The following is a 288,358-nucleotide window of genomic DNA, read 5'->3' on the forward strand; positions in this document are numbered from 1 at the left end:
TTTCTGGTGGGCAGCAGGGGTTAGCTGGACTTAGCATCGGAGGCCAGCTGCAGAAGCTGGTTCTCTGTTTTCCTACTGTGTGCCACTGGCAGGCCATTCAACATCCCGATCCTAAGGAGGGTCGTGTCCATCAGTGGCTCCTAAAGAGTGCGCTGGTTCTGGAAGCCCAATAGTGATTCTGGTGACTCAGGGACCGTCGCTTTAAATAACATGGGACCACACCAGGATGTAATTGTTCCCTTTTGAGTTTGCTTCCAAACCTCTGGTTGAGTCGAGGAGAAAGTCTCCTGTTGGTGCTGCTCTGTCCTGAACGCTCCTTTGACCTTCACTCATTTCCCTCTGGGTTCAAACCTGGAGTGGGGAGGCCCAAGCTCAGAGCCATGGGCAGGCGGTGGCTCATCCGGCTGGAATTTATTAACCTGGACTTCCTGTCATCCTGAGACAGGCTGGGACCTGGGACCCTTTGCTACAGTGCTTGCACCTGGACAAACTGCTCCTGGATCGCAGCAACAAAGAAACTACCAGGAACCACTGTATGCATGTGAGGTTGGGGCAAATTCTGGACAAAAGACTCAAAAAGACCAACTGCCACTTCTGAAGAGCTGGAGCACAATCAGTGGGTCGGGAACAAAAGCAGAGTCTAGCACATGCCCCCTGCACACAAGACCACCTAAGCCAGCCCTCCGACCTGACCCCTACACACACCCCTACCCTCACCCCGTGTAAGGAACTAGCTCACCCCCCATGGGGAGCAAGCAAGGGAACCCTTTACCTGCTTTCTCTTTCTCCTGCAGCTACAGGAGCCCCAGCAAAGCCCTACCTGAATCTCTCGTCTGGCTTCTCATCAATTCCTATTGATTGGGGAAGGCCGAGAACCCTGGTTGGTATCAACCCAAGGCTTTGTTGGGGCTACAGTCTACTTACAGCGATACAAGTTCTTCTGAACGAGAGTTTCAGTAAAGACACCAAGTAGACTTGAAGGAAAGTATTTAGTAAATAGCAGCCTGGGTGGTACACAGAAGGGGCGAGTTTGTGCCAAGTGTCCAGGAAGGCCTGGGGTTTGGAGCTGTCAGAGGAGGAGGTGCTGTGCTCAGGCCCTCAGTGGCAGCTCAGCTTCCTCCTGAGAAGGGAGGAAGAGCAATCTCTTCCCTCCTGTCGATGAAGATGGCCAATCATCCAGCAGCGCGGGGCAGGTGCTTGCCTGGTCCCTTGTCACTGCACGCCTGTGACCACCTCTGTGCAGTCAGTCCCCTGTCTCAGGGAGGAGGGCTGCAGTTGTGTGCTTACCTGCTCCTCAGGGCTGGGGCGTGGAAAGGAACTAGCATTTCATCTCACAGTGTTAGCTCCCGGGGAGGTCTTACTGACCCACACTTTATAATGAGGATTCTGTGGTTTAGGGAGAGGTCACTTTCACTTTTCACTTTCACACAATGGAGAAGGCACTGGCGACCCACTCCAGTGTTCTTGCCTGGAGAATCCCAGGGACGGCAGAGCCTGGTGGGCTGCCGTCTATGGGGTCGCACAGAGTCGGACACGACTGAAGCGACTTAGCAGCAGCAGCAGCAGTCCCAGCTTGAAGGCTACACAACCGGTGAATAGTAAAGTCAGGCTTCAGAGGGAGCTCTGTTTGCCTTCAAAGCCTGTGCTTTTCTCATCAGAGCCCCCTGAGGGGCAGGCTGCCTGCCCCCAACCCTGACCACTGTGATCACAATGAGCAGACAGTAGCCAAGGGTCAGGGTCAGAGTCACCAGCCAGACCACAGGTCAGGACTTAACATGTCACCGGGTCTCCCTCTGTGCCTGGACTTGCCCTTGACCTCTATCCACACATGTGGGGCAGAGTGGACAGTGAAGACTGACTCCTACACTCCCCTTTAACATTTACTGCTAAGTTCAGCACATGTACTGCTGCTCTGGGCACTTGTGTTCTGGAAGAAACCCTGGTTTTGCAATGCTGGGCTCAAATCCCAACTTTCTGGTTTCTGGCTGAAGGATGTCTTTGACTCCAGTCTCCTCATCTGTAAAATGGGCATAATGACAGTAACTATCTCATACAGGTGATGTGAGATTTACCAAAGACTATACAGAGCTGGTATATAATAGGTGATCCTCAGTAAATAATAACATTTTATTAATAACAAAATAAAATGCAAGTGTGATTGTGTACATTAGTCATGTGTGTGCTCAGTCGTGTCTGACTCTTTGCAACTCTTTGCAACCGTCTGAACTACCAGGGAAGCTCTGATTAAGTGTAATTAAAAATAAAATGCAAATGACTGTAGCTAGGGCTTCCCTGGTGGCTAAGTGGTGAAGAATTTGCCTGCCAATGCAGGAGACATGGGTTGGATCCCTAGGTTGGGAAGATCCTCTGGAGAAGGGAATGGCAACCCACTCCAATCTGAGAAATTTCTATGGACAGAGGAGCTTAGTAGGCTATGGTCCATGGGGTTGCAGAAGAGTCTGACATGACTTAGCGACTAAACAATTATAGCTAACACAATTCACATTGAAACTGGAGCCATGTCAGCTTAATCAACAGCGTGGGAAGTTATCGCCCAGAATTATTCATCAGGATAATTAAAAACTAAAATAACAGATGTGATTTGGATTAGCATCTGTTTTATCAATACCATCACCTAAGAAAGTAAATGTGTGTGTCTTTGGTTATTTTGTTTGTTTGACCCTATTAATTTCTAGAATTCTATTCCAAGTGATGTATTTGAATTTCCAACAGCTACAAATCAGCAGTCCGCTTTATTTCCTGTTTCAGCCAGCGTGGAAGGAATTTGCTGGTTTCTTCTACAAGATAATCCTATTCACTGTTTCCCCTCTTCTTTTCTGCTGACAAGATCACCGAAGAATGAGGCTGTCTGTGTTTGCTCCTCCGAGGCACTTTCCTCCTCCTTGGAGCCTCAGTTTCTTTATGTAGTAAAATGGGCATAATTCTGGCTGGTTTCCACAAGTTTCTGTGGGACTGAATAGGGATGCAGATCAATCTTTCCCATTCCACTCCAAACAAGTGTCTGTACCTGTGGCAAGCTGAGAATGAAGGAGCTGGCTTGTATTTCAGTGTTAAAGGGCAGGACCACGGATGTGTTTGTTTGCTTTAATGAATTTTGTTTGGGCTGCGCTGGCTTCATTGCTGCGCAGCCTTTCTCTAGTGGCAAAGAGCAGGGGCTACTCTTTAGTTGCGGTCCGCGGGCTTCTCAGGGCAGCGGTTTCCCTTGTTATGGAGCACAGGCTCTAGGGCGCTCGGGCTTCAGTAGCTGTGGCATATGGGCTTAGTTGCTCCGAGGTAGGTGGACTCTGCCCAGACCAGGGATTGACTTCATGTGCCCTGCACTGATAGGTGGATTCTCATCTGCTGAACCATACGGGAGGCCCCAAAATGGGTATATTTAAACCATAGAGGACCCCAGGATGATCAGTGCTCCTGCCAGGAGGGGTGTCTGGGCTGAGATGGCAGAGGGAGCACAGATTTGCGTCTCTCAACTGGTACTCACTCATGCAAGTTCACTGGTTGGAATTGCGGGAAACACAAATGCACCATTTACATGTGTTGCTTCTTTGCAAGGCTCTGTAGATACATTTGCAAGTTAAATGTATTTAGGTTATAGTTCCAAAATCAATGCAGATGGTGACTGCAGCCACGAAATTAAAAGACGCTTGCTCTTGGAAGAATAGCTACGACAAACCTAGACAGTGTATTAAAAAGTAGAGAATCATTTAGCCGACAAAGGTCCATATAGTCAAAGCTATAGTTTCTCCAGGAGTCATGTATGGATGTGAGAGGTGGATCATAAAGAAGGCTGAACACTGAAGAATGGATGCTTTTGAACTGTGGTGTTGGAGAAGACTCTTGAGAGTCCCTTGGACAGCAAGGAGATCAAACTGTTGCTGCTGCTGCTAAGTCGTGTCAGTCGTGTCCGACTCTGTGCAACCCCACAGATGGCAGCCCACCAAGCTCCCCCGTCCCTGGGATTCTCCAGGCAAGAACACTGGAGTGGGTTGCCATTTCCTTCTCCAGAGCATGAAAGTGAAAAGTGAAAGTGAAGTTGCTCAGTCGTGACCGACTCTTTGAGACCCCATGGACTGTAGCCTACCAGGCCCCTCCGTCCATGGGACTTCCCAGGCAAGAGTACTGGAATGGGGTGCCATTGCCTTCTCCGGGAGATCAAACTAGTCAATCCTAAAAGAAATCAACACTGAATATTTATTGGAAGGACTGATGCTGAAGCTGAAGCTCCAATACTTTGGCCACCTGATGCAAAGAGTTGACTCACTGGAAAAGACCCTGATACTGGGAAAGACTGAAGGCAGGAGAAGGGGGTGACACAGGATAAGACGGTTGGATGGCATCATCAACTCAACAGACAGGAGTTTGAGCAAACTCTGGGAGATGGTGAAGGACAGAGAAGCCTGGTGTGCTGCAGTCATGGGGTCACAGAGTTAGACACAACTGAGTGACTGAACAACAGCAACGACAAGGTTATAGCTGCACCAAACCATATAAGGCAGACAACCTTCCTCTCATAGAGACTAGTTCACCTGGCAGGAGAAATTTTGAGGACGATCATGCTAATAATACATAAATGTAAGTATCTGGGGCCTCATTACTAGAATCCCCTTCTGTAGTCTTAAATGCTTTGTACAACTCTAAATTTGAACACTCACGGACACATCGGGTTACCAGATGAAATACAGGACACCTACTTACATTTGAATTTCAGATAAACAGTGAATAATTTCAGTCTGAGCATGTCCCATGCAACACTCGGGAACACGTGTACCAGCAAAAAAGCGCTCACTTATTATCTAAATTTCAGATGTAAGTGAGCATTCTGTATATTTATTTGCTAAATCTGGCAATCCTATGCACACACAAATAGACACATTTGTACATATGACTTTGCATGCACAAACACCTACTCCACATACACAAATATGTGCTTACGTATACAGAGGACCAGCTTCCCTGGTGGCTCAGTGGTAAAGAACCTGCCTGCCAATGCAGGAGATGCAGGTTCTATCCCAGCATCAGGAAGATCCCCTGGAGCAGGAAATGGCAACCCAGTCCAGTATTCTTGCTTGGAAAATTTCCATAGACAGAGGAGCCTGGCGGGCTACAGTCCATGGGGTTGCAAAGAGTCAGACACGACTTACAACTAAACAGCAATAACACAGAGGACTGGTATGTCCAGTGCCTGTGGATTCAGATGTGTGTATGTGCACACACACACAACCATGGCGTCTGTTTATGTTTGATTCCTGAGGCCGATTCCTCCCCAGTTTCTCCAAGAACCTGCAGTTTCTGGGCAGTCCTTACTCCTCCCTGAAGTCCCCCTGGATTTTACAGCTCTGGCCTGGTCTTGGAACAGGGCCTGGGCGGGGCAGGCAGCTTCCCTTCCTGCTCTCCAACCTTGGCCTCTTTACCTAACTGTGTCTCCGCCACCTTCCAGACTGCAGGCTTTTGGCTGGTGGCCTTCTCAGCACAGGACTCTTCCCTTGGGCTCCCCAGCTGCTCATATCAGGAAGTTTACGGCCCCAGGGAAGAGCCTCGGGGCCTGTAGGCTGGATGTGCTGAGATTTTTATTGGCATCTCCATCAAGACAAGGGCTGTGGGGGTCCTTCAGGGCTTCCGGAGCCGCTTTATGGGAGCCAGCCTTCCAGACGCACTGGGAAGCGGCAATTTCCAGGGGGGTCTGGTTTCCTAGCTGGGCTCACATCCCGCTTCCTCTGTGTTTGGCTTGGCAGTGCCAGGCCTGCCCGTTTTGATCCCCACCTCGTGTTGGGCCTTTGTGGCTGTGGCGGGATGAGATGGTGCAGGGTGACCGTCCCTCCATAGCCTGGGGACAAGCGCAGGTAGAACAGAAAGAACTCAGGCCCCTCTGGTGCTCTGGAGTTTGAAGACATTAAAACACAAATAAAACTCCCTCCAAACTCTCTGCACTTTGGGAACCCAAGCTCGCCTGGGAGGAGATTGAATGGCCAGGTCTTAATGAATGCCAACCCCTCTGGGATCCAGAACAGGAAAAAGAGGTGGGCGGGATTAATATTCTGCAAGGGGATTTACATTTTAAAACTCCATTGGGAGTTCAGGCCACTCTCAGCTTAGAGCGGCAGAGTGAAGGAAATGCTGTGGGAGAGAGGGCCTGTGTGGTCCTTTCTCCATCTGGCCGACCCCCAACCAAATGAGCAACCAGCCTACTTTTCATAAAAGATTCAAGGTTAATATGAGGCACTGCGTTGCAGTCCCCTTAATTCATATGTTGAGGTCCCCTCCCCTAAGACCTCACAATGTCACTGTGTTTGGAGATGGGGCCTTTAAAGAGGTGATGGAACTGAAATGAGGTCACGAGGATGTGCCCTAATTAGTCTGATGGGTATCCTCATAAGGCGAGGAGATTAGGACACAGATGCACACAGCAGAGACCACGTGAACACAGAGGGAGAAGGTGGCCGTCTGCAAGGCCAGGAGAGAGGCCTCAGGGGAAACCAACCCTGCCGACACCTTAGTCTTGAAACTCCAGCCTCCAGAACTGTGAGGAAGACAAATTTCTGTTGTTTAAACTGCCCCAGCAAACTAATACAGTTAACAAAACGAAGGAGGTCACCGGGTAGAATTCTACTTTTCATACTTGACCGAAGTGAGGGGCAGCCTCTTAGTGAGTGTGAGGGTGGGTACCCTGGCCCACCCACTGCCCGGGGTGGTGACTTGTACCTGTCCACCCCGGACTTGCAGTTCATCTTGGCTGTCCTTTGCTTTCCTCACTCACTCACTTGTAGTTTGGGTTCCCTGAGGAGGTGGTCTCTGAGACTTGGGTGTAAGTGGCTTATTGGGATGTGGTTCTAGGTAGTGTGTAAGGGGATAGGGAAGGAAGGAAAGTTAAAAAAAAAAAAAAAGGTGAGTTACTGAGTGATTTTTGTTGTCGGCAGTAAGAGGTCAGTACTGCTGGAGACCCTCTGAAACGCTATCTGGAGCTCCCCTCAGAGCCGTCCCTGCAAGGGGCAGTGCGGGGAGCGAGCTCCGCCCGTGGCAAAGGTCATGAGGAAGGAGGCTCGGCATATGCAAGGGCGGGATCAAGCCTCAGGAGTCTCCCTGGAAATTCTCGAGCATCTACCCTCAAAACCAGAGTCTGCCTACTTTCTGCTTTGTGCTTTCACCTACACCTCTGACTTTACGGGGGGCTGTCCCCCACTACCTCTCTCTGAAAAGAGAGTTAGCTTACAGCTCCAGTTAATAATTCCTGGGTGTGACAGTGTTTCAACCTACAAACTCCTTTGGAAATCCTCTAGCCTGCCTGAATAGGTTTTTCTGGCCACATGTGATTGTTCAGAGCCTCCCAACTGTGAGAGGCAGGAGATGTTCTAAACTGTCTAAACACAGATTCCTTTGAGTAGTTAAAAGATTGATTAGAAATTGTATTGGTGAAGGGTTTTTCACTTACTGGGCCAATGTTTGCTGCTAAGTCTCCATACCCCTTACCTACTGTGTCCTTGGCAGTGTATTGATTGATATAATGGGTGTATAGAAATGTAAGTAGTAGCCTCAATGTTTGTAACCTTGGACCCTTGAGTTAATTCTTTTCTTGACTGAGCCCACCTCACCTTTGCCCTATAGGAATGCAGCTTTGTCCAGTGCTTTTTTGGAGGCTGGTGCCTGACTTTGGAATAATCACCTTTAGAGAAAGGTAAGTTTCTTAAAATGTTAACAGGCCTCCTGGCCAGAAGATGATGTAATTCACCTGAACTTTTGCATATGATAAGTTTGAAAGCCTGGCTTCGATTAGGACCAGGAACTGCTGTCCTTGCATGACCCCACCCCTTCCCCCATTATCCTCTGTGCACAACTTAAGGTATAAAAACTACTTTGGAAAATAAAGTGCGGGCCTTGTTCACCGAAACTTGGTCTCCCCATGTTGCTCTCTCTCTCAAATTCTGGCTGAGTCTCCATCTGGAGCACAGAACTCGCCATGCTTACTAATTATGCCTGGGCTTCTAAGATCCGACCGGGGAGGCCTCAGTGTCTCCTCTCCTTCGGGAGAACGGAAGGACGCCTGTGGCCTACGTAAGTGGTGCAAACTTCTTGTCTTGAAGTTTTATTGGTCTCCCGCGTAAACCAAGCTACTCAGCCTCTTTTCTCCACTAAATTTTCCTACTGAGCTATCCTCATCCTATTACTCTTTATATCTTTGATAAAATATTTAAATACATAGGTCGCCGACGCCGTCCCCGCTTCGAATACCCTGGATCAGCCGGGGCTGGTCCCCGGCAGGGCAGGAGGCTGGGGTGTTTTTCCACCTTCCTATCCCTTGTCTGTGGAGGGTGAACCCTATATGTTTACTCCAGCTACTGGAGAAGGTGCTGGAGTAAAGGCCAGAGACACAGAAGCCCACAGAAATGTCTTATCGGGGCAGGGATGGGGCACCAACGGCTTCTGCTCATTCACTCCCCTCCCTTTGTCTCCCGTGATCTCACTGACCCCAGGGCCTCTCCACACTAGGCCCGGGGATCTGTCAACACTTTTGTGTCTCCAGGATGCCCCCACCCCCATGCTATCTCCCTTGAAAAGGAGCCCTTCTTAGGCTGAGGACTCCCCCACTTCTGGAACCCCCCACCCCACTGAGACAGGTTGGGACCTGGGACCCTTTGCTGCAGTGCTTGTCCCTGGACACACCTCTCCTTGAGCAACAAAATACAAAGAAACGGTATAGGACTAAAAATAACTGCAGGCAAGCACAGTGGGCGCAAATTCTGGACAAGAGATACAAAGAGAGCAAAAAACCTAACTGCACGTTTGAAGATCTTCAAGCAAAAGCAGGGGATGGGGAGCACAGAGCAGGGTACTGCACACCTCCCTGCACTCAACACCACCTGAAGTGAAAGTGAAGAGCAAAAATGTTCGTCTCTCAGTGGTGTCCAACTGCAACCCCATGGTGTGTAGCCCACCAGGCTATTCTGTCCACCATGGGATTCTCCAGGCAAGAATACTGGAGTGGGTTGTCATTCCTTTCTCCAGGGGATCTTCCCAACCCAGGGATCAAACCCAGATTTCCTACATTACAGGCAGATTTTTTACTGACTAAGCCACCAGGGAAACCCAACACCACCTATCAGATCAGATCAGATCAGATCAGTCGCTCAGCCGTGTCCAACTCCTTGCGACCCCATGAATCGCAGCACGCCAGGCCTCCCTACCATCACCAATTCCCGGAGTTCACTCAGACTCATGTCCATCGAGTCAGTGATGCCATCCAGCCATCTCATCCTCTGTAGTCCCCTTCTCCTCCTGCCCCCAATCCCTCCCAGCATCAGAGTCTTTTCCAATGAGTCAACTCTTCGCATGAGGTGGCCAAAGTACTGGAGTTTCAGCTTTAGCATCATCCCTTCCAAAGAAATCCCAGGGCTGATCTCCTTCAGAATGGACTGGTTGGATCTCCTTGCAGTCCAAGGGACTCTCAAGAGTCTTCTCCAACACCACAGTTCAAAAGCATCAATTCTTCAGCACTCAGCCTTCTTCACAGTCCAACTCTCACATCCATACATGACCACTGGAAAAATCATAGCCTTGACTAGCCGGACCTTTGTTGGCAAAGTAATGTCTCTGTTTTTGAAATGCTATCTAGGTTGGTCATAACTTTCCTTCCAAGGAGTAAGCGTCTTTTAATTTCATGGCTGCAGTCACCATCTGTAGTGATTTTGGAGCCCAGAAAAATAAAGTCTGCCACTGTTTCCACTGTTTCCCCATCTATTTCCCATGAAGTGGTGGGACCGGATACCATGATCTTCGTTTTCTGAATGTTGAGCTTTAAGCCAACTTTTTCACTCTCCACTTTCACTTTCATCAAGAGGTTTTTGAGTTCCTCTTCACTTTCTGCCATAAGGGTGGTGTCATCTGCCTATCTGAGGTTATTGATATTTCTCCCGGCAATCTTGATTCCAGCTTGTGTTTCTTCCAGTCCAGCGTTTCTCATGATGTACTCTGCATATAAGTTAAATAAACAGGGTGACAATATACAGCCTTGACGAACTCCTTTTCCTATTTGGAACCAGTCTGTTGTTCCATGTCCAGTTCTAACTGTTGCTTCCTGACCTGCATACAGACTTCTCAAGAGGCAGGTCAGGTGGTCTGGTATTCCCATCTCTTTCAGAATTTTCCACAGTTTATTGTGATGCACACAGTCAAAGGGGTTGGCATAGTCAATAAAGCAGAAATAGATGTTTTTCTGGAACTCTCTTGCTTTTTCCATGATCCAGTGGATGTTGGCAATTTGATCTCTGGTTCCTCTGCCTTTTCTAAAACCAGCTTGAACATCAGGAAGTTCACGGTTCACATATTGGTGAAGGCTTGGAGAATTTTGAGCATTACTTTACTAGCATGTGAGATGAGTGCAATTGTGCGGTAGTTTGAGCATTCTTTGGCATTGCCTTTCTTTGGGATTGGAATGAAAACTGACCTTTTCCAGTCCTGTGGCCACTGCTGAGTTGTCCAAATTTGCTGGCATATTGAGTGTAGCACTTTCACAGCATCATCTTTCGGGATTTGGAATAATTCAACTGGAATTCCATCACCTCCACTAGCTTTGTTTGTAGTGATGCTTTCTAAGGCCCACTTGACTTCACATTCCAGGATGTCTGGCTCTAGGTCAGTGATCACACCATCATGATTATCTGGGTCGTGAAGATCTATTTTGTGCAGTTCTTCTGTGTATTCTTGCCATCTCTTCTTAATATCTTCTGCTTCAGTTAGGTCCATACCATTTCTGTCCTTTATCGAGCTCATCTTTGCATGAAATGTTCCTTTGGTATCTCTGATTTTCTTGAAGAGATCCCTAGTCTTTCCCATTCTGTTGTTTTCCTCTATTTCTTTGCATTGATTGCTGAAGAAGGCTTTCTTATCTCTTCTTGCTATTCTTTGGAATTCTGCATTCAGATGTTTATATCTTTCCTTTTCTCCTTTGCTTTTCGCTTCTCTTCTTTTCACAGCTATTTGTAAGGCCTCCCCAGACAGCCATTTTGCTTTTTTGCATTTCTTTTCTATGGGAATGGTCTTGATCCCTGTCTCCTGTACAATGCCACGAACCTCAGTTCATAGTTCATCAGGCACTCTATCTATCAGATCTAGGCCCTTAAATCTATTTCTCACTTCCACTGTATAATCATAAGGGATTTGATTTAGGTCATACCTGAATGGTCTAGTGGTTTTCCCTACTTTCTTCAATTTAAGTCTGAATTTGGCAATAAGGAGTTCATGGTCTGAGCTACAGTCAGCTCCTGGTCTTGTTTTTGCTGACTGTATAGAGCTTCTCCATCTTTGGCTGCAAAGAATATAGTCAATCTGATTTCGGTGTTGACCATTTGGTGATGTCCATGTATAGAGTCTTCTCTTGTGTTGTTGGAAGAGGGTGTTTGTTATGACCAGTGCATTTTCTTGGCAAAACTCTATTAGTCTTTGCCCTGCTTCATTCCATATTCCAAGGCCAAATTTGCCTGTTACTCCAGGTGTTTCTTGACTTCCTACTTTTGCATTCCAGTCCCCTATAATGAAAAGGACATCTTTTTTGGGTGTTGGTTCTAAAAGGTCTTGTAGGTCTTCATAGAACCGTTCAACTTCAGCTTCTTCAGTGTTACTGGTTGGGGCATAGACTTGGATTGCTGTGATATTGAATGGTTTGCCTTGGAAACGAACAGAGATCATTCTGTCGTTTTTGAGATTGCATCCAAGTACTGCATTTCAGACTCTTTTGTTGACCATGGTGGCCACTCCATTTCTTCTGAGGGATTCCTGCCCACAGTAGTAGATATAATGGTCATCTGAGTTAAATTCACCCATTCCAGTCCATTTCAGTTCACTGATTCCTAGAATGTCGACATTCACTCTTGCCACCTCTCGTTTGACCACTTCGAATTTGCCTTGATTCATGGACCTGACATTCCAGGTTCCTATGCAATATTGCTCTTTATAGCATCGGACCTTGCTTCTATCACCAGTCACATCCACAGCTGGGTATTGTTTTTGCTTTGGCTCCATCCCTTCATTCTTTCTGGAGTTATTTCTCCACTGATCTCCAGTAGCATATTGGGCACCTACTAACCTGGGGAGTTTCTCTTTCAGTATCCTATCATTTTGCCTTTTCATACTCTTCATGGGGTTCTCAAGGCAAGAATACTGAAGTGGTTTGCCACCTAAGGGGCAGGCAAATGGCCTAAGTCACTCTGGCCCGACCCCTGGCACCTACCCTCCCACCATACAAGGGATAAGCTCAACCCCCTTTGGAGATCCAGCAAGCAAGGAAAACTGTTACTTATTCACGCTCCCCTCTGCTGCAGCAGGAGCCCCTGTAAAGACTTGCCTGAATTTCTTGTCTGACCTTTACTCAATTTCTGTTGATGAAGGAGACCGAGAACCCTGATGGGTAACACCATCACTCTGCTGCCCTTCGTGACACCTGGTGTTGCCCTGAGGCTGTGAAGTTGCCCCAGGACCAGCCCCTCCTGGGGATACAGCTATCCCCTCCCTCACACCCTCCTTTCAGTATTTGTTGAGCACTTACTATGCAGTGGACACTGAGTACCTGCCTTGTGGCCAGCAAGATCCCAGGGGACACCAAGAGAGTAACTCAGGGTCTCTGCTCTCAAGGGGTTCCCAGTCTGATGATGAGAGGAGCTTTGCACCCCTGTCCCTTGCTCTGCAAATATTGGTCAGCCCAGCCCAAACTGCTCAACCTTCTGAACGTCTCCTTTCACTCCTACTTCCCTGGATCACCTCCCAAGTAAAGAGCCTTCACCCAAGTCCATGTGTCAAGCTTTGCCATCAGAGAATCCACATGAAGACCCCACCTGTCTGTGCCCAGTGCTGGGGTGTAATGTATGGATGGCATGACTCTGAGCATCTCTGCTTTGCCAGCTTAGGCAGGGGATTAGGGACTCCAGCTGTGGTCACATGACTTTGCTGCCTTTTTAAATCTGGCTATTTCACTAAGAAAGCTGTTTAAAAAAAAAAAAATGTAAAAAAACTCCATCTGTCTGGCTCCTGAATCTGCTTCTCAATTATTTCTGAGCATAAAGAGCAAAGATGCATGGTTAACTAGCATTTCCCCAAACTCCATTATTTATATAAAGAAGATTATATTTTTACTTCATTAAAACAAATTTTTTATTGATGTGTAGTTGATTTACAATGTTCTGTTAATTTCTGCTGTATAGCAAAGAGATTCAGTCATACACACATATATATATATTCTTTTCCATATCTTTTTCTATACGGTTTATCAGAAGATATTGAATATCGTTCCCTGTGCTATACGGTCGGGGTTTGTTGTTTGCCCATCGAATGTATAATAGTTTGCATCTGCTAATCCCAAACTCTGGAGAAGGAAATGGCAACCCACTCCAGCGTTCTTGCCTGGAGAATCCCAGGGACCGGGGAGCCTGGGGGGCTGCCGTCTGTGGGGTCGTACAGAGTCGGGCACAACTGAAGCGACTTAGCAGCTTGGGTAAATACCTAGGGGTAAGATTGCTGGGACATGTGGTGGGTTTACATTTAACTTTACAGGTGATTCCCAAACTGTTTTCCAAAAGGATCGCCCCATTGCACACTGCTAACTACCCATGAGTGTTCTGTTGCTCCCTGCCACCTCCAGCCCTTGGCACTTTCAGATTTAAAAGTTTTAGCTGCTCTGGTGGACATCTAGTGGTATCTCATCTCTATCGTACATTCATATCTTCTTTTGTAAAATGGCTGTTCAAGACTTTTGCCCGTTTTTAGTTAGGTTGTTTCTTTACGTTGTAAGCGTTCTCTATGTTTTTGGGTACATGTCCGTTATCAAGTAGATGGATTGCCGATATTATCTCCCAGTCTGTGCTGTCCCTTTTCAATCTCTTCATGGAGGCTCTGGGCTTCCCTTGTGGCTCAGTCGATGAAGAATGTGGAGAGACCTGGGTTCTATCCCTGGGTTGGGAAGATCCCCTGGGAGAGGGCATGGAAACCCGCTCTAGTATTTTTGCCTGGAGAATCCCCTCGACAGAGGAGCCTGGTGGGCTACAGTCCCTGGGGTCACAAAGAGCTGGACACAACTGAGCACCTGAGCACATAGCACATATGGAGTCTTTCTTCTTGTTTTTACAATTAAGAAAAAAAAGCTGTATTTTCTTCTAACTTTCTTTTTTTGGTTTTTGTTTTGAATTTCTAAATTAAATTTTACTGGAGTATAGTTGATTTACAATGTATAAGTTCCTGCTATACAGCAAAATGATTCAGTTATACATATACATACATTCATTCTTTTTTGGATTCTTTACCTATATAGATTATTATAGAATATTGAGTATATTTTTAAATCTTTAACAGTTTCATTGAGGTATAATTTACACACCATAAAATTCTCTTGGCTGTGAAGCAATTATCCTTCAATAAAAAATATACAAATTTTTTAAAAATTGAAAATTCACTTGGTTTTGGTGGGGGTGTGTGTGTTTTTCTTTTCTCTATTCAAAAAAAGGATGGAAACCATTTAGAATTTCCATCCAATGTTCTTATCCATAGTTTTTTTCTGTGGACTAGAAGATAAGTTTTTTTTTTTAATGTGTGATTTTAATAGAAATATTTGCTCAAAATCACAAAAGAAATATTTGCTTCTTAAACAATGTAGACAAGAAGAAGTTAAAGATACACCAAAGTTCAACTTCAGCCTTTTGATAGCAGCCAAAATACGATATTTGTCTTCAGCTTTGGCTTGGCGTTTGGAAGGCCAATTACTTGATGCCAACTTCAGGATCATTTCTGGCATCCCTGAACTTGTGTGTGGCCAACAATCACGTGATTGCCTCATCTCTAATCATTTTAATAACAGCAGCAATATGAATAAGGCATGGCATTCAGATTTATTCAGGCTAAACACCTGTCTTGAAATACATACTTTATGTCTTAAAATTCTATCAAGCAATTGAAGTATGAAAGTGCATATATTACTGTATAAATGTGCTATAATAACTATGAGTGTAGAAATTGTTCGTTTTAGGCACAAAGATTATTATGAACTTTCAAATAGTAAAATAAATCGGGGAGGTGAAGTGAAGTGGTGGGAGAGAGTATGTTAGCCAGACGACTTTGTTGTTGCTCGGTCCATACATCACTATTGAAAAAACCATAGCTTTGACTACACAGACCCTTGTCAGCAAAGTGATGTGTCTACTTTTTAGTATACTGTCTAGGTTTGTCACAGCTTTTCTTCCAAAGAGCAAGCATCTTTTTTTTTTTTTTTTTGAGCAAACATCTTCTAATATCATGGTTGCAGTCACCATTTTCAGTGACTGTGGAGCCCAAGAAAATAAAATCTGCCACTGTTTCCATTGTTTCCCCATCTATTTACCATGAAGTGATGGAACTGGATGCCATGATCTTAGAGTTTTGAATGCTGAGTCTTAAGCCAGCTTTTTAACTCTCCCCTTTCACCGTCGTCGAGAGGCTCTTAGTCCATCTTTGTTTTCTGCCATAATGGTGGTGTCATCTGCAGATCTGAGGTTGTTGATATTTCTCCTGGCAATCTCGATTCCAGCTTGTGATTCATCCAGCCTGGCATTTTACATGATATACTCTGCATATAAGTTAAATAAGCAGGGTGACAACTTTAAGAAAGACATTATATCCTTATATCCTCTTTGTGAGTCAGAATACTATAAAAACCTACCTCGGTTGAGTGCAAATAAACATTCATTGAATGAAAACAAACACTGCAAGATGTGGCACCTCAGTAGGGGGACCACGAGCATCTCATTAACTGATGAGTCCCATCAACCGGTTCTGCACTCTGTGTCAACCCTCAAAATGTCACGACTGTTTTAATAGAAATTGTAACAATAAAGTTTTAGGTAAAATTATGCAAGACTTTGGCCTTCTCTTTGGCTGAAAAAGATTTTTAAATAGACTTTATGTTTTAGAGAAGTTTTAGGTTCACAGCAAAACTGAGTGTGGTACAGAAATTTCCCTTATGTCCTCTGCCCCAGGAGTGTCTTCTTAAAAGCAGAAGATTTTAACTTAGTAAATCCGATTGATCCATTTTTTTCTTTGATGGTTAGCACTTTTAATATCATATTCTAAAAAATCTTCCTGCCCTAAAGTCAGAAAGATTTTCTTCTTTTTTTTAGGAGTTTCATAGTTTTAGCTCTTACACTTAGGGGTGATATATCTGAGTTAATGTTCGCATATGGTAACGGACTTCCTTGGTGCCTCAGACAGTGAAGAATCGGCCTACAATGCAGGAAACCTAGGTTCCATCCCCGGGTTGGGAAAATCCCCTGGAGAAGGAAGCGACAACTTACTCCAGTATTCTTGCCTGAAGAACTGCATGGACAGAGGAGCCTGGTGGGCTACAGTCCATGGGGTTGCAGAGTCGGACACAACTGAGCGACTTTCCTCACTCACTATGGTGATGGGTATTACTTGTCGACCTTCTCAGTAGATAGAGCTAGGATAGCTATAATATGCAAAAAATGCCTCATCAGTTCACCTTGATGTTTCCAAGTCAAATCAGGACTACACGGGTTTGTTTTGTTTTATGTGACTTCACTTTTCTATTGCATCCCTATCTTCTTTCTTCCACACTGAACACTCTACTAATCAGGGACACAGGGGATGTGAGAATAAAAAGATCCCATAATTACTTGCATTAGGTCATACACTCAACTGTCATGATAATAATATTCATACAACCACCACCAACTATGAATATTGAAAACAGTTGAAGATGTTTCTACATCTGCCCCCCTTTCCTCTTCCCATTGTTTTGTTTTACTGTATCTCCACCATACACATGGCGAACATATGACCAATACATCTACAAATAAGTATGTGTGTGATGCTCACCACAGTCCATCTGTTGATGTCTCGCTATTATTTTGGTCATCTGAGCTCATTCTTTAGTAGATCTCTTGGGAAGGAATCATGGGGACAATCTATTTTCTGATTCCTGCATCTTGATGACAGTTTGTATCATTTTTATACCCTCTGTATTTAAAAACTGGTTTACTTCTATATGAAGTGTTTGACTCACATTTTCTCCTCTTGAGTATCTTAACTGAGTTATTATATTTTCTGGCATACATTGCTGATATTTTAAAAATTGACCGTAATCCAATTTTCTTTACCTTATAAGTCACATGCTCTTTGTATCTCAGCTCCCAAAAGACTTTTTCATTAAATCTGTGGTTTCAATAAACTGGTCTTGGTCAATGTTCTTAGGATACAGTGTGATCTTTCAGTATGAAGCTTTCAATCTTTTCTTTCAGGAAAGTTCACTGGAATGATGGTTTTTATTATTTCTTCTGTTTTCTTGCTCTGGTTTTCTTTTGTAGGGTCTCCCATTACCCTCATATCATATTTTCTTTGCCTATTTTCAGTATTTGTCATTGCCTATCAAATCTTTTTTGTCTCTTTCTTGTTTTAAAATTTTATCTGCTTTTTATCTTAAGACATGTTCTGTTACGTTGTTTGCTAAGGTTTCTTTGATCTCTGTTTTTATTTCTAAAATTGTTTTTCCTTCCATTTCCAATTTTTGAGTTCTATCTCATTTTTTAGTTTTTGAAATATAATTTACATATTTTTGTGTCTCGTATCATATTATTAAGGATTTTTAGCTTTAAAAAAATAATAGCAGGTTTCAGTCTTGACCTGTTTTGTGAGCATGTCTTTCTTGTATGCTTCACTGCCTGCAGGTATATTGTTCTACTTATTCTCTTTCTTTTTAAACTAACTTGGTATAGAATTTTCCCGGATGATTTTTGGCTGCTCATTTTAATGTTAATTTGGTTTCCATGAACTTTTTCAAGGACCTTTGGTTCATATAATTCTTCTTACTTTACAGAGCTCTTTCTTCTGTTGTTTTCATGGAATGCGTAAGAGTGTGGTGCCCAGAGGTCTGACTTTGACTGCTCCTCCCCCAGCGTTTATGTCTTTTTCTTTCCATCACTCTGATTGTTCTATCATTACTCTGTTTTGACCCCATTCTAGAAGTTTCTCCTGAGTGTGGATCCCAATTTTATACTTTTTCTAAGACACAGCTAGAAATGGATAGACCCTTGACTTTGAACTTTTCCTAGGAATTTCACAGACTGTTTCTGAAGGTGAGATACCTACATGTAACTGACAAAGAAAGACCTGAAGGCTTCCCTGTGTGAGTGATGTTCCTCGAAAGAGAAATGAGAAGACAACTAACCCACAAGAGGAAGTCAAGTGTAGCCTAGATACTGGATGAGCCAGAACTGGACTTGGATTCTAATAGGAAATGGAAAACTCCAAGTATGTTCCTTTGGGCGAATGTCTGTTCTGAAGCCCGGATGTACTGGACTTGAATTGTTAAGGGCTTTCCATCTACATAGGGAGCAAAGCACACTGTGGCTCTAAAATGGTGGCCAAGCTGATTATGATACTTATGACTGTGGCTTACTTCACTTATTAAGCAAATACTGGGTGAGCTTCTGCTGTGGACGGGCCTTGTGTTAGGTGCTGGGGACACAGAGACAGACAACACAGATAGTGTCCGCTCAGGGGAATTCTTTCCTCTTATCCTGCTCATAAAATTGAAACTTTATGCACCTCCATAAAATACTTCCAAGTCTTTTAACTCACATTTTTGCTATTGGGAATAATGACTCAAGAATTTAACCTTATCGAAAGTAGAATCCTAATAGGAGGATACTTGCATTTCTTTAAGTTGCACATGCCAAAATCAAACCAAACCAAACCAAACAAAATATGGTCTACGTGCCTCAGTTGTGGTTTTAATTTTCTCCTTTGGGGTCCAAATCAGATTTGAGTTTCTAAGGAGGTTTTATCAACAGTGCAAGTGAAGCTGGGACTTTACGTTGCATGGAACTCTCCCGTTTGAAGCCCTTGTTGTGAGTGGATATTATCTCCTGCTTTTGAACAGACGTTTCTATGACCTCCAAACCGGCCCATCAGCGAGGCCTGACTCTATCAAGAAATGTGATAAGTGAGGGCAAAAGGTCACCTTTATTGTTCAAGGGAATGCTAAAACTTCAGAAGGAAAACATTTATTATCTGAGGACTTGTTGTCAAGATTTACCACTCTTGTGGAAGATGAGACCGTCATCGAAGTTCAGTATCTTGGTTTCCTTACGATTAGGCGAGCAGAAGTCTCCAAAATAGGATTGATTTATCAAATTGTGTTCTCTGGGTGTTTACTGTCCCTAGTCAATTCAGTTTGCCAACAGCATTCAGCTCCCTCCCAAGGCCGGGAACCAGGCTGCATTGTCCTGAACCAAGACAGTCCCAGCTTTTAAAATCAGGCCAAGGCAGGAAGTGGAAACTAACATGATAACTTCCTTTCTCTGGACCTGGCACAGGGCTTCAGTTTGTCTTTACAGCAACCCCAGGGGGATCACAGGTGAAGGAATGGGGGCCCCAAGGGGTTGTTCAAGGTCAAACGCAGTCAAGATACTACTGCTGCTGCTGCTGCTAAGTCGCTTCAGTCGTGTCCGACTCTGTGCGACCCCATAGACTGCAGCCCACCAGGCTCCCCCGTCCCTGGGATTCTCCAGGCAAGAACACTGGAGTGGGTTGCCATTTCCTTCTCCAAAGCATGAAAGTGAAAAGTGAAAGGGAAGTTGCTCAGTCGTGTCCGACTCTTAGCGACCCCATGGACTACAGCCCATCAGGCTCCTCCATCCATGGGATTTTCCAGGCAAGAGTACTAGAGTGGGGTGCCATTGCCTTCTCCCAAGATAGGACTAGACCACGTCAGTCTGAGTCCATGACTGGAGGCCTGTCACGTGACAGATGCTAGGCTAGGTTCTGAGCGGCACCAAGTCCGCGTCCTCCCGGGGCTTAAAGTCTAGAGGGAAGATACAGTAGCCACGGATGAACCTGAAGGCCAGGGGTGACATAAGCAAACAAGAAAAACCCAGCAGGTAGGGGGTCTGCTGGGACAAGGGGATAGTTGGGCAGAGGCTGGGCAAGGAGAGGGTGTGAGTCTAGGTCTAGGGGGCTGTGGACCCAGGGCCCAAGCCATGGCCTTTCTGCCCCTCCTCACGTCTGCTAAGCTGCCATTCCCTCCCCCTCCATCCAGCCCCAGGGCCTCTGCACCCCCTCAGCCTGTATCTAACCTAGCAGCAGCCACTTGCTCCCCTCACTCACCTGTTCTTAGCAGAAGAGGCTGCCCTCCTCTGTTATTGTTCAGTCGCTAAGCCATGTTCAACCCTATGCCGTGTTCAACTCGTTGCGACCCTATGGACTGCAGCACGCCAGGCCTCCCTGCCTCTTACTATCTCCCAGAGTTTGCCCAAGTAAATGTCCATTGTATCAGTAATGCCATCCCACCATCTCATCCTCTGCTGCCCACTTCTCCTCCTGCCCCCACTCTTTCCCAGCATCAGGGTCTTTTCCAGTGAGTCAGTTCTTCACATCAGGCAGCCAAAGTAGTAGAGATTCAGCATCAGTCTTGGACTAGTTTGATCAAACTAGTCCTCTCCAGCTCTACAGTTTGAAAGCATCAATTCTTTGGCACTCAGCCTTCTTTATGGTCCAACTCTCACATCTGTACGTGACTACTGGAAAGATCATAGCTTTGACTTTATGGACCTTTGTCTGCAAAGTGATGTCTTTGCTTTTTAATACACTATCTAGGTTTGTCCCTCCTCTAGTCTGGGGCCAATGCCTCCCTCTGAACTCTGGATCTGGCTTTAGACAGCCAATCAGCCAGCATTTCCACTCCATGGTCCCTAAGCTGGCAGTGAGGGCAAAAGCCCAGCATGGGAGCAGGAGGCAGCAATTCCGGGAGGGACTTCCAGAGCATAGGCTGGAGGCCTCCTGGATGAACAGGGGCAGTTCAGAAAAGCCCCTCTCCTGAGATTTACCCCAAACACCCCCAGACAAACCCATGCCCTGCAGTTTCCCTGGGGCATGCAACATTTCTTCCTTGGATCTCCCCCGGGGCAGGCCTGGAGATCTCCCTGATGGATCTTCTTCCTGTCCACCAGCCCTCCTGGGTGGAGCAGGACTTTCTCATGGTGGGTGGCAGAATCTCAGCTCAAACTGGCTAAAGTCACAGTGAAGACTGTCTTTCCTGGTGATTCAGTGGTAAAGAATCTGCCTGCCAGTGCAGGAGCCACAGGTTCAATCCCTGGTCCGGGAAGATTCCACCTGCCCTGGAACAACTAAGCCCACGCGCCACAGCTATTGAGCCTGCACTCTAGAGCCCGGGAGCCTCAACTACTGAAGCCCTAAGTCTGTGCTCTGCAACTAGAGAGGCCATTGCAATGAGAAGCCCAAGCACCACAACTAGAGCAGAGCCCCTCTTGCCAGATCTAAAGAAAAGCCCGCTGAGCAACCAAGACCCAGTGCAGCCAAGAATAGAAAAGTAATGGAGATACATGTACTGGCCTGTGTAACAGAGTCTGTGAATGGGGCTGGCCTAGGGACGTGCATGCACGTGCATGCACACACACCTGTGTGGAGCCTAGTTTTTCTTTTCCAGGTGAACTGCTCCGCCCAGTGGAGGGAATGGATCGTGACTGCAGAAAGCTCCAGGTGAGGGTCATTCCGGCTCAGCCATCTCGGGGTTAAGGAGGCCTTCTCCCTCAAGCCTCCCTGTGGAGAATCTCAGCTGGGGACTGGGCACACTGGGTCACCCGCATTTCCCGTAGCATGACCTGACTATGGCCAGAGAGGTGGGAGGCGCTGACTGAGCAGGCCTGAGTCACGTGCCCACGGGGGGGTGATTGACAGCTGTGCTAGATTCACGTCCCCGGAGGACAGAGCTGTTCATGGAAGGACGATCCTATTTTAAGAATAGGATCGTGCGAAGAGATGCTGGGTGAATAAAAACAGGAGATGACCTCTTTGCCACTTCATCTGGGGGTGGAGGTTGGCAGGACTCCTGGGTTTTCAGTGGTATTTATTCCCATTCTTCATCTTTCCAGTCTCTCTGTACTTTATCTGGCAGGTTCCTTGTCTATCTTCTTGTCCGGTAAGTGTGCTGGGACATTGGCCACCTCCACAAAAGTCTGTTGCTGTTATTCAGTCCCTAAGTTGTGTCGGACTCTTTGTGATCCCATGGACTGCAGCAGGCCAGGTTTGCCCGTCCTTCACTATCTCCCAGAGTTTGCTCAAACTCATGTCCATTGAGTCAGTGATGCTATCTAACCACCTTATCGTCTACTCCCTTCAGTCTTTTTTGCCTTCAATCTTTCCCAGCTTCAGGGTCTTTCCCAATGAGTCTTCACATCAGGTGGCCCAAGTATTAGAGCTACAGCTTCAGTAACAATCCTTCCAATATTCAGGGTTGATTTCCTTTAGGATTGACTGGTTTGATCTCCTTGCAGTCCAAGGGAGTCTTCTCAGAACCCCAATTTGAAAATATCAGTTCCTTGGCACACAACTTTCTTTTTTTTCTTCTTTTGAACTTTTTATTTTGTATTCGGGTACAGCCAATTAACGTTGTGATGGTTTCAGGAACTCAGCCTTCATTATGGCCCACTTCTCACATCCGTTCGTGACTCCTGGAAGTCTCCAGGGTGTAAATACATGCAGAAATGAACAGCTGACACTGTCGCCTAGAGCTCTCACTCGACTTCTCTAGTCGGGGCTGGGAATACACATATCTCCTCACCTCGGTTTTCCTTTTTTCTGAAGGTGGTTGAGTCCAGATTCCATGAACATTAAGTCAGGATCTCCTAGATGCCCGGAGCTTTCACATCTAAGCCCTGGGTTACAGCGGAGGGACCAAAGCTGAGAGGTGAATATCACCGTCTTAGTGTCTGGGAGCTGTCACAAAGAACCACACACAGTGGTGGATTAAAACGACAGAAATACATTCTCATAGAGTTGAGGAGCCCAGAGGTCCAAACCTGGGGCGCTGGCAGGGCTGTGAGGGGGAGTCGTTCCCTGCCTCCCTCCAAGCACTGGGGAGTTTCCAGGCGCACTTGGTGTCCCTTAGCTTGTAAACGCCTGACTCCAACCTCTGCTTCCATCATCACATGGCCATCTTCTCATGGGTTCTCACATCGTCCTCTTATAGACATCAGGCTTATGGCTTCAGAACTCTCCCTTGGGAATTCCCTGGCAGTCCAGTGGTTAAGACTCTGCACTCCCGATGCAGGGGGACCAAGTTCGATTCGTGATCAGGAAACAAGATTCCACATGCAGCCTGGTGCAGTAAAAAAAAAAAAAAAGAAAAAAGAACCCATCCTACCCTCATCGTGGTCACATCTTAGTTAACTGCATTTACAATGACCGTATTTCCCAAAAAAAGTCACATTCAGAGGTACTGGGGGTTAGGACCTCAACATAATTTTAGGGGGTGGACAATTTAATCCCTAAAAGCCAATGAACAGTGAAGCCAGCCCCAAACCCAAGTTTGACTGCGGAACACATACTCTTTCTGCCTGAAGGTGCTGCTACTGACAACTGGAGTTTTCAGGGGTGCTGCTATGTGCAGGCGATTCCTTACCTTTTGCGGTTTTAAAATCACAACAGCCCTGCCAGGTAGGTCAGGTCCATGTTACAGGGAACAAAGCTAAGACATGGAGAGGTTCAGTGTTTTGGGTCACACCACCACTTAGGAGCAGAGTTGGGATTTGAATTGGTTGGCCTGGCTCCAACCTGCTGAGATAAGGAACACAGGATAAAGATTGATAAAGTACCCTGGGAAGCCTGGGAGGATAAAGGATCGGCTGCCTGCAAATGTTTGGGGTGGAGCTGGCACAGGAGGGAAAAAAATCTTGAAATCCTTCCTGGAAGAAGTGACATTGTAACTGGGTGGGGAGTTTGGGTCAGTCGTGTAGAGATGGCAGGGAAGAATGTGTTGGACAAAGCAATGAACAGAAGAAAGACTTAAAGGCAGGGAAGTGTTTGGAGGAACAAAGAGGGAGTTCTGTCTGGCTAGTCCAGCGCCCAGATAATCCCACGAGTATAAAAGGGAAGTGTGTGTGCACAGAAGTCACTTCAGTAGTGTCTGACACTTTGTGATCCTATGGACTGTAGCCCTCCAGGCTCCTCTGTCCAAGGGATTCTCCAGACAAGAATACAGGAAGGGGTTGCCGTGCCCTTCTCCAGGGGATCTTTCTGACCCAGGGATCGAACCCACCTCTCTTTATATCTCCTGCATTGGCAGGCGGGTTCTTTACCACTAGCTCCACCTTAGAAGCCCATAAAAAGGAAGAGGGTCTCTTTAACTGGAAATGCAAATGGAGTGTCCATGTTTGTGATCCAGGTCCTCCCTGTTCTAATGGAAACCCACTTCCAAGCAGTGGAATCACCAACAAATAAGATCAGCTGAGAGGACCCAATGCCCTCTCCTTCCCACGCACACACAGCAATCCCACCCAAACCCAGAAACCACAGAGCTGTGGAGACGCCCATCCCAGCTCCAGCTCCAGAAGGCCCAGCTGAGATGCATGCTAATCCACCCAAGACAAAAGGTTTTCAGTGTGTTTATCTGGTTGCCATGGGTTTGCCTTCTGCGTCAGGCGCTCGGTCTGTAAGACATGGCAATTGGATAATATTTTTATTTTTAGGCATGGGTCAGCAAATCTTTTCATTCTATTGCCAGGTTCGCCCCCGCACCAGAGCTCCAGGGAACTGGGCTTCTGGATGCCTGGGAAGTGGGTGGCTGAAGCAGGAGCAGGGGGTGGTGTTCCATCTGAGCTGGACACCATGTCCTGGAGGGAGAAGACCTCCGTCCTGGTGGGTGGGTGGGGGGGTCTGTTCTGTGTCTGGGCAGATGGAGATGGTTGGATGGCATCACCGACTTGATGGACATGAGTTTGAGCACGCTCCGGCAAATGGTGAAGGACAGGGAAGCCTGGCATGCTGCAGTTCATGGGGTCTCAAAGAATTGGACACGACTGAGTGAATAAACAAAAAGATTCTGGTGACTGCAGCTGGTCTTGGCCAAGACCTAGAAGCCATCAAGCCCAGGTGGCAAGCTTGGAACTGGGGGCAGGTGGGCCCAGAGGGAACCCACTGGGGATGGTGAGAGGATGTCCACATGGTCCACGGCATGTGGCGAGGGTGATGGGGAGCAGGTGGCCACAAGTGGAGGCAGGAAAGAGCTCTCAGGGATCTAAAGAGAAAGAGGGGCTTTAGAAGTCAGACCCTCACACTAGGGATCAGATACAAAGCAGGCAGGAGCAGAGTTCCTCTGCTTTGTACCCTTTTAACCCTGCTTTGTACCTGCTTTTAACCCTTGGTGCTGTTAACACTCAAGGCTTTGTCATAGGATGCCATCCTGGGCACTGAAGGGTGTTTGGCAGCATCCCTGACCTACACACACCAGATGCCCATAATACTCCATGATACAGTGTCCCCAGTTATGAAAACTAAAAGTGTCTCCAACAGGTATTGAGAATGTTCCCAGGGTGGGGGATAGGGGTGGGGTGAGTACTGTCCTTGGTTGAACCTGAAGACTGAACAAGTGTGGAATCTGGCGGAGGCAGGCCCAGACACTGCAGAGTAAACACAGATCCAACCGTGGGAACACGTGGCAGCTCCTCAGGTGGCCTCACACTGGTTAGGACCTTTGGTGGCAAAGACGGGAGTCAGTTCTGGCTAACGTCCCCCAGAGGCCACGTATAAGAGAGATAGAGCAGAGGTAGAGGAGCAGTCCTTAAAAATAAGAAAAGGCTAGAAGACGGAGCTTAGACTTGGGTGGGAACCAAGACAGGCTCAGTTTTGTCATCTGTATAATGGGAATAGTAACAGTGCCTGCTTCATAGGGGCGTTTGGGGACCAGCTGCGTTAATACACACGCCTGACGTGGTGAGCGCAGTGAATTAGCTGTTCCATCACTGTCGTTGTTTTCTGTTCATTTGTTTCACTGTTTGTCACTTTCCTACTGGCCTGGCCTTCCCTAACGACCTGGCCGTTGTCCTTCCATCTCTACGTCTCGTCGCCCTCTCGCCCCCAACACGCCAGCCACCCCAAGGCAGCTTCCGGCCTCTCAAAGGCTAAATCATTTCACTGTTCCACCTAGCTGGAGAAACTTCCATGGAATTTGTTTCATGGTTCTGTTGTTGTCTTTCAAGTGTTTAGATGGAGAAGTAGACAGGAACCTCAAAATAAGGAGGGAGGGAGTGCTAGAGAACTTTCCCAAGAACTGATCTGCTACCAACAACCATTTCATGGGCAAGAAAACACCTCAGAGAGAAGGGTCCTCGGGTCAGAAAAAGCATCCTGGGCCGGCCAGAGGTAGCCCTCCCTGCGCCAACCCCACCCACTGCACACCAGGCGGAGATGAGTATCGTGGCTGCCCTGAACTTAGAAGGGGGAAGATCTAGGCAGAGAGCTCTACGTGATGAGAGAACGGTTCAAAGTATTCCCTGAAACTTGCTGCTTGGGGAGCCATGAGGAGCAGCCAATGGCAGGAGGAAATCATGCCCCCAGCACCTCTCACCTCAGACAGTGGGAGCTGTTTTCTCGAAGGGTCTTTCACAGCAAAGAGGTGAGAGTTTTAGCATCAGATCCATTAGTGGTGTCGGAAGGCTGCGGACAGGTGCCTGGCGCTGCTCGTCACCTAGAAGAACCGTGGCTGAGGCTGAAGCAGTAAAAGGCTTCTTCTCTTCAGGGCACACGTGGGAAGCCAGGCTTGAAGGAAGGGCACAGCCGCCTTCAGTCAGGGAAGCACGGACTGAACCCAGGGGCTGTGTTTATGTTAAGCCTGCTTCAAACTGAATCTAGACTCCAAAATTGTTATGCAGGGAGGAGTCATGATACGTAATTAAATATTTATGCTTTTATTTAACAACAACTTCCATTTCAGTAATGAAAGTTAACTTCATCAATCCCCTGACACTTCTCACTTCTGTCCGGAGCAGGTCCAGGTTCAAGGGGACCCAGAACAACAGTTATCCCTGGTCCCCAGAAAAGAAATGGTTAGTCGCTAGGTTGTGTCTGACTCTTTGCAACCCCATGGACTGTAGACTGCCAGGCTCCTCTCCATGGCATTCTCCAGGCAAGAATACTAGTGTGGGTTGTCATTTCCTCCTCTGGGGGATCTTTCCAACTCAGGGATCGAACCTGGGTCTCCTGCATTGCAGGCAGCTTCTTTACCATCTGAGCCACGAGGTGGGCCCCAAATGTCAGGCAGAGGGTGGGATTCAGGCTTTAACCACAGAGTGGTGTGTGCTAATGGGAAGCCTGTCTTTGACTGTCATGACACATGGGTTCAAGTTCTGGCTCCACCTCAGACTTGCAAATTTCATTTCTCTGAGCCTCACTTCCCCCTCTGTAAAGTAGGCATGAAGATCTCTGCCATGGAGGGAGTCTGTGAAACTGAAATGAGACAATGTTAATGTTAGTGTTAATGTTAACCATTAGTATTAATGGTTCCTAGAGGTTAGGATGCACAGAAATCAAGGGAGAGGTGGCTAAAATACAGGTTTTCAGGCCCCTTCAGGCTTATTTCCGCCCCCCTTATTAAGTACAGCTAAGTTGGGACTCTGGGACATTCTAAAAGCTGCTAGGGGATTCTCACCCAGGTGTCAGTAAGAAACACTGATGTTTAAAAAGGATTTAGTACTGAGCCCAGCATGTAATAAATCCTTGGTACGTGTCATTGGAAGTTGTAATTATTATTCTGTGAAAGCGAAAGTGTTAGTTGTTCAGTCATGTCCGACTCTTTGTGACCGCATGGACTAGGCTACTCTGCGGTGGAATTCTCCAGGCGAGAACACCGGGCAGGTAACCATTCCCTTCTCCAGGGGATCATCCCGACCCAGGGATCAGACCCAGGTCTCCTGCATTGCAGTTGGATTACTTACCAACTGAGCCACCAAGGAAGCCCTATTATTCTGTCCCAGTTATCTATTATAACAATAATGGAACATGGCAAACTGTCCCCAAATCCAACTGCTCAAAACAATAAGTATTTATATAGTCAGTGAATATGTGGGATCAGCGACTTAGATTGGGCTCAGCTGGGCAGTTCTTCTGGTTCTGGCTGGGCTTACTCACAGGTCCAATGTCAGCTGACTGGCAACTGGAGCCATGCAGGACCCTGGCCACAAGACTCCCATCCTCCAGCCAGCTAGCCTAGACATGTTCCCACAGACATGGAAGAGTTCAAGTACTTCCAAGCTTCCGCTTTCTGTCACATCCGCTGTCATCTCAGTGGTCAAACCATCACCTGGCAAGGCAAGAACCAAGGCATGGACAGCAACCCGCCCAGAGTGGGAGTGGGAGGGTCCTGATAAATGACACACCAGAGGGAGGGGACAAAGGCAGAGTGACGATTCGGGATGCTCCACCCATCGATAGCAAGTATTAATAGCATTTTAGAAAATAACAGAATTGTACCTCCTTTGTCTACCAGATTTGTTTCAATGATCATGCATCACATTTTTCAATCAGAAAAAAAAAAAAACACAAAACCTGTTATTTCCACTTTGAAACAAAAATGGTGCTGAGGAAACAAAAGAGGATTATTTTGAGGATTAAAGGTGATTTAAATATGTCAGAGCCTGAGGGAGCAGACTGGAAACTGCAGGGAGTGTGGGAGGATGGTTTGCTCAGAATGAAGCCAGCAGCCCCTACCCCTGGAGAGTACACAGAGCTCTTTTCTCCATCAGGCTTGTGATCTGCTCTGGATCAGACTAAGACGCTCAGATGCCACCCATGACATTAGGACGAGAGGGTAAGGCACCCCCTTGTCCTTCTGTAGCTCCGGAGTGCCCATGGGCAGTCTCAGATAGCAATTCTGCAGCCTCACTCACCCTGGCACCCCACTCCAGTACTCTTGCCTGGAAAATCCCATGGACGGAGGAGCCTGGTGGGCTGCAGTGCACGGGGTCGCTACAAGTCGGACATGACTGAGCGACTTCACTTTCACTTTTCACTTTCACGCATTGGAGGAGGAAATGGCAACCCACTCCAGTGTTCTTGCCTGGAGAACCCCCGGGATGGGGGAGCCTGGTGAGCTGCCGTCTATGGGGTCGCACAGAGTCGGACACGACTGAAGCGACTTAGCAGCAGCAGCAGCAGCACTCACCCTTTGGGGCTTCCCTTTATCTTCCCTTTATCCAGGGTTTATCAAGTTAGGCACGTGTTCCTGTCCCCACTAGGCTGAGGGCTCCTCAGAGGACAGCATGTCCTAAGAGTGGTACCAATAAAAATAAGAGAAATAATTTTATGAGTACTTGCTATGTGACAACACTGTTTTTTATATATTAGCTCACTTAATGCTCCTGTGAGGCTGTGATTTACTTTCCTATGGCTGCGTAATGAACTACCACGTACTTGTGCTGTGCTTAGCTGCTCAGTCCGACTGTTCAAGACCCCATGGACTGTAGCCCGCCAGGCTCCTCTGTCCATAGGGATTCTCCAGGCAAGAATTCTGGAGTGGGCTTCCATGCCCTCCTCAATGGGATCTTCCCAACCCAGGAATCAAACCCAGGTTTCCCACATGGCAGGCAGATTCTTTACCAACTGAGCCATCAGGGAAGCCCCACTGCATACTTAGTGGCTTAAAATAAGATGGATTAATTATCTTAAAAGTTATCTTAATAATCTTACAAAAACTAATAAAATGTCTGAAAATGGAGCTAAAACCTAGGTGTCAGCAGGGCTGTGTTCCTTCCAGAAAGATTCTAGGGGAGAATCAATTCCTTGCCTTTTCTAGATTCTAGAGACCACGTACATCCCTTGGCTTGTGGCTCCCTTGCAGCAACAAGGATAAAATGATACATGGCTGGCTGGCTGGATGGATAAATAAATGGATAGATGGATAAATGGACATCCAGAAAACCTTTCGTCTCCTCTAGGTCTCATCTCCAAGGCAGAAACAGTTGCAAAGCCTCTCTCATCCCCACCCTCATCTTTAGAGATGTCACTTTTTTCTACCCTGTCAGCATGAGGAGGATTCTCACCCAGCTTTGTGGGTGAGAACCTATTTCCCTTCCAAACCTCCTGAAGAACCAGTCCTCCCCAGTTATGGGAAAATAAGTACGTTGTTTAATCACCGGCAATGTCAGTCAAGGAAGCTTAAGCTCAGAGATTAGTTCTGTTTGTGTTTGTTGGGACAATGGAGAGCATGAAATATTTAACAGCGTCATAATGTGGAACAGATGGGAAAGATACTGCCTCTCAGGGCCTCTCCATCTCCCACCCTCCACCAACAGCCAAAACCAGGAGGCCATTTAGGACAATTTATGGGCTGGAAGTCAGCCAAGGGACTGCTGGCCCAGGGGCCTCTGATACCCGCTCAGCCCTGATAATGCCTGCGGGGTTGTCCTCACCGAAGAGGATCAAGTTACAACCCTCTGAGCACTGGAAATGCACGGTGGATCTACACGTGACATTGGGTCCATGCCCGCAGTGGCTTTGTGTCGTTATCCGTGTTGGAGAGTGTTTTTCTGCTCGTGCTATGTCAGGGAATTCCCACCCTAAAACTGCCAAGAGCTTGAAGAATCACCAAGGACTAAATTTTAATTTCGTTATGTGCGGTGCAAACTTGGGCGAGTCTGTAACCTCTTGGAGCCTGTGTCTTCTGTCACAAAAACGGGAGAGTCATTGTGAAGTTTGAGTACAATAAAATATGTAAAAGCCTGGTGGTGGGCACAGAGTAGGTGCTTAGATCGATCTCAGGCCAAGGTGATGAGGGACAGATTTAGAACAGTGGGTCCACTAAGAAACATACCACATGCACGCGGTCTGTGGATCTGCAACCCATACAGACTTTTAAAAGTTTTGAGCTGAAAGGAATCTTTGGGACCATTAAGACCAAAGGAGGCAAAGCAAAGGCGTGGGGCCATATCCAGCCAAAATACACACACACACACACACACACACACACACACACACACACACACTTGCACAGGTATTTTTTAAGTATTCAAATTAATTGCCACTTAAAAATAGTTTTTTTTTAAACTTTAAGATCTGAAATCTTTTTTTTTTTTCACTTTTTATGAATAAGCTTCTTACCAGTGGCCACATACCAAAAATACATCTTAACTCTGAAAAACATAAGATCCATAAACAGGTTAACAACAAAAGGTTGGGTAAGTAGTCAAACTCCTGATAAATTGCTTTATTCTTAGAAAGATTATGGAGCTGTATTTGGGGCTTCCCTGGTATTTACTTGTGTTTACTCAAGTAAGGGCTGAGAGAGATATACAATGCTGTGTCTCTGCAATATTTCAAAGTCAAGACAAGATGATCCACACTAAATGCTTATTTCTGTAGTTCAAAGAAACTACAGAAATTGATGGCCATCAAAGACCATCAACTCATACTATAATATAAAACAATGGTCTAGTTTAACCCATTTCTTACGTTAAAATCTGAAATCTTCAATGATCTCGAAACTGTCAGACTCAGGAACCCAAAGCTTGGGTACCCACATGACAACAACGGGGCATGGTCCCCAGAAGCTTCCTTTATGATATTTTTTATGCTTTGTTTAGTCTCTCACTTGGGCTTCCTCTCTGTGTTCTATCGGTGTGTGAGTTTATGAGCTCAGATGGAGGGCAAGCCCTTCACTTTTACAGAAAAAGAAACTAAGGCTAAGGGAAAGAATGCAGAATGGGTGCCCCCTCCACGGCCCCCCACACCTCCACCTCCCAACCCCCCATCCCCTCACCCCCACCGTGAGAGACCACACCAAGAGCGCTTGGAGTTCTTTGCTCAATTATACCCTCAGAGTCCTTCTTTCTTAACACAGTGCTTTGGGCAGTCATTCAAGCACCTCTGGGCTGAGAGATCTTGCTCAAGATTCTCCAATTCTGCTCTATTATCCTTAAGGCCTTGTTCTTACTTCTACACCCAGTAAATGGTTTGGGGGTTAGACACAGTCATAACTTTGACGTCTATTGGAAGAACCAAGCAATGTGCGTTAAAGTCCCCAACAAGCTGCGAGTATTTCATTATCATCTTTTTAAGTCTATGGTATGCTGTTGCTGCTGCTGCTGCTAAGTCACTTCAGTCATGTCTGACTCTGTGCAACCCCATAGACAGCGGCCCACCAGGCTCCCCCGTCCCTGGATTCTCCAGGCAAGAACACTGGAGTGGGTTGCCATTTCCTTCTCCAATGCATGAGAGTGAAAAGTGAAAGTCAAGTCGCTCAGTCATGTCCCACCCTCAGCAACCCCAGGGACTGCGGCCTTCCAGGCTCCTCCGCCCATGGGATTTTCCAGGGAAGAGTACTGGAGTGAGGTGCCATTGCCTTCTCCGCCTATGGTATGCAAGACCCATCAAATGAAGGGCTCCCTCCCTCCCTTCCCCCAACTTCTGGATGAATTCTGGTTCTGACACGTGTTAAAAGGTAACTCATGGGAGGTTTTCTAGCAACCCCAACTACACAATTTGTGTTTTGGCCTCTGGGTGTTTGTTCTGGGTTGGACTTGCGTTTCAGCAAAACGAAGATTGTAAGATGTTTCTTTAATTAAATGCAATCTCTTTCTTTATAGCCCCTGCATTACTGGCCTGACCCCAGCAGGCGATCTGGTTGGTGCTCAGCTATGGCTCTCTGGCCCCACCCCTCCTGACCTCACCCGCCAGCACACTTGTTAACCCTCACAACAGGGTTTTCCTTTTCAAGCCCAGTTTTTTAAAAGAGAAAGTTCATTCTCTTTTCCTTGCCCAGAGTAATCCTCAAATTATGCACAATATCCGGAACAGAGAAATGGCCCCAAATTTAATTTTCTGGTTTCTTGAAGACCTGACTTAATCAAGCCAGGAGTCAAGGAGGGCTCCCCAGGGATATGCCCCAGAGCAGCAGGGGTGGGGGGAGCTCCCTGTTTAATGACCCATGAAAAGTCACAGGTGTCTCTGTGGGTCTGTGCATCCATGGTGTGGGGTGTGCCTCTGAGTGTGATGTGTGTCTGCCTCTGTGTGTCTGTGTGTCGGTTTGTGATGTCTGGGTGTGGTGTGAGTGTGTCTGTATGTGTGCACGTAAGTGTGTGTTTGGTGTGTGTGTGACATGTGTGTGCTGCCTGCAGGTGTATGTTGAGCATATGTGCAAGTGTGTGCAGCTATCATGTGTGTGTAGCGTGTGTGTCTGTGTGGGCGTGCACACGTGCCTCCACGGCTCCTTGTCCCCGGTCCCAGCGTAAAGGACGAGTCGTGGGCTCCATCCAGCGGTTCCTCAGCCCTGCGTGGTGCGTTGTTCTCTCCACGTGTTCCTTGTGAGGACGTGGTCGATGGTTTGAAAAGGGCCAGCGCTGCTGTGGGCAGTCTCCAGAGTAATTCACTCCCGAACTCCCCACTCGACAGTGAGGGAATGGAGGAGCAGAAAAGCTACTTGAGTTAACCAAGAGTCGCAAAGCAAGTTAGTGGCCATTGCTGGGAGCTGGAAGCAATTTCTCCTGACGCCCCGTCCAACGTGCTTTTTCCCTGATCCCCTTCAAGGGAGTCAAGGCCAGCCAGCCAGGGAAACTGGTTTTACAGAAGGACCTGGATGGGACTGTGGGTATGGCAGGAGGCGGGCGGTGGTGATGGTGAACAGCTCAGATACATGGAGTGGCTGGGTGGGAAATTGTGCAAGCAATACCACGAGCATGGGTTGACAAACGCTTCCCCAGAGGGCCAAATAGGAAATATTTTAGACTTTGATAGGCTAAGAGGCAAACTTGAAGATGTTTATATAACGGTACTTATATAACCATTTAAACATATAACTATTAAAAAAATTTTAAATCATTAACTGAGATTGACTCACAGGCCAGTCCCTGTTTTGGAGGATATGAGCATCAAAACAAATCTGAGTTTATGGAACCAGAAACTGGAGCAAAGGGGACTTCCCTGGAGATCCAATGGTTAAGATTCCATGTTTCCAGTGTAAGGGGTGCAAGTTCAATCCCTGGTCGGGGAACTAAAATTCCACATGCCGCAAGGCCAATAAGAAAGAAACCGGAGCAAAGACAACAGGGTCAGAGGAGCTGATGGAAGAGAGATGGAAACAGGAAACCAAGAGCAAGTGTAGGTGTTGCGTGAGAAGGTGCAGAACATAGTCACAAATTGGTTTTCAGAGATGGAGCGTCAGGTCCCGGGTACAGGAAGCTCTATCACAGAGCCCTGTCATAGGAGGGGCTGTGTCCCAGGACCACAAGATGGAGGCAAATTCCACAGCAAGGGCATTGCTCAAGGGTCAGGAGCCCACCACTTCATCTCACCATGAGTGGGAACCACACCTTGTCTGACCCCTGTGCCATGGGATCACAAAATTAAAAGACGCTTGCTCCTTGGAAGGAAAACTGTGACCAACCTAGACAGTGTATTCAAAAGCAGAGACACCACTCTGCCAACAAAGATCCATCTAGTCAAAGCCATGGTTTTTCCAGTAGTCACATACAGATGTGAGAGTTGGACCATAAAGAAGGCTGAGCACCAAAGAATTGATGCTTTTGAACTGTGGTATTGGAGAAGACTCTTGAGAGTTCCTTGGACTGCAACGAGATCCAACCAGTCCATCCTAAAGGAAATCAACCCTGAATATTCACTGGAAGGACTGATGCTGAAACCGAAACTCCATTACTTTGACCACCTGATGCGAAGAGCCAACTCACTGGAAAAGACCCTGATGCTGGGAAAGATTGAGGGGAGGAAGATAAGGGGGTGACAGGGAAAGAGATGATTGGATGGCATCACTGATTCAATGGACATGGATTTGAGCAAACTCCGGGAGACAATGAAGGACTGGAAGCCTGGCGTGCTGCCGTCCAAGGGGTCTCAAAAGAGTTGGACGTGACTGAGTGACTGAATAGCAACAACCATGCCGTGGGCCAGTGCCCGGATGAGTGCCCAGGCCTGCAGTCTTTGCCCACTGCCTTGTTTGGTCACCATATGAGCCAAATACATGTGGTTCACACCCCAGGGCACCCTCCCCTACTACACAGCCCCCTTCCCCTCAACCCACTCCCCCATGGCCTCACCTGGAGGCTCCTATGACCAATTGTCTTAGGAGGAAAGGATTTGGTCTTGGATAATATATTGTTCTGTAGGATCATAACCCTGTGGAAAGCCGATGATGAAAGACAGTGGGGGAGGAGGATTCCCACGTACATCTTTGAGCTGAATTTTTTTGTGAAGTCACTGGGAGTACAAATCTACATGGATTAATGCAACAGCCAGCACTAGAAAGTATGCTCCAGTGGGGCAGGAGGTTAGTATTTTGTTCACCGTTTTATTCATACCTGACCTTAGGTATTCTTTACTTAAATATTCTTTCCTTAATTTTTTAAAAATTTATTCATTTATTTAGCTGTGCCCTGTCTTAGTTCTGGCATGTGGGATCTTTAGTTGTGGCCCTGACCAGGGATGGAACCAGGCCCCCTGCTTTGGGAGCAGGAATCTTAGCGAGTGGACCCCCCGGGAAGTCTGTGCATGTGTTCTGAGTCATTTCAGTTGAGTCCAACTCTTTTTGATTCCTTGTGACAGCAGACTGTAGCCCGCCAGTCTCCATTGTCCATCGGATTCTCCAGGTGTGAATATTGGAGTAGGTTGCCATTTCCTTCTCCAGGGGATCTTCCTGACTCAGGAATCGAACCTGTGTCTTGTACATCTCCTGCATTGGCAGGCAAGTTCTTTACCACTAGCACCATCTGGGAAGCCCACAAGGAAGCCTTCTTGACTTAACGATGATCAAGGGCTTGAAAAGAGTTGAAAGACTGAGGATTGATGACAAAGAGGAGGGAGGAAGAGATGTGTGGGTAGCCCTTTTGGAATGGATATTGAGTGTAAAGGTGTGGGTGGGGTCTAGGAATGTTCACCAGAAGTCTGTCTATGCCAAAGAGGTTCCCGATAGCCGGGTGGACAAGGTGGTCCATCCCATGGACATCACGCAGCCTCCTCCTCCAGCTACCCCAGTGCCCGCTCATGAACCACTTGGGCATGGTGGCAGGAATGGGGATGGTTTCCAACCAGTCCATTCTGAAGGAGATCAGCCCTGGGATTTCTTTGGAAGGAATGATGCTAAAGCTGAAACTCCAGTACTTTGGCCATCTCATGTGAAGAGTTGACTCATTGGAAAAGACTCTGATGCTGGGAGGGATTGGGGGCAAGAGGAGAAGGGGACTACAGAGGATGAGATGGCTGGATGGCATCACTGACTCGATGGACGTGAGTCTGAGTGAACTCCAGGAGTTGGTGATGGACAGGGAGGCCTGGCGTGCTGCGATTCATGAGGTCGTAAAGAGTCGGACATGACTGAGCAACTGAACTGAACTGAACCTTCTAATTTAATTTTCAGCCTCCAAAACATTAAGTCAAGATTATGAATGAAACAGGAAAAATGATAGAGCATAGAAATAAAAAAAAAGCTGACTAGTGACATGTTGCTAAGCATGCCCCTGTTCATAAAGAGGTAACTGCATTAGATGGAGTGTGATCTTATTATTTCTGCTATGGTTTCTGCTTGGAAGTTTAGATATGGAAATGGGAGTGTGCACAGACATGAAGTCTCCAGAGGTGTGGACTGCGGGGCACCGAATGGATTTTGCTCCTTCATCACTCATTAGACTCCTTTGCAGGATGTCTTCCTGTAAGGCAGAAAGGAGAAAGCTAAAATGACATTTCCCAACTCCTTTGCTGCCAGGTTCTAGATGTGACCTGGGTTTTTGCTCATTCAGATTCTCCTGCACAACTCTCAGTACAGAAGGGGAGCGCCGAGGAGACAGCCTGACATGGGGTATCTGTTTTGCCGCTGAGGATGGCATGGTGACCATGAGACTTCACTCAGTAGCTTCCTGGTTTGGCAGCTTCTTACCATCATCAGCACTTCTTTCTTCCTCATGGAAGAGGCAGAGAGGTCCCAGGGCCAAAACTATTCCTGGATTCTCAGACTACAGCCCACTACTTCCATTTTTTCCAACAATTTTGCAAACCACCTAATTTTGTTGTTGTTCAATCTCCAAGTCCTGTCTGACTCTTTGAGCCCCATCGGCCTAACATCTCATAATGAATGCTTTCTCATACTGGTTAGAGTGGATTCTATTGTCTGCAACTGAATCCTGATTCCAGAATCTCCCCCAACAAGTATCTCTAGGACACTTGCAAGCCCACAGGGGACACCCCAAACCCCTAACAGTTGTTACAGGGAAGTACTTTGGAATCAAGCTAAGTATCCTAGAAACTCCAAGTTCAGATGGCTAAAACATGACACTTCTGAACCTGCCTAGCATGACTGAGGAAGCCGCTAGGAAGGGAGTTGAATAAATAGCTCCCGATGTTAAGTGTTTATTCTGTGCCAAGCCTTGTACAAGCTCTTCAGTATAGCCTCATTCATCCCCACAACCACATCCCTTTGAATCACTCAGGAAGATTGAAGAACTTTCTCAAGGTCAATTGAGATTGTGATGCAGTTGCTAAGAGCCAAACACAGATCAGGTTGCCTCCAATCCTGCTCCGAGAACAGTCATCCCCATTTTAAGCATTCACATTAAGGGCCAAAAAGTATGCTCAAATTTTTTTCCAAGGCCATAAAAATATATATTTTAAAAACATTTATTTTGGAATAATTTTAGAAAAGTTGCAAAAAGAGCACAAAGTTCCCATATATCCTTCACCTGATCTCATCTAACGCTCACGTCTTATGTCACATGGGAAATTTTTCAAAACCAAGACACTAACACTGGCCAGTATTATTAACAGGGCTACAGACTTCATTTGCATTTCATCAGGTGTTCAGCCAATGTCCTCTGATTATTCCAGGATGCAATCCAGGCTACCACCTTCCATTTGGCTTCCTTTTTTAAATTTTACTTTTCTTTTTGTCATCTCGTCAGCTTATTCCAAAGCAAAAGGGCCTCAATTATTTGCACATGCTCAAGGATGGGGAAAATGTACCCTCCAAGTGAGAGAGGCCATGCGGCAGGACAATTTGGAACAATTACCCTTGATGTCCATTGGTAGAGGAGCCCTCCTGTTAGAAATTGGCAGCAGAAGCCGAAATGAAGACCAAGCGGGAGCCGGGAGCAGGTACTAGGATGCACGGGGAAGGGCAATGGCCGTACCAGGGACGGAGGCTTCAAGCCAGTGGCCCATCTCAGTGTGTAATTGGGGGAAGCAGGGTGGAGAAAGGTCATGGCAGGAGCTGTTGGAGCCAGGGTTGGCGAGACGGTGATGGGAGGGACCAAGGCCAAGCGGTGAATAATGTCCTCACCAAGGGGCTTCCAACAAAAGATGATGAATCTCTCCAATTAAACATGTCACGGCTGGGCTTGGAAGCCACAGACGAAAACAGAGGTAAGATAATTACTTCCATAGCATGCCTGGTTGTGGGAAAAAGAAAAAAAAGCATAGTCATAAAAATGAGTTAATCACCCAGCCAGGAGTAGGAGAGAGAGTTCTGTAAAGGTTTAGAAACCATGTGTGTGTTTAATGTAACTTTCACAGTGGGTTAGATTCCCCCAAAGGTGTGAAATTAAAACAAAAGAGACTGAATCTAGTTTTCCCGCCGAATCAGTGTTTTAACGCTGAAACTTCTGACCCAAGATTGGAAGCCGCTGTTGTAGAAATAAACATGTATAGCATGCTTAATTACCATATATGATGCCCGGCATAATATTCCATTATGCAAATTAAAGCTTCTTAAAATCAGGAACACCACGATCAATTCTATATTCACCTAAGGGGCATGCTTTATCTTTTGAGGACTAATTAGGAGATTAGGAGAACGAGGCTTCCATATCTCTGGCCCCATGATTGTAAGGGTCTGTTCAAGGGTATGCGGCCGGGGCTTCCCTAGTGGTTCAGTGGTAAAGAATCTGCCTGCCAGTGCAGGAGACATGAGTTTGATCCCTGGCCCAGGAAGATCCCACAGGCCTCAGGGTAACAAAGCCCATGTGCCACAACTATGGGGCCTGCATTCTAGAGGCCACATGCTGCTACTACTGAAGCCAGGGCTCTGCGGCAAGAGAAGCCACACAATGAGAAGCTCGTGCACCACAACCAGAGAGAAGCCTGTGCAGCTGCAAATACTTGGCACAGCCAAAAGAAGAAAAAAGAGGTACACAGCCTTACCCTGAGACTTTAGCTGGTGGGGCCTGAGATGCCTGGTGGATTCGCTTCTTCCAGTTTGAAGTTCCTTGTTGCAAACAAATCCTGTTCTTATCGGAGTCTGACGGTGAAAAGTCATCCTGTCTTTTGTCACTGGTCGCCATTCAACAAGGGTGACCTGTGGCCACCAAGGACCCCCTCCAAACGAACAGACAGTTCCATTCTTTGCTCTTTGTCTGCAGAGCTGCTCTACCAAGTCAAAAACTCAGATGTAGAGCACAGGGAACTATACTCAAGGTCTTGTAATAACCTATCATATGGAAAAGAACCTAAAAAAGAATATATATATGTATATATAGAGAGAATCACTGCTGTACACTTGCAACTAACACAGCATTATAATGCAACTAGATTTCAGTAAACATTTTTTAAAAAGAAGAAAATAAATTTAAAGTAAAGCATGTTAAGATCAGTGTGGGGGGAACCTCAGAGAGTGATTTCAACGAACGCTAGGGCATGTGCTGTGGAACCCAGTCTTCAATTAGAAGGTTCCAGGTCTTTCTCAGAGAAGGCAATGGCACCCCACTCCAGTACTCTTGCCTGGAAAATCCTATGGACAGAGGAGCCTGGTAGGCTGGGGTCGCTAAGAGTCAGACGCGACTGAGCGACTGGACTTTCACTTTTCACTTTCATGCATTGGAGAAGGAAATGGCAACCCACTCCAGTGTTCTTGCCTGGAAAATCCAATGGACGGAGGAGCCTGGTGGGCTGCTGTCTATCGGGTCGCACAGAGTCAGACACGACTGAGCGACTTCACTTTCACTTTTCGCTTTCGTGCATTGGAGAAGGAAATGGCAACCCACTCCAGTGTTCTTGCCTGGAGAATCCCAGGGACGGAGGAGCCTGGTGGGCTGCCGTCTATGGGGTCGCACAGAGTCGGACACGACTGAAGCGACTCAGCAGCAGCAGCAGCAGGTCTTTCTCATTCACTGTCTGGATGCTGCTTAGGTTAAGGAAGAGTCGAGAACCTGGTTCTACCTTTTCCCAGCACTTTAGGAATGAGAGATTACACACACATCACTTCTCTCTCTCCTCCCAAAAGGTGAGGGAGATTTCTTAAGATAACAAATTAGAAAAACTATTACACGCATTATTAAAACAATGGCAGATTTTTAAAATGTGGGGAGTAAATTATGCAAGGGGCAGAGACTTTCTGGTTTTGGGGGGGCAGTGGCGGGGGGCTGTTGTTTTTCGGCTGTGCTGGGTCTTCACCGTGTGAACTTAGTTGCCCTGGGACATGCAGGGACAGAACCTGTGTTCTTGGCATCGGAAGGCAGACTCTTAACCACTGGACCACCAGGGAAGTCCTAGCCTTTCTGTTTTAAATCCTTCTCCTGGAACGTGTTCTAGATTGAAGTACACACATCTCTGCCTTTGTCAGCAGACTCTGAACGTAACTTTCCCTTTTCTTGGCAAGCTGGGGCCCTAAATTAGGAGCCTTCATCAACTGGGTTTCCTTGCTGGTTTCTTAAGACTTTTCCTGGAAACTGGGCTTGGGATTGCCCTTCTTCTGATTCTAAAAATGTGTCCTCTGCTTGCAGCGTTCAATGCGCTGTGGGTTAGGAAACCAGATCCCGGAGCCTAAGAACTGTTTGTTAAACAAACCTTCACAATGGGGCTCTGATCCAGGGGCTAGGAGCAGTGTTAGAAGAAACCTTCTGTTAGCTCCTTGTGCCTGGATCTGTTTGGGGCCATTTCTCTAGTCAGCGTGCATTTTGGAATTTCTAAAATTTGCTTGGACTGTCCCCATCCCTGACCCTGTGACCCAGGAGATCTGGGGAGATGCAGGCAGAGCTTTAGAAGATGCTTCCCAGCTGATGCGATGCTCACACTGGACTGAGAGATGCTATTGCCTTGACCCCAACCCCTGCATAAACCGGGCCCGCATTCTGCCCGGAAATCAGGGTTCATCCCTCAGTCAGCCTTGGCCACATGGCATCTTTCTCCTTATAACCTCTTCAGACACACCCCTTAATCTCAGAAAAAGAAACTTGCAAACCACACAATGCTTCATAGGCCAAAATAGAGATTTTTATTTCCAAACATAAGGCAGATACATTGTAGGAAACATAAAGCAACCGCCAAAATGTCGAGCCATCTTTGAGAACATGGCCATTTCCAGCTTGAACAACAGGAAGGGGACGGAAGCTTCACGCGACTTTAAAACAGAGCACCGAGGAGAATTTCCAAGGGCCCTGGAGTCCCTCCTGGTCCCCAGCAGGGAAGGCAGGGGAGGCTCTTGGCTGCTTTTGGACTTGATATGAACTGAGATAAGACACACATGTTCCAAGGCAGTCCCTGGGCTCCCCGCTCTGCTTGCCTTCCCAGAAAGCTTAATTTGTTACAAATGCATGTTTCACCAGCACAAACAATACGACAGGAGTGAATATGGTCCCTGTGCCTACTGTTTACATAGTAGGACATTTTAAACAATGATAAAAAATTAGTTTGCTTTTGACGACAAAACTCACAGACACAGCATACACACACACACACACACACACACACACACACACACACACACACACACACACACACCGGACCGTGCCCTCACCTGGCTCGCCCAGCCTTAACCAGACCAGTACAGCCACATGAATAGCTGGTCGGTACTCGGCTAGTGTCACCGGGTTTCAAGGGTAAGGATGGGCTGATTTTTGCCTCTGTGGATTTGACTGATGGTAGACAGACTGCAGGAAGGTGGCGATGCCTCCACGTGGAGTTCTGGGGAGGTGTGAGACCCTCTGGTTCCCGAGCCCCGACTTGGGAGAGGGGAACAAGAGAAACTAACAAATCTATCAAGCTCGTGTGTTCTGGGATGAGAGGGTTGGTCTTCTGGACTTGAAATGGGCGGGTGGGGGATAATGATACCTCCAAAGCTCGTACTAAAAACTTGCCATTTTTCCTGCTTCCGTCATCTTAGGTGCTCAACATATTCCATGATCAGCCACTGGTTTCTTCCTTTCTTCCTTTGGATCCCAGATACATTTTTTTTTTAATTAGCCAGTCCATTTATTGGTTAAAAATAGATTGTATGCTCAAAAAAGAGGTTATTTCTAGCCCTACAATGACCATGTTAACCATGTATACACTCAAATCTTGCCTTAAACCTTTCCTGGAAGAAAACATGGAATGAATATACATAAGCAAATGAAAAGAATCAAAGCTGATCCTTCCTCAGAGGAGCCCTACAAAATCAAACATAATTGAAAAGTGAACACAGAGCTAGTCATTCCTCAACCACATATATTGAGATCATAAATGTTTTAAGAAATAGTGGTTGAGAGCAGAAAAATGGACAGAAGCCAGCATTCTCGAGCTGTTCGATGATGATCTCCTGTTGTTTTTTTTTAGCCTCTTTGAACATCACGGGTTTCTAACAGACAGAGTAAGATAGAAATGGGCAAACTAGGACCCCGTGAATGGAGTCCTCCTCTCTGAGCAGGTTGTGCGCCAGCCCAGTAAAAAGAGAAGGCATGTTTCCAAACCAGCCTTAGGGAGCTTTTCAGAAGGCAGAGACCTCGGGGGTCAGCTGCCCTCCCCTTTGTGTGGCGACCAGCCGGTGGCTCCCCTCAAGAGGCATAAAATGCTGAAATCAGGGGACACAGCCTGGGTCCAGTGTGGTCACCCTGAGGGTCCCAGAGACCACGGGCTGATGGATCTGTTGTCCACAAGCCCCGGGCAGGAAACAGGGGCTGCGCCTCTGTGCTTCTGGGTGGAGAGGAGTGTGTAGAACACACCCATTCCCGCCTCCCACACACACGTGTACACACACACACCACGTTCACACAAAACTTCTCTGTCCATTTCTTCCTCACCCATGAAACTTCTAGAACATGCAAGGCCACTGTTTCTGCAGAGAAAACGCCTCTTTCTTCCCTCCAGTAGAAGGAATCAGAACAGGCCTACAGGCAGTCACAGCCCAAAGCCGACCCTGCCCTCCAGCTGCCCTGCAGAGGCGGTCTGTTTCTATTTTTGCAGGGGAGGGAAGCACCCTGCCTCCGTCTCCCGGCACATCACCCTGGTGTTGCCAGCTCCCTGGGGGACTGGGCATCGGAAAGAAGTCCTGCTCTGGGACATTACCCTCAACTAGCCGCTGTGAACACACGCTCAGTCGTGTCCAACTCTTTGCGACCCCATGGACTGTAGCCCACCAGGCTCTTCCATCCATGGGAATTCCCAGGCAAGAATACTAGAGTGGGTTGCCATTGTCTTCTCAGGGGAGCTTCGCAACCCAGGGATTGAACCTGCATCTCCTGCATTGGCAGAGGGATTCATTACCGCTGAGCCATTTGGGAAGCCCTTCAACTAGCTAACCAGCTACCAAAGCAGCAGCAACCCAGGCCTGCCAAGGAAAGAAAAGCAGTTGAGGCTGAAGAGGAGATGCCTGGAGCCCATCATCCATGGTGCAAGTCCCAGCTCGACCACTCGCCCACTAGCTGGTTGCTTTTAGGGAGACTGCTAACCCTCTCTGTTCTCTGGTTTCATCACCTAAAAACAAGACCAGGACTTCATGCCATGGGCTTTTGGAAGAAGTCAGGGTCCACTTGCAGGCCCTGTTTGTTTCTTCCCTCTCATTTCCATCAGAACAGGAAGAAGGGCTGCCTCCCTGAGCTCTGGTTGCCAAGCTCAGAAGTAAACTTTCCTGAAAGGAAGCCTGGGGCCTTTTGGGAAAACTGAGGTCCCTCTGTAGGATTCCTGGCCCCCATCTGGACAAGGTGCTTGGGTACCAACCTGTAAGCAGCTGTCCCATTACCATGACAACCAAAAGGCAGGCACTGAAGGATGCTGAATAGGCTGACTATTCTCAAAGGCTCTGGGTGCTCTGCCTGATCTGTTTTTAGATGGTGAGCTTTTTTCTTTTTAACTTCTTAAAAATGATTTCCACTTTTTCTCACTTTGACAAACAGGAGGCCTTTCTCTTATAATTGAAACTAAGAAGTGATGGTCTAAGTCTTTTGAATCTGCCCCTCTGCTGGAGGCGCCGTGGGCTCCATCAGGCGGATGCGGGGAGCCACCTGGGCTGTGTGTCCTCCCAAGTTCTCTTTTGGGGGCTTAGCTGGAAAATGGGCGGGGGGAAGCCTGGAAAAGCTCAGAAAGCTTCTCTTTTCAGGATGTGTCCCCAGGAGTAACTCATGTTCCAGAAGAAATTGAAGGAACTATAAATTTCCTGGGCTGAATTCAAACACAAAAGTGTTAAAAAGCTTATCCCTGGGTCTACACAGACAGGATGGGGTGGGGGGTAGGGGATTGCCTTTGCACACACTCTGGTCAAGAAGGGCACTTGATTTATTTGCAAGAAAGTGGGTCTAGAAGTGTCCTGAGTACAGAGGGAAAAGCTATGATGCCTTCCAAAGGGGGAGGGACTCGAAGGACTCAGGGACCCCCATCACCTGGGGAGGCAGGTGGGGGGCAGTGTTGGTAAGGTCATTCTCACCCCTCAGTGATGAATGCCCCTGAGTTCTGTTGAGAGTGTGAAACCAAGACACAGAGGGTCAAGATGACTAGGCAGAGACACCTAAGTGATACCCCAATCCACTCAACCCCTCCTTCTTGCTAAGAGCTGCCCGTTTTGTTGGGGGGATGTATTTCCAGACTCCTTGCAAATGTCAAGGAACCATGTCACATGGTTCTGACCTATGAGATGTAACAGTAGTGTCTGGATGGGGCTTCTGGGAAAGCTCCTGAAAATTTTCTAGCCAGCTCATTCTCCTTCTTCCAATTGGAATCCAGATGAAAAATCTGGAGGTAGAGCAAGCATATTGGGCCATGAGGTAATCATAAGGGAAATAAAAGAGAGCCTCAGAAACCTTGTTTCTGACATCTCTGAACTGAGGAAATGATACCAACAGCTGCCCACCTCTTGACTTCTCACGATGAGGGATGAGCAATATCCCCTGATTTAAGTGCAAGTTGGTAGAAGAGGTTCTGACGTTTATGGCTGACTCTAGAGATTCTGCCTCAAGACAGAAGCCCACCATCATCTTCCCAGAATATCCAACATTGCAAGTAGGGATGGGATGTTCCGGGGTTAATTTCCCCTTTTACCAGGGGCTACTGGGACATGGCAGGTGACTTACCAAAGGTCACAATCTCTTAACACCAGAGCTCCAGCTCCACCTTGCTCAGCACTGAGCAGGGTCACTCTGTCACTCAGTGGGTGCAGAGATCTATCCTCACCTCTTGAACGAATTCTCTGAATTCACTGGGTGAGGAGGAGCTGTCAGGACCTCAGTTTTCTCATCTGTAAAATGGGCAAAATGTTGGACCAAGACAGTCTATACCAACACTGGCAATCTAGCATTCCCTACTCTATCTGCTTTTCTGAAAAGTCCTGTGTGATAATTCAGCCCATCACCTGCTTTCTGGGGTTAGTTTGTGTCCCCTAGGGGCTGGACAAAAGGGAAGTGATTGGGGACACCCTAATTTTAAAATTAAAAAGGAGGCCAGAATTGAGAGTTTTCTGAGGGCACTAGGATTGGGTACAAGGATGTCAAACGGGTTTTTCTCACATGACAAATGTGAGTGATTGGCAGCAGCTGCCTGGACTGGTTTTGAGAAGGACTGTGAAGACCTCTGAGGTCCTTGGGGAGGGGAAGGGCTTGCTGGTCGATTATTGATGTCTGCCGTGGATGCAGTCATGGGGGCAGATGCCCATGTGTTTCATGCTGAACCTGCACCCATCGCTCACAGCCACATGCCCTCTCCTCTCTTGCTGACCCAGACAGGTGACAATCCTATTGGAGTGAGAGGAACAGGCGGAGCCCCAACCCTGGTAGCTGAGTTCCCACGAGAGAAGAAATTAGGGCGCAGTCCTGACTGGGCCAGGGATGTGAGAGGCTTGCTGGAGATCACTGTGCTGCCCCAGTGGGACACACAGATAACAGACCCTCAAAGGAAGCCACGGATTCACAGAGCAGGCAGGGACCCCTCCCCGCCCCACCCGCACCGCCCAGATAAGGCCACCCTGGGGCAGGGAGCCCGGCATCAGGTGATCGAGAGACAGCTCAGGAGGGCAGCGGCAGCTTTGATCAGGCTCCCCTGTGTTTCTGTCTTCCTTCCCCTCCCCTTCCCTCCCCCACTTCTTCTTCATCTTCCTCATCTCTCTCTCCCCACCTCTCTCTCTCTCCATCATTTTGTCTCTCTCTCTCCCTCTTTCTCTCTTTCTCCCTTCCTCTCTCCCTGTCTCTGTCTCTCACACACATTGCACATGTGCACACACACACAACACACAGACACACACCACTGGACTGGGCAGTGAACTTGACATGTCTTACCACCTCTCATCCTCCAGGGGACAGACAAAAATACATGCATGAAGGTCCCACCGTGACACCTTCTCAAAAGGCACGTGAAAGCTCTTTGAGGTTGGTCCTCAGGAAGCTAGAACATCATAAAATTCATAATTATCTGCACCTACTTTTAAACAAAAGAGATAACACTTGAGAAGCACCAGTACACAATGGTTATGTTATATCACAACTGTCTTTATATGAAAGTAATGAAAATATCAATTCTCCTTTTTTTGTAAAAAAAAAGTTATGCAAACAAGCTCTATGGTATCAAAGTTTAAAAAATATATGTTCATTTCCTCCCACCAGCCCACACATTACAGATTCTCCCTCCCTGATACGTAGGACACGTGACCCAACTGAATTCATGTCACTCAAGCCTGTTTGAAGTTACAGATTTGGTGGGGCACGACAGTGAGCCGGGTACCACCCAGAGGCAACAGTGACCAGGATCCGCTCTGGCCTTAGCCGCCGCCGCTGTGTGGCTCTGGGTAAGTTACTTCCCCTCTCTGGGTCTCCGCCTGCATGGAGATGTTCAAAGGCCCCGCCACAGTCAACCCAGTCAGGATCTGGGTTCAGTCGCCTGGGCCGGAGGTCTTGGTTCACGCAGCCCCAGATTTTCCAGGAAAGCCGCCACCCATGGAGAATGGCCTTGTGGCTTGGTCTCTGAACATCTGGAGGAAAGCTCACTTTATACATCAGCCTGGAGGTCTCCTCTCTGTGACCCTGCTTTCCTGCCCTGTGAGTGTCCAGCTCTTCCCAGTTCTGTGAGGCCCAGAGGGCAGTGTGGGGGAGGGGGGCACAGTGCTGGGGCCCTGGACCCTCCGGGGTCTTCAGCTTCCCCTCTGTTTAAAGGCCTTTCTGCGTCTGTGACACTGGTTTCAAAGGCCTGAAGAATCCCCTCTTGGTCTCCTATGCATAGCCGAACAGACAAAATCAATCGGTAAAGAATGGTCACTAAGCATTTTTTAAAAAGGAAACTTTAGTGTTGATTTGGGGAAAATAGGATCCAGTGATGAAACACAGGAACCATTCCAGAACTCCCTGGGGAGGAAGGGATGTATTGGGTTGACCCAAAAGTTCGTTTGGTTTTTCCATAAGATGTTACAGACAACCCAAATGAACTTTTTGGCCAATGCAATATTTCCAGCCTCAAGGCCCAGGTGGCTCATGGGCCCGACTGCCAACCGCTTGCAGAGAGGGCTTGGTTTGGGGCATCTGGACCCTGGGTCCCTTGTGGGCACCTGTGTGGGACATTCGTGGCCCAGAGGACCCAGCTCTCTCCAAAGTCCCTTCTGGAAGGAGGAGAGAGCCCTCCAGACTGGCTGAGCTCTGCAGATGACCCCTCCTCTCTGTCTTGGACCCCCGATCTCTGGTCCCTGGTGGGTCAGATGCTTCCCTGTGTCCCTTCAGCCGGAGCTGTAGATGATGAAAAACTCAACCTCGGCGCCATGGAGGTAACACATCTTTCCGGCACTGTCAGCCACTTGGGTGCTACAGACATTGTGCTTATCCTTCCACGTGGGAATCTTGACAATAAGCTCCTTCTCCTTCATTTTATTCCCAAGCAGAGCAGAGAACATGGGCAGCATGACCTAACCGTTCCCTGAGGACTCAGACCACGGACCTTTCTCACTGGTCTGGGCTATTCAGGCTCCCCGAGGTCCCCCTTCTGCTGTGCTTTGCTTAGCTCCGGGTATGCTCCTTGGAGTTCTTCTTTCCTCCATTAATTTCACTCTCACTTGCCATGTTTCACTGCTGCTCCTGGGCCAGCCCCGAATCAGCCCTTTCTCTGCTTCTCACCCACAGCGTCTAGTCTGCAGTCACTCTGAAGCCTAGAGGAGCACGGCTGTCCTGACTGTACCTAGACCAAGAGTCAGTGGGCTCTGAGCGAGGGCCAACGCCATTCTTCCATGTCGACGGCTCAGAGTCCTCTTCACGAACATCTGGATGTTGGGCTTGGTTTCTGGATAGGAGATGGCCATACAAGCGACACGTTCTTGTCCCTGCTTTCCAGGGCTGACTGCAGACCAAGGCCAAAATGCTACAAGATCCCATGGGACAAAAACACTGTTGGGAATTTTCCCAATGACAAATAGAGGGCATATGTGAAATGATACATACTGAGCATTTACATACAGAGCATATAAAAGAAATGGCTATGCATTATCCCCTCAGTCACACGCAGTACACATTTAGTATAAATAGAGTGAGACAACACTGTATAAAAAAGTAATTTTGTTCTGAGAACATCGATATAGTATTTACATGGATGCAGCCCAGAGGGCTCTGGCCTGCCTCTGTTTCCAGGTCCCCCAGGCTGGGGCAGCTGGAAGTTTGGAGAAGAGCATCCCCCGAGTGCCCCCGGTGGGGCGAAGGGGGCTAGGTGGGTGGGGGCCCGTCGTAGCGGAGCATGAGCGTGAGGGAGCGGGCGAAGTTGTTGGCCAGGAAGCAGCTGCGGTTCTCTTCCCCGACCGGGAGCAGGAAGAGCAGCAGCAGGAAGAGCAGCAGCAGCAGCTGCAGGGGGAGCGCCACGCAGCATACCTTCCGGCAGAGCGAGCTGAGCCCTCGCCAGCGCTCGGCCTGCAAAATCAGAGCAGAAGACGTGAGCGGGCTCGGGGCTCCGCACGGGAGGCGAGGGGCGGGGAGGGCCCCCGGGCGACATGAGGAGCCACACTGGCTCCGGGCTGACTCTCCAGCTGCACCCGGCCTCAGTTTTCCCATCTGTGAAGTGGGGCTAATGTCCGTTCTCCCAGAAACAAAGATCTCCAGTTTTCTCAAACCACTCAAGGCAAGAGAGGAAGAGGATAAAACAGTTACAGGCTTTGTCCGTTGTCACATTAATCTTTGCCTGGTTTATAAGAATCCTGGGTGTGAATCTGAAGAAGGTCATTCAACCTCACTAAACTTCAGATTTCTCCTCTATAAATAGGAGGAATAATGGTACCTACCTGACAGAGTTGTAGTGAGGATTCAATGAAGCCGAGCCTGGCACATAGTAGGGACTCAAAGCTGCTGCCGTGATTATTATGCATCATTACTATCGTCACCATCTTTCGTGTATGTGTTTGGCCAATGGGGTGAAGCTACCATCTGCGGGGTTATGACTAAAGACCTCTGTGTCAGAATCCCTCCCAGGCAAGACCATACAGCAGCCCTGCAGGGGCCCAGTTGGCCTCGGATAGCCAGTGCCCCTCTGGGCTCACCATGTGCCCCAATGCAGAGCCCCCCTGTTCCCAGGAAAAACGGGTTGCTGGTGAAAGGAGGCTGTCCCCTCATCTGTTACACAAGACACATTCAAGGGGGGAACAGTCAGCTCTTAACACAAAAGTTCGAAAAAAGAACAATAAAAAAACACAAAAATTATTGCCACTATCTAGGTCACAGTCACCACCATCCCCACCATCATCACCATGATGATCACCATCATCACCATGACCACCAGCAGCACCGTCGCTGCCACCCATCACTGTGTTCTCCATCATCACTTTCTTCATCTTCTCTTCCTCTCCCTCTTCCTTCTTCTTTTCCTCCCTCTCCTTGCTCCTCATCACCATCTTCATCATCAACACCCTCACATGTCCAAATACCTAATGGGCTTCTTTGTGGCAACATCCGTGAAAGCAGCCAAAGAATATTTCCCAAGTTCTCAAGGGACTGGCTGAGTTGCAGCTTCATGGGCATGCAGGGCCAACAGCTGTCCACTCAGTAAAGTGGAGGCCCCACCGTCAAGGGACAGCATGGTGCAGGGCAGAGGCCCAGCTCTCAGGAACTTGGCCATCTAGGCTCCAGTGCACACTGTCCCACAATAGCTATGTGCCTTTGGGCAAGTCAGTAACTTCTCTGAGCCTCAGCTTCCTTCTCTGCAAAATGGGGATCAAACACCTACCTCTATTTTCCAGGTTTTGGCGAGGATGCAAAGTATAATTATACACCAATTAAAAAGTATATATGCTCTTATGACTAGTACTATTATTATAGAATATATCTACTAGCTCCGTGAGGAACCAAAGAGTCATTTTCCAGGGTACCAAGTCAAGTGATGATGATGATGGTACTGATGATGGTCACGAGGAGGAGGAGGAGGATGATGATGGTGACGACAGTGACGGTGAGGGTGCTGATGGCATGTGTGTTGATATCGGTGATGGTGATGATGCTGATGCGAAGGGTGCTGATGATAGTGATGGGGATACTGGTGAGGATGACGGCAGTGATGGTGCTGGTGGTGGGCATGGTGGTAACAGGAAACACGCAGGTGTTCCTGGGATGGTCTGACCTGAGCGCTTCTGTCTCTCTCCCTCATGCCTGAATGATCTCACCCACTCTCCTGTCCCAGCTATCTCCTCCAGGTTAATCACACTTGACCCTATGCCTCCAGCTTCGAGTGTTCTCACTCACCAAAGATCCCAGGCACTGATTTTATAAAAAACAGACTTCCTATAACCCACACAACGGAGAAGCACTCCTGGCTGGGTTTATCTCAGCAGTGACTTCAGGAGTGTGTGTGTATGTGTGTGTGTAATGCTGCTGCTAAGTCACTTCCGTCGTGTCCGACTCTGTGTGACCCCATAGACGGCAGCCACCAGGCTCCCCCATCCCTGGGATTCTCCAGGCAAGAACACTGGAGTGGTTGCCATTTCCTTCTCCAATGCAGGAAGGTGAAAAGTGAAAGTGAAGTCGCTCAGTCGTGTCCGACTCTTCGCAACCCCATGGACTGCAGCCTACCAGGCTCCTCCATCCATGGGATTTTCCAGGCAAGAGTACTGGAGTGGGGTGCCATTTAAGTCATTTAAATAGCTGAATGATGTCCACAGAAGAGACAGACTTTCCCATAGCTTCCAGGCAGGGTCAGACCTGGCTGCCAAGTGCTCTTGACCCCCACTAAGGGGCTCACCTACTGATGCCTCAGTCTATGAGTGCTCTAACTTGACTGCTGACATTTCATGCTGACTTTGCCCGACTCCAAATCTCTGACCCACCCAAGAGAGCGAAAGAGGGTGAGACATAGGTACACCCTAACCTAGGTTCACACTACAATTGAAAACCTGTAATTAATGGTCTCCCCAGTGGAGGTGGACTTCCCAGATGGCACTAGTGGTAAAGAACCCGCCTGCCAATGCAGGAGATGTAAGAGACATGGGTTCAATCCTGGGTCGGGAAGATCCCCTGGAGAAAGAAATGGCAACCCAATCCAGTATTCTTGCCTGGAGAATCCCATGGACAGAGGAGCCTGGCGGGCTACAGTCCACGGGGTCACAAAGAGTCAGAGACGACTGAAGTGACTTAGCAGTCAGTGAAGATCTGTGTCTAAGGGTCCTGTTTCTGTTTGCTTCTCCATTCTCAGAGCTACTACCTTGCTTATGTAAGTGAGGAGCTGTGCCTTGGCCACAATCCTCTGGGGCAAATGTCTTTGAAGGTCCAAAGTTCTCTTGCATTTATAAGTGTTGACAAAGAGTGGTCTTTTTCAACGACTCCTGCTGCCTGTCATGTGTCTATTCACTTAGATCTCACATCTTCACTTTAAGGGACCTGGATTCTAAAATCCCCTTTAAAAGAGAAGACACATTTTAATACTATTGTCACATACTTAGAAAATACATATGTGAATGCACACACACAGACACACACATAAATAGGCATGAACTACTGTCTAAGAAGCCAACAAAGAAATTGACAGTCTCAGCTCTTTGCAGATTTGGGAGCTTCTCTGTGCCTGAGTTTCCCCATAGAAAGTACTACATGTATTCTGTGCAGTTACAACCATCCACAGAGACAAGGGGGCGAAACTTCCCTGGAGGTCCAGTGGTTAGACTCTACCTTCTAATGCAGCAGGATGTGGCTCAGTCGCTGGTCAGGAAACTAGGATTTCACACACAACCAAACCCATGTGCTACAACAACTGAGCCCACGTGCTCTGGAGCCCGCGTGTTCTGGAGCCCACGTGCCACAACTAAAGAGAAGCCCACGTGCGCCAACAAAGGATCCTGCAGGCTGCAACTAAGACCCAATGCAGCCAAAAATAAATAAAGGAAATCAACCCTGAATATTCACTGGAAAGACTGATGCTGAAGCTCCAATACTTTGGCCGCCTGATGCAACGAGCCAACTCATTGGAAAAGACCCTGGTGCTGGGAAAGATTGAAAGCGGGAGGAAAAAGATTGAAGACAGAGCATGAGATGGTTGGATGACATCACTGATTCAATGGATGTGAGTTTGAGCAAACTCTAGGAGATGGTGAAGGACAGGGAAGCCTGGCATGCTGTAATCCAGGGGGTCACAAAGAGATGGACACGACTGAGTAGCTGAACCACAACAAAACTAAGAGAGAAGGGGCTTCCTCAGGACGTTCCCCACCGCTTAGGGTGTGGAAGTAGGCAGAGGGTCGACAGCATGTGGTGGTGGGGAGGGAACAGGTCATATTACAGAGGGTGATTAAATGCTTGAGTCCTTCAATATCTCCCATGAACCTGGGGCTCTAGAGTGTTGAGGAATCCTGGCAGGAAGAATTTATCACAGTAAGGGTGATTGAATCTTCTGCCATTGAAGAAAAAGGATGTGGGGGAAAGAAATGATTTGGAGTCCTGGGTTCTAACCCTGGCCCTGTCACTTCCTAGCTGTGTGACCTAGGACAAGTCACTCAGCCTCTCTGAGCCTCAGAGCCTTCTTCTACTGAGGCAAAGGGAGCCTGACACCTGCCTACCAGAATCACAAGGATAAATGAGGCAGCAGAGGCTACACTCACATGCATAGCTGGTGCTCGGCAAACACTCATTCCTTTCCTCCTCCAAGTGATGGGCCCCAGGGAAGACGGGTGGCTTCTACAAGCCCCCTAAGCTTCCCCTGCACCCAGGTTCCAAGGACCAGATCCTCGGCCCCATCAGAGAGAAAAACACTGCTCTCCCTAAATACCCTTCTTGGTCCCTTAAAGGCCCTCACATTCTTTGACCAAAGGGCCTTTGCAAAGCTTATACTTTCCGCTGGAAGACCCATTTCCTTTCTTTCTCCAATGCATCTAGTTCACTCCTACTGTTTATTCTAATCTCAATTTGTGAGTCACTTCCTCAGAGGGAACTTCCCTGCCTCTAAACCAAAAAAAGCCCCTTTACATATTCTCATGGATCAACACCTTTCCTTTGGGTTACTGATTTCAAAGTCTGTGTTCCCCTTCAATCCTTGGAGGCAGGGTCTACACTAGTTTGATTCATTGCTGTATCTGCAGTAATGTTCAGTAAACATCTGCTCAATTAATGAAATAAAAGGCTCTTTCCCTTCCTGGGCGTCTGACTGTCTGCTCCTCCCTTAGTGCCATGATGTGACCAGGCACACACTCACTGACCTGTCTGTGAACTGTCCACACCATCCCGATGGTTCCCCAGAACATTCGGACTCCACACGTTAATGAACAACACCACGCGTGCTCCAGCCCCACATTCAGCTCACCTCCACGCTCGCGGGTTTCCTGAGCTGCTGCCCAGCTCTGGAGGTACCTGTGCCCATTTCTCAGAGGAAGAAACTGAATCCACGGGAAATAAGCAGCCCAAGGTCACAGGGACAGGCTCAAATCGTCAGCATGGCTCCTTCTCCCACCCTACATGGCACTTCTCATAAGAAACAGCAGCAAGGACTTCCCTGGTGGTCCAGTGGTTAGGCGCCTACCTGCCAATGCAGGGAACACAAGTTTGATCCCTGATCCAGGAAGATCCAACGTGCTGTGGGGTAGCTAACCCCGTGCCCCACGACCACTGAGCCCGCGCTCTAGAGCCTGTGCTCCACAACAAGAGAAGCCCCTGCAGTGAGAAGGCCGTGCACCACAACGAACAGTAGCCCCCGCCTGCCGCAACTAGAGAAAACCCACGCAAAGCAATACAGATCTAGCAAAGACAGAAATGCACGAATGAATGAACTCTTAAAATAGCAGCAGCAATGACCAAAGTCCCCCTGGGCCTCCGTTGAAGCTGGTTTCACCCTGACCTGGGGCCCTGAGTGTGAAAGTCACGTGGCATCACCACTCGGGCTTTCAGGGTCTTTTCCGGGAGCTGATTGGGCCTCATTCTCCAGCTCAAAGATGCCTCCAGACCAGTGCCAAGAGCTCAAGGTGATGGGCAGGGGTCAGCTTTTCTCTGGCAATTCAAGATGGGCCCCACCAGTGGCCATCACTAACTCTCACTTAGCGATGAGCTCAGTCCCTCAAGGTCCCTCTCACTGATGCAGAGCCTCAAACTGGCTGGCTTCCCCTCCCTGGGTTTCCTCTGGAACCCAGAAAGGGCATCTCCCTGATGCTCCAGGGAGTCTGAGGGCATCACAGATCCCAGGCTGGGTTCCACCTACACACTTTGAATATCTTCTTCACTATGTTCTCAGTGCCGAAGCACTGAGTTAGAGCCCAAACTCACTTCCCAGGAGTGCTCAGAGGCTGCAGAGAGCTCCCACCCAGGGACAGAATGGTAGTGGCTGGGTGGGGCTGAATTAATATTGTATCCTCCCCGGGGCAGCTCTGCATGTGATGGTCAGGCCACAGAACTGTGTTATTCCAGCCCCCTGGCTTGGTTTTGGGGAGGCCCAGAAAGTACAGTGACATAGAATCTGCCTGCCAATGCAGGAGATGCAGAAGATTTGGGTGGGTCAGTACGATCCCCTGGAGGTGGAAACAGCAACCCACTCTAGTATTCCTACCTAGGAAAATCCCATGGACATCGACAAAGAAGCTTGGCAGGCTATAATCTATGGGGTTGCAAAGGGTCGGACATGACAAAGCAACTGAGTTTGCACACATGGCTTGGTTTTTGACCAGATGGCAGTGAGACCATCTGAGCTGGCCTTTTGGGGGCAGTTTGGTTAATCGATGAGAAGAACCTCTGGGTGAAACAATTGGAGCGAGGGGTGCTCTTGTCATTACTCAAGCGAAAATGGAGCCCAATTCAGCAGGAGATATATGGACACAAGGCTCCCTTCCCTGCTTTTCCTTCCCTCATCTTTCCTCATCTGACATCCATGCACCATCCAGGCTCTTCTGTGTCTAGGATAGAACTAAGGTCAGTGACGGTCCAGGGTGATCCAGAGGCATCCAGCTTGGAAGACTGTGTGGTCATAATGCTTTGCTTTTATGGAGACCGGAGTTTGGCTGGACGCAGGGAACACAGTGAGGTCAGCTTCAGACACGCTGAGTCTGAGCAGTCTCTCAAGTTGATGCCCTTCGGGTTTGGGCCTTGGGACTGAAGCTGGAAGGAGGGACCTGGATAAGAAATGGATCAGAGAGTGTGAGAGGCCTAGAGTCAGGGACCAGAGCTGGCAGGAGGGAACCGTCAGGGAGTGAGTCATGGGAGGGAAAGAGGCCCGGGGAAGCTGGAGGACGCGACCGTGTGAGAAAGAGGTGTTGTATTTCCAGGGTCGCGGAGCAGTTAGGACTCTTTAATTACAAAAGAAATGGTGAGAAATCCCTGCAGCTACCACCTTAGTCACGTGATCCAAGTCAGCATCTGCAGTCCTGAGGTGGGTGTATCGAAATCGCACTCTCCCAATAAGATACACTAAGAACACGGCATCACTTCTAGAACACTCTTTCCAGAAATTCACAACAAGGAAACACCCCCAGAAACCCCAAACCTGAGGGACATTCTATAAAATATCTGGCCTGTACTCGAGAAGGTCAAGGTCAAGGAAAACCGAGGACTGGTCTCGGGAGAGGAAACTAAAGAAGTGCGATGACTGAATGTAATGTGTGATCTCAGACCGGATCCTGGACTCAGGGGAAAGGGCTATGAGAGACTGAATGGTACATCCCCACAGAGGGATGTTATTCAGTGGAAAAAGGAAAGGAACTACTAGCCGCAAAAAGACACGGAGGAAACTCAAGTGCATATTGCTGAATGAAAGAAGTAACAAGGTCAGTGGTTGCTAGGGGCTCTGGGGAAGGGCAGAGGCGTAAAGAGGAAATTCTGGGGAGAAGCCTAAGGCGGTGACACTCGTCTGCAATGTCACCACACACTTGTCAAAACCCACAGGATACACAACCCAAACAGTGCACCCTAATGTCAACTAGGAACTCCAGTTAATAATGATGATTTTTTCTTTAATTTTTTAATTTATTTGGCAACCAGATCTTAGCTGCACCATGGGGAACCTAGTTCCCTGACCAGGGACCAAACCTCTGCACTGGGAGTGCAGAGTCTTAGCCACTGGACCTCAAGGGAAGTCCCAATAATGATGATTTTTAAAACATCATAACAGGGACTTCCCTGGTGGTCCAGTGGTTAAGAATCCACCTTCCAGTGCAGGGGATTTGGGTTCAATCCCTGGTCAGGAAACTAAGATCCCACATGCCAGGGGGCAACCAATAAGCCTGTGCACCCCAACTACTGAGCTTGAGCACCTCAACTAGAGGGAAGCCTGTGCACTGCAACTGATACCCAACAGAGATGTAAATAAATTGTTGTTGTTTAGTCACTGTGTTGTGTCCGACTCTTTGTGACCCCAGGGACTGCAGCACACCAGGCTTCCCTGTCCTTCACTATCTCCCAGAGCTTGCCCAAACTCGTATCCATTGAGTCGGTGATGCCATCCAACCATCTCATGCTCTGTCGTCCCCTTCTCCTCCCGCCCACCTTCCATCTTTCCCAGCATCAGGGTCTTTTCTAATGAGTCAGCTCTTCGCATGAGGTGGCCAAAGTATTGGAGCTTCAGCTTCAGCATCAGTCCTCCCAACGAATATTCAGGGTTGACTTCCTTTAGGATTGACTGGTTTGATCTCCTTGCTGTCCAAGGGCTCTCAAGAGTCTTTTCCAGCATAAATAAATATATTTTTTAAAAAACAACAATACTGTAGCTATTGTGAGAGAAAGTTATTGCCTAATATGGAAAACCCTAGTGGTTGCTTTCCTGGATTCGGTATTACAATATTCCATCTGCTCTACCGGGCTCATTGTGAGGAGCACTATTATTTTATATACCATTAAGTGGAGAATCCCAGGGATGGGGGAGCCTGGTGGGCTGCCGGCTATGGGGTCGCACAGAGTCGGACACAACTGAAGCGACTTAGCAGCAGCAGCAGAAGCAAGAAAGAAAAAACCCACCGGTGAAGATGGAGCATCTGATTGGAGACCCCACATAAGGCGGGGGCACCGCAGGGTTGCACCTTCAGGGCCAGGGAAACCGAGGGCTAATCTCCCCCACACTGAAACAGGAAACAAGGAAATCCTAGGTCTTATCCTGGCACCCGGAGAGGGCGAGAAACAAAACTCTGCCCTGAGAACTTGAACCGGAGGCCGGAGCTCCCAGAGCTGGGTCGTCGGCACAGTCGGTGTGGTCCAAAGGAAAACAAACAAAACCCAGCCCGTGGGACGTCCCTGGTGGTCCAGTGGTTAGGACGCCCCGCTGCCGTTGCAGGGGGCGGGGGTGCCATCTCTGGTTGGGGAACTGAGATTCCACATGCTGCACGGCGCAGCCAAAAAAAACCTCCAAAATCCAACCCTCACGCAGAGATTTTAATTTAAAGAAAGCTTAGGTGGAGAGTGTTCTGGGTGGCAGAGGAAGGCAAATTCCAGTCCTTCCTGGACCATAATAGGAAAGGCTTCCCTGGTGGCTCAGATGGTAAAGAACCCACTTGCAATGCGGAAGACCCAGTTCGATCCCTAGGTCAGGAAGGTCCCTTGACCCACTCCAGTACTCTTGCCTGGAGAATGCCATGGACAGAGGAGCCTGGCGGGCTACAGTCCACGGGGTCACAAAGACTCGGACACGACTAAGCGACTAACAGTGGCAACTCCAAAGATGTGAAAACGTGGAAAAACCATGAGTCTTAAAATCTGTGAAATATGGGCAAGTGAAGAAAATGTCGCTGTCCGGTCTCTCCCATCTGGACCCACCTCCCAGAGTCCACAGCGTGGCATGCTTAGTGGCATCTGCCCTCCACGCCTGCACACGGGCCGGTGACCCTGCTTAGTTCACCCCGGTAAACGCAGACACTGGCGCATCCGCTCCTCAACTCGAAGGCTCCCTCAGGTAGGACCGCTCCCCTGCACCAAGGCAGGAATTCAGTTGACTCACAGCCCAGTCACAACTCAAAAAGCAATTGACCTTTCGTGTGTCTGAAAGCTGCAGGCAGACATATCCGGTGGCACGAAGCTGGCAAGTGCGTAGGCAGCTGCAAGTTTAATAAATCTTAATTATTCTGTTTATATAAACAAGCAGGCTGAAGCCACTGACGTAGCTGGAGCTTTCAGTGGCTTGGGGTGTGGAGAGAAAAAAAAAGTGTGGAGGGCCGACGGCTCATAAATAATTAGCTTTGGAGCAGGTTTTTTTCCCCCTTCCCTTTGGACTAAAAATAATATATGAAATGTTTTTAAGGTGGCAAGATTACAAGACCAGAAGACAGTGTCTAGTTTCTACCTGTCAGACCTGCGTGCATCTGTGCACACCTGCACATGTGTGCATACCCTCACACACGCGTATGCACACCCCACCCGGCAAACAACGTGAGAACCGCACTAAGGGGAGGATTCCACCCCCACCCCCATCGATCTCCACTCCCAGAAGGGGCATTAGCCGTCTTCTGTCTGAAAGAGAAGCAGAACATTGTCTGCTAGCATCCAGGTCCTCATGTACGAAGCAATTCAGAAACTTCTGGTTTATAAGAACTTAGTTCTGAGGACCCGCATTTCATTCATTGGAAGACCATGGTTAAGAGCCTTGCGAAGGGGAACACACACTAATGGTGGATCCCGGATGCAAATCGAGAACATAAAGCAAGTCTGGCCCCTGCGGGGGCAGCAGCAGCATCACCTGGGACCTTGCTGGAAACGCAGATCCTTGGACCTGACCAGACCTGACGCATCAGAAACTCTGGGGGTGGAACCCAGAAATCTGTGCTTAAACAAGCTGTGATATAAAGGGGCCCCAGATGGCCTCTGAATATTGGCCTCTGGGGTTGCTTGCTTCTTCACAGGGAGCTGAGACCCAAGAGCTCAAAAGCCAGCCAGCACCAAACTCAAAACTTTCACACATCCGTTTGATTTTAAATGTAGCCAAATAAGCACATTTGGGGGCCATTTAGAGCCTGCCTGCTTTGCATATCCCACGAAATGGAGTCCAACATCTGCCAGCTATCAGATCAGATCAGATCAGATCAGTCACTCAGTCGTGTCAGACTCTTTGCGACCCCATGAATCGCAGCATGCCAGGCCTCCCTGTCCATCACCAACTCCTGGATTTCATTCAGATTCACGTCCATTGAGTCAGTGATGCCATCCAGCCATCTCATCCTCTGTCATCCCCTTCTCCTCCTGCCCCCAATCCCTCCCAGCATCAGAGTCTTTTCCAATGAGTCAACTCTTCACATGAGGTGGCCAAAGTACTGGAGTTTCAGCTTTAGCGTCATTCCTTCCAAAGAAATCCCAGGGCTGATCTTCAGAATGGACTGGTTGGCTCTCCTTGCAGTCCAAGGGACTCTCAAGAGTCTTCTCCAACACCACAGTTCAAAAGCATCAATTCTTCGGCACTCAGCCTTCTTCACAGTCCAACTCTCACATCCATACATGACCACAGGAAAAATCATAGCCTTGACTAGACAAACCTTTGTTGGCAAAGTAATGTCTCCGCTTTTGAATATGCTATCTAGGTTGGTCATAACTTCCCTTCCAAGGAGTAAGCGTCTTTTAATTTCATGGCTGCAGTCACCATCTGCAGTGATTTTGGAGCCCAGAAAAATAAAGTCTGACACTGTTTCCCCATCTATTTCCCATGAAGTGGTGGGACCGGATGCCATGATCTTCGTTTTCTGAATGTTGAGCTTTAAGCCAACTTTTTCACTCTCTTTCACTTTCATCAAGAGGCTTTTGAGTTCCTCTTCACTTTCTGCCATAAGGGTGGTGTCATCTGCATATCTGAGGTTATTGATATTTCTCCCGGCAACCTTGATTCCAGCTTGTGTTTCTTCCAGTCCAGCGTTTCTCATGATGTACTCTGCGTATAAGTTAAATAAGCAGGGTGACAATATACAGCCTTGACGAACTCCTTTTCCTATTTGGAACCAGTCTGTTGTTCCATGTCCAGTTCTAACTGTTGCTTCCTGACGATAGATAAGATCAACCCTGCATCTGCGGCTTCCCTGGTGGTCCAGGGATAAAAGAACCCGCCTGCCAGTGCAGGATACACAGGTTCGATTCCTGACTGGGGAAGATCCCATGTGCCGCTGGGCAACTAAGCCCATGCACCACCACTACTGAGCCTGTGCTCTAGAGCCCACGAGCCACAACTACTGAAGCCTGTGTGCCCTAGAGTCTGTACTTTGCAACAAGAAAAGCCCCTGCAATGAGAAGCCTGCACACAGCAACTAGAGAATAGTCTGCAAAGTAATGAAGACCTAGCATAGCCAAAAATAAATAAATAAAATTATTTAAAAAAAAAAACAAACACACCTGTAGCTGTAAAGACCACAAGACACTGCTGTACTCGGATATTCCCTGGCCAGAAACGTGCTATTGTGCTGGGCAACACCAGCTGTGGGGATAGCCTTTCTCCCATTCCCCTCTCCACCCCGCCCATCCCGCTGGCATGCACAGCCTACCCTGGCAGGCCTTTCTCTGGTAATCTACCCCAGGTACTTGCATCAGTGCTTGGTACAAAGTCAGAGCTCAGCAAACATCTGTGAAGTGAGTCAGTGACCGAGGAGACAGCCAATGAACACAGAGCTGTGAACACTCCATATGAACCCGGTGACAGGCTGCCAGGGACAGGAGCCTGCCCTGGAGGACTGGTGTCAGCCAGCCAAGCAAGCCCCGACTCAGAAACACCAGGGGACCCAGAAACAACTCCCCCTGAACTCTGGCCTGGGAGCTCCTTAGACGGGGGCTCCCAACCAGAGCGGGACTTAAAGGGCAGGGGCTGGAGGCAGCCTGGCACCTGGCCCTGGGCCCTCAGGTGCCACCAGGCTCACAGGCTGGGCTGTGTGGAGGCCCAGTCTTCCTGATGCACTCCCCTACTTCACGAGAAGCCCTTTGCTCTTCTAGGGGAAACTGGGCTTCAGGCTCTCCTCTCAAGAAAGAACAACAGTTCACATGATCTTCAAAATTCATTCATGAAGTCAATAAAGTCAGCGTTGACAGTTCCATTTTACAGATAGGGAAAGAAAGTCCCCGGAGTCAAAGCAACTTGCCCAAGGCCACAAAACTGGGGGACGCCAGGCCCAGAGCACAGCGTTGGTCTGGTGACTGCCCCGTCCAGTCCTGGGGACACACACGATACTGCAGATGGAGACATGAACACCAGCTGGAGACCAAGACGTCTGGGTGGGCAGAGCCCCTGGGAACACAGACTCGATGGCCCTAGAGATCTCGAGGCCCCGGGGCTCTCGGGAGCAGAGCACGCCGGAGGCCTATGTCATCATGAGCCAGTGCTCAGCAGGACAACAAGCTCGCTCTTAGAGGGCTTCCCTGGTAGTCCAGGGGATAAGAATCGGTGCCAATGCAGGGGACATGGGTTCCATTCCTCGTCCGGGAAGATCCCACGTGCTGCAGAGCAACTAAGCCCACACACCCCAACTACGGAGCCTACGCGCTGTGACTCCTGAAGCCCAGGCACCTAGAGTCCATCTGGAACAAGAGACGCCACTGCAATGAGAAGCCCACACACCGCCACTCGAAAGCAGCCCCCGCCTGCCGCAACTAGAGAAAGCCCACACACAGCAACCAAGACCCAGTGCGTCCGAAAGCTCTCAAATACAATCTCAAACCGGAACTCCTTCAAAGCAAGCCTGCTCTCAGAAAAGGTGGTGCCAGGGACGCCGATGTACACTGGACCTTTCCACAAGTGGGGACAGCTGCCAGGCCCAGGGATGCCTTCTCCAAGGCACCGTGTGGAAGGGCAAGAGTGGGCTTAGAGTCTGAGGCAGAGACCGCTCAGGAGCCGTGTGCCTCCAGTGAACACGTCACTGCAGTCTTGCCATTCCTTGCTTCATTCATGCCTAGGGTGGTGGTAATGATGCCTATTGGATGTCTGGGGGACGGTGACGTGAAACGCCCTAGGCACGATCTGGCACAGTTCCTGGCACAGAGTGGATGGTCAACACGTAGCATTTATAGTAACAATCATTATTCCTCATTATTTCTGTAAGTACAGCTCTTACTGCCATGGCTCTGGCCAGCAAGCCCCCAGGGAGAGGCTCTGAGCACTTCTCAGAGGCTGGCAGTTGGAGACACTGGCTGGTCGAAAATGACTGGCACAGCCCCTTTCCTCTTTCAGTCCCCATGGACCCCAGATGCGCGTCCACTACTCAGGCGGCCGCGAGGTCCAATGCCCTGGAGTGGCCCAGGTCTCCGTGGGCCGGCCCGATTTACGCCTGTTGTCACAGCGTAATCACTAACAGTGTCCTTGCTCACACCCCCGCGTCCTGTCTCAGCTGAGTACACGCTGTGGTCCTGCAGAACAAGGACCCCCGGGACCACCACAGGGCAGCCCAGAACCGAGTCTCCAGGAGCATTTCTCATGGAACCTTCCAGAAAGCCCAGGGGTCCTGCCCCAGCATCCCAGGCCCACCAACCCTCCAGATGCCCTGCCCTCTACCCGTGTGGAGCAGACGGCAGACACCGTACCTTTCGGAATCCAATCGGCTCCCCTAGAGGACTCTGCGTCTGTTATTTTAGGGAAGGAGAGGAAAAGGGGAAAGGAAAAAAAAAAGAAGTTAAGTGAGTGAAACTTAAATCCCAGCAGAGCCTGTAATGGAATATTCATTTTGTCAGGGGAATGTTTCTTTAAAACTTCTGGTCATCTGGACAGGCTGAACCAGCAGGTGATTCAATTTAATGAGCTTTTTAACGCACTTGGGGCCCAGGTGGGATCCTGTCTGGGAAGGCCTGGGCCAAGGCCACAGGCGCACGGACCTGGCTGGGGCTGGGCTGACACCTAGTGGCTGACGCGGCTGCTTTCAGGGCCGGCAGAGCTGGGGCCCCAAAGCTTGGAGTCCAGGGTCGGCGGGCTTAAAGGGCCCTCGGTGGCCATCCCAACCACCCTTTTCTTGGACTAACCTCCAGGCCTCAGTTTCCCTATCAGTTCTCAGGGGATAATAACAGTACCTCCTTTATAGGGCTGTAATGAGGATATAGATATATTCCTAATGGAATATAGATAGCATATTCAAAAGCAGAGACATTACTTTGCCAACAAAGGTCCGTCTAGTCAAGGCTATGGTTTTTCCTGTGGTCATGTATGGATGTGAGAGTTGGACTGTGAAGAAGGCTGAGCGCTGAAGAATTGATGCTTTTGAACTGTGGTGTTGGAGAAGACTCTTGAGAGTCCCTTGGACTGCAAGGAGAGCCAACCAGTCCATTCTGAAGGAGATCAGCCCTGGGATTTCTTTGGAAGGAATGATGCTAAAGCTGAAACTCCAGTACTTTGGCCACCTCATGAGAAGAGTTGGCTCATTGGAAAAGACTCTGATGCTGGGAGGGATTGGGGGCAGGAGGAGAAGGGGACGACAGAGGATGAGATGGCTGGATGGCATCACCGACTCGATGCACATGAGTTTGAGTGAACTCCGGGAGTTGGTGATGTACAAGGAGGCCTGGCGTGCTGGGACTCATGGGGTCACAAAGAGTTGGACACAACTGAGCGACTGAACTGAACTGAAATGAACTGAACTGAATGAGGATATAACATTTAATAAAGGCTACTACTAGTCTAGCTGTTATTGTTTTGTGTGAGATGGTGGGCCCCTAGGGGGCTTCCCAGGTGGCACTAAGTGGTAAAGAACCCACCTGCCAATGCAGGAGACATAAGAGACGTGGGGAGATGGGCATGGCAACCCACTCCAGTATCCTTGCCTGGAGAATCCCATGGACAGAGGAGCCTAGCAGGCTACAGTCCACGGGGTTGCAAAGAGTCAGACACGAGTGAAGCGACAGCATGCACGGGGTCCCCCAGGGGGAGGTGCTTCCTCAATGTCACAAGCAGGTCAGTGGAGGAGGCGGCCTAGATCCCAGGGGTCCTGGCCCCCACTCCAGTGTTCCCTGTGTGATGCCTCCATCAAGGTGTGTTTGATACTGGCTCTGTCCCTGGCTATCCGGGTGAACTCGGGTGAGTTTTTAACTCCTCATAGCCTCATCCCCCTTCTGGCAATTGGAGATGCAATCAACCTGGTGGACGGCTGCTGTGAGCACTGAACTGGAATGATGTACACAGAGGTTTCAGGTTGGTAGAGCAAAGCTGTCGTTCTTGGAACTCAGCCTCACAGGGTGGCAGAATGGCCAAATGACAAATTGCACGTCAAGTGCCTAGGACCCACGAGTCTCCATCGCCTCTCCCTGAGTGACCCCCTTGGTCCGGTCTGTCGAGGTATGGGGTGGAGTGAATGCAGATTGAGCTATGTCTCCCCAGGGCCTCGGACCTGTGCAGCCTTAGCACCTACCAGCAGGTGGCTGGAGTCCTTGAGCTTGGACTTGTACAGCATCCATCGGTAGCGTAGATCCTCTAGCTCGTCCGAGGACTCGCTGGCTGGCCTGAGACGAAGGAGGTTTTCGAAGAGATGCTGACCTTCTGGTATTCGAGCCTCCAGTTCCTAGAGGGAAAAGACAGGGTCACGTGCACCTTCCAAATGGCTGAGGAGGCCCCACCTCGTTGGTAAGGAGGAGCCAATCAAGTTCCATTTGCGGGGCAGCCAACAGAACACATAAAGAGAGAATCTCATTGTGCAAATAAATGGAAGCCAAGGCCAGGAATTGCATTCAGTGTTGCAGAATGGACTTCTGCCTGAAAGAGGAGCTGTCGTGCTGACCTCCATGGTCACTTCTAGCTCTGGCATTCTATTATAAATATGACATAGATTTACACTATGTATGACTAGGGAAAGCGAAAGTCGCTCAGTCACTTCCGACTCTGTGACTCCATGGACTGTAGCCCGCCCGGCTGCTCTGTCCATGGAATTCTCCAGGCCAGAATACTGAAGTGGGTAGCTGTTCCCTTCTCCAGGGGATCTTCCCAACCCAGGAATCAAACCCAGATCTCCTGCATTGCAGGCAGATTCTTTACCCACTGAGCCACCAGGGAAGCCCTCTGGCATTCTAGAACCAAGTTCTCCAGAGGGCTTGACATAAGAGTTATCATCATTATAAAAGCTACCATTGTTCATCGACAGAGGAATGGATAGAGAAGATGTGGTACATACATACAATGTAATATGACTCAGACATTACAAATTATGAAATAATGTCATTTGTAGCAACATGGACATAGAGATTGACATACTGAGTGAAGTCAGTCAGACAGAGAAGGAGAAATACCATATGACTTCCCTTATGTGTGGAATCTAAAAAAAGAAATGAGTCAAAAGAACTTACAAAACAGAGACAGACTCACAGACTTGAAGAACAAACTTGTTGCTAGGGGGAAGGATAAGGGGAAGGGATAATTTGGGAATTTGGGATGGACATACACGCGCTGCTATATTTAAAATGGATAATCCACAAGGACCTCCTGTACAGCACATGGAACTCTGCTCAGTGTTATGTGGCCGCCTGGATGGGAGGGGAGTTTCGGGGAGAATGGATACGTGTGTATGTATGGCTGAGTCTCTTCCTGTTTACCTGAAACTATCACAACATTGTTAATCAGCTAAACCCCAATATAAAATTAAAATTGGTTTGTTTGTTTTTTATAAAAAGCTACCATTGTTGAATATGTCTTTCTATTGGCATTTTTAATCCTGGCAGAGTGAGGTTGGGACAGGGAAGATTTTTCTATCAGAATACAGTACTGTGTCCCCCCCCCACCGGATGGCATCTTTTATCCTCAGGACTCCTGGGAGGGAGTGCCATGTGAGGATACGACCTGGGTTCTAAGTTCAAAAGCCTGAGTTTAAATTCTGGCTTGGCATCCAGTATCTGTCCCATCCCACCAGCTGCATGATACAGGCACACAGCTTAGCTTCTCAGAGCCCTCAAGAGTGGGGACTCTACAAGAACAAAGAAGCGTAACCCGGGGAACTGCAAGTCATCTCTGATACGCCTGGGGCTGGGTGGTGGTGGCAGGGGATGAGGGGAGTGGCTGAATATGAGGTAGGAGGTAGACAGGAAGAGCTAGGTAGCTGGGACCAAAGCTCCCACTGAGGACAAAATGTTAAAAACATTCTTAAGGCATCAGTGGACAGGGAGGCCTGGTGTGCAGCAGTCCATGGGTCACAAAGAGTCGGACACGACTGAGCGACTGAACTGAACTGAATTGAACTGAAGGCATCAAAGAGTTAACAACAACAACAAAAAGAGTGAGGCAAGACATGCGAAAGGTTAAGATGCAGAGAAGTAAGCCCAGTGCTCAGACCTCCTCTTGCACTTAGGATATTTGTTAATCTGGAAAAAACAGTTGTGAAACAGATCTATGCTTCTGGCAGCCTTGCAGGATTCAGGAGACAGAAGTCAAAGTCTGCGCCCTACAGAAGTGGAGACTCTGAAAAACTGCTGCCTTTAGCAGAAGCCCCTAAAGGTGAATAGGAAGTAAACCCACACCTTATTTGGATTTGCAGGGCAGTGCCAAGTCATCTCAGGAGTCCAGAGAGCTTCAAGTTTTGAAATTGGATTCAGTGGTTCTAGATTGATAAAAGCCCCCACTGGCCTGGCTATTGCAAACAAAATCCTCTTTGAAGGAAAGATTATTCTTAATCTCAAATTATTCTCGCACCTATTTGTCAAACACAATATCCAGCACACAATCGAAGCAGTCACACACAGATATAAGACTCCAAGAAGAGGCGGAAACTGGGACTTCCCTGGAGGTCCAGTGGTTAAGAATGTGCCTGACAATGCGGGGGAAGTAGGTTCTATCCCTGGTCCAGGAAGGTCCCACATGCCCTGGACCAGCTAAGCCCGTATGGCACACCTACTGAGCCCGAGCTCTAGGGCCCATGTGATTCACCTACTGAACCCACCTGCTACACCTTCTGAGGCCCATGTGCTTAGAGCCTTGTTCTGCAACAAGAGAAGCCACCTCAGTGAGGAGCCCTCACCCCACAGCTAAGAGCAGCCTCTACTCACCGTAACTAGAGAGAGCCCAGGCACAGCAACAAAGTCCCAGTGCAGCCAAATGCAAATAAAATTAATGAATTAATGAGGAAGAGGCAGAGACAATACACAACAGAAACAGTCTTGACTTGAGATACCGAAATTATTAGACACACTTGCTAAACCAACTTTGTTTACTGTGTTGAAAGAATTAAAAGACAAATTGAAAATTTTCAGCAAGGCCCCAAAAGCTGTGAAAAGTGGCAAAGCAGATTTTAAAAAGCACCAAGGAGAATTTCTAGGAATAATAAATGAAATATTAAAAGCTAAGAACTTAATAAACATGTGAAATAGCAAATGAGATACAGCTAAAGAGAGGATTAGTCAAGTGGAAGATGAGTTAGAAAAAAGTATTCAGAAAGTAATATAAAAAAGCAAAAGGATGAAAAAGTACACAAGACACAGTGAAACACTTAGTGAGAAGAAAGCGCATATGTTTAAAAGGCATCTCAGAAGGTGAGGAAATAGGGGAAAAGGCAGAGGCCATATTTTGAGAGATAATGTTGCAGAATTTTCCAGAAAGATCCCAGGCCACAGATTCAAGAATCCAGATGAATCTCAAGCAAGAAAAATAAAAATAAAACCAAACTCTAAGGTATTAAGGTAAATTTCAGAAAAAATTAGGAAAAAGAGAGGTAGATTGGGGTCTGATTGATAAAGGCTGTGGATGATAAACTTGGGAAGTTGAACTCTATCCTAAAAAGTTTTCATTACTGGGACAAGGTCATCTTTAGGATTCTGAAGGGTCACTCTGGCTACAGAATGAGTCATTACTGAGATGGGAACCCAAAAAGAATGAGGGAGGCCAGCTTGGAGGTTACTGTCAAGGTCAAGATAAAAAATGATAAATGTCTAGATGAAGACAGTGGTAGTGAGGGGAAACAGAAACAACGAACCCAAGAGGTGGAATCAAGAAGGACTTGGTGACTAATTCGACGTGGGAGTGTAGGAGAGAGATTTGTGGTAGAAGGACTGTCTTTCTACCCCCTTGCCATATCCATGCCCTTTGCAATATGGTCTTGCAATATGGTCTTCCCATCAAGAAGTGAAATCTGTTTTCTCTCTCCCTGAATCTGAGCTGGCATTGTGACTTTCTTTGTCCAACAGAATGCAGGAGAAGTGATGTGCCAGTTCCTAGCCTTGGCCTGAAAAGGCCTGCATGTTCCCACTCGCTCTCTCAGACCTGCCCCTGCTCTGGGAAGTCCGGGCTATCCCATAGGAGGATAAGAGATGTGTGGTCCATCCCACGCTCATCTAGAATAGCCCACCAACCTCCAGTAGTATAGCCACCCTGCTGGTCTATAAATCAGGGAGCCCAGCCAAGATCAGAAGCATTGCCCAGCGGACCTCAGAGTAAACTGCCAATCTTCAGAATCGTGAGTTAAACAAACAGCTGTTCTTTTAAGCTACAAACTGTTGGAACGGCTTGTTACATAGCAAGAGTGAACTGATTAGAAGAGTTGTGATTAGTGGTGATATTTTCCAAGTTGGGCAATACAGCAGGAGGCTTGAATGAATGGATGGATGGTTTTCCCATAATACTGGAAGCAAAAACATTTTTAAACTATTATTTACGACTTCCCTGGTGGTACAGTAGATAAGAAACCACCTGCCAATGCAGGGGACACAGGTTCGATCCCTGGTCTGGGAAGATTCCACATGGTGCGGAGCAACTAAGCCCGTGAGCCACAACAACTGAGCTTGAGTGCTGCAACCACTGAAGCCCGCACACCTAGAGCCCCCGCTCCACAAGAGAGACCACCACAATGAGAAGCCCGGGCACAGCAACTGGAGAGCAGCCCTCACTCGCTGCAGATGGAGAAGGCCCACGCACAGCTGTAAATAAATAATCTTAAAAAATATATATTATTTATACATAAGCCATAACAGCTCATAAGCTAGGTGTGTGCTCTTTTTTTTTTTTTTGGTGAGAACTCTCTGGCAGCGAACACATCTTTGGGGGGCAAATCCTCTGAAAAAATGGGCTGTTCCTTGGGCACAAACCTGTAGCTTTGTTGCTCTGGTCCTCAAGTCCTCGGCGGTGGCAGTTTTCATGGCAATGATCCTAACCAGCTTGGAATTTTCCTCCTGCAACCAGTCCTCAAAGTTCCTCAGGGACTGGGAATAATCCTCATGGCTGCCTCCTTGCCCCTGGAGCAGACCAGCCTGCAGGAAGGCACAGCATGGTCAAAGCATCAGAGTTTCTGAAAGCAGCCCACTGGCCATGTGTCCTGGGAATTCCATCCAAGCAGAGGGTGGGGGATGAGGATGCCCAAAGGGAGATAAGAGGCACCTGGGGGGCGAGGGGATGAGGAAAGCATCTCTACTCAATGTAGACATGATTAGGGACCAAGAACATTCCTCATTGCCACCTCTTTGGTCTCCTGAAGGCTTCCAGCATCACCCCTTATCAGGACGTCTACAATGTGATCACCTTCTGCCACTTTTGTCCCTCTTCAAGTTAGGTGGCCAGAGTGATCTGTCTAAGATGCAAGTCCAGGGACTTCCCTGGCGGTCCAGTGGTTAAGAATCCACCTGTCAATTCAGGGATCCAGGTTCGATCGCTAGTCTGGGAATTCAGATCACATACGCCGCAGGGCAACTAAGTCATGAACCACACCTACTAGAGCCTCTGCTCTAGAGCCCGCAAGCTACAACTATTGAACCCACATGCTACAACCACTGAAGCCCGCATGCCCTGGAGCCTGTGCTCTGCAACAAGAGAAGCTGCCTCAGTGTGAAACCCGTGCCCTGCAGCGAAGAGTTGCCCCTGCTTGCCACAACTAGAGAAAGCCCGTGCATGGCAATGAAGAGCCCATGCACTGCAACAAAGACCCAGTGAAGATGACAATTAGAAAACAAAAGTAAAAATAATAAATAAATAAAACACAAGTCCTCTCAGTCACACCATCACTTACACAGCTGAGTGGCTTCTCATACTCAATGCGGCCGGAGAGCCTCAATTCTGGCCCTGCCTGGCTCTGCGGCTCATGAGGCCTGCCCCATCGTCTGAGCCAGGGCCCACAGACATCCAGCACCCGGCGCTAGTGCCATCTCCCTCGGGTCCCTGCGTGCACAGTCTCGTCTGCATGGAACACACTCCGTTCTGCCTCTCCTTGACTCCCACTCAGCTGTGAGGAGCCCTGGACATCTCATTTCCATCTCTCCAGGGAGGGCTTCGCTACCCCAAGTCCTTCACTCTGCAGCAGGCTGCTGTGGCCCCTGGGTCTTCTGCCTCCATGAACCACGTGTTCTGTAAACCCTTATTCTATTGCTTTGCGGTTCCTGCTTCCCTGCTTCTCAAAATGTGCTCCAAAGCCTAGCAGGCTTAGCATCTCCTGGAAGCTTGTATAAATGCAGGGTGAGGAGTCCCAGTCCAGACCTACTGAATCAGAATCTGCATTTTGGTACGATCTGGATGCACATGACAATCTGAAAAGCTCTGTGCTGGATGCTACGTTCTCTGAGGGTTGAATGTATCTCTGTTTTATTTACAGCTGTGTCCCAGCTCCAAACACAGTTCTCAGAACACAGAAAGACTCAGTAAGAGCTTTCTGGATGGGGAAATGCAAGAAGGAAGGGAAGAATGAATGAATTAGTGTACTGTCTTTGCAGAACAAGGGATGAATTTCTTCTCACTGTGGTTCTGTTTTTTAAAGCCTGTCAAGGAGAGAAATGGATGATATGATATAGTGAGGTTCGTTCTTTTTACAAAATGTAGTTTGTGTGTGTTGTGTGTTAGTCGTTCAGTCGTGTCCAATTCTTTGCGACCCCACAGACTGGAGCCCGCCAGGCTCCTCTAGTCCATGGGATTCTCCAGGCAAGAATATTAGAGTGGGTTACCATTCCCTTCTCTAGGGAGTCTTTCCAACCTAGGGATCAAACTCGGGTCTTCTGCAGTGCAGGCAGATTGTTTACCATCTGAGCCATCAGGGCACCAAAAACACCTATCTTGAGTACTTTTAGTTTGCAGTCTAGTGCTGCTAGGAAGCTTCACACTCTGACACTCTCTTCCCTGCAAGGGAAGCAGTCAGATTTTTTGAGGGTGAGGGCCTGCCTGCCCTGGAGATGCCCAGGACCTTCCTCAGTGCAGACACTGGGTCTGGGGTCCCAGAGTCCCTCTGCCCAGTGGCACAGGGCACTCTTGTGTCACCACTGGGCAGACTCATCCAAGACAGGACAGGGCCCAGTCCTGAGCTGAGCATGTGGCCCCAGATGGGGAGGGGGCTTTGCTGGTGACACCTTCCCACCATCAACTGACTCGGATCTGGGCCCTCCTCAGAAGCCCATGAGATGGACTTACCTGACGGCGATGCCGGGAAGTAAGATCCGTGGGGAGGATGAGAAAACCAGTCTTTGGGATGTTGTTGGTGAAAATCATTTTCTTCCCTGAATCCACTTCTGTCATCCTCTGCAGCTGCCGGTTTCTGATGAGGCTGAGAAGTCAAATCCGCCCAGTCAACGTGATGACAAGATAGGGACTTCCCAGATCACAGGAGAAGTAACAGAACTGGGGAGGGAGGTGACTTCTGGTCCTAACAAGCCCATGCCTGTCCTTCAGGTTGGTCAGAAGCTCCCCAGGGCACCTGCATTTCCAGTTCCCTGCTCAAGACTCATGTAACTGTCATCAAGGGGCATATATCTATCGATGCAGGTGAGGCCCCAGCCAGCAGGGGCTGGAGGCTAAGCTGGGACGCTTCCCTGCTCTTACTGCCTCTACTTAGAATTGCCTGGGGATGCCCGGAGGCGCCTGGCACCACGCCTGGCACACAGCAGAACCCCAGCCATCTGTTCTAGGAACACGGCTGAGCTCTCCCTACTGGGAAGGAGGGTTTTCCGAGACCAGGCTCCAACCCAGGAGGCCCTCTCACCTCAGCAGGCTCTCCTCCAGCTGCCTCAAGGCCCTCCATGACTCGGTCAGCTCCTCCAGCTCCCCCTGGACCAGAGCAGCTCCCTCCAGAGAAGACGCCTCCATCACCAGCCGGCCAAGCGCTTCCATCTCAAGCAGCTGGGCTTCCTTCTCCGGGAATTCAGCCAGCAGTCTCTAAAGGAGACACACACACACACACACACAGAGTTAAGTCCTGGGGTGGTGTCTGCTCCCTGGTATGAGAGTACCGTTCACCACCCTCTGCCCCCGAACCTGCCTTTGGGATGCAGGGGAGAGAATAAGCACCTCTGTCAGGAGAGTCATCTTACCTCAACCTCAGCCTCCCGAGACTGGGCGTCCCATGGGCCCGTGTCCCCACGATGAGCCTCCAGCTTCTGTGTGATCACAGAGATCCACTGCCGCAGCTTCAGCAGCTCGTGGTTGAAGGTGCAGTGTTCCCGCAGGCTCTGCTGGCGTCCTTCTAGGAGGTCCTGTGGAACAGCCCCGGGGAAACCCGGCTGAAACCCGCAGCTACCCCACCCTGCAGGACCCTCAGCCCTGCCAGAACCCCAGGGTGAGATGGTTTCCAGGGCTCCCCACCCACGAGAGGTTGATGTTTTCTGCACAGTGCAAGAAATTGACCCCAGAAAAACCAAGTCTGTTTTAAAGTGCCTCTAAGCCTGTTCTGCTTTCATGGGAAGTATCAAGTCTGGGTGAGGGTGTGGGCGATGGGTGCTCTCATCCACCACCAGTGTGGGGTGTAAACTGGTACAACCACTTGGGAAGACCATCAGTCGGTGCCTACTAAAGCCGAACACAGCCGAACACAGGGCATCTGTGTGGCACAACCACTTCACCCCTGCATATGGCACAACAGGCGCGAACGGCACTTTGCGGCTGAAGAGAGCGGGTGTATCCTGGTTGCCGCCTGTGTCTTTGGCCATCTAGAAGCACTTACTTTATTGAAAAGCATTATTTTATTTTTTCATATAGTTGAATAGGAAATCAACCCTGACTATTCACTGGGAGGACTGATGCCGAAGCTGAAGCTCCAGTACTTTGGCCACCTGATGTGAAGAGCTGACTCGTTGGAAAAGACCCTGATGCTGGGAAAGATTGAGGGCAGGAGGAGAAGGAGGCAACAGAGGATGAGATGGTTGGATGGCATCACTGACTTAATAGACATGAGTTTGAGCAAACTCCAGGAGATAGTGGAGGATAGGGTAGCCCGCATGCTGCAGTCCATGGGGTCGCAAAGAGTTGACTACAACTGAGTAACTGAGCGGCTGAACAACAACAATAATTGATTTACAATGTTTCAGGTGTACAGCAATGTGATTTTGTTAAATTTCTATCAATATAAATATTTATACATCTATACAGATGTCTGTATATATACATTTACTTTTTCAGAGTCTTTTTCCATTATAGGTTATTATTAAGATATTACGGAGAAGGCAATGGTACCCCATTACAGTACTCTTGCCTGGAAAACCCCATGGACAGAGGAGCCTGGTAGGCTGCAGTCCATGGGGTCGCTAAGAGTCAGACACGACTGATCGACTTCACTTTCACTCTTCACTTTCATGCATTGGAGAAGGACATGGCAACCCACTCCAGTGTTCTTGCCTGGAGAATCACAGGGACGGGGGAGCCTGGTGGGCTGCCGTCTATGGGGTCGCACAGAGTCAGACAAGACTGAAGAGACTTAGCAGCAGCAGCAGCATTAAGATATTATTTTCTTATAATTTGCTTTTATTTCTCTTTTTGATGATAGAAAAAGCATTATATTAAATTTGTAAATCATGTGGGTAACTTGTACTATCTATGAATTTCAAGATTGAAAAGACGATGCCAGAAATACTTGTTATTAAAATAGGACACACAGGGTCCGGAAGGGTGAGAAATCCTGCCTTAAACTAAACACCTTCCTGAGCTGTGGATGCCTGAGAGCTGGCTTTGCACACCTGGAGCTCTTGTTACAAATGCAGACCCAGGACTTCACTTGAATCAGTGTTGTCAGGGTAGGGCTGGGACAGACATTTCAGCTTGTGCTCAGGACAGTGTTGAAGGAGCCATCTCACTCCCCACACCACCTTGGGGTCCCACCGTTAAAGGGACATCAGTCCAGCACAGACACAAGAAGGATCCGGGTGGCCACTAGAGGGCGCCGCAGACAGAGCTCACGGCCACCGGGACCCAACTTGCAACCTGGCATGATGAAGGCAGCAAACACGACGGGGGCTCCTGTGTGGGTGCGGCCTGCTCCGTGCTCTGGTCTCCTGGCATGTGCGGAATTGTATGTTTCATTTGTGGATGCGTATGTTTGACATGTGGAATCGTATGTTTAACTTGTTGCTGACTCATTGTGCATCTACCCACCGGCACTTAAACCCCAGGAAGGCGGGGGGCTCGCTGTCCTGCTGTCCTGCTCCTCCATCCTCAGGACCCAGCATCCTGCCTGGCATACAGGAGGCGCTCAATCATGAACGAATGAGGAAGGGATGAAAGGAAGGGAGAAAGAAAAAGAAGGGTTGGAAGGAACGACGGAAGAAAAGAGGGTGAAAGTCCTTAGGAGGGGCGGACAGATTCCAGGGACCTGGCCTCTGTTAACACAGACCCTCTGCTGGCCCCTTACCTCCAGAGACCTCTGCAGGGCCTGGTGGGCAGCGGAAAGCTGGTCCATTTTGTGCTGGTGGTTAGGGTTCCCCTGGAAGAGGGGCCTCATGGCCTCCACCTGAGACCCCAGGTCCATCCCCTCCTCCTGCAGCCCCTGCAGTAGAGGAAGGAATGAGTGGAGCATCCTTTCTCCTTCTTCTCGTGGAAGCTGATCAGGGTGGGGACCCTGAATGCAAAAGACTGGGAGAGTTCAGGGATGCTAGGAGTCCCCAACTCCATCGGCCACACCGTATGGCTGTCTGATGGGACCACTCTTAGGACTGGTGAGAATTTTAAAAATGAGATGAAAATATTCTGCGACACCATGAAAATAAACTGCTAAAGACCAGAAGGCATCGCTGGGGAACAGACTCATATCTGGACTCCTACTTGACGACCATCTCTTCTTATGGAGAATCGCATCTTAGCTTTAGTTTTAAAGCCCCCAAATGCATCCTTTTTAATACCTTCCAAAGAACACTCCCAGTTTTGTAAGAGCTGCGCCTGGGTTTTAAAAAGATAACTGTTGTTTCACATGCATTTTAAAAACCAGCCAGCTCCTCACCCAGCCAACAATGATTCGTGATCAGCCTACCTACAGTCCCTGTGTTTTAAAATATTTATTCTTAATCCTCAAATCACTTATTTAACTGAAGGCCTCTGGCCTCATTAGGAACAGTTAGCAAAGCAACTTTAGAAGCAAATATTCATGTTAGACTTTAGGACCACAGAGTAAGCAAAAAACTTCTCATTTTGTTGGGCTCAAGTATCAGTCATTTGGAGGCAGGCCAGGAACCATCAGGCATACCAGCAGAAACTCAGCTGAGATGAAAGGTCAGATCTCAGGGGCCAGAGAGGGATCACAGTCTCTGGCTTGGGCTGACTGCCGCTTGGCTGGCCGCTATGACTGCAAGGGGGCTGCTCCGGCACAGCTGAACATCTGAGTGGAGGTGACTCGGGTCAGACTCTTACCTGCAACCTCAGAAGCTGGGCCTGTTTCTCAGGAAGGTCCCGCCGAAGCCCATTCTCAGCTTGGACCCGGATTTGGAGGTCTGAGAGCTTTTTCTGCAAAGGCTCGAAAGTCGCCCCGAAATCTTTGTGCTGAGCAAGTAAGCTCTGCGGAGACACAACAGGCAGCACACAGCTCAGCCATCCCCTCGGTCTCCCTGTGGCACAGCCTGACACTCACAGACGGGCTGCTTTTTCTCCAGTCTTCTCCTGTCCGGCTCCTACTCACTCAGGAACCACCCCTTCCAGGAAGCCTTCCTGGAGTCCTTGAGAGGATCTGATGCCCCTCTGTGAGGATCGTTGTGTAATCACCTAACAATTGTTCTGCTTCTAGAATAGGTGCTAGCAAACTGCATCTCCTATCACATACCCCAAGTCCCACCAGAGGCCAGTGCTTGTAAATAAGGTTGTATTGACATGCAATCATGCCCATTCATTTACAGTTGATTTCTTGCTACACCAGCAGAGTTCAGAAGCTGCAACAGAGACCACAGGCCTTGCAGACCCTAAAATGTATGCTAAATGTCTGCTCCGTTGAATAAGTCAGACCATGGGTGTGGGGCTTTTCGCAGGTGCCTGGCCTCTGGTCAGTGTCCTAGAGATATCGCTTTGTCACTATCATCATTCTCAGATGCTTAGCAAATAATTGTTACCTAAAAGGAGAAACTGTCCAATACTTTGGCCACCTGATGCAAAGAGCTGACTCACTGGAAAAGACCCTGATGCTGGGAAAGATTGAGGGCAGGAAACAGAGGATGAGATGGTGGGATGGCACCACTGACTCAATGGACGTCGGTTTGAGCAAGCTCCAGGTGTTGGTGAAGGACAGGGAAGCCTGGTGTGCTGCAGTCCATGGGGTTGCAAGAGTCAGACACAACTGAGCAACTTAACAACAATAACAACAAAAATAGCTTCCAGCTCTCTGCTGCTTTAAAGTTTACAAGTGTTTTTCTCTGCATCTTCCCATCTAACTGCCCCCCAGCTCTCTGCAGAAGACAATTTGATTTGATGAGTATAGAATGGGATTTGGGGGCAGAGGCAGGAGGCAGACAAATGAGAAGGATCCCACCATAATCCTACCCAGATGATATAGATGAGGGCTCTGAGGTTGTATGGAACAAAGGATATGCCCAGGGCCATGCGGTGGTGAGTGGCAGGGCTGGGGTCAGGATACAGGGCTGTGCCTGCAGGAGGGCTGAGCGGAGGGCCAAGATGGGACTCACCTGCAGTTTGCTCTTCCTCTGCAGAAGGCGGTTGTGCAGCAAGTCTCTGTCCCTCACGGAAGTCGCCACCTCCTCCAGCAGGGCTGTGGCTCTCTCCTGGCCGAAGATGCTGCCCAGCAGGTCTTTCTTCAGCTGCAGCATCGTCAGCTGCTCCTTCAAGCGGGAGCTCTCCGTCAAGGCCGCCTGGGGGAGACAAGGCTTCCATGAAGGGGAGAGCTGGATGAAGCTGGGGCAGGAACTCACCTAGTCGGGCTGCACCTGCCTGGGAGGCTGGGCCTCTGTGCTGGTGGCCGAGGGAGCGGTGAATGCAAGGAGAAACAGGCAGGCGGGAAGGTGGCGGGAGGCCCTGAATGTCAGGGTCAGTCTGAGTCCCTTCTCACCCCCCACATCCATCTTGTTACCAAATCCCGAGCAAGAAGGCTGCCTCCTGTGAGTGTCAGAAATCTGTCTCCTCTCCATTGGCTGCCACTGACCGTGGTGCACTCTCAGCCTTGCTCACTGGGACCCCTGCAGCTCCTGACCATCTGCTGCCTCCCAGTTGCCCCCCAGATCGACTCTGCACCTTGCAGCCAAACCCAAACTGAACCAGTCTGATCCTCTACTCAATGATTCTCCATCACCGACAACAGAGGGCCATCCCCAAGCTGGCGTGTGGGACATTTTGAATACCAGACCACCTCACCTGTCTCCTGAGAAACCTGAATGTGGGTCAAGAAGCAACAGTCAGAACTTTACATGGAAAAAACGACTGGTTCAAAACTGGGAAAGGAGTATGTCAAAGCTTTAGATTGTCACCCTGTTTATTTAACTTATATGCAGAGTACACCATGTGAAATCCTGGGCTAGATGGATCACAAGCTGGAATCAAGATTTCCAGGAGAAATGTCAACCACCTCAGATATGCAGATGATACCGTTCTAATGGCAGAAAGTGAGGACAAACTGAAGTGCTCCTTGATGAGAGTGAAAACACTGACTTAAAACTCAATGTTCCAAAAACTAAAATGGCATCCAGCCCCATCACTTCATGGCAAATAGAAGGGGAAAAAGTGGAAGCAATGATAGATTTTCTCTTGGGCTCCAAAATCACTGTGGATGGTGACTGCAACCATGAACTTAAAAGACATTTGCTCCTTGGAAGAAAAGCTATTACAAACTTGGACAGCATATTAAAAAGCAGAGACATCACCTTGCCGACAGAAGTCCATATGGTCAAAGCTATGGTTTTTCCAGGAGTCATGTATGGATGTGAGAGCTGGACCATAAAGAAGGCTGAGTGCCAAAGAACTGCTGTCAAATTGTGGTGTTAGAGAAGACTCTTGAGAGTCCCTCAGACAGAAAGGAGATCAAACCAGTCAGTCCTAAAGGAAATCAACCCTGATTATTCATTGGAAGAACTGACGCTGAAGTTGAAGCTCCAATACTTTAGCCACCTGATATGGAGCTGACTCATTGGAAAAGACCCTGATGCTGAGAAAGATTGAAGGCAGGAGGAGAAGAGAGTGACAGAGGATGAGATGGTTAGATGGCATTGCTGAGACAATAGACATAAGTTTGAGCAAACTCCGGGAGATAGTGAAGGACAGGGAAGCCTGGAGTGCTGTAGTCCATGGGGTTGCAAAGAGTCAGACACAATTTAGCAACTGAACAACAAGCAAAGGGCCTAGGGGAGCATGATCAGAGGGAATTCAGGAAGGCCTTCCAGAGGAGGTGGCATCTCAGTGGGGTCGTGATGTGCAGGAGCTCATGGGGCAGAGAGAGGACCAAGAGGGAACTCCGCAGCCTCGTGTAACGGGCAGCCAGCTCCCATGCAGACAGCCTGAACTCTGCACAGCCCAGGCCCCACCTCCTCCAGGAAGCCTGCCCTGGTCACATTCCCGCCTGACACTCACTCTTCCTGCCCCAAAGCCCTTTGCCCGACTCCAGGGTCCTGTTGATCAACCAGCTCTTGGGGGTAAACATGTCTTGCTTCTCTCAGCGAGGGCTCAGGAGCCTGGAGGCCAGGGGTTTTGTCTTCAGCTGGCCAGAGTCCTTCCACTTGATATCTGATGATGTTACAGAGACGATGAGCTGATCATGGGGCTGGGAGAGGAAAAAAGTAAGGCTGCAGCCCAGGTAGGTGACCTGCTGATGACGTGTATAGCTTGCGGTCAGCCACACAGAGGCCAAGCCTCTTGAGATAAGGGGCCGCCTTCATTCCCTTTTTGCCAGACTCAGACACAATATCACAAGGGTGAAGAATTCAGGCTGGGGAGTTGCAATCATGAGTTTGGATGGCACACTGACTTGGCCACCCACTCCAGTATTCTGGCCTAGGAAATCCCATGGACAGAGAAGCCTGGAGGGCTACAGTCCCTGGGATCCCAAGAGTCAGACACGACTTGGTGACTAAACCACCACCACCATCACTGACGGGGAGAACCTGGGTAATTCCAAGCCTCAGTTTCCTCATCGGTAAATGACCAATAGGCACATCCCAGCTCATGGGGCTGTCATGAGGCTTAAATGCCTAAAAAGCACTTAACACAGTGCAGGACCCTCACTGAACTCACAAGAAAAGATAGATCTTCTCAACCATTATTATTTAACCAGCTGTTCTGGGTTGAATTGTGACCTTCAAAAGAGAAATGGTGGGGAAAAAAAAGATATGGTCAAGTCTCAACTCCACTACCTTAGAATGCAACCTTCTTTGGAGAGAGGGGCTTTACAGAGGCAGTCAAGTTAAAATGAGGTCATTGATTGGTGCCCTTACAGAAAGGGAAGACTCAGACCCAGATGCATGCACAGAGGAAAGAGGTGGTGGAGATATTTAGGGGGAGGATAGTCACATGATGACAGGCGGAGATCACAGTGGTGGACCTACAAGGCAATGAATGTCAGCAACTGGCAGGGAACATCAGAAGTTAGAAGAGGCAAGGGAGGAGTTTCCCCTAGAACCACTGGAGACAGCAAGATCCTCTTGATGCGTCAACTTTGGACTTCCAGCTTTCAGAACTTTAAGAGAATGAAGTTCTGTTGTTTTCTTTTTTTTATAAAAGCACCACTTTTTGGTGCTTTGTTACAGCAGCCCTAGAGAACTAACACACCAGCCACGCCCAGGTTTTGGCTGGAGGTTTGCTTATCCACAGGGCTTCCCTGGTGGCTCAGACAGAAAAGAATATGCCTGCAAGGCAGGAGACCTGGGTTCCATCCCTGAATCAGGAAGATCCCCTAGAGAAGGGAATGACTACCCACTCCAGTACTCTTGCCTGGAGAATTTCATGGACAGAGGAGCTGGGAGGACTGCAATCCATGGGGTCACAAAGAGTCAGACACAATGGAGCAATTAACACTTTCACTTTCAATCCACAAGCCGCTCTGAGGCTAGATGCAGAAGCGGAGTTGAGAAAAGAGAGGGGTGGGACTTCCCCAGCAGTCCATTGGTTGAGACTCTGCACTCCCAGTGCCAGGGGTATGGGTTCAATTCCTGGCTGGGGAACTAGGATCCCACATGCCGCATGGTGTGGCCAAAAAAGAGAGGGCTGGCAGCTCGAGCCCTGACCTGTGAAATCCTTTCTGCCCAGGCAGGCCAGTGGGCGTGATGCAAGACACACTGCTGCTGCTGCTAAGTCGCTTCAGTCGTGTCCGACTCTGTGCGACCCCAGAGACGGCAGCCCACCAGGCTCCTCCATCCCTGGGATTCTCCAGGCAAGAACACTGGAGTGGGTTGCCATTTCCTTCTCCAATGCATGAAAGTGAAAAGTGAAAGGAAAGTCGCTCGGTTGTGTCTGACTCTTCGCGACCCCATGGACTGCAGCCCACCAGGCTCCTCCATCCATGAGATTTTCCAGGCAAGAGTACTGGAGTGGGGTGCCATTGCCTTCTCCGCAAGACACACTCCCAACCAGCAAACAGACTCCAAAGGTGAGTAAGTCAAAGCCCTGGCCCCACGTGTTCCAACCCACTGCTCAGTGAAAGTCCTGCCCTGGAGTCCTGGGTCCCACTCTAGAACGACAGGACCTCTCTCCTGCCTCAAGAAGGTCCCAGTTTGCTTTCTGCCCCGGTTGGAAGCACAGGAGGCAATATTCTGACACAGCAGGGAAAGTTAGACAGGCCTGGGTCAAAGCCAGCCCTGTCACTTAACGGCTGTGTTAACCTCAAGCAAGTGGCTCCTCAACAGTCAAATGATAAGAATCGTTCTGCTTGTTTCGCAAAGCTGTTTCCAGAACCCAAAGTGAAAACAGGGCTGAGAATGTTAGCCAAGAGTCTATAACCCACCATTCTGGCCCCAGCTCTGCTTCTCTTGAGCAGCCAGACCTTGAACACACTCTCTCACTTCTCCTTGGCCCAGATCCCTCATCAGTAAAATGAGGAGAATGGTAGCAATGGAAATAAAAATCAGTGTACATACATATTCAATGTACATTCATTATGACAGTGAAAATTGCAAACAACCTCAACAATCGAATTGTGGCTACTTTAAAAAATAAATAAAAGGGCATGCCCCCAAATGGAATATTCTGCATCCATTTAAAGTGATTTATTGAGCCATGCTATTGAACCATTTTACAGGATGCTGAGAAAAAGCTCAGATGTGTCAACTGAAAATACAAGGACATACAGCCATATATCATGAGCCCAATACACCCGTGAGGATGCACACAGGCAGTGCTGGCAGCCACCCCAGGACCATGAAGGCAGATGCAGTTTAGAGCTGGAAAGAGCCTGGGTTCTGGAACATACCATTGAGCTATCAAGCCAGCTCTGGAACCACCAGAAAGTCAGGTTTTCTGCCCCTTGTCACATGCATCCCAATGGGTACACAGTAAAGATAACGGCCTGACATCCTCAGACTTCCAGCAGAGGACTGTCTGCAGCAGGGTCAGGAAGAGAACCGGCGTAGGCAGAGTCCTGGGGCCACACCAGGCACCAGGCTTCGCCTTTTCTCTAAGAATTGAGGGTGACTTTTGTCCCTGATAATTACAAGTGTGAACTCGGGACTTGCCAGACTGCTACAGTGAGCTCCACCCAGATACCCGGAGGACCGAGAGATATTTCTTTCCCTGCGGGGATGGCTGAAACGCCACATTTGGCTGGTGGTCTCCCCCAGGGGCACCCACCATCCCTCCCGACAGAACCAGGCTTACCTCGATCTGCGGCAGGAAGGTGTGGATGGAGGGCGGATCTGGCAGGCTGGCGGTGACATCCAGGAGTCTCTGGGCCAGCTCCCTCCACAGCTGCAGGTCCTGGGGGTGCCGCTGGAAACGCTGCCACAGCTCCGTGGCCGCGGCGTTGCGCAGCCTGCTGCTCTTGGCCTTCATTCTGTGAGCACAGGAGAAGGGGCACCAAGAGAGAAGAGTGAGTCAGTTCAGGGGCCAAAGCTCCCCCAGACTCCCAGAGCACCTCGAGTGTGCTGCTCCCAGGGCAGGCTCTTCCCTATTCCATAGGCTGCCATGGTGTCCAGGGGACCCTGAGGCCTAGGCTTTCCAGATACAAGTGCTCTGGAGGTAAGCCAGTCCTCCAACAGACATGCAGCCCAGCTTCCAGACTAGGGAAAGAAACAAGCCTCGAAGAGGAATTGTGGAGACCTCAGACTCAGACTGCCTGCCCCCAACAACTCACAAAAGCAAACAAAATCCCTTCTTGATAAGATGCCATTACACTGCTGCTGCTGCTGCTGCTAAGTCGCTCAGTCGTGTTTGACTCTGTGCGACCCCAGAGACGGCAGCCCACCAGGCTCCTCCGTCCCTGGGACTCTCCAGGCAAGAACACTGGAGTGGGTTGCCATTTCCTTCTCCAATGCATGAAAGTGAAAAGCAAAAGGGAACACTAGGCCCAAATAATTCCTACAGATAATTTTTCAAATATAATGCCCATGGTGTAGCACAGGGAACTATATTCAATAACTTATAATAGTCTACGACGAAAAGAATCTGAAAAAGAATAGATATATATGTATAACTGAATCACTCTGTTGTACACCTGAAACTAACAAAATACTATAAACCAACTATACGTGCCATGCCTTGCTAAGCCGCTCAGTCGTGTCTGACTCTTTGCAACCCTATGGACTGTACTGCGCCAGGCTCTTCTATCCATGGAGTCTCCAGGCAAGAAAACTGAAGTGGGTTGCGGAACCCTCCTCCAGGGGATCTTTCTGACCCAGGGATCAAACCTGCATCTCCTGCATTGCAGGAGGATTCTTTACCACTAGCACCACCTGGAAAGCCCGTATGTATATCCATATGTATATGTATATTATGTATATCCATGGGTATACGTATATTATGTATATCCATGGGTATACGTATATTATGTATATCCATGGGTATATGTATATTATGTATATCCATATGTATATATATATTATGTATATCCATGGGTATATGTATATTATGTATATCCATGGGTATATGTATATTATGTATATCCATGGGTATATGTATATTATGTATATCCATGGGTATATGTATATTATGTATATCCATATGTATATATATATTATGTATATCCATAGGTATATGTATATTATGTATATCCATGGGTATATGTATATTATGTATATCCATGGGTATATGTATATTATGTATATCCATATGTATATTATGTATATCCATGGGTATATGTATATTATGTATATCCATGGGTATATGTATATTATGTATATCCATGGGTATATGTATATTATGTATATCCATATGTATATATATATTATGTATATCCATGGGTATATGTATATTATGTATATCCATGGGTATATGTATATTATGTATATCCATATGTATATTATGTATATCCATGTATATTATGTATATCCATATGTATATATATATTATGTATATCCATGGGTATATGTATATTATGTATATCCATGGGTATATGTATATTATGTATATCCATGGGTATATGTATATTATGTATATCCATATGTATATATATATTATGTATATCCATGGGTATATGTATATTATGTATATCCATGGGTATATGTATATTATGTATATCCATGGGTATATGTATATTATGTATATCCATGGGTATATGTATATTATGTATATCCATGGGTATATGTATATTATGTATATCCATATGTATATATATATTATGTATATCCATGGGTATATGTATATTATGTATATCCATAGGTATATGTATATTATGTATATCCATGGGTATATGTATATTATGTATATCCATAGGTATATATATATTATGTATATACATATGTATATATAGAATATCTAGCACCCAGTCATAGATAACCAGCACCTGCCACCTCAGCAAGAGCAGCAAAGGAGACCTCAGCCACCAGGTCCCACTGCCCACTAGCACCCTGGGGGGAACCAGGTCCCAGCTCTGGATGTATAGAAGGGTGGCCTGTTAACACTGTAGGGTGAGAGACACCCAGCAAGGGGGGAGCTCCCTGAGTTCCTTCTCGAGGAACCTCCTGTATCAGACAAGGGAATGAGAGATGCTACAGAGATGGGGGTGCTTTCCAGGGGACTCAGTGGTAAAAAAAAAAAAAAAAACACAAAAAACCTCACCTGCCAACACAGGAGATGCGAGTTTGATCCCTGGGTGGGGGATGATCCCCTGCAGAAGGAAGTGGCAACCTACCTCAGTATTCCTATCTGAGAAATCCCATGGACAGAGGAGCCTGGTGGGCTATAGTCCATGAGGTCACAAAGAATCGGACACAACTGAGTGACTAAAACAACAGCAACAGAGATGGGAACCGTTGGGCTGTGTTCCAAATCCCTCTGAGCCTCACATAGTAAAAAACAGGCACTGATTCCAAATTTATACTGTGCCCAGTTCCACACAGGGTGGATATGTGATCTGCTGGTCTTTGCTGAGCTAAGAGCCTTGAGCCCCGACTGTGCCCAAGCCCATGGGCTGACGGGAGGTAGAAACTGGCCTGAAGTCAGGCCCAGGTGCTTCCATCAGTACCGCCAGCAGGTGGCGGCATGATGCTGGCCTAGAGGAACGCCCTCCCCTTGGACCATTACATAGGACACCCGTCTCTGGTGCAAAGTTGCATAAGGAGACTGAATGGAAATGAGTGAAAAGGCCACTTAGCACAGGAAAAAGCGAAGTTCAGGTCTCTTTCTGGAAGCAGAATGCAAAATATTACGGAAAGGGGTTAGTGCCTGAGCTCAGGGAGACCCTATAACAGCCAGTCATTGAGAGGAGCAAGAATTATTGGTTATCAGGTAGCGAGAGGGCACAAGTCCGCTGCAGCTGGTGCCAGATGGGCAGAGGCCCCTGAGCGTGGGGTCCAGGCCCGCCCTCGGCCCGCCCGGTACCTCTGGTACTCCTGGACGGCAGCGACCACGCTGTCCGAGAGTGGCTTCGGGTCCTGGAGGGAGACGATGAGCTCCTTCAGCTGGGCCTGCAGCCGGTCTACCCGCGGCTCCTCCGTGGCCAGTGCCTCCCGGGTTGCCTGCAGCAACAGATGACACCGAGGGGCAGGGGCGTGAGGTTCTGAGACAGCAGGGGGCTGAACGTGGGCCGTGGGGGTGGGCCAGCCTGGGGGAACACGGTCGTCCAGGGCAGTGACGGGGGCCCCGAGAGCTCAGCCCCTGCGCCCTCTGTTCCCACTCTGTGACCCCCAAATAACGTTGACTTCTGATGAGCTGGTTTTTCTCTTTCTCATCACCTACCTCATCACGTGGCCATGGACTGGCACCGAATCACACAGATAACTAACACCTAGGGAGCCGGGACAATGTGCTCAGTGCCCTGGAGTCCCCTTCACTCAAGTCTTGCCGTGATCCTGGAGGGTGGTCCTCTGTGTCTCCACTTTATACGCAAGGAAACTCTGGCTAAGAGTTTTCTCACAGTTGCAGAGCTGGGAAACGGTGGACCTGATGTCGGAGCTGCTCCCCCGACACTTCCCACCTGCACTGAGGGAGACAGTGATCTAAAGATGCTTTGTGGGACTTCCCTGGCGGTCCAGTAGCTAAGATTCCACACTCCCAAAGCAGGGGGGCGTGGCTTCAATCCTGGTCAGGGAGCTAGATCCCATATGCTGAAATTAAGATAGAAAAAGGTTCTGCATGCTGCAATGAAGACTCAAGATCCTGCCTGCCACAACTACAAATAATTTTAAAAAAAAAAAGGTGATTTGCGGATGCAGTTACTGTTGTCAGCAAGTCAACAGGATATTTCCACCCGACAACCCCGAACCATGCCTCTCAACCGTTTGAGTGCATGCAGGCTAAGCTGCTTCAGTCATGTACAACTCTTTGCGACCCTATAGACTGCAGCCCGCCAGGCTCCCCTGTCCATGAGATTCTCCAGGCAAGAATACTGGAGTGGTTGTCATTTTCTCCTTCAGGGGATCTTCCTGACCCAGGGATTGAACCCAAATCTCTATGTCTCTCCAGCACTGGCAGACAGGTTCTTTACCACTTAGCGCTGCCCGGGAAGCCCTGATCACATTTAGATGCTGCCTTTTCCTGCTGTCCCAGGAAGTGATGAGTTCCACCTTGACCTTGACTCTTGCAGGGTCCACACTCAGCAGGAGGCAGGGTGGGGAAGTGGAAAGCGAATGGGCTCTGGCAGGACACCGGCTGGCCTGAGAACCCACTTCCCGGCTGCCATTGTAACAGGGAGCCACACCATTTGTTGGGTGCTGAGTACAGAGCAGGAGTGCTTCTTACAACATAAGCGCTGCTTAAGTAGAAAAGTCCTCTACTAAGTCCTGAAATTCTCTTTCACTGATTTCCAGTTAGTCATATCTTGGTCATAACTGACACCTGAATCGGGAGGGACAGACAACGCCTGTGGGAATGTGTTCAGCCTCCTGCTTTGGGAAAGGCCTCCTGAATCATAGCTGGGCACAGGTCTCCCCTGGTGGTTCAGCTGGTAAAGAATCCACCTGCAATGTGGGAGAGCTGGGTTCGATCCCTGGGTTGGGAAGATCCTTTGGAGAAGGGAACAGCTACCCACTCCAATATTCTGGCCTGGAGAATTCCATGGACAGAGGAGCCTGGCAGGCTATAATCCATGAGGTCACAATCAGACACGAATGAGCGACTTTCATAGGCTGGTGACTGTCAGGACAGGGGAGTGTTGCTGAGGCTTTCCAGAACTTACTCTCCCCCCAACCTGCTGAGTTTGCACCCTTTGACCTTGTCCCTCACCTAGAGCTCCTAGTAAAAGCCACACACTCCCTGAGTGCTGATTCTCTGCTGTTCTGAGCACTTTTTGTCTTCACGCATTCATGAGGAATGTGGGAGGCAGGTCCTATCATCACCTCCACGTCACGTTTAACTGAGATTAAAGCAATTTTCCCAAAGTCAGAGCCTTGGCAAGGAGAGGAGCTGAGATTTGAACCCAGGCAGTCTGATCCACAAGTCCTCGCCCTTCACCGCTGCACCACACGACCCCTGCCCTGTGCCAAGGAGGACAATCCCACAGAGGATGCAATTCCCACCATGGCACCAAGTTGACCCTGGAGGTGAATCTGGTCTCCTGCAAGGCTGACTGGCGCTACGGTGTGTGTGTGTACCTTGTTTCTATCTACACACAAATATTTCTGCGCGTGAGCAACATTAGAAGGGAGAGAAAAAAACAGAACAGTGTGGAGTGGAGGTAAGGCCCGAGGGCTTTTCTTTTAGGTATTTCTCCTAACGGAACTGACGAGCTAGCCTGCTGATGTAATAAGGAAAGAAAGGAGTGGTGGCAATCCTTACTTGAAAAATTTCTGTCCTCAAGCCAAACCTCTCACGAGTGTGCACGAGGGTGGGTGTGCACAGGGGGAGGGTGCTCTGATTGGATGCCGTGTTTGTGTTGGAACCCACTCCACCCTCCCCAGGACAGGCATCGTCTGCTCGGCCTCTTCAGAGCTCCTGCTGTGTCCGCACCTCATCTTCCCTACACTGAGAGCCTTCCCTTGATGTCACAGTCCCTGCTCTGTGCTCAGAAAGTGTCCCCCCCATATCCCACTATTAGGGATGGAAATGGCAAACTTGGAGTCAATACACCTCTTATTTACCCACCAATTTACTATGTCATCTTGGGGGTGTTGAGAGGGAAAAAAAAAATATCTCTAGGTCTCAGTTTCCTCATCTGGAAAATGGGTACAAGCACTCAACTTGCCTACTATACTCGGAACTTAGATGACCCAAAATCAAGAAAACCAGAGCAAGCGTGCTTGAGACGTAGCATGATCTTTCCACTACATGGAGGAGCTCCAAGTGGGGATGCCTTGAGGCACACACAGCACCTGGATCGCCCCGTGGCGTCGCCAAACTCTGCTTACCGAGTAGAGTCTCCAGCGGGCCACCAGCTCATCCTCGGTCGCGGCCTTGGCCGTGGTCCCCAGGCCCTCCTCCGCCAGCCTCTGAAGGTCCTTCCTGAACTCTGTCAGCTCGGCCTCCAGCTGCCCCCTCTGCTGCTCGCAGGCTCCCTTGGACTTGACCAGGTCCCGCAACCTTCCCTGCTCCTCCTCCCAGAGCCCACGCAGCTTCTCCAGGACGTCCCGCATCTCCTCCAGGTCTCTGGTGATCTTCTCTGCACCCAGAGGAGAGGTGTTCTGGGTGACCCCCACGGCCTGCTCCTCCAGCCTCTTCAGGGACTCCTCACCCTTAGGAAAATCATTGGCAATGCCCTAGAGCGGGGAGAGGATGGGGAAAAAACATGAGGGGAAAAGGAAACATTTGCCGCATTTCCCAAGCCCCTGGGAACATCATGCCAAGTGCTAATTCCTACTGCTGGGCTGGGGCCTGGGCACCTTTCCAAGGGGTGGACTGCCTGCCTTTATAACATGAAGGATGTAATTCCCTTCCCATGTCATTTACAAGCTATTTGATTAAGTCAAAGGGAAAGTCTCTGTTGGGTACTTCTCTGTTTTCAACACTCTCTGACATTTGTTAATCTTCCTTTCTATTTTATTTTAAATTTTTACGTATTAATTTTGACTGCACCATGCAGGATACAGGATCTTCGTTCACTGAACAGGGATGGAACCCATGCCTCCTGCATTGGGAGTGTGGAATCTTTAACCAACGGACCTGCTGTGAAGTCCCTAATCTTCATTTTTAACAAAGACAGAGGCAGCCTCAGGCTTGGAGCCTTCAGCTGGCAAAAGTACAGACCTAAATAGAACCTAACGACCCCATCTGGCGTCATTACATATATTTGTATAGTTATCTACTAATTATGAATGAGAACTGGTATTTCATTCATAACAATGATATAACCTCTCATTCAAAATAAATGTTCATCAACTTTTAACTTTAAAAATATAAACACTTTTATAAAACTTCCTAAATAAACACTTTTAAGTCTGGTTTACTTGAAAATACCTTCAAAATCTTTTTTTCACCTTTTATTGAAGTGTAATTTACATGGAGTAAAATACAGGCAGTCTCTGAGTTAAAATGGTTCGACTTAACGATTTTTTGACTTTACGATGGCATGAGAGTAATATGCATTCAGCAGAAATCTCACTTTGAATTTTGATCCTTTCCCACACTAGTGATAAGTAGCATGATGCTCTTTCATGATGCTGGGCAGTGGCAATGAGTGTAAACCAATCTTTTTCACTTTCACTATAGCATTCAATAAATTACTTGAGATATTCAACACGATCATAAAACAGGCTTCATGTTAGAAGGTTTTGGGTGAATGGCAATGTTCTAAGCACACTTAAGGTAGGCTGGGCTAAGCTATGGTGCTTCGTAGGCAAGGTATACTAAATGCATTTTCAGCTTACAATATTTTCAACTAATGATGGGCTCGTTCGAACACAGCCACGCTGTAAGCTGAGGAAATCTATGCAGCTCCTGAGTGTTACTGTTCAAAAAGTTTTGAGAAATACACATGCCCTTGAAGTTCACATTGTTATCAAAATACAGAGCACGTCTAACATGCCAGAAGATTCTAGAACTTCATCTATTTGAAATCATAGAGTAAGTTAATTTTTGAAACTGGCTTCTTTCACTCAGTATAATGTTTTTAGATTCTTCTATGTTGGCCTGTATAACAGCACTTTCTTCCTTTTTACTGACAAATACGCCTTTGTACGTGCTTCCCGGGTGGCAGAGTGGTAAAGAACCTGCCTGCCATTGCAGGAGACATGTGAGACGTGGGTTTGATGACTAGGTTGGGAAGATCCCCTGAAGTAGGAAATGGCAACCCACTCCAGTATTCTTGCATGGAGAAAACCAAATAAACGGTACAGATGCTGTAGAACTGTGGCAAAAATTATAAAGTGGTCCTGGCATTATAGAAGAGAATCTCCCCACTCACTTTACAGTGGGCGTCAGAGCACATTTGAGGTCATGGAAGTCAGGGAGGCCAGAGTGGACCCAGCTTCTCCCCACTGCAATTTCCATGCCTACGCCAGGGTTTCTTATGCTCACATACTGACATGTGAGGTCAGATAACACTTTGCTGCCGGGGGCTGTCCGGTGCATTGTAGGGTGTTTAGCAACATCTCTGGCCTCCATCCACCAGATGCCAGGGGCACTCCTGCCCCCAGCTGTGACAGCCAAAGACATCTCCATGGCCAGATGTCCCCATGTGAGACCATGCTGTCGTGGTCTTGGTGTCTAAACGTCCTGCTGGCTCAGAGATTTCCATAAAGCAGCTGAAGCCCCAGACACATTCTATACCAGATCCCATGCTTATCCTCATTCCGGGCCTGTATGTGGGGATGGTTGTATCTCCTGGGCTCCCCTCCCTCCCGGCCCCATCCTAGTAAATAAACCCTAACAGAGACCCACCAGCCCTGAGCATCCCTCCCTCCTCCAGCAGAGACTCACGCGGGGTTACCTGCAGCGCCAAGAGACGGTCCTGGGTGCTCAGCCGGCACTTCCGCCCCATGCAGCCATCCACCCGCTCCACCACCGCCTTCAGCCACAACTGGAACTCGTCCACGCTTGCCTGGAAACACTCATGCTCACGGGTCACCTGCTCCAGAAAGTCCACTCTGTCCTGTGGGAGGGGAGAAGAGGGTCACGAGGGTCCCCAGCCCAGGCTGTCCTTGGCCTCCCAGGCCTGACTCTGTGTGTGTGTGTGTGTGTGTGTGTGTGTGTGTGTGTGTGTAGGGAGCATGTGATGCAACCGACCCTCAACCCCTTCACTGGACACAAAGATCCCAGACACTCTTCTCTGCCTTATTAGCTAACAGCCAAGACACTCTTGGCTTTGCAGACCACAGCATGTCAACGTTGGGTCTGTCAACCACACAGCTGGGTCTTTTCCCTGCCACGTCCTCGGAATGCAGCCGTGGCAACAACTACATACAAAGCCCCTGATGCTAGGAATGATTGAGAGCAAGAGGAGAAGGGGGTGACAAGAGATGAGACCCCTGATGCTAGGAATGATTGACAGCAAGAGGAGAGGGGGGTGACAGGAGATGAGATGGTTGGATGGCATCACCGACACAAGGGACATGAATCTGAGCAAATTCTGGGAGACAGTGAAGGACAGGGAAGCCTGGCGGGCTACAGTCCATGGGGTCACAGAGTCGGACACGACTGAGCAACTGAACAGCAACAACTACATATCACTACCACCCGAGCACTTCCCAAGGCACCGGCGCTGCCCTAAGACCTCTGTGTACATGATCACTACTGCAAGCTTCAGACTCCAAAATCACTGCGCAGGCCCAGACGGTGGCAGACTCTTTCTTCTGGGAGATGGTAGATACCCCGGGGTTTGCCTGCCACATGATTTCTGTTGCAACTTCTCAACCATTTATGTGCTAGTTACTTTGTAGGACACAAGAAACCACAGGCAAGTCCATAAGGAAGGGTTGTATTCCAGTCAAATGAATCATGAACACTGAAGTTTGAACTTTCTACCATTTTCACAATTTATGAAATATTCTGTTTTACTTTATAAAAACTCTTTTTGGTTCACAGATCATAAAAATATCAGGCATTAGGCTGGCTTGAGCCCACGTGCCATAGTTTGCTGACCTCAGCTCTCAGCCATGGGGCCAGGCCGAGTTCAGGAAGGTCCTGACCTTCTAGGATGCTAAGTCAACAATTCTCAACTGGGAAGGGTAGATAGACACGTGGATTTGAATAACCTCCCTGGCTATCTGTATGTGCCTTCACCTCCCGTGGAGAAGCTCCTCACCAAATCTAGAAATACTGATTCATTTAAACCATTTTTAAAAATATGTTTTATTAAGATAGTCTCTAGCTATTTAAGCATGGCTGTGTGTATGCTCAGTCATACATGATTCTTTGCAGCCCCATGGACTGTAGCCCATCAGGCTCCTCTGCCCATGGAATTTTTCCAGGCAAGAATGTTGGAGTGGGTAGCCAATTCCTACTCCAGGGGATCATCCTGACTCAGGGATGGAACCCATCTTGCATCTCCTGTGTTGGTAGGCGAGTTCCTTACCACTAGCACCACCTGGGAAGGCCCATTTAAACCTTTGCAACTACCATAGCAAGTGAGAAATAATCTCCCCATTTCAGGGATGGAGAAATCAAGGTACAAGATCAAGTCTTTCAGTAAAGAGCTGAAAATTCTCTTATGGGAGTAAGGCTCAGAACTTCAACATTAGCGCTTGGTGGATGGGAAACGTGGGGCTGCTCGAATTCCGAAAGTGGACCAAGGCACAGTGACTGGCTCTTTCAGGTCTCCCTCGCTGGCTCCTCCTCCCGGGGTTATTTGCATCCACCAGCATCCTTCCCAGCTTCCTCCCTCCACGGGAAGATTCATTTATAAAACAAAGTGGGTCAAGAATACTAAGCAGAGAATAAAGGCTGGGCCCCTGGTTGACGCTGACGGTGATAAATGTTGTACCGAAGCCAACTGTCCAAGAAAAGTGCCGGCTGGTGGCTTTGCGTGTGTGAAGGACGAGGTGCTGGCGCTCGGGGAAATCCAGAGTAAACAAAAGCCTCTGTGATGGTGAGCAGGCGCTCAGAGAGGAACGCGGCCGAGTAGGGCAGGCATCCAGCCGCGCTCCATGCCAGGCAGAACAAGATCACAGAACACAATTCAGCCGCGGCCCGGCAGGCCACGTCGGAGGAATGTGCCTGACAAATGAGAGAGCACTCCACCTCCTCTCATTAGACCCAACAATTAACCCATCTGTGTGGGCAGAGTCGTCAGGAATGTCAAAACCCAACCAATTAACAAGGGCAGCGTGGAATCATGCCTCTGCAAAGAGCTGCAGGAAGGGCCCTGATTCCTGGCCGAGATGCCAAACAGGGCCCCTGCCCCGGGAGGCAGGGAGGAGGCGGATGCTACTATTTGCCTGGCCCTCTGAAAACAGAATCACTGGATTGAAAACCACTGGCAAAGTAAACAAGAAGGCCCCGCCTCCTGGCAACCAGCCTGCTCTGTCCGTTCCTGACTTTCAGTTGCTTTCGGCTGACCGTGCCATTGCTCATCCCCGGGCTCAGCCCTTTGTCTTGGTCAAGAATCCACCCCATGCCACAGGGTGGTCTCAAAGGCCCCAGTCCAGAGTGGCCCCTACCATGCTTCTGTGGTCCTGTCCCTACCAACACCAGAGGCCTTGCTAATTAACATATCAGAAGTCAAAACTGGATTTTTAGAGGCAAAGATAATGGCCTGTTAACTAGCAGAAGAAATGATGGAAAGAACTCCTTGGTGAAAGCTGAGATGTTAATAGGACTTCCCTGGTGGTCCAGTGGTTAAGGATCTGTCTGCCAATGCAGGGGACACGGGTTTGATCACTGGTCTGGGAAGATTCCAGAAATGCAGTGGGGCAACTAAGCCCATGTGCCACAACTACTGAAGCCTGTGTGCCCTAGAGCCCATGCTTGGCAACGGGAGAAGCCCACACACCTAGAGAAAGCCCATGAGCAGCAATGAAGACCCAGGGCGGCCAGAAGTAAATAAATAAATAAAAGTAATACATACGGTATTTCCGATGGACTGAGATGCAGCTTCCCCAAATTCACCTGTTGAAGCCCTAACCCTCAAAGTGATGATATCTGGAGGTAGGGCCTTTGGGAAGTAATCGGGATCAGAGGAAGTCATGAGGGTGGGGTCCTCGCCATGGGATTAGTGCCTCTATAAGAATAGATATCAGAGGGCTTGCAGACACCTCCCTCTCCACTGTGTGAGGACACGGCGAGAAGGCAGATGTCCGCAAGTCAAGAAGAGACTCCTCAGTGGGAACCGAATCTGCTGACACCTTGAGTTTCAGCCTCCCAGTCTCCAGAACCGTGAGAAAGAGATTCCTGCCTTTAAAGCTGCCATGTCTATGCTGTTCTTTTCTGTCTGGCCCAAGCAGGCTAAGACACTATCCCAGGGACCCTGCCCACCCTGAGAATAGGCCTGTACCTCTAGGGATCCCTGCAAGGCTCTCGTCACTGGGGTAGGAGGATTTCAGTTGCCTCCTCAGGGTGGCTTTCTCATCTGCCTTTAACATAAGGTGAGGCCTTCATCAAATGTGCAGAGAGCAGGTGACTAGGAGGCATCCGGGTCACCAAGAACCTCAGGGCTACTGGACATGCAACGTCCCCCACCCTGCATAGGATGGAGCCAGAGTGTTCTCCTTTTGTCTGAAGGCCCGGTATGGGTATGCCTGGGAGGCTGATGTCAGGGGATGTGGGAAGGCTACTCCCTATTTTACTAATGAGGAACCTTATAAGGGTGTTGCAAAAGTTTGCCCCTCTCTGTAGCTTCTGTCTTCTGAAGGTCACAGCGCCATCTAGAATCCAGTGGATACTATGGTTGTTCTCTCCAGCAAAGTGCACATTCACACGACAGCTTGAATATAACCTCAGAGGCTCTGCAGGGGCTGGCCCTGGCCCCTCCCCACCCAGCACCTTTCAACCTTCTGCAGCCTGCTCTGGGACAGACAAGAAACAGCTCCACGTTTGCCACCCTCATCCCAGCCCCCTTCCAAGAGCTACCTGGGCTTCCATGAGTTACAACAGAGCTCCCAAACTTCTGACGTCCAGAAAGAGAAAATCAAGCATCTGTGAGCTTCAGCCAACAGCCCCAAAGTCCAAACCAAACTGCTTTCTTTCATGGGGTCCAATCATCCTGCAACACCCCCTCCCACCCCCCAGTTTCCACATTAAGGTCAGAATTCATCAGTTCATCTGGCAACTCCAAGGACTTCAGCCAAGGCGGCAGCTCCCCCTACACCACCCCAACCCCATCCTTACAAGGCAGAGCCCCCACACTCCTAGCCCAGGAGGCTGCCAGCTGGGCTCTGCCTTGGGAAAACCCTTGGGGAAAAAACCTGCTCCCTCATCCAGGAACTCGAAACCTCCCGTGTACCACTGCTTCCACTTTCTGAGCCTGACCCACAAGAGTTCCAGCTGCTCCCCTCCACTCTCCTCTGATGGGCACAAGTGCAGCGGCTCATCCAGGACCTGGGGTTCCACCAAAGGAGGAGCCCATGTAGGAAGTCGCCAGGACTTCTAGTTCTTTCTAAGAGCCAGTGGTATCCCACCCTTAAATTATTAAAAAAAAAATTTTTTTTTATTATAGTTGATTTACAACTTTGTGTTCATTTCTGCTCCACAGCAAAGTGATTCAGTTATACAGACATATACATTCGCTTTCATGCTCTTTTCCATTATGGTTTATCACAGGATATTGAATATAGTTCCCTGCGTTATACAGTAGGATCTTGCTGTTTATCTGTGGATTATTTTTTAAGTTAGAAAAAGGGGTCCCAGTCACACACACCTTCTCTATTTACTACATAAGAAGACAGAGAGGATCAGTCAGTTCAGTTCAGTTGCTCAGTCGTGTCCGACTCTTGGCGACCCCATGAATCGCAGCACGCCAGGCCTCCCTGTCCATCACCAACTCCCAGAGTTCACTCAGATTCACGTCCATTGAGTCAGCGATGCCATCCAGCCATCTCATCCTCAGTCGTCCCCTTCTCCTCCTGCTCCCAATCCCTCCCAGCATCAGAGTCTTTTCCAATGAGCCAACTCTTTGTATGAGGTGGCCAAAGTACTAGAGTTTCAGCTTTAGCGTCATTCCTTCCAAAGAAATCCCAGGGCTGATCTCCTTCAGAATGGACTGGTTGGATCTCCTTGCAGTCCAAGGGACTCTCAAGAATCTTTTCCAACACCACAGTTCAAAAGCATCAATTCTCCAGTGCTCAGCCTTCTTCACAGTCTAACTCTCACATCCATACATGACCACTGGAAAAACCATAGCCTTGACTAGATGGACTTTTGGTGGCAAAGTAATATCTCTGCTTTTCACTATGCTATCTAGGTTGGTCATAACTTTCCTTCCAAGGAGTAAGCGTCTTTTAATTTCATGGCTGCAATCACCATCTGCAGTGATTTTGGAGCCCCAAAAAATAAAGTCTAACACTGTTTCCACTGTTTCCCCATCTATTTCCCATGAAGTGATGGGATCAGATGCCATGATCTTAGCAAGTGAGGTCAAAGACACGAAGGGACTTAGAAAAGGAAGCGATCGTCAATAAGAGCTGTGCTTTCTTTGATTTTTTTTTTGGGGGGGGTATCCGATGGAGGGAGAGTCCCCTGGAGGGACGATGAGAACCTCTGAGGTGATCATTTTTCAGAATTGGTGCTCATGGGTGCCCCAAGTATGTCCCTTCCACACACACGTGTACACACACATGCACACACACACACACAAAGGCACTTTCCGCTTCCTGCATGAGTAGCTCTCTGTTGATTGACACAAGAACCTGTTTCCTGTAAAGTCACAGCAAGGAGGCCATGGGCAGGCATCTTCCTTGCCTGGGCCTGCGGGGCAGACCTGGAGAGAGGATTGCTGTTAAGCTGGCTCTAGGCACTTGGATGCGGTGAGGGGGGGCCAACTGGTAACATTTCCTAGAGACAAGCTCCACCCACCTGCCTGTCCTCCAAGCCTCCAAGCTGCAGGGGCAGGGTTCTCATTCATTGAGTGAATGGCTCCCAGCACCTGCTGTGTGGCAGACACCATTGTTGTGGCTATTTTTTTATCATAGCTACTGAGAGCAGATGGGGTCATCCTTTATGCTGGGAAAATGTTCTCCAGTCTTCAAAGAGCTCAGATGCACCCTCATTCAGGGTGAGCGGCCCTGGGGCCACACAGCTGGGAAGCAGCAGAGCCTGCCTGGAACCCAGGTCCCTCCCCAAGCATTCAGAGGCTAGCATCCTATTCCTGCTCGTAGATTCCCAGATCTGGGCTTATTATAGAACCATCTCCCATAACTCGAAGGACCCAGGAGACTTCCAGCTCCAGCAACACGGGAGACTAGAAGCCTGAATACCCTTCTACCACAGCCAGAAATGCTGGATAAAATGTAGCAGGCGTGTTTTAAATGCAGAACCACACACACACACACACCCCACCTGCCAAGGTAAGCGATTTCCCGTGGACCAGATGGAAAGGTGCTCCAGAAAACAGGTTACTAAACTCACAAGTGTGCTTGACATCTCCTTGGTTGCTCAGGTTGCGGGAAGAGGTAAGACTCTGGGTCCCGGAGGGTGGAGACCACTGCCCAAAGGCAGAACCCTCAGAAGCTCCCCCTCTGTCAAAGGGTGACTAGAGAAAAAACCTTCCCACCAGGACAATCCAGGAAAGAAGCACATGTCTTTCGGCCTGGGCTCTGTCTAAGAAAGCAAAGGAAGAAACATTCACCTTTCAGAGTATGCAGCCAGGAGCCTCTGCACCATTTTGGCTGGGGCTTCAAGTGCAGAGAACCCACTTGATTTAGGGACCCCCAAGACAATTTAGTGACATGAAAACAGAAATCCTGAAGGTAAGTTCCCACAGCACCCTGGCTGGAACAAACACAAGTTCTCTGAGTGCCAGGCCCAGCCACGGGGTTCTGCAGATAGGGTTCAAATAGGATGAGCTCAGGGCTCAGAATTACGAAGCCCCCACAGAAACAATCCACCATGTTAGGAGAACAGACAGACAGAAGCATCGGGCTTGAACTTCAGCTACCTGAGCAGCCTGATGACTGTAAAATATGCATGCTTAGAATGCCTACAGATAGCATCCTTATCTGCTGCTGCTGCTGCTAAGTCGCTTCAGTCGTGTCCGACTCTGTGCGACCCCAGAGACGGCAGCCCACTAGGCTCCTCTGTCCCTGGGATTCTCCAGGCAAGAACACTGGAGTGGGTTGCCATTTCCTTCTCCAATGCATGAAAGTGAAAAGTGAAAGTGAAGTCGCTCAGTCATGTCCAACTCTAGCCATCCCATGGACTGCAGCCTACCAGGCTCCTCTGTCCATGGGATTTTCCAGGCAAGAGTACTGGAGTGGGGTGCCATTGCCTTCTCCGATCCTTATCTGGGTAGAGTGCAAAGTTTAAAGGAAAAGGGACAATGGAACAAAGAACAGACATAATACAAAACCAAACAGAATTTCTTGAAACAAAATTGAACATAATAACTCAATGGACGGTTTAAACCAAGGCAAGAATGAGGTAAGACCAGTCCAAGTTCGATGCATGAAACAGGGCACTTAAAGCCGGTGCTCTGGGACAACCCTGAGGGATGCGATGGGGAGGCAGGTGGGTGGGGGGTTCCGAATGGGGGACACATGTACACCGATGGCTGATTCATCTCAATGTATGGCAAAAACCACTACAATATTGTAAAGTAATTAGCCTCCAATTAAAATGAATAAATTAATTTTTTTAAAAAAAGCATGAGATGAGAGATAGGGACAAAGAGTGAACAGAGGGATTGTGGGAAGAGAAAGAGAGCAAAGAAGAAGGACTAAAGAAAAGAGGAGAGAGGAAGGAAGAGGAGAGGAGAGTCAGGCGGAAGTGAAGCTCACGGTCCATCAGTCAGTCAACACCCACATACTAAGTACCCACATGTGTATTAAGCATGAGCAACACTGGCCATCGGGATGGTAGATAATGTGGCAGTGGGCGGATGGATGGTGGAGGGCTGGGTGGATGGGTAGGGGGAAGGTTGATGGGGGTGAAGAGACAGGTGACAAGCAGACAGCAGGTACGTGGGTGAAGGGCGGACAGTGGGTGGCGGAGAAATGGATGCGTACATGAGTGCGTGAAGAGCACAAGGGTGGGTTGATGAGCAGGTGAATGAACAGACCAGTGGCTGAGTGATTAAGTGGCTGTATAGAGGAATAGGAGATCTGGTTAGGTCAGTGGGGAGGTAGATGGACGAGTTTGTAAACTGATGGGTGAAAAAGAGGGTGGGTAGATGGAAGGTTGGGTAGGTAAGCGGATGCAGTGGTGAGTGGGTAGACAGTGAATGGGAGCTTTGGGAGTTTAGTGGGGAGATAGGTAGTGAGTGGATAAACATGGATAGGAGGGTAGGGAGATGGATGGATGGGAGGTGGTGGGTTGATAGTAGATGGTGGACAGGTGGAAGGATAGATGTTTAGAGAGCAAATGAGTGGCTGGATGGGTAGATGGGATAAACGGATGGATGGGTGAAGACAGCCCATCACTCTCACCCACCTGGGCTTTGGCCTTCACGGCGTCATACTCAGCCTTCATCCGCTGCTGGGCATCTTCGTCCACGCTGGGGTCCCCGATCCTGTTGAACAGGGAGGCCGCCTCCTCCAGCAGCCGGTCCAGGAGCACCGCCTGGTGGTCCGCGTTGCGCAGCAGCACCTGGGCGTGGCTCAGCTGCCACTGCTTCTCCTTCAGGCTGGACTGCAGCTCCACGGGGGGCGCGAGCGCCACCGTCATCTTCTGGAACCAGCGGTAGAACTCATCCCGGGCCAGCAGGTACTCGCTCCAGTGCAGCCACACCCACTCGATCCGGCTGCGGGCGGAAGCCACGGGCGCCGTGAGCATCCCCCACCTGGCTCAGGGCGGGGAGTCCGTACCACTGCCCCCTCCCCGGTACAGGAGGGTTGTGGGTGGGGGGCACAAGAACACCCTCTCAGGCCTCACCCTAGATCTACTAGACAAGACCCTCCTGTCTGGGAAGCAAGCCCCATGGGGCTGACCACTGGGGTAGCTCAGATTCCAGACCCGCTCTGAGAACCCCCAGCCTGCTGATGCCCTTGGCCACCAGAACCCCAAATCCGAGCCCGAAACTCCCATTAGTGATGCGGTGTCCTCCAGTCACTCTCTCTGGTGTTTGGACTCCGCACATAGCCACCCCGTCTCCTACTACATGGGTGCCCACTAGCTGTCCCAAGAAGGCTGCCATGGGGAGTGTGTGTATATCATCATTTGCAGAGGAAATAGAATCTGTGGGCTCGTCACTGCTCAGTGACAGAGGGCTGGGGGCCTGTGTGTGGCTCCCAGGCACGTCACGAACTCTGCCTCACCCGGCCTCTGCACCCGCCTCAGTTTCCCATCTGTAACATGGAGATGGGCTATTGGTGCAGCCAACATCCAGCCACTTTGGAATTCCAGTGAAAGAGCTTGAAAAGCAGAAAGCACGGAAGTCCTGCCAGTCCACTCGTTCTGATTTTATTAAGATGGAGAGGATGCTGGTAGCTTCTGCCCATCAAAGACCTCCTGTATGCCGAGGGCTGCGCCTGGCTCTTGACATTTGTATCTCCCGCCATCCTCCTAATAACTTTCTTTAAGAAACACTTAATGATATCCATTGTCCAGATGAGACGCATGAGGCTCAGAGAGGTCAAGGAGCTTTCCCGAAGCCACACAGCAAGTAACCAGCAGAGCAAAAAGCAACCTCAGGTCAGAGCCCACCCCCACCAGGCTGCCTGGTACAAAGAGAAAATCTGGACTAAAGTGCTAACAAGCCAACAGGGCTTCTTCCCCCCAGGGCCATTCGGCCCCTTCTGCTGGAGGGTGCCCACAAGGCAAGGCTCCTAAGAACTCATTGTGGGCAAAACACGATGGGCTCCCACTGTCTATTATTATCATTAAGCTCGATTATAATTAGAAAGAGCAGGCAGGCTGGCTGACATCCCAAGAGAGCATCCTGTTCCCATCCATCCCTGGACCTGAGAGCTGTCGCTCGGGCAGGGAGCCCCAGGCCAGCACAGGGGTGGGCATGGCGGGCCGGCAGCAGGCCTGCAGATGAAGGCCTGGCAGGGCCCCGACCGCCCTACCTGTGACAGTGGACCATGTGGGTGACCGTCTCCTCCCACTGGGCCTTGATGTCTCTCAGCCGAGCCAGGATCTCGGTCTTCTGGTCCTCGTGGCAGCATGCCAGAAGGGCTTCGGCTGCCTGCAGCACCACATCCACCTTCACACGGCCCTCTGGCTCCAGCTGGCATATTTTCTGTTGTGGACACGAAGCCAGTAGTTAGACAACACGACAACAGCCAGAGCCTTGGGAAGATGGTGGCATGATGCAGAAAGAGGCAGGACATGGAGACCAAAGGAGCTGGGGTTCGAATCACAGCCCCTGCCCCTTCTCCCGTGACCTTGGGCAGCTTGCTGAGGGGTCTGAGGTGAGAGCGAGCTGTGATGGAGATTAATTAGCACAGAACCGGCCAGAGCTGTCCGATGATAGGAGTTCTTTTCCTTCCAAGGCTGGACTATTTTCAGCTGTGTAAATCCAGACAAGTGTCACTGTCTCCCTGAACTTGGTTTTCTTGTCTGTAAAGTGGGAGTATAGTCGTACTCAGCTCTCAGAATTTTTTTTTTCAGACTTCACTGAGAAAATGCACCCAAAGTGCATGTCCCAGGATGCGGGGCCGTGAGAATCTGCCTCTCAGGTCTACTGCCCAGAGCAGGCTTGGCCAGGGCCCCCTGTTGAGACTCCAGAATTATCTCTGACTTTAGAGCTGGCACCAAGGCCTCAATCCCTCAGCTGCTGCCACCAGTGACCACAAACAGGAACGTGACGGCAGGCCTGTCCCTAGGGAACCCTGGGCTCCTCGGATGGGTTCAGGATGCCCCATGGCCTTACCAAACTCCCTTAGACTCGCAGGGCAGCCTAAGAAGCTCCTGTCTGCCTGGACTCGGGGTCAGACCTGCACTGGACTGACCTGGTCCCTCCCAGCCTCCCAGGTTCCTGCCTCATTTTCTCTCACAGATGATTCCCTCTTAAACTTCTTGTACATTTAATGTCATCTTGGCCTTGGCTTTTTTAGAGGACTAAGGCTGACACACAACATCTAGCAAATAGTACAACTCTGATCAGCATCAGCTACTGTCATTACTCATTGTTATTATTCCAGCTCTTTGGCAAATAAAGCCTGGCCTCTGTAGTCAAAATACAACTGGACTCCAATTCTACGGCTACCTGTGTGACCTTTGGTACGTAAATTCTCCAGGGCTGTGAAATGGGGGGAGACAATGGTTACGCTACCCAAGGTTATGGTAACCTGTGTGATAGGAGAGCCATTAGTACATGGCCTGGCCCTCACTGGATACTCCATCACTCCCCAGCTGTTCACTGTTATTACTACCTTTTACCTGCCTTTTGATTGTATTTACTGACAGCACAGCCTTTGCCTAAAGCTCCAGCTATTCCCCAGCCTGTCTCTCTGAGGCTGGCAATCGGATTTCTCAGACTGATGTCCCAGTGGGCTGGCCCATCTGAGCCCTCCCTGTGGGTGGGGTTGGGGAGGGCCTCCTGCCCTGTGCCATGCTGCCCCACTGATAGCCGTGAGGCCCCAGGCAGGTCACTCAATCACTCTGAGATGGTGATAACAACACCCTGCTTTGTCCACTTCATAGGGTTATAAAATTACTTTTTAAAAACACTGTTAATTAGATCATTGATATGTGAGTATACTTTATGAACCGTTGAGCAATTATGAGAAGACTCTTGAGAGTCCCTTGGACAGCAAAGAGATCAAACCAATCAATCCTAAAGGAAATCAACCCTGAGTGTTCACTGGAAGGACTGATGCTGAAGCTGAAGCTCCAGTCCTTTGGCCACCTGATGCGAAGATCCGACTCATTAGAAAAGAGCCTGATGCTCGGAAAGATTGAAGATGGGAGGAGAAGGAGACCACAGAGGATGAGATGTTTGGATGGCATCACCGACTCGATGGACATGTGTTTGATCAAGCTTCAGGAGATGGTGGAGGACAGGGAAGCCTGGCGTACTGCAGTCCACGGGATCACAAGGAGTCAGACACGACTGAGTGACTGAACTGAATTATGCAGACCCTCCTCCACCATGTGCAAATGGGCAATGATCCCAATCCTTTTTGTTACTTCATATGAGACTTCCCTGATAAACTCAGTTGGTAATGAGTCCACCTGCGATGCAGGAGACCCCGGTTCGATCCCCAGGTTGGGAAGATTTTCTGGAGAAGGGAAAGGCTACCCACTCCAGTATTCTGGCCTAGAGAATTCCATGGACTGTATAGTCCATGGGGTTGCCAAGAGTCGGACATGACTGAGCGACTTTCACATGAGAATGGTTAATGATGATGATGATAACAATCATTAGAGTACAGAGGGCTTCCCCGCCTACAGGTATTAACAAAGAGTGAGATTAAGCAAGCTCCTTCCAAGGGCTGTGTCTGTGTGCTCTGAGTGGGGTGGGGTTGGGATCTGCAGGGCGAAGAACGGGGAGATTCCTCAAGAGAAGGAAAGAGCTTATGTTTGGGGTTTAGGAGCCGGGCGGAGCAGCAGGATTTGCAGGTCCAGAAGGTAATGGGGGCAGCAAACACCCAACAGGGACCCCCAAGTCCCGCTCAGCAGTGAACAGCAAAGGGGAAGACAGAGACACCATAGTGACTGGTGGCTCCAGGGCCACCATGGAATGTTCTGGACTAAGTAAGATCATCACCCAACCCCTGCCCAGAACATTCCACACCACTCGGGAGCAGGGCTCCCACAGGGTGGCGGAGGATGAATATCTTTCAACCAGGGAGACCTATTTTGATTAGAAATAATAATAATAATTAAGAATCTGATTTTTCTGTGCTGGGGGGCAACTGAGCCCATGGGCCGCAACTACCGAGTCCTGCACACTCTAGACCCACACTCTGCGACAAGAGAATCCACCACAGTGAGAAGACCAAGCACCGCAGTGAAGTGCTCACCGCATCTAGAGAAAGACCATGAGCAGCAATGAAGGCCCAGCACAGCCAAAAATAAATTAGAAAAAAAAAAAAAAAGAATCTGATGTTTCTGACACCCAGAGCTGTGGAGACCGGACATCCACTCCCAAGCTGGCAAGATGGGCACCATAGTGATTCCAGTTTTACCAGCAGGGGTGCTGGGAACCTGCAGACACTTCTCTGCAGAGAACCATTCTCTGCAGCACTTCATGAAGCCCCCTCTACAGCTGCTGCCCAATTTAAGCTCAGTCAGAACCCAGCTCTGTGAATGAAGAGAGCGAGCAGCTTGGGGAAGAAGCGAAGTTCAATCTCTGCCACACCAGAAGGAACCAGCCAAGCCTGGAAAGGCCCCATGAGGTCAAGGGCCCCTCCCCCAAGGTCCAGTGTCCTGAGCGTGTGATCTGCCCCAGGCCTCTGGACCTTTGCCCTCCGATTTCCGGCCAGGGAGGTACAGGCTGGACCAGGCGGACGTGGGAGACCTCAAGATTCACTGCCCTTTGCAGGGGGGTTTGCCTGTTGCCTCCTGCCAAAGAGAGTGGAGCTGGTCACAAAGGCTGGCAGCTCACAAGCCCCACCTGGCCTGATGCAGAAACCTCTGGCCCCAAACCAGAATATCAGCCAGAGGCAGGTCTGCTGCGGGCCTGGGGACCAGAGGCTGGGGCTGAGCTGAAACAGCTTTTGAGAAGCAGATTCCACCTCCTTCGCTGCCCAGTGATTCTGCTCTTTGGCTGGTGTGCGGTTCTTCCACAGCCCGTCCCCAGCAAGGACGAAGTCCAGGAGAGCTTGCCAAGAGACTCGAGCCAGCTGGGACGGCATCACAGAACTGCAGCCGCAAAGCAATTCTGATTCAAAGGAGCCAGGCGAGGGCAACAGTTAGGTGGGGCTGGGTGGAGGAAAAAGCTCAGTGAGAGGAGAAGCAGGTCAGGAAAGCTGGGGGGATGTAGTGAGGGCTTTCCTTCTATGCAGTCAAGGCCAGACGGGCATTCCCCTGAGTACTAATGCTGAGTACTGTGCTGGGTGCTATGCTGAGTACTATGATGGGCACTCTCCTGAGTACTGTGCTGAGTACTATGGTGGGTACTATGCTAAGTTCTATGCCGAGTACTAGGATGGGTACTATACTGAGCAATGTGATGGGTTCTAGAATCCAGGATGAAAACAAACATGACCCAGTGCTTGCGGGCTGTGGTGGGGTCTGTAGACAAGAGCACAGACGACTATAAAAGAGCCATAAAAGACCACAAAAGTGGAGCTCCAAGGAGGGGTGTGGGCAATCCAAGAAGCCTTCATGAGGAGGCAGCACTGTCACCGAGGGGGTCTGAGCCCCGTGGGAGAGCACAGGGTGGGGTGCCCAGGACGCGGCTCCCTCCACCTAGGCTCCTGGCCCAATGCTCAGGGTTTCACCCGGAAGTGCTCCTGAGGCTGCCGGGGCCCGTTCACTTGCCCTTGCCAACAGCCCTTCCGTAAGGATCACCTTTGCCTTCACCTAACTAAGCCTGACCCACCGCCACGGGGTGATGAGCTGCCCCCAAACCATGCAAGGTGCAAAGGGATAGCGTGCTAAGACAGCAAGTGCCGTGCAGGGCTGTTCACAGACAGGGAACATCAGGAGCTGGGACTGGGGCTGGGGGAGAGGGTCAGAAAAGACTCGTGGGCAAGGTGGCAGGCGTTTCACTTCACGTTGCACACTCAGACCCAAACGAAGGGATTCCAAGCAGAGGCGACAGCACGCACCAAGACTTGGTGGCAGGGAATCTAGGCTTCCTGCCAACAGGAGAGGATGGGTGCCTGGGAGGTGGGCTGGCAGGGGAAGCCGAGGCTAAAGAATAGGGTCGTGTAGATAGATGGTGGAGGACCTTTGATGTCAGGTGGAGCTGGCTTTTCTCTGGTGGGCAATGGGGAGCCACGGAAGGTTGCAGAGGAGGAGAATAGTATCATGAACCTGTGTTAGGGACGTACCTCTTCCATACTTGTGTGGCTGCTAGACTACATGTATACCTGTCCCTGTGAGGCCATAAACCCAAGCATAGCGTGTGCTGCATCCCTTCCACTGGTCCAGGCTCCTACATGGAGATGGCCAGTGATGCTCTGAACTCAGCCCTGGGTTCAAGCCCTGACAAGAGCAATTCCTTTCATTCTGGCCCATCGCTGTGCCTAGGGATCCATTTCATTATTGAAAAGTGGGGACACTACATCACAATCTCGGGGCTTCTGGGAAGCAAAAGGTGAAAGCTGACAGCACAGGCTCGAGCACTTAATAGCAGCTGAATGAACGTCACCGCCCTTCTCCCACTGACCTGGCAGAGGCACCCATTGATAAACGACAATCGGTGATAATGATGTGATAATGATGACAAAGGCTGAGACTGACAAGGGAAGGGACTTTGGCTGCCAACTCCTCTCCCCACCAGGCTTGCCCCCTCCCTTCAACCCTGGCCTTCCCAATCTCTGCCTTGTGCCAGGTGGTGGGTAGAGCCGGACTCCAGCCCGAGAAGAGCCAAGGCAGGGACCTCAGGCAGAAGGAAGCAAAGACGGGGTGGGAAGCAGGGCCGGGGCCAGCTAGGGGCAGAGACCACCTGGCTGCATGGGGCCTCCTGGCAGGACAGGCAAGCCAGAGAGTGGCCTCTGGAGCCTTACAATGAAAGCGCGATCCTAGGACCCGCAGCAGGAGCGTGTCAGAAATGTCACGTCCACCTCGTGGCTGAGAACCTGCACTTAAACCTCAGAGACTCCAAGACAGCAGAGTTTGAGAAACACTGGTCTGTCCACTTCTCAGACCAGTGGGTAACCTGAGGCCTGAGATGGAGGGACAAGGCCAAGGCCGCAGGGTTATCGAGGCCACAGCCTCCGCATACCTCGGTCTCCCGCAGCCTGGCCTCCAGCGCCGTGCGGGGCCCCTGGGTGTTGTCATTGATCTGCAGCCGCTCCTGCACAGCCCTCATCCACCGGCGGGCATCCTCCACGCTCCTGTCGAAGCCCTCCTGGGGCTGCTGAGTCATGGCACCTGTGGGGGCTGAAGACAGGACAGGTGAGATCAGACAGACAGGTGAGAGTGCTTGGGGGCGGGGTGGGGGGAACAGGGAGGCAGGGGGGAAGGGGGTGCTGTGGAGGGGCCCCGGCTGGCTGATGGGTGGTGGGCAAGGATAAGCGAGGCTGACCCTGGGGGTGGGCCCAGACCCCCAACCCCCAACCCCTTCCTGATGCTCTGATGCTTGACACTGGGGACACAGCCAGAGGCAATTGTGTTTGTCAAAGAGCCACAGGACACGAAATGATCCGAGAAGGAAAAACAGGTCTGGCCTCTCGGGAGGGGCTGGGCAGGGAGAGCAGGCCCAGTGTGTTGGGTTGGCAAAGACTCTGTCCTAGCTTCCCTGCGCCCCTCTGATGCTACCGTGGGACTCAGGAGCCACTCTCTTCTCTTTGGTTTGAAACCCTTTCAAAAGCCGGTCCTAAAACATGCACAGGCTGAGATGTCTGTGACAGATACTGAATCTTGATTGGAATGGATCAAAACCCTCAAACTAAAAAAAAAAACACAATTTTTTGGCATCGGCCAGGCTAACGCCAGCCCCTAAACCTCAGCTGGAATGAGCATCTCAGGCCAGGGACCCCCTGCGAGCCTGGTGTCTTGTTACTTCTACTGCTTCACCAACCTGGGTCCCAGGCAGATACTGGCTAAGCACTTTCACTGACCTACATAACCACCTGGGGTTTCCCCAGGGGGCGCAGTGATAAAGACTCTGCCTGCCAATGCAGGAGACTCAGGAGATGAAGGTTCAATCGCTGGGTGGGGAAGATCCCCTGGAGGAGGGCACGGCAACCCACTCCAGTATGCTTCCCTGGAAAATCCATGGACAGAGGAGCCTGGCAGGCTACAGTCCATGGGGTCACAAAGAGTCAGGCACGACTCAGGCTCAGTTGACTGAGCACAAAACAGCATACACAACCTATACCTGGCAGCCACTGACAACCCACTGACTTTGCCTTTGAGCTGAGACCCATTGCCTTCAGGGACACCCGCCCCTGGGCAGAGGTCTTCCCGGCTAAACCAATCCCTTTGCCATCCTGCCCCCTCCTCTCTTACCTTCTAGCTGTGGATACAAAGTTTCAGATTTTTCTCCTGTAATTTTCTTAAAATCCCATTAAGCCCAGGAAAAACTCTTCTGTGTTTCAGTTCTAGTTGTCTGCTTATGGCAACTATAACCCACTTCGGATTAGTTATTTATATCTGCATCTTAGGTGAAAGGATTGTGTCTAGCTTATCCTCCACTCTCCCACAATGCCTTGCACAGAGTAAAGCCTCCATCAATGTTGAAACAGCCCTGCCTTGGCATAAACTGTCACGCACCCCACACCAACCACAGAATTTGTTAAAATGGCCAGACAAACCTAGGAACAACCCAGATGCCCAGCAACAGGAATAATTAAGGGAAGTATCACATACTTGTACTTCAGAATATTATGCAGCCAACAAAAAGTAAGCTTGAGATGAATTTGTGATGGAGAGTGCTTAGGCTCTAATGATAATATAAAAAAAATGCAACAAAATTTATCTTTAGCAGCCCTGGCTCAAAGGGCTTCCCAGGTGGCACTAGTGGTAAGAAACTCGCCTCCCAATGCAGGAGACACAGGAGATGTGGGTTCAATCCCTGGGTCGGGAAGATCCCCTGGAGGAGGAAATGGCAACCCACTCCAGTATCCTCGCCCGGGTTGTCCCATGGACAGAGGTGCCTGTCAGGCTATAGTCCATTGCAAAGAGTCAGGCACGACTGAGCCCTGGGTCTACGGCTAATAAAAACAAAGGGACTTCCCTGGTGGGCCTTGCTTCCACTGCAGGGAGCGTGGGTTTGATCCCTGGTTTCAGAACTAAAATCCCACATGCTGCATGGCATGGCTAAAAAATAAAAAATGACAACAAACAAAAAGACCAAAACCACAAAAGATAATGCCTAGAAAAGGCTGGCTAAGTCTCATCATTACAAAGCCCATTCCCTGGTGGTCCAGTGGTTAGGACACCACGCTTCCACCGCAGGGGGCACGGGATTGATCACTGGTCAGGCAGCTAAGATACCCACAGCCTCACAATGCAGCTCAAACAGACAAAAAACAATGTCCACGTGATGAACTGGAGAGAGGGGTGTGGGCAAGTGGCAGAAGCCACATCCCACGTGACCTCAGGCCTCTTTGCTCCCGGCATGCTGTCCGTGGAGGCCATGTGGTTAAGGACCATTGTCTGGTTGATGGAATCACAGTTGGAAGCTTTTCTGTTTCCTTATTTTTCTTCTCAGGCACTTTGTGAATTTTCCAGAAAGGGCAATCATTAAAATGAAAAAAAAAAAAAGAAATTCCTTAACATTGGCTGAATTGTTTGTTGTTTCTCAATCATCAGTTGGTTGTTCAACAGGGGTTAACTGGGAATCTGGGCATCCTGCCCCACCCCGGCCCTGCACTGGGAGCTCTGCCATCAGACGGCAAGATGCACGTTGGACAAGGGGAAGGCAGTGGGGGGCCCAGGGTGGGCTTCCCTCTGGGACCTGGGCTCCCAGAGCTCAGTCTCCCAACCTGTTGTTTCTCCTTCAGAGCTGTTTTGATGTTTTTCTAACAACTTAATACGTTCCCTGCAGCCACCCCCTGCCTCTGAAAGCTTCCTTTGAAAAGCACATTAGAATGTGCAGGCGTTTAAATTGGTTCATTGTGGCTTTAATCTCTTGTCTGATGTGTGACTTGACTGGCTTCCAAAAGCTCAGCTTTTATGTGTTTACAAAGCGATGAATGGGAGGAGCAGAAGCAAGCTCCCAGAGTTTCGGATGACAAGGCACAGGGAAGCTCTAAGCACCACAGGGCACTGTGGTTTTGGAGACTGCTTCTTCCAGTTGGAAATGCCTGGGGCCTGGGAGGCGTGGTGGTTTGGAGACCTGGAAACACGTCGCATAGTACACTAGGGGTCCAGCAGGGTCGGGCAGGGAGCAGAGGGGCCCCAGACCCACGAATCAGTCTCAGAGGCGGGCTTCTAACCTCGGATGGGGGGTCACTAATGGTAAGCTTGGTGAAGCTGCAGGCAGAGTTCAAGAGACCAGGGTCTGTTGGCCGGTTCTGCCAAACCACTTCATTCCAGGTCAATGAAACACACAGGAATTAAGCACATGCCCCTAGCTAGGCTTGATGCTACAATCTAGGGAGCAAATAAGTGGGCACCATCCCTGCCCCAGGAAGTTTCCAGAAGAAAAGTTACATTTGAACATGTGTAAGGGCTGCAGCCAGGTTGAGGATTTGAGGCGAGAGGGATGGACTGTTACTGTGCACCTCTTCTCATAATGAAGGCTTTAAATGCTGAGACTAAAAGCTAGAATTACAAGGAAACCAATCATATTAAAATGTAGTCAACAAAATACTGAAAAGCAGGAATTTCCTGGCAGTCCAGTGGTTAGGACTTCACGCTTTCACTGTTGAGGGCCTGGGTTCAATCCCTGGTTGGGGAACTAAGATCCCTCAAGCTGAGTAGTGCAGCCAAAATAATAAAGAAATTCAATAAATAAACAATTCACAAAGAAAAAATAATTATTATAAAATACTAAAAATAAAAAAAATACTAAAAATCAAATTCATCACACACACACAATCTTATCAACACACTAAATCACAAGATCTAATAACAATGGGCCTAATAACTACCAGGCTTTTGAAATAGTGATGGGCATAAACTACATTTCGAGATATCTACAATGATCGCAATGCAACATAAAAATATATGTGACAAAGTACAGCCAGGCTATTAGCAGAGTGGGCTTGGTTTTGGCTTGGCCTCCTGTGCAACTGAAGAAACTGCCTCAGTCAGAGGTCAGCAGTAATTCAATCTGTTGCCTTCCATCAGTCCATGGACTTGGGTGAGAATCCTGCTGCAAGCCTTCTCACGGCTGACAGGAAGGACAGCCTATTTCCTTACGGAAATTTAAAAGTTTAAGACTGGACTTCCCTGGTGGCACAGTGGCTAAGAATCTGACTGTCAATGCAGGGGACACGGGTTCAAACCCTGGTCTGGTTAGATTCCACATGCCTCGGAGCATCTAAGCCCGTGAACCACAGCTACTGAAACCCATGTGCCTAGAGCCCACAAGCTGCAACAAGGGAACCCACCGCCACGAGAAGCCCTCGCATCACAACGAAGAGTAGCCCCCTCTCGGAGCAACTAGAGAAAGCCCAAGCAAAGCAACGAAGACCCAGAGTGGCCAAAAATACTTAATTAATTCAAATTATTATTTTTTTATTAATTATTTATTTGGCTCTGCCGGGTCTTAGTTGCGGCATGTGGGATCTAGTTCCCTGACCAGGGAACACACCTGGCCCCCTGCTTTGGGAGCATGGAGTCTTAGCCGCTGGAACGCCAGGGAAGCCCCGAAATTATTTTTTTTTTAAGTAAATTAAAAATAAAATTTTAAACTTGAAAAGTAAATGTGCAGCTCCAGAAAAACCCACTCACAATTGGTTCATGGACCAAGAAGACCTCCCTCACCAGGAAGGTCATGGACTTCCCTCTGTGACCTCAATGGACTCCAATAAGGTTCTGCCCAGCCCCCATCCCTCCTGGTGGGAACCAGAGGGGGCTTCCCGAAACACCACGTCAGCTGACCCGTGCCCTACGTGTCTACGAGATAGTGAGGCATGGTCTTCCAACTGACCCCCAAGCCCTGAGCCTGATCCTGTTTCCAGCCTTGCTTCCTACTGTATCGCCTCACAGCAACCCCAGGGCAAACTTGCAGTTCTTCCCTCCTCTCTGACACAGCCAAGACCAAGACTGTCCTCTGCTCCCTCTGCTAGAAGCAGGCCCCTCCCCAGAGCCTTGCCTTCTGGCGCGGGGCCCCAGAGCATCTGTGGTTGCAAGCTACACTTTCTGGGCAGGCCGCCTCCACTCTTGCCACCTCTCCACCTCTGCACCCCAGTGCTAGTGAACCCAGTTACCAGCCCTTCACTAATGTCGACTGAAGAAGCAAAGAAGCCAAGGAAATGGCCCATAGACCTGGGCTGTGCAGGGCGAGAAGGCTTCCAAAATGCGGCGGGGAAGGTAGGAGACAGCCCTGGGCTTGGAATCTGCACACTGACCCTGAGCACGTACGTCTGACTCTGGGCCTCAGTGTCCCCATCTGCACACCTGAGTACTGAACAAAGGGTCTCTGAGGTTGTGGGTTGGAAGGGTCCATATTACTAAGGTCTCCATGAGCCATGCCAAGTCCAGCTCTGAGCTGGGTCTAGGGACCAGCTTCCACTATCAGACTGTCAGCCTGCTCTGGGCTCTGGCTCCCCTCTCCAACCACGGAGCCCCTCCTCAGCCAGCACCCCTTCCAGCATTTGGCCCCTCTAAGGCAAGCCAAGATAAACTGCAAGGCCTGCCTTAAACTCCCAGGGCTACATGTAAGCTCTGAAGGAGATGATCCTGCTGCTGCTGCTGCTGCTGCTAAGTCGTTTCAGTCGTGTCCGACTCTGTGCGACCCCAGAGACGGCAGCCCACCAGGGTCCCCCATCCCTGGGATTCTCCAGGCAAGAACACTGGAGTGAGTTGCCATGTCCTTCTCCAATGCATGAAAGTAAAAAGTGAAAGTGAAGTCGCTCAGTCATGTCCAACTCCTAGCGACCCCATGGACTGCAGCCTACCAGGCTCCTCCGTCCATGGAATTTGCCAGCCAAGAGTACTGGAGTGGGGTGCCATTGCCTTCTCTGGGAGATGGTCCTAGGGACCTTTTATATTGGGCTTCCCTGGTGGTTCAACAGTAAAGAATCTGTCTGCAATGCAGGAGACACGGGTTCGGTCCCTGGGTCAGGAAGATGCCCTGGAGGAAGACATGGCAACCCACTCCAGTATTCTTGCCTAGAGAATTCCATAGACAGAGAAGCCTGGAAGCGACTTAGCACCCACGCACGTCCACCTTTTATATAGGGGGTGGGGTTCTTTCGTAAAGGATCAGGTAGTAAATATCTTTAGACTCTGCAGGCCACATACAGTCTCTGCTACATATTCTTCTTTGATTTTACAGCCCCTAAAAAATGTAACGGAGAAGGCAATGGCACCCCACTCCAGTACTCTTGCCTGGAAAATCCCATGGATGGAGGAGCCTGGTGGGCTGCAGGCCATGGGGTCGCTAAGAGTCAGACACGACTGAGCGACTTCACTTTCACTTTTCACTTCCATGCATTGGAGAAGGAAATGGCAACCCACTCCAGTGTTCTTGCCTGGAGAATCCCAGGAATGGGGAAGCCTGGTAGGCTGCCGTCTATGGGGTCGCACAGAGTCGGACACGACTGAAGTGACTTAGCAGCAGCAAAAAATGTAAGACTCTTGGGATTTCCCTGGTGGTCCAGCGGTTAAGAATCCACCTTCCAATGCAGGGGATGTGGGTTCGATCCCTGGTCAGGGAACTAAGATCCCACACGCCGTGGGGCAACAAAGCCCACACACTGCAACTACTGAAGCCCACATGCCTCAGTGAAGACCCAGCGCAGCAGAAAAAAAAAAAAAAAGAAGAAGCCCATTTCACGTTCACCACACCAAAACAGACCATCAGCCAAATATGGCCCATGGGCTAGTTTGCCAACCACAGTCTTAGATGCTCCAAGGCTACAACCAGCAGCTGCAGGAGCCACAGAGGCCAGCAGGCACAGTTAGCTGGTTAAGCCGCCCACAGGCACGTGTCCTGGGAGTGGACAGACGTTTGAGGCCAGAAGGACCTATCACTGGTCCTGGTGGTCTTGGCCCCACTCTTCTGGAGCTGTGTGACCTCTGGCCAGTCACTTAACTTCTCTGAGTTCCCCCCTCCTCACTCGGAAATGGAGTGTCTGAGTCTGTTTGGGCTGCTATAATAAAATATCACAGACTGGGTGGCTTATAAACAGCAGAAATGTACGTTTCACAGTTCTGGAGGCTAGAAGCCAGAGATCAGGGCTCCAGCTTGGTCGGGGGGGGGTCCTCTTTCTGGTCGAAGACTTATCGTATCTTCACATGGAGGAAGGTCAGGGAGCACTGTGGGGACTCTTTAAAAGGACACTAATCCCATCCATGAGAGCTCCACCCTCACGTTCTAATTATCTTCCAGATGCCCTAACTCCTAACACCATCACATTGAAGGTAAGGATTCCAGCGAAGGGTTGCTACTGCTAAGTCACTTCAGTCATGTCCGACTCTGTGCGACCCCAGAGACGGCAGCCCACCAGGCTCCCCGTCCCTGGGATTCTCCAGGCAAGAACACTGGAGTGGGTTGCCATTTCCTTCTCCAATGCATGAAAGTGAAAAGTGAAAGGGAAGTTGCTCAGTCGTGTCTGACTCCTAGTGACCCCATGGACTGCAGCCTACCAGGCTCCTCTGTCCATGGGATTTTCCAGGCAAGAGTACTGGAGTGGGGTGCCATTGCCTTCTCTGGTGAGGTGTTGGGAGGGACATAAATATTCAGACCATAGCATGGGAACAAAACCTAGATCTGATGAATGAAAAAACCTCCCACCCTGGAACACACTCCATCCTTGGAAGCAGTTCTTTTTAACCCCCAACTCCTCTGAGTCAGGTGGAGGGCGTTCCTTCCTTAGGAAGCTGCATCCAGACAGTGGCTCTCACACCATCCCATGGCTGGGTGTAGGGTAGGATGCAGGTGAGTGGGCATAGACGAATGCGTCTGTGCATCTCTACAGCTGCTGGGTCCCGAGGATTTGGATGAACCAGGTGGTGCTCTAGCCCAGAGGGTTCTGTGTCCAGTGAGGGGACCACAGTGAGCTTTGAGAGGAGGGGAGTGCAGGCTGAGTGGGAAGCATTGCAGTCTGGGATACTGGGAAGACTCTGGACACACTGTGGGATGGGGAGGCTGAAGCATGAGGATCAGGGGGAGGAAGAGGGATGGGGGGCAAGAGCCAGCTCAGAGCCACATCCAGGCTGGCCCCCGGGGGCGATCAGGAGCCAACACATACCAGGCGGGGGTGAAGAGACTGATTCTGAGGTTCGGGTGAGTCACCTTGGCCAGGGTAGGTGCAGAATGGAAGCCCTTGCTGATGGGGTCGGTGGAGGCACTCTCAGGCGGGGGCGATGGGGTCAGGCAGAGTCAAGGTGCTGAGTCAAGCAGCCGCAGGAGGCTGAGGATGACGCGGGAAGGCCTCTGGGAGCAAGGGGAGAGTTCTCACCTCCCGTGACTTTGTCCTTCTTGGATTGGTTGAGTGGACACAGGATTAAAAAAAAAAAAGGAACTATGTATTTTTCAAACATTTTGCCAAAAAAAAAAAAAAAATGTACTCAGGCATTCTTTAAAAAGCTGTTTCCATTTCCATGCGGCCCCTTCTTGGGCCACAGTCCAGCCCTGGGGTGTGGCTGCAGGCAGCAAGGCAGTAGGGCTCCGGGTGTGCCTCTGGGCTGTCCCTGAGCAACAAGAGACAGGATGCAGGCCCCTTCTGGTTCAGACTGGCGCTGGTCTGCCAGAGGAGACGCTTGGAAAGGAAGCAGCCTTGGTTTTCAGCATCCCGTTTGGTTATCACAAACAGCAGCCGGAAGAGAAATGATCTTTCTTCCTTGATGACAGACAAGGCAGGGCGGGGCAGACGATGGAGCAGAGGAGCAGACTCAAGGCAGGGCATGTGCCTAGATGGATCCCGGGTCAAAGGCACCAGCCTGGGAGATCAGTGCACCCACAGGAGCTGGACAAGACCCCCACGTGTGGCAAAGGACACAACTCTCCCAGGAATGGACTGTAAGGCTGTCCTTCAAAGGAGGCCAAGACAATATCAGAATCTGAGCTCCAGGCCTGGGCCATCATGTCAAAGGGGAGAGCTTAGTTAGAGTCTCAGGAAAGGCTCAGGCTGAATGAGGAGGCAGAAATGCTCAAGAAGTGTGTGGCAGGTAGAGGGTGCTGGAAAACGTGATGCAGACTTGAAAATGAAAAAGCCAACCTGCGAAGAGAAGGGTGCTGCCATTTCTGTAATGATGAAAGGCCTACGTCGTGCTAAGCACTTGTCCACAAGTCATAGGTCATGCAGGAGGCAGCAGAGGTTGAGCAGCAGGGCCTCTTCTGGGACTGAGAGAAGAGCTATATAGTCAAAGCTGTGGTTTTTCCAGTAGTCATGTACAGATATGAGAGCTGGACCATAAAGAAGACTGAGCATAAAGAGTTGATGCTTTCGAACTGTGGTGCTGGAGAAGACTTGAGAGTCGCTTGACAGCAAGGAGATCAAACCAGTCCATCCTAAAGGAAATCAATACTGAATATTCATTGGAAGGACTGATGCTAAAGCTGAAACTCCAATACTTTGGCCACCTGATGCAAAGAGTCGACTCATTGCAAAAGACCCTGATGCTGGGAAAGACTGAAGGCAAGCGAAGGGGACGACAGAGGATGAGACGGTTGGATGGCATCACCAACTCAATGGACATGACTTTGAGCAGACTCTGGAGACAGTGAAGGACAAGCAATCCTGGCGTGCTGCAGTCCAGGGGGGTCACAAAGAGTAGGACACGACTTAGCGACTGAACACTGGGGAGAGCTCCTTCCCTGCCTCCCCCATCCACAGCACCTTTCTCTTAGGATCTGGGGATAGTTGTCGGGCACCTCCTCAGGACCAGGCACTCAATGGGCACAACCCTAGATAAGAACACTGAGGCTGGAGTGACCAGTCCAGGGCACAGCCCATCGGGGCAGCACTGAGCTTTGAACCTTGTTCTGTTGGATTCTAAAGCCCCTGCTCATCTCATCTCACTAAACCATCCTGCTTCTAAAACCAAGTCCAACTCCTCTGCATGTCAGGGCAGCTGGCAGAACTGTCCCGGGAAGGATGGTGACTCTGAATGAGCAGGGTCCAACTAGGAAAGGTGAATCCATTCTGAGTCCAGCTGCAAACCAGAGGGACCTGACAACATGCAGGTAAAGGAGCTGAGAAGTCACCAGGAGACAAAAGGGAACTCGCGTGCCATTCAGTGATCCAGACGCTCTAAGAATCCTGCCTAAGACCTAGCCAAATCCCCATAGTGAATGCTCCTAGAGCATGACACCAGACCCCTCCTAGCGAAGAGAGGGGCAAAGTCCGGTTCCCAGAGTGAACTACCGGTTGACTATTATTTGGCTGACATTATTAGTACCATTTTATAAAGCTGGAAACTGAGACTCAGTAAAGCAAATAGCCTGCCAGAAAGTGGTGGATCCTAGATTAACAATAATTGTAACAGCCCACATGTGTCTTGCATTCTGTACGTGCCTGGGTCTATGATAAAGGCCTGACAGTTATTCATTCATTTATCCTACAAAGACCAGTGAGACACTTAGCCCAACTTTATAAGGAAATTGTTACTTGCTCAGTCGTGGCTGATTCTTTGTGACCTCATGGACTGTAGCCCACGAGGCTCCTCTGTCCATGGTATTAATATTTTCCAGGTAAGAATACTGGAGTGGGTTGCCACTTCCTTCACCAACCCAGGGATCAAACCCGGGTCACCTGCATTGCAGGCAGATTCTTTACCATCTGAGTCTGAGGATCAGTGATACTAAGAACAAATGCCCAAAGCCAGATGGGTGTTAACTATTGAGGGCAGGACTGGAACCCAGAATGGCTGAGTCCAGAGCCTATGTTCTTAAACACCATGGTGCCATCTAGCTTCCATGCCCCTGCCTGTACCTCCCAGAACCTCTGAGGTCATCTTCTACGAGCATCTGAGCTCCAGGAAGGAGACTGCAGTGTGGAAATCTGGGCCTCTCAGCTTAAGAATCTAGACCTGGAGATTACAGACTGAGGCCTGAACTGCCGGGCAGCCCCAGTCCTGTAATGCCCAGTCACTCTGGCCCTCTGCCAATCCAGCTGCCCCCTGGCATTCAGCTCTAGAATACAGAAGCTTCAGGATCCAGACCTGAGTTAAACCCCAGCTCCCACGGCAGGACCTAGAAGCAGTTAGAGCCCGGTGTGCCTCCTCCGCCAACCTGGCCAGGGGCCCCACCACAGACTGACCCAGAGCCCTGGCATGGGGCTCACTCCCTTTCCTGTGACACGCTCGCCTTTCCCGTGACTCACTCCTGCCCTGCCACACAGTTTCCACCCTACTTGCTCCCACTGCTCTCACATTTGCAGATGGAATTTCAGGAAGCAAGCGGACAGCTGGTTTTAATCCCCTAGCCTCTTCCGAGTGGATTCCGGGACCTCTTTTTTGTTTACTTATTGTCAGACAACGTTGCAAAGAGGCCAGGGCTCAGAGCATCGTTCAGAGCACCAGGGTGGTCCTCGGCCCTTCTCTCTCACCTGGCATTCGTGGAAGGTGATTCTGAGAGCGAGTGTGTAAAAAGCAGGGGCTGGAGGGACTTTCCTGGTGGCCCAATGGTTAGGAATCTGCCTGCCAATGCAGGGGTCATGGGTTCAATCCCTGGTAGGGGAAGATTCCACATGCCTGAGGGCAACTAAGCCCGTGAACCACACCTACCGAACCTGTGCACCTAGAGCCCATGCCCTAAAATAAGAGGAGCCACCACAATAAGAAGTCCACATGCCACAACTAGAGAAAAGCCCATGCAGCAACAAAGACCCAGTGCAGCCATAAATAAATGAATATCAGGGGCCAGAACTCTCCACAACATCTTAATGGGTCACTGGACCAGGAATTCTCACATCATCTTATTGAAACTTACAACCAGCCTCCAAGGTAGCTGAAGCTAGAGTTGGGAACAATTGCTGGGCTTTATCCCATCAGAGGTAACCACGGGCTTGGGGAGACTGGGGACTGGATGGATCAAAGCCACACAGACTGCAGGGTTCCACAGCCCATCCTCGTCCAGGGCTTTGTAAATGGTAATACAAGAAACGTCATTTAGGAATAGGGTTGTGGGGTCCACTTTACAATTCTAGCCGCAAAGGGGACAGGCCAAGAGTTCCCACAAAGGGACTGCTTTCAAGACAAGTGCTCTGTCATCACTGATAAATGGTGTTTGGTACCACTGTTCTCTGGCCCACCTCCTTTCCCAGGCAGCTGACTATAAAACAGTATTTCCAATCACTGAAATTAACAAAACCCAAGCACTCCATCAAAAGGCACAGTGTGGAGGACCTAGGATTTCTACGCAAGAAATGCTGGCCTGCTGACCTGGCAACGCATGGTCAAATATGAACCTCTGGGAGGGAAGAGAATGCGCAGGGCAAGCATGAGAGAAGGAGGGACAGAAGGCTGGACTGCCCAGAGAGGAAAAGCGTCCCTGGGCAAACCAGCGTCTCCGAGGGGTGGAGCTTCGGATCCTCAGGCCAGGTGTGATTGGCTCAAGCTGCCGGGAAGGCAGCCAATCAGAGGGTGCGAACCGGAGGGCTCCCTGCGGCGATCCAGGAGAGCATCCTACCTGCTGGGGGCTGCGTGGAAGGGCAACCAGAGGACGGGGAGGCAGGGACTGGCCATCAGCTGCGGGTCACAGAGCGGGGGTGGGCAGGGCATCAGGGGACTTAGTCTGGGCCTGGCAAGGACCCTGAGTGTCGCAGAGGGCAGGCATGAGGATGGGCAGGCCAATCAACGCTGCCCATTCGGACTCTAATTTGGAAACAGGAGCTTTGGGTCAGTTTGGTTTTTCAGTTCTGGTGAGTCAGTTTTGGCCACACTGTGGGTCATGGCCCAACCCCAGACCTTGGCAGTGAAAACGCCAGCTGCACTCCCGAGTACCCTGTAGATGAACTCTCCAAGGGCCTAGAGAAAGAGCTCCATCTGGCCCGTGGCAAGGCGCATCCCAGGTACTGCCCCAGCCTCCAACGCCCCCTGCCTGGAGAAGACCTGGCCAAGCGGGTGGAGAGCTTCCAGGATGCGATGTTGACCCCTTGTCCCTGCGCCTCCCTTCCCCCTCCTTCCCCACTGGCCCAGGGCAGTGTTCTCCGTGACAGCATGGCAGTGACAGATGCTTAAGACCCCCACCCCCACCCGGCCACCACCACCAGGCCTCTCTCTTATTGGCCCTGGGAATCGAGAGCCCATGCCAAGCCCCCAGCACCTCAGACCTTCTCCTCAGGTAGGAACCTTCCCCCAGGAGGGGCGATTCCAACAGTCACCCCTGAACCCCCCAGACTTGCCCTATCTTTCTAAGCAGCCCAAGGGAGCGGGTTCAACCACAATGACCACACACACTTCCTGTGGCCCTCAAACCTGAATAACACATCAACAGACCTAAATGTCCTGTGACAGATAAATGGATGTGGATAGAGAAGATGTGGTGTATATATATTATATCTAAATCTACATATGCCATAGGATATTCAGATCAGATCAGATCAGTCGCTCAGTCGTGTCCGACTCTTTGCAACCCCATGAATCGCAGCACGCCAGGCCTCCCTGTCCATCACCAACACCCGGAGATCACTCAGACTCACGGCCATCGAGTCAGTGATGCCATCCAGGCATCTCATCCTCTGTCGTCCCCTTCTCCTCTTGCCTCCAATCCCTCCCAGCATCAGAGTCTTTTCCAATGAGCCAACTCTTCGCATGAGGTGGCCAAAGTATTGGAGTTTCAGCTTTAGCATCATTCCTTCCAAAGAAATCCCAGGGCTGATCTCCTTCAGAATGGACTGGTTGGATCTCCTTGTGGTCCAAGGGACTCTCAAGAGTCTTCTCCAACACCACAGTTCAAAAGCATCAATTCTTCAGCACTCAGCCTTCTTCACAGTCCAACTCTCACATCCATACATGACCACAGGAAAAACCATAGCCTTGACTAGACGGACCTTTGTTGGCAAAGTAATGTTTCTGCTTTTTAACATGCTGTCTAGGTTGGTCATAACTTTCCTTCCAAGGAGTAAGCGTCTTTTAATTTCATGGCTGCAATCACCATCTGCAGTGATTTTGGAGCCCAGAAAAATAAAGTCTGACACTATTTCCACGGTTTCCCCATCTATTTCCCATGAAGTGGTGGGACGGGTTGCCATGATCTTCGTTTTCTGAATGTTGAGCTTTAAGCCAACTTTTTCACTCTCCACTTTCACTTTCATCAAGAGACTATTTAGTTCCTCTTCACTTTCTGCCATAAGGGTGGTGTCATCTGCATATCTGAGGTTATTGATATTTCTCCTGGCAATCTTGATTCCAGCTTGTGTTTCTTCCAGTCCAGCGTTTCTCATGATGTACTCTGCATATAAGTTAAATAAACAGGGTGACAATATACAGCCTTGACGAACTCCTTTTCCTATTTGGAACCAGTCTGTCCATGTCCAGTCTGTTCCATATCCAGTTCTAACTGTTGCTTCCTGACCTGCATACAGATTTCTCAAGAGGCAGATCAGGTGGTCTGGTATTCCCATCTCTTTCAGAATTTTCCACAGTTTATTGTGATCCACACAGTTTATTGTGATCCACACAGTCAAAGGCTTTGGCATAGTCAATAAAGCAGAAATAGATGTTTTTCTGGAACTCTCTTGCTTTTTCCATGATCCAGCGGATGTGGGCAATTTGATTTCTGGTTCCTCTGCCTTTTCTAAAACCAGCTTGAACATCAGGAAGTTCACGGTTCACATATTGCTGAAGCCTGGCTTGGAGAATTTTGAGCATTACTTTACTAGCGTGTGAGATGAGTGCGAATGTGTGGTAGTTTGGGCATTCTTTGGCATTGCCTTTCTTTGGGATTGGAATGAAAACTGACCTTTTCCAGTCCTGTGGCCACTGCTGAGTTGTCCAAATTTGCTGGCATATTGAGTGTAGCACTTTCACAGCATCATCTTTCAGGATTTGGAATAGCTCAACTGGAATTCTATCACCGCCACTAGCTTTGTTCGTAGTGATGCTTTCTAAGGCCCACTTGACTTCACATTCCAGGATGTCTGGCTCTAGGTCAGTGATCACACCATCGTGATTATCTGGGTCATGAAGATCTTTTTTATACAGTTCTTCTGTGTATTCTTGCTATCTCTTCTTGATATCTTCTGCTTCTGTTAGGTCCATACCATTTCTGTCCTTTATCGAGCTCATCTTTGCATGAAATATTCTTTGGTATCTCTGATTTTCTTGAAGAGATCCCTAGTCTTTTCCATTCTGTTGTTTTCCTCTATTTCTTTGCACTGATCGCTGAAGAAGGCTTTCTTATCTCTTCTTGCTATTCTTTGGAACTCTGCATTCAGATGTTTATATCTTTCCTTTTCTCCTTTGCTTTTCGCTTCTCTTCTTTTCACAGCTATTTGTAAGGCCTCCTCAGACAGCCATTTTGCTTTTTTGCATTTCTTTTCCATGGGGATGGTCTTGATCCCTGTCTCCTGTACAATGTCACGAACCTTATTCCATAGTTCATCAGGCACTCTATCAGATCTAGGCCCTTAAATCTATTTCTCACTTCCACTGTATAATCATAAGGGATTTGATTTAGGTCATACCTGAATGGTCTAGTGGTTTTCCCTACTTTCTTCAATTTAAGTCTGAATTTGGCAATAAGGAGTTCATGGTCTGAGCCACAGTCAGCTCCTGGTCTTGTTTTTGCTGACTGTATAGAGCTTCTCCATCTTTGGCTGCAAAGAATATAATCAGTCTGATTTCGGTGTTGACCATCTGGTGATGTCCATGTGTAGAGTCTTCTCTTGTGCTGTTGGAAGAGGGTGTTTGTTATGACCAGGGCATTTTCTTGGCAAAACTCTATTAGTCTTTGCCCTGCTTCATTCCGTATTCCAAGGCCAAATTTGCCTGTTACTCCAGGTGTTTCTTGACTTCCTACTTTTGCATTCCAGTCCCCTATAATGAAAAGGACATCTTTTGGGGGTGTTAGTTTATTACTCAGTCATAAAAGAGAATGAAATAATGCCATTTGCAGCAACATGGACCTAGAGATGATCATACTAAGTGAAGTAAGTCAGAGAAAAACAAATACCATATGTTATCTGTTACATGTGGAATCTAAAAAACGACACAAATGCACCCATCTACAAAACAAAACAGACTCACAGACACAGACTTACAGTTGCCAAGGAAGAGCGTGGGGTTGGGGAGGCAGTTTGGAGTTAGCAGATGCAAACTATTATATGGAGAACAGATAAACAACAAGGCCTTACTGTGTAGCAAAGGAAACTAGATTCTACATCCTGAGATAAACCATAATGAAAAAGAATATTAAAAATGTATATAACCGAAACCCTAACCCTTATGGCAGAAAGTGAAGAACTAAAGAGCTTCTTGATGAAAGTGAAAGAGGAGAGTGAAGAAGTTGGCTTAAAGCTCAATATTCAGAAAACTAAGATCATGGCATCCAGTCCCATCACTTCATGGCAAATAGATGGGGAAACAATGGGCACAGTGGCTGACTTTATTTTTCTGGGCTCCAAAATCACTACAGATGGTGATTGCAGCCATGAAATTAAAAGACGCTTACTCCTTGGAAGGAAAGTTATGACCAACCTAGACAGCATGTTAAAAAGCAGAGATATTACTTTGTCAACAAAGGTCTGTCTAGTCAAGGCTATGGTTTTTCCAGTGGTCATGTATGGATGTGAGAGTTGGACTATAAGGAAAGCTGAGCACCGAAGAATTGATGCTTTTGAACTGTGGTGTTGGAGAAGACTCCTGAGAGTCCTTTGGACTGAAAGGAGATTAAACCAGTCCATCCTAAAGGAAATCTGTCCTGAATATTCATTGGAAGGACTGATGCTGAAGCTGAGGCTCTAATACTCTGGCCACCTGATGTGAAGAACTGACTCATTGGAAAAGACCCTGATGCTGGGAAAGATTGAGGGCAGGAGGAGAAGGGGACAACAGAGGATGAGATGGTTGGTTGGCATCACTGACTTGATGAACATGAGTTTGAGCAAACTTTGGGAGTTGGTGATGGACAGGGAAGCCTGGCATGTTGCAGTCCATGGGGTGGCGAAGAGTTGGTCACAACTGAGTGACTGAACTGATATAACTGAATCGTTTTGTGGTATAGCACAAGCTAATGCAACATTGTAAATCAATTATACTTCAATTAAAAAATATATAGTTGTGAAAAAAAATTTTAAAGGAAAATTGCTGCTGCTAAGTCGCTTCAGTCATGTCTGACTCTGTGTGACCCCAGAGACGGCAGCCCACCAGCCTCCCCGTCCCTGGGATTCTCCAGGCAAGAACACTGGAGTGGGTTGCCATTGCCTTCTCCAATGCAGGAAAAGTGAAAGGGAAGTCGCTCAGTTGTGTCTGACTCCTAGCGACCCCATGGACTGCAGCCCACCAGGCTCCTCCATCCATGGGATTTTCCAGGCAAGAGTACTGGAGGGGGGTGCCATTGCCTTTATGGCCGCACAATAATATACTTTCAGAACCACCCTTATCAAGACCGTCTTCAGAAATGAGTACTTTCTACTAGGTGAAAATGTCTCTCAATTCAAAAGCATTGCATGAAAATAGGACTTTTAATTTTTGTCTTTTATTACATAAAAAATTCAAAATTTCTCAGAGAACTCTTAGTCTCTGGAGAAAACTTCTTCATATCCCAGTCTGAGAAGCCCTGCCCTGGAGGATGAAGCCAGCACTCCTCGGGGACCCTCAGGGATGAGGCTCCCACCTAAATTACAGCCCTAACTCATCAGGATGCTCCTGGTCTCTAAGCTCCATCTGCAGCACAACTACTGAAGCTTCTAGAAGTTTCGAGTCTTTGTGATGCCTCCCCAGCTTAGTTCTGCCTGGTGAGCCTCCCCTTCCCCAACACAAACCTCCTTCTAGATGACTATTCTTTCAAGATTCAGTTCATAACAAGTAAAACGGAGAAACCTTTCCAGCCTCCTTCCCCTGCAAAGTAACAGCTCCCTCCCCCTTCCATTGGGTCCCCATGGGACTCTATGCATGTTGTCAATTACAACCTGTTTACTAAACACTCTAAATCCTCCCATGCTCCCCTCCCAATAACCCCAGGAGGTAGCTAATATGATCAGTTCCATTTTACAGTGAGAAAACCGGGGTTTAGGGAGGCAAGCCATGGATCCAGGACTGGACCCAGAAGTTTGACCTCACTGTTCATACTTTACTGTTCATAAAGTGAAAGTGTTAGTCGCTCAGTCATGTCCAACTCTTTGGGACTCAATGAACCGTAGCCTGCTAGGCTCCTCTGTCCATGGGATTCTCCAGGCAAGAATACTTAAGTGGGTTGCCATTCCCTTCTTCAGGGGATCTTCCTGACCCAGGGATTAAACCTGGGTCTCCTGCATTACTGGAAGACTCTTTACCACCTGAGCCACCAGGGAAGCCCTTTCTGTTCATAACTATTGGCACAAACAAGTTCTCTGAAGGACGGCAGGGTTGGATTCATCCTACTGATTGATTGCAGATGGGTGGCTTTTATTTTTAACAGTTTAAAAATAATTGGGAGTAAAACTGATGAACAAGAAACTTATCTCTTAGAAAAGACCCTTATGCTGGGAGAGACTGAAGGCAGGAGGAGAAGGGGACAACAGAGAATGAGATGATTGGATGGCATCACCGATGAGTTTGGATGACATGAGTTTGAGCAAGCTCCAGGAGATGGTGATGGACGGGGAAGCCTGGGGTGCTGCAATCCACGGGGTTGCAAAGAGTTAGACATAGCTGAGCAACTCAACAACAACAACAAACACATTTCAACTGTACAATTTGATAGTTTCAACATCAGTTCAGTCGCTGAGAATCCAACCATCTCATTCTCTGTTGTCCCCTTCTCCTCCTGCCTTCAATCTTTCCCAGCATTAGGGTCTTTTCAAATGAGTCAGTTCTTTGCATCAGGTAGCCAAAGTATTGGTGTTTCAGCTTCAACATCAGTCCTTCCAATGAATATTCAGGACTGATTTCCTTTAGGATGGACTGATTTGATCTCCTTGCAGTCCAAGGGACTCTCAAGAGTCTTCTCCAACACTACAGTTCAAAAGCATCAATTCTTCAGTGCTCAGCTTTCTTTATGGTCCAGCTCTCACATCCATACATGACTACTGGAAAAACCATAGCTTTGACTAAATGGACCTTTGTCGGCAAAGTAATGTCTCTGCTTTTTAATATGCTGTCTAGGTTGGTCATAGCTTTTCTTCCAAGGAGCAAGCATCTTTTAATTTCATGGCTGCAGGCACCATCTTCAGGGACTTTGGAGCTCAAGAAAATAAAGTCTGTCACTGCTTCCATTGTTTCCCCACCTATTTGCCATGAAGTGATGAGACCAGATACCATGATCTTAGTTTTTTGAATGTTCAGTTTTAAGCCAACTTTTTTAACATATATACCTTTTAGTTTTAACATATATACCTTTAAAACCACCACCCCAATCAAAGATAACAAACAGCCAGCAGCACAAGAATTCCCTGACCCCATTTAATCACCCCTCCCTCCTGCCCACACCTTGCTCCAGTCAACCACTGATGTGCTTCCTGTCACTAGATGTTAGCTTGCATTGTCTGGAGATTTTTACATAAATGAAATTATATATATATATATATGTAGTGAGGGGGCAGGGGGTGTGGGTCTGGCTTCCTCAACTCAGCACACTTACTTTGAGATTCATTCATGCTGTTGCCTCCTTTCAATGTCCATTCCTTTCCATCGCTCAGTTCTATTCCATAGCATGTAGAGACTCGCTGATCGACTGTTTTTGTTCTTACAAATAAAGCTGCTCTGAACACATGTGTATAGACATACCCTTTCATTTCTGTTGGAAAAATACCTAGGAGTGGAGTGACTGGGTCTGATGGCAGGTATGTGTGTACGTTTTTAAGGAACTGTCACACTATCTGCCAAAGCGGCCACACCACTCTTCACTCCCACCAGCAGTGTGTGAGAGTTCTCATTCCCACAGAGCCCTCGATGGTCAGTCTTTTTCATCTTAGCCCTTTTAAACCAGCCGTGATGATATCTCATTGTGGTTTTAATTTGCAGTCCCAAACGGTGAACCATATGATTGCCTTTGTGTTTGTTCTTTAGGACAGTGGTTCCCAACCTTTTTAGTGCCAGAAATCAGTCTCGTGGAAGAGAGTTTTTCCACGGGCCTGAGTCAGGGGTGGTTTGGGGATAATTCTTTTTGGGGGGGGGGGCGGATAATTCTTACAAAGAGCTCTCCACCTAGATTCCTTGCACTCACAGTTCACGGTAGGGTTTGAGCTCCTGTGAGAACCTAACGCCTCTGATCTGACAGGAGTTGGAGCTCAGGCGGTACTGAGAGTGATTGGTGAGTGACCTTAAACAGAGGTGAAGCTTGCCAGCCCATCTGCCACTCACTTCCTGCTGTGCTGCCGGTTCCTAACAGGCCATGGAGCAGTACGGGTCCATGGCCTAGGGGTTGAGGAGTCCTGCTTCAGGACAACTTCCTAAGCTCCAGACTGCGCTCAGCACTTCCCAGGCACCTCCTCCTTTAAGACTACTGGTGTGCCCAGCGCTGGGCCTGCTGGATGGAGGCTGAAGAAGTAAGGAGCTGAGTGATGGGGAGACACTAGCCAACAAGAACCTGCTCCAATTTCAAGGGCGCTGCCAGCTGACTCCTAAACCAACAGCCAGGAGTGTGGAAAAATAGATAAACAAACAGTCCTTCACGTGTGCATGCAGCTCTCAGAGCATCCCAAAAGTGCTTCCATGGGCCCCTAATTCCATGCTTCTGTGTGTCCCTGGTTCGAAAGGAACCTGGGTGTCTACTCAACAACTCATGCAGCTGCAATGAGGTCTCCGGCTGCCATGGGGACTCTTAGCATCAGGGATGGAAATCAACAACTTCCATGGAATGCTCAGGCAGCTGTTCTCATTTGAATGTGAACTGTGTCTGGGCCTGGCCTCTGATCATCTTGATCGCTGCTGTCTTGATCAGGGTACTTGAGATGGACACTCACACACAGTCAGTGCTCACAAGTATACATGAGCAGATACTTAAATCTGGAAAATATCAAGACTAATATTTACCACCTTTGGCTGTTAGTAGGAAATTGATAATTGCTAGTTCTGTTCTTTTTTATTAGAAAGAAGAAGCATGGAGCCAGAAGGAGCATCTCTGTAGCCTTATTTGGTTCTTGATACACACATGCTTCAGGTTCAGGGGGACTGGAGAAAGGCAGGGATGGGGGGAGGGTGGCCATCAGCACAGACTGCTAACCCCCATCAGAGCCTTCCTTCAAGCCACGGCTGGGGACAGAGCGGGCCCCAGGATGGGATTGGGGCGCCCTGGGTCCAGTGCAGGCTCCACCACCCACCAGCTCCCAAACTCCAGCCTTCCTATTGGTCAAGCAAGAGCAAGAACTCACTTGCATGCCATCAGAGATGTGGGAGCTTGAAACTGAAAAGTTGTTTTGAACACATCCAATTCATCTCCAGACTTTTTTTTCTTTTTAACAGAATAGCAGTTAGGAAGGAGAAATATATGCTGCCAAGAAGCCCTGCTGTATTCAACTGCACAGAACTATAATAATGACCCTCAGGCAACCTGCAGGCTAATTGTACCAAGTTACCATGTTACACCGCATAATAACCAGGGGCTATACTATGAAGTGGACCTAGCATACCGGAGTCAAAGCTACACTGTTCCAAGCTCCAAGCTACAGTTCCAACCTGTAATAACCAGAGACCTTAATAAGAGCCGCCTCTTTGTGCCAGGCCATGTTCTAAAATACGTAATGTTTTAGAAAGAAATAGCCTGCCAGGAAGGTACTATTACAGTCCCCATAGTGTAGATAAGCTCCAATACTTTGAAAACTTCAGTACTTTGGCAACCTGATGTGAAGAACTGACTCATTAGGAAAGACCTGATGCTGAGAAAGATTGAAGGCAGGAGAAGAAGGCGAAAACAGAGAATAAGATGGTGGGATGGCATCACCGACTTGATGGGCATGAGTTTGAGTAAGCTCCGGGAGTTGGTAATGGACAGGGAAGCCTGGCGTGCTGCAGTCCATGGGGTCACTAAGAGTCGGACACGACTGAGTGACTGAACTGAACTGATTGTAGATAAGGGCTTCCCTGATAGCTCAGTTGGGAAAGAATCCGCCCGCAAAGCAGGAGACCCCAGTTCGATTCCTGGGTCAGGAAGATGCTCTAGAGAAGGGATAGGCTACCCACTCCAGTATTCTTGGGCTTCCCTTGTGACTCAGTAAAGAATTCTCCTGCAAGCACAGAGATGTTAAATGCTTTCCCCAAAGCATCCAGAGCGGGATTGAAACTTGAGCAGCTTGGAGCTTCCCCGCACCATCTTTCTTAAAAAAGTTTTTATTTTATATTGGAATATAGTTGATTAACAATGCTGTGTGAGTTTCAGGCGTACAGCAAAGTGATTCAGTTATACACATACATGTATCTATTCTTTTTCAAACTCTGTTCCCAGTTAGATTATTAGAGAATATTGAGCAGAGTTCTCTGTGCTAAACAGTAGGCCCTTGTTGGTTTTCTGTTTTGTTTTGTTTTGTTTTAAAAAAAGCAGCGTATACATGTTCATCCCAAATTCCCAGTCTACTCATCCCCGCCCAGAGCCTTCCCTTTAACCACAGTGCCTTGCCTGGAGACAAGTGGTCAGTGGTCACCTGGTCAGGGCCTTAGGACTCATTAGATGATGGTAAGAAACAGCTGCTGCTGGATGGATGAAAGGGCTGTGACATACACTATACAGTTCACCCTACTGTTCCCAGATACTGCCTAGAGCACCGCCAGCGTTCACATCTGGCCCAGGCCTGTGGCCCAATCCGCTAAACCAAGTTTCACCATCTGCCCCTGCCCCTCCTTGCACCTGCAGCCAACCAGCATGCCCAGCTCACCTCCACGACCGTTGTTGATGTTTGTCTTTCCATTAGACTGCTGCTCTCAAGGGCGGAGGCCGTGTCCCACCTGCTCTGTGTACCCAGGGCTGGAGCACAGACAGCAGGCAGAAGGATAACAATGATGCTTACTCAGTGAGCCTTACACTAACTTTCTTGAAAAAGCAAGGTTGGCTCCCATGAGATCAGACCAGGATAGGGAGTTCCTGAAACTGTCCCAAGAGGCCTAGCGATAGACACCTCCAGGAGCCAATGAAAAGTACTGTGGAAACCTCACTGCATTTCATCATGTAATAACTGGGCCACTTCTTGGGAATCCTCTTATCTAGCTGTGCCATTTTACAGATGGGAAGACTGAGGCTTAGAGAAGGACAGAGACCCACCCAAGATCTTGCTGTAGCTCAGTGGCAGAGTTATGGCCAAGATGCATCTTGGTATAAAAACATCCTGGGTCTCTGAAAGAAAACATTATATTTCTTCAAAATAACCCACAGATAAGAAACAATCAGCTCTCATATTTACAGACAATTCATTTTCAACAAGTGTACCTAGACAATTCAGTGGGGAAAGAAGAGTCTTTTTAATGAATGGTGCTGGGACAAATGGATAGCCACATGCAAAAGAATGAACCTGGGTCACTGCTGCTGCTGCTGCTTCTAAGTCGCTTCAGTTGTGTCCGACTCTGTGCGACCCCATAGACGGCAGCCCACCAGGCTCCCCGTCCCTGGGATTCTCCAGGCAAGAACACTGGAGTGGGTTGCCATTTCCTTCTCCAATGCATGATAGTGAAAAGTGAAAGTGAAGTCGCTCAGTCATGTCCAACTCTTAGCGACCCCATGGACTGCAGCCCACCAGGCTCCTCCGTCCATGGGATTTTCCAGGCAAGAGTACTGGAGTGGGGTGCCATTGCCTTCTCCAACCTGGGTCACTACCTCACACTATATACAAAAATTAACTCCAAATAGATCAAAGGCCACATTGTAACAGCCCCAGCTATAAAACTCACAGAAGGAAACATAGGCGTAAATGTTCATGACCTTGGATTAGGCAAATGATTTCATAGAAGTGACAGCAAAAGTACGAATAACAAAAGCAAAGAAATAGACAACCTGGACTTTATCAAAGTTAAAAACGTTTGTGTTTCAAAGGACACCATCCAGAAAGTGAAACGACAACCCACGGAATGGAAGAAAATTTTGGCAAATCATATGCTAGAAAGACAAAAACCCAATTATCAAATATGCAAAAAATCTGAATAGACATTTCTTCAAAGAAGACGTACATGCGGATAGTCAATAAGCACGTCAAAAGATGCTCAATATCATTAGCCACCAGAGAAATGCAAGTTCAAACCAAAAGGAAATACCATTCACTCTGGTAACAATAGCTATATTCTCTGGTAACAATAGCTATAATCAAAAAGACAGACAATAACGAAGTATCGGTGAAGATGCCGAAAGTGGAACACAACTGCTGGTGAGAATATAAAAAGTATAGCCACTCTGGAAAACAGTCTGGTAGCTCCTCAGATGATTAAACATAGGGTTAGCACGTGACCCAGCAATTCCTCTCCTAGGCACACTCCCGAGAAATGAAAATATATGACCCCAAAGACTTGTACACAAATGTTCATCAGAACCAAAAAAGTAGAAACATCTCATATGTCCATCAACTTACAAATGGATAAATGTGTTATATTCATATGAAGGAATATTACTCATCGATAAAAAAGGAGTAGTGTAGTGGTGGGGCTACAGCATACAGGAACCTTGAAAATATGAGGCTAAATCAAAGAAGCCATCACAAAGGACCACGTATCGTATACTTTCACTTAGGTGAAATGTGTAGAACGGGCAGGTCTGTAGAGACAGAAAGAAAATGAGTCCAGCCTAGGGCTGGAGTTGGGCATGTGGAGGATGGGCAAACTGGGCATTGTGTAGGTTTTTGGGGGAAGGTAGTAAAAATATTCTAAAGATGATTGTGGTGATGTTTGTACAGATTTGTGAATATACTACTGCTGCTAAGTCGCTTCAGTCGTGTCTGACTCCTAGCGACCCCATGAACTGCAGCCTACCAGGCTCCTCCATCCACGGGATTTTCCAGGCAAGAGTACTGGAATGGGGTGCCATTGCCTTCTCCCATGAATATACTAAGAGGCATCAAATTGTGCACTTCAAATGTACCCATTTAAATTGTATATTTTGAAATATATATCAATAAAATGATTTCTTTTCTTAAAGAAACAATCATGACTTTCCTTGTGGCAAGAGGTTAAGAATCTGCCTGCTACAGAAAACAACAAAATTCTGTAAAGCAATTATCCTTCAAAAAAAAAATAAATTTAAAAAAATGGTGAAATCCATTAAAAAAAAAAAAAAGAAAGAATCCACCTGCCAATGCAGGGGACACAGGTTCGATCCCTGATCCCGGAAGATTCCACGTGCTGAGGAGCAGTTAAACCCATATGCCACCACTAGAAAAAGACCATGCAGCAATGAAGACCCAACCCAGCCAAAAGTAATGAAGTAAATTTAAAATGAATAAAGCCAACCTTAAAAAAAAAAAAAAAAAGACAAACGTAATGTTTAAAAAAGGACGCTGTGTCAGAGAGGCAGGTGGGGGGAGCCTGAACAGCTCAGGATTCAAAGGGGTGCACCAACTTTACAGTGGGCGCTAGGGAGCTGGTGAGGGTCTGTGAGCAAGGGAGGGGCAGGCTCTGGCCAGTGACAGACTCACAAGCAACAGAGGGCAGCCTTTGACCAATTATCTGGACACAGTGTTGCCCTGAAAAGGCTCCTAGCAACCTGGCAAATTCACTCAGCTGCTGGGAAATACCCCTTGAAGTGCCGTTTACCCCCAGGCATTGTTTTTATTGGAAACCTGCTCATCGACAAAGAAACCAGAGTTCAGGTCCAAGGATCTTTTCCTGCTGGCAGCTGACTGCAAGTGCAAGCATCTGATGAGCAGTGGGGGGCAGCTGTCCCTCCCCAGGGCGTCTGCCCCCGACTCCGGTCCCCACGGCCCCTCCCAGCAAAGCCCCCAGTCGCTCACCACAGCCAGTGCTGTTTGGTGGGTAACCAGTGTTCCGCCTGCTCCCCGCCGTCCCCACCCCGGGTCATCTGTGACCCTATGATTGCGCTTGAGTGAGTGTCAAGGTCCTCACGAGTCTTGACCTTTGGATGACAAAGGAAGCCCCTGTGTGTTGGGGAAGATGCCACCCAGAGTTCCCGTGTGTAAGGCTACCTGCTGAGTGGCAGGCGCTGGGCAGACATGATGCATCAATTACCCAACAACCCCCAAGGAAGGGGCGACCATGTGACCTCACAGGTGGGGAAACTGAGGCTCAGAGGGGCTGGCTCTCGGGCTCAGGCCAGACAGCTACTGAGGCGGGAGTGAGCCCAGGCCTGTGGGGCCCCAGTGGCTGTGCCATGCTGCAAAGTGACCCGCAAAAGGAGGAAGTGAGTCAGGAAGGCGAAAGAAGTGGGGGTTCCTCTTTGAGTCAGAGGAGGATGGCCCATCCCACACTCGACTGGTGCGGAGGAGGGGGTGGGGGTGAACCCCAGTGGATCAGACAGACAAGGCGCTGAGCCCAGGCTGGGCCCTCTGAGCACGCCTGAGATGGAGCACAAGCCGAGAGCTATGCCTGGCTTGCGAGGGCTTCGATGGGCCTGGTGACACCAAGCCTCTCAGTGTAGTCTCGAAACGAATCAGATCAGACAGGGACACCAGCCAGGCTGCGGGGGCCTGGCCTGGGCTTCCAGGAACTGGCCGAGAAAAACCGAGTTCTCTCTGGCTTATCCCCCTTTGTGTCTCTCGCTCCATCCACGCATGGGTGATGATGAAAGCTGTGCCCTCAAAGGACCCGAGTGAGCAGGCAGAGGGAAGCGGCCATCTCATCTCACCCAGAACCACACCCGGCCGACTGCTCTCTGCTCCAGAGCTCGGGAGATGCTCAATTCATTTAGTGACAAATCTGGTTTCAACACCTGCTCTACACCAGATCCTGTGGTTGGTGCTGAAAATCAGAGCGGTGAACAGAACCAACCAGATCCTGCACTCTTGGGTGACCTGATAGCTCAAGCCGGAAGGTGGGCACAGTGTTCAGAGTGTTCTCAAAACACGAAGTCTCCCTCCTGTCCCCACCTCTCCCCCAATCTCTGCAACACAGCATTTCTCAGCCTGCGACCCTCTGAAATCCACCAGCTCACTTCCCAAACATCCCGTGAGTAGCACTCACTAAATTTACTTTTCAAAATGTCTCTGTGGACCAGAGGTTTTAACCTGCCTCTCCCAACAACCCCGGGTTTCCCCAGTGGCTCAGTGGCAAAGACCCCACTTGCAATGCAGGAGATGCAGGAGACATGGGTTTGATTCCTGGGTCCGGAAGATCCCCTGGAGGAGGAAACGGCAACCCACTCCAGAATTCTTGTTGGGAAAATCCCATGGACAGAGGAGCCTGCCAGGCTACAGTCCATGGGGTCACAAAGGGTCGTTGGAGCGACTAAGCATGCACCCCCAACAACAGGTGGGACCCCTGAGTTGGGCTATGTTGGCTCCGTGGGCCCCTACAATTTCACACAGCATTTTGTGCTTATGTTTGTTCTCCTGGCAAGATCTACAGGTCCCATGAGCTTCCCAAAGTTCCCTGACTAGGGCTACACCCAGCCCCTGGTGTTAATCATTAACATTTCTCCTTGTAAATGACCCAGAATATTCCCTGAGGAGGATATCACAAACTTTCCTTAACCGTTGCCATTTTGCTGGACGGTTATGTCCCATTCTGGTTGTTTCTCTCAGTTCAACTAGAACATTTCCCAATTTATCACCGATTTAACGTTTGCGCAAGATCAGTACTCCTTTGGCCACAAAGGAGAGCCTCATCTATTCTTGTATTATCCCTCCCAAACGGCATTTTTCTGAACATCATTTTTTTCTTCAGTGTCAGCAGCTGGCCTTCTTTTGGGGGCTGTTTTCCACAAAGAAACAAAGTTTGTGGTCACATGGCCGTAGCTGCCTGGCCTGTAATAAGGCCAGGGACTAAGCAAATCTGAGTGATGTGGGGTGGTCCAGCTGGGCTGGGCTGGGCTGGGCCGGGCCGGGCAGGGTGGGGCTCGATCCTGGTGAGTCACTGGGCTGGACATCCCCCTCCACCCCCACACAGCCACAGTCACAAAGGCCTGCCTCTCCCAGGACTCTTCCTGACAGCTGCCAGGAGCATAGACTCGGAGTCACCTGGCCGAGCAGATTCAGACCCAACTCTGCTGCTGAAAAATGAGGTGGATTTGAGTCTTCTGACTTCACTTTCCCATCTGTGAAATGGGAGTAATAATTGTATGAACTTCTTATCATTGGTCTGATTGAGCTATATTGATAAAGAGTGCTGGTAAGCAGTAGGCATTATTTAAAGTGTTTTAGATAAATACAAATCTGCAAATTGAGGGGAAAAAAGATGTCATTTAACTGTCCAGCAAAAGGCAAATGGTTAAGGGGATTTGGTGACCTGCATCCCGTTGAATTTTCTGGGCCATTTACACTGAGAAACATGATATGAATACTACTGCTGTGTCTGAAGAGAAAAAAGATCACACTGCAACTATTTACAGTCGCCAAGACATGGAAGAAATCTAGATGTCCATCAGCAGGTGAATGGATAAAGAAGATGTAGCATACATATACGCACAGACACACACCCACAGACACAATGGAATACTGCGGCTGCTGCTAAGTCGCTTCAGTCGTGTCCGACTCTGTGCGACCCCCAGGCTCTGCCGTCCCTGGGATTCTCCAGGCAAGAACACCGGAGTGGGTTATCATTTCCTTCTCCAATGCATGAAAGTGAAAAGTGAAAGTCAAGTCACTCAGTCGTGTCCAACTCTTAGCGACTCCATGGACTGCAGCTCACCAGGCTCCCCCGTCCAAGGGATTTTCCAGGCAAGAGTACTGGAGTGGGGTGCCATTGCCTTCTCCGCAATGGAATACTGCTCAGCCATAAAAAACAATGAAATAATTGTTGGCTCAACATGGATGGACCTAGAGGTTATCACACTAAGGCAGACAACAACAAATTCCAGGTGATATCATTTATATGTGGATTCTAAAATACAACACAAACGAACTTACTTACAAAACAGAAATAGACTCACAGATCTAAAAAAACCAAACTTACGGTAACCAAAAGGGAAACGGGGGTGAGGAATAAATTAGGAGTCTGGCATTAACAGATACAAACTACTATATATAAAACAGATAGGTAACAAGGTCCTACTGTATGGCACAGGGAACTATAATCAGTATCTTCTAATAAACTATTGATACAATGGCAAAGAATATGAAAACGCATATGTGTATTTATATATACATAGGTATATACATTGGAGAAAGAAATGGCAACCCACTCCAGTATTTGTGCCTAGGAAATCCCGTGGACAAAGTCTGAGCCTGGTGGGCGACAGTCCATGGAGTCGCCAAGAGTCAGACACGACTTAGCAACTGAGCACGTGTATCTGCGTGCATAACCGAATCACCTTGCTGTACAACAGAAACTAACACCACACTGTAAATCAACTATATTCCAATGAAAATTCTTTGCCCTCTGGACCAGGGGTTGCAAACTTTTTCTGGAGTGGGTGAGATAGTAAATATTTTAGGCTTTGAAAAGCCAGATGGTCTCTGTCACAATTATTCAAATTTGCAGCTGTAGTGTGAAAACAGCCATAGACAGTATGTAAATGATGAGTGTGGCCGTGTTCCAATAAAACCTTGTTGACAAAGTCATGTAGCATTGGGACAGTGGGCTGCAGTTTGTCAACCCTTGCTGGGCAAATTATACAAAAACTGTGTCCAGAAAAGATAAAGATTGAAAGGAACACGGAAAAAAAGGAAGAAGTTCTCTTAGAGCACTGGAACCACAGGTACATTTTTTTACATGTCAATTTCTTTAAGGCTGGTAGCCATTTTTAAGAAAATTAAAAAACTTTAAATCTGGGTACAAGCTATCAATAACAACAAATTAAGAGATTTCACAGTTCCATTAGACTTTTAAAAATAAGTTAAAAGGGGGAAGCCCAGCTTTCATATTAAGCTGCACAGAAAAGGTGGTCTGTGAAGTGTGGCCACTATGGGACTGAATCTAGCTTCTCCATCTACTAGCTGTGTGACCCCAGGCAAGTTTATTATCCTCTTTGTTCCTGTTTCCTTGTTTGTAAAGTGAGGGTAACAATGGCACCAACAAGCATGCAAAGGCCTGGCACTGAGCCTGGGGCGCAGCAGACCCTCCATATAAAGCACCACCTCTCAGATCCACAGGACTCACACAGGCCAGGTTGTGCTGACCGTGGTCTCTATCATCCCCAGAAACGAGGTATGCTTTACTTCCCAACCACAGGAAAACCCCTCCTATGGTTTTCAGGTTTGGGTTACAAAAGGATACATAGCAACTCGAACTCCACTTTCATTTAATAAATCATACCCCACAGGACTTCCTCTGGCAGTTCAGCGGTTAAGACTGCCTTTCAAGGCAGAGGCTGTGGGTTTAATCCCTGGTCAGGGAGCTGAGATCCCAGATGCCTTGTGGCCAAAAAACCAAAACATAAAACAGAAGCAATGTTGTAACAAACTTAACAGGGACTTTAAAAATGGTCCACATCAAAAAAAAAAAAAACAACTTAAAAAAAATTTTTTTAAGTCAATAGTGCCCCAGTTGTGAGAAGAACAGTCTAAGGAAGGCAGTTGGTAATAGTTAATTAGTGTTAGTTGCTCAGTCATGTCCAACTCTGCGACCCCATGTACACACCATGTGGCCTCTCCCCTTGGTGCTCTTCTTTGCCTGCCAGCATTCACTCATCAGCTCCACATCACTACCTCCAGGAAGCCCTCCAGGACTTTTTCAGAGGGTAACAGGCTGAGAACTAACACTGTTGAGCGTCGTCCAGGTGTAAATCCCTGTGTCAGGTGTTTGCACACAGCTCATGGAGTTCTCCCAACTCCTGTTAAGTAAGAATGATGGTCTTCTTTACATACAGAAATCAAAGTCCTTACATGACCTGCCCAAGGTCACACAGAAGGCAATCAGGCTGCCTCATTCTCCCCAGCAGCCCTTCAGCAGAGCCCGGGAGTTTAAAACTGTCTCCCTTCTGCCGGAGCTGCAAGGTGGTGTCCGCTGAAGAGTCCAGAAGAGCCCATCCTCTGCACCACGAACCCCTGCCTCGCGTCTGGACGCCTCAGAGCACCCCGAGACATTCCTCCAGGAGGCTTCGCCTCCCTGGAGTCCAAGGTCAATCGTTAGCAGGCTGTGCAGATTATAATTAGCACAGGCCGGTTCCTGCCAGAGCTTCAGACACCAGGTTCACAATGTGTTTCTGTGAAGCCAAGGGCATCAGCCTTGGGGACTCGCTTGTTCCTCCCTCTCTGTGGAGGAGGGCACCATGAGGGGGTCACCTGCGGGGGTTAGCCACGTCCATTGTAGAGGCAGAGGTGCCCCCTTGGACATCAGCACCAGGAACTACCAGCACCCTGGGAGAAGCCACGGGGGGCTCTGGAGCAGGGTGTCTCCCGGGAAAGGGGTGCTTGGCCCTTCTGGACTCCACTCCTCCCGCCCGACGGGCCTGTGTCTGTGGCTGAGCTCCCCATCAGTCCCAGCAGACTATACCCTACTGTGGTGTGCAGTGCCAGACTTATCTCCCTCCTTATGCCCCTGATGCGGGGGCCTTAATCCCTCTCCCTGGAGGAAACTGGGCTCTCTGACAATCCCTTAGCAGAGCCCCCGGCCCTCCTCCTGCTGCAGGGCAAGGTCACCCACCCAGCGGGGGAGAGGGGCGGTCAGCATGTGAGCCTGGCTCTTTGCACTCCCACTGCAAGGGCCCAGGGCAGACACACAGGGCTCCCCCCACCAGGCACAAAAACACCACGTGGCCTAAACTGCGTTTCCTTCCTCTTGCACAATGCTGGCTTTGTTGGATTTTTTCCCTTTTTTTCTTTTTGATGTTTATTTATTTCTTCGGTTGCATCAGGTCTTAGTAGCGGCAGTCAGGATCTTCGTTTCATCATGTGGGATTTTTTTGTTGCAGTGCGTGGACTCTCTAGCTGTGGCTCTCGGGCTTAGTTGCTCCACAGCAAGTCGTACCTTGGTTCCCCGACCAGGAATCAAACCCACATCCCCTGGGCTGCTAGGTGGATTCTTAACCATTGGACCAACAGGGAAGTCCCCTTTAGTGGATTTTCTTGCAGGGACTGATAGCCTACCAGCTTTGCATGAAAGGCAAATGCCACCCTCCTGAGTTGACCACACTCAATAGTAGGGCTGCCACCACCCAGGGGAAGGTGCGTCTTTCTGCGTCCACGGGAGGCAAGCCACACACGCTGGGGCTGAACCACTTCCCCTCAACGGACCTGCGGCCTCCAGCCCACCAGCAGCTGGTCAGGGCTGGGTGATGCCGCTTCTCCTTTGCATCTTCTTCACAGCAGGTGACTTCCTGATGGTGTCTGTTTACTTATTGCTTGCTGGCTGAAGGTTGATGGTTCTAGAATCTTCTAGAATGTAAGTTCCATCAGAGCAAAATATCGTTGTGTCCACTCTCCCATCCCTGTCTAGCATAGCATCTGGTGTGCGGCAGGCGCTCAGCAAGGAGGTGGTGAGCAAATGAATGAATCTCTGCTCTGTGTATTCAGCACCTCTCGTTGGTTCAAGAAACCTTTACAGGTGCCAAGCAGTGCAGCAGAGAAAACACAAAACTAGGATCTTCCCCTGGGGAGCTCAGCACGTGTTGGGGGGGAAGATGCACGAACAGAGAAATTAGGGGGTTAAGGTTCTGCTCAGAGGGGACACAGCATGGTAAGACTGCCGAGGGTGGGAAGGGCATGCAAGACAGGGAACAGCATGTGCAAAGTAGCAAAGCATGAACTGGCTTCCGAGTAATATTTTTTTTTTTTGGCGGTGCTAAGTCTTCGTTACTAAGAGCAGGCCTTTTCTAGCTTTGGCAAGCAGGGGCTATGCTCTCGCGGTGCACGGCCTTCTCACTGTGGTGGCCTCTCTTGCAGCTTTAGGGCACGCAGGCTTCAGTAGCTGTGGCACGTGAGCTCAGCAGTGGCGGCTCCCAGGCTCTAGAGCACAGGCTCAGTAGTCGTGGCCCAGAGTCTTAGTGATCCCGCAGCAGGTAGGATTGAACCTGTGTCCCTGCCTTGGCGAGCAGATTCTTAACCACTGGACTACCGGGGAAGTCCGCAGCTGAGTGCTTTGTCCCCAGCATGGAGGAAACGGAGGCAGAGAACCTCAGCTCTCAGTCCTTCGTCCCTACAACGTTTACTAACCGCTCTGTGCACGGGGATAGACAGGGACCACCAGAGGACGGGGTGGTTCCTGCCTTCACGTGCTCACAGACTTGGGGACAGCAGAGTCCTTCATCTTTTGTGCACAGGGGCTCACAGCCCATCATGACCCAGGCTGCCCAGAGCTGCAGTCAGGATGCCAGGACTCTGACTAACTAGGAGGACCCACCCATCCCGGTTTGCCCAGGGCTTCCCTGAAACTCCAGTACTTTGGCCACCTCATGCAAAGAGTGGACTCATTGAAGAAGACTCTGATGCTGGGAGGGATTGGGGGCAGGAGGAAAAGGGGATGACAGAGGATGAGATGGCTGGATGGCATCACTGACTCGATGGACATGAGTCTGAGTGAACTCCGGGAGCTGGTGATGGACAGGGAGGCCTGGCAGGCTGCGATTCATGGGGTCGCAAAGAGTTGGACACGACTGAGCGACTGAACTGAACTGAACTGAACTCCCTGGCTTTAGCCCCTAAAAGTCCTGGGTCCCCGGAGACCCCTCCGTCCTGGGCAAACGGAACAGCTGGTCACACTTCCACCTTTATGTCCCCTCCCAACACCCATCCGCCCACACTCCTGACACCCCTCCCCCTCTCAGCCACTGACAGGTGGGGGCTGGGTTTCCAGCAGCCTGTGTCAAGGGCAGCTTTTCTCCAGGTAACCAAGAGGGAACAGAGGGCACAGTGATGGGTGAGTCCAGTGCCTGTGTGTCCTCCCTTCTCTGATCAGCCCACCTCCCCCAGGGGCTGCAGGCTCTGGGATCCCGTCACTGTTTCCCTTGTCTGAACTTTATCTCCAGAAGCCTCCCTGATCCAAGGTCAGGCTTCCTCCCTAGCATTCCGTTGTGAGCTCAGAGACCCACACCCACGGTAGGCGCCCGATACACACGTTAAGCTCAAGCAACAGGCAGCTAACGTTGCCTTTTCCATCATCATTTTACAGAAGCGAAAACCAAGGCATAAAACTGGTCAGGAACCCACCTCTGGTATTTACTTCCCAAGATCCTGATGATTCCATTCTTCATCCAGCCTTCCAGAACCTTCCCCACTAGCTCTGCAGAGACACACACCACAGATGCTCTCTCCCAAGGGGACTCAGAAAAACGTAAAAAGTCTTGCACGGATGCCTGTTTCCAGGCTGGGGCTTCTAAACCAGAGCTCCATGCAGAGCAACAAAATTCCCCCTAAGATATTCACAGAGCCCCTCAGCCTGGTGCCTCCTCAAGCTGTTGGAGGGCTGTGAGGTCCCCCAAATGAGACTGGTCTCCCCAAGAATCTGAGGCACAGCGTGGAGAAGTTACAAGAGTCCAACTCTAAAGGAAAGGATGATTAAATTAACCACCTCCAATAAGACCTTAAAGAAACTAGATTTATTCTCTGCTCTGGTCCCCTGCAAGGGCATCACATAGAAAAAGCTAGATCTTTCAAGACACCATCTTCTAGCTCTACCATTCATTTTTGGCACACATCCTTGGACGAGCTCTGTAACTTCTCTGGGCTAAGCCTCCTGCCCAAGTTTCCACAGCCAGCCCAGGAGTTCTCCCATCAGTTTCCTCCCCTCTTCACGCTAGACCTGATATTGCTGACAAATGAACTAAGTAACTAACCCTCGGGCTCCTCCTCCATAAAGCGCCAAATAAAACCTACTGTGCAGGGTTGCTGATAAAGGAATAAAGTGTCCCCGGCCACCTGTACTCTTGAACTCCATGGAAGTGAGAGCACACAGCTAAGGCTAACCTTTCTGAAGGGTGTGCTCTCTCTGTGCCAGGAGTGAGCTAAGTCTTGTAACACTTATTTCCTCAGTGTGGTCCTTCTCACTACTATTGCCTCTCTACAGATGAAACTACTGAGGCTCAGAGAGGCCGAAGCTTTTGAGCTTTTTTAAAAGGCTTTAGCCTTGAGATACTGAAACACCCACCAGGTGGAAGAAGTTAATTCCATGATGACCAGACTGTAGCCATGACAGAAGTTGATCTATCTTCCACAATTCCCAGTACCGACCTCAAGAAAATGGGAACAAACTGGGAATTCCCTAGTGGTCCAGTGATTAGGACTCCACACTTTCACTGCCAATGATGTGGGTTCCATCCCTAGTTGGGGAACTAAGTTTCCACAAGCCGTGCAGCATGCCAAAAAAAAAAAGAAAGAAAGAGAGAAGAAAGAAAAGGGGAACTGACCCTGGACCTGAAAATTAACTGTACTTAAATCAGTCAAGATAATGCTGATCAGACCATTGCATGACCACCTTCAAGATGATTGTCAGAGCTGACCACTGTTCTGCATGTAGCCCCTAACCTCATGTGTACCTCTGCAACTCCCCTTTAGAAGTTTCTGCCCCTGGTTGACTAGGGGAAGTCACTTCTTTGGGACATGAGTCCACCTTCTCCCCAGGATTGCCGGCTTCCTCTAAAAAGTATCTTTCCTTTTACACAATACCTGCCTCTCAGTACTGGATTCTTCATCGATGAGCAGCTGAACATGAATTCGGCAACAAGATCATGGTAAGTTTGCACTCTCCAGGTTTGTGTAGCAAGGTCTCCAGGAAAACAGCCTTGGTGAGTGCTAGACCTGGGCTCAACTCCTGGGTTGGGAAGCTCCCCTGGAGAAGCAAAGGGCAACCCACTCAAGTGTTCTTGCCTGGAGAATCCCAAGGACAGAGGAGCCTGGCAGGCTACAGTTCACGGGATCACAGGAGTCAGACACGACTTAGCACTATCTTCTTTAGAGTGCTGGACAGGGAGTTCCCTAGGTTTCCTCTAGGATTGAGGGAGGTGGTGATGGAGGACACATGCATTGCAACAGAGCACCAGGTGAACTGTTGGGGGTGGCCACTGAGTAAAGGAAGACAGTGGGACCCTTTTGCTATTCACCCTCCAGTACACTCCCCGGCATGAAAACTCCCAGGTCATCTGTCCATGCTTTTAGGCAGCTATGATGAGCACCCCTTGGACCTATCAGGATGTCAGGCCTTGAGGGGCCCTTGGAAGTCATTTAGTTCCATGTTTTTACACATTTTGGCCATTTGCACATCACATCCATGCTTTGGGCCGCATCTGGGGATGCCTGAACTATTATTTTTCTCATTCATTTGTAAAACGCTTAACCCATTGAAACTTAAAATTATTTCAAGAGGGGACCTTTTATTTTTACCTTAAATAGAAAGCCAGGGTGACAGTCAATTGCCATTATAGAACATCAAAAGGAATAAATGCAATGAATATAAACACTGTTTACATAACTCTATCTGGTAGTCAGGGCATGGAGACAGATGGACAAGTGTCAGAGAGGTGTCAGGCCAGACCAGCTCCACACCAAGATGGTCTCCGTACAAAATCCAGTGCTTCCCAACCATTCTGGTGCAACAGTACCACATGGGAAGCTTTTACAAAATACAGATAAGCAACCCCAAGTCCAGAAGAGTCACCCATTAGCCTAAGGTGTCATCCAGGTGATTATAAGAACATCGGATAATCAGAAAGATTAAAAGAAAAAGTCAAAAGGAAGATGGAAAAGGGAATTACATCCCCTGTGCTCTGAACTTGCACCACCACAGGCATCCTGTCAATTACAGGTAGCCCCTGCCTCCCACGTCCAAACTCAGAGCTCTGACCTAGTTTGAGCCCCTGTGCTGTATTGAGAAGGACCCCGAGGTCGGGCTGGGAGTAGGACAAATGGAACTGGAGTGGTGACATTGACATTTTTTTCCCATAGTTAATTCTATGAAAGAACAAGATTGCATTGGCTGTTAGGAATGGCTGGGACCTTGGGAGGGAAAATGAAAGACTGAGGAATGCGGTCTGCACCCTGTACACCCTGAGTCCTCCAAAGCGGACACCTCGGCTGGGTCCACTCCAGCCACTCACGCACCCACGGATGGCCAAGAACACCTGAGCCTGGGTTGACTCACCAGCAGCTGTGCCAGATCCAACGAGCCCCAGTGCCAGGGTGAAGGCAGGTGGAAGTGCCGAGCTCACTTCCAAGTGACCCACACTGTCACCAAAGTCACCTCCCAGCAAGGGAGCACCTCGGAGGAACAGGGAGTGCTCAGAGAGTCTGGAGAAGGAAATGTCTGGGACTGGGACTAAACACCAGCGTGGCGCTGGGAATGCCTCGTCCAGCTGTGACCACGTCAGGCCCTCACAGCAGCTGTGCAGGGAGGGTATGACCAGCCGCCTTGGACCATCGAATTAGCCAGGCCCACAGGGCTTATGTGACTTGCCAAGACCACACTGCAGGTGGTAGGATCAGGATCCCAGCCCAGGTCTGTCTCATCCCATCATTCCAGGCTGCCGGCCCCACACCTCAGGGTAAGAAAAATCAGGCAAAGTAGAAATCTCCATTGCATAGGAAGGCAGGTGACACCTTGCTCTGTGGGCGAAACCATTGATTTAGGATCCCTTTGCAGCTCATGACACAGGCTCACACATACCAAGCACAATTAGGAGTGTAGCACGCATGCCCCCACTTTACAGACAAGGCAGTGTTAGTCGCCCAGTTGTGTCTTGACTCTTGGCGATCCCATGGACTGTAGCCCACCAGGCTCCTCTGTCCATGGGACTCTCCAGACAAGAATACTGGAGTGGGTAGCCATTCCCTTCTCCAGGGGATCTTTTCAACCCAAGGACTGAACCCACGTCTCCTGAATTGGCAGGCAGATTCTTTACCATCTGAGCCATGGAAGCCCAACGGAGAAGGGAACTGAGGCCCAAAGGGACAAAACTGAAAGGCTCACTATGGGCCCCTCCCAGCTCCCCGAGCTTTGCGCCCTCTGAGCCGTGGCCCAGGAATGGGGCAATCTGTACCTCCCCAGCCAGACTCCTCCCGCCCAGGCCAAGGATGTGTTCATCTCACTCAGGCAAATTGAAGGGACGTGGGTGCCCAAGGAGAGCGGCTTCCAGGCCGAAAGGCCCAGATCTCAGCCACAAACATGTGCCTCTATGGCTCCTTAACCAACGTCAGCTCCAGCCAGGAGCTGCTTCCAACAGCGGACAAGTAGAGGAACTTCCGGGGACTCCCCTCCCCTCCTCAAGGGGGCATGTCGCCAAGGAAAGATATGGCCTTCAGGTGGTTTTATCCAGAAGGAAGTGGAGATAAGACACCACAAAATGGACTTCTTCAAAAATCCATGTCCTAAAATTACTTCCGAGCAAAGTTGAGTTTGAAATCAACAGATAAAAAGGCAAGTTACGCAAACCAGGCTCAATGGCTGCCTGGTTCTGAGGAAAGGAATTTAACCCGGCAGCCCCAAACTGGCTCACATCCAACCTACAACAACCGCCGGCTGTGGTCACCAAGTTCTTGACAGCTCTTGGGTCCAGGCTGGAAAAGGGTGTGGGCAGAGCAGGGTGTTCCAAGGCACGCCCCACCTCTGGGGAACCCGGGGCATTCCTGGACCCTTATGACGCTGGCCACTCAGGTTGGGTTTCCTTTGAGGAATGGCCTGGCAATGTGAAAGCCTTTGGGAATTGCAGAGAAAGAACTAGAAGCCTGGTAAGGAGGCCTGAGCTCTGGGTCTGACTCACCGCGTCCTGCCCAGTGCACACTCCCAGACTGGAAAGGCCAATGAAGGCTGATGCCTGAACCCTGGAATCAGATAACCTGAGTTCAGTTCCTAACTCCACTGTTAGCTAGCTGAGGACAGGTGAGTCAACCTCATTGTAAATGGTACTATCAGAGCACACGTCACGAAATTGTTAAGAAAATAGAGAAAATGAAGAGTCCAGGAAGGGCTGCGTGCATGGTGAGTCACTTCAGTCCTGTCTGACTCTTTCCAACCCTGTGGACTGTAGCCCTCCATGCTCCTCTGTCCATGGGAGTTTCCAAGCAAGAATACTGGAGTGGGTTGCCATGCCTTTCTCCAGCAGATCTTCCTGTCCCAGGAATCGAACCTGTATCTCTTATGTCTCCTGCATTGGCAGGCGGGTTCTTTACCACTAATGCCACCTGGCAAGCCCTGGGTAAGAGCTAACCAGATGCTAACTGACAGACAACCAGGCGAGGCAGCTTACAGGGTACCCTGTCCACTCCATCAGCTTAGACCTTCATTCATTCATTGATCCATTCATTCTTCCATTCCATAAAGGTGTGTTGAGCTGCTATTATGACCAGACTGCTCTCAGGGCAGAAAAAAACTCACCCTCCAGGCGTTTTCAGTTAGATGAGATAGAAGACAAGCTCCACAATTTAGTAAACAATTTAGATAACTTCAGATAGTGATAAGTGCTAGAGAGACAAAGAAACAGGGAGACAGGGCAGAGTGGTGTGGGGGCTGGGACCTGGGTAGGCTTACTGGGTGGGCAGAACAGCCTCCTGGAGGGTGTGGCTGTCAGATGAGATTTCCGTGAAAAAAAGGAGCAGCCTCCCTGAAAGGTCTGGGGAGGCACTCTTTAGGCAGAGGGAGGAGCAGGAAGGAAGATCCAGTGGGCAACGCTGGGCATGCTGAGTACAGACAATGAACAGCAGGTGTGTGTCCCAGAGAAGCCAAGGGATGTACCCAGAGTTTCAAGGCCAGTCCCCAGAGAGGCCAGGCAAGTCGACTGTTCTCCAAGGAGATGGCAGGAAGAGAAGAAAGGGACGACAAGCGGATGAGATGGTTGGATGGCATCACTGACTCAAGGGACATGAGCTTGAGCAAATTCCGGGAGTTGGTGATGGGCAGGGAAGCCTGGCATGCTGCAGTCCATGGGGTCACCAAGAGTTGGACATGACTTGGCGACTGAACAACAACAATCAAGGAAATGGTGCCCTGAGGAGGGCCGCAAAGGGAGCTGGTGGGTGACACCTTCTCTCCCCAGCCTCAGGTCACGTCTCTGGAACCCACCTTTCTCTTCTGTGTCCTGGGAATTACTCTGATGTGCCCTGCCCACTTCATTCAGGGGTGCTGTGAGCATCAGCTCCCCTCAAGTTTGTAAGATCTTATTTTGTGGTGTAAAGACTTTTCATTAAATAATAATATGCTCTCTCTCTCTGGCTGGGATGTGTGCATAAATAATCCTGTGACCCTGCCTTCAAGGAGGTCCTAAGCTAGTTGGGAATCAGACATGAAAACTGAAAATTATCTATCACGTGCAAAGTGTAATGAGACCATGAAAACAGAACCTGTCTGAATGGTTGAGGATGGCTTTTCGGAGGAGGTGAGATCTAGCCAGGTGTTCGCTGGGGAAGTAACAGCTGGGCAGAGGTAACAGCATAGGTCTGGAGGTGGGAAAGATGAGGATAGGTATGGGACCTCCTGGGACCTGGAGGTAGCCCAGTGGTGGAAAGCATGAAATATCAGCCCGTAGGCTGGAGGCCTGGGACTTAATCCTTAGGTCAAGGGGCTCATCGGAAGCAGATAAGCAGGGAATCACCTGATTAAGTGACCTGAACTCTCCTGGTGGGAGAAAGGGGGCAGATTGTAGCCGCCAGGCTGAAGGTCCCCAAACACCTACTTCGAGGCTGTGGCTCCTGGATGAGAGGAAATATCCAAACTTCAAGACACCTTGCTCAGTCGTGTATGACTCTTTGTGACCCCAGACTGCAGGCCGCCAGGCTTCTCTGTCCATGGGACTTTCCAGGCAAGAATACTGGAGTGGGTTGCCACTTCCCACTCCAGGGTCAAGGCATCCTAGAGATCTTCTAACTCCAACCTCCCATTTTAAAAGTTAAAGAGCAGGAAACAGAGATTGGCCCAGGTGAAGGTCAAGTGGGTCTGTGAATGGCATGCTCTTCGCATCATCACAGACAGGCCAGCTCTTTGTAATAACAAGGAAAGAGGCCCCCCCCAGCCCCCCACAGTGAGTCAGTCCTGTTGCATTATTTCAGCAAATGTCACTAGGGAGGCGCGCAGACCTTTTCAGGTCTCACATTAAACTCCTGACTTAAAAGTTCAACCAGAGGCAGGGCCCCGCTACCCACCCCCACCCACCCAGAAGATCAGCCTCCCCATCTTCACCGTGCAACCATCCTAAACTGTGTTACACCAAGCAGACTTTTAGGGAAGGTGGTTGGTTGTAGGGGAAAGGGTATGGGTCCAGGGGCCAGAAGACACCGTCTCAGGTCCCAGATGGGCCCTGAGGCGTGTAAGACACTTGGGCCAGTCATTTCTGGAGACGCAGTGGCAACTCAGTTTCCCCAAAGGTAAAACGATGGGCTCCTATAAGATTTTCTCTCAGGTTCTGGCTGGTTCTGGCATTTTTTTATTCTCCAGTGCAGCTGTTGCTACTAAATATTTCTTGAACATTGCACACACAAGCTCTCCAGGCCTGTGCAGTAAAGGTTTGTTTCCTAGTCTCTAGGCTACCTTCCTTGTGTCAAGTTCTTTCATCAGGTCCTCACAAAAGCCCTGCCCTCCAGGGAGGTATCACCAGCCCCACGGGCCAGCTCCGGCTGACCCAGGACACAGAGCAGTGCTGGGATCTGGCCCCAGGTCCCCGCTGCCCAGGTGAACATATGTGTCCAGGCACAAGGGCTCCCTCCAGGGAAAGCCAACCCCTAAAGCTTCAGTTCTGAGACACCCACCCTTTGAGTCCCGTTGGTCAGGACAGACACCTCTGCACACAGAAGAACATCTTTGAATTGGGCAGAGAGAAGGTGGCCAGGAATCACTAGGTCCCAAGATGGGATGGTTTCCCCCATTCTCAGCACACCCTGTTACAAAGAGAGCAAGTCTGGCTGAAAAGCAGGGAGCCTGCTGGTTAGCGCCTTCAGCATTCAGAGCCTCCCTGGATCTGGGTCCACAAGGCTGGGCCATGGGGCTTCTGGCTTCTGAGGAGTGAAAGGCGTGCTCATACACAGCACATTTTTTAAAAGTCTCCTGGTAGTCACATTCGTTCTCCCTTGGAGTGAAACTCCTGCCTCATCACACATCTGCTATGTGATCTGAGGCAAGACAGTTAGCATCTCTGAACATGTCCCCATCTGAAAAATGGGAATCACCACATCCATGGCACTAAATTGCTTTGGTAACTTACAAATATACCAAGCACGCCCTGCGAAGAACAGGAGGAGTAAGGGGAGCCCTAAGAGGGCTTCTAGGAGGAAAGGCACTGCTTGTGAATTTCCTTTGATGATGCTCCTGTCCACCTAAGCCCTGGAAGTGCTGTGGTCATCGCATGTTGTAGCTCTCTTCCGACTTTTTAAAATTAAAATGATCACATCGATTTAACCTCAGATATAACCTCCTGGTTATATTATATTAACCTCCTGGTTTCCCTGCCTGGAGGAGGCAGTGGCCCTTGCCGTAGCGGCACAGGTGTGGTGGGTGGTGTCCTCATAAGAGTCACACGGGTGTGGCAGCAAACTGTCTTCTCTAACTATGTGCCTCGCATTGCCTCGGCCGTGAGACCAGCAGATGGGTCCACAGCACCTAAGGTTCCGCCAGGCTAAACGAGTCAGGATTTTCTGACTCAGAAGCACAATTCGTGAGGCCAGGGCTGTAAACATTCCTGTTGATCATCTGAGATGTAGAGCATTAAGGTCACTTTCTTGTTATGGCTTCAGAAGAGGGAGGTTACTGCTCCTCAATGAGAAATCATGTGTCTGCTATACAACAGGATTTGTGTCGGTTTTTTTTTTTTTTTTAAATCCAGCCAGAATAACATTTGAATCTGGGAAGAGTGATTTTCTAAGATAGCTTTGTGAAAATGCTCCATATTATCTTCTAATTTTATTTGTATGTATGATTTGATATATGAAAGTGAAAGTTGCTCAGTCATGTCCGACTCTTTGCAACCCCATTGACAATACAGTCCATGGAATTCTCCAGGCCAGAATACTGGAGTGGATAGCCATTCCCTTCTCCAGGAGATCTTCCCAACCCAGGGATCGAAATGAGGTATTCTGCATTGCAGGCAGATTCTTTACCAGCTGAGCAACCAGAGAATCCCTTGTATATGTATATAATGTATATTAGATACCTGTATATTGTACACATTGTGTATATATAAATATATATAGTACACATTGTACGTGTATATAATGTATATATTTATACACATTGTATACGTATATAATGTTTTTCTTATTTTGTAAGTGATGAAGCATAAATTTTAAAAAGTTTATTTATGGCTACACAGCATGCAGGATCTTTGTCCCTAACCAGGGATCAAACCCATACCCCCTGCAGTGGAAGCGAGGAGCCTTAACTACTGGACCTCCAGGGAAGCCCCAGAAATATTTTTTGAAAAGGCCCACAGGCCCACAGAAACAGGGAATCCCACTGAGAAGGGAGCCGACTGATTCTGTACCCTCTCCTCCTACCAAAGATTGTTTGCGTTATCATTCCCTTGCCTTTTTTTTTTAACCTGCTTAAATCTGTGAAACACTATCTCCATAGAGAGGTGTGCATGAAATATACCTCCTAAGCAATTACAAAGTCAATTCCCTAGTAACCACCCCCTTCCACCATGACCCTCTCAGTCCCAATCTCCTCTCCCCCAACCCAAGATGATACTTGACTTTTATTCAAGGTTATCACTTTCTTGATTCTTTACCATCATTTCACATCTCATGTATATATATCACTAAACAACTCGTGTTAGGGTGCTTGTGTTTTGACCTTCCTAATTTCCTGAGCGGCTCTCTGCCTTTCCCCTAAGTCTTTCAAAGTATTTTGGGGATGCTAGGATTCCCTTCCTGGAGAAGGCAATGGCACCCCACTCCAGTACTCTTGCCTGGAAAATCCCATGGACGGAGGAGCCTGGTAGGCTGCAGTCCATGGGGTCGCTAGGAGTCAGACACAACTGAGCGACATCACTTTCACTTTTCACTTTCATGCATTGGAGAAGGAAATGGCAACCCACTCCAGTGTTCTTGCCTGGAGAATCCCAGGGACGGGGAAGCCTGGTGGGCTGCCATCTATGGGGTCGCACAGAGTCGGACACGACTGAAGCGACTTAGCAGCAGGATTGCCTCTGCCAAATCTGCAGCCCAGAAATCCAAGCGAGAGATGCAGGCCACACTACATTGTTACAATGACATTAGGAGGATCAGCATTAATAAAAACCAGGATAATGCCTCTTTCTGGCGTGTTCCCACCATCCTGGGCATTCTGCTGAGCGCTGTCCCCAAATGTCTCACTCATCCTCCCAGCAATCCCACAGGGAGGTGTTGGGACCTCTTAACTCTGTTGTAGAGATGACAAAACCAAGGCTTCCACTGCCAGGACTGTCCCCCATGTACTTCCTAGCTGCTCTTTGCAAGGGAATTCATCCCGAAGTCCTGAAGCAAAGATTCCTTGGGGGATGGGCAGAGGTGGGGAGGGTGGCTACAGACTTCCCTAACTTCCAGTGGCTCCCCCAGGTTCTTCTGTCAGTGATCCAGCTGGGCTACTGTTAGATGTTATAGGGGGGAAAAAAAAAAAAGGTTTGGAATCCACTTCTTTCAGCAAATGCCAAAGTCTTAATGGCAACTGGATCCTGCCTCATCAATACTGTTCTCCTGATAATTAACATATAAGATTGTCCTGAGACAGGCGGTGTGGTTGGAGTGAAGAGCATCAAGCCCTGGGTTCAAGACTTGTGGTGGCCAAAGGGAGGGGCCTGGGAAGGGATGGAGTGGAAGTCTCTGGAGCAGAGTTGGACACGATTGAGCAACTAACATTTCCACTTCACTTTCATGATAAACCATAATGGAAAAGAATATATATGCATAACTGAATCACTTTGCTGTGCAGCAGAAATTAACACAACATTGTAAACCAGGTACACTTCAATTAAAAAAAGAAAGAAAAAGAAAAGAGGCTACCCTGAGTTCAAATCTTGACCCTACCACTCCTGGCCTTGGAGGAGTCTCTCCCCTCATCTGTGCCTGGGATGTAGTACAGGAGTGGCAGCCTGGCCTGCAGTCAGAATCCTAGGAGATGAGAGACGGGAAATGCTTCCTGAGCCGGGAGTCCCCTGGAGTGCCTGGCTGGCCCCTCTCTAATCTCTCCGCCCGGGTCAAGGACCAGCTTTCATGACTGGAAGAGCTCAGAGGGAGGTGATCCAAGGCCACCCGCCATTTGACAGACATGGGGACATCAAGGCAAAGGGGAAGAGGGCAGAACTGAGGAGGGGAGGACGCTCAGGTGTCCCAACCAGACCCCCGCTGTCACCCCGAACTGTGACACCTGCTCCCAGGGGCTGAGTCTGACACCCCACACAACGCTCCTGAAGGCGAGTCCCGTTTAATTCTCTCAGCAGGTGCTATGGTCATCCCACCTCTCAACAAAGAAAACTGAAGCTCTGAAAGGTGAAGTGACGTTTCCACGGTCACACAGCTGGGGAAAGGTTAACACAGGGCTGGGCCAGCCAGTCTGACACATCCACCCTCATTTCTAACATCTGAGCCACACGGGAGGCCCCTCTGCCTGCGGGGCTCCCAGGGGCTCCAAGCCACTTTGGAGGTGACGCTGGGCCTGCCCGCTCTGGCCTCCCCAGAATGGAGGTCACCCCGCAGCCAAGCCATGATCCCCCAAAAGCCCCCGCCCCCATTTCTGTATCCGGAGGCCACCTAGACAAGGACAGGTCCCCAGCTGTGGCAGAACATGCAAAGCACCCGGGCTAGAGGTTTGTTCCCATGGAGACGGAAGGAACTCAAACTTCCCCTGAAGGGTGCCTGCAGGGGCTAGAGGCCAGCCTGTACCCCCAGGCAGAAACCTGAGCCCAGATTCTCACCACTCCCCCTCTGAGCCACCAGCGAATCCTCAGGGCCTCTCCTCAGGACCCCTAGCAAGAGAGGAATGAGTTCCAGAAATAAGCCTTCCTGGCCCACACCCGCTCCAGCTGCCCTCCAAGGGGCCTCTCTGGCTGCAAACGATGCCCGGGGGCCAGCGGGCTTGGCACAGCTGTGGCCGTCTGCCTGAGCACAGTCCTGCCTGAGGAATGCACAGAGCTACACGTGTCAGAGAGACCCGCGTGGGGCACAGTTCCAGGAAACAGAGCAAAACCGCCTGTTTGCACGGCGCACCTCCCTGCTCTGCCTCCCAGCTCCTGATCACTGATCTCGCCATTGGCTGCCCCCCAGTTGTGCAGGAGGTGAAGCTGGACCCTTGCAGAGTTAAGTTCTGTTCTTGGCTGTGTGGCTCTGGGCAAATCACTGGCTCTCTCTGGACCCGTTTCCTCTCCTCTTAAGGTTTGAAGGAGGCTGTGCCGTCAGGCTCATAAAAGCAGCGATTTTGTGACATGCTCCTTTTCTAGGAGGACAGTCACTTTTCCCACTGTCTCCTCTTTTCCTCATTCCAAGAAATGTGGCATGCCCCTGTGGGCATGTCAGGCTCCCCAGCTGGCAGCCCTTGGCTGTAAAAAGCCCATCACTAGTGCCAGGAGGAACCTGGGAGAGGGTCCCAGGGCAGTGGGCCAGCGCTTCAGGGCCAAAGTGGTAAAACAATGATATTCGTGATCACGCCACCGGAGTTGTAATCCCCGCCTTAGAATTTTGGAGCGGAGGTCAGTGGGCTGTGCAGGGCACTCATTACCAGTGGGTTGGCCAAAGGGCTATATCCACCAGGTCCGCTGTTCGGAATCTGAAGATTCTTAAGAGGAATCTGCAACCGTCTGGGGCTCCTTCAGGCCCTACAGGAGATTTCTGGTCTCACTCTCCCCGCCTTTAGAGATACTGGGATGAGGCTCAGAGAGGCGGAGAGGCTTGCCCAGGGCTGCACAGCCCCGGGAGATTCTGAATGAAACCGGTCTTGCCTGCGAGTGTGACTTCCCCTTCCCACCGAGGGTGCGGGGATATCTCAGGCAGGCACTACGGAGCGAGCTCGCGGTGGCCGAGAGCGGGTATTCCTGCCGGCGTTCACCGCCCGGGTCGGGGACACGCGGCGCAGTGACAGGTCCGCTTGCCCCAAGCGGAGGCAGAATGAAGACTGGAGGCGGCGCCCGACCCTGCGGGGACGTGCTGCCCGGGGCTTACGGGCTGCTTCTTTGGGGAGGGTCGGGGAGCGAAAACGTTCGGGGATTTCGCAGGCGGCAGGAAACGGTTGGGTTTAAACTAAAAATACGCGCCCGCCCGCAGCTGTCACACCAGGGCCCCCGCCCCCGCGCCCCGGCGCGCCTCTCCAGGTCCCCTTGACTTTCGGCGATCACGATTCCTGGCGTGGGGTTGGTGGGGGGAGGGGGGCGCCAGGGCTGGGCCGGGGTGGGTGTTGAGGATCCGACCCTCCGGTCTCTGTTCTGGTCCCCCGGCCCCGCGCCACTTACCCGGACGGGAGCTTGCAGGAGCGCGGCGCCGCGGGCAGTCCGGGCCGAGCCACCCTCCTCCTCCCTGCGTCCGGGGCGGCTCCGGAGCGGGGCGGGGCCGGGGCGGGGCCCGGGCACTCGCCCCCGCCCAGCCCAGTCCCCTCCGGACCCGCCACGCGAGCCGCCCCCAGGGCCCAGCTGAGGCGGCTGGGCGGGCGAGAAAGAAGAGTGCGGCGGGCGATCCGCGCGCTCGGCGGAGGGCCCCGGGGCCCGGCCTCAGCTCGGCGGGAGCCTTCGCAGACCCCCTTCCCCGGGGGCAGGAGGGAAGAGAGCGCTGTCATGGGGACTCCCCACTCTCACCCCTGGTCACGCGCCCAGGGCTGCCCTCTCCGGCTCGGGAGCCGCCCTGAGTCCCAGCCACCCTCCTGCCTCCGCCTGGGTCTCATCCTTAGAGACGGTGCGGAGCTGCCTCTCCCCGGGGGTAAAGTTCGATCTGCCGAATTCCTCTGTGCGCCTAGCCTTAGGGAGGGGGTTGGGAGCCTGGTGGGTCTTGTCCTCTCTGAGCCTAGGTGGGGGCAAAGGCTGGGACACCCCCTCCCGGAGGCGCGAAATCCAAGGAGGAAGTGACACCTATCAGCCAGCCTGACGGTGGGGGCGCCCCATCCGGCCCCTCCCACTCCACCGTCCCCGGAGCCTCCAAGCCAGGGATGTTCATGTCCCAGGCTCGGGTAGGAGGACCCAGGATACCGAGGGGAGGCGATGGGGGCTGAGTTACCAGGAATGTGAATCCCACCCGTGATCGACCTCCCACAGACCCCAGGTCCACGAATGTGCCTCTCCTCGGTCTCCCCGTGCGCCCCGCCCCCAGCGGACACTTCCTCCGACGCTTCTGCGAATCCCAGATCCAGGGACTCCCAACTCTTTAGCCTCTAAATCTTATCTGCCTTTGCCTTTGTGCTCCCAGCACTTGCAGGCCTTTGGACCGTCCGCCCCGCCAGCGCTGATCTTTGTCAGAGTAGTAATTAGAAGTTTGCACGAGGGGTTCCGTTTCCTTTGAATGGGGATGAAAGCAACTCACACGAAGTTTACAACTTGCAGAACCCTTGTACCACGTGGACTCCAGTCTTCACAATTTAGGTGTGGCCGCGCCCATTCTGCAGATGAAGAGTTAGATGGTTGTTGTTCAGTCCCTCAGTCGTCTCCTACTCTTTGAGGCCCCATGGACTGCAGCAGGCCAGGCTTCCCTGTCCTTCGCTATCTCTGGGAGCTTGCTCAAACTCATGTCCACTGAGTTGGTGATGCCATCCAACCATCTCATCCTCTCTCGTCCCCTTCTCCTCCCACCTTCAATGTTTCCCAGCATCAAGGTCTTTTCCAATGAGTCAGCTCTTTGAATCAGATGGCGACAGTATTAGAGCTTCAGCTTCAGCATCAGTCCTTCCAATGAATATTCAGCATTGATTTCCTTTAGGATTAGGGCTTCCCTGGTGGCTCAGAGTCTGCCTGCAATGTTGGAGACCCTGGTTCGAGCCCTGGGTCAGGAAGATCCCCTGGAGAAAGAAATGGCAACCCACCCCAGTACTCTTGCTTGGAAAATCCCATGGACAGAGGAGCCTGGCAGGCTACAGTCCACAGGGTCGCAAAGAGTCGGATACAACTGAGCGACTTCACTCACTCTTTGTTTAGGATTGACTGGTTGGATCTCCTTGCTGTCCAAGGAACTCTCAAGAGTCTTCTCCAGCACCACAGTTCAAAGGCATCAGTTCTTTGGCGCTCAGCCTTTTTTATTGTCCAGCTCTCACATCTGCACATGACTACTGGGAAAACTATAGCTTTGACTAGACGGACCTTTATACGGACCTTTGTAGTCAAAGTAATGTCTCTAATTTTTAATATGCTGTCTAGGTTGGTCATAGCTTTTCTTCCAAGGAGTAAGCATCTTTTAATTTCATGGCTGCAGTCACCATCTGCAGTGATTTTGGAGGCCAAGAAAATAAAGTCTGTCATTGCTTCCATTGTTTCCCCATCTATTTACCATGAAGTGACAGTAACTGTCCCAAATCTAAGGCTTCCCAGAGGGTGGTTCCTCTTTTGGTTCCTTAGTGAGGCTGGTAGGCTCTCTATCAATGTTTGTTGAATAAATCAGTGTAGAAATCAGTGTCCTAAGATTAAATTGTAAAGCAAGACCAGTTTGTGTGTGTGTGTGTGTATTTTCCAAATGGAGGGCAAGGCAAATTGTTTTCCAAGTGCCAAAGCTCAAGAGTTAAGGCTGGGTTAACTAGCTTGAGTTAAATGCCTGAGTGTCAGCCACACCTCCTACTCAGAACCCATTTACTAAGTTGTAATTATTCACAGGGTCAGAGGAGATACACACAAAGGGCCTCTTTCATCCTTGCCCTTTGATTGTTCTAGATGTCCAATTGTGTTTCCTATTATCACTCTGACTCCTGTGGGGTGCTACCACAGGCTTTGGGGTTACAGCAGTCTAGCTGAAGGTACAGACGGCGTTCAACAATTATTACAATCCTGGGCATCTGGATAATGTGCTTTGCTTTCCCAGTGCTTCCACATGTATCTCCTCGTTAAATTTCTGCCAGGATCCTTTCGGTAAGTTACGAAAAGTTTAATGAGTTCTCCTCTGATGGAAAGAGGTCAGGTGATTTGCACCAGGAGGATGAAGACAGCTCTGACAACGCTCCTGAAAGGTTGAGGCTGAGAGGGTTTGTTGCACTGGGGAGCCAAAAGCTCAGGCTCTGGTACCAAACTGCCCAAGTTTGCAACTTTCAGCTCATTACTCAACCTTGGTTTCCTTTTCTGTTAAATGGGTCTAATAGCAAGCTCTCTTGAATGGTTTTGTGCCTGGTATTGTGAGCACCCAGCTCACGTGAACTGTTCTGGGGGCCATAGGCTCAGGATGGTTCGTGGTAGACAGCTATTCAGTCTTTTTTTTGTTTGTATTCTGAGCCACATGGCTTGTGGGATCTTAGTTCCTGAAAGAGATTGAACCTGGGCCCCCAGCAGTGGAAGTGCAGAACCTTCACCACTGGACTGCCAGGGGATTCCCTATTCAGCCTTTCATCAGACATTTCCTGAGCACTACAACATGTTAGTCCACAGGAACATGGAGAAGGATGAGTCACCCGGAAGGAGGTCACAGGGCAGGGATTCTGTGTCCAAGGGGCTGTCGCCTGAACAGGGTAGTGTGGTATAGAGACAGGCTGTCCCTCTCACTACAGAGCACCAGCCAAAGCTGAGAGACCCAAATCCCAGGCCTAGTTCTGCTGCTTGACTGAGGGAACCTTAGCAAGTAACCTTGTAGGACCTTCTTGTCCCATCTGTTAAATGGGGATAGCAATAATATTTCATAGGCAAGAACATACGAGATTAAAATATTTTATAAACTGCAAAATACCATGCAGATGTTACTAGTTTTATTATTATTATTAGCTTTAGCTTTACGGGGCTTAGTGCTTTTCAGGATAGTCTCCTGTTGCTTTCTTTAAGCCTGACATAAAAATGGGACCCTCCTTGTTCATTCTCTGGCACTTAGGCCACTCCAAACAGTGCATATGGAAGAGGAAAAAGTTGAGTAAGCAATGTAGGAGAACGGGGGTTTTGCAAGTAGGAAGGCTATAAAAACTTCAACTCGTTTGTCTTTTCAGCATTACCCACTGCTACAGAAAAGAGTGAAGCTTATCTGGAAAGAAAATTCTGGCAAAGACGACGGGAGAGCCCCTGTGCCGTCTCTGGAGTTGAGTACAGGAAGCCCCACCCTGGGCCTGCCTTTCAGAAGTTCAGAGAGGGAACCACATGGAGGCCCTAAAATGATGCCTTTTGGAAATTCTGACTCATTTGGTGGCGGGGGTTATTTATGCCACATTCAAAAGGTCTCCCAAGGAGTGAAATATTGACTGTTCTTCCGCCATGTCTCTTCCCTGTGGTTAGCGTCTCCACCACCGCACACCCAGAAGCAGGGGCCAGTTTCAAAAGCCTGGAGAAGTTATTCTGGTTTGTTTCAAATTTGTCTCAGCTCACTAACTCCGACAGCGATCCTGTACAAGTCTTATTTCGTGTGATTCTTAGTTGTTTGTGTGGTCAATCTCTACAGAAAGAGTACAACAAAAGCTGGAATGAGTCTTCTGGCGAATCCAAACCCTTGTGTGCGAGTGGGTAAACTGAGGCAAGAGGACAGGAAGGACGGACCCTACCTATACAGTCCCAAGCGTGGTAACTGATGTTCTGGAGATTTATGTTCCCTTTGGCCTGGAGAATTCCGTGGACTGTATAGGCCATGGGGTCTCAAAGAGTCGACACAACTGAGCTCCTTTCATCTTTCACTTTCACTTTGTCTCATCTCTAGGTTGGGGGGATCCATCCCTTTCCATCCCCTCCCACTTAGTGAGGACTCACATTAGTGCTGCTGGCTAAGCATAGATGGAAAGCTTGCACTGGGGTAGCCATTTCTGGGATGCCTCATCAGAGCTGTGCCCATCTGGGCGTGGAAAGCTGGTTCTCACCCTGGCTCTGCTGGCAGCTGCTTCTTTCTTTGTTTCCTCCTTTGCCACTCCGCCGAGTGTTCGTCTGTCTTTTCCCCTCCAGTCCTACTGTGTGCTGGTAGGGTGAGTGGACCCACCAGCCCGGTTTGTTCATCTCTCCCAGTAGTCTGCCTTCCCCACTGGCAGCTGTGCCACCCCATAACTAAGTTCGGGAACCAAAGTAATTCAGACTCTTTTTCCAGATGCACGAATTGTGGTGCTTTTATAAAAGTAAAATACAACGTGTATTGGAAGCAAGGACTGGATTCTGGGATGACTGGATTCTAGCCCTTGTAAATGCTGTTCAGTAGCTGTGTAACTTTGGGCTATGGGTCATTTCTGAGTCTCTGACTCTGTGAAATGGGAGAACTGGAAAAGATCATCTCTAAGTTACTCCTCTCAATTTAAAAAATGATGTGAATCTTTTTTTTTTTTTTTCCCAAATTTAACTGATTTATTTATTTGGCTGTGTTGGGTCTTAGTGGCAGCATGAGGGCTCTTTGGTTGCGGCACACAGAGTCTCGAGTTGTGACAAGCGGACTCTGGAGCTTGGGGCTCGGCAGCTGCAGCGTGTGGACTTAGCTGCTCCCCAGCATATGGGATCTTAGCTTCCCAACCAGGGGTCAAACCCACATCCCCTGTAGTGCAAAGTGGATTCTCAACCACTGGACCACCAGGGAAGTCCCCAAATAATATGCATCTTGATTGTACTGGATAATAATACCATTTAGCATGGCTATTAAAGACTACTATTATCTTACACTAAAGCATAAGTAATTACAGAAATAAACATGTTAAGGTAAAATGGACAAACTTTATTCTTAAAATAAAATCCTTCTGAAAGAGCCCAGCCATATTTCTCTCATCAGTGGGCAAGCCAATCTACTCTCTCTGCTTTTTGCTTAAGGAACACCTTAAGTGGTTTTATTTTTTTTTTTTTTTTACAATTACATGAGGTAATTGTGGATTATGCAATTGTAACAGATTATACAGAGAAAGTCCTCCGCACCTTTTACCGAGTTTTCTGCAATGGCAACATCTTGCGAAAGTAGCTAATACAATATCACAACTAGGATATTGACACTGACATCAAGATGCAGAGCATCTCCATGACCACAAGGATCTTTCCTGCTGCTCCTGCCTCCTGCCCTCATCCCCTCCTTCACCCCTGGCAACCACTAACCTGTTCTCATTTCTATAGTTCTGCCACTTCAAGGATGTTATGCAAATGGAATCATAAAGTCTGTAATCTTTGGGAACTGGCTATTTTCATTCAGCATAATTCACTGGTGATTCATCCAGGTTGTTGCTGTATTAAGAATCCACATATCTTTATTGCTGAGTCTTTTTCCGTAGTATAAATGGACCATAGCTCATCTAACCATTTACCTGTTGAAGGACATCAAGGTGGCCTCTGCTGCTGCTGCTGCTAAGTCGCTTCAGTTGTGTCCGACTCTGTGCAACCCCAGAGACGGCAGCCCACCAGGTTCCCCCATCCCTGGGATTCTCCAGGCAAGAACACTGGAGTGGGTTGCCGTTTCCTTCTCCAATGCATGAAAGTGAAAAGTGAAAGTGAAGTTGCTCAGTCGTGTCCAACTCTTAGCGACCCCATGGACTGCAGCCTACCAGCTAGTTTGGGGCTATTTTGAATAAAGCAGATATGAACATTTAGTACAGCTTTTTGTGTCAATGTAAGTCTTCACACTTTTAAGTTTTAACCGGTATGGTACCTGTACACAATACCACACCACCAATTTTTGTCCCATTTATTTATAGTGATGAACACACTCCAAAGACGTTGAAGTGTCTAGTAATTGCCCAGGACCAGGCTGTGAGTTTTGGAAATTCAACAAAAGCAAACTACATGGTTCCTAACATTAGGAATTTGCAACCTATTGTGGAAGCAACAGTAAAACTGAAACACTGAAGTAACATTGAAATAACAAGACAGCACTGCACATGATCAGATGCTTGATGGCAGGGTTCAGAGTCGACTCTTACAAGAATCCAGAAACAGGAGAGAAGAGTGAAGGTCGCGTGTTTGGGCCCCGGGCGTTGTGGATAAGGTGAGATGTGAGTTACATCTTGAATGATGGAGAACAGTAACAATATTTAGCATTTATTAAGGGATTACTACGTGCCAAGCACTGTCCTAAACCTTTATACCTATATTAACTCATTTAGTCCTCATCAAGGTCAGTCAGGGCTTCCCTGGTGGCTCAGATGGTAAAGCGTCTGCCTGCAATGCAGGAGACCCGGGTTCAATTCCTGGGTTGGGAAGATCCCCTGGAGAAGGAAATGCCAATCCACTCCAGCACTCTTGCCTGGAAAATCCCATGGACAGAGGAGCCTGGTGGGCTACAGTCCATGGGGTTGCAAAGAGTCGGACACGACTGAGCGACTTCACTAAGATCAGTCAGTCAGTTCAGTCGCTCAGTCGTGTTGCAGCACGCCAGGCCTCCCTGTCCATCACCAACTCCTGGAGTTCACTTAAACTCATGTCCATCTAGTCGGTGATGCCATCTAGACATCTCATCCTCTGTCGTCCCCTTCTCCTCCTGCCCCCAATCCCTCCCAGCATCAGGGTCTTTTCCAATGAGTCAACTCTTCGCATGAGGTGGCCAAAGTATTGGAGTTTCAGCTTTAGCATCAGTCCTTCCAAAGAACACCCAGGACTGATCTCCTTTAGGATGGACTGGTTGGATCTCCTTGCAGTCCAAGGGACTCTCAAGAGTCTTCTCCAACACCACAGTTCAAAAGCATCAATTCTTTGGCATTCAGTTTTCTTCACAGTCCAACTCTCATATCCATACATGACCACAGGAAAAACCATAGCCTTGACTAGACGGACCTTTGTTGGCAAAGTAATGTCTCTGCTTTTGAATATGCTATCTAGTTTGGTCATAACTTTCCTTCCAAGGAGTAAGCGTCTTTTAATTTCATGGCTGCAATCACCATCTGCAGTGATTTTGGAGCCCCGAAAAATAAAGTCTGATACTGTTTCCACTGTTTCCCCAACTATTTACCATGAAGTGATGGGACCAGATGCCATGATCTTCGTTTTCTGAATGTTGAGCTCTAAGCCAACTTTTTCACTCTCCTCTTTCACTTTCATCAAGAGACTCTTTAGTTCTTCTTCACTTTCTGCCGTAAGAGTGGTGTCATCTGCCTATCTGAGGTTATTGATATTTCTCCCGGCAATCTTGATTCCAGCTTGTGCTTCTTCCAGCCCAGTGTTTCTCATGATGTACTCTGCATATAAGTTAAATAAGCAGGGTGACAATATACAGCCTTGACGTACTCCTTTTCCTGTTCGGAACCAGTCTGTAGCTATTATTATCTAATTTTACAAACGAGGGAACACATCTATCATGAGGCTGCCCTGAGCTACAACCCAGGTACTGTTATGAATAACCACTCTTACGGTTCAGCTCACGACTGTTATGGATAACTGTCCCTACTCTCTGCCTGGTAGCAATAGTGGAGGGCCATTTTCTGGTCATGATTGAATTCCAATCTGTTTCTTAGGTTATATTTTTACACAGAGCCACACTGAACCCCAAATGTTACAGCTCTGGCCCCACTAATGTGATGAGTTCCTTATGGGTCCACGTTATTGATGAGAAATTACTTTGTAAAGAATAGCACCAGCCTCAGTAACAGAAGAGAAAGCCTGTGCACAGTGCACGCGCTACAAGAGGGAGAGAACCAGCCTGGAGGTCTGCTCTGCGTGTGTGTGTGTGTGTGTGTGTATGTGTGTGTGTGTGTATCAGCGTGTGCAAACAGCAGGGCCAAACCCTCCAGTCACACTGCTTAGCTGCAGTGAGAAAAACATCAGAGCTTCAGCTTCAAACGTACCGGGAAACTCGCAGGGCTGGCTGAGATCATTTCTAATAATGACTGTGGTTTTGTGTTCTCCGAACCGCTCTGTACCAGGGAAGTCACAGCCACGCTTAGCGATTTCCTTGGTTGCTGAACAGGTGGGATGTGTGATTACTCTTCGTAAACAGACTTGACTGCTGCTCAGCCTTCCAGCTTCACTGTTTTGGCCTGAACAATGGCAGCACAGCACTAGGAACCTGGTTTCTTTGTTCAGTTTTGTTTTGAAACCTAAATGCAACCTTGAGAATGTCAGTGTTGCCAACCCAGGGGTGGTCAGGAGAGGGAGGGAGAAGGAGAGAGGTGGGGAGGGGGCAGGCATAGCAAAGGGGCAAGCTCACGGAAGGAAATCTTCTGCCATGGTACCTCGGGCTCAGCATCCCCTGGCTGGCTGGTCCAGGGTGGGCCATCTCCCCTCCCCTGTCTCCACATCTAGAAAATGGGGCCGCTTTGTGTCCCGACTTCCCCATAGGAGCTGTCCTCAGGATTGCAGAGAATAAGGGCCATGGGAATGTGTTATGAACTTGAGGTTCTGTGCAAGTGTGTGCTGTCATGGGAAATGGAATCCTCCCATGACTAGCCTTGCCAATCAGAGTTCACGACTGAGACCGACTCAGGAAGAAGCTGTGGGTAAGGAGGAATCTCCACTAAGGAGGAAGAGAGAACTTTTCTTGTTTTTGCTCCCTGGAGACAGGGTTTTGAATTCTGCTGCAGTGTTCCCTCCTTGCTTTGGGCAGGCTTGGCTGTCCTGAACGTGTGGTATTAGAGGTGCAGTGTAATGGGCAGCATGCCCAGGAAGCAGGGGCGGCGGGGGCAGGGGCGGCGGGGGCCTGCACCTGACTCAGAGCAGCCAGGCATTTGTGCCCCTCCCCCATCAGCACCATGCAAGCGGGCTGGGCTCTATTGGGGGAAGCCCACATCTGGGGCACAGCTGGCCCCTCTCCTGGACTGACAGAGGCTTGGGTCAAACAGGTCCACATGCCTGTAAGAAACCTGTTGCTCTTGATGACAACTCTTGATGTTTTCCCAGCCGTGAAGGTCATTTCACCGCAGAAGCCTCTTTCCATCAAATGTTAGAATCCTGCTGTGAACTGGCCCCAGACACATGCTGAACGAACACTTTTCAAACCAACCACCTCAAGTCCTTGCTCTGCATGAGGCCCAGCACCTGGCCTACGATCTTAAAAGAGCTTTAATACTCAATTTTTTTACTGCTGTCGAGATGGTCTGCAGAGAAAAATGGCAAGGGGCACCAAGCACACCTCCTGGCTCTACAAAAGCCGGACTCGGGGGACAGAAGCAGCCCCTGTAAACGGGCAGGAGAGAGAGCAGCGCACACACCCTGTGTCCTTGGGTATTTACAGGTCCTGCTGGTGCAGCGCCAGTGGCGTTAGTTCACCGGCTTCAGCAATCAAGGCTGTTTCATCATCCAAGCTGAAATATTTGTGTCACTGGTGAATCTGGGCAAAGGCCGAGACCCTGTCTGCTCAGTTTACAGACTCTAAGACAGCCTGACACACAGGTGCACAGACATAAATAGCAGCCAGAAGACTCTAGAAATTCCCTGGCTTGGTTCCTTCGTGTTCCAGAGACTCAGAGGTTGGGGAGCTGCCCAAGGTCGGGGAACACGCGCACCGCCCCCCTGCCCCCCCATGGCTCAGCCCACAGTCACACTTACCTCCATTGCCAAACCCAGGGGACACTAGGTTCTTACCTGGCCTCTCTTGTTGCTCTGACCGCCCTGATGGGGCCTCTCTCCTGGAAGGAAGCTTGTTTCACCTCTGGCCTCTTTTCTAGTCTTCAGGCCTATCCTTCCCTAACAGCATACATCTCCCAGCTTGCATCGCTGGTTTTCCCCTTTCTCTTGCTCTCTCTGCCCAAATCTTTCTCTTTGTAATATCTTACTTTGGCTGCACTGAGTCCTGGTTGCAGCACTCAGGATCCTGATCTTTGTTGTGGCATGCAAGACTTCTTAGTTGCGGGGTGTGAACTCTCAGCTGCAGCGTGTAAGATCTAGGTCCCCAGGGATCGAACCTGGACCCCCTGCATCGGGAGTGCGGAGTCTGGTAGCCACTGGACCACCAGGGAAGTCCCCAAATCTCTTTGATTATCAGATCCAGACCTTCCGGGGCAATCATCTGAGTAATTTCCCCCGGTATTTCAGATATAACCTAATGACTTAGATAGATGCCCCTCAGACTCCTCAGACTCAGAATGTCTGCAAGTAATTTGTGCCTCACTCCTCCAATCCTTCTTCCTGTGTTCCTCTTGTTCCCTAGCCAGGAGGAGCTCCAGGGCTAAGGTAGAACCTGGGGGTAAGCCTGAGTCCCGCCTCTTCTTCCCAGCCCTCTCCCCACATCCAGCCAGTCACCAGAGGACAACAACCCAGCCTTCAAAGTGTGGGATGTAGCTTACACGGGTGACCTTCACTCACGGCACACAAGCAGAGCCCAAGAACCGATCCATCTTCCAGTGGTCTCGACCAGTCACCCTCTGTCAGTCTGGGCCACCTCCAGTTCATCAACATTCCTCAGATAAAATCAGTCGCTCAGTTGTGTCCGACTCTTTGCAACCCCATGAATTGCAGCACGCCAGGCCTCCCTGTCCATCACCAACTCCCGGAGTTCACTCAGACTCATGTCCATCGAGTCAGTGATGCCATCCAGCCATCTCATCCTCTGTCATCCCCTTCTCCTCCTGCCCCCAATCCCTCCCAGCATCAGAGTCTTTTCCAATGAGTCAACTCTTCGCATGAGGTGGCCAAAGTACTGGAGTTTCAGCTTTAGCATCATTCCTTCCGAAGAAATCCCAGGGCTGATCTCCTTCAGAATGGACTGGTTGGATCTCCTTGCAGTCCAAGGGACTCTCAAGAGTCTTCTCCAACACCACAGTTCAAAAGCATCAATTCTTCGGCACTCAGCCTTCTTCACAGTCCAACTCTCACATCCATACATGACCACAGGAAAAATCATAGCCTTGACTAGACAAACCTTTGTTGGCAAAGTAATGTCTCTGCTTTTGAATATGCTATCTAGGTTGGTCATAACTTCCCTTCCAAGGAGTGAGCGTCTTTTAATTTCATGGCTGCAGTCACCATCTGTAGTGATTTTGGAGCCCAGAAAAATAAAGTCTGACGCTGTTTCCACTGTTTCCCCATCTATTTCCCATGAAGTGATGGGACCGGATGCCATGATCTTCGTTTTCTGAATGTTGAGCTCTAAGCCAACTTTTTCACTCTCCACTTTCACTTTCATCAAGAGGCTTTTGAGTTCCTCTTCACTTTCTGCCATAAGGGTGGTGTCATCTGCATATCTGAGGTTATTGATATTTCTCCCGGCAATCTTGATTCCAGCTTGTGTTTCTTCCAGTCCAGCGTTTCTCATGATGTACTCTGCATATAAGTTAAATAAACAGGGTGACAATATACAGCCTTGACGTACTCCTTTTCCTATTTGGAATCAGTCTGTTGTTCCATGTCCAGTTCTAACTGTTGCTTCCTGACCTGCATACAGATTTCTCAAGAGGCAGATCAGGTGGTCTGGTATTCCCATCTCTTTCAGAATTTTCCACAGTTTATTGTGATCTACACAGTCAAAGGCTTTGGCATAGTCAATAAGGCAGAAATAGATGTTTTTCTGGAACTCTCTCGCTTCTTCCATGATCCAGCAGATGTGGGCAATTTGATCTCTGGTTCCTCTGCCTTTTCTAAAACCAGCTTGAACATCAGGAAGTTCACGGTTCACATATTGCTGAAGCCTGGCTTGGAGAATTTTGAGCATTACTTTACTAGCGTGTAAGATGAGTGCGAATGTGTGGTAGTTTAAGCATTCTTTGGCATTGCCTTTCTTTGGGATTGGAATGAAAACTGACCTTTTCCAGTCCTGTGGCCACTGCTGAGTTGTCCAAATTTGCTGGCATATTGAGTGTAGCACTTTCACAGCATCATCTTTCAGGATTTGGAATAGCTCAACTGGAATTCTATCACCTCCACTAGCTTTGATCGTAGTGATGCTTTCTAAGGCCCACTTGACTTCACATTCCAGGATGTTTGGCTCTAGGTCAGTGATCACACCGTCGTGATTATCTGGGTCGTGAAGATCTTTTTTGTGCAGTTCTTCTGTGTATTCTTGCCATCTCTTCTTAATATCTTCTGCTTCTGTTAGGTCCATACCATTTCTGTCCTTTATCGAGCCCATCTTTGCATGAAATGTTCCTTTGGTATCTCTGATTTTCTTGAAGAGATCTCTAGTCTTTCCCATTCTGTTGTTTTCCTCTATTTCTTTGCATTGATCGCTGAAGAAGGCTTTCTTATCTCTTCTTGCTATTCTTTGGAATTCTGTATTCAGATGTCTATATCTTTCCTTTTCTCCTTTGCTTTTCGCTTCTCTTCTTTTCACAGCTATTTGTAAGGCCTCCTCAGACAGCCATTTTGCTTTTTTGCATTTCTTTTCCATGGGGATGGTCTTGATCCCTGTCTCCTGTACAATGTCACGAACCTCATTCCATAGCTCATCAGGCACTCCATCTATCAGATCTAGGCCCTTAATCTATTTCTCACTTCCACTGTATAATCATAAGGGATTTGATTTAGGTCATACCTGAATGGTCTAGTGGTTTTCCCTACTTTCTTCAATTTAAGTCTGAATTTGGCAATAAGGAGTTCATGGTCTGAGCCACAGTCAGCTCCTGGTCTTGTTTTTGCTGACTGTATAGAGCTTCTCCATCTTTGGGTGCAAAGAATATAATCAATCTGATTTTGGTGTTGACCATCTGGTGATGTCCATGTATAGAGTCTTCTCTTGTGTTGTTGGAAGAGGGTGTTTGCTATGACCAGTGCATTTTCTTGGCAAAACTCTATTAGTCTTTGCCCTGCTTCGTTCCATATTCCAAGGCCAAATTTGCCTGTGACTTCAGGTACCAGGCTCATTTCTCGAGAACTCTGCAGCGGACACCCTAGCTATGACCTTCTGTCATCCCAAGGACAAAATCCTAACCCCAGCTACACTCACTTGCCAGCACGTCTTCTAGAGAAGCACCCTGGCCCCCACCTGGGCCTTTGCCTTGCCAGTTTCCTCTCCCTGGAATGTCCTTCTCTTTTAAATAGCAGCTCTCTACCCTTTGTCAACACTCAGTTCAAACACCACCGCCTCTACTCTCTCTGAGGCCCTGCTGTGCTGGGCCAGGCAGCCCCACCCCCTGCTGGTGAGATTCTTGCTGTAAGGCTGAGGTCCTGGGGAGTGGGCGTGTCCTACTCCTCTGCGTCCTGCTTAGCACGAGCTCTACGCTACTGGTTCTGCCCCTCCTCTGGCATCTGTGGATCCGGGGATCTGAGATACTGCTCTACGTTGTTTACAATGTCACGTGTTCTCCATTCTAGAAGTATGTGTTGTGCACACAGAAGGGCCAGGGTGGGAAAGAGTTCCACTGGACTAGAAGCTGAAGGTCTGTTGGGGTGGGAGGGGCATAAAATTAAACTGTGATACATAAAAAAGCCCTGAAAGGTTCTGGTCTCCAAAAGTAGAGAAATCGGGCTGGGTGGTAGGGCAGTGAAGTGGTTCTGTCCTTTGATGCCTCTAATGGTGTATCCAGCATTTGTGGAACTGCTTTATGGATGGCTGGCTAGCTAAGCTCTTAAGCCCAGCATGTGATTTGCAGTTTAGAAAAATCCAACTTTATGCCAATATAATTCAATACCTCACCACCTAATTAAACATATTAAGTAATTTTAAGGTGCTCATCCTGGACTAATATGAGATATATAACAGGAATAGAATAACACTGTTTTTCTGGCATTAATGAGGGAAGAAAGTATGCCTCTGAAATTTATTTTTTAACACAACCTACTTAGACCATGTCTTCCCTGGTGGCACAAATGGTAAAGCGTCTGCCTACAATGCAGGAGACCTGGGTTTAATCCCTGGGTCGGGAAGATCTCCTGGAGAAGGAAATGGCAACCCACTCCAGTATTCTTGCCTGGAAAATCCCATGGACGGAGGAGCCTGGTGGGCTACAGTACATGCGGTCGCAAAGATTAGGACACGATTGAGCGACTTCACTTAGATCATGAGTCTGTATACTTTTTGTTGGCAATCTAACATACACTACGTTTCCTTGACTTCTTAACCGAAGTACACGGAATACCATTTTCTTGTCTGGGTGACTTGGAATTACCACACAGGGGCTCTAACGCTCAAGGAATTGTGACACGCGAGGACCATGAACCTCCGCTTACACCCAATGCTTCCAGAATGCAGCTGTCCAAAAAAGAGAAAAATCCCCAAATATCTGCTTCTCAGTTTTTAAAAATCTCCTGTTAGTCATGGGTTCTTCCTGCGTTTAGTGTTAACCTTTTAAATTTACTTCTAATCTGTTGTGGCTGTAATATTAGAAAACTAAGCAAGTATACTGTTCCCTAAAATACGCACAAGTCTTGGAAAGGAACCAACAGCCTCTTCCCAGAATCTGGCAGCTCCCACACTCCCGTGCCCTGACAGGGACAGCACTTACTGGCTTTTGCTGCCCTGCTTCCTAAGGAAGACTAGTGCCCCCTACCTGCCTTGTGGGGTAAGGCCGAGACTCAGTATGAAATGCTCCAAGTTTCTCAAAGAATAGAATGATTCTGAGAGTTGTGCAGTATGGGTGAACCCCCCGGGCCGCAGCTGCACAGTAGGAAGAGATGGACAAGGCGACAGCTCAGCCGCTGGCCTGGCATACAGGCTTGGAGTTACACCGGGTGCAGATCTGGATGTCTGGAGAGGGGAGAAGGCTTGGAAATATGTCACCTTCTACTCAGGGCTTTATTATTTTTTTTAATAATTTTTATTTACTTAATTTTTGGCTCTGCTGGGTCTTTGGTGTTTCTAGTGCTTTTCTCTGGTTGTGGAGAGGGGGGCTACTCCCAGTTGGGGTGCTTGGGCTTCTGTTTGTGGTGGCTTTTCTTGTTGCAGGGCACGGGCTCTAGGGCGCTCAGGCTTCAGTAGTTGGTGGAGCCTGGCTTTAGCTGCTATGAGCTTTGTGGGATCTTCCCGAATGAGGGATGGTATCCCTGTCTCCTGCACTGGCAGGCAGATTCTTTATCACTGAGCCACCAGGGAAGCCCTCCTCCAAGTTTTAATACAAAATTCTCTTGGTGACCCAATTTTGTAAGTGCAGCCTATGCAAAATGCTCCCCCCTTCTTTATTATATTATTTTTCTACAAAGTGTAATTGGTTAATAATATAGTCTTTTTATTAAAGCTCTAAAACTCTGGCTCACGGAAATTTGTTATCAAATTAATTCTGTCTCAGTAGGTTACACTTTCAAAAACTGTCAAGTTTAGAATTAGCAAGTGGCTAATTTTTCTGGCTAGAAGAGTAGAAAAAAATATTATTTAAAATCATTATTTTTCCTGCAAAAGGAAAATAAACAGTTAATGTCATCCCACTTCCAACCCACTCCCCTACTCTGAGAAACAAGGGTCCTTTGCTAGCTACTCTGGTGAAGGAGGCTAGAGCTATGGACGCCCAGGAGAGCAAGATTTAACTCTGAAGCATGTAATTATTAAGGCCCAAAGGCTGAAGTATGAAGTGAAATTCTGACTCAACATAAAGAGTAGTTATGGCCTTGGTAATATATCTTAGTCATCATTCAAAGGAAAACAATAAAATTTTCTCAGTGTTCGTCTGGCTGCGAGCTCAGAGATTATCAGAGGGAGACACAGACTCCTGCCAACAGATAAATCGTCCTAATATGCAACACACAACAGCCCTGGCTCCTTGCTGCTGAAATTCTGTGGTCTAGGCACCTTCTCAGAAGTCTCTGGAACATAGTAACAGTTTGAGTTATGGAATCTACCTGTTAATAAAGAAACATAACACAAAACATTAAAATGTTTCACTAAACAGCTAAGCAGAATTCAATTCTTTTATCACCTTTACTCAAGTCTTAGCACGCTTTATGATTAACTTTTAATTTTTAATATGACCTTATAGGAGATATCATTTGGGTTCTTTCCCTCGAAATGAAATAAGGTTCTAAATAGACAAAAGTCCAGCAGATGTCTGATTTTAAAGGCCTATGTGTAGCCAGGGAGTTCAGTCCTCACTCAGAGAGGAGCATAGGGCTAAAGGGGAACAACTTTCAGAAGTGAAAAACTATGGGTTATTAATCGGAGTTTTGCACTGAAATTGTCATTTTAGTTTCAAAAAGCATAAAAATCACATTTGTGTCCAATACATACTCATATCCTGGAGATAATTCAGGAATATTTAATTTTGTTAGACTTACTGAATTTGTTGTAATTCTGAATTAAAATTTTTTTAAATGCTTATGAAGGTAAAACAAAACAAACTTATGAACCCGAAGTGCTCAAGTTTGTCAAAAAGATGTTACTAACAAAGAGTGAAAAGAGAATTTAGGAGCCCAAATGCCCGAGAACAATTATCCAGGTCTAAGGCAAGTTTCAAATGAATTCCTGTACACAAAACCTGTTTGTCGTGCTACACACACACAACAGTATTTTGGGGGTAAATGTCTAATAGCAGAGGAATAGAATGCAAAGAAATTCATTAAAACTCTCCAGTCCTTGTATAAAGACACCACCCTTGTGGCAGAAAGGGAAGAAGAACTAAAGAGCCTCTTGATGAAAGTGAGAGTGAAAAAGTTGGCTTAAAGCTCAAACATTCAGTTTTAGGCCAGCTCTTTTACTCTCTTTCATGTTATTATGACTAGATAAATGCTACTGACATGTAGGGCCATGTAGTAGGCCATGTCTTCCCCTTGCACAACAGGTGTGTTTTCTTTGGTGCTAATAACGATCTCGTTGGAGGCCTGGAGTGCTGCAGTCCATGGGATTACAAAGAGTTGAACCCAACTGGGCAACTGAACAAAACAATACATGAAATACTGATCTAACCAGTTATGAGACAACTGAATGAGAAAGTAATGGGAAGAGATATGCATATGTGGAGGAAGTTAAATCCTCATCTTTCTTAGTGGGAGGGCAACAAACACCTGAACATTAAAAGTTAAGAAAGTAGCTAAGTATACAAGTTCTTTATATAGGGATAAGCACCAAGGAAACTGACTAAGAGATGAAAGTTATCACCTAATGAAAAAGCTTATAAAACCTACTTGGTTCTTTAATCTATATGCATATCTAGATTTGATTAAATAAAAAGTGAACTAAAAATGAAACAACAAAGCTCAACATTCAGGAAACTAAGATCGTGGCATCCAGTCCCATCACTTCATGGCAAATAGATGGGGAAACAGTGGAAACAGTGTCAGACTTTATTTTGGGGGCTCCAAAATCACTGCAGATGGTGACTGCAGCCATGAAATTAAAAGACGCTTACTCCTTGGAAGGAAAGTTATGGCCAACCTAGATAGCATATTCAAAAGCAGAGACGTTACTTTGCCAACAAAGGTCCATCTAGTCAAGGCTATGGTTTTTCCAGTGGTCGTGTATGGATGTGAGTTGGACTATACAGAAAGCTGAGTGCAGAAGAATTGATGCTTTTGAACTGTGGTGTTGGAGAAGACTCTTGAGAATTCCTTGGACTGCAAGGAGATCCAATCAGTCCATCCTAAAGGAGATCAGTCCTGAGTGTTCATTGAAAGGACTGATGTTGAAGCTGAAACTCCAATACTTTGGCCACCTGATGTGAAGAGCTGACTCACTGGAAAAGACCCTGATGCTGGGAAAGATTGAAGGTGGGAAGAGAAGGGGATGACAGAGGATGAGATGGTTGGATGGCATCACCGACTCAATGGACATGAGTTTGGGTAAACTCCAGGAGTTGGTGATGGACAAGGAGGCCTGGCGTGCAGCAGTCCATGGGGTTGCAAAGAGTTAGACACAACTGAGCAACTGAACTGAACTTTGCCAATGTCATAAATATATTTATCACAAATCAAGGAAGGGGGAAGATGTGAGGGGTGGGCAATTCCAGGGACAATCCCAATAAGCTCGTACGAGATGCTCAGGACTAGAAGCCAGACCCCACACTCTACATCCCAAATCCCAGAACAGAATCAGGTTCTGCTGTGACACCCAAGCTTTCATAAAAGCTTCTTCAAGGATTCATTTTCACTTGAATCTCCGTTTGCTTTAGACTGAACTAACTCAGTTTACAGCATTTTTCTTCATTTTACCCAGATGGAGAGCATTACCTTTGCGGCAGAGAAGGGGGTGCCTGAAGAAAGCCTCCTTTCCTGCCTCTAAGCTGAGCCCACATGATGTGAGAAACTGCGATTAGCAAAACTGAGGCCACTCCCATGGCCAGAGAAGTATTTATAAACCCAGCTGTCTTGTCAGATAGAGGTAGTAAAGGTTGCAAAGGCATTTCTATCTTTGCCTTACGAGTGAGCAAAACTCCTCTTGGGAGGCTGGGCACTGCCACACATTTTTCTCACACATAATTTTTAGGGAATCAAGTTAATTCCAGGATCGCAGTGATGCTCTAAAATGACTCAAGAGCTAAGGTCATCACGGAGAAAGTTCCCAGGTTCTGGCTCAGGTCCATGGAAATCTGGGTCTTGAATGCTATTCTAGCTCAGGAATGTCTGGGGGCCCCAACCATCCTGCAACACAAGCAGCCACTTTTCCATTAAAATGACACAGAATGCTCTGGCCAGCTCAGACCTACTGGATATTTCTGGGTCATGTATCCTCTACAAAATAACTACACCCTGTCAGAAGGCAGCATGAACCTCAGGACTGAAGATAGGGTATGAAAACACTAACACGCCAAGTGTTCAAATAAAGTTCCACCTTTAGGCTGGGTAATCCTTTTTCTTTAGGGCTGATATATAGGAAGAAACGATGTCAAATTTGTAAGGTTTTAACTATGGGTTCAACCGGTGCATTTGCTTTCAGAGTCGGTAGAAAGGAGACATTTTACTAAATATAGTAAAACCTTATCTATAAATAACCATCGGGAAGAAAAACATTTTTAGGATGCCTGAGTCAGCATGTTTACATAGTAGATTATTTAGTTTGGGATCAAATTACACTTTGTGACCCAAATCCCAGGATTCTCCTAAGTTTTCTGTACTTCCCACTCCCACCTCCCTGTTAACGTCCACAAGGGAGAGATCACAAACGGACAGAGGGTGACGTCCCCGTTCAGAACACCCAAATGCACGTGCATACAAATGCAAACTCCTTACAACTGTTTAAGAAGTGTATTTTTGTCACAGGTTCACTATAGTCTCTAGTGAGAAAGCTGCTAATTCAGATGCCAAGTTATATACAAGAGGCTGGTGCTTTGGAGGAAATATTTTGAATACTATTTTCTTTGATTCTTTAAATCACTGATGTTTGGTGCCAACACCTGATGAGTGGTTTTAAGTGAAAGACAGAAAGGAATATATTCAACACATACAACATTTTATACTTTAGGTTACTTTATTAAAAACTTACATTTAGGTGTATTGCTTCAATTTCTTTGGTCTGGATAGGTGATCTCTCTCCCTTCATCATCCTATCAAAGCCACCCCACCTAGCTCTTGGAAAGAACTCCCACTTGCTTTTCCACGTCCTTGCCTTTCACGGACGGTCTCACCATACTTGACTGTAACCAGCAACTCTATCGTAATTTTGGAAAACATAGGGTTCATATTCTTCCTGCTCAAGGATTATTCTTAGTCTTTAATGACAGCTATATTCTCAACTTAATAAAATGTCTGTCAGTTGTAACAGGCAAAGCCAATATTACACACCAGGCAAAAAACAGGCTACTCCCCACGGCCTGGTTTTACATTTCGGACCCTCACATAATCAGTTTGCAAATTCTTCTCCCTATTCCAGTGAACACAAGCAGAGAATCAGGCAGCTTAGAGTAGGCAATTTACAATTTAGGTTTTCTGGAACAAACTGTCAATATTTATTTAAAAAAAAAACAAAAACAAACAAACAAAACTTACTGTATTGGGTTGGCCAAAAAGTCCGTGCGGGTTCTCTCAGCTTACAGGAAAACTGAGTGAACTTTCTGGCCAACCCAATATGAGTAAAAGTTAGGTGACCTTGCAAATGATACAGTTCCTAAAGTTATGAGCCACAGATGCTGGACTTCTGGAACAACAGTTAAACTTCGGCATCACATCACTTCCTGTATTATTTCTGTTCATGATGTCTGTTCCTCTGATTTACCTGGAATCAATGACTCTGGGGGAGAAAAAAAGGATTCTTTAAGAAGCTGATCAATCGTGGATCCCACATTAGTAAAGTACTAAACATCAATACCATCGAAGGGGGGTTAAATAAATATGTCACTGGGGAGCATTTCTCAGGAAAGTCTTGAGTGTAATTTTCAGCTTATGGGGCTCAAGTTTCATGCTGAATGATTATTTAGAAGATACTCTTGCTGAGAGCACATATTCTAATTTTCAGATTTTTAACCTTGAATGCAGAACGAGGTCACCTCCAGCCACCCTTTTAAAACATTTAGGGTTTTTTTCTAAAAAAAAAAAAAGAAAAGAAAAGAAAGGTAATTTGTTAGCAGTACTTAAGTGTCCAACAGAAACCACTTCGTCTGTTAAACAATATCTGACTGCCAGTTTTCTCTTCCTGTCGGTTGATAGACAATGGCATGGCACAGCCACCATCGCCGTGGCAACAGCACTGGGAACTATCAGAGGAAAATTGCACATGGCACTGCCGGCCCTCGAGCAGTCATGCCTCAGCTTCCTCTGGAGGATGCTTTCTCTGCAAGTCTGGGATGCTCCAGGGTACCATCAACCCAGTGCGACGCCGAGACTACAGATCACGCGGCGATTTCAAGGAGCCCCGCTCTTCGGCGGTCACTCTTGTCACCAACGTGAGCACCCGTTTTCAATACTGAAGCTGCAGCGGTGAATGAAGTCGAAGTCTGGGAGGGAAGGCAACAAGCAAGCTAATGATGCACGACAAGGTGTGACATGCACAATGAAGAATGGAGAAAGCGGTGGGCCTCGGGAGGCTTCCTTTCCCTCCCCTGTATCCCACATTGCTTTGTGCCCGCCTCTCATTTGTCAACCTTTGGGCACAGGTCTCACTGGACTTCTCGCCCCGGCGCAGTGCCTTGCACGCAGCAGCTGCTCGGAAAACGTTTCTCGAACGAACCAATTCCTTTCTTAAGTTTCCCATTCAACACACCTTTCCTGGGGCCCAGGCCCAGGGGCTTAAGTAGGCTGGGAAAGTCAGCGAAGCCCCGACCACACAGACGAGAGCGTCTCGTGAACTTTAAAAGTCAAAAACTATTTTAGTGAAATAATCGAAGTGCAGACGCAAGAAATGGTCTGGGTCTCCTACGTGGGCAGCGGGACAGCCGGAGGGCCGGGACTCAAGCCCCGCGCGCCCCGATCTCGTAACCCCGGCCCGGCCGCTAGAGGCCCGCACGGTCCCCGCTCCCGCCGCGGCCTCACGGAAGCTCCGGCAGCTCACCTAAGCGGACAACACAGGACCGAGAACAACTCCAGCCCCTCCAACAACGCGAGCTCACCACCCAGGTACCCGCCAACCGCACTGCCGCGGCAACGCCGAGGCCGCCGTCTGCACCGGAACCGGATCCCTCATCTGGACGTGACCCCTTCCCGGCGTTCCGCGGAGCTGCGAAAACCCCGCCCAGCGCCTGACCCAGTCCTCCCTCAGTATCCCAGCAGGCCCGTCTACTCTTCGGAGGGAAGTTGTCTTTCTGGTTTCACCTCTCCTTACCGCGGAACGTCGTGACACTGATGGACATCCACTTTGTCCAATCAACTGAAGAAGCGGTTGCCGACGGCCAATGGTAAGGGGGTGGGTGGTGGCTCAGACATAAAGACCACCTTCACCCTGTCGGGGCGGGACGAGCAGTCTGATTGGTAGAATTAAGTAATTGCGGGCCAGAGCTCTCCAATGATGGAGAGCTATTCGGAGCCGGTCCAATGAGGGCTTCCGGGGGGCGGGCCGAGCCGCCGCGGGCCGGGTCCCGGGAAGGCTCCGGCTGGCTAGCCCAGGTCGCCGGCGGTCGAGGGCTGCGGCCAACGTGCCGGGATGAGCGGGTCCCTGGGCCGGGCGGCGGCGACGGCGGCGTCGGCTCTGCTCCGCTGGGGGCGCGGCGCAGGCGGCGGCCTCCGGGGCCCGGGCGTGCGGGCGGCAGGCTCGGGCGGCAGCGGCTCGTCGGAGCACCTGGACGCGTTAGTGAAGAAGGACAAGGTGGTGGTCTTCCTCAAGGGGACTCCGGAGCAGCCCCAGTGCGGCTTCAGCAACGCCGTGGTGCAGATCCTGCGGCTGCACGGCGTCCGCGACTACGCGGCCTACAACGTGCTGGACGACCCCCAGCTCCGGCAAGGTCAGGGCTGGCTGCGGGCGGGGCTGGGGGGCGACCTCCCTTGGCCGCTCTGCGGGGCCGAGGGTCTGTCGGGCGGTCGGTCAGGGTACGGGTTTCCACACCGCATCAGAGCATCTAGAGTGGGGGCACGATCGAGTTGAAACTGGGTTTTGAAGATCTGGGGCTCTGGGCCAGCCTGTGCAGCGGGTTTAAGTCCTAGCGGTTCTCCGATTCTCACTGTGAGCTGCAATAGGCGTTTCAGGGCGAGTTCTCTTCGGGTGAGTCCAAGGAACATGGTCAGCAGCCCGACTCCCAGCTTTGCAGGAGTGGGGAAGTGGGGCAAAGGGATACAGGAAGAGGCCCTAAGGAGTAGTCACTTGGGGACAATTTGAGGGAGTGTCCTGTCCCGTGAATAAGGGGCAGGTACTGTTGACGGTGCGGGGAGGGCCGAGGCTGCCCTTTTTTGAGGCTCGGGGGTTCAGAGATTGGCCTGTCGTGCCTCAAGGCTGGGGGATGGGGGTGGTCAGGGACCGTTCTCTGTCGTTGCTTACAAGGAGGGGTTTGACTCCGCTTTTGGAGTGGATTTAGCTGACGTCTGCTGCTGTGGGAGAAAAAGACATGAAAATTCATGTTCAGATACTCAAGGATGGGGGGGATTTGTGGGAGATAGGGTATCTTAGAGAGGTTTGTGGGGAGCGGGACGAGGAATGACTCCTGAGCCCTAGCTAACTCAAGCTGGCAGCTCCAGGAGCCAGTCAGGTTCTGGGGCAGTCTGCAGAGTCTGTGACTTGTCACTGGCTCTGGAGGGAGGGAGGAGGGCCCTGACAGTTAATTAGCAGCTTTGCTGTTGAGTCTCCTGCTGTGAACCTTACCTGCATTCTTCTGTTTGCTGTGCGTTGAGTAGGAGGACTGGAGAAGGGAATGGCAACGCATTCCAGTATTCTTGCCTGGAAAACCAGGCCTGCCCTTTGGCTGGGGTGGATGGGGTTGGCAGAGAAATGGGGGACTGTCCCTGTACCCGCTGAAGGGTGGCATTCTAGTTAGACTTTTCAGTGACTGAGTTCTCCCTGAGTCTTCCTGAGGTTGTTTAGTGACAGTGTCCTAGAGAGAGTTTTAAGGCACCAAGTTCTGTGGTAGTCTCCATGCCAAGTTCTGTATTTTGCTGTTCTGCATTTGAAGTTGTCCACCATCGTCATTCCAACATGGACGAGACAGGCTGGTGTCAGGGAAAGGCTTCAGGTTAGAATCCTGTGGCCAATCCATTCTGCAGCCTGAAGCAAGTCACAAAACTGCATTTTCCCTTTCAATATTATGAGGATAATGAAACCATCTGTGCCAAAGTTTTTGTGAGGAACAAAGAGAAAGGAAAACTTTTAGAAAGTGCCCGTCATCTCACCTGGCACAGGAAAGGCACCCACTAAATGGTAGCTGTTTTATTATTAGCACTTTATGACTTTAAAAGTGTTTTTCCCCACATTATCTAATCCCTATAGAACTCTTGGTTTTGGTGGGTGGAAATGAGGAGTGAAGGCAGCTTAGCATTACCAGAAGGTACGGGATCCCAAAGAGTCGGACTCAACTGAGCGACTAAAAATAAAAAAAAGTAATACGACCATGAATTATGCCCACGATCCTTTTGCCTTCCTGGTCTACTGGAATGCTACCAAGTGGCTGGCTTTTTTCACATACAGGGTGAGCTACAGTCTTCATCCAGCAGCAGAGTGTCTCTGCTTATAAGATAAGATAGGAGTAACTGCAGTCTCAGCTGGGACCTTGCCTCGCCACTATGGCCCTTAGTAAAAAGTTGTGTTGTTGTTATCTTGCTTAGCATAAAGTTTTGAGAGCCTCCTGTTTGTGACTTTCAGTTCTCCTGTTTAATATAACCAGTGGATGGTATAACTGAATCCCTTTGCTCTATACCTGAAACATTATGCATCAACTGTACTTCAATTAAAAAAAAATGTTTTTAAATATAACCAGAGGTAGGCCATTCTGCAATCTGGCCAGTGAACTTAAAGTAAGAGCAGGAGTGAGAATATTTTTGCTAAGAACACTTCTGTGTTTGACTTTCAGTCTTCTGTTCTTAAGTGTTCAAACCGTAGCAACAGGAATTTAACCCTTAAATGTCTTGATCATTGACCTTCATCAGACCATTACTTTCGTTAGTAAATGTGTTACATGTATATTGAACATAATACATGTCTTTTGTTGCCTAGAAAAGTAAGCATTAGTGTAAGTCTCAACCTCCAGACTTAGGGCAGGGCGGTGTAAGCAGGTTTTCACAGCGAGGATTAGTTTAGCCTGGGTGAGGCTTTGAAACTTGAAGACTCCATCTTTTTGCTTACCTTAGCTTTGAGTTTATCGTGAGAGACTGACAGGCTGTCTGATGCTTGCTTTTCCCAACCAAGGATATGTCTGTGCGCCTTTCCCAGACCCAAGGTCACTTCTAGTAACAGGAGAGTTCAGTTCAGTTCAGTCGCTCAGTCGTGTCCGACTCTGCGACCCCACGGACCGCAGCACGCCAGGCTTCCCTGTCCATCACCAACTCCCGGAGCTTGCTCAAACTCATATCCTTCGAGTCGGTGATGCCATCCAACCATCTCATCCTCTGTCGTCCCCTTCTCCTCCTGCCTTCAATCTTTCCCTAGAGGGCAGACAGAATGAAAAGCACAACCGGAGAGGGACTCCTGCAAAACTGGCCTTTCCTGCTTTCTTGTGCCAGAGGAGGCTGAGCTTTACAAAGAGCCCAAGCTGGAGGAAGACCCTCAGACACTGTCTCCTGGTTCTGGGCGCTGTGTCCGTGGAGTGTGGTGCCCAGAGGTGTCAGACTGAGACCTGAGACCCAGGGAACCAGGGTGACTGTGAGGCAGCTTTGCACTTTGTCCTTCCTCAAGTTTTTTTTTTTTTTCCTTTTTTAAAACCTGGAGCACACATCGAAGACAACCACAGTGGGACCCAAAGGGATAGGGACCCATATCCCACCCCTGGTCTTAACAAAGACTAGTCTTTACTTTCGGTTGCAAAAGAAACATGTGCTCATGGGAGAAACTTAGAAAACAATGATGAAAACCTAAAGCAAATGAAAATCCACTGTAATTCTGGTGGAAACCATAAACCATTATTATTAACATTTGGATCTACCTTCTAACAGTTTTATTTATTTTTTTTTAGTAGAGTTGAGATCACACGTGTCTATATGTAGCGTTCTGCCCTCCTGAGAGCGGGGAGCGTGTCTGTTGTGACTTCCGGAGCACTGTGTGTGTTACTTGTGCAAAGCGAGCTTTCAGTGAGTGTCTCAATGAAAACTGCTTCTTTTCTTTATCATTTTATCATAAACTCTATTCCATGCTCGTAAAAACATTATGGACACTGGAATTTCTGCCTATTCAGATTACTCTTGTATTCTTCACGTAGAGAGCAGTGTCTGTTGAATGAATAACCATCATCCTTTGTCGAATGGTTCTTAAGCATTTGAAAATATACTCAGCCTCGCCAGTGTCCAGGACTTTAAGGCCGTAGTAAAGCTATGATGTTAGCAAGAAGTCAGATCAGGAGTGTGCGTATGTGTCTGTGGAGGGCGGGTTGTATGCTGCAGACAGGGAGATAACGTGTGCCCACCCTCTGGAGGAGAAACTCTCAGTACCTGGGCAGGTTGAAGGTGAACCGACCTGAAGACCCATCTGTTTCACTCTCGGGTATTTAGTCTACAGCAGGGATTGACAAGCTTCCTTTGTGAAGAGCCAGAGTGTAAATACTTTAGGCTTTGGGTGCCCAGTGGTCTCTGTTGGCACCCGTTCAGCTCTGCTGTTACAGTGTACTGCAGTTAGGGACGACGCCTAGACAAAGGAGAGAGGCGGAGTTCCAATAAAACTTTACTTATAAAAACAAGGAATTGGAATGGACTTGGCCCGAAGGCTGTGGTTTGCCACCCCTTGGGCTGGAGAGACCGTCCCCTGCCTGTGAACTCGGAGACTCCTGTAAGGATGTGCAGCTTCTTTGTAGTAATGAAAAGTGGACAAGAAAGGATCTTGGTCTCTTAGCAGCAGACTGAAGAAAGCAACTGTGTCATGTGATGGGAAACTAAGCTATGGTTAAAAAATTAATTAGATCTAAAGGTATTTAATCTGACTGAATCTAAGAAAAGACAATGTTTAGCCAAAAAGGTGGCTCAGTGGTAAAGAATCCACCTGCCAGTGCAGGAGACTCGGGTTCAGTCCCTGGATTGGGACGATCCCCTGGAGAAGGAAATGGCAACCTGCACCAGTATTCTTGCCTGGGAAATCTCATGGACAGAGGAGCCTGGAAGGCTACGGTTCATGGGGTCGAAAAAGAGTCAGACATGACTTGGTGACTAAACAGCAACCGGTTGCAAAAAGGTAATTGTGACTTAATGCCACGTGTGTATATAAATGTTCAAAATGTGACGCGGTCCCACGGATTGCAGATCTGTGTGTCATGCAGGTGGGGCTCACAGGTGGGCAGGAGTAACTGATGCCAGCCCCTGGCCAGAGGCCACCTCTGGTGGTCAAGAACCTGGCCTTTGAACTCCTAGGCACCGGGACACAAATTCTAGCTCCACCATATGCTAGCTCTGTGACACTGGTTACGTTATTTAACCTAAGAGCCCTTATTTGTTCATCTGTAGAATAAGGATAGTTATACCTACCTCTGTAAAGGTGAAACGAGATTAGAGTGTGAAAAATGTAAGAGTATGAAACTCAGGAAGCCGTAGCTCAGGAGATGGTATTTTTATTGCTGCATGGCGTGCTTCGTTGGTGTCCCCGCTTTCTTTCCCTCTGTTTTCTCTGCTGCATATGTTGTCAGAAGAGCATCACTGTGAATGGGGTAGAGGATACTGACATGGAGAGGGTAGCCACAGGGCGCCTGGCACTGTGGGAGCTTAATTCCTTTCACCAATTTTAACTTATTTAATCTTCATAATAAATCTGTGAGGCAGAGTTACTCCCATTTTAAGGCTAAGAGATGCGATTTACCTGAGGCTGTATTTACAAGCCAGCCAGCCAGGCTGACCCCTGAACCAAAGCCTTGTTCCTCTCGTGTGCCTGTTCAGTCGTTCAGTCGTGTCCCACTCTTTGTGACCCCGTGGACTGTAGCCCACCAGACGCCTCTGTCCATGGAGTTTCCCAGGCAGGAATACTGGAGCGGGTTGCCAGTTCCTCCTCCTGGTTCCTTCTTGGCACTGTGGTTTACTTTTCCTCTCTTGAAGCTCTGCTATTTTTGATGCTTTTAGCTCACATTATCTCAAGCAGTCCTACCTGCTTAAGTGCTTAAGTACTCTTAAGTTAGGGAATATGGAGAACTACATGACTCCAGAGGACGTGACGTCACCTCACCAAGGAGTAGAGTCCCCTAATTGGCAGAGTTGGAATTAAACTGCATCAGACTCTGAAGCTCCCATCCTGAAAATCTACTGGGAAAAAGGAAAACTGCAATCACGGTGCTCCTATGGTTGATTGTCCAAAGCAGGAATGACGTCCAGTGTTCTGAAATGTCAAGAATTTTAGAAGCACCTTTTGAAAGTTCTGGAAGGGAATTTTCTAGAACGTTTTCTCCCCTCTGACTTGATACTTTGGAATATTAAAATTTTTGGTGGAGCAGTGGTTGTATGTAGAACTGATTTTGTAAGAGACTCCTAAGTCTCAGTCCTGGTTTTACCTGTTATGTAACTTTGCATTCAGCATTTTCTGTCACAAACAGAATCACATTTTATCATCTATAAAGTATGGTTATCATTAAGATCCATTCTTGGCTATGATTTTCTAATTTTTCAAGAATTGCTCTCTGGTTTATTCCAAGCGATAGATGCAAGAACTACACAAATATTCACACTTACATTGTAGTCACTGAAAATTTAAAGGGTGAGAAAAATTAGCCATACTTGATTGTGACTTCATAGAATTTTAGTTTCCAATTTATGATTTATAGTGTTTTGTTTTTGGGAGTTTCTCACTTCACTCTCTAAGAAGCAGTTGGGTATTTCCTTTAATATTTAAACTTGTAATCAAACTTTTTAAAACATGGAAAATGGCATCGTTTTTAGGAAAGATGTCAGAGCTTTGCTTTGACATCAGCTACCAACAACACTTGATAATCTAAAAATGAAAGAAGCAGGTAAGTTTAAGTATGATAAACTGTCAGCACTGTCGGAGAAGGCAATGGCACCCCACTGCAGTACTCTTGCCTGGAAAATCCCAAGGACGGAGGAGCCTGGTGGGCTGCAATCCATGGGGTTGCTAAGAGTCAGACACGACTGAGCTACTTCACTTTCACTTTTCACTTTCATGCATTGGAGAAGGAAATGGCAACCCACTCCAGTGTTCTTGCCTGGAGAATCCCACAGTGCCATCCTGTGCTCTGAGGTGGGTTCTCCTACGTTCTTGAAGTGTAAGTGATCAGGACAGTCACGGGCCGTGGGGTTTGCAAGGAATCAGTCTCCCTTGCACGTGACTGTGTTGGATATTCAGGGTGGTCCAGAAGCCCACTTGTTTTGGCAGTTTTGGTGGTAAGAGTGGATTCCCTTCCTTCCTGGCCGTTGGGCTGCATGGTCTGCAGCAACATGATCTTCAGTGACTGGGACAAGCCTGATGCTGTGGTTGAGCATGGTACAACCATGGTTGAGCATAAACACAACTGATGAAAGCAAATCATTCTTTTACTCAACAAAGGTTATATTTTAAAACATCATACTTTTTCGGGTTAAACATGTGGTTGTGGGTGGCCTTCAGATGGCAAACTTTTTCACCTTTGGAGTGTTTCAAAAATTGTAGGCACTGGGACTTCCCTGACGGTCGAGTGATTTAAGACTACACTCCCAGTGCAGGGGGCCTGGGTTCAATTCCTGGTCGGGAAACAGATCCTGCGTGCTACGAGGCACGGCAAAAAAAAAAAAAAAAAAAATTACAGGCGTTCACCAAAAGAATCAGTGCATATTTATTGCTATGGAAAGCTTAATGCACGTATTATTAATTGGGGGAAAAAACTCATAGTGTTGTGCAGATAAATGGTTTGTGTACATAAATGTAAAAGATGTTTAAGAAAGTTTAAAAGAGGTAAAAAGTTCATGTTAAACGATTCCTAATCCTCCCCGTCATAAATAAAAAAAATGAATTATTGGAAACATAAGTAAATTCTGATAGTCTTTGATAGTGTTTGAGAATAGAGTTTTTTTAAAAAAAATCCCAAACACACAACTTAATGCTAAGTAATTATTTATGTAGTACCAAGCATCAGAGCAATGAACAACCTGAATTCTTCAGAGTATTCCAGTATGAAGACATTCTGATGGTTCGTGGAATTTGCCCTTTATTGATAATCTCCAAACCTCCAGCTGACTTTTTTTTTAAAAAACAGAAATCCACAGTGGCTTCGAAGGGAACTTTTCAGAGCCTATAATGTTGTAACCATTTCTTCATCCTTGAAGTCTGTCTGCAGAAGAAAGATAAAACTCTCCAGTGGCAACCTTCTAGCGCTGTCCTGGTGAGCAAAGTTGCTGGTTTTTTTTTTTTTTTAGGAGGCAGTGACTTAAAAGAGAAAAACATAGGGTATCTTGGGACTGTTATTTGTAAAATAACTCCTATTGGCCATCGTACTTGGTCAGACACATCTGATAATAAACGACGGGGCATCAAGCAGAAGGTTTTGTATTGTTTGTTTACATAAAACCACCACTTGACCGATTTCTAAAATTTGCCTAATACGATCTTTTGCTTGAAGAATCTGTTGACTTTTCTGTTTCATTTATTTGTATGTTTAAAAAAGTACACTTCAATCTCAGGCTCTGAGTCAAAAAGAAATTAAAAGATGAGGAACTCAGAAAAGGTTTTTTTGTTTGTTTTCTTTAATGTCTTAAGATTGAAACCACATTTCTTTCGTAACCATCGCCCTCATGGCCCAGCTCTGAACAGAATCGTCAGATGGTTGCCCTGTCCCAGGAGGCGTGTCATCTCGCTGTGTCCTTGGAGCCACCGTCCTTGTCTGTTAGTGCGGGGAGGGGGTCTCCCTTGGCCTGTGGCCCTGCGCCTGGCCCAGGGCACGGGCCTTTGTGAGCCCTGGGCCTTCCCTTCATTTTCCTCAGTCCCGACGAGTTCTGGGCTGAACCAGCTCAGCTGTCCCATCTGAGGGGCGGAATAGGGCCAGAGCCACAGTCTATAGACATAGGAGATGGGTTTTTGCTCGGTTAAGAGAATCATTCAAGATAAAAACGAGTGACTCAGTGTCTTGCTTCACCAACCAAGACAGGCATGAAGAACTCTCGGTGGGGGCTGCCCAGTCTGCCAGTGAGTCACTGTGATGGGCCCACGCTCAGTCGTCCATTTGGAATTGAAGTTGTGGCATTTCTCTGTTTATTTTGCAGTGTGGCTGGCACGAGCACGGGGAATATCACCTGTGTGTCTTGTGTAACTTGCATCAACTAATCAAGTACTCTGCCATCATCCAGGGTCAGTTGTGAGTCAGGTCGTTTATGAGAGTTCTCCTTACCTGATTCTCGTAAAAACTTTGTGGGATGAAGGTAGAAACAGGATGGAGGCCTCTCAGTTTATTTATAATTGGAAGAGTCAGGGTTTTTTTGTTTGTTTGTTTTGTTATTTATTTGGCTGTGCTGGGTCTTAGTTGCAGCGTGTGGCAACCCTTGAACCCTGGCCCTCTGCCTTGAGAGCTCAGAGTCTTAGCCACTGGACCTTCAGGCAAGTCCCAAAGAGTCAAGGTTTAAACAGCAGTTCACTGGACTCTAAAGCTTATGCTGTCCCCAGGGATGGGGAGCAAGGGAGGGACACAGGGTGTTCTGCTCAGAGCAGGGAGACGTGTCATCATGCAGGTTCATCTTTGCTCATTCCAATGACCCTCCATGTTCTTTCCCCGTAGGCATTAAAGACTACTCCAACTGGCCCACCATCCCGCAAGTGTACCTTAACGGCGAGTTCGTGGGGGGCTGTGACATTCTCCTGCAGATGCACCAGAACGGGGACCTGGTAGAAGAACTGAAAAAGCTGGGGATCCGCTCCGCCCTCTTAGATGACACAAAAGACCAGGACTCGAAGTGAGGGAAGGCGGCCCGGGCGAGGGGCCGCTGGTGTCAGCGTCTCACCACCAGAGAAGCCTGACCCGTTCAGGTTCCCAGTCTTCAGATGGCTGCTTGCGCTGGCTCCTCCAGTTTGTAAGCAGCCAAGTGATTTTAGCGTGTCTGGTGTTTGGGCAAGGAAGATCCTATCTCGAACATAATCGTAAACACTGTACTGTCATAATCAATGTTGCATTACGAGATTGTTGTAAACAAAATTCCTTCTTGTTTTGTCCTTTGCTCTTTGCCTGATTCAGGAGTAAACCTGGGAGCTTTTGAATCATTGTTATTCTTCACGGGTCCTCCACAAATACGTCAGTCTGTAAAGATAATATACCATCCCCCCCTACCCCCCCCCAGTTTTTCATGACTCATTCTGTTAAGAAAACTGATGGGCAAGGAAGAAAATAAGATAACCGGGGTTTGGGGTTGTGTTTTTTTGTTTTTTTTTTTTAAATAAAATGCCAACCCAGGGATACTGCATGTGAGTGATTATTTTGAACAGTAGTAAGTCTGTGCGTTCATCTGTTCCGGCTGCTGTAACAAAATGCCGTAGACTGAATGGCTTATAAACAGTGGATGTAGATTTCTCACAGTTGTGGAAGGCAGAAGTCCAAGATCAAGTCTGTAGCAGATACGCTCTGTGGTGAGGCCCACTCCTGCTTCACAGACAGCTGTGTTCCCACTTTTGGGGCTCCTTTGGTTAAGGGCACTAATTCCATTTATTAGGGGTCCACCCTCACGACCTGATCACCTCCCAAAGGCCCCACCTCCTAACACCATCCCTTTGGGAGTTAGGTTATATGTCAGCATAGGAATTTTGAGGGGACACGGACATTCAGTCTAGAAGGACTTTTAGTAACTCTGACCTTTGGATTTTAGAAATTAAGAGAGAGTCTCATACTCTTCTATTAAAATTTCCATGAAAATTGCCATCAAGCTGTGCTCTAATTTCTTGAGGGGAAGTAAGTGTTGTTAGTGCTGAGAGGCGTTGATGACCCAGTTGGAGTCCTGGGCGGACTGGACTGGCAAGAAGTGAGGGGGAGAGACGAGGGGGCGCCCCACTTGCCCATCTCCAAAGAGCTGTGCTTGGCCAGCTGTGCTGCACGTCCATAGGAAGCGGCCGTTAACCCCCTCCAGAGTGTGGGATCTTGTGAACCTTTTATTCCTTAAAAATAGGGCCTTTATAAAAAAAGAACATAATTGGAATCATAGTTGATTCTGTACTGTGGTACGTGGTATCTTTTAACAGGACTGTGTTTCTTCTCCACCTGCGCTGAAAGTGGAGCTGGAGGTAAGCTTTACGGTAACTCATAGGAATAAAGCCCACTCTTACACCTTGGGGTCCCCAGAAGCCTTCATTCCTTTCCAAGAGCTTAAACAAAGCATCTATTCAGAAGTGCACAGTGGCAGAGGTAGGAAGAAGCTGCATTTTTTTTTTTTTAAAGAGCAAAAGTAATAACAAAGAGGATGGCTTATTTCCCCAGAGCCATTCGGGAGGCTTGCTCTGTGCTGATCACTGAGACTACATGAATGCCTCTTGGAAAAGCTCTGAAAACGGATGGACTTAGTGGGGTAAGGATTGACCTGCCCGGTGGTCCTGCAGGTCTCAGCTCCTGGCTCCATCCTTCCTGCACCCCCCCGCCCCCCACCTGCCAAGAGCCTGTGGAGAAAGGAAAGACGAATTGTAGCCCCCACAGGTCGTTGGGGGCTGTCCTATTAGATGAGACGGCTGGCCTTGGTAAATTACAGAACTCAGGGCTTCAGGGGAAAGAAAAGCAGATTATTGTCACAAAAGGTTTCATGTTACACGTGTTGTGTACTCTGCATCCCATCAATACCTTTTGTGTCTGCTCTACGCTAAGAGCTTACACAGACCCTTAGAGGAGGTTGGAGCTCATTTGTTGGAAGCATGTTGTTTTACAAATGAAAATGAGGGCACTGGAAGGAAGCCCTGTGCCGCTGCCATGCCAAGGCTGAGCCAAGCCTGTGACTTTGTCCTTTAGAAAGAATACCAGTGGGAAATCACTCTCTTACTGTTCCTGGATGAGAACCAGGCTCTGGGGCACACACGTGAGCGTGTAAAACTGACCCTCGCCTTCGCATCTGGTGCTTTTCCATAATTTTGCTCCTTTTGGCTTTTTCTCTAAACCTGCCTTTATCCCCGAAGGGTTCATCTAAACAATGAAATGATGAGAAACATTTGCAGGGAAACATCAATGTAGGAAACCTCCCTAGAATATCAGCACTGGGAGAGAGCCGCCGAGTAAATAATTTGACTCAGAGGCTTATGAATCATAGTGAGATCATATCAGTCACCAGAGAGCTTAAAAGTTTAAGCAATCACTGAGCTCTACACGGAATGGAAATGTTCTTTCCAGCAGTTCATTAATACTTTCTTTCTCTATGCTTGACACATCTTTCCCAAGTGGGAAATTGAAGATGGTATCTGATGTCAGTCTGAATAATTTTAATGATCTGCATAATTAGAATTTGCCGTGATAATTAGAACAGTGACACCAGAATCTCTTGTACAAACAGCAATGTCACACATCATCTGTTTTAACTATGCAAGGTCTGCTTCACAGCTTTCCACTGCAGGACATCGGCTGTTACCATTGGATTTATTGGATTTTTGTCACAACTTCAAAGTACTGTGTTACTAGACTGTTGGAAATAGAGGAGGTTATTTTAGAAGACTAAACGTTTGTATGAGTTGAGGTTTGGGAGGTATTTTAGAACAGAAGGGAAGTTTTAAGACTTGTGATTGGCCCTATTGAATTGAGTAGAACATGGGTCCTCATGCTTTCCTGTAATTATTAAAGAACTACCATTTGTTAAAGAGAAAAATTGTATCTTGAGAGGTTGGGTCCCTTGGTATTCGTGATGGGAGAGATTGTGCCAAGGGTTCAGAGGATCGACCTTTGTGTTGGCAAAGTTAAGTTGGAGTAAATTTAAACCAGAGGCAAGGAAGCTTCCAGGTTTGTTTCTGAGAGTCACTGGCAGGCAAAAATAGGTATTGGTGGGTGGTCACAGAAACAGAAGTAGATTTGATAGCTATTTAAAAAAATAGATTTCATAATCCACTTGACAATTGGTGGAATCCAAAATTCCTTTCTTGTCATCCATAAGAACTCAATGATAGCTATATATTTTGGTGGGGCCAGGGGTGTGTGTGTGTAGCTGCGCCATATGTAGTTCCCCCATCAGGCATTGAACTTGCCCCCTGCAGTGTTAAGTGCAGAGGCTTAACCACTGGACCACCAGGGAAGTCTCACACTACAGTTAATTTGAGGGAGAGGGAAGGAAGAGTGAAAAAAGAAAGAGCTGGTTTCAAGCCACCCACAGTGGGGGTGAGGTGGACTTGGGCATCTCCTCCTGCCCTGTTTCCTGAGAGCAGCATCATGCAGGTGGTAAAGCCGCGTGCACCATTCAGTTAAGCTGGGAGCAGATCTGGTCTGAGTCTAAGGGCTTCCCTGGTAAAGAATCCATCTGCAATGCAGGAGACCCCAGTTTGATTGCTGGGTCAGGGAAGTCCCCTGGAGAAGGGAATGGCAAAGCACTTCAGTATTCTTCGGCTGCTCTCGTAGCTAAACTGGTAAAGAAAGCTGCCTGCAATATGGGAGACCTGGGTTTGATCCCTGGATTGGGAAGATCCCCTGGAGGAGGGCATGGCAACCCACTCCAGTGTTCTTCCCATGGGACAGAGAATCCCATGGACAGAGGAGCCTGGTGGACTGCAGTCCATGGGGTCGCAAAGAGTCAGACCTGACTGAGTGAGTAAGAAGTGTACCTTGCTTCAAAGATCTTTTCCTGACTGCAGCCAGACTGGGCTTCCATACACACTTCACTGGCCTTCTCACTCTCTCCTAGATTGCCATCCCTGACAGCCTTTCCTCACCCCCTGTTTTACCCCCACAACCCCTTATTTTCCTTCACACCAGGCTGTAATTGCCCTTTTGCTTATCTTCACTCAAGGATCCCATATAAGCAGCATATGTCATGCTCAGAAAAATATGTAAAAAATAAGCAAGTAATTTTTTCTGTTCTTTCCAGATGAGTCACAAAAGAAGCATTAGGTCCTGAACTTCCCTGGGGGTCCACGGTTGAGAATCTGCCTGCCAGTGCAGGGGACACAGGTCCGATCCCTGGTCTGGCAAGCTTCCATGGCACAGGGCAGTTAAGCCCACGTGCCACAACTACTGAGCCCATGCTCCCTGGAGCCCGTGCGTGTGTTAATGTGTGTGTGTTACTCACTCAGTCCTCTGACTTTTTGCGACCTCATGGATTGTAGCCTGTCAGCCTCCTCTGTCCACAGGATTCTCCAGGCAAGAATACTGAAGTGGGTTGCTGTACCCTCCTCCAGGGGATCTTCCCAACCCAGGGATCGAACCCAGGTCTCCTGCACTGCAGGCAGATTCTGTACTATCTGAGCTATCTGAGGAGCCCATACTCCACAACAAACGAAGCCACAGAAATGAAAACCCTGCTCACTGCAACTAGAGAGGAGCCCCGGCTCACTGCAGTTAGAGAAAGCCCTCGCTCAGCAACGAAGACCCAACAGAGTCAAAAGTAATAATAAATAAATAATTTTTTTTAAAAATAAAGATGTAAGAAGTGTTAGGTTCTTGCAGTTCACCAGAGCAGCAGCACAGGGCAGTGCAGAAGAGCTTGGCTTTGGATCAAACTTCCTGGATTCCTATTCCAGTTCTTCCCAGATATGTGACAGGCCTCAGACACATTAATAACCCCCTTGCCTTCTCTACTGAACAGGACAGTGGTGAATGTCACCTACGTCAGGCTTGTTATGAGATTGGAGAATCCACATCAAAAGCCTAGCCCATAATAAGCTCTCCAGATAGGTTAACCTCCATGGTTACTTTGGACTAGATCTGGACTTGATTGTGGTACATTATTCACCATCATTGTTAGGCTTAATAAGGGAGTAGAGATAAGTCTGTATCTATTGACAGGCCATTGTTTGGTTGTTCCCAGAGCATGCAAACTCATCTTTGAAGGTCAATGGCAAAATTTAATACTCTCAGTGGAGTGTATCCATTATTTATCTGCTCTTGGGGCTGGGGTAAGGGAGTCCTGAGACAGAAAGAATTCCCTGTAAATTACTTTCCTAATACTATAGTTGGACTAACTGCCACTGAGTTTTAATTTTTTTTTAATAGTACTTCTTTTCGTTTAGTGGAAACTGTTTACTGAACCGATAGGTTAGAATAGGTTTCATCATGTGAAAGTCTATTTGAAAGAACACAGTTTAACCTTGAGTCAATTCTAATTTATCAGAGTTTATCCCTCCTCCAGGGGAGTCCAGGCTAAGTCCTGTATTATGTGATGGGAGCTCTTCCTGCTCTGGACCCCAGGTCTGGGACTGAGCCCCAGGGATCAGATAATCTCCACCTCCTGCCTTGAGCCAAGGGAGCGTTAACATATTTGGAATTTGAAGGAGAACTTCAGCAGTTGCTTTTACACATACAGCTGTAACCCTGGGGACCTGGGGCACATTTCCCATTATTTGGGCTTTCTGACCTTTGAGTTTTTACCCACAATTTCTTAGTAACACCGTAGAATGATTCTTGGGCGATCAGAGCACTATTACAGAGGTGACAGCAAAGGATGCTATCAATTCTGCCTGTCCGAGTCACTGCAGTTTTAATGGAGCAAAAGATTGGTGTGGTAGGTTAAACAAAAGGGCCCCAAAGAGGTTCACATCCTGACTTCCAAACTTGTGAGACTGTTCCCTGGGACTTTGCAGCTGTGATTAAATTAATGGGAAATTATTCTGGATCATCTGGGTGGGGCCAGTCATCACAAGTGCTTTGAAGATGGAGAAGCTGCCATGAGCCCAGGGACACAGGTGTCCTTAGAACCTGAAAAAGGCAAGGACACACAGATTCTCCCCTGGAGCCTCCAGAAGGAATATAGGCCGTGTTTTTTTTGTCCCCCCCCACAACTTTAAACTTTTCATTTTGTATCGCGGTATAGCCGATTAACAATGTTGTGGTGGTTTCAGTTGAACAGCGGAAGGACTCAGCCATACATATACATGCATCCATTCTCCCCCAAATCCCCTCCTATCCAGCAGGCCTGCATGCTAAGTCCCTTCAGTCATGTCCAACTCTTTGTGACCCTATGGATGGACTGTAGCCCTCGGGGCTCCTCTGTCCATGGAATTCTCCAGGCAAGAATACTGGAGTGGGCTGCCATTCCCTCCTCCAGGGGATCTTCCCGATCCATGATCAAATCTGTCTCTTATGTCTCGTGCACTCGCAGGTAGGTTCTTTATCCCTAGTGCCACCTGGGAAGCCCCCCTCTCATCCAGGCTGCCACATGAATATAGTTCTTGATTTTAGCTCAGTGAAATTGATTTCAGATTTCTGGTCTCCAGAACTGTAAGAAGAAAAATGCGTGCTGTCTTAAGCCATCAAGTTGGGGTTATTTGTTACAGAAGCGACGGGAAACTACTACAAGCGGTTCCTGGATTTTCATGGTGGGCATCACTTGGAATGAGCGGACAGGGATCAGTACCCAAAGGTTTATTGAGCACCGCCTCCCCTGCCCTGGGCATTTAGAGCCCTAATTTACTGGTTACAAAAGGTCTGCAAATGGAGGGTGTTATCTCTCCCTTTCAGACGACAAAACAGACTCAGAGAGCTGCAGTCCCTCATCCAAGGTCATTACCCAGTGAGGAGCAGGACTGGAACTGCGGTCCTCATGTTGTGGGTCACTCCGGAGGCCTGCCCAAATAATTGCATCCTCAGCCTCTATGGAGCTCTGGCCACCGAGTCTGGGAGTAGCAGCCCTGAAGGGAAGAACTGTTCTTGCCACTGAATTTGATCTGCGTTTCCCCCAAAATACTCAACCAGGAGCCCAGGGCTTTTGCAAGTTCCCCCTGGCTGTGCCTGACTAGGTATGTGAGGAGGTGGAGGGTCAGCTTTCGAGACGGGGGGCCGTCAGAGCAGGCCTAACTGGGCAGAGGTGAACGAAGCGCAAGGAAAAGTGCCCCCAGGGTCCGCGTAGTGCGTGGACAAGCGGACAGGCCAGAGGTCCCACTGGGCTTCATTTGGTGAGATTCCCAACGGCAGGAAGCGGGTATTTGAGCCGGAGGGCGGAGGGCTCTCCCCAGGAGCTCCCATCATCGGCAGAATTTCCCCTCCGACCTCAGACCCAGTCCTGGCCCGCCCTCTGTCTCTGCGCTTGCGCAGAGCCTCCGCCCTTACTTCGGGAGCAGCCGTGGTTCTCACGTGCTGGCGGGCATCTCTCGGCCCGGCCCTCCTTCCCTCGCTTCCTCCTCTGTCCATGATCCCAGCCCTTTCCTTTGTCATTTTTTTCCTCTGTCACCTTCTGATTGTTGGCATCCCGGTCCAATAAGGTTTGTAGACTCCCGGTCACTGGTATTTTTAAACTATTAGTTAATCTACTTTTTAATAAGACAATACATGTCAAAGTCAAATGATACTGACAATGAACGTTGCAATGCCGTCTTTCACCTGTTTCCCTAAGCTATTTCTTCTTTTCACCCCCATCTTTCTTAATATTATGCTTCTTTGCTCTTTCTTTGCTAACTAATTTCAGACATCCGATCTCTTTACTGTTTTCCTAGAAAAGGATTCAGTGCTCTTATATCCTCATCAGTGTCCCCCCTGCCCCCTTCTACTTTATTTCCCATACAGTTATAACAATTTTGGGTTTAATTGATAGTCAGTGTTTGCATTATTATTATTATGACTATTATATTTTTTTTCACTAATAAGCCAAATGCTGTATTTCTTTCTTGTGCAACTTTTCCTTCCCTTTATTAATACTTGCTTTTTTCATTTTCATTCTTTTACTGAGATAAAATTGATGTATAACATTGTGTAAGTTTAAGGTGTACAGTGTGATGATTTGATACATTGATCTACTTCAAGATGATGACCACAGTAGGGCTGGTTAAGACATCCGCACATCCATCACCTTACATAATTGCCATTTATTTTTGGTAGAGAGAATATTTAAAATCCAATCTCTTAGCAACTTTCAGATATATAATACAGTATTGCTCACCATACTCACCATGCTGTAGATTAGATCCCCAGATCTTATTCATTCTGTAACTAGAAACTTGGACACTTTGACCAACATCTCTCCATTTCCCCCATCCCCCAGGCTCTGGCAACCAACATTCTATTCTACATTTCTTTGAGTTCTACCTTTTCAGATTTTGCATATAAGTGATATAATGATTGTCTTTTTAATTTGATTATTTTCTGATTGATTTCATATTTAATCTTTACACAGTAGTCTGACATCTCCCCATCAATGCAGTTTTCAAACAGAATCATGGAATAAATAAATGTGCCTGTCCTCTCTGTCCCCCATCCACCTCCTCCCAAGCTCTTCCTGGAGTCCTCCACTCTTCAGCTGTCCTCTGGTTGTCCTGTCAGTATTCTTGGACTCCCTTCATGTCTTCCCAGTGTTGGTTTCTCTGTTCCCTACATCCTGAGTCTTTGTCTTTTTCAGTTTATCCCTTTGCTCTACTGGAGCACATCCTGCAAAACCTTTCTAAAGAAGGTGCATAGGAAGTCCACTTTTGGAGATCAGCTTGTCTGAGGTTTCGTTTTGCTTGTGTGCTAGATTTGGTAGCTTGTCTGGATCAGAAGAGATTTCCCCTTAAAATTTTAATGATGTTGCTTCATTGCCTTCCAGCTTCCAGTGCTGTTAGTGGGAAATCTGATGCTATTCTGAGTCCCGATCTTTGATTATTTCTTTATAGGAAAAGTCCTCTTTAGGATCTTTTCTTTATCCCTGGTGTATGTGCCCTAGTGTGAATTTCTTTTGTTTTCCCTTCACTGGCTTTCAATCTAGAGAGTCCTGTTTTTCACTTCTGAGAAATTTTCCCAGTACTTCTTTGGGGATTTCCCTACCCTGACTTTTCCTGTTTCTCTTTCTGATTCCTATATGTCAGATGTTAGGGTTCTAGAACAACCTCATAGTTTTCTCGCCTTTTCTCTGCTGTTTTCAAAGTCCCTATCTTTTCATTCTCCTCTTTGGGAGGTTACCCTGACTTTCTTTTCCCTGTCTCTCCCATAATATTTGCCATCTGTCTCTCCTGATTCTGTCATTGTCCCAGGTTTGTGGGGTAGAGCAGGAAACAGTGCAGAAAACGTTTCAGTTCTCATGGGGATCGTAGTCGAGTAGAGGGAGAGAAAGAGAGAACAGCTGGTAAGTGGACCAATTATTGGTTAGGTGCGTTAAGAGCTAAGAAGTAGAAAAGTCAGTGTAAGGGTATAGAAAGGGACATTTTTTGATTGGGTCCTTAGGGAAAAACTCTCTACTGAGGTCATAGTAGAGCAGAGATCTTCCAATTCCCGCCCCCCACCGCCTTCTTTGGTTGCACCATGTGGCGAGTGGAATCTTACTTCCTCCTGAGCCGCACCCCCACCCCCTGCAGTGGCAGCGCAGAGCCTTAAGCACTGGAGCCCCAGGGAAGTTCCCATCTTCCAACCTTTAATTGTGCTACCTGTTTAAAACAGTTTCTAAGGGCTTTTGTTAAATGATTAATCTTTTCAAAAAATAATATTTACTATCGTAGCCATTTTCAAGTACGTTCACATTGTCGTATAACCACACCATCCATCCCCAGAACTCCTTTCATCTTCTAAAACTGAAACTCTTTACCCATCAAACAATTCCCCGATCCACCACCCCCTGCCACAGCTCTGGCAACCACCCTGTTACTTTCTGTCTCTATGAATTTGACACTCCAGGTAGTTCATCGAAGTGGAATTACATAATGTTAAATGGTTTATTTTACATACAGCATAGTGTCCTCACAGTTCATCTGCGTGGTAGATTGTGTTATTTATTTAGTTATGGCTGCACTGGGTCTTCCGTTGCTGTGTGTGGACTTTCTCTAGTTGTGGCAGGTGGGGCTACTCTCGAGTTGCAGTGCGTGGGCTTCTCACTGTGGTGGTGTCTCTTGTTTCGGAGCACAGGCTCCAGGATGCATCAGTTCAGGGGTTGTGGTGCACGTGCTTGGTTGCCCCAAGGCATGTAGGATCTTAGTTCCTGGACCAGGGATTGAACCCATGTCCCCTGGTTTGGTAAGCAGATTCTTAACCAGTGGACCACTACAGAAACCCATGTCATTCTTTTTTTAAGGCTGGATAATGGAGGGATTGGGGGCAGGAGGAGAAGGGGACGACAGAGGATGAGATGGCTGGATGGCATAACTGACTCAATGGACATGAGTTTGAGTGAACTCCAGGAGTTGGTGATGGGCAAAGAGGCCTGGCGTGCTGTGATTCATGATGTCGCAAAGAGTCAGACACGACTGAGCAACTGAACTGAACTGAACTGAATAATCCATTAGGACTTCCCAGGTGGCAAAGTGGTAAAGAATCCACCTGCCAAGAGACATGGGTTTGATCCCTGGGTCAGGCTTGCCTGCAGTGGCAATCCACTCCAGTATTCCTACCTGAAAAACCCCATGGACAGAGGAGCCTGGTGGGCTCCAGTCCACAGGGACTCATAAGAGTCAGACATGACTGAGCGACTAAGCACAGTAATCCATTGTGTGCCTGTGCCACGCTTGTTGATTTGCTTATTCATCCCTAGACTTTTGGGTTGCTTCCAGTTTTTGACTGTTGAGAACAATGCCACTATGGATGTGGGTGTACAGAATAACTTGGAGAATCTGCTTTCAGTTCTTTGTGGTATATACCCAGAAGTGGAATTACTGGATTTTATGTTGATTCCATGTTTAATTTTTTGAGGAGCTGCCATACTCTTTTCCACAGCAGCTGCACTATTTGACATTCCTACCAGCAGTGCACAAGCATTCCAATTTCTCCATAGCCTCTCCAACACTTGCTATTTTCTGGGTTTTGTGTGTTGTTGTTGTTTGTTGTTTGTTTTTTAGCCATCTTAATGAGGGTGAATGCATCCTTTTTATAACCACTTGTTCTATCTTTATCTTTCATGAATACAATACCTTAACTTTGAGGATATTAGTTCAGTTCAGTTCTATCACTCAGTCATGTCAGATTTTTTGCCACCCCAAGGACTGCAGCATGCCAGGCCTCCCTGTCCATCACCAACTCCCAGAGTTTACTCAAACTCATGTCCATTGATTCAGTGATGCCATCCAACCATCTCATCCTCTGTCGTCCCCTTCTCCTCCAGCCTTCAATCTTTCCCAGCATCAGAGTCTTTTCCAATAAGTCAGTTCTTCGCATCAGGTGGCCAAAGTATTGGAGTTTCAGCTTCAGCATCAGTCCTTCCAATGAATATTCAGGGCTGATTTCCTTCAGGATGGATTGGTTGGATCTCCTTACAGTCCAAGGGACTCTCAAGAGTCTTCTCCATCACCACAGTTCAAAAGCATTAATTCTTTGGTGCTCAGCTTTCATTATAGTTCAACTCTCACATCCTTACACGACTACTGGAGTAAAAGCCATGACTAGATGGACCTTTGATGGCAGAGTAATGTCTCTGCTTTTTAATATGCTGTCTAGGTTGGTCATAACTTTCCTTCCAAGGAGTAAGCGTCTTTTAATTTCATGGCTGTAGTCACCATCTGCAGTGATTTTATAGCCCCCCAAAATAAAGTCTGTCACTTTCCATTGCTTCCCCATCAGTTTGCCATGAAGTGATGGGACAAGATGCCATGATCTTCGTTTTCTGAATGTTGAGTTTTAAGCCAACTTTTTCACTCTCCTCTTTCACTTTCATCAAGAGGGTCTTTAGTTCTTCACTTTCTGTCAAAAGTGTGGTGTTATCTGCATATCTGAGGGTATTACTTACACCCTTCTCTCCCCCCCCCCAAACCACTCTTTTAAAACACGTCTGCATTCTCCCTGGGCATCCAGGTTTCCTCTTCATTTGTCTGTTCTGGCCTCTCCTTTATGCTGGAAACTCTCCAGGTGGAGACCCTGTAGCTGCTGCCTCCCATTTGAAAAGTAAAGAACCCATTAGGAGATTGATATTGAATAGAGGATTGGAGGCAGTGTGTGTGTGTGTGTGTATTTGTAGAGAGACAGTGTATGTGGGGTGTGTGAGATTAGAGCTGCTGACTACTGTGGATTTCCAGTACAGCAACTGGGTGCTGAGCTGACCTTTTGCTGGTGAATTCCCGAATCTCAAGTGTCAGTACTTGCATGTCTCTTTTCTGAGGCCATTTAATTTCTCCAGAGAAGACTCTTCCATCCCACCTAGGAGGTGTGAGCCTGTCTATCTTCTAGAAACTGGAGTGGAGGCTGGGAGCTCTTTGGCCGGCGTATCAATTTCCACCAGCCTCTCTGGTTTTCAGCCCACGCCCTCTGCTGGACTCACTGTCCCCCATCCTGGGGGCTGAGGCCCCCGGGATGGGATGGGGGAGCAGGCGGTGTCCTGCGAGTCTCTGGCCTCACATGCTCACTGTCCGCCCATGCTCCCTGCTTAGCCTGTGTGGTGCCCGGAGCTCTGCACACACTTCCCAGCCGCTCGAAACTGACCAACTCCTCTCCTCTTCCCTCCTCTCCTCTCTTCCTTCTTGTCCTTTGCCTTCCTGTTATTTACCATTTGTATCTATTTTGTATCTTTTTAAAATTCCTTTACTTCCTTTACTTTTAGTTTTGAGAGGAAGCCCAAATAAATGTAGGTGATCAATCACCACGTTTAAATTTCTGGTTTTTTTTAAACAAAACTTTCTCAAATTATAAAAACAATTTGTGTTCCTTTAAAGGACTAGAAGGAGGGGGAAAAATAAGCCATTCACAGATGACAAATACTTTTCATAAGGCATATTTTCTTTTACTTATTATTCTTCAAATGACTTTGCATATTTCAAATCAGACATTAAAGAAAACTTTATGTTCTGCTTTTTTCCACTTACAGTATCACAATACGAGCATCTCTCATGTTATGAAACTTTGGAAATGTTTGTAATGGCTGTGACAATGATGATTCTGTGTTGTACTAAATTTTGCTTAATTATGCTATTTAACTGGTGGGCTGTTTTCAATGGTAAGTTTTATACAAGGTTAAAGATGTTTGTGCAAAAAGTTTATTTTAACCTTTTTAATGAGGGAGATTTTTTAAAAAATGGGAGAGGTTTTTGCCATAAACTAATGTAGTAGGTTGAATGGTAGTCCCCCAAAAGATACGTCAGATACTAATCCCTGGGACTTGCACACGCTCACATGTGCTCAGTTGCTCACTAGTGTCTGACTCTAGGGACCCCGTGGACTGTAGCCCACCAGGCTCCTCTCTCCATGGGATTCTCTAGGCAAGAATACTGGAGTGGGTTGCCATTTCCTTCTCCAGAGGATCTTCTTGGCCAGGGATCAAACCTGCATCTCCTGTGTCTCCTTCATTGGCAGGCGGATTCTTTGCCACTCTGCCATGGGGGAAAGTGACTTAATTGGAAAAAGAGACTTTGCAGAAATGAGGCAGGGAGATGATCCTGGAATATCTGGGAGAGTCTAAACCCAATGACAAATGTCCTTATATGAGACAGAAAAGGCGACACAGACACAGAGGAGAAGGTGACATGACAATAGAGGCAGAGATTGGGGTGATGCAGCCAGAAGCCAAGGAACCCAGAAAACACCAGAAGCTGGAGAAGTGAAGAACGGATCTTCCCTGAGAGTCCTCAGAGGCAACCTGGCCCTGCCGACACCTGCTTTTAGACTTCAGCCTCCAAAGCTGGGAGGAAATAGACTTCTGTTGTTTTCAGCCATCAAGGCTGTGTTGCGTTGTCATGGTGACCCCAGGAAACCAATACAGGTAGATTCTAAGAAGTGCTCTTGGTCAGAGATACTAAATATTTGTAGTTCGTCAAATTAAGTCCAAAAAGCAGTTTATATACCTACTACCAGTCTAACACACCCATTTTTAGCGTTTCTTTTTTTTTTTTTAATCCTTTTTATTTTGTATAGGGGTAGGAGCGCCGAAGAATTAATGCTTTTGAATTGTGGTGTTGGAGAAGATGCTTGAGAGTCCCTTGGACTGCAAGGAGATCCAACCAGTCCATTCTGAAGGAGATCGGCCCTGGGATTTCTTTGGAAGGAATGATGCTAAAGCTGAAACTCCAATACTTTGGCCACCTCGTGTGAAGAGTTGACTTATTGGAAAAGACCCTGATCCTGGGAGGGATTGGGGGCAAGAGGAGAAGGGGATGACTGAGGATGAGATGGCTGGATGGCATCACATGGACGTGGCATGGACGTGAGTCTGAGTGAACTCCGGGAGTTGGTGATGGACAGGAAGGCCTGGTGTGCTGCGATTCATGGGGTTGCAAAGAGTCGGACACGACTGAGTGACTGAACTGAACTGAACTGAGACTCGCTTAATGGGCTTCCCAGGTGGCGCTCGTGGTGAAGAATGTGGCTGCCAGTGCAGGAGACACAAGGGACGAGGGTTCCATCCCTTGGACAGGAAGATCTCCTGGAGTAGGAAATGGCACCTCACTCCAGTCCTCTTGCCTGGAAAATCCCATGGGCAGTGGAACCTGGCGGGCTACAACCCAAGGAGCTGCAGAGTCGGACGCTACTGAGCATCTGAACATGTAGCTGCTTAACACCTGTGATAGATGTGATAGTTTCAGACGACCAGTGAAGGGACTTAGTCATACATATATTAATATGTGGATCCATTCTCCCCCAAAACTCCCCTCCCATCCAGGCTGCCGCAGAACACTGAACAGAATTCCGTGTGCTCTGCAGTAGGTCCTTGTTGATTATTCATGATATCTTTGCAGTTTCTTTCACGTTGTGGCACTGAATCAGCCTTCACCGAGGGCTCCCTCCATCGCAGCATGGGGCACGTCATGAGGGCCAATATCTCTGCCTTGTTCCCTGCTGTGTCTCCAGTGCTTAGACTCCCACCCGGCAAACCACAGAGGCTTACTGCTTGGATGGATGGTGACAGGGGTACAGGTCTGACTACAATGCGACTCCTGTGGGCCTGATGAGTGTCCTGGTTGAGCACCAGGACACTCTACGGGGAGAGTGGAATCTGCTCGGGGGCCAGGGAGGTGCAGAGCAGGGCATCTCCTGGGTCATTAGGAGGCAGTGCCTGTGCTGGGTCTGGGATGACAATGATCTTGGTGGCCGCCAGCCAGCGCCAACCAGCCCTTCTCGCTAGGTCATCTTTGCTGCACCCAAGTCCCATCGAGGCCAGCTCCTGGTGCGCAAGTGATGGAGGTGGCCCGTCTGAATGGCTGGGGGCCCTGTGGGGCCCTGGGTTGTGCTCAACAGTCAGGGTGCAGCAAGAGCTGTACTTTGGCTTTGAGTGTGTGGCAGGCCCTGATGCGTTGCACTGCACCTGTGTGTACACATACACACACGTGCACACACACTCAAGTGTGTGCATGCATAGGTGATATTCCTTCTGGCCAGAGGCTCTACTGAGCTGCAGGCAGCCCCCGCTTAGACCCTGCTTCCAGGACTCCTACTCTTGGCCCTCTCTGACTTTCTCTAGGAGCTCCCTTCCCGCAGGACATTGAGTCAGTGGGGCTGAGGGGCTGTGCACACCCGAAGCGCCTTCTTTCTTCCTCCCTGAGACCATCCCATGGGTAACCGGGACCCAGGAACTCCCTGCCCCAGTGCCCAGGGTCTTCTGTGAGCCTCTAGCCCAGTCTGTGCCCCCGCACCCCATGGGGCGAGGACAGCACCATCACAACAGTGGATGGATGGAGGATGGACCCCTGCCCAAAGGATGCAGGAGCAGCCGTGGACAGACACTGAACTCGGCGCTCCGTGCCCACACTCAGTGCCCTGGGTGCTGGGTGGGGAAGGGGAGTCTCAGGAGCTGGTCTGTACTCCGTGCCCCTGCTCCTCCCAGTGGCCCTCGCTGCCCACTGCATATCAGCGTTTAGCAGGCCGCTGGGGGCTGCAGATTCAGGCAACAGCTTTCTGCCAGGCAGGCTTGTCTGTGACTCACACAGGATCTCCTAGATCATCTGGTCGGGCTCTGTGTGGTCAGGATCATCACTAACAACCCAAGCTTCTCAGGCCCCACCAGGGCTGCCCCTGGTCCTGGGTACCCTAGATCAGTTTGACCCCTGGGTGCTGGGGACTGAGTAGCTGGGTAGTAAGCACCTCCTCCACTGGCCTCCAATAAAGACCCTAGACACCACGTCCCAAGTTAGCATCCCCGGTGGGCATCACTTGGCACATGTCACGTCGGTGTGGGAGAATGAACTGCTGTCCGAGAGGGTCCACTAGGGAGGGGCAGCTGGGAATGCATCTCTCCCGGACTCTGCCCAGTGCACCTTTTATCTTCACTTTAATAAAAGTCTGTACCCTTTCACTGTAATAAACCATCGAAGAGGTCTTCCAAGTCCTGTGATTCCTTCTGATGGGTCTTGGGGATGCCCTGGCACAGGGCCAGCATCTCCAGGTGGCCGGGCCTGGAGCCCCTATTCTTCCCTGTGTCCACCTCTCATTCACTTCTGACAAACCCATCATTGCCAGGCTGACCTCATGGCCCCTGGCCCTGCGGCCATGACGCCCTCTAGCACAGCTGGCTCCAGACTAAACATTACGCAAGGATTGTTTTAATGACTCAAGAGAGCCTACGTGGGTAGAGAAACTGGCCCACAGGCTACGGTTCATGCACCTGGACTTGTTCTCTGCAGAGCCTGTCTTTCTAGCTTAGATCCCTTATCGTCCCCACTCCCCAAAAGCCCACTCCCGTGTCCCTGCACTTTTCAAGGTCTGAGCCAAGACCGAAGCAGTGCTAAGCCCCCTTTTCCCCCACCTGGAGCCAGTCTCCGAACTGGGGTTTCGTGCCCTGCTTCTAGCCTCCTTCTGGGGCCAGTGTCCCCGGAAAGGACCTCTGACGTCTGTGCCAGGAGGCACACAATTGTGAGGCACACATAGTGAGGGCACTGCCAAGGGGCGGGGGCGGGGCATTGCTTTGTAGAATGACTTCCGGTGAGCTGCTCCTCTTCCACGCATTCCGATGTCACTTGCGTTTTCATCTGTTCCTTTGATCAACTGTATGTTTACTGAGGTTAACAGAGTTGATCAACAGAGGAAGGCGGTGGAGGGGGGTAGGGTAGTGATGTATCAGGAGTTTGGGATTAGTGTAAAAATGGCTTCCCAGATGGTGCTAGTGGTAAAGAACCTGCCTGTCAATGCAGGAGACGTGAGATCTGATCCCTAGGCTGGGAAGATTCCCCTGGAGGAGGGCATGGAAACCCTCTCCAGTATTCTTGCCTGGAGAATCCCATGGACAGAGGAGCCTGGCAGGCTGCAGTCCATGAGGTCGCAAAGAGTTGGGCACAACTGAAGTGACTTGGTACGCACATGCATATACATAAAATAGATAACCAACAAGGATTCACTGTATAGAACAGGAAGCTCTACTCAGTATTTTTTAATAAAATATAAGGGAAAAGAATCTGAAAAACATATATGTATATATATATAATTGAATCACTGTTATACACCTGAAATGAGCACAGCATTGTAAATCCACTATACTTCAATAAAAAATACATGAAAAAAAAACTTGTGTGAGTGTAGATGTTACAGTCAGATATATTTAATGCACTATCTTAAATATGCTTTAACATTAATTTTATTTATTTATTTTTAACCTGAATTTTAAATTGTGCCAGTGAGAACACTGAGGCACAGAGGAGTTGAGTGACTCGGCCAGGGTCACACAGCTAAAAGAAGTGAAAGACTTGGAATCCAAGCCCAGGATTCTATTAATTTAGTGATGCACATGGATTATGTGCATGCGTTTTCAGTCGCTTCAGTTGTGTCTGACTCTGCGAATACGGGAGCAAGTTGCCATGCCCTTCTCCAGGGGATCTTTCCGACCCAGGGATCGAACCTGCATCCCCTGCACTGCACACAGATTCTTTACCCACTGAGCCACCTGGGAAGCCCACATACATATTATAACATATGTATTTAGGAGTACTGCTTTCTTCCCAGTTTATGAAACAACTATTAAAATGCTCTGTCAGCAGTTTCAACACCAATATCTCTTGTCATGTCTAGAGATCTTGAGGTCTGTAACAAGTTTTCCAGAGCAGGGTTTCCCAAACTTTACTGCGAATACAAACCATCAAGGGATCCTGTTAAAACACAGATTCAAATTCCACATTCTAACAAGCTCTGGGCCTGGGGAGAAGATGCTGGTGGGAAGGCCATAGAATGAGAAAGTCCTAGGAGCCCACGTCTTTGATTTTTATTTAAGTTGTCTGAAATGGCACAGTTTGAATCCATGCATGACCCGTTCTGTGGAAATTTTACCTTAAGCATACAGGACACTTGATATTCCTCTCCTCCCTGTAGGTGTTTAACCATGGTCTCTATGATGTAATTACCTTGTTGTTGTTCAGTCACTCAGTCGTGTCAGACTCTGCAGCCCCATGGATTGCAGCATGCCAGGCTTCCCTGTCCTTCACCATTTCCCAGAATTTGCTCAAACTCATGTAATTACCTACTGGTTTGCTTTTTTTTTCTACTGGTTTGATTTTTAAGGGCTCCTCTGGTGGCTTACTCCTTGGAAGGAAAGTTATGACCAACCTAGATAGCATATTCAAAAGCAGAGACATTACTTTCCAACAAAGGTCCGTCTAGTCAAGGCTATGGTTTTTCCAGTGGTCATGTATGGATGTGAGAGTTGGACTGTGAAGAAAGCTGAGCACCGAAGAATTGATGCTTTTGAACTGTGGTGTTGGAGAAGACTCTTGAGAGTCCCTTGGACTGCAAGGAGATCCAACCAGTCCATTCTAAAGGAGATCAGTTCACTGGAAGGACTGATGCTGAAGCTGAAACTCCAATACTTTGGCCACCTCATGCGAAGAGTTGACTCATTGGAAAAGACCCTGATGCTGGGAGGGATTGGGGGCAGGAGGAGAAGGGGATGACAGAGGATGAGATGGCTGGATGGCATCACTGACTCGATGGACATGAGTTTGGGTGAACTCTGGGAGTTGGTGATGGACATGCTGCGATTCATGGGGTCGCAAATAGTTGGACACGACTGAGCGACTGAACTGAACTGAACTGAACTGGTTGCTCAGATGGTAAAGAACCTGCCTGCAATGCGGAACACCCAGCTTCAAGCCTTGGGTTGGGAAGATCCTCTGGAGAAGGGAATGGCTACCCACTCCAGTATTCTTGCCTGGAGAATTCCATGGACAGAGGAGCCTGGAGGGCTGTAGTCCATGGGGTTGCAAAGAGTCAGGCACAACTAACATTTTCACTTTCACTTTGCTTTTTAAAGTGATGCTCAAAAATTTGTTTATAATGACATTCAGCATTCCAGCTGGGACTGTAGATTGCATCTGGTTTAAGTGCTTTGGCCAAGATAGCTCCCAGGAGGTCATTTCAGGCTGTTGTGGCTTCCCCAGATAGAACATAGTGATTTAAACCCAAGTAAGGGAAAGAGTTTCATTGAGTTAGACAAGGCTGTGGTCCTAGTGTGATTAGATTGACTAGTTTTCTGTGAGTATGGTTTCAGTGTGTCTGCCCTCTGATGCCCTCTTGCAACACCTACCGTCTTACTTGGGTTTCTCTTACTTTGGACGTGGGGTATCTCTTCACGGCTGCTCCAGCAAAGCGCAGCCGCTGCTCCTTACCTTGGACAAGGGGTATCTCCTCACCACTGCCCCTTCTGACCTTGAACATGGAATAGCTCATTTAGGCCTGAAAGAGGAGAGTGAAAAAGTTGGCTTAAAACTCAATATTCAGAAAATGAAGATCATGGCATTTGGTCCCATCACTTCATGGGAAATAGATGGGGAAACAGTGGAAACAGTGTCAGACTTTATTTTGGGGGGCTCCAAAATCACTGCAGATGGTGACTGCAGCCATGAAATTAAGACGCTTACTCCTTGGAAGGAAAGTTATGACCAACCTAGACAGCATATTCAAAAGCAGAGACATTACTTTGCCAACAAAGGTCCATCTAGTCAAGGCTATGGTTTTTCCAGTGGTCATGTATGGATGTGAGAGTTGGACTGTGAAGAAGGCTGAGCGCCGAAGAATTGATGCTTTTGAACTGTGGTGTTGGAGAAGACTCTTGAGAGTCCCTTGGATTGCAAGGAGATCCAACCAGTCCATTCTGAAGGAGATCAGCCCTGGGATTTCTTTGGAAGGAATGACGCTAAAGCTGAAACTCCAGTACTTTGGCCACCTCATGCAAAGAGTTGACTCACTGGAAAAGACTCTGATGCTGGGAGGGATTGGGGGTAGGAGGAGAAGGGGACGACAGAGGATGAGATGGCTGGATGGCATCACTGACTCGATGGACATGAGTTTGAGTGAACTCCGGGAGTTGGTGATGGACAGGGAGGCCTGGTGTGCTGCGATTCATGGGGTCGCAAAGAGTCGGACATGACTGAGTGACTGAACTGAACTGAACTGAATGGAAAGAGTGGGCTTCCCCAGTGGCTCAATGGTAAAGAATCCGCCTGCACTGCAGGAGACATGGGTTCGATCCCTGGATCAGAAATATCCCCTGGAGGAGGAAATGGCAACCATTCCAGTATTCTTGCCTGGAGAATCCCATGGACAGAGGAGCCTGATAGGCTACAGTCTGTGGGAACACAAAAGAGACGGACACGACTTAGCAACTAAACAGCAAGCGACATAATAAGTGGAAAGAGTGTCTTTCATCCTTTGTCTTATTCAGGACGCTTGTCAACACCTAGAATGAGCTTGCATCTGTAGGTGCACAGGCATGTATGTATATGTCTGTGTGTGCATAGGACTCTGTGAACCTACATGTACGTGTGTGTGTGTCTGTGAGTGTGATGGTAGGCTGCTGCTGCTGCTGCTGCTAAGTCACTTCAGTCGTGTCCGACTCTGTGCGACCCCATAGACGGCAGCCCACCAGGCTCCCTCGTCCCTGGGATTCTCCAGGCAAGAACACTGGAGTGGGTTGCCACCTCCTTCTCCAATGCATGAAAGTGAAAAGTAAAACTGAAGTCGTTCAGTCGTGCCCGACTCCTAGCGACCCCATGGACTGCAGCCTACCAGGCTTCTCCGTCCATGGGATTTTCCAGGCAAGAGTACTGGAGTGGGGTGCCCGCTTGCCAAATGAAGCCTCTGTTCATCTTATTTTATTAGGTGCTTAATACATATTTTAAGCTTTAAGTACTAAGTAGGTAAAACCCCTGCATAATCTCACATTTAACTCCAAACACTAAAATACTAGGATTATATGTGTCTTTGAGATGCTGTTTTCTGAACGTTTTTTGTTGTCACTGGTAGGTCACACTATGGATATCCAGCAGATGGCGCTGTTTCCCCAGGACTGAGCCCCTCCACGCACGGTGGCCTCTGCCTGGCTCCCTTCCTATTACAGGACTTGGGCTTAGCCACGCTGAGACATACTCTGATCTTCCCTGAATAATCCTCCATGAAAAAATTAAATTAGGCAGACTTATATATGTCCCCAGGTAGAGCCCTGTTTCCCCCACGTTTCCTCCCAGTGAAGGGAATCTTGCGTCCTTTCCTGGCTCTAAAGGGGCTCAAGGAGGTGTATTTTGGCACCCAATAAAATCATATTGGCGTCCAATCCTATCAGAAATGCCTAGTGGATCTCAGGTCCTTTTCTTGCCCCTGGAAATGCCTCCTTTAACAGCCAGAATTGGGTGGTTTGCTTTTCCCAGGCTAAGAGCTGTCCAGGGAAGAGGATGGAGAGAAGTGAATTTGGAGACAGAAAACCGGGATCAGGATCCTGGCTCCCACTTACATCAGAGAAGCCTCTTCAGCCCTCTGAGACTCAGTTTTCTCATCTGTAAAATGGAGATAATCATAGTGTCTCCTGTCAAAGAATAAATCAGACACGGGTAATAACAAGCACATTACTTTGCTTTTGTACAAGGCAAACTAACACTAGATTGATTTCCATGTAGCCAAAGCAAAGACAGGATTTGTATACGAGACAGAGGAGTGAGGGAAAAGGAGAAATACCAGGTGTCTGGAGATGGCCAACCTCAATGGATGTGAATTTGAGCAAACTCTGGGAGATAATGGAGGACAGAGGAGCCTGCAGTCCGTGGGGTCTCAAAGAGTCGGACACAACTTAGCAACCGAAAGACAACAATAATTTTGTTCTGTTTTTCTTTGGTGAGATGCTGAGTGGCTGGCATCACCAAGGGGCCAGGCAGAGTATTCTGCTCTTGGTCCATGGATGGGCCTTTATGAAAGCAGTTGAGTTGTTTGTGGGTCTCCAAAAACCTTTGGGGCTTATCTGCCATCTTCAGGACAAGCTGTGTTCTGTGTGGTGTCTGTCATCAGAGTTGCTGGCAGTGTCCCGCCCGCTTCCCCCCAGGTCTCCTGTGTTCTAGGTCAGTGCAATCAACATCCTTGGGATTCTTTGCTTACTACCCTGCTCCTCGCGAGAACAGAGGCCCACTGTGGGCAGAGACGGGCCTGTCTTGCTCACTGCTATACTGGGGGGCTGTTTCCCTGGTGGCCTCCCTTTGGCCCTTTGTTACTCTCCCTCCACCTGGGCCATTTTGCCGACCTCCAGACGTCAATGTCATCTCCTGAAGAGGTTTTCACACTTTCCTGGGCATCAAAACCACCTGGAACTGGTTTCAACACAGCTTTGGAGGCCCATTCCCATCAACTCACACTCGTTAGGACTGGGGGCACCCAGGTTTCTGCTTTACCACTGACCACCCTGATGCCTCCCTCCCACCACACACATTTGAAGCCAAGAAATGTTAATGTCTAGCATTTATGGTTGGAGAAGGCAATGGCAATCCACTCCAGTACTCTTGCCTAGAAAATCCCATGGATGGAGGAGCCTGGTAGGCTGCAGTCCATGGGGTTGCTAAGAGTCGGACACGACTGAGCGACTTCCCTTTCACTTTTCACTTTCACTTATTGGAGAAGGAAATGGCAACCCACTCCAATGTTCTTGCCTGGAGAATCCCAGGGACGGGGAGCCTCGTGGGCTGCTGTCTATGGGGTCACACAGAGTCGGACATGACTGAAGCGACTTAGCAGCAGCAGCAGCAGCATTTATGGGAGGTGCTTTGAAAATTACTCATCTATAATAAGCTGATGGTTAATAAGCATCTTGAATGAATGAGAGTTCTGCTACTCTTCATCCAAGGACAGACACCTATATGCTTCAGTGGAAATGGGGCCTTTGTAGTTCTCCCCGAAACTCCCATGGAGAAGTTGGGCAGTTCTATACCCTGTTCATTAATTTATTACACAAACACTGTACATTCTGAGCACTCAGGAAGGACAAGCCTTTGTGCTAAGTATGAAAACACAATGATGCATAGAAACAGACATGACCCCTGCCTTCACGCAGACTATATTCTATTGAGGGACATATCTAATTAGAAATGGTAATATTAATAAATGCTATGATGACAGGGAAGTGAGATTAAGGGTTCTAGTCACCTGCTCTCAAACCCACGGCCTGCCCCTCCCTGATGTTGTAGATCACCTCCAGAGATGGCCACCATCAGTTCCCTTCCTCCCTGTACCCAAATGACCATATCCCGTTAGGAGATGGCGTGTATTTCTCCAGCTGATTGAATGTGGGCTAGCTTGTGACTGCTTTGTTCTGGAGATCAAAGAATACAGTGGAAGTGATGCTCAAGGCTAGATCATATGTAGTCTTGGATCTTCCTCCTGGATTTTTGGAGATGCTTGTTCTTGGGACATTCCTTCTTGGAATCCAGCCGTTATACTGTGAGAAGCCCAAGGTTCATGGAGCAGCCACCTGATTGATAGCCCAGGTGCCATCCAATATACCTCTATGAGAGATCCCAAGTGAGCCCAGCCAATCCATAGAATGATAAGCAGTAATAAATTGTTATTCTGAGCCATTAAGTTCTGGGTCGGTTTCTTACACAGTAACAGATAAGCCGAGAAGACATTAGTCCTGGGAAATGAGATGCTGATCTATCTGGGACTGCTTGGCAGATGAGACTTGGAAGGATTTCAAAAAGACTGTCAATGAAGGTTTGAAGGAAAGCAATTTTTATTGGAGACTGGAAGAAAAGGGATGTGATTTATATACTGGCAGGACAATTAGTGAGATGGTTGGCTGTGTCAACTTGGAGCATAAAAACTGTACCTAATGAACTTGTGTATCTGGCTAAGGAGGTTTCTAAGTGGAATGTTAAAAGTGCCAACTGGCTCCTTTTACCTGCATATACAATATGGATGTAGATGGATGAGCTAAACGAAAAAGGAGCTGTTTGGTTTTCACAGAATTTTGAGGAAACGTAGAGAACTCAGGGCAATCCTTCTAAATGACAAGATGTTTTCAAAGTAAGAAATGGCCTCATGGCAAAGATCAAACGCAGGGACTGCCAGTAAAGTATGACCTGTCAAGGTAAGATGAAGTCCAGAGTACACCTACGAGACCTTAAGATATCAGGAAGATTTGTAATCGGGATGTGCTTTGCAGACGTTCGCTGTTGGACAAGAGGACTCTAACAATCTTAGGGAGCACTTTTATACCATTTCTGCTAGACAGCAGGCCCTTTTTCAAAAAAGAATCTAAAGGGTATGGTCACATAGCAACCTCACAGGCAGCCCAAAATGTAAGGCTATATCTTAGGAAGAAACAGGTCTTTTATAATTTGATAATAGGAAACCCATGTGAATTTTGGAGGAAATGTGTCAGCTTAGACTGAAGGGACAGAGTCAGTTGGGAATGACAAGTCACTTTTTGGGTCTGAACATGGTTTAGGTGGGAGGCAGACTGAGAAAGCGAGTCGACTGTGTACCTGGGCCATTTCTTACGGGACAGGAAGGATGACACAGCAGAACCAAGCGCCCAGAGTCACGGAGAACCACTCTCAGGGAGCAGGACTGTGCTTTAGTCCAGAACCAGTGATCTGGACCCAGCTGCATTTCAGAATTGCGAGGGACCAGGGATTCCTAGGCACTTCCATTCTTCTGACTTCGTATTGCCCCCGCCGTCCTTGCCTGGGAGTGTTCCTGCGCTTACCCTTTGATGGTCACCGTGTGCTGGGAGTGGGAAAATGAAGGGTGACATAATCGTCTCTTTTTTTCTTAATTGGAAGAGAATTGCTTTACAATATTGAGTTGGCCTTTGCCATACATCAGCATGAATCAACCACAGGTATACATAAGTCCCCTCCCTCCTGACCCCTCCTCCCATCTCCCACCCCATCCCACCCTTCTAGACTGCCACAGAGCACTGGGCTCCCTGTGTCACACAGCAAATTCCCACTGGCTCTCTATTTTATGTACAGTAATGTATGTTTACACGCCAGTCTCTCAATTTGTCCCACTCTCTCCTTCCCTCACTGTGTCCATGAGTCTGTTCTCTCTGTCTGTATCTCCACTGTTGCCCTGTAAACAGGTTCATCAGAACCGTCTTTCTAGATTCCATACACATGCATTAATAAATAATATTTGTCTTTCTCTTTCTGACTTACTTCACTCTTTATAACAGGCTTTACATTTGTTGCAGCACTTTTTACAGTAGCTAGGACATGGAAGCAACCTAGCTGTCCACTGACAGATGAATGGATACAGAAATTGTGGTGCATATAAACAATGGAATATTACTCAGCTATAAAAAAGAACACATTTGAGTTAGTCCTAATGGTGTGGATGAACATGATCATCTTTAATTTTCAGGTCTCCAGATTGTGAGGACATGTATTTGAGGACCTGCACCAGAGGAGGCTTGTTTTAGTCTACTTGGGCGGCTGTAGCAAAGTACCACAGGCTCCGTGGCTTATAAACTACATACATTTATTTCTTACAGCTATGGAGGTTGGGAACTGCAAGATCAAGGCCCCGGCATGGTCATGTTCTGGGGAAGGCCCGCTTCCTGGTTCACAGCGATCACTTTCTAGCTGTGCCCTCACATGGTGGAAGGCAGGAGGGAGCTCCCTGAGGCTTCTTTTATAAGGCACGAATCCCATTCACTTAGGCATCTCCCAAATTCCCCACCTCCAAATAGTATCATCTCTGAGCATTAAGATTTCAACACACACGTGAGCTTAATTGCTCCAAGGCATGTGGGATCTTCTGGGACCAGGGATCGAACCTATGTGCCCTGCATTGGCAGGAGGATTCTTAACCAGGGAAGTCCCAGAATTTTTTTTTTTTTTACAGTAGTCAAAATATAGAAGGAACCTAAGGACCCATCAAAAGATAAATGAATAAAGAAGATATGCTGTATATATACACCATGGAATATTACTCAGTCATAAAAAAGAATAAAATCTTGCCATTTATGACAACACGGATACACTTAGAAGGTATTATGCTAAATGAAATAAGAACAACAAAGAAAGACACATACTGTATGATTTTGCTTATATGAGAAATCTAAAAAGAAAAACCAATTAACAAACATAAAAATACAGAAACTGAGCAACAGGTAAAAACAGGGCATTGCCAGGGGGTGTAGGGGAGGAAAGAAATAGATAAAGGACAGATATAGAAAGCAAATGATGGTTACTAAAGTGGAAAGGAGGGGGATTTGGGGATTAACTAGGACTAAACTAGGATTTGGGGATTAACATGAACACACGACCATATGTAAAATAGATAACCAGCAAGGACCTACTCTATAGCACAGAGAACTATACACAGTATTTTGTAATAACATATAAAGGAGAAGAACTGAAAAAGAATAGCCACAGGTGTGTATATAACTGAATGGCTGTGCTGTACCCCTGGAGTTAATGCAACGTTGTAAATCAACTCTACTTCAATTTAAAAAAGCAGCTCCCCCGCCCCTCAGAAAAACCACAACAAAACAACAAACCCATGATTAGAAATTTCAGTTCGTGGTTGTTGATGTTTTTGTTTTAGTGAGTGGGAAGAAGCTGCTAATATGATGTATTAAACTCCAGACTGACGTTTTATTGCTGTATAAAATCACCTGGAAAATCTGTATTCCTTTTCACCCTGCATCTCCTTCCTCTGATATATCTCCTAAGTACAGAGAAAGATATTAAAAATGGAAATAGGTGAGGGAGATTAAGAGGTACAAAATTCCAGTTGCAAAATAAATGAGTCATGAGTATGAAATGTGCGGTGTGAGGAGTGTAGTCAACATCTATGCAATACCTTTGTATCTAGACATCACGATGATTATTTTAAAACTTACAGAAATATTGAATCCCTATGTCTTGTACCAGGAACTAACACAGTCTTATAGATCAATCATGCTTCAAAAGCAAGCAAACAAAACAATAGGAAAAGAGATCATGCTAGTGGTTATCAGAGGTCGGAGGAAGCAGGGGGAACTGGATGAAGGCAGCCAAAATGGAAGAAAAGCTATGACAAACCTAGGCAATGTTTTAAAGAGACATCACTTTGCTGACAAAGGTCCGTAAGGTCAAAGCTCTGGTTTTTTTCAGTAGTCATGTACGGATGTGAGAGTTGGGTCATAAAGAAGGCTGAGAGCCAAAAAATTGATGCTTTCAAACTGTGGTGTTGGAGAAGACTCTTGAGAGTCCCTTGGATTACAAGGAGATCAAACTAGTCCATCCTAAAGGAAATCAACCCTGAATATTCATTGGTTGGAATGATACTGAAGCTGAAGCTCCAATACTTTGATCACCTGATATGAAGAACCTACTCATTGGAAAAGACCCTGATTTTGGGAAAGATTGAAGGCAGGAGGAGAAGGGGACGACAGAGGATGAGATGGTTGGATGGGATCACCAATTCAATGGACATGAATTTGAGCAAACTCTAGGAGACTGTGAAGAATAGGGAAACCTGGTGTGCTGCAGTCCATGGGGTTGCAAAAAGTCGGACACGACTGAGCGACTGAACAAGTCAAAATGTACACACTCCCAATGCGTACTCTTTGCAACCCCAGGAATTGTAGCCCACCAGGCTCCACTGTCCACGGAATTCTCCAGAAAAGAATACTGGAGTGGGTAGCTGTTCCCTTCTCCAGGGGATCTTCCTGACCCAGGGAAGGAAACTGGGTCTCTTTCATTGCAGGCAGATTCTCTACCATCTGGGTCACTGTGAAGACCACCCACTCCCAGTTATAAGATAAATATGTTCTGAGGGATGTATGTTGTTGTTTAATCCCTAAGTAGTGTCTGACTCTTAGTGACCGTGAACAGTAGCCCACCAGGCTCCTTTGTCCAGGAGATTTTTCAAGCAAGAATACTGGAGTGGGTTGCCCTTTTTAAAAGAAGCTAACCAGAAAGCCATCCTTTTGGTTGGAAGCGGCTGCATTTGGGCCATTTTCCTTCAGGTTCAATCAAGAATAGTGAGTACAGCCCGCCCAAGGCAAAGTCCAGCCTTCCCTCCAGAATGCAAATGCCATTTCAAAGTGTTAAAACGGTAGGATTTATTTCTTGCTGTAAAAATTCTTTTGAAGACCACTTTCCTCTGAACATCCTATTACACCATTGAGTGTCTTTACATCAGAACTCGCAGGGAATGCAGATGTGATAATATGGGAAGTCTGGTTATGTATCCAGGGACCACACACAACCTGGGGATGAGTGTCTTTCTCACTTAACGCTCCCAGCAGCGCCCCGTTGTGTCATTTCCAGCCCATGCTTTTTTGCAAACTTTAAACTTTTCATTTTGTACTGGGGTATAGCCGATTAACAATGTTATGACAGTTTCAGGTGAACAGCGAAGGGACTCAGCCATACATATACATGCATCCACTCTCCCCCAAACCCCCTCCCATCCAGGCTGCCACATGACATTGAGCAGAGTTCCATGTGCTCTACAGTAGGTCCTTGTTGGTTATCCATTTAAAATATAGCAATGTGTGCATGTCCATCCCAAACTCCTTGCCTTCCCATGCTCCTGACCTTGGCACTTAAAAGTTTGAGTCCATCACTGAGTTGATCATAGTGTGATGAGATCGCAGAGGGTCGGAGGTAACCCTGCATGTGTTCCCTGGAGTAGGACCGTGCTGACTAGGATGCTGACTAGGGGGAGGCTGGGGTTCCCTCAGCACAAGGACTGCTGGGCGCCCCAGAGCCCTTGCTGACATCAGCAGGTGCAGATCTTTTCTCTCCAAAACAAAAAAGGTTTGTGGAACCACTTTTTGCCAGATCTGCTGGAGGACCAGGAGGCACAGAGATGAGCCAGTCTCAGACCAGAAAGGGTCCAGACACCAGGCACTGGAGGCTGAGATAGAGTCAGCCTATGTTGCTCTGTAGGGCAGTCTACTTCCCTTGTGAACAGCTCTGGCTGTTAGAGAGTTCTCCCCGGGTCTGAGCTGGAATCTGCCTTGGAAGAAATCCCCCCCTGCCCTTCAGTCTCGACTCAGCCTTCTGGAACCACATGGAACAGATCTAAGCTTTGTTGTGTTCATGCAGTCTCCTTTAATCAGCTGAGTCAGCTCCTGTGTCCTGACCAAGCTGTTTCCCGTCTCACGCTTCGGGACAGAGTTGGGCTTATGCCAGAGCTTTAAAGAGGCCTGAGCTTCTGTCTCTCTGCACAACTCGCCATCTTCCACCACTTCTTTCCATCTCCAGGGACCACTAGCCCCCGAGTCTTTGCTCTAGACAAGGGCAGCAGTGACCTCTCATCACCAAAGCCAATAATCATTTCTCTATCTTCAGGCTTTTTCAAGTCTCACAGTCAATTGTCCCTTCTCTGTCCTTGAAATTCTCCCTTCTTGCAGGTTCCATGTTATCCTAGCTTCCCCATCCTCTTTGTTGGCTCCTTTCATTCTAAGCTCCTCTGCTTGACTTCCAGTGGACTCGGTCCTGGGTCCCTTCTCTTTTTACACCCTCCCTGGTGAGCCCATCTATTCCCATGGTGTTACATCCCCTCTACCTGCCAAGAGCCCCTCAGTTTCCATGTCCTACCTGATCTCTCTCGTGAAATGTACACATGCCATCACATCTCATGCCATGTGAAAATGACAGCTGCAAGTCCAGGGATACTTGGGATTTCACAAGTCCCACACAGAGCTTGGATTCCTATCGTCACCCACAGACTAGCTCCTCTTCCATCCTTCCCTCGGCCACCACCACCAACCAGCCGGCACCAAAAGCCAATGTCTGCAAGTTCTTCTTCACATACTCACCTCTCATATCCAAGCTCTCAGCAAGTGCAAGAGTCTTTACCTTCAAAAGCTTTTCCCAAGCAACCAGTTTGTCTCAATCTCCTCCTCCAGCCCCACATTCCAAGCCAGTGTGATCTCTGGCTGAATTACTTTCCCGGGCTCCCAAGAGTTCTGTCTGTTGCCACTCTTGTCCATCTACAATTTGATCTGCACCCAGCATCCAGGATGATCACGTGTGTGTGTCAGTCACTCCGTTGGGTCTGACTCATTGCGACCCCACGGACTGTTGCCTGCCAGGCTCCTCTGTCCATGGGATTCTCCAGGCAAGAATACTAGCCTGGGTTGCCATTTCCTTCTCCAGGGGATCTTTCCAACCCAGGGATCAAACCCTGGTCTCCTGCATTGCAAGCAGATTCTTTACCCTTCGAGCTACTAGGGAAGCCCAGAATGATCATCTAAAGACATAAATCAGACCACATTACGCTCTCCCTCCTGACTCATTTAAAACCTTCAAGTAGCTTCCCACTCCATGTAGAACCTATTTCAGCCTCCAGTGCCTGGTGTCTGGACCCTTTGTGATCTAAGACTGGCCACGTCTGTGCCCTCATCATCCGCTTTCCCCACCGCCTACCCTCCGGAAGGACTCTGGTTTTCTTTCTCTTCCTCCATCCTGTCCAGAACTCTTCCTGCCTCCAGGTCTTTGCCAGCTCAGTTCCTCCTTGGATATTCCCATATCTGCACCTTTCTCTTAGTTCTCTGTCACCTGACCACATTTTGATTCTCTGCGCTGTCTGTATAATGATGCTTAAATTAACCTGATATTTTTCTTTTGGGCTTCCCTCATAGCTTAGTTGGTAAAGAATCCGGTTGCAATGCAGGAGACCTGGGTTCGATCCCTGGGTTGGGAAGATCCCCTGGAGAAGGGAAAGACTACCCACTCCAGTATCCTGGCCTAGAGAATTCCATGGACTGTATAGTCCATGGAGTCACAAAGGGTTGGACATGACTGAAGGACTTTCACTTTCTTTTGCTTATTTGCACACTTGCCTTTCTCTACTATAGTTTCCACGAGAATGCAGGGTTTGCCAACTTGGTCACAACTGATTGCTCAGCATCCTGAGCTGCCCCCCTGGTGGGTGCTCAATAAGCATATGTTGCTTGAGTAAGTGAACAATAGAATGAGCGCCCTTGCAAACACACCTCTAAAAGACATGGTAGACACCTGCAGACACGGTTACAATAATTCCCCTGCCTGCATCCGTGGCCTGGGACATGCTTCTTCCCCAGAGATTTTGGGTATGTCAGTGGGACACGTGAAAATGTGACTTGGATAGTGTTAGCTGTGATGGCCACTGAGATCACCTTAAGAACATGCCAGGGGTTCTCCTGGTGGTCCAGTGGTTAAGAATCTGCCTGCCGATGTGGGGGACACGGGTTTGATTCCTGGTCCAGGAAGATTTCACATGCCATGAGGAAACTAAGCCCATGTGCCACAATGACTGAGCCCCAACTTCAGAGCCTATGCTCACAGCAATGAGAAGCCCATGCACCCCAACTAGAGAGTAGCCCCCACTCGCCACAACTAGAGAAAGCCCCCACACAGCAATGAGGAAACAACGCAGCCAGGATAAATACATATTAAATAAAATAAAGAACATGCCAGGCTGAAGTCAGCTGTCAAAGGAATCCCGTGTCTCCCAGGGATGTGGGTCAATGTAGTATCTATGCCTTGGAGACTTGCTGGAGGGGAGCAGCCCCCAGACAGGGCGCCCTCAGGGTGGCCGTGGTGAGGGACCCTGAGGAACAGCAGCCTGGCCATGGGGAGATCAGCTACCTGTCGCAGGAGGTCTGGGATCGCCTTCTCCTGCCCCCACCCCACACCTTCCTAGGCCACCCGGTCACCAGCCGACCCTCCAGCTGACTGCAGATGTGCAAGAAAGAGATGTGAACCACAAGAACAGCTCAGTCAACCCCCCAAGTTCAGTGCAGTTCAGTGGTTTAGTCGTGTCCGACTCTTTGAGACCCCATGGACTGCAGCACGCCAGGCTCACCTGTACATACCAACTCCCGGAGCTTGCTCAAACTCATGTCCATTGCGTCATTGATGCCATCCAACCATCTCATCCCCTCAAATTGTGAGCTAAATGCCAAATGTAAGCCATTACGTTTGGGGATTATGTGTTCACAGCACAAGCTGACCACACCCCTGATTATATCCTAAGGGTCGATCCCCAGGTAGCTTCAAAGTACTTAGTACATACTGCCAAATGACTTTCAGAAAGGCTGTGTCCAGACAAAGAGAGCCGACTTGTGATTGCTAATGGGGAGGGGAGGTGGGAGAGAGACAGAATGGGAGTTTAGGGTTAGCAGATACAAACTGTTACATGTAGGGTGATAAATACCAAGGTCCTGCTGTATAGCACGGGGAACTATATTCAATATCTTGTGATAACTCATAATGGAAAAGAATATGAAAAAGAGTATATTGCTTCAATAAAATAAATTAAAAAAGAAAAGATTGTGTCCTCTTCTATCCCCCTGGATATAAGATCTATAAGATACATAAGATGTAGACTGCTCATTTTACTACATCCTCACCAGCACTGGGTATTATCATTTTAAAGAGCATTTGCCAACCTGACATATGAAAAAGGGCCCATCACTTTGGCTCAGTTTGGGTTTCTTTGACAATTCCAGGGGCTGCACTTCTCTCATATTTATTGGTTATTGGTGAGGTGTCTCTTCTGATCCTTTTGAAAACCAAAGTTATGGGAATAATTCCTGTATCTCCGGTACCCCTTGTAGGGGGGTGGGGTAGCCTCGAATGACTGCTCCTTGCTTTCTGCCAGCTTTCCAGGGAGACCCTTTGTCTCTGCAGTGATTATCAGCCGAAAATCACCCCCTTTGCGCCCTTTCAATACTTCCATGGTTAACCCCACGGCTGGAGGGCTGCCTAACGACGTTTTTATGGCCTGCTGCCTCTCCGCTTCATCAAGTCCCTGCTGTGGCCACAGTGGGGACTCCCTGCTCCTTTGTAGGACTGGGCAGTGTGGCTGCAGCTGGACAGTAGAGCTGGTCACGCCAGAAGGCGATCCCGGGGTGGGAGGCCCTGCACAGTGCGGTGGAAGGAACGACAGCCCTGAGATGGGAGGACTGTCTGAGGCTGACTCCTGACAGAGTAAGCTCAAGAAACAAGCCCTTGAGTGTATGGGACCAGCCTGAGCTGGGGTGCTGCCTCTTAGTAACTGTGATTCCTGCTTCTTTCTCCCCACTTGTATGGTGAGGCCCTAATGCTTGTGTTCAGAGTGAGTGAAGTGATGCTAGTAAGATGCTCGGCACAGAATGTTTAATACATGTCACCTCCTGCTCCCTTCCTTTTTAGCGGTCCCTAAAGGTTTCCCAACTGCTCAAATTGAGTGATTTCCTCTTAGGTGAGGGGTCCCCCACCTCTGGGATCTAATACCAGATGATCTGAGGTGGAGCTGATGTAATAATAATAGAAATAAAGTGCGCACTGAATGTGACACGCTTGAGCCTCTCCCTCCCGCTGCCGCCTCCCAACTCTGGTCCACGGAAGGATTTTCTTCCACAAAACCAGTCCCTGATGAAGAAAAGGTTGGGGGCTGCTGTCTTAGATGATTTCCTAGACAAGTCTAGATATGTGACAAGCAAGCAAATACAGTCTCTAAGAAAAATGTTACCTATAGCCACTACTTTTTATCAGTCTTGCACAAAGCTGTTTACATGTGTCATCTTCTTTGGCCTGTATAATAACTGTGTGTGTGTGTGTGTGTGTGTGTGTGTGTGTGTGTGTGTGTAGGGGGACAGAATGGGTGGGGGGGTTGGGAGGCTGACTTCAACCTGGTCCCAGTGAGTAACCCAGATTGAAACCCAGATTTCTCACCTGGTACTCTGAATGACTAGAACCAAGATCAGGAAAATTAAGAACTGCTGAAGGGCCTTGAGGGGCATCTAGAAAGAAGCTGGGGGTGGAGATTATAAAAGAACACGCAACAGCTTTTCCAAAACTTGAGTCTTTTGTCCTAAATGAATATTATTCTGGGACCTGAAGGAAAGTGCAGACAATGCTGTTCCTACTGAAACATGCTGGATAAAAAAGGACTCTGCAGACTGGGGACGGTGCACCACTTTTCAAAAAAGAAAAAAGATGTATGTTTTTCCAACTGTAGACCCATTGACTTGATTCTGATCCCAGGGCAGTTCTAGAATATGTCGCAAAACACCTTGATGAGGATGTCCAGGACTCAAAATGAGTTCATTGTGAATAAAAATACTGCTGGACTAGCTTCCCTCCCTTGATGGTGTTTCAATACAGGAATCGTGCCATCTGCTCATTTGCATGCCTCTATTTGTTTGTGGCTGCTGTGTAATAAATTATCCCCAAAGTGGATCATATGGTAGGTCTATTTTTAACCCTCTGAGGACGCTTCATACTGTTTTTTTGTACTGCCCGCAGCATTTTCCAATCCACCACGATGTGCAAGGGTTCCAATTTCTCCATGTTCTTCTCTTCCCATCAACACTTGTTATTTTCAGACTTTTTGATAGTGACTATACCAAAGGGTGTGAGGTGGTATCCTGCGGTTTTGTTGTTCAAAGTAAAAGTGAAAAGTGAAAGAGTTATTAACTCAAGTCATGTTCGACTCTTTGCGACCCCATGGACTGTAGCCTGCCAGGCTCCTCTATCCATGGAATTCTTCAGGCAAGAATACTGAAGTGGGTTGCCATTCCCTTCTCCAGTGGATCTTCCGTATCCAGGTATTGAACCCCAGTTTCCTGCATTGCAAGCAAATTCTTTACCATCTGAGCCACCAGGGAAGCCCTTTTTCATGTTCATTTCCCTAATTATTAGTGATATTGAGCATCTTTTTGTATGCTTATTGGCTATTTGTAAGTCACCTCTGAAGACATGTCTCCTCAAGTACTTTGCTCACTTTTAAATTGGGTTTATTTATTTGCTATAAAAAATTTTACATTTTTTAAATGTTTAAAGAAGAAGATTTTGTGACTTCGCATAATTGTGAAAATTATATGCAATTCAAATTTTAATGTCCCTAAATTAAATGTCACTGGGATACAGTCCTGCTCATTTGTTTATATTTTGTCTATAACTGCCTTTGTGCCACAGCAGCAGAGTTGAGTATTTGCTACAGACTGTATGTTCTGCAAATCCTAAATATTTTACTATCTCATCTTTTACAGAAAAAGTTTGTAGCTCCTGGGCTAGGATGTAAGAGATTAAGAGCAAACCTTCAAGGTCCAATAATAGAATGTTGTTGCCTTCTGTAGACAGTAGAGGGCAGCAGAGAGCTGATGGGCTGGAGATTCTATACCGTGTCTGCAGCCGGGAACCCCAGGATGGTTTCTGCCCAGGGCACCAGAGCTCATCGGCTGGAAAGGGAAACTACCAGAATGCGTGTGAGGCTGATTTGGGAGAAAGTAGAATCTTCTGGAGTCTCTCTTCATCCCTCCTGCTTTCCTGTCCTTTATGTAAATGCTAGACTGCTCTTCCCCACAGGCACATCTGGCCCCACCACTTCCTGCTTGACCCTCTTCATTGCTCTCTTTGCTCTCTTGGAGATCAAATCCAAGCTCTATCCGTCTGGTTCCCAAAGCCCCATCTCTCTCTGCCTTTATTTCTTTGCCTTCATTGCTTGGCTCCATCAGTGTGGTGTTGTTCAGTCAGCAGAAAGTGAAGTCGCTCAGTCATGTCTGACTGTTTGTGACCCTGTGGGCTGTAGCCTACCAGGCTCCTCTGTCCATGGAATTTTCCAGGCAAGAGTACTGGAGTGGATTGCCATTTCCTTCTCTAGGGGATCTTCTTGACCCAGGGATTGAACCCAGGTCTCCCGCACTGCAGGCAGACACTTCACTGTCTGAGCCACGAGGGAAGCCCTGTCACTAAGTCATCTCCAACTCTTTTCAACCCCATGGACGGCAGCATGCCAGGATTCCGTCTTTCACTCTATCCCAAAGTTTGCTCATATTCATGATCACTGAGTCAGTGAGCTGACTCCAAACCTTATACTTCAATAATACAGATATCGTGCTCCCTGACTCTTGTGACATTTTCTGGGCTATGAACTTTTGCTCACACCCTCTGATGGCATACGCTTGCCCTGAACCCTGACCTTTTCACCTGTTACTCTATATCTTCAGGCTCAGCTCACGTTCCACCTCCTCCAGGAAGTCTTCTCTGACTACCTACTTCCACGTCAAACACAATAGATACCTGTCTTCTGGCTTCTTTAATTCTCAGTGTCAGCTCCCCATCTAGTACCTCACACATGGCCACAAGTGAGAGAAGGACAATACCTATTGATCTTCGGATCTCCAAGATCAAGAGACTTTTTGGCACATAGCAGGCATTCAACAGAAGTTTGGAATGAATGAATGAGTGAGTGAAAGAATGAATGGGCATAAAAATATTCACATGACTACATATAAAAGAGAGGAACAACAAGGACTTACTATATAGCACAGGGACTATATTCACTATCTTGTAATAATCTATAAAGGAAAAGAATCTGAAAAAGAATAAATTGGGTGTAAGAGTTGGACTATAAAGAAAGCTGAGCCCCGAAGAATTGATGCTTTTGAACTGTGGTGTTGGAGAAGACTCTTGAGAGTCCCTTGGACTGCAAGGAGATCCAACCAGTCCATTCTAAAGGAAATCAGTCCTGGGTGTTCATTGGAAGGACTGATGCTGAAGCTGAAGCTTCAATACTTTGGCCACCTGATGGGAAGAGCTGCCTCATTGGAAAAGACCCTGATGCTGGGAAAGATTGAGGGCAGGAGGAGAAGGGGATGACAGAGGATGAGATGGTTGGATGGCATCATCAACTTGATGGACATGGGTTTGGGTGGACTCTGGGAGTTGGTGATGGACAGGGAGGCCTGGTGTGCTGTGGTTCATGGGGTTGCAAAGAGTCGGACATGACTGAGTGACTAAACTGAACTGATATAACTGAATCTGAAAAAGAATATATGTTTTCTGAAAGGGAATATACACACACACAGACACACACACAACTTTGAAAATTATCCATTCTGCAATAAAAAACAAATTAAAAAGATAGGAGTGAGATCCCATCAAGTCCAAAACCTGCTTTAATATTGTCCCCTATTTTCTCAGTCATTCTGGACCTGGGAAAAAAGAGATGTTGGACATCACAAATACCTGCAGATTTGTGAGCTGAACTGGTTAAGAAGTGTCCCTTTTGCTGCGGGGAAATTTTATCCAGTGAAATTTACCACCCAAGGCGCTCCCTTCACTTCTTTGCCTTAACAGTCTCAGGTCAGGTGTAGTTGGCACTTGAAGTGGTCCTGTCGCCATGGGGAACCAGTGGACATTCATCCCATGGCCCTCTGGAGCTGAGCAAGATGGTAACGTTCTGTGACAGCGTGGATACTCACTCCCCAGAGCTGTAGGAAGCAAGGGCTCAGAGGCAGAATAAGCTTAGCCGGTCCTCTTCTCATCCCCCTCTTTGGACTGGGGTCCACCAGCTCAAGGTGGGTGAGAGCCAGGAAGAGCCCTGGAGTGGACATCAGATGACCTGAGGCTGAGGCTGAGCTGTGATGGCAGTGGCTGTGTGACTTTGGAGGAATTGCTTGCCCTCTCTGAGCCTTGACTGTGACCTCTTGGGGCTACTGGAGGAAGATCATATGAAGGTTTATCTGCACGATTTTTCTACAGTGTCAGTGGCTCTGCAGATTCATAGGCGGCTACTGGGCAGGCCACAGGATGAAGCCATCATACATTTAAAGCCTTATTCATGGCTGTCCAGAAGGATATAAAGGAAGATAAACTTAAAAATTCCAGCTGGGTTCTCAGATGCACCTGTAGCTCTAGAGTCTTCCAGTATGCACCCCCCATAGTTCTGCTCAGAGGCCTCAAACTCATTTTAGAATTCACTGGAGGAATTACTCACTATACAAACAGATTCCTCCTGTCAGATGAGATTTGTAAATATCATTTACAAAAGGAAGTCAATTTAAACTTTCCCTGCTGACTCAGGCCTTGTGCCCCTGCCCTCCCCAGCACAGCAGGATGTCACTCTTTAAAAAGAGGCGTCTGGCTTTTAGGACTAATATTCTGAGGCTTCTCCTTTCCTCTATTAGTTAGATAAGATCTGGGCTTAGTAGAAATCCTTTAAAAGTCAAAGCTCTTGATTTTGAGCCATTTTCCCTTAGGAATAAATGTGGCTTTGGGGACTTACCTGGTGGTCCGGTGAGAATCCACCTTCCCAATGTAGGGGATGCAAAGTTGATCCTGGTCAGAGAACTAAGATCCCACACGCCATCGGGTAACTAAGCCTGCATGCCACCATGAACACCAAACTCAGCCAATAAAAGAGAGAAAGAAATGTGTCTTCATTCATTCAACAAATGGGTGTAATCTACTCATCGCTTTTGAGTTTGTGCTTGAAGCTCACCTTCTCCATAAGGTTTCTCCAACCACTTGTTCGATGCTGCAACCTGGTCTCCCCCAATACTGCTGGGCCCCCTTTCCCTATTCATTTCTCCCCAACACCTCTAACAGACAAAATAATGTGCTTATTCATTATGTTTTTATTTTGTCTCCCTGACTAGAAGTTAAGCCCCCTGACAATAGGGATCTTTGACTACTTTTTTCACACATGGACCCAAATGCTGGGACGGTGCCTGACAAATAACAGGTGATCAATGAGTAATTCTAAATGAATGGATGACAAGCTAAGGACTTGTGGGAAAAGACCCGAGGTTACAGCCCAAGAGAAAACACTGATACAGGCCAATGGAAGGAAACAATGTTTATTGAGTGTTCTCTGCAGACCTTGCCTGTAATGTAAGGGATCTTCGTATACACTTTTCACAACAACCCTACAAATTAGGTGATTGGTCTATTTTTACACAATAAAATGTCTGTCCAGAGAAGTCAGGCTATTTTCCTAAGGTCACACCGCTGATGAAAGGTGGATCCAGGTTGCAAACCCTGGGGTGTCTTACTCTAAAGTTCTAGGCACTGCAGCATGCCCAGAAGAGACAATGCACTGGGGCTTCAGGGAGGACTTCCTGGAGGAGGTGGAATCTGCACCACCTTGAAGGTAGGACACGGTATGAATACGCAGGGGTGAGGGGCACATACTGCTATTTGTGATGGAGAAAAGCATGAGCTTCCAGGGTAGAGAGGTGGTTATTGAGGGAAGGAGCAGTGATCAGAGACCAGGTCACCTGGGAAGGACAGTAATGGCCAGGAGATTGGAAAGACAGAGTGAGGTCACGTACCAGGTGAGACTCAGGCTCAAAGCCACCTCTTTAATTTCCAGTTTGCAAAGCTTTCATATATGCTATTGAAAGATGTGTCTTGCTCCCTAAGTTCCTAAAGATAGTCACAAGTCAGCATTTCTCTGCTTTACATCCCCTCAGAGGAGGCAGATCTAAGATGTACTGAAAAAAATAGAATTACCTTCTGAGTCTTCTGGGCCAACGGTTATAAAAAGCCCATTCAGCAAAAAGTCCAGCTGTTGCCAAAACATTTTTTAAAAGCCTCCAATTGTCATGAGTGCCTATTATAGGCTGGACATTTTGCACCTATTATATATGATTTAAGGACTCTGAGGCAAGTGACATGATGGTCAGTGTAAGGATGAGAAAATCGAGGCTCAAGGAGATAAAGTTCCTTTTCCAAAGCCACAGGGCTAGTGAAGATGCAGGTAAAAGTTCCAAATATGTGCTCACTTGCCTGATGCTTCTTCTGTCCCTGAAAAATGCACACCATGTCCTTGGAAACACTGCTTTAGCGGCTGCCAACAGGGTGTCTACTGTGAAGAATAATTCATTTTAGATCGCCGTGCCTCATCCTTTTAGGGAACCATGGAAATGGTCCCCAGGAGCTCAACTTGATCCATTTAGCTGGGAGCCTCCTGCAGGGCTGAACAGATGAAGGAGCTGGGAATCCGGACTTCTATCAGCCCTCATTTGATGGTGACAGTCTGGGAAAGCTAATGCAGAGGGAAGCATCACTTGCAAGACCTTAAACGTGCACCCAGCTTGCCCTGCCAGAGTCAGGGAGCTCTCCCATTACTCATGCATCCAACTGGATGTTCATCCACTGGGGTAGGTTCTAGGAATATGAAGATGAATAAGACACACAGTTCATACTTTCCAGGAGTTCCCAGCATAGGAGGGAAAACAGATGAATAAAAAGGTCATTGCCGTGCAGCTCTGCCTAGACAGGGAAGCAGTGGTGAAAGACACTCCCTGGGGAAAAATAAAAATTCTAGGAAATCAGTACCTTCAAACACACCCACAATAGCCCTGCTTCTGATCAGTTATTCCAAATGACCCAACAAGGAAGCAGGAGGGTTTATATTTTGAGAACAGCATTGTGTTCCTGATCCGTTTATTTCTACCCACTGCACGAGCTCTTCGTCACAAACCATACAGTCCCCTAAGGGCGTTACAAACCGCTTGGGGACTTTCTCATCCTAAAAGGCTCCTAGGCATAGGCTTCTCCACTGTGAGGCTGAATATTGTTCTGGTTTGAGGGACTTATCAAATGACTCCTCCCTTTCCCAGTCTGAGTTCAGAAGATGGAGAACAAAATAACACCTCTGTGTATTAGGTTGGAGGATGTAATAGTTAGCTTTTTGCCGTGTGACAAATAACCCTCCAAAACTCATTGGCTTATGACCAAAAAAAAGAAAAAAAAAGACACAAACATTTATTTTTCTCAACTCATGGGTCTGTGTCTACTCGGGAAGCTCTGCTTCAGGCTGCAGAAAGGATTCATCTCTGCTCTGTGTTTCTCTGACTCTAAGATCAGAGGATCCGTGGGCCTGCTCTTCTCAAGGCAAGTGGCAAAGAGCCAGGGACCAGTGGACACATGCGTTGCCGCGTAAAGTCGCAGCGTGGAAGTGCCACTTTGACCTGTATTCCACTGGCCAAAGCAAATCCCATGGCCGAGATCAGTGTCGGGATCAGTGGGCAGTTTCACCCACAACGAATCCTTCCAAGAACAGGAAGGAAGTCATACTCGCTATAGGTGAGGTGGCTTTGAAAACAAAGGAGACGTTGAATGCTGTATCGGAAGTCTCGCCCACTCTCATCGGCCCAGCTAGACCACCACTAGCGTCCCCGAGTGGGGCCTGCCCCTCTAAACCTAACACCCAGGGAAGGGCAGCTCAAAACGTGTACTTCCTGTGGGAACCTGGGTCCCTGAGGAGACGGAGGCAGGAAGGAGAGGACGAGCTGGACATGCTCACCTCCCATCCTCTCAATCAGAATTCATATGTAAGAGAAAGTGGGACAGGAGGCCAAGAGTGCTATCCTAATTGATGTCCCTCAATTAGGGGGAAACAGAGAACAGGAAACAAGGTTCCCTCCTGGTGCTTAGTGTACACATGATATATCTTGGCACTTGACCTTCCACAGCCCACCAGTACAGGTGCACCCTCTCCTTGCAAGGATGGTACCCCACAGGCAACCATTTGTTTTGAGGGTTGTGTTCATTTATTCACTCCACACCAATTTATTGAAAATCTGTTGTATGTCTGCATCATCAGATTACAGATCTCAGACACCCTGGCTTTTAGGATTCCTCATCTCTCTTCAAATCAAATATATTAAAGTACATCTATCATATGTAAAATTTTTCTTTTACTTAAGAAGTTTTGAAAGGCTTTTAAAGCCTTGGCTTTACTTTTTAAGTTATTGGGTATGAGTCATTCTTTAGGATCGTCTATGATTTCTCAGCAGCCATTGTGCATATGAGGGATTCTTGCAAAGAGAAAAAACCTACTCTACATATTTCCCCCATTACAATGACATTTTATGCAAATCAAATGGAAAAATTAATGAAATTGATTAAATATTATGGCTAACAGACGAATCTTAACTGTATTCTGCACTTCCCCTCTCTAACTTTGGAGCCATCATTTTTTTCAGGTCTCACATTTTTTTTTTCAGCTCTTGAAAATTTAGCTGTCCCTAGGCACTGTGCTTACTTATTCCTCAAGGATGAGACAGCACTGAGCACAGTGCAGGAGGCTTCAGGTAAAAGGGCAGAGAAGGTGGGAGTCCTGCCTTTAGGAAATTCTCAGTTTGGAAGGTAAAGCAGAGATGGAGCAATATAAATGACAACAGTGTGTGAGAAATGGGGTCTTCAGATGCATCCAGGGTGTAGTGGGCACAAGAAGGGGAAGCCGGCAGCCCATGCCAAAGCTTCACGGGGACAAAGAAACCTGACTGCGACCTGGAGTGTAAGTTGCTTCTGTTGATCAGTTGCTAAATCTTGTCCAACTCTCTGCAACCCCATGAACTGCAGCATACCAGGCTTCCCTGTCCTTCACCATCTCCCAGAGTTTGCTCAAACTCATGTCCATTGAATCAGTGATGCCAGCCAACCATCTCATCCTCTGTCACCCTCTTCTCCTCCTGCCCTCAATCTTTCCCAGCATCAGGGGTCTTTTCTAATGAGTCGGCTCTTCACACTGTGGCCACCATGTTGGAATTTCAGCTTCAGCATCAGTCCTTCCAATGCCTATTCAGGGTTGATTTCCTTTAGGATTGATTGGTTTGATCTCCTTGCTATCCAAGAGACTCTCAAGAGTCTTCTCCAGCATCACAATTCTAAAGCATCAATTTTTGGGTACTCAGCTTTCTTGATGGAGAAGGAAATGGCAACCCACTCCAGTGTTCTTGCCTGGAGAATCCCAGGGACGACGGAGCCTGGTGGGCTGCCATCTATGGGGTCTCACAGAGTCGGACATGACTGACGCAACTTAGCAGCAGCAGCAGCAGCTTTCTTGATGGTACAATTCTCACATCCATATGTAAGTACTGGAAAAACCACAGCTTTGACTCTACAGAACTTTGTTGGCAAAGTGATGTCTCTGCCTTTTAATACACTGTGTAGTCTTGTCGTACCTTTCCTTCCACGGAAAAGGCGTCTTTTAATTTTAGGGCTGCAGAGTGTGAGTAGACCCTCCGAAAATGACAAGAGGGTAAGCAGGGTTGGGGAGAACAGAAAGGAGTTTGGGAGGGGAATTCTAGTTTTAGGAAAGGAGGTGAAGATAAATGAAAAGCATTAAAGAGCATTTTTGAAAGACTTGAGGTAATTTATTACCACTGGAGCACAGAATGGAAGGAAGCCTGTGGCAAGCGTGTAGCCATGGGGCGCCATCTTTGTAACTGGATACCCGGCCAAACCTCATCAATCTGCTGACCTGGCATCGTGATGTGAAGGCATTATTTCTGAGGTCTGGAATTTTCCTCTATTAAAGTGCTCCTGCACCATTTATGCTGGTTTTCTTTTCAGTAAGACATTTTACTAGCGTTAATATTCTGCTGTTAGATTTCTTTTAAAATCTTATTTACTATAAAAATCCCTTATCATAAGACACAAAAGGCCAGATGGAGGACTTGGTTGTATTTATTTATTACTTTCTTATTTTGGGCTGTGCTGGGTCTTCATTGCCATGCGTGGGCTTTCTCCAGTTGTGGTGAGTGGGGGCTGCTCTCCAGCTGTGGTGGGTGGGCTTCTCGCAGTGGGTGGGCTTCTCATGGTGAGGGCTTCTTTTGGTGGACTGCTTGTTTTTTAACTCTTTCCTTCACCTCTAGGTAAACCCACTAAAATCATTTAGATCTTTTCTCTCTTTCCTCCATAACTGTTACTTTCTTAACACTTTCACTCCGTTTTCTTTTTCCTTTTCAGTTGAAAGTATGACCTAGAAATCTGTATTAGTTTCTTATGGCTGCTGTAGCAAATTCCCACTTTAAGCCACAACTGAGTGACTTAAACCAACAGCAATTTATTGTCTTGTTCACTCAGGAAGCCAGAAACCCCAAATCAAAGTATCAGCAGGGCCATGCTCCCTCTGAGGGCTCTGGGGAGGAATTCTTCTTTGCCTCTTCCCATCTTCTAGTGGCTCTTGGCAATGCTTGCTGTTCTTTGGCTTGTAGCTACATCACTGTAATTTTCTTCCCCGTGGTGACATGGCCTTCTTCCTCTGTGTGTATCTCTTTGAACCCCCTTCTCTCCTCTTCACCAATCACTGAATTTAGGCTCTGCTCTAATTTGGTATAACTTCATCTTAATTAAATACTTCTTCAAAAATCCCATTTCCAAATAAGGCCACTCTGATAGTTCTGAGTAGACATGAATTTTGAGTTCATACTCAACCCACTTCAACCTATTTAATCTGCTTTTCAGCTTGGTCGGTTCTGTCTTTAGCACCTCAGATGTAGATTTCATCTTTGCACTGCATCCTTGTTTTGTTTTGTTTTGTTTTTGCTGGCTTTCATTGTCTCAGCCCATCTCTTGATCTCAGCCTTCTCTCCTAGGGTCTCAGCCTCACCTGAGGCTCCTTGACCCTGTTCAAGAGGGGCTGCATCTTTTTCTGAGACCCCCTAAAAATGATTCCTAACAGTCTCCTTCTGCTTAATGGATACTTTTCAGAGCAATTCCCTGCTCCTGAGATTTCCTTGCAGTGTGACATTTCTCTGTGGCTGCAGATTTTTCATGTGTCTTTCATGTGGGGGTGGCTTTCCCCCTCTATTGACCCATTCTTTATAGAGACAGATTCCTTCTACCCAGACCTGACATGTGTCCGCAGTGGGTGGTGTGGATTACCTTTGATAGGGTGCCTGGAGAACTACAGGATGCGGGGAGGTACCTAACGTCTCGTCTCACCTCTGATATGCTGCCAGCATCTGAGGATCTAGCTCTGCTGAGCTGGGTGAGACCTTCTCCTGTCCTCTCCTCTCAGCTCTACAGGGAGGAACATCTGTGTTTTGAATAGTGGCTCACATTCAAAGCAGCCTGATCAGAATCACTCACCAATCTTTTCACAGTTAGAGATGCCTGGATCCCATCCCTAAAGAGTCTGAGTGAGTATGTTCCAGGAGGGGCTGGATAATCTGCGTTTGTAACAGTTCCCCAAAGGATGCTAAGATGCAGCCAGGACTGGGAACCACGTTAGCACCATGACTTGTTCAGATTTGTTTTCCCTGAGGGGCTGTGAGCTACAGAATAACGATGCACATTCTTCCCAGCAGGTTCATCGGTGCCAGGCAGTGTCTACGCACTTCATGTGTATTTACTCCTCACGACAACCCTACAACGTGAGTACTATCATTATCCCCATTTTATAGATGAGGAAACGAAGCACAGAGAAGTCCCATAGCTAGTAAGTTGAGCCAGAACCTGGCTGTTTCATCTTAAATAATACTCAACTTCTCCCTCCATGACTGCAGAGTTGGTGTTTGACTTGCTCGTCCTGGAAGCCTCAGTCCCCACATGGCATACAGAGGGTGCTCCATAAGTGATTGTTTATATGAATGATAATCTCCTCCCTGGGTCTGATTTGCCCAACGATAGTCTTATGGGACTGAGGCTGGTGGCCAGAGCATCCTTACTTCAATGTGCTGCTAATGGGAGCTCAGGTAGGGGGACTCCAAAGGGAGGTCTTGACTGAGGGCAGGCAAAGGGTGAACCAGTAGTCTTTTTCCAGGAGGATGCTGTGAGGGTCACCCACTTACAGAACCTGGAGAAACAGGGGCAACGGATTGTGAGTTGACAGATACAGCATGTGAGCTGGTTGGCCAAAGAGTGGAAGCCAGGACAGCCCGGGTGGACTCTCTGTGCCTCCCTAGGTGGTGTGTGTGGCCAGTTGTTCAGCCTAGATGATTAGGGCTGAACAGAACAAGCCATGTGACTTTGGGCAAGTATCTTAGACTTTCCAAGCTGCAGTTTCCTTACCTGAAAGCGAGATTGATGATATCCATTAGTTCTTATATCATCTTGTTGCCAAGCACTTAGATTGCTTCTCTATGTGCAAGGCTGATAAATTTTTGTGTTCCTAGGAGTCAACCTGGATGTCCCTCATAGGGGAGAGCTGCCTTTGTGCAGCAGGGACACAAATAAGCCAACTGTGGTGCAGAAAGCTGTGGGTTTCCAAGGCTGCATGTGAGTAGGCCAGGTGGGGAAGGGATTCCATGTTGCTCAGAAAGTTAGTGGGAGGAAGAGGAAGTGAGGAAAGGGCTGTGGGCAGTGAAGGGGCCCATAGTCAGTGCCCCTAGACACCGAAACAACAGCAATTTGCAGTCACTTTTGGAGACACTGAAACAGTGGTTAGGGAGGAAGCAGGGAGTAAAGGAGACTTAGGGAAGTGACCCTTCAGACAGGAATCAACTAGAATCCTCTGAAGTCCTGGGGATCAGGGAGGGGCTGGACCTTCCCATCAAAGTGGAATGGGGCTTTGGGCAGTTTTAACAGGGTTTTGAGGGGCAGGAGGCCCGCACTAACGACAGGGTCAGTTTCAATTCAGTTCAGTTGTTCAGTTGCATCCGACTCTTTGCGACCCCATGGACTGCAGCACACCAGGCTTCCCTGTCCATCACGAACTCTCAGAGCTTGCTCAAACTCATGTCCATTGAGTCAGTGATGCCATCCAACTATCTCATCCTCTATTGTCCCCTTCTCCTCCTGCCTTCAATCTTTCCCAGCATCAGGGTCTTTTGCAATGAGTCAGTTCTTCACATCAGATAGCCAAAGTATTGGAGTTTCAGCTTCAGCATCGGTTCTTCCAATGAATATTCAGGGTTGATCTCTAGGATTAACTGGTTTGATCTCCTTGCAGTCCAAGGGACTCTCAAGAGTCTTCTCCAACACCACATCAATTCTTGGGTATCAGCTTTCTTTATTGTCCAGCTCTCACATCCACACACGACTACTGGAAAAACCATAGCTTTGACTAGGCTTACCTTTGTCAGCAAAGGAATGTCTCTGCTTTTGAATATGCTGTCTAGGTTGGTCATAGCTTTTCTTCCAAGGAGCAAGCGTCTTTAAATTTCATGGCTGTAATCACCATCTGCAGTGATTTTGGAGCCCCAAAAAATAGTCTGTCACTTTTTCCATTGTTTGCCCATGTATTTGCCATGAAGTGATGGGACCGGATGCCTTGATTTTAGGTTTTGGAATGTTGAGTTTTAAGCCAGATTTTTCACTCTCCTCTTTCACTTTCATCAAGAAGCTCTTTAGCTCCTCTTCATTTTCTGCCATAAGGTTGGTGTCATCTGCATATCTGAACCTATTGATATTTCTTGCTGCAATCTTGATTCCAGCTTGTGCTTCATCCAGCCTGGTATTTCGCATGATGTACTCTGCATGTAAGTTAAATAAGCAGGGTGACAATATACAGCCCTGATGTACTCCTTTCCCGATTTGGAACCAGTCCATTGTCCCATGTCTGGTTCTAATGGTTGCTTCTTGACCAGCATACAGACTTCTCAGGAGGCAGGTAAGGTGGTCTGGTGTTCCCATCTCTTGAGGAATTTTCCACAGCTTGTTGTAATCCACACAGTCAAAGGCTTTAGCATTCTTCAAGAAGATTAGAGATACCAAGGGAACATTTGATGCAAAGATACACACTATAAAGAATAGAAACAGTATGGATCTAATAGAGGCAGAAGATATTAAGAAGAGGTGGCAAGAATACACAGAAGAACTATGCAGAAAATATCTCCTTGACCGAGATAACCACGATGGTGTGATCACTCACCCAGAGCCAGACATCCTGGAGTGTGAAGTCAGGTGGGCCTTAGGAAGCATCACTACGAGCAAAGCTAGTGGAGGTGATGGAATTCCAGTCGAGTTATTTCAAATCTTAAAAGATGATGCTGTGAAAGTGCTGCACTCAATATGCCAGCAAATTTGGAAAACTCAGCAGTGGCCACAGGACTGGAAAAGGTCAGTTGTCATTCCAATCCCAAAGAAAGGCAATGCCAAAGAAAGTTCAAACTACTACACAATTGTACTCATCTCATAAGCTAGCAAAGTAATGCTGAAAATTCTCCAAGTGAAGCTTCAACAGTTTGTGAACTGAGAAGTTCCAGATGTTCAAACTGGATTAGAAAAGGCAGAGGAAGCAGAGATCAAATTGTCAACATCGGTTGGATCGTAGAAAAAGCAAGAGAGTTCTAGAGAACATGACAGGGTCACCCTTCAGCTGTACACAGTACTCCTGTGCAAAAGGAACTTCCGTCATTACTACAAGAGGTAAAGTTTTTTATAGTTGAGTGAATGCAGTTGTTCTCAAACTTGGCTGGAATCACCAAGAATTTGGTGAAATCACCTGGAGTTTCTGAGAGTGGGGCTCAGACCCTTTACATCCCCCCACCCCAGGTGATTTCAATGTGGTAGTATGCTGGGCTGACTGCATTGTAAGACTTATAGTAGTATTAGTTATTTTACTTTTTTTTGCAATTGTTATTATTTGTAAAGAAGAAGGACTCTGGAGTTACCAGGTCCCTCTGCTATAGGCTCTTTGAGAAGATACTGATTTGATTTTCAGTGCTAGCAGCTAAAGCTCCAAGAGAAATCCATTGTTGGGAGATAACTTTTGTTTTCTGACAAGTGAAAACCTATGAAGTCAAAAAGAGTTCATTTAATTATCAAGGGGTAATTAGCATGTGACTCTAGGTCTCACTCTGCCTTTTCTCTTATTGTGAGAATTCCCACAGAGAGTGAACTTTGGAAGAAGAAGAAAAACTTAGAAACAAAGCTAAACCTCCAGGACTTGGGGGACTTATTCCAAAGGATACACCCTTTCCCCTGTGCCATCTGGTTTTTCTTCTCTGCTAGGTTCTTCTTCAAGAGGAGGACGGCCTCATCCTTCTGACCCTGAAGAACATTCAGCACAAAGGGAGAGCTCCCTGTCCTCGAAAAGATTCCGTTCCTCCCAGAGGTGGGACCCTGGGTGGATGCCCTTCATTGTATGCCAGAGAGGTTTCTGTGGGTCCTCCAACTTGGGTGAAATTATTTTTTAAACTGTAGATACAGTTACAATGACCATTTGTTTCTTAAAACGACCTTCAATGCAGGCAAAGAGCCCTGGGCTGAAAAGTTATTTAAAGATACAAAGACGGGGTTTAGGCATTGCTATGTTCCTACTTGGGAAAATATCTTGGTACCAAAGGTGACCTTTCTTTCCCTCCTCCTGAAGTGATAGGTTCATTTGCCTCCCTACCTCCCCCAGTGAGAGAATAGATCAATCTGAATAATGTCACCAGTGGAGTGTCAGCAATATTTTACTTTCCAGGTGGAAAATAAAAAAGTCAACAATATTTCACTTTCCAGGTGGTTCCAAAAAAGTCAACGTCATTACTGGTGCTATATTTATCATTGTCCAATATTTCTGTTTCGTCTGTGGGGAGAGGATCACTTCCCAGTGACGCACAGGCTTCACAGAGTCCTGGGGACAGCGGCATGTTTGTGTGGCCCCACCCCATCCTTCCTGCTTTCCCTACACTTGAACTTTCTTCCCCAAAGCCCAAGCCTCTGTGTTCTTGAAGACGCAATGCAACCATCCCTCCGAGCAGAAGTGAATGTCCCCTCCTCTGGGTTTTCCCCATTTTTTAAAATTAATTAATTTATTTTCATTGGAGGATAATTGCTTTACAATATTGTGATGGTTTTTGCCATACATCAGTATGAATCGGCCATAGGCGTACATGTGAATCCCCCATCGTGAATCCCCCCCACCTCCCTCCTCCACCCATCCATCCAGTTGTCACAGAGCACACATGTCTGAATCTTTTGGAGGGCGTGGAGCTCTCCCTTAGTGTGGTGTTGAATGTTCTTCAGGGTCAGAAGGATGAGGCTGTCCTCCTCTTGAAGAAGAATCTGCTGCTGCTGCTGCTAAGTCGCTTCAGTCATGTCCGACTCTGTGCGACCCCATAGACAGCAGTCCATCAGGCTCCCCTGTCCCTGGGATTCTCCAGGCAAGAACACTGGAGTGGGTTTCCATTTCCTTCTCCAATGCATGAAAGTGAAAAGTGAAAGTGAAGTCGCTCAGTCGTGTCCGACTCTTCGCGACCCTGTGGACTTCAGCCCACCAGGCTCCTCTGTCCATGGGGTTTTCCAGGCAAGAGTACTGGAGTGGGGTGCCATTGCCTTCACCAGAAGAAGAATCTAGCAGAGGAGAAAAACCAAATGGCACAGGGGAAAGGGTGCATCCTGTGGAATAAGGTTTGAACTCTGGCCAGTGACTTAACGGATAAGGTTGGATAAGTGATCAAACCTGTCTGAGCAGCGTTTCTCCTCTGTGAGCCAAGCACCACCATTCCAGTGTCAAAGGTCGTGGGCAGGAGGCATGAGATACTCTGCATCAGGTGTCTGATACAGTGGCAGGATTTACTGATGCCTCCATTTTCTTCCTGGTGGACAGGCTGATGGTGCTTCTGGAAATGTCTGTGGATGAAGGAGAAGAAGGAAAGAAGAGAAAGGTGGTAGGGAGTACAAGGGGAGGGACCGAGTGGCAAGGCAGGAAGTGAAGGAGGGCAGTGATAAAAGCAGAGAGGTATGTGATGGAAGACAGGGCCATCTGACATCCAGACAGTTTCTGTGGCTGGAAACGGGCCTTACCTTGGCTAAAACATAGGCCACAGCAGGTTTGCAGAGCTTAGCAGGGCTCCCCTGGGCTGGCAGCTCAGGGGAAGCTGTCAGTGTGAGCGGACATGGCTGGTAGTCTGAGCAGCACAGGGCTACCACTCAGTCAGCAGGAGTCTGGTTCCGAGCTGTACAGGCCTGAGCTCAGTCAGACGGGCAGTTCTGGAGAGAGGCCAGAGGTCGGCCTCCTGCTGGTGGCTTTAAGGGAAGAGCCCTTTTGGCTAGGAAGCCACAGGCGAGCTGGCATCACCCCAGAGTGAAGCCGGCTCAGTCTTAAAGGGCCAGGTCTGGGGCACCATGACTGGTTCCCCAGAGATTGGGGCTGTGCTCTTTAGGGTCACAAGGTCCATTAGTTTCATCCATGCCTTGAGTGTTTATTGAGTGCCTGCTGTTTGCTGTGCTCCCGCATCCTGCTGAGGATGTAGCAGTGAGCAACACACCATCCCAGACTTGAAGGAGCACCGAGGTTGTAAGGGGTACAATGCCATTAGTTTTCAGTTCAGAGGGGTTAAGTGCTGTGCTGGAGGTGGGCAGGGGCATGGACGGGCAGGGTGTGTGTCAGGGGACACACTGGGCTTCAGCCTTGCCTTGGAGGCAAAGGACAGCTTCAAGGTAAAAGTTACATCTGAGTTGAGTCTTTTGCTTGGCCGAAAAGGATGGAAGTGTGTTCCATTTAGAATATATGGCATAGCTCCATGTAGGGGCAGGAAAGAATATGGTGCCTAGAGCTGGGATTCACTCTTACGATGATGACAGGGGAGGCTGCTGGTGAAGGATGCCCAGGTGCAGGACGAAGGCCTTAATGTTTTATGGTGAAGACACAGATGGGTCAGTGACAGGTGGGTTCTGACCAAGAGAGTACCTTGGTCTGGTTTATGTTCCTGAAGCATCGTGGTGGGAGGCTAAGAGTGGTCAGGACTGGGGGAGGTGTGGGAGCCTGCACAAGGGTTCTCAGAGTAGAGGTGCAAAGGGGGGTGTGGCGAGGGGAGATTAGGGAGGCAGAGCTGGCCTTGGTGATACCCAGATGTGAGTGTAAGGAAGAAAGAGATGAACCCGCTGCAGGGGAGGTCAGAAGGGAAGGGAGCAACTCTGGAGACGGACACCAACCCGGAGGATGTTAGGAACCCTGGACCGAGACACAGTGCTGGTGTGAACGAGAAGGGAGGTGAGGTGGATGGCAGGAAGGGCCACACTACCAAGACGCTTGGAAGGTCTTACACTCACTGAGCTGAACCACATCCCACAATAGAAGTTGAGGCAAATGACACATACTTGACTTTCGGGGATGCTTTGCATCCAGGCCAGGGGCACGGGACAGGTTTCCGCTGTTTTGAGCAGAAGCTTGTGAACAAGCAGGGGCATCCCGGTGCGGGAGGCAGCGGCTGAAGCCTTCCGGGTTCCGGGTCAGTCCAGGCGGGGTCCAGGATCCAGCACTGCTGGTGATGTCTGTGTCCAGCCGCGTTGGCAGCCCTGGCCTAGGTAGCACGAGTAGTCTGGGGGTCAGTCTTGGCTGTGTAGCCTACAAACCCTGTTCTCTAGCCTTCCCCAAGAATGCAACTTCCCGACGTCTTTCTTAAACTTTTAGAAAATCATAGTAAACTACAAATACCGTACAATGTACCATTTACCTGTTTTTAAATGTCCGGTTCGGTGGCCTTACACGCATTCACATTGCTGTGCTACCATTGCCACCACCATCCGCCTTCAGAACTGTCTCACCTTTTCAAACAGAAGCTCTACACCCGATAAACATTAACCCCTCCATCCCCTCCTCCCCTCCAGACCCTGGAAACCACAGTTCTACTTTCTGTCCCTATGAATAATATTTACCTTTCTGTGACTGACTTATTTCGCTTAGTGTAATTCCTCAAGCTCCATCCATGTTGTAGCATATGTTAGCATTTCCTTCTTTTTTAAGGCTCGATGATATTTCTCTCTCTCTCATATATACACATATATACACACCACATTTTGTTTAAACATTCGTTCTTAAATTTTAAAATAAACCGTTAATTTCAGAATAATTTACAGGGAAGTTGCAAAGAAAGTACAGAGTCCATATACTCTTTACCCAGATTCCCCTACTGTTAACACTTTACTTTAACGCAGTACCTTTGTCAGAACTAAGAACCAACACCATATATCACTATTCACTATACTTGAGACCTTGTTTAGATACTGGGACTTCCCAGGTGGCTTAGTGGTAAAGAATTCACCTGCCAATTCAGGAGATGCAGATTTTGATTCCTGGGTTGGGAAGACCCCCTGGAGAAGGAAATGGCAACCCACTTCAGTATTCTTGCCTGGAAAATCCCATGGAAGAGGAGCCTGGAGGGCTATACTCTCAAGAGTTGGACACAACTGAGCAATTGAGCACGCTCAGTTTATACTCTAATCCTCAGCAGTTTAGCTAGCTATGTGGGATGAGAAAGAGGCTGGGCCTGGGCTTTGGGCTCTAGCAGCTGAGTGAATGATGGGTCTTGTGCTGAGATGGAGAGGTAGTTTGAGTGAGGAAAGGGAAGGAAGGTCCCCAGTGACGGCAGAGATGCAATTCTTGCTGGGTCTTTACACACAGGTCTGAGCCTGGCTAGGGGCAGGCACAGGGTAGGTCCTGGGAATTATTCTAGGAACCCAAAGCCTCAATTCACCTGAATCCTCCTCTTGCAGGAACTGTCCAAGGTAGAGAAGAAACTCACAGCCAGGGGCAGGTCTTGCCCTTGGGCTGTTATTCCAGGATCCACGCAATATTTGGAAAGCAGACCCCAACCTCCCACTTTCAAGACTCAGCATCACCTCCCTCCCATTAATTCCCATGGAAACACATCAGTGGCCTCTTCTCATCAGCATCCCACCTGAACAACGGCCAGAAAACCTGCCCTGGGGATGAGTAGAAAATTCTTTGGTCATTTTCCTGCTTGTCTCTCTCTATTGAAGGAAAACCTTCTCTTTGAGGGCTGTGAGCACTGACTCAGGACTGAAGATGCTCTGGTCCAATCCTGGCTTTATTTAACTCTCAGGGTGACCGGGTGAGGCCCCTGCCCTCTCTGAACCTCAGTATCCGCTTTGGCAAAATAAGAAGGCTGATGCAGAGCGATCATCCTCAAGCTCTATCCCCCCTATAAGATGCTCTTTGTTTTCTGCCCTCAGAGGCCACATTTTTGAAAGAGGTTGTCTGTCAGATGGAGCTGATCTAATAACATCAGGTCTTCCATGTTTTATTAAAAGACATTCATAACTTTCAGCCGGAGTTTCTGGTCACAGTGTAAGCAAATTGGGTTGATGTCATTTCATGCAAGAGCTAATGTAACTTCACTTGGCAGGGTGTGCAGCGTTCCTTTGGGAATTTTAAAGCATTGAAAATCACTCTCAGCTCTCCATGACCTCCCCTGGGAACCTGGGTTCAGTACCACTGGCAATGTAGCAAGACCAGGGTATCTGGCTCATAGGACCAGCTCTGTAATTCTGTGAACTGGAAAGACAGTAGAATTTGGAGTCAGTGACCAGAGGGTTCAAAAATTTCAAGCCTACTTCTGAAACTGGTGTTTTAGATTTTAGATTCAGGACTTCCCTGATAGCTCAGTTTGTATAGAATCCACCTGCAGTGCAGGAGACCCCGGCTCTATTCCTGGGTCGGGAAGATCTGCTGGAGAAGGGACAAGCTACCCACTCCAGTATTTGGGGCTTCCCTTGTGGCTCAGCTGGTAAAGAATCCGCCTGTAATGCTGGAGATCTTGGTTCAATTCCTGGCTTCGAAGACTCCCTGGAAAAAGGAAAGGCCTCCCACTCCAGTATTCTGGCCTGGAGACTTCTATGGACTGTGTAGTCCATGGGGTGGCAAAGAGTCGGACATGACTGAGAGACTTTCACTTTCAGTGTGACAAAAGTCCACACATTCTTTGATGCTCCTGCCTTCAAAAGGTGGAGCTCAGGGTTTCCCTAATGGCTCCATGATAAAGAATCTGCCGGCCAATGCAGGAGACTTCGGTTCGATCCCTGGTCTGGGATTTTCTGCATGCTTCAGAACAAGTGAGCCCATGTGCCATGACCACTGAGCCAGCACTCTAAAGCCCATGCTCCACAAGAGAGACCACCACAGTGAGAAGCCTGTGTACCACAATGATGAGAAGCCCGCACATGGCAACGAAGACACAGTGAAACCAAGAATTAATTAATTAATTAAAGAAAGAACCACAGATACCCATGTAGACCATTCACCTTCCCAGCAATAAGGCCAGTGTGTCATACACACAGCTGTGTGTAAACTCTCAGAGGTGTGGAGGGGCATGAGAGTATGTTTTAACAGGTGAAGAAGAAACATCGGCTGTGGAGCTTTGTTATGTGGGAGTTCTCATCAATAACTCCCCAGACACAGCTTCTCAAGGTGATTAAAATGATTTTTTGTTTTCCTTTGAGGCTTGACAACTTAAGATGTTAATACATTACCGGGAGTGGAAATGTTTAGAATACTGAATGTCATTATGAAAAAATAATTCCTTCTTCCCAAAAAGGTGACTGTAAATTTCAGAGAGATATGTCAGAAGGGGAATGAGGGTGTGGGCATAGATTTGTCTGCATGAAAAAATAAATATGCCATCTTAAGTGCTTTTTAAGGATGTAGCACTGCCAATAAGAGGGATTGTTTATTGGAAATGTACAATGTGTGGCCAGATATGGATGCCATTCAGGCCTTAGGGGAAGGGCCAAGATGAGAAGACAGAGGGAGACCCAGGAAAAAAGGGCTTGGATGGAGGAGGACCTGAGGACTGGAGGCAAAGATGCCAGCACCATCTTAGAACAAAAAGCTCCACGAAGTCGGGGAGATGCTCTGTTGTTGAGTCACTCAGTCATGTCTGACTCTTTGCAACCCCATGGACTGCAGCACACCAGGCTCCTCCTTCACCATCTCCCAGAGTTCGCTCAAATTCATGCCCATTGAGTTGGTAATGCTGTCTAACCATTTCATCCTCTGCCACCTGCTTCTCCTCCTGCCCTCAGTCTTTCCCAGCATCGGGGTCTTTTCCAATGAGTCAGCTCTTCTCATCAGGTGGCCAAAGTACTGGAGCTTCAGCTTCAGCATCAGTCCTTCCGATGAATATTCAAGGTTGATTTTCTTTAGGATTGACTGGTGTGATCTCCTTGCAGTTCAAGGGACTCTCAAAAGTCTACTCCAGCTAATGAAGCCAGTGAAGAGAAAGGACAGAAGACAAGGCAGCCGTGTTGGATTCACTGTTGAGAAAAAGTGAAAAGGATTTCCCTGGACTCAGGCTGGACAGAGGAGTCAGAGACACCATGAGAATGGCCAGGGGAGAGGGTGAACCACAAGGCTGGAACTAGAGGAGGACAAAAAGGTAGCAATTCTTGGGACAGACAGTTCAGGTGTTTCCCTGCATCCTCCCTTTCGTTTAACATTGTCAAGCTGACACTTGCCATGGGCACTGGCCATCTACCTCTCCCAGAACTAAGTCCTGTGCTGCTGCAGCTACTGAGCTTCACCACCACCTGAAAGGAGTTCAGGGTGGAGAGCAGAACTGAGGTACTCTATGCTTGGGGTTAGACAATCTTTAGATAGGTATTTTCAGAAGCTGTTTTTATGAGCCCCGTTCTTATATCTCCTCGTATCTAGAAAAGCACTAAAATCCTGCATGGTGATGATTGTTTCTTGTGAAGAGCAGAAACCTTCTGGGAAAATATGTGCTTGATTGCATGAATTCCCCCTTCACCAAAATCACATATATACTGACCTCCCCCCATCCACCTCCCCGCCTCTTTGGAACAGCTCTGCAGAGCTACCTGAGGTGTGTTCCATGAGCTGTAGTCCTCATTTTGCACCGCCCCCCCCACAAACTTAACTCTTAACTTTCACGTTGTGCATTTTTTTAAAGTTGCCAAATATTATTGAGCATCTACTGTGTCCCAGGCCTCTGGCTAAGCAAGGAAGGTAGGGTCATCAAAGCCATACACTGCTCACCCCAAATGTCCATGTCTTAATCCTCACAGTCTGTGAATACGGTAGGTTACAGGGCAAAGGGGAATTAAAATTGAAAATGAAATTAAGGCTGCTAATCAGTTTAATTTTAAGTGGAATATCCTGGATTATTTGGGTGGTCCCTATGTAATTAAAAATGTCTTAAAAGTGGAAGAAGGGCAGAGTTAGAGTTAGAGTAATCGAAAAACTAAGAATACTTGATGCAAAGAGCTGACTCACTGGAAAAGACCTGGATGCTGGGAAAGATTGAGGGCAGGAGGAGAAGGGGGCAACAAAGGATGAGATGGTTGGATGGCATCACTGACTCAATAGACATGAGTTTGAATAAACTCTGGGAGATGGTGAAGGACACCAGGGAAGCCTGGTGTGCTGCAGTCCATGGGGTCACAAAGAGTTAGACACGACTGAGCGACTAAACAACCAGAAAGGGAGAAGGAGATGTGAAGGCAGATGCAGGGGCAGAGTAATGGCCTGTGAGGACTCAGCCTTAAGCTCCTGGCTCAGAAGGTAGAGAAAGGGGTGGTGAGCCGCGAAGGTGGGCAGATGCTAGACATGATGCTAGACGTCCTGGCCCTGGAGAAGACCCTCCAGAAGGAATGCAGCCTTGCAGACACCATGATCTTAAGCCCTGGAGACACGTGTTGGACTTCTGACCTCAGAACTGTAAGATAAAAGATTGGTGCTATTTTAAACCAATCAATTTGTGATAGTTGTTATGGCAGCAGTGAGAAACTGATACAGACGTTCCCTGCCTGTTTGTTCATTTCTGACACTTACCATGCAGTACAGGCTCATTAATGATTTGAGGAAAGAATAACGAGTAAATGAAGGAGACAGAAAGACACACGAGTCTGGGTTCCTTGGTAAGTATCATAGGCTGAATGAATAAATACGACTAGAAGATGGTGGTCCGGTGGGGAGAGTAGATCCATGGGTCAAAGGGTCAGTGTTAGCACAAAGCCCACCTCTGCCTTGGGGCGGGGATAGCATAGGTGGTTCCTTGTGAGGGGACCTGGGATGGGAGGTTGCAGGCTGGGAGGTATGTTGGGGGTGGGAGGGAAGAAGGAGGGGCCAGAGAGAGGAGCGGTCCTGAGTCAGAACAAGGGGCTGGGCCTTTGCACCCCCTCCCTGACTCTCTGATCTCGATCCCACTGCCCACATTGACCTTGATCAGGCTGCCACTGGGGAGTGGACCCAGACACGAACTGTCAGCATCCAATACTCCCGGCCACTGGGGGCTGAGTACCTGGTCCAGGAGGAGGATGTGGGCACCCACCACAGGAGGTGAGGAGGGATGGGGACCAGGGGTGATCTCTCAGTGGCTGAGATGCCTGTGTGACAGGTTTGGAAAAGCAAAGTGGAGAAAGGACACAGGTGTGGAACTAGCCTGTGTCAAGGTGTGGAGCCTGAAGAAGCAGGAAAGGGTGAATGTGGGCAAGTGCTCTGCAAAGTCTGGAGCGGAGCGTGCAGGAGAGGGGCCAGGGGCCAGTGGGGAGGTGAGTGGGGGCCAGATGGTGAAGGACCTGGTGGACAGAGCAAGGAGGTGGCCTTTCTCTCCTGGGGTCAGCAGAAGGAGCGTTGGGTAGGATTTGGGTTTATAAAGATCTCCTCTAGCAGCCTTGTGGGGCTCAGACTGAGGGAGAGCCAGGAAGGCGTAAGGGTGAGGCATAAAGTCAGGTGAAGGCGATGGGCTGCTAGTGCCTGATTCTCTGTGGCAGCTAGAGCCGGGGGGAGCTGGTAGAGTCCCCTGGGCAGAGCCTGCCCCCTAGTGCCCTGGCTGTGTGTGGGGCACGTGAGCTAGCCTCTGCATTGTGAGTGCTGGATGGAACTCTGGAGGTGGGAGAAAGAGAAGGAAAACCATGACAGGGTGGGCTGTTGCTGGGAGAAGGCCCCCTTCCTTTCCATCTTGGAGGTGGGGGTGATGGGAACCCACTGTGACCTTGGCAACAGTGCCCAGGAGGTCAGGCTGAGGTGGAAATCAGGAGGACGTGGGCAGAGGTCTGTGATGGGGGTTAAGCATCTTTTATGGAGTGGGGTGAGGTCACAGGAAAGTCAAGGATATGAGGGAGCCACAAGATGCAGGGGACCTTGGGGTACCAGAAGCAGAAAGAGGGTCGGGGACAGAATCTAAAGAGATCATGATCCTACCGCTTTGACCTCACTGTGCAGCAAGGTCTCAGTTGAACATAAAAAAAAAAAAAAAGACTCCCAAAGAAAACCCACTAAGCAGGGGCCATGAGAGGGCAGACAGGTGACCAAGATCTAAGGTTTGTTGCACAACCACAGGGACAAGCCATCTAGGGCCCTGCAGCCACGCTTGTACCCGTCCTGGGGCCAATTCGCATCCGGGCTCCCTGCAGCCGTGTGATACAACTGCTCTGAGCACAGGCGGATTCCTACGGAAACACTTCCTAATACTACTGATGGAGAATGGGGAAAATCGGACACAGTTCACACCATGTGGAAAATCGTTAATGGGCTTAAATTAGCTCAGTGGAATTCATGGCCAAATCGTCTTGATTCTCAACGTCGTGATTCCTAGAATTTTCACTCCAAAGTTCCTGTGGATAAACGTGAGACATGCCACCTCTTAGGCCACAATCAGAAGCCAACACAGACACTGGATCAAAACGGCAGGGTCAGGGTGTCCCAAGTTCCAAAAACAGCCTCGGGTTTGATTTGAAGCAGATAGGAGCTCCCCACTCCCCCCATCACCAAAAAAAATTTCCCTGGTTTCTGGTCTTATTGCCCTGTGACTTTCTGGTGTGTGTGGAGGAAGGAACTCCAACAGATGAATGGGATCAAATGCAGCATAGCCTTGAGAGTATTCAACTACATCAACTTTTTTTATTTTTTCATTTGAAAAACCAGGGGCTTCCCTGGTGGCCCAGTGGCTAAGGCTCTGTGTTCCCAATGCAGGGGGCCTGGGTTTGGTCCCTGGTCAGGGAACTAGATCCCGTACGCTGCAACTAAGGATCCTGCATGCCACAACCAAGACCCATCATAGCCAAATAAATAAATAATTTTTCTAATGAGAAAGATGAGAAGGGGCACTTCAGGGTACCACAGTAGAGACGGCCATCATAGTCTCTGTGCCTGCGCATCTTGGTAAAACAATACGGAAAATGGAGAAGAACCACAGTCTTTTACTGAGCTCTTCGCGAGACTGTGCTCCAGGGCTGACGGGCATCCTGAAGCTCAGCATCAGCCCTGGGGGGAGGGGGCAGAGGCGAGGTCACCCCGGTGTTTCAGTCTGTTGGGGGGCCATAACAGAACAACACAGATGGATGGCCTAAACCACAGGAATGTGTCTTTTCACAGCTATTGGGGGGCAAGTCCAAGGTCAGGATGACCTCAGGTTTGCTGTCTGGTGATGCCTCTTCTCCCGGCTCGTAGACGGCTCCTTCTCGCTGTGTCCTCCCCAGGCCAGTCTTTTCTGTGAGCGTGGAGAAGGAGGGAGATCTCTGGCATCTCTTCCTCATCTTCTAAAGATATCAGTCCCATCGGATTAAAGCCCCACTCCGGGACCTCCCTTAACCATTATGTTATCACCTTGTTATAGGCCCTGTTGCCAAATGCAGTCACACTGGGGTCAGGGCTGCAACACACAAGTTTGGGGACACAATTCAGTCCTTAGCGTCTTTCCAGTAAGGAAACAAGGGATCTCAGGAGGATTAAGTCAACTCCTCCAAAGATAAGCAGCTTGTCAAGAGGGACCAGGATTTGAACCTAGGGCAGCTGGACTCCAGAGGTCCTGCTCTTGGCCCCTCCCTGGGCTGCCTTGGGAGAAGACATATACAAGCCATAAATGCTCATTTGTGTCTGACCCCTCCTCACTCCACCACAGCTCCCACCTGGGGCCAAGCCACCCTCACCTCATCTGGATTATTACAAGAGCCCCAGTGGATTCTCAGCATCCCTCTTGACCCTGGCCATCTACATACACCTCATACAGCAGCCAGTGAGCTTCTTAAATTCAAGCCGGATCACATCCCAGCTCTTCTCTAGAGCTTCCAGTCACTTCCTCTGAAAGTCAGAGAAAAGGCTAGAGTGGTCCATGACGCCCTGCACCCTCTCCTCCTGCCCTCCCCCTCCCTGCCCAGGCTGGCCTCCTGCTGTTCCTCCAGCTAGTCAAGAGACTCCTGCCTCAGGGCCTTTGCACATGCCGCTCCCTCTGCCTGGAATGCCTTCCCCTCCGTGTCTGCCTGGCCAGCTCCCTCTGCTCCTGTAGGTCTTTGCTCCAGTGAACCCTTCTTAGTGAGGCCTGCCTGAGCACCGGTCTGCAAGTGCAGCCGCTCCCTTCCTGCCCTTTCTTTGTCTTCATATCACCTGTCACCATCTGACCCACTGGGTATTCTATCTCTGTCTGTGTTACTTGTGTGCTTATCCTACCAGAATGCTAGCTCTGTGAAGCTAAGAGGTTGTCTGTTTTGTTCACTGCTGTGCCTCCAGCACCTGGAACAGAGTTTAATCCATTGTATGTGCTCAGTAAAAAAAACAAAAAAAAACCAATATATATATATATATATATATATATATATATATATATAGTGATTGAATGAAGACACAGAAAGATGTAGAAACAGGGACTTCGTGGAGAGGCTATTCCTTTCATTGTATCAGCCAGTGAGCACAGAAGTTGTTCTGAAGCAGACCAAGTCTAAGGACTGCTCAGCTGCCAGGTGAGGGGGTCAGAGTGGGCACAGAGATGTCCCTTCTTGCTATCCTTGGGGTCCCCATTCTCTCCTGGTATGAGCCGCTCTGTTCTCCATCGGAAGCTGTGGCTTCTCTCTGAGTCCCTGAGTTCTATATTCCAAATCCGCCCTCACCCAAGGCCAGGAGATGCTCTGACTTCTGACTACTTTGATCTACGGCTGGTGACGTTCAATGGGAGGCACTGAGCAGGATGCGGGAGATCCATTCAGCTCTGGAGGGTCCAGGTGGGGGCATGTGTAGGGTGTGGGGCTGGGGGTGACAGCAGCAGCTTTGTGAAGCAGGGGGGAGATGTGCCAGGCATGCTAGGATCGGCGGGGGAAGGCTTGGGAGGAAATGGCACAGAACGAGAGGGCGTGGCTCCTGGCATCTTAAATTATCAAACTAAGTTCTGTGTGTGTGTGTGTGCGTGCACGTGTGCGTACACGTGTGTAGGGAGGGTGCTGTCTCTTTCCCACCTCTGCAACCCTATTTCTCACTACTCCCTGCCTTGCACGTCACGCTTCAGCAACACCAAGCGGCTTGAGTTTCTCTACGTGTCTCACTGATGTGTCCCATCTGCTTATCGATGCTCACACTTATCGCTGCTTACCCTCTTGCCTGGGATGCCCCTCTGCCCCCTTTTTAAATTAATTAGTTAATTAATTTTTGGCTACACTGGGTCTTTGTTGGGCTTCCCTGGTGGCTCAGAGGTTAAAGTGCCTGCCTACAATGCGGGAGGCCTGGGTTCGATCCCTGGGTCTTTGTTGCTGTACACGGGTTTTTCTCTAGCTGTGGCGAGGAGGGATTATGCTCTTGTTTTGGAAAGTTGGGCTCAGTTGTTTTGGTGCATGGACAAATGGGATCTTCCTGGATCAGGGATCGAACCCATGTCCTCCACAGTCACAAGTGAATTCTTAACCACTGGATCACCAGGGAATTCCTCCTCCTGCCCTCTTTCTTCTGTATCATTTCTTCTCATCCTTTAGGGTCATCTCTCTGTTTCCCTCGATCCTTCCTTGTGTACCCTGGACTGCACGGGTCCCTCTCCTCCCTGCTCCTGAAGCACCCGAGGTCGGTCTCCATCACCGAGGCCACCCCTGGTTGCTGGCTCACCCATTTCCTGTTTGTGTCCCCCACTACATTGTGGAGGGGACAGAAGGAAAAGAAGGCATCAGCGTATTGATTTAGTGAATGGCGAAGTTTCGGGGACAACACTGGGAATGCAATGCTGACAGATTATCTTGGATGAAATGAAGTGGAAGTTTAAATCAAGTCTTCTTGGTCTTTCATTTGCGAAAACTTGGACATGAACTGGACATTAGACGATGCTGTGGAATGACTGCTCAGTTTCTGAGGTGCTGTCTGTAAAATGGAGATGCCCAGAGTGCTTGCTTCCCTAGGTTACTGCCCAGAGTGCTTGCTTCCCTAGGTTACTGCCCAGAGTGCTTGCTTCCCTAGGTTACTGCCCAGAGTGCTTGCTTCCCTAGGTTACTGCCCAGAGTGCTTGCTTCCCTAGGTTACTGCCCAGAGTGCTTGCTTCCCTAGGTTACTGCAGGCTTGAAATCCCGGCATTGATGAGTCAGACATGTGGTCCACTGGTGCCCAAAACAGGGCTGTAGATGCCATCAAGGATTATGAACATGAAGCTTCTACCTGGCCCAGGTTTTGGTACTCACTAGATGCTCAGAAGGACAAGGCAATGGCACCCCACTCCAGTACTCTTGCCTGGAAAATCCCATGGATGGAGAGGCCTGGTGGGCTGCAGTCCATGGGGTCGCTAGGAGTCGGACACGACTAAGCGACTTCACTTTATTTTTTCACTTTCATGCATTGGAGAAGGAAATGGCAACCCACTCCGGCGTTCTTGCCTGGAGAATCCCAGGGATGGGGGAGCCTGGTGGGCTGCCGTCTATGGGGTCGCACAGAGTCGGACACGACTGAAGCGACTTAGCAGCAGCAGCAGCAGCAGCAGCAGCAGCTGCTCAGAGGATGTCTTTGAATTAGAAAAAGATACAGAGATTTCCCTGGCAGTCCAGTGGTTGAGACCTGGCAGTCCAGTGGTTGAGTCTTCGACTTCCACGGTCATGGGTGCGGGTTTGATCTCTGGTTGGGGAGATGAGATCCCACATGACTTGTGGACAAAAAAACAAAACCTAAAACAGAAGCAATATTGTAACAAATTCAATAAAGACTTTAAAATGGTCCACATTAATAAAAAATTTAAAAAGAAAAAGAAATGAACACATGAGCCTGTGGGTGCTTGATGCACATTGCCAAGGGCATGTCCTGAGCGTGGAAGGGAGAGAAGTGAGAGGAGCCACTGCTCAGAGTCTACAGGGAGGTGCTGGAGGGACTGGTCCCTGCTCCCCTCCTCCCTGCCTTGAGAGGGCAATTTGGGGCTGCTTCTCTCATTTATGTGATAATAATGCCTTTTACAGGGGCTCGCCCCGGGACCAACTATGAGGGTGACCATCAGTAATAAAATGAACTGCCTATTGAGAACATCACTCTTTCAAGGCCCAGTGCTTCTACTGGTTATCTTATTTGAACTTCAAGTGAATCCACCAGGTAGAAACATTAGCCCATTTTCAGGTGAGGAGACTGAGGGTTAGAGCAAAGTGAATCATCTCCCTGGGTCACAATTCTCCCTGCTATACAAAGTGATAATTTCACACATTTCTGAAAAATAGGTAAATGAAGGTTGAGTTTTATCCTCAGGATGATGGGAGAGTGTGCAAGGGTTGCATTATAGACAGGCGGGGGTGAGGATTTGTGTTGGGCATGTCAGCCTCCTGGCTGCAGTTTGCAGGCACAATCATATAATTCATTCATTCAAACATTTATCAAGTGCCTTCTGGGTTGGGAAGATCCCCTGGAGAAGGGAATGGCTACCCACTCCTGTATTCTGGCCCAGAGAATTCCATGGAATACATAGTCCATGAGGTTGCAAAGAGTCGGATATGACTGAGCGACTTTCGTTTTCACTTTCACTCTCTATGTGCTGGACACTATTCTAGGTGCTGAGGAAACAGCAATGAACAAAATCTAGAATCCTGTCATCATGGAACTTAAACTGTATGGAGGAAGACAAAGAGCAAACAAATTAAGCGTTAAGGATGCCAGAAGCTGCTAAGTGTTACAGAGAGAAATAAACAAACAGGAACAAGGGAGGGCCCAGTGGTGCTGTGCAGGACATGTGTCTATTTTCAATAAGGGTGGTCAGGGAAAGCCTTAATAGAAGAGGTGAGCGAGTGAGGGGGGAGAGAGCAAGATCAATGCAGCTGTCTAGGGGAAGAGAGTCCCAGGCTGAGGAGGCAGCAGGTACAAAGGCCCTGAGGTGGAAACACACTGCCGAGTTTGAGGGTTTGCCTGGAAGCCATAGTGGATCAAGCGGAGGGGGCAGAGGAAAAACTAGGGCAATCGAGTTAAGACCAGGAAGGGTGGGGGTGGATCATGTAGGTCCCCACAGGCCATTGCAATGATTTTGGCTTTTAGTCTGAATTCTGAGAGAGATGGGAGGCCATGAGTTTTGAGCAAAGAAATGGTAGGATATGACTTTGGTTTTAGAAGGTTCACTCTAGTTTTTGGGAAGAGATTAAATGGAAGGGGGGCAGACTCAAACTCCAGGGGAACAGTTAATAGGTCAACCCACAGCCGCATCCAGGTGGCAGAGGTTGGCTGGCAGCATGGACCCAGCTGGTAGAGAGAGACCTGTGGAGGAGGAGGTGGGCTCTGGGTCTACCCTGAAGGCAGAGCTCGTAAAACTTGGTGATGGACTTGGGTGGGGTGTAGTGGAAGGGGAGGCGTCCAGGCTGACTCCAGGCTCTTTATCTTGAGCATCTGTGATTGGGGAGACGTGAGCGGAGCCGGTCCGGTGGAGGGTCGAGCAGAAGTTCAGGGTGGACGTGGTGCCCGTTAGATGTTCCAGTGGAGACGTGGAGTCGAGGGCGGATGTAAGTGTCCAGAGTCAAGAGGAGCGTCCAGGGTGGAGTCCTGAGCACAATGATGGCAGTAAAAGCCTTGAGCCTGATGATTTTGCCAGAGATGCCAGTGTGGATGGAGAAAACTCAGAGCCTGTGTCTCAGGGCACTCTGGTGTGAGCAGAATGGGCAACGAGGAAGAAAAGAGCAACGGAGGCTGGGAGGGAACCACTAGGAAGGGAGAAGAACAAGCAGGAGAGTGTGGGTCTGATGCTCAAAGTGCTTTGAGGTTGGGGTGACCAGTGGGGTCAGATGCTGTGGACAGATCAGGTGGGAAGGAGACTGAAAATGGGCTGTTGGCATCGTGATGGTCACAGAGTGGTGGACAGACCCTGGCATGGAGCCCTAACTCGGGCTTCCTCACAGCATGGCTGCCCTGGGGGCAGTCAGACCGCAGAACAGGGATCGTCGCAGCGAGTGCGACTCTGCCCTGGGGACACATAACATCTGTCACTTTTGCTCACTTGGTCAAAATACTCACAGAAGCCCACCCTAGTTCACAGGGGAGGGACATAAACATTCTCCATGGGAGGAGCGTCAAGAATTGACAGATGTGTTTTAGACTCACTCCAAGAACTCTGTCAAGGAGTTTTACAATCAAGACGAACGAAGAAATCGGGCCCCCACTGGGGAGAAGTGTGGGTTGAGTGAATCTGTTCTTTTCCAAGATGCAAGAAGGCCCTTTCATGCTTGTCATGTATGCTGTTTGAGTTTCCTGGATGGACACATGATGGCATATACACGTGGATGAAAAGAGCCTGGATGGATAGTCAGGAAACTGTATCCCATCACTTATAAACAGTAGACCACAGAGGACACGGGGCCTGGAAGGGCTCTTGAGGATGTTTAATCCAACATCTTTCTTAGAGATGGTCTGGGAGGATCACACCTCACCCAGGATCATGGGGGGAGGGAGACTGAGTGGCAGAACCAGGACTAGCTCCCAGATCTCAACACTTCCGGGCCCCTCGCCTTGCACAGAGCTTTCCACCCACCATATCTCACTGGAATTCTGCCAAGCCCCCTGCAGGGCTGGGAGGCCAACCAGATATGTTGCATTGGAAACATGTTATTGCTATTTAGTCACTAAGTTGTGTCTGATACTTTGCGACCCCATGGACTACATGTAGCCTGCCAGACTCCCCTGTCCATGGGATTTCCCAGGCAAGAATGCTGGAGTGGGTTGGCATTTCCTTCTCCAAGGTTGCAAACATAAGCCCCGATCATTAGAATACCCATTCCTATGGGTCACTCCCCGTCTTGGAAGGAGGGTGTGGTCACTAGGTGGCAGGTGGCGTGGGTCTTGTGCTTCCTTGATGTGAAAAGAGGGACTCTGGAGCAGCAGAGAAGCAGGTGCTGCAAAATTTTAATCTCCTAATGGCACTGAGATGGTAGGAGCCCCGGGCGAGCCCTGTAGATTTTAAATTTAAATAGAAAAGAGAAAGAAGCCAAAAGAATTCTAGGGCATTTGAAAGGCAAGCCCAGTGCCAAGCAAGCTTCCAGAGTATACCAATTATGAACGAGGAGGGAGGAAGAGCGGAAATGAGGTGGCCATACTGAGCCTAGAATAGCCATTCATCATCCTGGGATGAGGTGATGATGGAGAGGGAGAGAGCTGGGCCCAAGGAGGGCTGAGCACTGACTGAGCTGCAGAGGCCACCAAACACACCCACAAGCTGGGTTTTCATGATGCCATTTACAGATGAGGAAATTGAGGCTCAGAGATATTTAAATCTCTCGGCTCAGTGTGGTCTGTGGCCCTGAGAAGACAGGGCATCATCCATCCATGACCTGCAGACTCCCAGGAAGTGAGTCTTGTTGCAGGAGCATCGCCAGGGAGGAAATGCAACATTTGTGAGAGATGCAAAAGACCAGGCCCTGCTCCAGACCTGCTGAATCAGGTCTGCATTTTAAGATACTTAATTTGAAGGACATGGTCAAGGTCATCTCGCTGAGAAGGGACCAAGGTCTGTTTGACTCAAAAGCAAGGGTTCTTTCCATTTATGTGTTTTGTTTTGTTTTTTTTTTTGCTCTGCAAAAAGTCCCTGGAGAGAACTTTAAACAATGCAAACTTGATTATCATCCGCTGCTGAAATTCTCTAGCTCCTCGTTATCTTCAGATCCAGCCCTCACACCCCAGTGTAACACTCAAGGTCACAGCGGGGTAGGTAACTGACCCAAGGTCACCTAGCTGGGCTCTCCTCCCAGGGGTAAGAGGTTCCCTAGGAATGGAGCAACTGGTGAGGGGTTCCCCATCACCATGCACTGTTAACTTGACTCCCCAACCTTGCAGAGTGGGACTCAGCATCTCCATCTGAAAGATGAATGTGGGCAGCATCTGCTTTGAGAGACCCCGTCAGCAATGGTGGCCACAGTTTTTGAGACCTGAGCAGGCTACAGCCCATAGGGCTGGGAAGAGCCAGACAGGACTGAGCTTCTGAGCACACATACCTGTAGCTTCAGCCATTCCTTGGTGTTTTTTTGTTTTTTTTTTAGTACTTTTATAAGCCACATTCCCTGGGAAGATCTTTAATTTTTCTGTGCCATCCAGAGGCTTCTTAGAGAACAAAACAATGCTGATTAAAAAGAGCTGTTATCGTATGTGTGAAAAGCAAAACACTATGTGGGTATTTTGTGGGTGTCAGAGCTGCCTTTATGGAGTGGAGATTCCTGGTACTAACTGGTAGGCAAATAGACCCCAGGATTCAGGGGACAACGCGTGGAGCCCCCCCGTGTGGAGGCAGGGTCAGGGCTCTCACGGTGCCTACGTTCCTGCTGCCCCAGATCCTCTCTCTGTCTCTCCCCGTTTGCCTGGGACACGCATGGTTTTCTAGCTACATTCTGTTTTCAGCCCTGGGAATGCTGATGGAGCTGCCCTTTCAGCACCAGAGTCTCGGGCTCTTGTATAAGACTTGCTCAGTACAAAGGCCATGCCTGGATGGGAAAGAAAACGGACAGGTGCCAGCCGACCCGAGTAGAATCCATCTGGGGACCCTGGCCCTCCAAAGATCTTCCACTCTCTAGTGAGACTTCCTCTTGGTTCAGACCTTCCTTTAAATTCATGGAGGCCACTTGGCACAAAATGTAGACCAGGCTGATGTCACGTTTTTATGGGATGTGTTTGGATTTAGGTACAAAGTGGTCTTTGAAGAAGCATAGTTGGTATTAGGAGAGCATGTTCAGGCCCCTCTTGAGAAGAGCCAGCCTCACAGAAGGGCAGGCCCTGGGGTAGCGAGATGCCCCCAAAGAAATGCCACATTCTCTGTGGACTTGTCCACCTCACCAGGAATCCCTGGGGTCTCATCAACATGTAGAAGAGAGCCTTGCAGACACTGGGTGCCCAGTAAACATTTCTGGATCACTGAATGAAATGATCACTGGAAGAGAGACGTGCTTCCTTGGGCATCCGCAAGGCTGATACCCACCACCCTTCTCTGCAGGGGGACACTTGTGACCCATTTCTCCTCAGCCAAGGATGCTAAAGGGGCATGAACATTTGCTCATGTCTTCCTAATGGCTTGTGAGTCTGGGTATTTTTTTTTTTTTAAGTGCAAAGTTCCACTCCAATTTAGGTAAAGAAGACCTTGATCTTAGTTTTCATATTCAGAGCTAAAAACCATAGTCTCTCAATGAACACTTTCAGGACAGTCTAAGCAATTGTGACAAAAACCTAATCCCTGCCCTGACGGAGCTTCTGACCCGAGCAGCCATGATGGCAACACGAGCAGGATGGGGGAGAATGTAACATGGAACCACGAAGGTACAGACAGCTGTACAAGACCCTGGGAGTTGGAAATGGACATTCGTCCTGTGTGCTGTTGGTGGCTTCTTAGAAAGAAAAAAAAAAGCATTGGTTCGGAGAAGCATTACTATTAGTTGTGAAAACCAAATTCATATAGTACGTGTAATACATGCCCACAAGATTGGAACATGAGTCTTTATTTTTGGCATCTCCAAGGTACTGTGCATAATCATGTTAACTCAACGGTGATTCCGTAGAGTTAAGTGTTCAGCACTTTGCAGATGAGGCATCAGAGGCTTGGAAAGGCTAAGTCTCATCTTAGGTATCCAGCTAGCAAGGGGCAGAGCAGGAATTTGAAACCAGGATGAATCACAAGTTTTCTTAGAAGAGGAGGAAGCTGCCCCCTCAATATGACTCAGAAGACTCAAGCAGATTGTGTGAAAGAGTTAGTGTTTATGAAGGACAGTTAGTGAAGGCTTTGTCCCTTTGGCAAGGAAACTAGTAGGCCCTGGGTTGGGGCCAGGTGGAAGGACTCCAGTAGAACATGACCACGCAGACAAGACTGGAAAGCATGAAGCATTTTTAGTTCAGTTCAGTCGCTCAGTAGTGTCCGACTCTTTTCGACCCTATGAATTGCAGCATGCCAGGCCTCCCTGTCCATCACCAACTCCCAGAGTTCACCCAGACTCCTGTCCATCGAGTCGGTGATGCCATCCGCCATCTCATCCTCTGTTGTCCCCTTCTCCTCCTGCTCCCAATCCCTCCCAGCATCAGAGTCTTTTCCAATGAGTCAACTCTTTGCATGAGGTGGCCAAAGTACTGGAGTTTCAGCTTTAGCATCAGTCCTTCCAAAGAACACCCAGGACTGATCTCCTTTAGATAACCTATAAAAATAATGAACGGTATTCCTGCTATTAATGCTGAATAATAAACAGTATTACTAATATTAATGCTGGCTACCATTTCTGAGAGCCCATTGGGTTCCAGGAAATCCATGTGCATTGTCTTCCATGCTCACAACAGTCCTGAGATTCGGGTGTTACTCCCAACTTTCAGAGATGTGATTAAGACTCAGGGAAGCAACTCGTATTGTTCAGTATCCCACACTTACTAAGGGGCAGAGCATGGATGCTTTCTAGCCCCTCCACAGACACAAAAGGAGTTTCTGGGGACCAACCCTGTTCTCTATCCACTGCTCCCTCCCACCGTTTCCAACTCAAAGACAAGATGACTTTTTAGGACAAACAGGGCAGGATCCTGCTAAGGAGAGTTTTCCTCGTGATTTCTTTGGCATGTGGCCATGCAGACAGAAGGCAAAGAGATGCCCAGCGTGGAGACACAGGCTGGCTAGGCTCAGGCCCTCTTGCCCAGGGATATTCAGCAGAAATGCACAATGAGGGGTGGCCTTGGCAGCAGCTGCAGGGAACACGTGGACTCAGCCAGATTAGAGGGCGGGCTTTTGCAATGCGGGTGCCTGTTTATAACATGAACACAAATGTACACGTGCATAGACATGTACACACATACACAGGTGTTCACATGTATACATGCACCCACAAAAACACACGCACATTCATACATGCATCAGTGTTTATTTATGATTGGTGTGCCAGGGGGAAGAGTCATTTCTAGCAACTGCTCGGGTGCTCATGACTTCTGAACTGCAAAAGAAAACTTCCTAGGGCACGCTGAATCTCATTCTCCATGTGGACCAGGAACAAACACTCTTTCCTTTTTGAGTGTAGTCACTCCTCACTGTTCTTTGTGTTTTTTTTTTCTTTTAAGAGAAAGAGAAGAAAATCATAGAATTACAGCATTGTCCAATCCGCTGTGACGGCTGTTGATCATTCTATACCAAGCACTGTGCTCACCACGGAGAAGGCAATGGCACCCCACTCCAGTACTCTTGCCTGGAAAATCCCATGGATGGAGGAGCCTGGTGGGCTGTAGTCCATGGGGTCGCTAAGAGTCAGACACGCCTGAGCGACTTCACTTTCACTTTTCACTTTGATGCATTGGAGAAGGAAATGGCAACCCACTCCAGCGTTCTTGCCTGGAGAATCCCAGGGACAGGGGAGCCTGCTGGGCTTCCGTCTACGGGGTCGCACAGAGCCGGACATGACTGAAGCAACTTAGCAGCAGCAGTGCTCACCAAGTGGGAAATTCAAAAACAAATAAGGCAAGGTCTAGTCCTTAAGGCTCTAGAGCAAGGGTCAACAAACTATGGCCACTAGGCTAATTCGGCCCTCTGCCTATTTTTCTAAATAAAGTTTTATTGAAACACATCTGTGCCTGTTCATTTACATCTCATCTCTGGTTACTTTTGTGCTCTTAATGGCAGAGTTGAGTAGTTGCTATAGAGACTGCATGACCCACAAAGCCCCAAATATTTACTATCTGTTCCTTTACCAAAAAAGTTTACTTATCCCAGCCCTGGGGAACTGTGTTAGAGAGAAAAAAAGGACAATGACCTTAACCAGACAGCCTGTGCTGGGTGCCCTGTGAGCATTATGGATGGTTTCAGAGTGCAGAGGAGGGGCACGTGCAGATATTGGTGACGTGGAAGGCTATGGAGTGGAGGCAGGATCTGGGTTTTGAAGTATGAGTAGGAGTGTAAGAGAAGGATGGGGTTGGGATGGAGGGTGGGCACCAAGGTGTGGGGAATGGAGTGTGGAAAAACACAGAAGTGCATACAGGTGGTGTGCATTTTCGGTTTGGAGCCCTTCAGCTTCCATGTACTCTATTCTCAGTTAAAGCCCCGAATCTCTTTGAAGGATCCCACAGCTCAGTTCTAGTGGGAGAGACTTCACCCTACTCCTGGGTGCATGTGACCCAGGCCTGGCCAAGCAGGCATCAGCTCCCCCTCTGATGACAGTGATGGGCTCAGGGATGAGCACGAGGCCCATTTCTGCCTGCAGAGCCAAAGGGCACCCATCCCAGACTTGTATAGTCCCCCCCTCCCTTTATGAACAAGAGGTGACGTGACTGCAGCAGCCACTTGGCCATCATGAAAGCTGAACTTCCGAGAAGGAAACCAGAGAAGGCAGCTGACACAATGAAGGCAGAGTGATTCAAGGAAAGAATCTGAGTCCGGGCAACATGAATTGAGCCCTGAACAAGCTGGGTCTGAAGTTGAATCCATCCCTGGGCTTTCAGTTATGCAAACAGATGTATTTCCATGTTTGTATGTGACCATTTGGGTTGGGCCTCTTGTCAGTTGCAAACAGAAAAGCAAAATCAGATTGAGTATATTTGAGTATTCCAGAGGGATTTTTCTTGCATTTTTAATTTTTATTACTATTATTAATTAATTCATTTTTTGGTGGGCTAAGGGTAGCCAGCTTGAACCAAGCCCTGAAAATGAGAACCTGAAGAGCTAGGAAGACGGGAGTCAGCCTCCTGGGGGCAATTCTGATGAAGCCTCCTGTCTGTGTGGAGTTTTGAGATCTGTCTGAGATTAGGTGAAAGCCCCTGTCCCCTAAAGAACACAAAAAATGGGCGCTGGGTGGCTGTGGGTGGACAGACCCAGCTAATGTCTGAGGGACTTGCCTGAGGCACATGTAGCATGTGGTAAGGACACAGCCGCACAGACCTCCCCAGTTCAAGTCCGGTCCTCAGACTCAGCCTGTACCTCTGGTTTCCTTGCAGTCTGATTGTAGGGGGAGAGGAGGTCTTTTAGATGGGGCTCTTCTGGCATCTAAATAAATTCACCAACTGCCCTTCTGGTATCTTTACTCCCATGGGCCATCTGAAAGCAAGTCTATTGAGAACTGGAAAAATCTAGTTTCAGAGCAATTAAGGTTGAGATTTAGACTCCAGACTGTGAAATCCTGACCAGGGGGGCCTCTTGGGAGATGGGCTGTCAGGCTCTTCCAAAGGTGATGGGCCCTGGAGCTCACCACCAGCAGGTTTAGCTTCTTGCTCAACATTTAAAAAAAAATAATGATTAAAAATTTTTTTAACTTAATTATTTTTGGCTGTGCTGGGTCTTCATGCTGCATGCAGGCTTTCTCTGGCTGTGGTGAGCAGGGGCTACTCTCCAGCTGCGGTGCGCGGGCTACTCTCTAGCTGCGGTGCGCAGGCTTCTCGTTGAGGAACACAGGCTCTAGGCACACGGGCTTCACAAGCTGCAGCACTCGGGTTTGGTCATTGTGGTGCTTGGCTTAGTTGCTCCACAGCATGTGGAGTCTTCCCAGACCAGGGATCAAACCTGTGTCTCCTATACTGGCAGGTGGATTCTTAACCACTGGCCTACCAGGGACGCCCTCCAATTTACTGAGCATATCTTATTGAGAACTGAATGTCTATGCTCTCCCATTCACAGGTTAAAACACTAACCCCCAAGCCAGTGGTTGTAAGGCCTTTGGGAGGTGAGTAAGTCATGAGGGTGGGGCCCTCATGAAAGGGATTAGTGTCCTTATAAAAAGACATGCGAGAGCTTTCTATCTTTCTTTCTTTCTATTGCATGAGGACAGAGAAAGAAAACAACTGCTCACATCCAGAAGAGGACTCTCACAGGACCCAAGCATTTTGGCTCCTGATCTCTGACCTCCAGCCTCCTCCAGGACTGTGAGAAGTAAATTCCCCTCATTTATAAGCCACCAGTGGAGAAGGAAATGGCAGCCCACTCCAGTATTCTTGCCTGGAGAATCCCAGGGACGGAGGAGCCTGGTGGGCTGCCATCTATGGAGTCGCACAGAGTTGGACACAACTGAAGCAACTTAGCAGCAGCAGCAGCAGCATAAGCCACCAGACTGTGGTCTTCCATAACGTAACATAGCATAGCATGACATAACTTAACATAACATAACATCATAATATATCAGCAATCCAAGCTGCCACAGACACCTACCATGACATTTTACAAGCTCAGACTCCTTTCATTGTCCTGCGCTGACTGCTGAGGGTCCCCAGGTGGGATGCCTGCTGTGGCCAAGATGTCATGGGATGCAGGGCAAGAAAGCAGAAGAATGAAGGGCCGGCATCTGAAGCACCCAGAATGGCTTTCCGCTGTGTCCTGGCTCTCTAAGCCTCACTTTGATGTGACCCATCATTTACTTAAGATCAACAGTGTGAAATGTGTTACTAGGGATGTGGGAAGTGAAATATGGCAGCAGCCTTCAAGTCGATTTCTGAATTCAAGGCAAAAGTGAGTCTTGGGACCATGGCTCATAAATCATTCCACTGACGGCTGGAGAGGTGGCTCCTGTGAGGTCACCTGTGCAAGAAGGTTGGAGGTGGAGGGATGCGGTCAGGCTGGTGATGAACCTGGTGGGACTTTGCCATGGCTGTTCCCTCTGCTGCAAATGCTCTGCCCTAGATCTTCACAGGACTGGCTCTCTTCCCTTTAACAGTCTCAGCTTCCTTGTGCCCCCTTCAGAGAACACTTTCCTCACCATCCTGTCTCCAGCAACCCCCACACCCATCCCTGCCACTCTCCATCCCATCGTTTTAGAGTCTTAGCACTTACTACCATCCTGAATTCCCTTAGATATTGGTTCATTGTCTGAATCTCACTAGAATAAAGGTAAACTTCACAAGAGTTGGGGTCTGCTCACCACTGTGTCCGTAGCCCCTGCAGTAGTGCCCAGAACACGGTGGTCATCCAAGTGCGTGTTGAATGAATAAATGAATAAGGAAATGAATGAATGATGAATTAGCCATAGTTGTGGGGACAAGTAGTAAAAACTGCTGGGTATCTGTAGAATCACTGGGACACTCAAGCATCAACATTAAGGCTACGGCACTAACGTTCAGATTGGGTTTAGCCAGACCTGCTCATGGACAAGGGGTTAGTGGGTAATAGTAATAACTCACTTTCTCTGTTTCACTTACCTATGATTCTCTGCTGGATATTCTGATTAGCTTGTGAAAACCAATGTTGCCTTGCTGGGAAAGACAGCAATCTACTTGCTCATTTGGAAAGGAAAAGACTGGCTACACTCTACGCCTTTACTTGAAAGTTGCCTGTCTGTTTCCTGGTTGACTATAATAACAATAGGGCCAATTTCCTGGTCCAAACACCAGCAGTTGAATTCACTGAACCATCCCATCAACCCTGTCAAGGCAGGTGTGAAGATCTCTTTTTTCAAGTGAAGAACCATCTCAGAGGGTTGAAGTCATGTCTTCAAGGCCACATAGCTTAGGTCAAGCCCAAAGCTTTCTCCCACGTGCTGACTGGTCACTTGGACATGCAGAGAACACTACCAGGTGGATTTTACAGAATACACACACACACACACACACCGCCATCCAGCAGTTTTTAATCCTAGTAAATGGAAATGTTCATGTGTGATCCACATGTGTTGGTCTATGTTTCGAGGAGCCCAGCTCAGCCCAAGAGGCAAACTCCTGCTCCTTGATCCCACCTGAGGGAGCTGGTCAGAGCCTCCTATTGACTCTCGATGCTCTTGACCTTGGAACAAAAGCTGAGCTTTTAAGCCCACTCCTTCTTCCTTCACATCACCTTAATGATGAGTAGGAAGAGTGAGCACCTTAATAGTCACTTCAGTTGTCATTTATCTCCTCTGTCGTCATTTATCTCATTTATCTACCACATGTAGCTAGATGTAATTTGTAGGAGAAAAGTGTTAGAGAATTTGTGTGAGGAAGAAAATTGGAAGAAAAATATAGGAGAGAAAGTAGGAGAAAAATTTCAGAAACTAGGGCTAGGTAAAAAGTTCTCAGACATGACACCAAAAGTATGACCCATAAAAACTGAGAAAAATTGGACTTGGGATGGGAGAGATGTCACAAACTGAGTACCAGACATCTCCACGTGGGTACCACAAACTAGCATCAGAAGGGAAAGATTAGGGAGGCATTATTAGGGCAGGTGTGCCAAAGCTGAAGTCTGGAGACATCATTCCACCTTCACTCATTAATTTAGCAGATATTCACTCTGGGCTGGTTTCTGATGGAGCATAAATGAAAGACATTTAGTGAAAGGTCCCCAGACCCTCACAGTCTAGTGGGAAAGGTAGCCTGTAAGTCTGTACCATTCAGTGCGGTAGTGAGCCCTGCACTGGGCACGCTGAGGATGCTATGAGGACTTGCCTTCACCCATCAGCCTCTACCTTGACCCCTGATTTTCCTGGTCAACTCTCACCAGCTCAACAGGCTCAGCCTGCTAGGGCATTAAAGAACGCATCCTGGCCAACAGTTAATCCTTCCATTTCTCGTAACCTCCTGGCTCATAGTTTGTACTCTTCCAAGCTTTTGCAGGTAGTACAGTGTACACGCAGAAACCAGACCACAAACGGGTTTAGGAATGAAAATTTTCCTACTTCACTTTGCCCCAGGGAATGGGGTACAGCTTCTTAAAGGAGTATGAGAGAAAGCCTGGGGGAGAAGCCCAAAAACAAGGGTCCCAGGGCCTAGGAATCTGGTCATTATTCAAGTTGAAAGTCTCAGCAGGGAGTCGAAGTGACCAGTCCTCCCCTTCCCAAGGCTGACCAGGCAGCAGCCATGGTTATAACAGAGAAGAGTGAGGACATATGTGTAAGAGAAGATTCTAGAAGCTCTTGAGGCAATCCATATGAAAGTCAGTGAGGGGGGAGCAGCAGAGAAAATCACTCTGAGGGCAGAAGCGGCTTCTACTTTCCTTTTCTCTCTGGACTCTGTGATGGCTGATTTTATGTGTCAACCTGACTGGGCTGAAGATGCCCAGATATTTGGTTAAACAAATATTTGCTTTCATTTTCTTTTCTCTTCAGAACACATTCAAACCAGATGTTGGACTGGCTTGATCCTGTAATTACTTCTTTCCTCCTGTTTTCTAATGCTGGGTCTTTTCATTCTACTTTCCTCAGCTCCTGGTTGAGGACTATTTCATTCTGGTAATCCTGTACATGTGTTCTCAATCCCGGAATTCTTCCTCATTCCCTTGTTTCGAGCATCCTGTTCTTGTTATGAGCATACTGTTATTGTTTTGTGTGTGGGTGAGAAACCACTGGCTGGAGAAAACCTCTGATCCAGCCAGGCTTCAGGTGTTAGAAGCTGCTGTGGTAGCGTTTCCTGGCTCCTCTGAAAGGCCCCTGGGTGGGGGGTGCTCACACATTCACGCACACATGTGCACATATACTCATGCACATGGACACAAGCATGCATGCATACTCATACACACACAAACATGTGCACACAATAAACAACACACACTCACCCATGCACAAGCACTCATGCAATGCACACGTGCAAACATGCACACACAAACACGTGCACACTTGCACACTCACATAATCCACACACTCACATGCACATACGTGCACACTCATACATGCACCCTACAAACAGAGCTCTCCTCTCAGGGCTGCCCTGGTCGAGGCTTCCTTGCCTTGTTAAAATGAGATTAGCTTTAGAAGAGTGTAATGGAACATGGCACTTCTAGATAAAAATAGAACGTGTCTACTTCTGCCCTGGTACCTCATGGGCAGACTCACAGCCTCCTTCTTCCCTAGCCTTCCACACTGTTCATTTTCAGTGCCAAAGACAGCTCCACTGCTCCAGCTGCCCAGCCTCAGGTCTGCTGGAATGGAAAGCCCTTCTCAGCTCAATTCCCATCACCCCAGAGCCAGGAGGAGCCCAGTCCTCCCAGCTCCTCCGTCTCTGCTTGCTCTGAGCCTGCTGCCTCCAGCCAGCCCGTCTCCTCTCCACCTGTCAGACGAAGCATGAGCTCCGGGTCTGATCACCGCAGTAGCATCCACGTCAGCAGTCAGCCCAGCTCCTCACAGGGCAGACACAGCAGCACCTGGGGACCCGAGGTGATGCCCCGTCTTCCTCCAGTCCTGGGCTTCTTCACGCCTGAGCGACCCGGAGAACGAGGAGCAGCTTTTTCAGAGGTGAGAGTTATCTTCCTCCTGGGGCCCCAGCCTGAAGACCTACAGGCGAGGTCTGGAAATGGGAGGAGGTGGGCCAAGCCTCTGGGACCCGTAGGCAGTGCAGTGATGGAGGAAAAGCATCGAAATAAGAAACAGCATGTGCTAACATGAGCCTGGTGCTGCCTAGGTATGTGTCTCCAAATAACTCAGACCTACAGAATGAAAAGGGAGCCTGGGGACATGATGGTAGATATAGGTTGGAGAGCTAGATCGCAGTCTGGAGCCTGACAGCTTGCAATCTGCCTCCCTGCTTCTCGCCTCCATCCACCCTTGAAGGTCCGCTGAGCAGCTGGGTGGCCTCGGGTTTACCCAGGAGCTCCTTATCTGCTGACAGATCAAATCGTCACTTGGCCGCTCGCTCATTCGACAGCAGCTGTCACACAGCCCCAAGTCCTCCTAAGTGTGAAAAAAACAGCGATCGCGGGAGACCCCACCTGGAGACAGTCATCTGGGACATCCTGAAACGTTTCTCCTTGTTTCCTTTCAGCCACCCACTCCTCTAGTTTTTAAACCCAGTGAAGCTCATACTACATACACTTCTAAAACTCTTTTGTTCTGTTTATTTGACACTACATCCTCAGCATTTCTTTGCATAACGCACGCAGAACATTCTCGGCTCTGGGTGTCTAATAAGTCACTTAACTCTTCCACATCTAAAGGCCTGCCTTTTGTCAACCTCAAGTTTTTAAAATTATTTATTTATTCATTTATTTTGATTGTGTTGGGTCTTTGTTGCTGTGTGTGGGCTTTCTCTAGTTGCAGAGAGCGGAGGCTTCTCTGCAAAGCCTTGTCATTGTGGTGGCTTCTCTTGTTGCAGAACGCAGGCTCTAGGTGCACGGGCTTAAGGAGTTGCAAAACGTGGATTTAGTTGCTCTGTGGCATGTGGAATCTTCCCAGACCAGGGAAGACCACCTTGCATCGGCAGGTGGGTTCTTATCCACTGTACCACCAGGGACGTTCTTGCAGAACTCTTGCCTTGTGTTTGCTTTCAGCAAATGTAAAGGAGGAAGGCAGCCCCTTGCTTGAGTCTGCTCCCCACCACAGATTTTGAGAAAAGTCTGCTCCCCAACTAACTGTGAGAGTTTCCTATGGCCGCTATAACAAGCTACAGGTACCTGTGTCTTTAACAACGCACATTTATTTTCTTCGGTCCAGATGTCAGAAGTGGAAAATGGATTTTCGTGGCTTTAAACTGAGGCAGGGCCATGTTCTCTCCAGAGGCTCTTGAGAAAAGTCCATTTCTTTCCACTTTGCAGCTTCTAGAGTTCTGATCTGTGGCTTACGGTGGCTTCCTCCATCTTTAAGGCCAGCAGCACAGCATCTTCAAATCTCCCTCTGTTTCCATCTTCCCTAGTCAGGTCTCCTTCTTATAAATGTTGCTGAAACTCAGCCCCCATTCACTGGTGCCGAATAGAAACACTGAGACAGTTTTTGGGTGAAATGGTAAACAGTAGCTTTTATTGCTTTGCCAGGCAAAGGAGGCCACAGTGAGTTAATGCCCGGAAGACCATGTGACGCACCCTGGAGGGGGTAGTGAGGAGTTTTACGGTGTTCAAGGAGCAGGGCGTGATCAGCTCGTGGACACTTCTTGGATTGGTTGGCATCAAGGTGACATTTCAGGCATCATCAGCCTTCTAGTTTCAACCAGTCTAGGGTCTATGTTCTTGCGGTCAGCGGTTTTCATCTGGAGGTGGGGGGGCAGGCATTGGCTTCCTATTAAAACAACTTAGGAATGTGTGTGGGGCCTTTATCAAAATCTTTCAGGGAATTGGAAGCTAGGTGATTCTGTAATGTAATAGAATTATAGTCTAAATTGTTGCCAGTTCCTTAGCTCAACAGCCATTCTTCGTTTCTATATTTTCACATTTCCCAATCATTAACTCTTAAAGCAGCATTTTACTTCAAAGACAAGGACATAGAGGCTTGGACATGGTTTCATTACGACACTTAGGATGGCACTTAGAACCAACCAGATACCATAAAGAAGGCTGAGCACCGAAGATTTGATGCTTTTGAACTGTGGTGTTGGAGAAGACTCTTGAGAGTCCCTTGGACTGCAAGGAGATCAAACCAGTCAATTATGAAGGAAATCAGTCCTGAAAATTCATTGGAAGGACTGATGCTGAAGCTGAAGCTCCAATACTTTGGCCACCTGATGTGAAGAACTGACTCATTGGAAAAGACCCTGATGCTGAAAAAGACTGAAGGCAAGAGGAGAAGGGGACGACAGAGGCCAAGATGGTTGGATGGCATCACTGACTCAATGGATGTGAGCTTGAGCAGGCTCCGGGAGATGGTGAAGGACAGGGAAGCCTGGTGTGCTGCAGTCCATGAGGTCGCAAAGAGTTGGACACAACTTAGAGACTGAAAAACAACAGATAATCCAGGGTCATTTTACCATCTCAATATCTCTAACTTAATCACATCTACAGGGTTCATTTTGCCATGAGGCAAAGGTTAGATTCACAGGTCCTGGAGACTAGACCATGGATATCTCTGGGGTATCATTCAGCCACCCACTTCAGCCCTGGGGTCCAGGCTGGAACCAGTAAGTACAACCTCAGTCAACAACTCTCAGCCCCTCTTGACTCTGTCCTGTGTTTGTTACTGGAGCGGCTGTCCCTATGCTGAATGTCCTGCCAGATACCAGGCTACTGGAGGGCAAGGCCAAGGACCTGACCTAGTCTTCTTTCACCCCCAGATCCTACAGCAGGGTTTGTGTGCCTCCTGAGTAGATGCTGCGATGTTTGTTAAGTATATAAATGAATATATGATTGATAAGAGCAACCAACACAGACAATAAATAAGACAGTGGCTATGGCCCCAGATTTTTAAGTCTAAAAGCCAGCTGGACACTAGCCAGTGGCCAAGGAAGGCATGTGGAAGCTGCTGGTACACGTGAGGACTGACCGATTGGGTCAGGCTACCCGGACAAGCTGTTCCAAGCCCATGCCTAGAGCCAGTACAGCGGCAACTAGTGGTGACCGCTACACCCCCTTCAGCCCATGCAGCAACCTTGCAAATCTCACAATTAATGTCTCTTGGAGCAATGCTAAGCTGAAACTACACAGGAAAGGAAATTCTGGAAAACGTGTTTGCAGCTTAGCTAAGTTGTCCATGCATGTGTGTGTGTGCTAAATTGTGTCTGATTCTCTGTGACCCCATGAACCATAGCCCGCCAGGCTCCTCTGTCCATGGAATTTCCCCGGCAAGAATACTGGAGTGGGTGGCCATGCCCTCCTCCAAGGGATCTTCCCAACCAGGGATGGAACCCGTCTCTTACGGTCTTCTGCATTAGCATGCAGGTTCTTTACCACTAGCGCCACCTGGGAAGCCCTTAGCTAAGTTGCTGCTGAGTCACTTCAGTTGTGTCTGAATCTATGCGACCCCATAGATGGCAGGCAGCCCACCAGGCTCCCCTTCCCTGGGATTCTCCAGGCAAGAACACTGGAGTGGGTTGCCATTTCCTTCTCCAATGCATGAAAGTGAAAAGTGAAAGGGAAGTCACTCAGTTGTGTCCGACTCTTCGCGACCCCATGGACTGCAGCCTACCAGGCTCCTCTGTCCATGGGATTTTCCAGGCAAGAGTACTGGAGTGGGCTAAGTTGACACAGCACAAATCCACACTCAGTCATAGTTGCCCCGGGGTCAGGAGGAGAAAGGAGATGCCTCAGGGCTTAGCACTTCCTCCGTGTCCCACTATGAGAGGTCCCAGTGGCCATGGCTGCGGGACTCGAAAGCTTCTGTTTGCTGCTTCTCTGGGGCTTTATTGAGGTTGAAACAAATCATTATACTTGTTTAAAGCGACTTTATTCTTATTTGCAAAACAAATACTCATACCAAGAAAAATGCCTTTTGCCATGTTCTGCAGGCTTCTTTGTCACAGGCTGGGTTGATTAGAGCTGAACGTGGGGCTCATGGTGAATTAATAACCACCAAGTAGGTGGAATGGAATCAACTGCCTACAACAAATACAGTTTTCCACTTAAAGTGAACAAACGTCTTTTCCTACCACCAACTTTCTAACAAGTGGGGTTTCAACAGCCAACTTTCCTGTCTCTGGTTATCAGTCACCAGGCCTCAGCGTTATTACAACAAGCCCTTCAGTGTTGCTGGAAAGCTCTTTGTCCCTCTTGGCAAGTAGACTGGGAGATTCGACTCTGTGAGGCCAAGATACAAGATAGGTGTGTATGATCTTAGAGCTTCGGCTCCTGGCGAGGCTGACTCTCCTTTTTTGTCTAACAAGGTGGAGGCCAGCGCAGGGAGGTCACTCAGCCACCTGTGCCAATCATCCCACGTCCCTTCCAAGTTTCTAATGATGCTCCCAACAGAGGTCTGTATCATTCCCAGCCAAGAATGAGTCGTGGCAGATGGGGCATCTAATTTTCTGTTTCCATTCTAGTTACTTCAGTCTCACGAGCTTGTGGCTCCACCTGCCCATCCTCTAGGTAAATGCCCATCTGACTGCCATTCAGGCCATTTAACAGGAAAGACAGCAACCATCAAAATAATAATCTAGCAGAATATTTACCATCCATGGACCATCTGCTAAGTGTCTCTATTTCCTAGGCCTTTGCTCTAATGATAAAAATAAAGAACTATCGTTATTTTCCTGATATAAATGACCAAAATGAGGCTGGTTAAGGATTTATCCAACAGCATTTTGGCATTTAGGCACCGGAGCTGGAATTAAAACTCAGGACAGCTTAATCTCTATAAACATTCCCAGCCCCGCCAGACTCCCCCGACATGTTTGTAGCTGCAGATGGAGAAGAAAGACTCTCATAGACCCAGAGAAGCAGAGCGGGGAGGGGGTTTAGTAAGAAACCCCTTTACAGAGAAAAAAATACTGAAATCCAGAGAGATGACTGCTACGTCCAAAGTCACAGAGTCAAGGGACATCTGAGCGGCCCTGGCTCCTGCTTCAAAGCTCTTTCAGCATCCGGGCTGCCCATTTTCATTCTCTCTGTCTGTTCGCTTTGCAGCTACACATGTGAAGTCAGAAATGGGAGGCTGGGAGTGTGTGTGGAGCTGCAGAGGACAGTAGCAGTAGTTCACTTCCTCACCATGTTCTTTTTGGACTTTGTATGCATCTTCAGTGGACGGCAGTTTGGAGCTGTACCGGTTCCTTGTTAGGCTGTGCTATTCTTGGGAAGTGACATGGGGTATTTTTTAAAATTAATTATTTATTTTGGTTGCGCTGAGTCTCCATTGCTGCATGTGGGCTTTCTCTAGTTGCGGCAAGCAGGGGCTGGCTACTCTCTAGCTGTGGTGCACGGGCTTCTCATTGCGGTGGCTTCTCTTGTTGCAGAGCACCGGCTCTAGGGCACACAGGTTTCAGTAGCTGCGGCACGTGGGCTCAGGAGTTGTGGCTTGCAGGCTCCAGAGGACAGGTTCAGTAGTTGTGACACACAAGCTTAGTTGGCCCAAGACATGTGGGATCTTCCTGGACCAGGGATCGAACCTGTGTCCCCTACATTGCAAGGCAGATTCTTAGCCACTGGACCACCAGGGAAGCCTGATGTGGAGTATTTCTAAAGACAAAATAGATCTAGAGTTTTTCATAAAAGTGCAGTTGAGCAAAACAGAAAACTGAATCAGAATGTCTGCCCCACATTTGGGCTGAGCACCACATGAGGTTTTGACTAAATTCAGAAGTGTGCTAGGCAGAGATATCTAGTGCGGAGACTGACCACGAACCTCTGGGTGCTTGGCCTGGCATTACATAAACAAGGAAGCTACAAGAGGCAAGCAGCCACCATGCTTCAGACAGGAGTACTTAAAGCTACAGATAACAGAAAATCTGTGCCTGAAACAAGGACTTATTTTTTCACTGAACAGAAGCTTCTGGCACTGTCTCATTGTCCCAGCACTGAGCTGATGTCCCTAGGACACACTTATCCCTTTCCTGGTCTCTGTGAGATGGCTGCCACAGTTATGTGCCATGTGCCATGTGCCAGCACAGAAGGAGGGAGCAAGAAGGTAAATGTAAACCAGCAGACCTCTGGTTCCCCTCCCCCCAGCATCAGCTATGTGCTAGTATGACTTCTCTCGTGGTAGCAAAATGGTCCCCACAGCACCAGCCCTCACTCCTACCCTCCTCTTAAACTGTTGGCTCAGTTGATGCTTCTCTCCTACATGTATTAAAAATTCCTCCTGTGTTTCCCAAATCCACCACTCTGGTGCCTATTGGTTGTATCAGTTAGCTATTGCTATGTAACAGGTGACCCTAAAATGCAGTGGCCTAAAACAACCACCATTTAGTGTGGCTCACAAGTCTTTAGGCCAGCTGTATGGTTCTGTCAATCTGGGCCAGGCCTGGCTGACGGTGGCTGGGCTTGCCCATGTGTCCAGGGGGAGCTGGCAGGCTGCCTGGGTACAGGTGGGTGGGGTGGGGGTTGGCTTGCTGGTCTAGAATGGTCTGCTTGGGATGAACTGGCTCTCCTTGCACATGCTTCTCCCATCCCTCCAACTGGTTAGCTGGAGTATATTTCTGTGGTGATGGCAGGGCTGCAAGGGTTAGCAAGCCCAATCACATAAGAGGGCAAACAGAGCTGTACACTTGCTTTCAAGCCTCTGTTTGCATCACAGCTCATTGGCCAAAGCAGGGTATGTGGCCAAAGCCCAGAATGGGATTGGACAGGTATTGCGGAGTTGCAGGTAAAGAGCAGATTCAGGCAGGCCGTTGATTGAGGTCATTAATGCAGTCTACCCCAGTGGCTGAGTGACTTGGGGAAAAGTTAACTTAACCTCTCTGTGTTTCAGTTTCCTCATCTGTAAAATGGGAACCATGACAATCTCGTAGGGTTGGGAGCATCAGTAAGTCATTATGTATAAAGTACCTGCCTCTCTTTCTTCTCCACTCTCTAGGGTAGCACTGACTCATCCTTCAGGTTGATTGGTGGAGGATGACGGGTGATGGAGAAAATCATGGACCAGCATTTCAGAATCCTGGTTCTAGGTGCATCTCTGCCATTGACTGTCTGTCCTATGCAACTCTAAGGGGCTCAGTTTCCTAATCTGTAAAATGGGAATGTTAGTATCTCCTTATCTCTGATCACTGTTGCCCAGCTGTTCACTAGTTAGGGCCCCCCATTACCAGCCAGCACCATGAGCCACAGGCAGGGGAGCTGTGGGGGACATATCAGGCCTCGCCCTTGGACCTCACACAGCGCCCTTGGCTGCATCCCAGGGGTGGTCTCCCATCTCTGAATTAATACTGTTAAGTTTCTTATTGTCACGGTAACAAATCAACACAAATTTAGTGCTTTAAAACAACAAATCTGTTCTCTAACAGTTCTGGAAGTCGGAAGTCTAAAATGAGTCTTATGGGGCTTAAGTCAAGATGTAAGCAAGGTCTTCCCTTCTGGAGGCCTTAGGGAGAATCCCTCTTGCTTTCTTCAGCTTTGAGAGGCTGCTGACTTCCTTGGGTCCTAGCCGCTCCCTTGCAACACTCCAAACACCTGGTTCTGTCATCAGATCTCCTTCTCTGACTGCAACCTTTGTGCCTCCCTCTCACCCTCCGTGACTGTGGGACAGGCTGGGACCTAGGACGCTTTCCTGCAGTGCGTGCACCTAGTCTCACCGCTCCTTGAGCAAAGAAACTGTATGGGACTAAAAATAACTGCATTCATGCACAATAGGGGCAAATTCTGAATAAAAGATACAAAGAGACCAAAAAAAAAAAAAAAAAACACAACCCCCAAAAAACTCCAGCTGCTACTTTTGAAGAGCCCAGAGCAAAAGCAGGGGGTTGGGAGCAAAAGCAGGGTACCCCGCATGCCCCTGGCACTCAACACTACCCAAGCAGAGGCAAATGACCTAAGCCCCCCTCCAGCCTGACCCCTAGACACACCTCTCCCCTTATCCCATACAAGCAAGCACCTCTTCAGGGAGCGGGCAAGCAAGGGAACCTGGTGTTTGTTCTCACTCCCTGCTGCTGCTGCAGTATGGGCCCCTGGCCTGAATTTCTTGTCTGGCCTCTGATTAATTTCTGTTGACTAAGGAGGTCAGGAACCCTGGTCAGTAACAAGTGTGCTGGGCTCCCCCAGACCATGCAGGATAATCTCCCATCTTGGGATCCCTCACTTAATTACATCAGCAAAGTCTCTTCTAACATGTAAAATAGCATATCCCTGGATCCCAGGGATTAGGATGTGGACATCTTTGGGGGCCATCATTCAGCCAATTAACCCACCCTTTAGGGTGGGCAAAGGAAGAGCACCTCCCAGCTGACATGATCTATTAAGTTCAGTTCAGTCACTCAGTCATGTCTGACTCTTTGTGACCCCGTGGACTGCAGCATGCCAGGCTTCCCTGTCCATCACCAACTCCCGGAGCTTGCTTAAACCCATGCCCATCGAGCTGGTGAGGCCATCCAACCATCTAATCCCCTGTTGTCTCCTCCTGCCTTCAATTTTCCAAGAATTAGGGTCTTTTCCAATGAGTCAGTTCTTCACATCAGGTGGCCAACGGATTGGTGCTTCAGCTTCAGGATCAGTCCTTCCAATGAATATTCAGGGCTGATTTCCTTCAGGATTGACTGGTTTGATCTCCTTGCAGCCCAAGGGACTCTCAAGAGTCTTCTCCAACACCACAGTTCAAAAGCATCAATTCTTTGGTGCTCAGCTTTCTTTATGGTCCAACTCTCACATCGATACACGACTACAGAAAAATCAAAGCTTTGACTAGATGGACCTTTGTTGGCCACAGGGGTGGGTCAGCTCTGCAGGTTCGTCACTGAGCATCGCCTCCCAGGCACGGGGCCAACAGGATACAGGAGAACAGAACTGACACCCGGCCCGCCCCTCTTACCACAGCACAGCAAACCAAGGCGCTTTAACTCCACTGTTACTGTTAACTTAAGAGCAACCCTGTCAGGGAGGCATCACTACTATCCCTGCTGTCCACACGAGGAAACCGAATCACACTGAGCACAAAGAGACTGAGTGATTCACCTGAGGCCACACAGCCACGGCATGGCAGAACAGGAATCCAAGTCTCCCTCTGCTTGTACTAGTACCTCTCTCTCTCTCTGATCAATCACTCCTAATATTTGATCAGTGCTCTGAGAATTCTCTGAAGATTTTTATTTTCTGTCCCCTCTCCATCCGTGAAGGACAGGGAAGCCTAGCATGCTGCAGTCCATGGGGTCAAAAAGGGCTGGACACGACTGAGCGGCTGAACAACATCTCCATGGTTCAGGCCCAGACAGGGGAGTGACTTGACCGATGTCCTTGGGAATCAGAGCAGACCTCCAGACTCAAGGTGTGATGCTCTGTCCCTCTGTCTGCCTTGCACCATTCATTCTCTGACTAGCCAGACACCCACCACATGCCCAACCCATATGAATGGCAGTCCCGGAGAGGAACAGCGATCACAGCTAATCTCAAGCATTTGCTCAGAACCCTCCAGGTGCAGAACCCCGTGGCCTACTGGGAGGTCCAGCTTGGCTGGGCTGAGGCCAGTCTACTTGGGCAGTTGTAGACTTGCTTTTCTCAGTTGCTAAGTGGGCAATGCCACTTCCCCTTGGGTTTCGTGATGATATAATGAGATATTGCATAGAAAACATTTAGTTTAGGGTCTGGCATATAAGAAATGCTGGATAAACGGAACGTATTACATTATTACACAGCGTAACATGACTACATGATCTATAATAACTTGTGCATAGCATTATTATGCTTGACTGTTAGTCACACTCAGCATCTCATTTATGATGAGGCTCATAATCAATTCTGGCTCAGCACTGGGGATACACGTTGAAGGAGACAGATCTTAGGGTTTACAGAGAAGGAGACTGAGAAAGTCAAGGATACAGGCCAAGCTCAGCCAGCTTGTAAGTGGCAAAGCTGGGATTTGAACCGGGGTCTCCTGGCTCCAGATCCAGCCACTTCCATTGCTGTCTGTGGGCCCCAGGCCCTGTTTTGACAGGCAGCAGTACAGCTGTCTGCTCCCTTGTCAACACGGCCCTACTGGTTCTGGGATGGAACTTGAGGGCAGGGAAATTGAAGTTGCTCAGTCATGTCCGACTCTTTGCGACCCCATGAACTGTAGCCCACCAGGCTCCTCCGTCCATGGGATTCTCCAGGCAAGAATACTGGAGTGGGGTACCATTTCCTTCTCCAGGGGATCTTCTCGATCGAGGGATCAAACCTGGGTCTCCCACACTGCAGGCAGACGCTTTAACCTCTGAGCCACCAGGGAAGCCCTCAGGGCAGGGAAGGGAGAGTGATTAGCTGAGACCTGTGAGGTTAGTGGTCTGCAGCCCGGGGACCTTGAGCTGGGTCTGGGGTGAGGGTCTCACTCACACTCAGGAAGCCATGGACCACCCCCTGGAGAGGCACCCACTGGGTATTGTGCTCAGGACTACCGGTCAAGGCCAGTCACCTCCTCTTGTCCTGTTGGGGCTCACCCAGAACCTCCTACCTTATTCCAGATGCCAGAGATCCTTTTGGGAGCCTAGCACACTCCTCTACTCAACCGGTTCATTTGGAGAGTCTTTTGAGGTCATAAAACCTTGATTGTTTAATACTTTCCCTGTTTAATACAAGCAGATATATCTTTTTTAAAAATGTGGAGACATAGTATGTATAAGAGTATAAAAGATAATTGTGACATACAATCACAGAGCAAAGAGTTGAATGAACATCTTTAAACGTAAGAATCTATTTTAAAAATTCTAAAATGTTTTAAATAAAATGAAATAAAAATACGCATGAATGTAAGATTAAATGAAATACTTTCTATGTTCAGAGAGTCTTATAGACTGCATCTGGGTCTTAATGTTATCCCACCTATAATGTTTCTCCCAAGCAGGCTGTAACTGTTACCAACCAGGATTCCTGGCCTCTGTCGTCAAGCTCAGAAGTCAGATGAGAAATTCAGGCAGGGCTTTGTTGGGGCCCTTGCCACAACAGGAGGGAGCGAGGACAAAGAGTCCCTTTCTGGCTCTCTGGGCGGGGGAGGGGGGCGAGCGTGGTCCTTACATGGGGTGAGGGTAGGGGTGTGTCTAGGAATCAGGCTGGAGGGGTGGCGCAGGTGGTTTGCCCACCTCTCAGGTGATGAGACGTTTCCCTTGTGGCTTATGGTAGGGCTTCCCTGGGGGCTCAGCTGGTAAAGAATCCGCCTGCAAGGTGGGAGACCTGGGTTTGATCCCTGGGTTGGGAAGATCCCCAGGAGAAGGGAAAGGCTACCTGCTCCAGTATTCTGGCCTGGAGAATTCCATGGACTGTATAGTCCATGGCGTCGCCAAGAGTCGGACACGACTGAGCGACTTTCGGTTTCCTTCACTTTCAGGTGATGATGGGTGCAGGGGGGACGCAGAGCACCCTTCTTTTGCTCCTGACCTCTGTCTTTGCTCTGGGCTCCTCAGAAGTGGCAGTTAGGTTTTTGGGTTTCTTTTTTTGTTTTAATTAATTTTATTTTTGGCTGTGCTGGGTCTTTGCTGCTGTTCACCAGCTGTCTCTAGTTGCAGAGAGCGAGGACTACTCTCCAGTTGCAGTGCACAGGCTTCTCACTGTGGCAGCTCCTCTTGTTGCAGAGCCGGGGCTCCAGGGCACTTGGGCTTCGGTAGCTGCTGTTCCCGGCTCTCGAGCACAGGTTTGGTAGTTGTGGTGCAGGGGCTTAGTCGATCTGAGGCATGTGGGATCTTCCCAGATCTGGGACTGAACCCGTGCCCCTGCACTGGCAGGTGGATTCTGAACCACTGGACCACCAGGGAAGTCCCTCTTTGTATCTTTTGTCCAGAATTTGCCCTAGCTGCGCAGGCATGGTTATTTTTGCTGCTGCTGCTGCTGCTGCTAAGTCGCTTCAGTCGTGTCCGACTCTGTGCGACCCCATAGACGGCAGCCCACCAGGCTCCGCCATCCCTGGGATTCTCCAGGCAAGAACACTGGAGTGGGTAGCCATTTCCTTCTCCAATGCATGAAAGTGAAAAGCAAAAGTGAAGTCTTTCAGTCGTGTCAGACTGGTAGCGACCCCAGAGTACTGGAGTGGAGTGCCATGGTTATTTTTAGTCCCTTATATTTTGTTTGTGTTTTGTCGCTCCAGGAGAGGTGTGTCCAGGTGCAAGCACTGCACCAAGGGCCCCAGGCCCCAGTCCGTCTCAAACCTGCTGTTAAGATAGATCATTGCAACATGAATGGATGCACAAGGGAATAATGAGTCACGTTATATATAATTTACACATCATGTCACCTTTGCCCTGTGTTCTGTGGGTGAGAAGCCACAGGCCACACCACACTCAAGGGGAGGGGACGCTGCTAGGGTGAGGCCACTGGGAGGTGAGGTTCACTTTAGAAGCTGCCTACCACACTGTCTGGGCTTCCCTGGTGGCTCAGTGGTAAAGAATCTGCTGGCAATGCAGGAGACACGGATTTGATCCCTGGGTTGGGAAGATCCCCTGGAGTACAGGGGATGGCAATCCACTCCAGAATTCTTGCCTGGAGAATTCCATGGACAGAGGAGCCTGGTGGGCTACAGTCCTTGGGGTCACAAAGTTTTGAGTCAGACATGACTTCGCAACTAAACAACAAAAACAACACTGTTCAACCCATACTTTAGCTACACTGTGATCCTAACAATTTCCTGAACCTTGTCATCCTGCCTCGGGACATGCTGTTCCCTCTGCCTGGAATTCCACCCCCTCTACTCTTGGTTCCCTAAGGCCCCCACTAAGATGCTCTTTCCTTTGGGCTCTGGCCATCAGCACCCAAGTCTGTGTTGCTCTCTTCAGTCATAATGCTTATCATCCTGCATTGGAATTTTCTATGTATTTGTCAATCCCTCCCCTCCACCTCCATCATCTCTGGTGCCTAATGTGGAATCTACACAGGACTTGAACGTCAATAAACACTTGCTGAATAAGCAAATGAACACACGGATTTATGAGGTTGCAACCTGGAACTCAGGACCCTGGCTGCCCATTCTGTATCCTGTCCTGCCCAGGGGCTCTCTGCTGATCCTGTCTCCCAGGAGCCCCTCTGCCATCTCTCGAACTAGACTAGTGCTGTGTTTGATTTCCTCTGACTTTGAAATATCTTTCCCCCTGCAGTTCTCAGGTGTACTTTCCTGGAATCTCTCTCACTGTTCTGAGCCTCCCTCCTCCCTTCCGCCTAGCAACTAGCAGCCGAGCCAAACCTTAGAAGCTCATTATTAAACCAGGAGCTGCCTTATATTATCCCAGAGACTCCAGATGGAAAATATTAGCTTCTATCTCAGCTGAGGACTGACATAGTAAAGGCTCCTTGAGCTGCTAGCTGTCAAGGAGAGGAACAAGTTTTTCATCTGCATGAGTAATTGTTTCCTGTACTACCCAGAGAGACCGGGGATTTACCTCCCAGGCACGGTCACGCTGGGCCAGGAGCAGCCGCTATTACAGAATCTAGGCACGTACTCTCCCCATCCTCCTTCTTCCTGGAGTCATTCAGAAGAGAAGTTGGGGCTCTGAAGGGCAGTAGAGGGGAGAGAAGGGCTCTGAAATGTCCAGAATGGAAGAAGTGGAGCCTGGAAATTTCTTGAACAGAGATGGAGTCTGAGCCCAGCGGCTTGGGAGGAGGCCAGGAAGGCTGGTCAAGCACATGTCGGTTGGCTTCCCTACCTGTCCTCCTCAATCCACCAGCCCATCTCATCACCTCAACCTCCAAAATGTGACCAGAATCCAGCCCCTCTTTCTAGCTATGGCCATGCATCTCTCACTGGGAGCCCTGCAACTGCCTCCCAAATGGTCTCTGGGTCCTATTCTTGAATCCTACAGTCCATTTCCCACACGGCAGCCAGACCGACCTTCTTGTGTGTGTGTGTGTGTGTGTGTGTGTGTGTGTGTGTGAGTCGCCCAGTCGTGGCCGACTCTGCGACCCCATGGACTGTAGCCCACCAGGCTCCTCTGTCCAAGGGATTCTCCAGGCAAGAGTACTGGAGTGGGTTGCCATTTCCTTCTCCAGACCGACCTCACCCACAGCCAACCCATACTTCTTGGTTTCTCGTGGTCTTAGGAATAAATCTTGGCCTCTGAGACCTTGTATAACCTGCCACCCATCCCACCTCCTAATATCATCTGAGCTCACCCTTCCTGTCTTAAACTCAGCCTTTCTGGTCCTCAAACATCTCAGTCTTCTCCTGCCCCTGGCATCTTCTGGTGGCTCGGAGATGACTCAGACAGTAAAGAATCTGCTTGCAACGCAGGATGCCCAGGTTCGATCTCTGGGTCAGGAAGATCCTCCTGGAGAACGGAATGGCTACCCACTCCGGTATTCCTGCCTGGAGAATCCCATGGACAGAGGAGCCTGGTGGGCAGTAGTCCATGGGGGTCTCAAAAAGTCAGACACAACTCGGTGACTAACACTTAGGCATCTTCACCCTGACTGCCCACCTCCTCACAAGACACTCCCGGGAAGACCCTCCCCCAGGTTCATGGGAGTTCTGCAGAGAGGGCTTCCTGGACCACGTGGTCAGACATAGAGCCCCCTCCCTCAACCACACTCCATCCATTATGGTGCTTTATTTTCCCCAGAACACTTACCACCATCCAGAACTAAATCAGTTTATCATCTGCCACCTACACTGGAACAGACAGAAATAGGAGCAGGAGAGACACGTGTGTCTCATCCAGCCCTGAACCTGCGGTGCCCGGGGCCATGTCTGGCATGAAGCAGGGGGCCCATAAATCTTTGTTGAATGAATTCCTGGAAGGCAGGCAACAGAGGAGTGAGGGAGGGACCAGCAAAAAGTAAGTTGACACCCAAGCAGGAGCGTGATTACGGCTGTCTGAGAACAGTCAATACACGGGGATTCAACAACAGTAGTAACAATTACAATCACTACTACTGTGTTCTGGGTTGTGTTGTAGGTTCTGAAACGGTCCAAAGCACTTGTATCCATAGAAGCTGGTTACAAACCAGTGAGTCAGGGAGAATCCGCACAGGGAGATGCTCTGTCGACCCCTGAAGGTGGACGGATTTATTCACAGTGATGGGAAACACAGGACCCAGCAAGAGGGGCAAGAGGAAAGACCCAGAAAACAATACAACACAGAGAAACGCCTGAATGTTCACTTCGTAAGGGATTTCAGGGACACTCTCGGCTGTCCCCTACACTCGCATGTTTTACAGGCTGTGGGCCATAATGTAAAACATGCTTCACAAAGCTTCCAGTCCACACAATGCAGGGTACTGATGAACATTTTCATTAAAAATTTTTTTATTTTATACGTGTAGAATAGTGATTTAGCTTCGCAGGTGGCACAGCTAAATCACAGTAAAGAATCTGCCTGCCAGTGTAGGAGATGCTAGAGACTCGGATTAGATCCCTGGGTCAGGAATATCCCCTGGAGAAGGAAACGGCAGTACTCTTGCCTGGAAAATTCTATGGACAGAGGAGCCTGGTGAGCTACAGTCCATGGGTAGCGAAGAGTCAGCCATAACTGAGCAACTGAGCATGCGTGCATAGTTGATTTACAATGTAGTCTTTGTCTCAAGTGTATATAGCAAAGGGATTCAATTATATGCATACATATATCTATTCCTTTTCAATTCTTTCTCTAAAAAGTATTGAGTAGAGTTCCCTGTGCTATACAATAGGTCCTTGTTGATTATCTACTTTATTTAAATGTACTGTATATATGTTAATCCCAAACTCCTGCCAGTTTATCTATCCCTCCTCCCACCTTTCCCCTTTGTTTTCTATGTCTGAGTCTATTTCTGTTTTGTAAGTAGGTTCATTTGTATCATTTTTTAGTACTCCACATATAAGGGATATCATATGATTCACATTTTTAAAAGCGATAAAGACATACCCTCCACACAGTGGAGAAATCACTAACATTCCTGGACCTTTCATGTTAGGAAACTCAAAAAAGAGTGAACACCCACAAGAAAATTCGAGTGTTGTAAAATGCAATCTGAACGGAGTCCTTGGAGTTTAGTCCAAATAGCTCAGCTAACAAGCTTTGCAACCCAGAAGGTCCCACAGATATTTCAGAGCCAAGACAACTTTTTTTGCACTGGATATGCAAAGATCCAAGTGATGGCTTCCTAGTTTCTTTGAACTACAGTTACTTCTTCTCCTAATGGAACATCTGTTTCTGATTTACTTCCCTTCTCAAAGCAGCATGGGTAGGGGAGATTCTAATATTATGTTTCCACACTGCCACTGATTAAGAACAAGCAGGACCAGGCATGACAATACCCGTGTCCACGTCATTGCTAATCCTCGCAAAATGAGGAAACGAGGCTCCGAGAGGTCAAGTAGCACATTTGCCATCCTAAATCTAGTAAGTTTCAGAAGGCAAATCCAAGCCCGGGTGTCTTCTTCCAAAAGATGTGCTTTTTACACCCTTCTTCACAATTTCTCTGAAGCAGGCGTGAGGCCATCAGCAATAAGAGTTCAGTTTTCCTGACATTTACCAGGCACCAAATACATGCCAGGCCTACTGCCCAAACGAGGATGTAGTGCATGGCTTAGCTTATCCCTCCATCACTGAGACTGTTTTCAGGCAGTGGGGCCCAAGGCAAAGCCCTGGGCCAGAGGTGAAGGATGAATATGTCTGTGTGTTGGGGAGGCTAGGACTGGGGATGGAAGGTGTCCCCTGCGCTGTCAATACTAAGGCAGATCTTCTCTGATGGAGGGACTGGGTGTGGGGCAGGGGCTCACACCCTGGTTTCTGACACCACTATGGCCAGCAGACAGCCTGGACACACTGAATTCTCAGAGGTACTGGATTAGGCCTCCTTTTCAGAGCTGGTGTAGGGCTCAACTTGCATGGGCATGAATGGCTCTCGGTGCTGGGAATCGACTGACGATGGATCATGGACCCAGTGGGTCCTGGCAGGTGGGCTTGGCTGTATGTTGCATGTCTGTGTCCTTTGGAGAGTTTCTTGCTGCTTCTGCTTTGTCCCTGTGCTTACCCACCTGCTATAGTAAGTCCCTAGAGCATCACAGAAATTGGAACACTGCAGGAATCACCGATTTCCTAGATGCTAGGGAATCCAGTTTAGGGAAGGAAGATGGACAATGATTAAGTGACTGTGTTTTTTGCTCTGTTTGTTTGATGAAGCCTCAATTAGCCAGCTCCCCCATCAAAATATCATATTTGGCGAGAAAGATGAATGGTGGGGAGGGGGTAGTAGTGGTGGTGAAATGCACACCATTATCAGAAGCTTACGGGGAAGACTTTGAGGAGACGAATGATGATTCATTTTAATTCTACCTACCATTTCAAGCCTTCTTATGTCAAGAGGTGACAATCAGCAGTATCAAGCTGTTGAACCAAAGGGAAAGCCAGGCTATTAGAAGGTGGGCACGTCAAGAGGCATGAAATGATGCAGAGATGTCAGGATGCTGTGGGCTGATCGTGTCTGCTCATTGCCCATGACCATTAGGAGGCTGGCCACTGGGACCTTTAAGAGAGCGATTTTGGGGTCGTGGTGGGAAGGGGATTGGCATAAACATGACAGGGTGCTCTGTGAGAGGGGCAAAGCTTGAAGAATGGTGACTCTGGCCTCTTCTGAGAAATCTGGCTTCATAGGGAGTATTGGAGAGCTAGCACAGTGCCCAAAGTCACGGCCAATACCTAAAGCTCTCTCTGCCCTCAGGACTCAGCACACAGGAGCCCATTTCATCCTCGCAACCACACTGAGCAGGCTGAATCTCATTCCCCTCATTTGCCAGGCCGGTGACTTGCTGTAGTTCACATGACTAGTAAATAGTGGAGTTGGAATTTGAACAGATAATTTGGCTCCAGAAGGTGTTTTTAACCCATCTGCTTTGCTGACCTTCAACCCAGAGAAACATGGTGGTGAGGTGGCTTGAAATTTTAAGAGGTGGAAGGGACCTCATGATATTTGTATGAACACAGGGGAGGGAGAGAGATGGCTTAATCTCTTTCTCTCCTGAAAGCCAGGTATTGGCTGGCATCCCTGGGACCTGAGATCTTCAAACACCCATGACTGTGGCCTTAACTGTCTGGCATTCCATCCATTACCCTTGTGCATTTCATCCCCAAAATGTCTCCTAGACAACTTGGAGTCTATAGGATCCAAGTTTAAATAAGATGATGCTCTTTGTTAAGACAGAGAAGCTTGGAGCTGGGCCCTAGATGCCCTAGCTGAATGATAGGAGTCATGAGTATTTGGTGATGTAACTTCAGAGGTTTGCTAAGTTCCCAGGACATGTGAGCCCAGCTGGTGAATGCCAGCTTGGTTTCTGTAGATCGATGAACAGGGTTTGCAGAGTGCCTACCATGTTCCCATTGTCATGAAAGACTGGGGACTTATGGCATTAGACCCCCTGGGGTTCAGATTCCAGCTCTTCTGCTCGCCAGCTTAGAGATCTTGTCCAAGTGATGGTCGCTTTCTGAACCTCGGTTCTTCATCTCTAGAATGAGAAGAGACCACACAGCACAGGGTCCATGGGGAGCTCAGGATGTGGTAGCCCCCTCCCTTCATCCCAGCCTTTGGTTGGATGCTTGCTCTTTGCAAAGACCCAATTTCTTCATCATAACAAGGCCACTACCGGGCTTCAGGGAATGACCCACTTACAGCCAATAGCTGCCTTCTGGGTCATTCTGATGGATTAAACGAAGAACCATTTAAAACCAAGGCCCAAAAAGCCAGAAGGCGGGGCTGCAGAGGGATGATGTAGGTGGAGCCCCGTGCATGGTGTCTGAAGCTCCGAGCCACAATCAGGAAAAGCCCTGGGCACACAAGGGCGGCTGCATCCGCCAATCAGAATGAATGACCCACCTGCAATGATGCTGACCTAACTAGGCCAGTCACAAAGCGGACCTTGGAATAAAACACGATAATTACAGAGACCAGGGGGCCATTTGTGCCGCATGGGGCTTCGTTTATCCTGACTCTCTTCTTTCACTGCAAACTCTCAATACCCAGGGCCTCTGCTGTGCTGTGAACACTTATTTCTGAGTGCATTTTCCACGAGGCATTGGCAGGAAGTGTCTGTTTAAGTTCTAATCCAGCATACTTCTGGGTTCGTGTAGGATTTGACTGGGGATGTTTTCAACCAGGAAATAATTTGACTAAAGAACTTTTCAGTCCAACACGTATTTGCTGGGTCCCTCCTGTGTTCCCAGCCCTGTACTTGATGCTGAAATGCAGAGATGAATAAGAGATGGGATCTTACCCTTTGTTTCCTCACTTGGGCTTTGGATTGTCCTGTCGTCTGGGGGGAAATGTCTGCCCTTGGAAGAAAGGCCAACTTCATTCATCTGTTAATAAAAGAACTGGTAGTTCCTGGTCATTGCTGTTGAGGAAACTCAAATCAGAGAGGCCAGTCTCACCCCGAGTCATCAGACTGGAGCCCATCAGACTGACTGCACCTTCCCACTTTACCAGGCTTCTAAGACAGGGCAGCACCAATGCCCACCTGGCAGCACCCATGTTGATGAAGCCTGCATCCTGTTATGGACAAGGGTCCAGACCAAAAGGACACTCAGAAACGGGGGAGAGGGCCATGGGGAGATTGGCCCACCTGTGGCAGGGGTAGAATATATCTAAGTGGAGACTTAAGAAAAGGATGCTTATAAGGTAGAGGGGGTTACTCTGCAGGTGGGCAGGCAGGTAATGGGCTGCAGGGACTTTCTTGCAAACCTCTGGGGAACCTCTCCTTGCAAATGCCAGAATTACAAAAGTCAAGACGGGGGATTTCCCTGGAGGTCCAGTGCAGGAATCCGCCTTGCAAGGCAGCAGACGCAGGCTCCATCCCAGGTGGGGGCACTAAGATCCCACATGCTGCGGGGCAAGTAAGCCTGCAGGACCTCAACCACTGAGTCCTTGTGCTCTGTAGCCTGAGTGCCACAACTAGAGAGCCTGCGTGACACAAAGAAAGATCCCACATGATGCAACAAAGATCCCACATGCCTCAATTAAGACGATGCAGCCAAATCAATCAATAAAAAATTCAAGAGAAGTCCAAGTTCTCCCAAACCCTAATATTAAGACTCGATGCAGCCAAATCAATCAATAAAAAATTCAAGAGGATGTCCAAGTTTTCTCAAACCCTAATATTTGTCTCTTCTGGATCACAATATCCCTTCTGAAACTGAGGGGCTCCAGAGCACGTGGGCTCAGCAACTGTGGTCATCGGCTTGGTTGGCTTGTGGCATTCGGGATCTTAGTTCCTTGGCCAGAGGTGGATCTCACGTCCCCTGCATTCCAAGGCAGATTTTTAACCACTGGACCACCACGGAAGTCTCTCTGGAGTCTCTTGAGAAGACAAAGACGCACCAGGAGTTGAAGTTCCTGAGGAGACTGAAAGCACTGGAGAGGGGAGTGAACCCATATCAACCATCAGGCATCTGTGGCTGTATTCTTCCTGAGGACACTGGCTGATTCTCACGCATTTGGACGAAAAGTGGAGACTTGAGGGACCTCAAACACAAGACCAATGCCTTCTTGCCAAAGGCATTTTTTTGTTTGTTTATTTTACGAATAGAGGCAGCTCAGAGCAGGATGCTAAAAAGCAAAGCCAAAGCCTCAAAAGGGAGAAGAGAATCTCCTGCTGTCTCTTTGCGCTGAAGACAAAGCCCTACCAGGCTCTTGGCTGAGAGCTACACCACAGGAAAATGGTGAAGTGGGGGGAGATAGACTGATTCTCACTGCAGCTATAACTGGACCTTGACTCAACTCTGTTCTTACCAGGATTGTACTGTTCAAAATGTCACTCTGTCTGCCCAGCAGAGGAAGGAGCTAACTCTATCTGGGGGAGGACTATCTAGAACTTTTCAGGGCTTTACACCCAAAATTTGGTATTCCTTTAAAAATGACTCCCAAAAGAAAGAAAAATATCGTGTAACTGAAAACCAAGAGAAAAAGCAGACAATAGAAGCAGACCCACCAATAACCCAGAATGATAAGAAAAGTAAAAATAACTGAAGAGCATATCTAAGCATGGTCCTCCCCAGTGGCTGAGTGGGAAGGGAATCTGCCTTCCGGTGCAGGAGACGCAGTTTTGATCCCTGGGTTGGGAAGATCCCCTGGAGGAAGAAATGGTAACCCATTCCAGTATTCTCGCCTGGAAAATCCCATGCACAGAGGACACTGGTGGGCTACAGTCCATGGGCTTGCAAAGAATTGGACACGTCTGAGCAACTAAGCACACGCACATATACAGAAAAACTGAGGGACAAAATGGTTCAAAAGGCAGAGATTATCAGAGAAGTTTCGAGTCTACAGAAAAGCATCAGACGGACAATCTAGACCTGAAAAATACAGTATTTGCAGTTAAGAAATCGGCTTATTGGCTTAAAGAGCTGATCAGACACTGCAAATGACAGGACTAATGAATTGTAAAATAAGCCAATAGGAGACACCAAAATTGAAGCTCAGAGAGGAAAGAGTATTTTTTAAACCTTAAATAAAACAAATAAAGCAGAGCAGGGCATAGAAGTTATGGCACACAGTTTAAAAGGTTCAGCAAACTGGAGTCATGGGAGAAGAGACAATGAGAGAGGAGTAACTGAAGATACAATGGCTTAGAATTTCCCAACACAAGTGAATTTTTGGATATAACAACAATATACTAAAATCAGTTGCTTTTTTGCTATACCAACATCAAACAAATATAAGAGGGTTTAAAATACTACTACTTAAAGTAGCATCGAGCTTCCCTCTTGGTTCAGCAGGTAAAGAATCTGCCTGCAATGCAGGAGACACATTAGACTTGGGTTCAATCAGTCAGGAAGATACCCTGGAGAAAGAAATGGTAACCCACTCCAGTATTCTTGCATGGAAAATCCCACAGACAGAGGATTTGGAGGCTACAGTTTTAAGGTTCTCAAGGAGTAGGACATGACTGAGTGACTATGTTGCAGAAGTTGGTCCCTCGAGAAAGCAAGGGCCACAATCCGAGAGTTGGACAACTCAGGTTTATTACGCCTGAGGGCCCAGAAGAGTTAACACTTCCAGCTCTGAGCCTCAAACAAAGGGGTTACACTTTAAAAAAAGAGTTTTTACAGACAGTTCATGACACCAGACTTTAGTGGGCAGAGCTGTTAATAGGCTAGTTTAAACTAGGGGTTTGGCAGACTCCGAAGTGTTAGGACAAAGCAGGGGAGATGCCTGACCTCTACGCAGACAAACACAGTTAAGCAGAACTACAGGGGCTGGGTAATTGACAAGGGTGAGTGAGGAGTTTCAGCTCCTAGCATCCTTGTAAGTTTCTGTTTTGGGAAATTATGTAACTTACATGACTTTGCAAGAAGCTAGCTGAGTTGCAGAAGCAGAAGGAGCATGAGGTTATTTCTAGCTGGGTGCAAGTTTTTAAATTTTCCTCTTCAACTAAGCTTGCAGGCAAAGTAGAATCAGATAAGAACAAATTTAATGAAAATAGAGAAAAATTAAAGACAGACTAAGATGTGGAGGCGGAGGGACATACCCAGTTCTGAGATTGTAATGTACAATACACTAGAGATGATAATTCTCTTCAAACAGACATACAGATACAACACAGTCCAAATCAGAATCCTAGCAGGCTTTCTGGAGAAAAGAGGTGGTAGTTAATAGACTAATTCTAAAATTCATACAGAATCACAAAGGTTAGAGAATATCTGGATTAGTCAGTGTTCCACAGAGAAATAGGAGCAAGAAGGTGTGTGTGCATATATACCCGAACCCAGGTCTCCTGCATTGCGGGCAGATTCTTTACCATTTTGAGCCACCAGGGAAGCCCCTATACAGAAAGAGATTTATTACAAAGAATTGGGTTCCTGTGGAGATTGACAAGTCCAGGATCTGCAGTGTGGGCTGGCAGACTGAAGACCCAGGAGAACTGATGGTACACAACCTAGAGAGTCGGAAGAATTAATTATGTAGATAAAGTCCAGAGGCAACCTGCTGGAGAATTCCTTCTTGCCTGGGGCCTATTATTTTTTAGGCCTTCAACTGGACCTAACAGAAGCAGAAGATATCAAGAAGAGGTGGCAAGAATACACAGAAGAACTGTACAAAGAAGATCTTCCTGTCCCAGATAATCGCGATGGTGTGATCACTGACCTAGAGCCAGACATCCTGGAATGTGAAGTCAAGTGGGCCTTAGAAAGCATCACTATGAACAAAGCTAGTGGAGGTGAAAGAATTCCAGTTGAGCTATTCCAAATCCTGAAAGATGATGCTGTGTAAGTGCTGCTCTCAATATGCCAGCAAATTTGGAAAACTCAGCAGTGGCCACAGGACTGGAAAAGGTCAGTTTTCATTCCAATCCCAAAGAAAGGCAATGCCAAAGAATGCTCAAACTACCCCACAATTGCACTCATCTCACACACTAGTAAAGTAATGCTCAAAATTCTCCAAGCCAGGCTTCAGCAATATGTGAACCGTGAACTTCCTGATGTTCAAGCTGGTTTTAGAAAAGGCAGAGAAACCAGAGATCAAATTGCCCACATCTGCTGGATCATGGAAAAAGCAAGAGAGTTCCAGAAAAACATCTATTTCTGCTTTATTGACTATGCCAAAGCCTTTGACTGTGTGAATCACAATAAACTGTGGAAAATTCTGAAAGAGATGGGAATACCAGACCACCTGATCTGCCTCTTGAGAAATCTGTATGCAGGTCAGGAAGCAACAGTTAGAACTGGACATGGAACAACAGACTGGTTCCAAATAGGAAAAGGAGTATGTCAAGGCTGTATATTGTCACCCTGCTTATTTAACTTATATGCAGAGTACATCAAGAGAAATGCTGGACTGGAAGAAACACAAGCTGGAATCAAGATTGCCAGGAGAAATATCAATAACCTCAGATAGGCAGATGACACCACCCTTATGGCAGAAAGTGAAGAGGAACTAAAAAGCCTCTTGATGAAAGTGAAAGAGGAGAGTGAAAAAGTTGGCTTAAAGCTCAACATTCAGAAAACAAAGATCACGGCATCCGGTCCCATCACTTCATGGTAAATAGATGGGGAAACAGTGGAAACAGTGTCAGACTTTATTTTTTTTGGGCTCCAAAATCACTGCAGATGGTGACTGCAGCCATGAAATTAAGACGCTTACTCCTTGGAAGGAAAGTTATGTCCAACCTAGATAGCATATTCAAAAGCAGAGACATTACTTTGCCAACAAAGGTCTGGCTAGTCAAGGCTATGGTTTTTCTGGTGGTCATGTGGATGTGAGAGTTGGACTGTGAAGAAGGCTGAGCACTGAAGAACTGATGCTTTTGAACTGTGGTGTTGGAGAAGACTCTTGAGAGTCCCTTGGACTGCAAGGAGATCCAACCAGTCCATTCTGAAGGAGATCAGCCCTGGGATTTCTTTGGAAGGAATGCTGCTAAAGTTGAAACTCCAGTACTTTGGCCACCTCATGCAAAGAGTTGACTCATTGGAAAAGACTCTGATGCTGGGAGGGATTGTGGGCAGGAGGAGAAGGGGATGACAGAGGATGAGATGGCTGGATGGCATCACTGACTCGATGGACGTGAGTCTGAGTGAACTCTGGGAGTTGGTGATGGACAGGGAGGCCTGGCGTGCTGCGATTCATGGGGTCACAAAGAGTCGGACACGACTGAGCGACTGAACTGAACTGAACTGACCCACACTATGGAAAGCAAGCTGCTTAACTCAGAGCTCACCAATTTAAATATTACTCTTACCATCAAACAACATTTAAGCTGACATAAAATTAATTATCACAATAGTTAGGCAATCTAGAAGGAAAATAAAGCTAGAAGTTTTATACTCAAGATATAAATACCTGTTTTAAAGCTATAGTAATTAACAATGTGTTATCGACACAAGGAAAAAAAGACTAATGGAAGAGAAAAGAAAGTCCAGAAATAGGCCCATACCCACACACACACACACACACACACACACACACATATATATTCCAGATTCA

The 288,358-nt window shown here is 48.4% G+C and overlaps 2 protein-coding genes, 1 long non-coding RNA gene and 2 other non-coding genes across 6 annotated transcripts; 2 read left to right on the top strand and 3 right to left on the bottom strand.

The window, feature by feature from the left end:
* Positions 1-41,012: 41,012 nt before the first annotated feature.
* Positions 41,013-154,139, bottom strand: SYNE3 (spectrin repeat containing nuclear envelope family member 3). 2 transcript variants are annotated; one of them, XM_061395243.1, is made up of 18 exons: positions 154,067-154,139; positions 106,796-106,953; positions 101,022-101,194; positions 99,445-99,754; positions 90,857-91,018; positions 88,341-88,688; positions 85,378-85,514; positions 82,219-82,393; positions 77,094-77,276; positions 75,835-75,978; positions 74,843-74,977; positions 72,534-72,695; positions 72,206-72,378; positions 71,638-71,770; positions 69,339-69,500; positions 64,691-64,840; positions 62,880-62,918; positions 41,013-48,875 (listed from the first exon to the last, which is right to left on the bottom strand). In XM_061395243.1, exons 2-18 carry the CDS (start codon positions 106,937-106,939, stop codon positions 48,675-48,677), a joined length of 2,931 nt encoding a protein of 976 aa, XP_061251227.1. In that variant the 5' UTR covers positions 106,940-106,953; positions 154,067-154,139; the 3' UTR covers positions 41,013-48,674. The 2 variants fall into 2 exon arrangements, with proteins under 2 accessions (XP_061251227.1, XP_061251226.1); XM_061395242.1 differs by lacking the exon at positions 69,339-69,500.
* Positions 154,140-160,788: 6,649 nt separating this feature from the next.
* On the top strand, positions 160,789-160,860 carry TRNAC-GCA (transfer RNA cysteine (anticodon GCA)). The gene has a single exon. It is a non-coding gene; the product is annotated as a tRNA-Cys (tRNA).
* Positions 160,861-173,830: 12,970 nt separating this feature from the next.
* LOC133234556 (uncharacterized) lies at positions 173,831-176,310 on the bottom strand. The gene is made up of 2 exons (XR_009732173.1): positions 175,866-176,310; positions 173,831-174,608 (listed from the first exon to the last, which is right to left on the bottom strand). It is a non-coding gene; the product is annotated as an uncharacterized LOC133234556 (long non-coding RNA).
* Positions 174,935-175,208, bottom strand: LOC133234824 (small Cajal body-specific RNA 13). The gene has a single exon (XR_009732321.1). It is a non-coding gene; the product is annotated as a small Cajal body-specific RNA 13 (non-coding RNA).
* Positions 176,311-176,358: 48 nt separating the features above from the next.
* Positions 176,359-186,285, top strand: GLRX5 (glutaredoxin 5). The gene is made up of 2 exons (XM_061395244.1): positions 176,359-176,751; positions 185,614-186,285. Exons 1-2 carry the CDS (start codon positions 176,454-176,456, stop codon positions 185,790-185,792), a joined length of 477 nt encoding a protein of 158 aa, XP_061251228.1. The 5' UTR covers positions 176,359-176,453; the 3' UTR covers positions 185,793-186,285.
* Positions 186,286-288,358: the final 102,073 nt, after the last annotated feature.

The sequence above is a fragment of the Bos javanicus genome, chromosome 21 (genome assembly GCF_032452875.1).
Source record: "Bos javanicus breed banteng chromosome 21, ARS-OSU_banteng_1.0, whole genome shotgun sequence".
Taxonomy (NCBI): Eukaryota; Metazoa; Chordata; class Mammalia; order Artiodactyla; family Bovidae; genus Bos; species Bos javanicus.

Bases quoted from the DNA above. Each gene is read 5' to 3' on its own strand.
- GLRX5 (XM_061395244.1), top strand. From the start codon at position 176,454: ATGAGCGGGTCCCTGGGCCGGGCGGCGGCGACGGCGGCGTCGGCTCTG. The intron at 176,752-185,613 runs GTCAGGGCTGGC...CTTTCCCCGTAG, and splicing joins CGACCCCCAGCTCCGGCAAG to GCATTAAAGACTACTCCAAC.
- SYNE3 (XM_061395243.1), bottom strand. From the start codon at position 106,939: ATGACTCAGCAGCCCCAGGAGGGCTTCGACAGGAGCGTGGAGGATGCC. The intron at 101,195-106,795 runs GTATGCGGAGGC...TGTCCACAACAG, and splicing joins CCAGGCTGCGGGAGACCGAG to AAAATATGCCAGCTGGAGCC. The intron at 48,876-62,879 runs GTACGGTGTCTG...CTGATTTTGCAG, and splicing joins AGCCGATTGGATTCCGAAAG to GCCGAGCGCTGGCGAGGGCT.